Source organism: Myotis yumanensis, unplaced genomic scaffold, assembly GCF_028538775.1.
Source record: "Myotis yumanensis isolate MYYU_CA2020_CCGP unplaced genomic scaffold, mMyoYum1.0.hap1 SCAF_16, whole genome shotgun sequence".
NCBI classification, from domain to species: Eukaryota; Metazoa; Chordata; class Mammalia; order Chiroptera; family Vespertilionidae; genus Myotis; species Myotis yumanensis.
The window spans coordinates 38,927,566-39,210,014 of NW_027223767.1; the positions used below are offsets into that span (position 1 = coordinate 38,927,566).

Consider the following 282,449-nt stretch of genomic DNA (forward strand, 5'->3'; position numbering starts at 1 on the left):
AAAAAAAAAAAACACCACAATTTAATAAAAAAAATTAAACCCACAGAGACAAGGTGGCTTGGCTTATTAAGGATCTAGGAATCAGGGTACTAAAATTTTGGGGATAGCTGGGAAGGGTTAGAGGGACAGCTGCAAAGGCAGCTTTTACAGACCTCTCCCCCAGCTGTGGGTTTGGGGGGGTGGGGGGGTCAGGAATGGAGCAGACCTGAGAAATCAAAGGAAATGGGGCAGGGGAGCTGGAGGATATGAAGGCAGGAGGGGTAAGAGGTGGCAACACACCTCTTGAAGCCCAGGTCCTGGGCCTAGGGTGGCCAAGGGACCCCTTGGATGGGCTTGAGGCCCTTCCCACCAAATACGAGCTTTAATTCTCAGCTGGTCTGCCCCCCTCCCTGCCATCCTGCTGGAGGCCAGCAGCAGCTCAGAGTCATATGGCCCTGGCAGAGGGAAGCTGCTAGGAAGCATCAGAGAGCGCTTCAGTATCCCCCCTTTCACTGCATCAGAGATTAGGCAAAGCAGAGGAGGTGAGAAAGGGGCGGCCCCAGCCTGTTCCCACCAGGATGTCTCCCTGGCCTTTGTCAACCCTTTTACCAGATTCATGGACTGATGTGGGCTCCCCCCCTCTTACACACACACACATATACATGTGCCTTTGCACACATCCACAGGTACACCCATGCTATGTACAGGACACACACGCACACACACACACACACACACACACACACTCACTCACTTTTCCATACGTATCAAGTTTTAAAAAGTCCCAAACTTACCCCCCTAAACCCTCCCTCCCGGAGAAATGACAACAGAGACGGCAGCCGAGATCGGTAGGAAACGTCTCGTTGACAGCTCAGAGCTTAAAAAAAAATATATACACATATATAAAAAACACCTCTGCCCCCTCCCCCCAAGAGTGGGTCCAGGTAGCTCCTTCCCGCAGGGGGCAGGGGAGAGGGCAATGGGGCAGGGCCTGTTTTCTCACAGGCACATGCCCTCCTCTCTCCACATTCCCTGCCTCCAGTTCCAACGTTGGGGGTCCAGGCAGCAAGCCCCTCTGGAAAGGTTGGGGGTCCTCCCCAAGCTTCTACCCCCCCTCAAGTTGGGCTGCAGGTTAGAGGGCCTCACTGAACTCTTTGGGACCCCCACCCCACTCCCAGGTCCATTGTCCATGCCAGAACCGCAAGTGCAGAAGAGTGGTGGGCCGGTCCAGTCCAGTGGTGGCTCAGTCTGACGGTTGCCCTCCCTGGAGAGTCCCCAGGGCTGATGTCTCCGAGGCTGCAGAGTCCTGGCCTGGGCTCCTCCAGCCCCTCCCCCCCCACCATATTTTGTTTAAAAAAAGAAAGAAAGAAAGAAAGTGGGGGAGGGCAGGGGACAGAACAAGGGGGGAAAACAAAGGCGGTCAGTTGGAGAGGGGAGCCCCAGGTGGGGCTGAGCCTCAGTTGGAGTCCGAGTCTGAAGAGTCCCCTGAGGAGGAAGAGCTGGAGCTGCTACCCTCAGACTCGTTGTCTTCATCCTCGTCATCATCCTCATCATCATCTTCATCCTCATCATCCTCCTCATTCTGGGGGCAAGAAACATGCCATCACAGGGTGGCCATCCTGGCAGGGCCTCACCCTCCCTTCCCACCATGTCCATCCACCCCACCTCATCCCCGTCCTCGCTCTCATCCTCGCTGCTGGACTCTGAGGAGTCCCCGCCATCCTCAGAGGAGTCCCCATTCTCATCATCTTCTTCCTCTTCATCCTCGTCCTCTTCATCCTCGTCTTCATCCTCATCCTCCTCAGACTCCTAAGGGGACAGAGTTGCATCAGTGGTCTCTGCCACTGCACTCCAGGTGCTGAGGACCAGCCGCCCCCCTCCCCGCCCACCCGCTGCCAGAGGGGTTCCTTACAGATTTGGACTGTAGGGTAGTCCGGCTGGACTTGGGGTTCGGGCCTCGCAGCTTGGTCATGCTCTTACGTTTCTATAGGAGAGGATGCAGACACAGACAAAGGGAGCAGCCATGAGTCCCAGACACCCCCAATCACTCCTTACCCCCGTGCCATCCTGCTCCCAGACTTACATTGGAGATGTACTCTTTATATGCTGCACGGTCTTGGGGAGACAGACTCTGGGAGAGACAAAGGAGGAGGTAAGCCCTGGAACACCACCTGGTGGGGCCAAGCATTGACTACTAACCATTACTCTTCCCGATCTCCCTGTACCTTGGGTCTCTGCAGAAAACCCCTGGGATATGAGAACCAAGTTCCAGTATTTCTGCTTAAGATGCTCTGAATCCTTTTCTAGGCACCCTCTCCTAAGACTGTTGTTTAGACTGTTGTTTTTCATGTCCCCTCAAATGAAAGCTCCAGAGTCAGGGCCTTCCTCAATTCTGACACGTCCCCCATGACAACCCCCTCCCCCCCGAGCCTGGCATCATCACTCCCACCCCAATACCAAACCTGGAGCCACTGACAAGGCAGTCTGGGGCTCACCAAACTTCTTGAATACCTAAACCCTGCTACTTCCCTGGGTCCTTGGCCATAAGTGACTCCACTTTACGGATCTGACTGCTAAACCAAGGCACAGAGAGGGGGCCAAGCCAGAATCGAGGAGAGGTCCCCTGGTTCCAGATGGGAAGGAAAAGGCAGTCTGATTTAGATTTTTCTTACTAGCTAGCTGTGTGATCTTGGGTAAGTTACTTAACCTCTCTGAACCCTGGTTTTCTTATCTTTGATAGCAATCATTGCCTTGTAGGACCCCGAATAAAATCATGAATGCCTCCCTCTTCCCAGGGTCCCCTGCCCTCTCACCTTGACCCAGAGGTCCAGGTGCACTTTGTACTGCTTCTGCTGCTCCTCAGCCAGCTTTTTGTAGTGCTCCTTCTGGCTCTGGGAGATGCGCTGCCAGCGGCTGCCAATCTCCACCATGCGCTCCTTCAGTGGCAGGTGGTTCAGTTCCCCGTTGGACAGCAGCTCCTGGGAGAACTTCTGGTAACCGTTCCTGAGAAGAGGTGGGGGTGGTGCAGGGAGGGTCAGAATACCATCCAAGTAGCTCTCCAGCTCTGGCCCTCCTCACCTCCTGGGTGGGCTCCAGACTCACATGGGAGGCTTCTTGGGTTCTCCCTGGAACTTCATCTTCTTGGATGAGTTTGCAGCAGCTGGGGGTGCCCTCATCTCACTCAGCTCTCTCTGTGGGGATACCCAGAAGGTTACAGTCATCCCATCCCCACCTCCCGACATGTTTCTGTCTCTTGTCCCAGCTGACTCCTTTTGTGTGCCAGGAAGGAGAAACTGAGGCACAGCCAGGGAGCAACTTCCTAACAATTCACACCTGTGGTGGGCACGGCGGCTCGAAAGTGCTGCCATAACTGCACTCGTGTGACTTCCGTTGCCAGGTCCCTGTTACTGATGTGTGACTGAGGCTCAGAGAAGGAAGAGACTTGCTCTGGGTCACACAACCAAGGCTGGGATTTTGGGCTCCCAGCCCCAAGCAGCGAAGAAAGCTGCCCACCAGACAGGGGACCCCCAAATTTCAAGTGGAGGGTGGTGGCCCCAGCTCCACCCCACCCCACTGCACTTCTCTAACCAGCAGCCCCTCCCCACCTCATAGCGCTTTTGGTCTTCGGCCGCCTTCTTAATCCACATCAGTTTCTCCTTCTTTTCCATGTTGTTCCAGGTCATCTCCATGGCTTTCAAGGCCTTCACCCGATCATTCTGGGGACAGACAGGGGTGTCAGCTGTGGGAGGGGTCGCCTGGGACTGGAGGCGGCCTGCGTGGGACTTGGTAGGTCCCCCTCTTCCCTACCTTGAAGCGGGCCAGGTAGTCCCCGATGACGCTCTGTTGCCAGATCTCCTCGGCTCGCTTGGGCGACTCCGGCAGTTTGCCCCTTTCCTCGCGCTCCCCAGCCGGCTTCCTCTCCGACTGGGCCTTCAGCGCTGCCTCCCGGGCCTTGTATTTGGCCTGCAGAGGGACGGCACCGGGCGTCAGCCTTGCGGCCACCCCCAGAGGGCGCTCGTTCCCCATCCAGCTGTGCAAGGTTCCCACCGCAGCCAGGGCGGGACCAGCAGCGGCTCAGCCCCGCCCACCAGCGCTGCTCCCCGGGGAGCCAACAGCCCTCAGCTGACAGCTTCCCGCCTTCCGGCTCGCTGGGCTCCCAGCCCCAGCATCTGCGCCCGGGCACAAGTGTGGCTGGCACAGGGCAGGGGCGAGGAAGTGCGGCCAGGCCCTAGAGGAGAGGCGGCCCACATTCGGATGCCTGGCAGCCCCTCTGGTCTGGCCAGCCTGACCTTCTTCTTCTCTGATAAGTCGTTCCACATGCGGGCCAGCAGGCGCGTCAGCTCGCTTTCTGAGAGCTCTGGCCGCTCCTCCTGCAGTTGCCGCCGCTTCTCCTCCGAGAAGATGAACATGGCCGACACTGGCCTCTTGGGCTTCTCTGAGCTTCCCTGTAGATGTGCAAAGAAGGTCAGAGTCAATGGAGTGTTGGCAGGGAGCCTGCCTTCCCCACTCCCAGCAGCTCAGTGGTGCTCCCTGCCCACCTTGCCCCCTTCCTGGGAGGGCTTCTTGGAGGCTGGGCTGGTGGTTTGCTTCTTGTTGATGTTCAACATCTTTTCTTCCCCCAGGACCCGCTGCTGCTCCTCCTCCGGCAGGCTCTGGTCCAGGGAGAAAAGGTGGCATGGGGTTGTGCGCCCAGTTCCCAGTCCGCTCCCAAATTGTCCAGCGGGTCTTGCACACGGCCTCACCCACTCACCTCTAGAAAACGGAGCAGTTCGACCTCATAATCTTTCTTTTTCTGGGAAAAGAAGGGGAGCCAGGGTCAGTCTGGGGGCAGGCTCATTGGGAACCCTCCATAGATGATAAGCGGAAGGCCCAACGTTATCTGTTGGTCTGTCCAGGGGCTAAACCCAGCACACCAACTTTGAAGCAGGTGCCCGAGGGGTCAGACCTCATGCTTCAAGGCTCCCAAGGATCTCCAGGAATCCTCCCTCTCCAGGGGGGCTCCTGCCGCAGCTCACCTGGTCACACTTCTTGTGGTAGGCATCCTTCTCCTTCTGGGAGAGCAGCTTCCACTGCTGGCTGCATAGCACCATGCGCTCTGTGCTGGGCACGTCCTTCATGTTGGCCATCAGCTCCGCGCAGTACAGCGAGTAGCTGTTCCTATCAGAACCAAAGCCAGGGAGGAACATCCCTGTGAGCAACAGGGCGGCCCAGGGCAGCAGAGCCTGGGCCCAGGTCCTTCACCAGGCAGCTCTCTGCCTGCCCAGGTGCCCACTCACCCGCCCACCCCAGGGCAGTGCTCACGGAGGTGGCTTGGTAGGTCGCCCATCAAATTTGTCCTTGAGCTGGCGTTCAGCCTTGGTGAGGGTGGACTTGGTGATGCCCTCCTCACTGATGTTCAGCTCAGGGTGCTTCTGGATATAGTCACGCATAATCTCCTGCAGAGTGAGGTGGGAGGATGGAGGGCAACGGGGTGTGGGGTTAGCGGGGGCCAGGAATGGGGGGGAGAGCCGCTGGGAAGGGGAGGCAGGGAGCAAAGCTGGGGGTGGCCGTGTGTGTGCTGTGTCACACAAGTGGTGCCCTGCCCTGCCCTAGCCTGCGATCTCATGGGGAGGGGGGGTGTGGGGAAGGTAGGGGCAGAGGTGAGGGGCCCAGAAGGCCCCTCCCTCAACGGAGGGATGGGGAGTGACTGCCTCCCGCGGAGTCACTGCGGGGGCCACAGAGTCAGAGGGCAGAGGCTCATGAAGAGCCGGATGGGGAGGAGCGCAGCGGAAGCCTAACCTCGTACTCCTTCCGCTGCTCCAGGGCCTTATGAATCCATTTCAGCCTCTTTTTGTCCGAGAGCTGAGACCACTGCTTCCCCAGGGAGTCCTTCACCTCCTTCGTAGTGGCCTGCAAACCAAAAGCCGTCAGACACACGCAGGCAGCCAGGGGCAGGAGGAGGGGAGGGGGGTGGGGGGCGCAGAGGCCCCGCCCCCTCGGGCCACAGGAGGTCACAGGCGTGTCCCCCACAGGCCAGGAGGAGAAGGCGGAGAGGCGGGGTCCCGCCTGGGTGCAAGGGGACAGGCTCACTCACACGCGCACGCACACGCTTGCACGCCAGCTGGCCCAGGCCCTGTCCATGCAGCCCACCCCTGGGGAGGGGCCTCCTCTCCTGCTCCGTGCCCAGCCGACCTGGCGCGGCTCCCCCCCTGGCCACCGCCATGTGCCCTCTGCCCCCACCCCTTGGCCGGACACTCACATCTGGCCGAACTTTGAGATACACTTTCTTCTCGTGGGTGTACCACAGCTGCTGGGGGGTTTTGGGCTTCTCGGGGATGTCCGACTTCTTGGCATTCTGGATTAAGTCGGGGTGATCCTCCCTAGCCAGGGCGTGGGGAGCAACAATCAGCAATTTGGAGGGAGCTCCGGCCAGGGCAGACCCAGCTAGCTGCCCGCCCACCAAGGCTCCGAGGACTACCAACTGGAGACCAGGGGACAGTGGCTGCCTGACTGTCCCTGCCCTTGAGCATGAGCCACAGCGTTTACACAGGACCCATCTTCCATGCCTCCTGGACGGCAAGCCTGCGGCTCCGGTCAGTGTTACCCTGTCCTGCCACACCCAGTGCCGTGGCCCTTCTCCGGGCTCTACTGCCTTACCTGAATCGGGCCAGGTTTCGCTCGAACTCCTGTTTCTCCCTCTGGAAGTCCTGAATATACTTCATCTGGGGGGAGGAGGGGACGGGGTCATCCACAACCCAAGGCCTGAGCTACAAAAGCCACAGAGCCCTCCTGGCTAGCTGTTTTGCCTCCCAGTTTGTGACATGGATGAATGGGGGATGGCATGGGCAGGCAGGGGATGCTGGCCTGCCTTCCAGTGGTGGTGGTGGTGGGGGGGGGGAGGGTTGGGGGGGCAGAGCTCAACAATAGCCCACATTAGTGAGAGCTTACAGGGGTCTCCCAGAACACATCCTATTCCTTTTGTTTATGACACCCAGTCACACAGTGAACAGTGACAGGGCTGGGACTCCCCCAAACCTCCCCCTCCACCTTTCCCCAACACCTCAAAGCTCCCACAATGAGTGGTCAGGAGGTGTAGGACTTGCCTCCATCACTCCCTCCTCCTATGTCTGTGGCAACTGATATTGTCTAGCCCAGTGGTCGGCAAACTCATTAGTCAACAGAGCCAAATATCAACAGTACGATTGAAATTTCTTTTGAGAGCCAAATTTTTTAAACTTAAACTATATAGGTAGGTACATTGTTATTAACTTAATTAGGGTACTCCTAAGGCTTAGGAAGAGCCACACTCAAGGGGCCAAAGAGCCACATGTGGCTCGTGAGCCACAGTTTGCCGACCCCTTGTCTAGCCCATTAGAGTTAGTCCTGCCTCCAAGGCAGGAGAGGAGTGTGTTGAAGGGAGCCCAGAGTGAATTCTTGCAAGTCACATCCTAATAGATGTCTCTTAAATTGGGATATTTCCCCCCTCCCACCACCTCTGGATCCCTGGCTGCCCTTCACAATCCTGATCCCATCCTCAGTCATCACCTTCTCCTCTGCCATCTGGCGTCCCCATTTTCTCCTTCACCCCTTCCATCAGCCTGGTCCTCCTTCCCAACCATCACCTGACTCTTCCCGACTTCTCCACACTCCTCTCTGCTTCCTTCCCAATCTGCCTTCGGTCATGGCTCCCGTTCAGTGTTCACCTCCCTCCCTCCCCCTTGCCTAGATCCACAATCATCAGCACTGGAAGGGGCCAGGGGCTCAGTGTTTGAGCCCAATCCCTGCCTCTCGCGGAAGAGAGACACCAGGTGTGGGGAGCCCCACTTTCTCGGGCTCTCACAGAAAACTGGGAGCAGAGCCCAACCTGCTTGACCCCAATCACAGCCCTCCTCAAACAGCGGCTTTTCGAGCTGGATGGCACCACCGAGCTCAGGCTCAGCCTCCACAGCCGTCAGATAAGACCAGGTCTGGAGAAGTGACTTACCGAAGGGCACACACAGCAATTCAGTGGGAGGCAGAACAGGCCCAAGTCTCACGGCCCCTCGGCCAGCACACTATCCGCTCTATCAGTTTCTCCTGTCCCTCCCTGGTCCTCAGACCCTCTGTCTCTTCCTCCCATCCCATGAGTGTCGTTTGTATAGTTAGCTCTTCAATATCCCCATCAAAGGGTCAACAGCTCCAGGAATTCAGGCTCCTGCTCATCTCAGGCAGCAGTTGAAGACAGCTGGTTTTATCCAGCCAAATTCGCTCCTTTTTGGAGTCCAAAACCAAGGGCATGAGAGCCTGCAGCCAGGGTGCACAATCCAGGCAAAGAGCTACTCACAGTGCAATGGCCAGCGCCACCTCCTGAGAGCTGGCTGTAGACAACTCGGATGCCCCTCATCACCTCTCTGGCTCCATCTTGGCCGTCTAGTGTCTCTTCTTTGGGTCCCTCTCTCCCTACCCCATCTCACTCATGTCCCAGCTGCAGGATCCTCCAGTGCTTTGCTGCCTATCTCTTTGAGGGACTATTGATCTCACTGTACTTGACCATCGATCTCTGCCTGGGAGGCTAGGGCAATCTCTGCTCCAGGTTGACAGCCTCCAATGGTCTGGTATAGCATGAGGCCACCAGAGACCATGTGTATCCTTGGGCAAACATGTGTGCATGGGAAGGAAACCCACCTAACACATGATGTGGCAATGAGAAGAGCACTAGGCAGGGAGTCTGGAGCACTAAACCCAAGTCCTGCTCTAGCATCATTACTTTAGTGACCTGGGACATGATACCCTCCAGCACCCCAGTTCCTCGCTCACAAAATCGGATAACCTGTTCTTCTGGGGTTGCCTTTATGAGGATACTGCCAGCATCAAATGAGACCATGTCAGGACATGTCAGAGGGTGAAGAACTGCTGTGTAAAAGAACACTGGACTGTGGCTGGTCCCAGCACCTAACTCAGCCTGGGCTACACCCGTGACAGTGCCTGTAATTTATGGTGTGAGGGCCGGGAAGTGGGTGATCAGGTGCGGCTGCCCAAGACCCTACTCTGCTCTGCTGACCCACCCACATCCCTGATACCAAGTCCCTTTGTCTAAGTGCCCCCCTCTCCCCCGCCGACCCCCCAACCCCGGCAGCTGACCCACACACCAGCTGCTCCCAGCCTTTTCCCTCCCAGCCACTTTGGCCCCCCTCCCCCCACCTTCTTCTTCTCGGGTAGTTCCTTGTATTTCTTGGACAGAATCTTGGTCAGGTCCAGGTTGCTCATCTCAGGGTGAAGTTTAGCGTATTTGGCCCGCTTTTCCATGAAGAAGCGGAAATAAGGGGTCAGGGGCTTCTTTGGGAAGTCTGGGTGTTTCTGAAACGAGGGATAAGGACACAGTGAAGGTCAGACACCATCCATTCTTTGGACCATGCCTCTCCTACCCCTGTGCTCCTCCTCCTGGAAACTCACCTTGAGTTTTTTGCCTTTGTAAGGATTTTTAACATGTTCCTGAGCGTCGAGGATCAGTTCTGTCAATGTACGGAACTTTCTCACCTGGAAGAAGGGAGGTGAGTGGAAGGGGAAGTTCAGAAGAGGAGATGCTGCCCAGTAGCATACGCCCATTTTCCAACCGGTTTCCTCTATTTTCCATTAGACTAAACTTATCAAAAGAGGAGGGGCAGAGGCCAACAGTCACAACTCAGGTGGCTCCTGACATCAAGGCAGACACCGGGCACTGGCTCATGCTTACTGCAGAGGCCCAGGCAGAGAGACACACCAAAGGACAGCAACAAGGTGACCCCTGACCTCAATGTGGCTGTCTATGCCAGCACCCCCTTCAACCCCCAGAAAACTCAGGAAACAGAAGCTCCAAGATGGCAAGTATTCAAGGCCACAAAGCTAGAAACTGGCAGTACTGAGAACTCTAGGCCAGTGCTGTCGACTGTACCACCTCCCAAAATGCACCCGGTCTCTTGCCTTCCTGTTTATAGACTTCTGTTTCATCTCCCACACCAGGAAAGTTAAGGCAGGGGTCCCTATAGATGTGTGCTCCTGAGTGTCAGGAACCGGGGGGCGGGGATCAGTTACCTCATTAGAAATCTCCACCCATTTGAGCTTGCACATGTCTCCAGAAAAGTCTTTAAATGCTACTTTTTCCCAGTCCATATGCGACTCAGTGGTTTTGAACTTGGAACTGTCATTGGATGGAAGGTTGTTCTTCATGCATTCTAGCAAAGTCAGCATGTCTTCCTGAGACCAGTGGTCTGGAGAGGGGTAAGAAAGGTGATCATGACGGCTCATGCTATCCCTCCCATCAATTCCCCAGTCCCTGTGTGCTCAACTCTTCCTCCCCAGAGCTTCCTAGTCCCTGGTTACTTCCCGTCTGAAGACAGACAAAACACGGCCTAGCCCTAAGGAGAAACTGTGGCCATATGAATTAGAGCAGGGATGCCCATCCAGACAGTGTCATACCTAGAAAGCCAGACTTGAGTGCCACAAGGTACTATTTATTGTAGGGAAGGAGGAAGTGAAGCTACTGTGATTGGGGCCCTGTGGGAAAACAGATAGCTTATCAGAGCGGGGAGGGAAGCAAGAGGCAACATTTCCAAAAGTGTCGCCAAGTTCAAGTCCAAATTCTAGGCAGACACCCTAAGTGGTGGGATGTGGGTAGTAAGGAGACCCAATGCAATGTTTCTCGCCAGCACAGCTGGAAACGAACATTAGAGAAATGGGTATTCCATCATCCCCTCTCCCTCTTGGCCTCTGAAGGAAGATCTAAGGAGAATTTGGGGCAAGTAAGAAAAACTGAATGGAAATGGTAATTTTGTTTCCATAAAGGAAAGCTTTAATGCAAGGCAGGCAGGAAGGTGGGCAAAGGCTCTCAGGGCCCTGCTCCAGGGAGGACCCCCCCCCCCCCCCCCCCCCCGAATTCTGAGTTGTCTTCTCAGCCTAACTCCCATGTGGGCATCAAAGGGGTCTGGGCCAGTCACTGAAATGCAGCTGCAGTGAGGCCTACCCTAGAGGGTGAGCTGGGCGAACAGCTATCCAAGGCTCCTCATTTGCATTGACATCTGGTAACCTGGGCCTGGGTTTCTGTAGGGCAGGTCACATAAACCCATAGTCCTCTCTCCTCTCCATGGCCCACAAGCCTTGCCAGATGCTCAGCTCCACCTTACCCCCACCCCCCCACACACTGGAGCCCTACTGGTTGGGGTAGGCGCTAGTGATAAAAATAACTCCCTGGGTGTAGGGTCTCAAACCATCCACACACCCTTTCCGAGTACCTCACCAAGAAACTCGTCCTCTTAGTAATAAAAAAAACCCTGAAAATCCTTCCCAACCCCTGTCTTCTCCCCCTGCCTCCACATTCCTCAGCCTTCCTCCCATTCCTGGGGGTGGACACATCCCGGGCTTACTGGGAACCCCAGAAGGCAGGCTTACAGGGGCCTCCTTCTCTCCCTGTCACGCGAGGGGGAGGGGGAATATGGAGTGTGAAAAATACAAGGCTTAATAATTCGGACTGAGCCAAACCCCCTGCGTGAGGGACGCTTGACTCTTACAGACACCCTTCCCTTATCTCAACTCAGAGAATGCGGAGTGGAGAAACCCCGCAGAAGGGGAGTGAGCCCTGGAGACAGCCATGTGGGGAAAGAGGATTTAAGTTCAAGAGGACTAAGGATGGGGGCTCCTACCTTGGCCTTTGGGGGCGGCCATTTCCAGGTCTGTGGGGCAGTCTGCTTCTCCGTTCATTCTCCAGCCGTCCAGCCCAGCCACCTCCAGCCGCCTCCTCGGTCACGCTGGCCGGGCAATCCGGGTTCAGAGCCACCTCACCCTTTAGAAGAGAGATCAGCCTCTACTCAGGCGGGCAGAGAGGTGGAGGGAGTTCCTATTCCTCCCTCCCCCAGAGGGGAGGGGGGCAAACGTCCCCACTCTCAGCGAGACCCTCCGGACCCTAGTCGATGTGATGGGTAGGTGGGTGTGAGAGGACTCCCCTCCTCTTCCCCGTACCCCCACCCCCAGCCCTTGCAGCCAGGCTCAGCGGCGTGCGCCCTCCCCTGCCCACGCGAGAGACTGCTCGCAGCTCCCAGCTCCCGCGTGCAGCTAGCGCCCGCCTCCTTCCCCCACCCAGGCCCAAGGAAGAACTCCTCCTCCCCCAGCGCCCGCCCGGGGGAGGCCCCAGGCTGGAGGGCGGGGGAGGAGGAAGGGCGGGTAAAGGGCGCGCGCGGCCGCGGAAGCGGGCACGCGCCGCAGTCTCCTCCTCCCGCCTCCCCCCAGCCGGTTCCCCCCGCCTCCGCAACCCGGCGGGGACCCGGACGCCACGCAGCCGCCGCCGGCCCCGGAGAGCAGCGGCCGCACCGCCCCCGGGGACCGGATCCGGATTCCCGCCGCCCCCCCACTCGGGCACCCGACGCCGTCCCTGCCCGCCTGGGCGGGCGAGCAGCCGGAAAGAAGCGGCCTGCCCCCCACCCCCGAGCCACCCACCCGGGCCAGCGGGGCCGCCACCGCCCAGCTACCCCGAAGCGCACGGAGGAACCCGGCGCAGAGGCGCGACCACGGCGGGAACCGCCGCCTTCTCCCCGAGCTGGCGGCCCAGCCCCGCCGGCGCCCCCGCCCCGGCCTCCGGGGAGCCGAGCCAAGGAGAGGGCGGGAGGACGGCGGCCCGGAGGCGGGGGCGCAGCGCTCACCGGCCCCGCCGCCCCCTCCGGCGGCCGGCGAGAACTGCGCCTGCCGGCTCGCAGAAGCGCGGCCTCCTCCGCTCGCGGCCGGGGCTCGGCTCGGGCCTCGCTTCCTGCCCTCCCCTCCCCCGGTTCTCGGCGTCCTCTCCAGTGCCCTGGTCCTCCCTCGCCCCGTGTTCTGCCCGGAGGTGGCCCCGGGACCCCTCCGAGCGTTCACCGCACCCGCTGTTCGCTCCCCGCCGCCCAGTCCTGATCGCGGATGCGTCCCCAGCCGCTTCGGTTACCCGGCTCAGCGCGGCCTCCGGGCTTCGCGCTCCGGCGGCTCCCTCCCCGGTTCTGAACCGCGGCGCCCTCCCCCGCTCGGCCGGGCACAGCCGCAGCTCCCTCCCGCGGCGGCAGCAGCTCCTCCTCCGGGCGCGGCGGCAGCGCTGGGGCGGCGGCTGCTGCTGCTGCTGCTGTGGCGGCGGCTGTGGCTGCTGCCTGCTGCTCCTCGCGGCGAAAAGCACAAAGCACAGCGCCCTCCGCCTGCAGGCAGCCCGCCCGCCGCCCGCCCGCCCGCCGGCCCCGGCCTCAGCTCGCACACCCCCCGCCGCCGCAGCAGCCTCCGCCGCCGGAGCGGGGAGGAGGAGGGAGAAGGGAGGAGGAGGAGCGGGAGGGGGGCGGGAGAAGCGGGGCAGCGAGCGCGTCCTTCCCCGTGGAGCGCACACCGACCCCCGGGGAGCGAGCGCCAGCCCGCCCGCCTCGCCGGCTCCGCTCCCTCCCACAGCCTGCCCGGGCGGGCTCCGCGGGGGGCAGCTGGGAGGAGGGGCGGGAGCTGGGGGGACCCGGGCGGCCGAGGCGGAGGGAAGGAAGGAGAGGAGGGGGGGTGGTGGTGGTGGTGGTGGCGGCGGCGGCGGCTGCTGCTGCTGCCGCCGGGGAGGGGGGGGGCCGGGGCAGGGAGACACGCAGCCGCCCGGATGGCGGCGGAGCTCGGAGCCCGGGCGGGCGGGCGCCGAGAGCGACCTCGCCAGACCCGCGGGGGAACTGGCATGCTCGGCGGCGGGGAGGGAGGGCGCGAGGCACGGTCTGAGAGGGTGCCCGCAGGGCCCCCGGCGGCCTGGGAGGCTTAGGGGTGCCCGTAGCCCTGCTCCGGAGCTCTCCCCCAAGTCCTCTAAGCTCAGATTCGGGCTTCCACGCCAGCTCTCACCCGCTCCCCGCTCCCGCCACCCGAAGCGGGCGGACCGCTCCCACCCTCATCCCCGGAGCGTGGCCACCAGCTTGGGGCGCACGCAAGTCGGACGCGGCGCCAGGCTTCGGCGCCTACCTCGCGGTTCCCTTACTGCCGAACAGAATTCACACGAAACTTAAAAAAAAGAGGGGGAAAAAAGACAGCAAACCTACAAAATTCCCTCTCTGTAAATTTAAGAAACAAAAACCCTTGGCTTCCTACACCCCAAAAAAGGCGAGGGAGCGACGGGCTCCGGCAGAGGAGCGTCTCGGAGCCGGTTCAATCCAGCCCGGCATGTCTCCCCAGGCCTGCCCGGGCGCATGGAGATCGGCGCCGCTGCCGCTCGCAGCCAGCTCTCCCCCCCGAAATCCACGGCGCCGGGGCTCACTTACCGAGCGTGCGAATGGGAGCGCGGGCCAGGGGCACCGAGGGGTGCGGCGGGCCGAAGAGCCGAGCCGCAGCTCCGCCGCAGCCGGCGCCGGGGCAGTGAGCCGCCAGACAAAGCCCGAGATGGCGAAGCGGAGCGACGGCTAATGGCGAGCCCCACGCGCCGCGCTCCGCCCGCCCCGCTCCGCCCGCCCGCCCGCCCGCCTCGGCGCAGCGCGGCGCCGCTCCGAGCGCTCGACCGTCAGAGCCGCCTCGGCGCCGCCGCCTCCCGGGCCACCCAGGCCTCGCCTGGCCCCTCCGCCTCCTCCGGGCTGCTCAGCCTCACCCTTTCCCTCCCACTGCGCTGGGGGCTGCACGAAAATAAAAAGGAAAATGCTTTTCTTTCTTTTTTTTTGTTTGGCAGGGCGGGCGTGTTGAGACTTTTGGGTCTTGGGCCCCCAGCTCGCACTCACCTGCGGAGCTGCCGGGAGGGCTGGGGGTGGGGGCTCGCGGGGCTGGAGCCGGCGAGCGCGGGTTGAAAGCTAGCCAAGCTCTGCAGCGCCCGACCCGGGCGTGTACGCCGCCGCCAGTCCCCGCAGAGAAATCGTCCTCCTACCCCCGCCTCCATCGCTCTGCGTTTCTCTTCCAATCAGCCGGTCGCTTGGCGGCTCCTCCATGCTCCGGCCAAGCCCGCTGCCTGGAGCGAGCTTCGCTCCATCTGCTCGCCCGGCTCCTCGTTCCCCTATCGGGGCCGACGAGGCGACGTGGGGCCGGAGGGGCATCTGCGAGGGAACCTTCCTGCTTCCCGCTCCCATTGCTCCCTCCCGGCTGCCTCCTGCCTCCTGCCTCCTGCTTCTCTCCTGCGTCTTTCCAACTCTCCCCTGTCGCCACTGGTGTGTGTCTGAGTGTGTGCGCGGCTTTTTTTTTTTTTATTGCTCTTTGCTTTTGCAACCCTAAAGCCAAAGCAGGAGGGGGGGTTGGGGGGAAGAGAAGGAGAGCAACGGGGAGGGGGGTGTTAAAAAAAAAAAAAGGCAAGAAAGAAGCTCTTAGATTTGCAACACATGGAAAAACCCGGGGAGCACCCCGCCTCGTCCGATCTCGGTGCGCCGCGGGAGCCTTCCGGGTTTTAGATCGAGCCTCTCGTCGTCCTCAATGTCCCTCCACCTCCGCCGGGTTTAGGATCCGAGGAGTCCGAGCAAAAAGTTCTCCCCCTGAGCCGAATCAAGGGGTGTCAGGGTGGGAGTTGGGGGCGGATTTCTCAAGAAGCGGTAGCCATTCCTCGCACCCAGGCTTCGTTAGCTGGGCCGGGGTGGGGGTGGAGAGAAAAATCCCGGTGGGTTTTCGGAAGGGCTTCCCTTCCCGGGCGAAGTCGGAGCCAGGAGATCAGGCTTCGCACATCTCCCCTTCGGCCTCTGCCTCCAGTCCCCTGCCAGCTCCCCCTTTAATTTTTTTTTTTTCTCTCCTTTAATCTAATTTCTTCCAACTCCACCTTTGTTGTTAATCGGCGTCACGCCGGGATCAGCCAATCCTCGCCACGCAATCAGCTTGTCAAAAAGACTGGGCCAGCCCTGGGAAAGCAGGCCACGGGCGCTGCCCCCACTCCCGTCCTCCCCTCCACCCCACCGTCAGCCCGCAGCCCCGAGGGGAGCCTGGCACCCTGGCCTCTCCGCGCCAGCCGCAGCGGGGCAGCCTTCGCCGAGGCGAGGCCTCCCGCACTCCAGCACCCTGCGGCCCGGAGATCGAAAGGCCTGGGCGGAGGCCACGCTCTACCCTCCCACTGCGGGCGGCTGTGGTTGTCGGGCTCAGCCTTCCCTCCTCCGAGGAAGGCTTATTAGGACGCAGGGAGCCAGAAGATGGAAGAACGCCTGGTTCCAACAGGCGTGCCTACGGTTTGGCCCATAGCATTGGAGGCAGCCATTGCTCCTGCGCCCAGGCCGTCAGTCTCCCTCCCACACCAACACGGCTCCAGCCCACATCTCCGCCAGCTGGGTCACCAGCCCCTTTGGACTCTCCCCTGGCACGCAGCCTTCTCCATCCTCACAAAACCGCCTCGCTGCTGTTGTGATTCCGCTTGTCTCCTGGGAGGAATGAGATTCCTTTCCCAGGACTTCCACAGCCCTCATCTGCCACGTTTCACAAACAGGGAGGAAAACCCTGTCAAGATCTGGTGTGTTCAGATTTTTTAGTGGGCAGGGCCTGTAAGAGAGGCGCATTTACCTTAATGCTAATGCCCCTTGTTTGTAGGGTTGTCTAAGACCCTGTGCTTAATTTTGACTCATCATTCGATACTTTTTAAAATATATTTTATTGATTTTTTACAGAGAGAAAGGCAGAGGGATAGAGAGTTAGAAACATCGATCATCTGCCTCCTGCACACTCCCCACTGGGGATGTGCCAGCAACCAAGGTACATGCCCTTGACCGGAATCGAACCTGGGACCCTTGAGTCCGAGGGCCGACGCTCTATCCACTGAGCCAAACCGGTTAGGGCATTGATATTTTTGTTAATGAGTTACGCCCCTCACCCCCGCCCAGAAAAAAAAAAATTTTTTTTAAACAAATTTCAGCCCCAGAAATCCAATTCTGCCCTTGGAACATACACAGGACATTTTGTGTCACAGGAACTGACTTTCTTGTTTTAACTGGGAAACAGCAAAGGATTTGAGAAGAGAGGTCTCAGCTTTCCCACCAGGATGATAGGGTGAGTTTGATCCAGTCGCCTGATCCCATTCTCCGTATCTATAACATTAGAATAGCAACCCTACATCCTCTGCTTTCCTCACCAGGGTTGGAGGGTCAGCGAAATGATGTGTGTAAAACTGTAAGATGCTCCTTGCCACACCGAAACCGGTTTGGCTCAGTGGATAGAGCGTCAGTCTGCGGACTGAAAGGTCCCAGGTTCGATTCCGGTCAAGGGCATGTACCTGGGTTGCGGGCACATCCCCAGTGGGAGATGTGCAGGAGGCAGCTGATCGATGTTTCTCTCTCATCGATGTTTCTAACTCTCTATCTCTCCCCCTTTCTCTCTGTAAAAAATCAATAAAATATATTAAAAAAAAAAAAAAAAAAAGATGCTCCTTGCCACAATTACAGTGGGAGAAGCAAGCTAAAACGCCAAGGAATGTGTAAGTCTTCCATGCACAGCTCTGGAGTCCAGGTGTCCTGCCTCCGGGCCCTGATCATAGTGGCCGGGCTAAAGGACCTTTCGGTAAAGGGCTTTGGAATAAAGCAGGATGAACATGCATCATAAGAATGATTATTATTGACTTTTCATTCCTTGGGCAGCAAAAAATCATGGCTGGCTCTCTTCCCACTTGGAAACGGACGGGCTTGCTTTACATCTATTGTGTCTCTGGTGAGGTCAGAAGTCTAGGTCTTGGGCTCTGGGCCAGAGCATGAGGGACTCTGCCCTTGGTCCTTTTTCTTTGCCCCCTCTCCCAATGTATCCATCTCTCCCTTCCAGTTTTCTGCCCTGTGACTTGGAGCAGAGCCTCCGCATTCCACAACCCCAGCCCAGGCTGGTGACAAGGCATAATCCTAACTACAAGCTCTCTGCTTGGCCCCGGCCTTTTCCCGGGTTGCCAGCACTTCAGCAGCAGCCCATAGAAAACCCCTAGTGTGCCTGGAATGCCTTAACCAAAATGTGGTACTTGAATTTCTAGTGTTCGTGGAGTAATTTTAGACAGTGAATAGATGAACATATTGTTTTTAAAGTCATATGTTTTTATGTGTTTTGGAAATGTCCTGTTTTTTAAAAATATATATATTTTTATTGATTTCAGAGAGGAAGGGAGAGGGAAAGAGAGAGCGAAACATCAAGATGAAAGAGAATCATTGATCAGCTGCCTCCTGCAAGCCCCCTACTGGGAATCGAGCCCACAACCCAGGCATGTGACCTTGACTGGAATCGAACCCAGGACCCTTCAGCCTGTAGGCTGATGCTCTATCCACTGAGCCAAACCAGCTAGGGCGAAATGTCCTGTTTTAAAATTTTTATTTAAGACTAGAGGCCCGGTGCACAAAATTTGTGCAGGGGGGGGAGGGGAGAGTTCCTCAGTCTGGTCTGCACCCTCTCCAGTCCAAGACCCCTTGGGGGATGTCTGACTGCCTCTCACAATCTGGGACTGCTGGCTCCTAACTGCTCACCTGCCTGCCTTCCTGATCGCCCCCAGCTGGCCTGATCGCCCCTAACCGCCTCTGCCTCGCCCCGCACTTGGGACCCAGGATTCCCTCCTCCGGCCAGTCTTAGGTACCCAGGACCCGAGCTTCTCTCCCTCTGGCCCACCGCAGGCACCCAGGACCCAGGTTGACTTTGCCAGGGCCGGCCGCAGCCACAGGGGACCGTGGGAGGGCGGCTTGTCCCTCTCCCAGGCCGTAGCCTGGCTGGTCCCCATTCCTCTCTCCCCAGTGTTGAGGGTCTGAGCCGTTACAGTGTGATGGCGTGATGACAATTTGCATATTAGCTCTTTATTATATAGGATAGTGACATAAAGACTTCTCCTGTCTCTTTTCTTTTTTGGGGGGGGGGGGGGGGAGTACTGTCCCTTGTTTCTTTTTATTTTTTTTAAATTGAGGTAGAACTTACAGATAAATAAGTATACACATCTTAAGTGTACAGTTTGATGAATTAGTATACATGTCGTGTGTGTGTGTGTGTGTGTGTGTGTGTGTGTAATGAAACCGCCACCCAGATAAAGATATTGAATATTTCCAGCATCTAGCAAGCTCACTCAAAGTCCACATTCATCTCCAAATGTCACCAGTACTCCGAACTCTTTTTTTTTTTTTTTAATATATTTTATTGATTCCTTACAGAGAGAAAGGGAGAGAGATAGAGAGTTAGAAACATTGATGAGAGAGAAACATCGATCAGCCGCCTCCTGCACATCTCCCACTGGGGATGCGCCCGCAACCCAGGTACATGCCCCTGACCGGAATCGAACCTGGGACCTTTCAGTCCGCAGGCCGACGCTCTATCCACCGAGCCAAACCGGTCTCGGCAGTATTCCGAACTCTTATTGCCAAATAGAAGTTTAGCCAGTTTTTGGAGTTCGTGTACATAGAATTATACAGTGTGTATTTCTTTACATCTGACCTCTCATTCACCATTATGTCTGAGACTATCATGTTGGATGTAGGGCTAGGGCTGAGTTATATACTATTTTAAATATAAAATATAACTATAGTTATACACTAAAAATATCCTCGGTGAGGATTAAAAAGTTCATTCCTTTTCATTGCTATAGTATTCCATTTCATAAATATGCCACTATTTATTCTATTTCTAATGGTCATTTCAGTTGTTTCCAGTTTTTTACTGTTATAAATAAAGCTGCTCCAAACATTCTTGTGCATTCCTTTCAGTAGACATATGGCATTCATTCCTCTCAGGTATATTTCTAGGGGTGGAATTTCTGGATTAGGATATAAATATATTGAACATTAATTGCCCAATGGTGTTGCCAGTGTTTTTGGATTTTTGGACATGTGAATGTGTGTAGTGATATCTCATTGCTTTAATTTGCAATTCCTTAGTGACATATGATGTTGAATATCTTTTCACATGCTTAGTTGCCATCTGTTTATGCTTTCTGGTGAGATGTCTGTTCAGATCTTGGTCCCATTTGTCAGTCAAGTTGTTTGTTTTCTTGTTGTTGAGTTTTAAGAATTCTTTGTATGTTTTAGGTGATAGTCCTTTACCAGACATGTCTTTTACAAATATCTTCTTCCAGTCTGCAGCTTGTCGTCTCATTCTCTTGATGTTATCTTTTGCAAAGCAGAAGTTTTTTATTTTAAAATTGAACTGTGGCCGAAACCGGTTTGGCTCAGTGGATAGAGCGTCGGCCTGCGGACTGGAGGGTCCCAGGTTCGATTCCGGTCAAGGGCATGTACTTGGGTTGCGGGCACATCCCCAGTAGGGAGTGTGCAGGAGGCAGCTGATCGATGTTTCTCTCTCATCGATGTTTCTAACTCTCTATCTCTCTCCCTTCATCTCTGTAAAAAATCAATAAAAATATATTAAAAAAAAAAAATTGAACTGTGACCTCCTGGTTCATGGGTTCATGCTCAACCACTGAGCCACACCAGCCCGTGTAATATTTTGTTGTTGTTGTTCATTTGCTTATTTGTTCGGAGTTCTCAGAGTTTCTTGTATCTGTGATTTGGTGTCTGAAATTAATTTGTGGAAGTCTCAATCATTATTGCTTCAAATATTGCTTCTGTATGTCATTTTCCACCCCATTACTATGAATATGTGTCGTGTGTGTGTATGTGTGTGTTTTTAATCATCACCCGAGGATATGTTTTTATTGATTTTTAGAGAGAAGAAGGGAGAGAGAGAGAGAGAAACATCGATTGAACCCACAACTTAGATTATGTGTCCTGACCAGGAATCAAACCTGCAACCTTTTGATGCACAGGAGGACGCTCCCACCAACTAAGCCACTGGGCCAGGGCTTTGTGTCCTTATATTTAAAATGGGTTCTTGTAGGTAATATATAGTTTTTTGTATTTTTATCTGTCTGACAATCTGTTATTGAATTGGTATATTTAGACCATTGATATTTAAGGTGATTATTAATCAATATAGTAGGATTAATATTTACCATATTTGTTACTGTTTTCTATTTGTTGCCCTTGTTCTTTTTTTTTTTTTTTTTGGTATTCTTGTCTTCCACATTTTTTCTGCCTTTTGTGGTTTTAACTGAGTATTTCATATGAATTAATCTTCTCTCCTTTATTACCATAACATTATACTTTCCCCCACTTTTTTTAGTGGTTGCCCTAGAGTTTGCAATATAATATTCAAGTCCATTTTTAAATAACACTATACCACTTAACGGGTAGTGGAAGTACCTTATAATAACAAAATATTTTTTAAATGTTTTTTGTTCAGTGATATTTTTATTATATGTGAATATTCTCCAGGTGAATTAACTAAGTCCTGAAACAGCAACAAAAATATATTACTCAGATATTTCATAATTCTGATACCTGAAATAAAGACAAATAGAAAACTATGTTAAAACATTAAAAGTTGCAACTTTTCATTAAAATGATTTACATTTGTAGCCTAATGCCAATTTATACATACAATTCTTTTAAATTCGATTGATAGAATATTCTGTAATATGAAAATAACAGAAATAAAATTTTTTTAAAAACATATTTTATTTATTTTTTACAGAGAGGAAGGGAGAGGGATAGAGAGTTAGAAACATCGATGAGAGAGAAATATCGATCAGCTGCCTCCTGCACACCTCCCACTGGGGATGTGCCCGCAACCAAGGTACATGCCCTTGACTGGAATCGAACCTGGGACCTTTCAGTCCGCAGGCCGAGGCTCTATCCACTGAGCCAAACCGGTTAGGGCAGAAATAAATATTTTTAATTACCCACAACATATTCATGAATAAATTTTCAACTATTAATTATTGTTCCAAATTCAGATGCTTATTTATGAATGGCTGACAAAGCTTATAGTTCGTTTTACATTTTTACCCTTTATTCTCGGTTCCTTAATAGTATATAACTCAGCCGTAGCCAGTTTGGCTCAGTGGATAGAGCATTACCCTGCAGACCAAAGGGTCCCGGGTTGGATTCTGGTCGAGGGCATGTACTCGGTTGCAGGATCCTCCCTGGCCCAGGCCCTGGTCAGGGTGTGTGCAGGAGGCAACCAGTCAATGTCTTTCTCTCACGTTGATATATCTCTCTGTCTTTCCCTAACTGTTTTATAATATACATACATCCTTTTTGAAAGTTAAACATGTAAAGATATGTTTAAGAAGAGAGATCGTTGCAATGCCTGTGAGTGTGTCCTCTCAGCCTACAAAGCATTCTTTTGTTCATCTTGGAAAAAGGTCAGCTGGACGCTCTCTGTCTGTCCTGTTCTTGCCAAGCTCCAGACCGTGGTCCACATCTCCTGCTTCTGCTTCCTTACCAGCCCTTCCTTCCTCACCGCCTGTCATCTGGCTTTGGGCCCAGGTGCCGGGGAAAGAAACAACTTTCTGAGGTCACCATGTGGCCTGTCAACCCATAAGGCTTTCCACCATGTCATTGGACTTTGCTGAGCAATTTCACCCACTTTATCTTTAGTATGATTCTTGGCCGTTTTCCATTTTCTAAGCCCTTATTCCCTCAAGACATTCCCCCTCTCTCATCACTGGGCCAGCTCTTACTTTGCCCTCAGGAGTCAAAGCAAATGCCTCTGTCTCCAGGAAGTCTTGCCTAACCCTGCCCCCCTCCTGTTCTCACTACTCCCTGCAGAATACTCATCACTGTTGTTGAATACCTGGCCCCCATGCTGACTGGAGGTCCTATGAGGATAGGGGCTGTGTCCACCTGCCTGCTACTGACCCTCAGGCAGATTCCCAGTGTGCCTCCTTGCAGCCGATCCCTCCTGTAGATAGCTCCCAAGAGAATCACTTCCTGTTGCTCCCCAGTTCAAGAACCTGCAGTGACTTCCCCGTGCCCGCTGAATCCAGTCGGAAGTCTCAAGGGCTGGTAAGTGGGTGAAATTACTGAGCAAAATCAAAGAATTCGGACCAACAGAGCAAAGCCTACAACACAGTGCTCATAATATATAGAAACGCACACACACACATACCCCCCACAAACCAACTGCAAAGAGACATTTTGAGAAATTTGGTTATATTTAATTACACCAATAGGAAAGTTTTCTGTTCAGTGAGGTGGACAAAGATGACACGATGCGAGAATATTTTCACAAGGTCTAAAATCAACAAAGGGTAGAATCTTCCAGAAGCTCTTGCAAATCAACATCCAAAATATTCCATTGAAATATGACCAAATGATATGAAAAGACAATTTATAGAAGAGGACATCTTAAAGAATAATCAGCAATGCAGAGATGCTCAAACTCTTCCGAGATCAGAGAAGTGCAAGTATAACAATAATGAGATGATGCTCCAGTCAGATTAGCAACAACCAGACAGCTGGATAATGTCAATCACGTGGGACTATGGGAACCTCCTGCACTGCCTGTGGAAGCATGAACTGATACAGACATTTTATTTTATTTTATTTTTTTAATATATTTTATTGATTTTTTTAAATATATTTTATTGATTTTTTACAGAGAGGAAAGGAGAGAGATAGAGAGTTAGAAACATCGATGAGAGAGAGACATCGATCAGCTGCCTCCTGCACATCTCCCACTGGGGATGTGCCCGCAACCCAGGTACATGCCCTTGACCGGAATCGAACCTGGGACCTTTCAGTCCGCAGGCCGACGCTCTATCCACTGAGCCAAACCGGTTTCGGCATTATTGATTTTTTTTTTACAGAGAGGAAGGGAGAGGGATAGAGAGTTAGAAACATCGATGAGAGAGAAGCATCAATCAGCTGCCTCCTGCACACCCCCTACTGGGGATGTGACCGCAACCAAGGTACATGCCCTTGACTGGAATCGAACCCGGGACCCTCCAGTCCGCAGGCCGACGCTCTATCCACTGAGCCAAACCAGTCAGGGCTGATGCAGACATTTTAGAGAAAAATATGGCTGTAGCTAGTCAAATTGTGACAAATATATTTATACCCTATGACTAAACCTGCTCCTGGCTCCTACATATATAACCCAAAGAAATTCTTTATAAGATCCATACGAGGATAAGGCTGAGCATTGTTTGCAGGAGGGGAGTTGGGTGCAGTGGGGTGTCCCTCCCTGGAGGAGTGGAGTGGCTAAAGGTGGGGGATGCCCCGTGGAGCACCACGCAGCAGTTAAAGCAACTCCATGTTCACAGAGCAACCTGGCTGCTTAAAACGTAGTGCTGGGTGGAAAGAGGGCCAAGGCCTACAACACAACGCTGGTAACATATAGAAATTCACATGCACACACCCCACACAAACCAAGCGCAAAGAGACATTTTCAGAAATTTGATTACAAATTGGATATCAGGTATTATAGCTAATTTTGTTGGGTGTGCAGTTAGGTAAGAACGTGTTCAGCCGGAACCGGTTTGGCTCAGTGGATAGAGCGTCGGCCTGCGGACTGAAAGGTCCCGGGTTCGATTCCGGTCAAGGGCATGTACCTGGGTTGCGGACACATCCCCAGTGGGGGATGTGCAGGAGGCAGCTGATCGATGTTTCTCTCTCATCGATGTTTCTGACTCTCTATCTCTCTCCCTTCTTCTCTGTAAAAAATCAATAAAATATATTTAAAAAAAAAAAAAAAAAAAAAAAAGAACGTGTTCAGTGTTGGACGGGATGCATAGCTAAAAAATACAGGGGTGAAATGGCATGGTGTCCGGGATGGACTTTAAACTATTTAGTTTAGTGAAGGGAACAATGAGAAAGATGAATCAAAGATTTAAGCAAAACCTCAAGGCAAAATCTTGATAATTATTGAGTTTAGGAGACAAGTATATGGGAATTTGTTGTACTACTGTTTATATTTGGTATATGTATTAAAACTTTTATAACAAATTTAAAAATATGAAGGATACATATTTTCAAGACTGTGTTCACACAAAAAGATACACATTAAACATGTTTGAGTCATTGTCTATGGAGGGGAAAGAAAATAAGAGAGGAAATGAGAACAAAAGGGAAGGAAGGAAGGAATGAAGGAAAGGGAGGAAGGAAGGAAACATTAATGTTCAATGATAATTTACCGGGACCTGAGGAGGAGGATTAGCTTAACCCTCTGCACCTAAAGTCCAAAAGAAGAGGAGGAAATGATGTCCCCTGTCAGTCTCCCCCCATGGCACTTTAATTTTTTCTGTCTAACCGCCTAACCTTCATTCTTCCTTCCTGTGCGTACTAGACTTCCCTGCAGAGCTGTCACCAGGACAGTGAAGTCACTTTGTGCCTTGCTTAACGGGAATGAAGTTTGGTTCACCAAATGCCAGTCCTGGGCTGGGACCTCCAGGTCTGTGATCTCATTGTCTCCAGTTTACAGATGTGGAAAACGGAGCTCAGAGAGGAGGTTCTTTGTCCAACTCCTAAGTCACAAAGCTGGAACTCCAACCCCCTTGGCCTCAAACACCCAGGATTATGTGATTGCACCAAGCTGATCCAACCTCACTATTATTTGAAAGGCCTGTCTGTGGTGCCTTTATATTGATGTAATTTACTAACTGCTCTATTTCTGAGAATTGGTATTCTTTCTAGTGTTTTGCTTTCATAGATAGTCCTGCAAAGAATATCTTCAGGTTTAAAGCTCTTTGCTTCTGTTGAACTTTTTCCTTACCAGGAGTGGGGTTACTTTCTGTTCACCTAAAAGGGTGGATCTCACTGTGGCCATTAATTCACTCTGAGGGAATTTCCATGAAAGGAAATGCAGGGAGTGGGGGCGCACAGGGCATCTGTGCAGGGGCAGGAAATGCAGGAGGAATGAGGCCTCGGGCCAGGCAGGAAGTCAGATCCTGATTGATTTCTGTGGTCTTCACATTTTTCTACTGCCTTCCTGCCTCAAGGTGGGGAATGGGGTTCTGGCAGGCTCAGGGCAGGGCCAATGCAGTGGGACATGACGCTGCTGTGCGTGGGAGGTGGGTGGCTGGGGTTGCCTGGGGCTCCTGAAGCTCTCTGGTCCTTTGGCTGCTGCGCTGGCCAGTCTGGGAGGGGTCAGCTGGGGATAGGCAGCAAGTAAATATAGATCCAGGGAAGGAAGCCAGGCGGACCAACCCGCACTGACCTCTGGCTGGAAGGCTGGGGCGGGTGGAGGGGGAGTAGGCCCTGGCATCTTCCTCTCCATCTTGGGTGACACCCTGACCCAGCAGCTCCCTAGAATTGCTGAAGGCGGCTGGGGGCAGGGGGCGGGATTGGGGAGACAGCGTCCCCAAGGGGATCAGAGTGGGGGTTAGTGGGAAGCTGGTCAAGAGATGCTGTTTTTCTGTGACTGACAGCCAACTGCATTTCCTCTCTGCTGGTCCCTCAGACACGTGGCCCAGCTCGAAGAGGCCAGGCGAAGGGGCTGGCTGTTTCAGAGGGAGGTGGGGTCCACGGTCCTAGAGGCAGGGCCAGGCCCCTTTACAGCCCCCTCCCCACCCCCTTGGCTCTTGCTTATTCTGGAGAGGAAGGATGTCCTGAGTGAACTTGCTTCCCTTGCTCTCTGCCCCTCACCGTGTGCTGGCCCTCTCAGCCCCTAAAGCTTGGGGGGCCACCAGCCTTGCCCTGCCCCAGCCTGGCTCTCCTTGCACCGGGGCTGCAGCCCGGCACCAGCTCCACACCACACACACCATGTCCGCCTGGCCCAGCCAAGGCTCCTGGGACCCCTGGCCCTGGGAGGGGCATTCCAGCAAGGCAGTCACTCCACCACAGATACATTTATTGGCAAAACCTATTCCTAGGCATCGAGGGGAAGGGCACAGGCAGAACGGGTGGCTTTCTTTCCAGTGTTCGAGGAGCAGAGGGAAGCGGGGGGGGGGGGGGGGGGGGGGTGGCAGGGACATCGCAACCAGAAGAACAAAACCAGCAGCGAACATTTATTGGGCAATTCCTCGGAGGCCTGTCCATGCACTGTCTCACTCAATCCTTATAACAAGCCTGGAGACTGACACCATTATCCTTCCCGTTTTACAGAAAGTGAAGTGGTGGGCTCTGGCCAGTTTGGCTCAGTGGATAGAGCGTCAGCCTGTGGACTGAAGGGTCCCAGGTTCGATTCTGGCCAAGGGCACATGCCTGGGTTGTGGGCTCGATCCCCAGTAGGGGGCGTGCAGGAGGCAACTTATCAATGATACTCCATCATTGATGTTTCTCTCTCTCTGTCTTCCTTCCTCTCTGAAATCAATAAAGACATATATTTTTTTTAAAAAAAGAAAAAAAAGTGAAGTGGGAGGCAGCTATCAGCCTTCAGGGATGTACCCAAGGGCCTTCCACCAGGAGTCCAAAGCCCCCTTTCTTTTCTGTCACACCACGATTCTCAGTTTCAACCATCTCTTACCATTTCTAGCTCTTTCAACTCTTTTTACATTTTTGTTTTTTTAAAAAATAGATTCACCCATATTCTGCAGAACCCACTGTCTCCTGCTTTAACTGGTCACACCTGGGTTCTCCCCAAGATTCAGCTCGGGTGGGGTTGGGGGCAGTGGGTCTCTAATGGGGGTCTGGGCATGTGTGAGGCCAAAGTACAGTGATAGCTCTGAGAAACTACATAACCAATAAATTACAAACTCCCCCCCCCTCCCCATGCCCCCCCCCCCCCAAATCTAGAACAGACTATGAGTTACCCATCACTCCCCATCCCTCGGCAGGGTTCTTGGCTCTGTCAGCTCTGTGTCCACAGGGCCCAGGAGCTCAGTAAATGCTTGTGGAATGAATGAATGAATGAATGAATGAATGAGAGCATGGGGGGAAGGGAACAAGCACTTAGGAGTCCTGAGTCCCAGCCCTGATTGTCTCTGTACCCTCCTTGCCCTCACCAGGACACTGCCCTCTGCTCCAGAGAAAATGGTCCCCAGGTCCGGGGTTGGAGTAGAGAATGGGAGGGGAGGCATCACAGGGGCATCGCTAAGCATGGGAAGGTGGATGACTGAAGTAGAGCACAGAGCTCTGGCCTCAGAATCCGGAGACCCGGTCCAAATCCCAGCTGTAGGGTTCAGGAGCTGTGTGCCCTTGGGCAGGCTTGAAGAAGAATGACTACAGCTGCGGTCGCCAACCGGTGGTCTGCGGACTACTGCGGGTGTGTGAGGTCCGAAAGGTTGGCGACCGCTGGGCTACAGCATAATAGTCCTTTCAGAGTTTACAAAGCCCTTTGTTCACATTTATCTTTGGTCCTCAGTAACCATCCTGTAATGTGGGTATTATGATCAATATACCCATTTTACAGAAGAAAAAGCAGAGGCTGGAGAGGTTAAGGACTTGCCCAAGGTCACATGGGCCCTGCTCCCTCCCTCACTATTGCCCCAGTCTGTGCAGATCTAAGTCCGGGCTCAGACCTAAGTCTCCCAGCAGGGTACCCCCATGCGGAGTGCGGCAGCAGGGGGCGCTGCACAGTGGATGCCCTAATGTGGGCTCCACTGGCCATTTCCAGCCCCCCAAAAAGTCAGTCTAGACATTGTGGAAGGTTTTCTAGACACCCCTCCCCCCACCCACAGCCTCGGGGCCTCAGCTGCCGCCCCAGGAGGGACCTGGGAGTCCATGAGGTGCCCTTGAACTTCTGCTTTTCCGGAGAAAGTGGAGCAGTGGAGTGGGGGAGAGGTCTGGGGCCTGGACCCTCCTCTCACACAGGCATGGCCACCTCGTCATATTCATCCCGACCTTCCTCCTCATCAAGGCTTGGCTTGGCATCGTCAGCGTCCAGCTGGAGGGCGGGGTCGGAAGGAGAGAGGGTGAGTGGCCCAGGGGCCAGATGAGCCCTCCCCCAGCGCTAAGAGGCACCCCTGGAGTTAGGAGAGGGCCTGGCGCTCTTTGAACCTTGGTCGAGTCCTGCCCCCAGGGTTGGTCCACATGAGAGATTCCCCGAAGGGTGGGGAGCCCCTGGGCATCTGATGCCCTTGGCAGGATGCTGACCTCTAGAGGGCAGGCAGGGGGCTCCCTCACCAGGGCAGCCCCCCAGTGGCCTGTGTCACATCTTAGAAAAATTCTACTGGAGGAGCAGACTCTTCCAAAAGGATTTGGAAGACCGAGCAGGACCGGCTGCTCAATGGTCAGGACCGCTCACGTGGGTCACGTCCTGTGTGCCTCTTAACCCTCTCCCCTCCCTGTCGTTACTCCTCCTTTTACAGGTGAGCAAACCCACGGCACAGAAAGGTGAGGCCACTGGGATGTGGCAGTGCCAGGATTTGAATGCAGGCCCCAGATCCCGACCTTCACCGCACCCCCTCTGCCTTCCTTGATTCTGAGACCCACCCGCCCCCTCTCTCACAAGCCCTCCCTGAGCCAGCGCTGGGGTCCTGCCCTCCAGCTCCTGCTCTCTCTCCCTCCCTCCTCCCCCAGGCCTTGAGGGGTGGGGCTGGGGAGCGGCCACTCACACACTGGAGCTCCAGGTTCCTGAAGATAAGTGGCAGCAGGAGCCGCCGCAGGGGCACCGTGAGGATAAGGACGAAGGGCAGGGCCAGCGAAGTGGTCGGGAAGGATTTCACTGCCCACAGCCCTGCCAGGCAGATGATCTGGATGAAGGTGAACAGGTGCATGCGCCAGGTCTTTACCTGCGGGCAGAGGCTGGGGTCATCGCCTGCCCTGCCCGGCACCAAGCACTCCCACCCCGCCCTGGGCTGGGCAGCCGAGGGCCCTGTACCCGCTTGACGTAGGGCACATCCGGGTGGTACTTGGGCGGCTTGAAGAGCAGCAAGATGCGGTCAAAGAGCTGGATGCCGCTGAGGGAGGTGACCCCCATGTAGAGGAAGATGCCGAACAGCACAGCCAGGGGGATGTGGGACAGGATGGGCCCCATGAGGATGGACAGGCCTGCAGGGAGAACCACACACTGTCAGCCTCACGGGCCCTGGAGGACCGGCACCAGGGCGGGGAATGAAACCACCGGTGCCATGTAGAGTCCTTTCTGTGGGTTTTTTTTTTTTTTTTTATTCTCACCGGCGGATATGTTTTTTCATTGGTTCTAGAGAGGAAGGGAGGGGGCGGGGAAAAGAGAGAGGGAGGGAGAGAGAGAGATGAATGTGAGAGAGGAACATCCATCTGTAGCCTCCTGTACATGTCCAGACCGGGATCGAACCCATGACCCTTTGGGCATTGGGATGATGCTCTAGTCACTGAGCCACATAGGCCAGGGCTCTGCGGATCCGTGTAATAGGTTTTACCTGCCTTTTAGAGATGAAGAAACAGACTCAGAGAGGTGAAGCAACTTGCCTGAGGCCACACAGCTAGTAACCGGCAGAGCAGGGAGGGAGTCAAGCTCCGGCCTGCCTGACTTCAAAACCTACTCCTTTAACCTAGGGAGGTCACAGAGTCAGAGAAGCCCAGCTTTTTCCTCACCCCAGCCTCCATCGTATCCAAATCCTAACCCTCCTCTAGCGAACAACACCTCGCCTTCCTTAGGAAACTTCCCTGGCCGCTCCATCAGCGATCACAGTGAGGCCCACACCGAGTCCAGCCGGACTCACAGCGACTCCAGGCTCAGATCAACCCCCGTGACCCTCTGTCTTCTCCTCCCCCTCCCCCACCCAGCCTGGAGATAATGCCCTGGAGCACTCCCCTTTGTGTCCGTCATAGAGCAGCTCAGCTAGAGAGACCTCAGGGGGCACCTAAGAAACCCTCTAATGGTGCAAAAAGGGAAACTGAGGCCCACAGGGCAGGGCTGGGACTCGCAGTTCGTGAGCTTCTGTCTAGAGAAGCCCTCCTTCCTCCCCTGCTCAGATGCCCACCTCAGCGCCTGCTCAGATGCCCACCTCAGAGCCTGCTCAGATGCCCTCCTTCCTCCCCTGCTCAGATGCCCACCTCAGAGCCTGCTCAGATGCCCACCTCAGAGCCTGCTCAGATGCCCACCTCGGCGCCTGCTCAGATGCCCACCTCAGCGCCTGCTCAGATGCCCACTTCAGAGCCTGCTCAGATGCCCTCCTTCCTCCCCTGCTCAGATGCCCACCTCAGAGCCTGCTCAGATGCCCACCTCGGCGCCTGCTCAGATGCCCACCTCAGCGCCTTGGTAATTTCCCCCAGGATTTCCGTCATGTGACTAACCCTGGGGAGCTGTGGGCAGCAGGTGCGCTGGGAGGGCTAGAGGGGCTGGATCGAGGCCTGGGGCAGGGCCAGAGGGAGGTAGAGAGTGTGGCCAGCCCTCACTCACCCACAAGCACAGAGACCAGGAGCCCGCTGATCCGCTGCTCCTTGACCTCCTGGATCTGGGCTGCAGCCCCGGGGGCACTGGCCTTGCCCATGACGGTGAGGGCGTTGGCATGGGTGACGGAACGCACGGTGGTGGCGCTGAGCCAGGGCATCCCGAAGAGAGTGGCCAACCCGCCCATGCCTATGACCAGCAGCAGGTCCAGGTGGAAGCCGGAGCCCTTGACCAACTTGCGCTCTGGTTTGCTGATGATCAGCCTGGGGGGTGGGAGGTGAGGGGTAAGCAGGGCTCTCCCTCCCACACCCCCCTCGGCCCCTCCTTCCTTCCCCACACTTGAGTCTCTATGTGCCTCAGTTTACCCTTCTGTGCCCGTCTCCCTTGGAATTCTTTGGCCCCCTCCCTCCCAACCCACGGTGAGAATCCAGACTCTCCACAGGCAGGTTTGCTCCGAAGCTAATGAAGCGTAGGCTCCGGCGAGCGTCACTGGCACAGGTCCTTTCCGAGACCTGGCACCTTATTTTGTGGTTCTCGTTTTGTGTTCCTTTCCTTACAAAGGCTCCCTAAGTTATACATTCCTGGGGCCCACACCACCTGACCCCGCCCCGCCCAGCCCCTCCCTATCCCTGTGAGCAGGGAGGGCCACACATCCCACTGAGTCTCACTAGCATCAGTCCTGGGTGTCTGGCCCGCCTGGAACCTGCCCCTTTCTCTGCCTCGAACCCTCCCAGGCCCAGCCCCACCCCGGCTCTTACGTGGTGATCTGGGACTCAAGGAAGATGAGGATGAAGACCAGCAGTGCAGGCAGAGCGGAGGCAAACATCATCCAGATGGGGAAATGGGAATACAAGCCCAGCGGGTGGATGATCCAGCCCCGGGCCGAGGAGTTGGATACTTGGAGGCCCGAAGGCACGCTGAGTTTCTGCGGGAGGGGATGCCGTTCAGAACACTGGGGCAGGATTTCCGTCATGTGACTAACCCTGGGGAGCTGTGGGCAGCAGGTGTGTCGGGGCTGGAGGGGGCTGGATCCTAAGGTGCAGGGGCCAGGGCTGGAGGCCTGGGGTGGTAGAGAGTGCATGGGGAGAGGTGGAGATGGGGGAGATCGGGTCCTGGACACGTGGGGGCTCACTTTTATTGTGCATCTGCTGTGTACCCAGGCCCTACATGTATGCAAGACTTTTACGTACATCTCACCCCAAACCTTACAGATAAGGGAACAGGGTCAGAGCGGTTGTGTGGCTTGCCTTACATCACACAACTATTTGGTGGCAGGTCTGCCTGGCTCCAAAGCAGATTCTTTCCTGCTGCCCCGGGTTAAAGAGTAAAGGGAACCTGACCCAGGCCCTGGCTTCAGCCCGAGGGGCTCTGTAAGGCTGTGGGAGGAACGGGGGCGCTGCCAGGGGAGCCAGGGCTGGGGGAGGTGTGGTTCTAGCTGACGCCAGGTTGGGGACAGCCATTCTGGGAGAGAGCAAGCTGGGGAAAGGACAGGAGGGTAGAGGAGAGGATCACCTGGGTGTAGGTATCCTGGATGAAAGAATCCACCATGACCATGATCAGGATGGAGATGGGAACCCCGAAGTCCCCGATGACCCGTCGCAGCTGAGGGCAGGTGGGAGAACAAGCGGTTAGTGCCCAGGTGTTCCCCACCTCCCACGTGGCCCCCTTCTGCCCCATCGTCACCCAGGGGGCCCTGCTCTTTCCAGTTCTCTGCCCCCTTCCACGCCCTGTCCCTGCCTCCCCACTGGGTTCTCAGCCTGGGCATGCTGAGAGAGGGGGTGGGCTTCCCTGAAGGGCGGGACCTTGAGGAGGAGGGGGCCAGGGAGGCTTGGAATTGGGCATGAGAACCTAAGGTTAGAAGGGGAGCCAATGGCGCCGGGGAAGCTAGGAGGGTGCTTTGGACTGGGATAGGACAGGGCAGGCACGGGCAGGTGGAGACGGATGCTGACCTTGCCAGGGAAGTAGGAGCTGTTCTTGAACTTGCGCAGCGTCATGGCTAAGAAGAAGGTGCCGGCCATGAGCACAAGGGAGAGGAGGGCTGTGTTGGGCAGGGGGTCCTGAGGCTTAGGATCTATCGTCACATTGTGTTTGTAATGCTTCTGCAGTGGGTGGCTCTGGAAGATCTGCAGCAGAAAACCAAGGCATCCTGTTCCCTCCCATCCATCCATCCATCCATCCATCCTCTGTCCATCACCCATCTATCCATCCACCATCCGTCCACCTATCTTCTTCCTCAGCTGATATGGTAACAGAGGGGCAATTAAATTCTACAGCTTGGTTTTCAGGAGTGGGGACCAGGCTAGGCTTGCGTGAGGTAGGCCATGAAGGCAATCCGTGTGTGCGCGCGTGCGTGTGTGTGAGTGTGTATGTGTGTGTGTGGTGTGTGTGACCACCCAGGGCCTCGGAGGCATGAGGAGACTAGAGTGCAGGGCTTTAAAGACTTGGAAAGACCCACCAACTACAGAATCAGGGACACACATATGGTGTCCACCCTTCCTATAAATTGCAGACACAGCCCTCGCTGGTCTGGCTTAGTGGATAGACACAGCCCTCGCTGGTCTGGCTTAGTGGATAGACACAGCCCTCGCTGGTCTGGCTTAGTGGATAGACACAGCCCTCGCTGGTCTGGCTTCAGGCCTGCGGACTGAAGGGTCCTGGGTTCGATTCTGGTCAAGGGCACATGCCCAGGTTGTGGGCTCGATCCTCAGTGGGGCATGTGCAGGACGCAGCTGATCAATGATTCTCTCTCATCACTGATGTTTCTATTTCTCTCTCCCTCTCCCTTCCTCTGTGATATCAATAAAAATTGATTTTTTAAAAACGCAGACACAGAGGCAGGCATAGTTTGAGGTGACAGAGCTGAGGGGTCAGGGTGCTCCGTCCACAGGACCTGCGGTTCTTGAGGGCAAGTGCAGCAGAGGGAGGGGGGACATCAGAGCCTCAACACCCCTCCACCCCCACTGTCCCCACCACGCATGCAATTTCCCATTTCAGGCTCACACACATGCTCACCCTTTAGTCATCTGTGTGGTTATAAACATGTGCACAGAGAGGTGCCCTCTCCTTGCCACAGTCACGGCAAGAATACCAGCAGCAGGTGTCAACATGGATGTGGTCACAGTCACACACCGTGAACACACGGCCACACCAGTGCCGTACAGACATGCGTGCAGTGGCCCGCAGCCACCTAGTCTATGCTCAGTCTCACACACGCACACCCCCTTGCTCGTTCACACTCCCACCTTGATCAGTTTGAAGAACGTCTCGTAGATGAAGATGAGGGAGATGAGGAAGGAGAAGATCTCCTGGGTGTAGCGGGAGATGAAGCGGACCAGGAAGCTGCCCTCGAAGGCTACCACCAGCACCACCAGCAGGATGAGCCACATGCCGATCCACACACGACCCACGAGGTACTCCAGGCCGTTACTGTCGCAGAACTGCGGGGCGGTCAGAGGGAACTGGGTCAGACAGCAGGCCCAGCACCGGGCACCGGGGCAGGGCGCCAGAGGCAGGCACAGGGTCACGGGGGCCAGGACAGGGCTACCGAGAAGAAGGCTTCCTCGAACACCAGCAGGGGCCCTGAGAAGCCAACCACGAGCAAGGGCTGAGCCGCCAGCAGCGCGAAGAGGATGCCCTGCGCCGCCGTGGAGATGAGCAGCTCCGACACCCCCATCTGGTTCTGGGTCTTCTCTCCTGTGGGCAGAAGGTACAGTGGGGTCAAGGGCGGGAGACCATTTCCAGGGGCCAGTGGAGCAACTCATGGGCAGGCTGATGCCAGGTCCAGAGTGTCAGATCGGGGCAGGAGTCAGGGCCCACAGTGGCCAGGGGATCAGAAGAAAGGGTGGCGGGGGGAGGGGGAGGCATGCAGAGGAACTGACCCAGGAGGCCGCCAAAGGTGACGGCAGGTGACAGGGCGGCAAAGTAGATGAAGATGACGGCAGCCAGGACCTGGGGGCTGAGTGCATCCGTGATGTCACTCAAGTAGCGAGGGTAGCGCCGCTTTATGTCACGCACCAGGCCCCCGAAGAGCATGCCTGTTCGTTGCAGAGGGTCATCCGGGCCACCAGGGACCCCTGGACCCCCATTTAAATCTGTAATAAAGAATAGGACCATGGTCATAGGGGGCAGCAGGGGGAGGTGTGGGGACAGGGGAGGGGAGGGGGGTATTGTCTGATGGGAATGGGGTAGCCAAAGGAGGCTGGGTGGCAAGAGAATAGGGAGAAGGGACACCAGGGTGTTTGATGGGAAGAGGGGAGGTAGGGGCTCACAGGGCTGTGCTGGGGTCTCTGAGGGTCTGTGGGGCCCAGAAAGCCTTGGGCTGGGCAGGGCAGGTACCTAGGCCCTTGTAGAATCTGGGGTCTGGCTTGGCAGAGCTGGGCAGGTAGCGTCTTCGCAGTAGCTCCTTCTGCACAGGCACCAGACTGAGCAGGGCCTGCTCTGAGGGGGCGTCCGTGGGAGGCAGCACCAGGCTGCAGTCCAGGAAGCCCTCCAGGGAGTGCACCAGCTCTTGCCGACTCTGGGCCAGGTACGCATCCATGCGGAACACCTGGGGGCCAGAGAGCGGGTCAGGGCCGCTGGGTGAAAGGGTCCAGGAGTCCACAGCCGGGGCCCCCGAGGACAGAGCCCTCTCTCCCAGCTCCTTCTTTTTTTTTTTTTTTTTAATATATTTTATTGATTCTTCACAGAGAGGAAGGGAGAGAGATAGTCAGAAACATTGATTAGAGAGAAACATCGATCAGCTGCCTCCTGCACACCCCCCACTGGGGATGTGCTCGCAACCCAGGCACATGCCCTCGACCGGAATCGAACCTGGGACCCCCCCAGTCCGCAGGCCGACACTCCATCCACTGAGCCAAACCGGCCTCGGCTCCCAGCTCCTTCTTGCTAGGAACTGCTTTCCTTGTCCACCTCCTTTACCAGCTCCCACTGACCGCCCCCCCCCGCCCCCCCCCCCCCGCAACACACACATACACACATGCACACACACACACACACAATGAAAGGGTTGGGAGGACGTAGACCTGGTCCTAAATGAAGAAAGGAGAGAGAACTAAGCAAACCAGATGAAGCCAGAGCAGACGAGGCCATTCCAGGCCAGACTTGACCAGGGAGAACCAGGCCAGAGTGGGCCAGATCAGGTCATGCCAGGCCAATCCGGCAGGGCCGGGCCAGGTTACTCTGGCCAGACACGTCAGCAACAGCTGGATTAGACGGAAGGGCCAGACTAGTGACGCTAATGTGACCCCGGCCAGTCCAGTGGAGAATGGGCCTCAACCGCCACCCAGCTGCCCAGCTCCCCCAGCCCTTGCCGGCCCCTCCTTACTCTCTCGGACATGAGGATGGCAGCAGCCCGGCCGAGCTGGGTGTAGTCAATGTGAGAGGCCTCGGGTCCCAGCAACACAAAGAGGAAGCGCACGGGCACGCGCAGCTGCACCGCGTCCACCAGCTCTACGGCCTCCTGCAGCCGCACGAAGCCCAGCACCGGCCGCTCCAGGAAGGAGGCGCGGCCTGTGGGAGGGGGTGGGGGACATGAGGTGGCCTGGCCAAGCTGAGGGGGCACAGCTGGCGTCCAGGCTTAGGGAGAGGCAGGCTGGGCCAGCACAGAAGGTGGAAGCAGGGGTGTGGAGGGTTGAGTAGGGAGGAGCACCACTGCTTACCCACTAGCACCAGGGTGGCCTCCGAATCCGGGGGGATCTTTTCCAAAATTCCCGATGGTGAGTGGCCTGCTGTGCCCCCCTCTCTCTGTCAGAAGGAAGGTGGTAAGGAGAGCATCCGGCCCCCTCCTCCCCTCGCTACTCCCATTGCTAACCACGCTGCCGGCTCTCCCCAGGCACCCCTGGTACAGCCTCACCTGTTCACAGAATAGCTGGATCTCCAGCGAGGGGTGTTGGGGGAGCAGAGGCTGTGAGGGCTCCCCGGAACGTGTCACGACCGTGGGCTTCACACTCCCCAGGTCCTCTAGGTCTCCGGCATGGCTGCAGGACACAAAGGGGACATGGGCTGAGTAAGCTGCTCCGGTTAGGCTCGGTTGGGCTCTCTGCAGAGCACTGGTGACGGGAGGGATCAACTGGGACTCCCAGTGGCCAGACCAGAGAGACCCTGGGGCAGAAGGAGAACCGGCCGGTGGCCTCTTTCTGGAATGACTAGGTGGAGCCAGAAAAATGGATGGAGGGAAGGGCCTTGAGAGTCTGCCCTCCTGGGGACCAGTGGTCCCCAAATCTGAGCATGGAGACATGGCCCCCTGTCAAGAGCTGTCAGAGGCAGAAGCCATCCTGGAAGAAAAGTGGGGGTGGGGGCGGGGCTTTGGATTCCCAGGGAGAGCCCGGGGCAGATGGACTGGGGAGGCAGCTCTGGGGAGCGGAGTCCAGGTGCGGGCAGGCAGGGGCACCTGTGTTTGAGTAGCAGGACCCGGAGCAGCTCGTCTCGGTCCTGAGGCCGGATCTGCTCCTCGTAGATGAACTGGTCCAGCAGCTGGTTGGCCACCCCAGCCAGGGAGGTCTCCGGCAGATTCAGGAGGACAGTCCCTGCAGGGAATGGAGGGTGAGCTGGCCAGCTGAACCGCGGCCCTCCTCCCCACCAAGCCTCGTATGCAGGGGTCATGGAGGGGCGGTCAGGGCTCACCCTTGGTGAAGGCTCTCTGCAGCTCCAGGAGGCTCCAGAAGGTGAGGTAGGACAGGTGCGGGCGGCCCCAGGCCCCGTCCTCCCCCAGGTTCTCCTCCAGCCGCACCCAGCGCGCTGCCTCCATCCATTGCAGCTCCTGGTTCTTCTCGTCCATCACGAGTTCGTGCAGCTCCACGTAGACCTGCGGCCCCACAGACCTGAATTAGCCCATCAGGCTCCCGGCGGGCGGGCCGTGGGGAGATGGCAGCCCAGGGCAGGCGGACAGCAGCAGGCTCTGAGAGATGTTCCAGGAGGCCCAGAGCCCTGAGGCGTTTGGGGGCAGACCCTGAGCTCAGAGGGACTGGACGGTCAGTGCGGAACTCCAGCTGGAGTGTGAGTGAGATGGGAAGTGTGGGGAGATGCTTGAGGGTCCTGTAGGTACGGCCCACACGCTGGCTCTATTCCTCAGCTTCCTAACCGGCCCGGACTTCATGTCAGAGGCATTTGGAGAACCTCGGGACCAAAAGGGGTGCTAGAGTGGCCACTTAGAAGGGAAAGGACGGGGGAGTCCTGGGTCATTGGGTCATCTCCTGCCTCAAAGATGGTGGAGGGGGTGTGTTGCTTGGCTTGTTCTTGGGTGTCTTTGGGGCCAGGTGGCCACTCTTGAGGGCCTAGCTGAGGACAGAACAAATTTATTAGCCGGCTAGACAGCTTGGGGACCAACAGGGATGTAGGGGGCCCGGCAGAGGAGAGCGTTATTTCCTTCTGTGCTTCCCCAGGGAGCACCTGACGGTGCAGCCAGAGCCGCAGGGGCGACGGGGGCCAGGTCTCTGCTCCGCGGGGGCTGTCCTCTTGTCCTCTTTCCTTCCACCGATTTCCCAGGACCCGTCCCCCGAGCCTGTCTGTGGCCTGTTTGGAGCTGTGCCTGTCCCTCCGCTCCTCTCTTCCCCTGATAAGATGGTGGGCCCCAGGGCAGTACAGGAACAAGGGTTGGGGAGGCTGGGTCCTTACCTCGTGGGTGCCCGGTTGGGATGTGGTTTGGTGGTAGTCTGTGGCTGTTGGCTCGGTGAAGTGAGCTGAAAACCCGGAGGCTGGTTAGTGCTGCCACCAGACAATCCTGCGCCACCCGCCATCAGCCCCAGAAACCAGTGCAGAATGCTGTCCCGCTGGTGCCCCCACCCACCCCTGGGCTCCGATGCCTGGTTCTTGGCCCCGCCTGGCTCTGCCACCCTACATGGGAGCACCGTGGAGGCCCCTGGGACTCATCCTCAGTGAGGAGCAGGAGGGTCATCTCCAAGGCGATTGGAGACACCTGAACGGTGATGTTCAGGATTCTCTTAGGGTCCCCTCGCCCTCATGCCACCTTCTGGGACCAATTCCCTTCCTCCTCACCTGCCTCAGGAGTCCTGCCAGTCCATAGCTTCTCCCCGCTTGGCTTTATATTGGCCCCCTTCCCCCCCCCCACCCCAACCCTTCATTCCCAGGGGGCGCCTCTTATCATCAATGCTAATTGCCCGCACTTAAGTCCTGTTGACAGTAAATAAGCACCTGCCTGGGGCTCCCCACTGAGACCTTGGGCGACCAAGGAAGGGTTCCTGTTGTCCCTCTGCCTTGGGGACCCCCAAGACCCCCCCATTTTTCAGGACCCCTGGACCCCCAAATGGAACAATGTTTCCAGAGCAGGGCCAGCGCCCGGCCTAGAAGCCAGTGTTGGATGGGCATGGGTGGCATGTGGGCTCCTGCCATGGTGCCAGACAGGCCTGGCTGCCCTCGCACACATCTAAGGGACACGGTGATGGTGACGGGTGACTGGTCCTGCCCACCCCCCCCAGTCCCCTCCTGTGATCATTTCAAACAAAACTCTGTTTATCCTTCAATCAGTAGGATTGTGGGAGAACTGGCCCTGGGGCTGGGACAGGGCAGGGGGGGAGTGGGGGAGTTCAGAGAAAAAGGGAGGACAAGTCCCTCAAATGTCCCTGTCTGGGGTCAGCAGCTCACCCCAGCAGAGAGAGGGAGATGGGCTTACCTTCTGGCTCCTCCACCTGCGGTGCGGGGACACCTGGGTCTTCATACTCCTCCTGCTCTAGGGTCTCTTCCAGCACCTCTTCGTACTCCTCCTGTGGGAAGTGGCCATGAGGACTGGGCGTGAGGGGCTTCTTGAGGCCCCATGAAGGTGGGAATGCGGGGCCAGGACCCCAGAGGCCCCAGGTAGGAGCCCTGCAGATGCCGAGAAAGACTCACCTGAAAATCCCCCATGGCGCTGTCCCGATGGTCCGATTATCCGCAGGGATCGGAGCCCCCAGCATAACCCGCACTGCGGGTCCCTGCGGGGAGAGGCACGGGCCGAGTGAGACGTGGGGACGCTGTGGTCTCCTTGTCCTGCCCCAGAGCGGCTGCATTTGAGTGGACGGTGTGGGGAGACAGTGGGGCCAGAGGGAGAAGGGCTGGGTGGAGGCTTGGAGGAAGGAGCTGGATTTACAGATGTGAGGGCCAGTGTGCGGGGCCAGGAGACGGGGGCGTGCAGGGAAGGGAAGCCTGGCGGGGAAGGGTGTTGGGGAGGATGGGTACATCCCGCGAATCTGACTCCTTTCTCCATCCACCAGTCCTCAGCTGGCTTATTTTCTTGCCCATCCCTGAGACGCAGCCAACCCCGGGGCAGCATGACCTCTCCCCGACTTAGCGCCTCCGAGAGGCTCCACGGCACACGCTCTTACCCATGCTTTGCGCTGGGCATGGGGCTGCAGCATCCTTGGGAGTGGCCCGCAGGTCCTGGAGGAGGTGGCCCTGCTTCTCTCTCCCACCTCATCCAGACTCGGCCTCTTTTTATCTCTCCCCGCGTCTCCCCTGGGCCTCCTTACCAAGCCCTTATCTGCCCCAGGGCCTTTACACGTGCAGCTGCCCACATCCTGGAGGCCCTCCCCCCACCCCTCAGCCCTTCTCACAGCTCAGCTCAAATGTCACCGCTTCAGATCCCTTCCCTGACCACCCTAACGTGCGCGAACTACACGTGTCATTTTCTGGTTCCTGGATTCGTCTGTGCACATATTGTCTGAGGATCCCTCTAGAAGGGAAGGCACAGGAGGGCAAAGACTCTGCATGTCTCCGTCCCCCTGAATCTCCCCCTCCTAGCAGAATGGTTACTCACAGTAATCATTCATAAATGCATGTAGAACGAGTGTAAGAATGTGTCCCCCTTGCAGGCATGGGGCTCTGGGACGGGGGAATTAGTATGGCTAGGACCCAGCCGGGAGACCACTGAGTCCTGCGCCTCCATTTCCCGGCTGTGTCTCTGGCAGAGAGGAAGGCATGCCCACCCCAGGAACGTGAGGACAAGTCCAAGCGGGGGTGGGTGGTGGGGGGTGACGGAGGTTCCCTAGGGTGGCCCCGGGCTGGGTATGGAGAGACTTCCTTTGCCCCCTCACCCACTGCAGCACAGGGCATTGTGGAGAGAGATCGGGCCAGGCTGGCAATGTGCCCACCCTGCGCCTGCGGGGTGCTCATCAGCGGATGCTGAGATGAACAACACACCGTCCCTACTCTCAGGAGGCTCCCGCCCTGACTGGGGAGACCAGCCAGGATACGTGACCGGCGCGGTGTTCAGGAGATAACATGTCCCTCAGACAAACAAGCTATGAGCGGAATGTGCTGGGTGCCAAGGGTCTGTACGGCAGGATCGGTTGGTGGGGTTGGGGGTGGAATGTCTCTGGGGGAGGAGACACGGGTGCTGGGCCTAGAACAGTGGGTCTCAACTTCTGGCCCTTTCAATACAGTTCCTCATGTTGTGGTGACCCCCAACCATAAAATTGTTTTCGTTGCTACTTCATAACTGTAATGTTGCTACTGTTACGAATCGTCATGTAAATATCTGATAGGCAGGATGGTCTTAGGCGACCCCTGTGAAAGGTCATTCGACCGACCGCCAAAGGGGTCACGACCCACAGGTTGAGAACCGCTGGCCTAGAAGCACCGGGAGGATTTGAAAGACTGAGAGGTGGACAGGGATGGCCCAGATGTGAGAAATGGTAGGCAAAGGGCCGAGCTAGGACCATGCAAGGCAGGGAATGTACACAGAAGGAACTGTACAAAGAACTTTCTCTCTGAGGAGTGGGTGGCTCTGCAGGCCTTCGAGATAGGGGGAAAGGAGGGGTCCCTGGCTTGGGGTGGTGAGAGGGCAAGGATGGCCATGGGAGTGTCCCACAGCCTGGGATGGGACCGTCCCTACTGCACAGGACATGCCCCTTGAAGATCCTGATCACATATCTTTTCTCTCTCTCCCTGTCCCTCCCTGTCCCCTTCTCCCCACATTTCTCTACCTGTCTCTTATCTCATCTTTATTCTCTTTCTTTTTCTTTTTTTAAATATATTTTATTGATTTTTACAGAGAGGAAGGGACAGGGATACAGAGTTAGAAACATCGATCAGCTGCCTCCTGCACACCGCCTACTGGGGATGTGCCCGCAACCAAGGTACATGCCCTTGACCAGAATCGAACCTGCGACCCTTCAGGCCGCAGGCCAACGCTTTATCCACTGAGCCAAGCCAGTGAGGACAATTCTCTTTCTTATTCCTTCTCGGGCCTTGCATCTGCCTCAGCCTCAGATCCCTAGAATTCTCAAGGTGTTAAAAATCCCACCCATGGCCCTGGAGCTCTGCCTGTTTCCCATCTGAGAGGTGGAGTGGTCAGAGGGGCCCTCCAGGACCAGAGAACCCAGAAACTCAGGCTGCCTCTCTGCCACTGGCCGGCCGCACGGCCTTGGGCAGCTCCCAGCTTCTCTCTAGGCCAGTGGTTCTCAACCTGTGGGTCGCGACCCCTTTGAGCAGTGGTTCTCAACCTGTGGGTCGCGACCCCTTTCTCAATTTGTGGGTCTCTACCCCTTTGTGCAGAGAATCAGGGTTAGGGTTAGGGTGCCTCTCTGCCAGCACGTGGCCTTGGGCAGCTCCCAGGTTCTCTCTATGCTAGTGTTTCTCAATCTGTGGGTCGCAACCCCTTTGGGCAGCGGTTCTCAACCTGTCGAATGACCCTTTCACAGGGGTCGCCTAAGACCATCAGAAAACACATATATAATTACATATTGTTTTTGTGATTAATCACTATGCTTTAATTATGTTCAATTTGTAACAATGAAAATTGGGGGTCACCCCAACATGAGGAACTGTATTAAAGGGTCCCGGCATTAGGAAGGTTGAGAACCACTGCTCTAGGTCTTGGTCATTCTGCTATATAATAGGGGACCTTCCCCCCCTCCCCCGGGGTGAGCGAGAAGAGGGAGAAGAGGTGCTCCCCAGGGCCTTAGAAGGGGCACCCATAAGCCAGACTGCTGCCACCACCAGACCCAGCCACCTTCCAGCTGCAGGCCTTGCTCTGTCTGACACTGATAAGAGCCTGGCCGCTGATCACTGCCCTGCATCTGGAAGCGTACCAAACACCTGGCCGGCCGGCCCGTCCAGGCGAGGCCAGATAAGGTGAGTGGGGCATCTGGAGCCAGGAGGTGGGGCACACACAGCTGGAAGAGGCTTGGGGGGCAGGCGGTGACCAGATGACAGGGAGGGCTCCCTGGTGGCGTAGCACCACCTTCGCGTAATCGCCCCAACATTGCACCAAGCCGTACCGTACGCCTTACTGCTTACAATCCAAACCGCTCTGTGAAGTGGGTAGTGTCACTAGCCGTTTTACAGATGAGAAAGCTGAGGTGCAGAGAGCTTTACCTGCTTCGGTCCCCTGGTAGGTAGGCATCATAGACAGGATTAAACCCTGCCGACCTGACTCTAGCTACCTCTCGAACCATTAGACTGAGTTGCCCCCAGGAGGGAAAACAACTATTCGCTGGTTTAGTGATAGTAATTAAGGGCATGGACTCTGCAGTCAGACTGCCTGGGTTCAAATCCCAGCCCCGCCATTTGCTAACTGTGTGACTTGTGTGACCTCGGGCATGTGACTCAACCTCTCTGTGCTTCAGTTTTCTCATCTGTAGAATGGGGTAACATATCTACCTCAGCCCGGCCAGTGTGGCTCAGTGGTTGAATGGTAGGTATATTTTTTAAAAACTTTGGGAAAAAAAATAATATCTACCTCATAGACTTGTTATAGCCCTAGGTTCATGTGTATAAAGCATTTGAAAAAAAGTGCCTGGCGCATAAGGAGCTCTAGGTCAAGGGTCTTCAAACTTTTTTAAACAGGGGGCCAGTTCACTGTCCCTCAGACCGTTGGAGGGCCAGACTATAGTTGAAAAAAAAAACTATGAACAAATTCCTATGCAGACTGCACATATCTTATTTTGAAGTAAAAAAAACAAAACGGGAACAAATACAATATTTGTATTTGCATGTGGCCCGTGGGCCGTAGTTTGAGGACCCCTGCTCTAGGTGAACGTTTGCCATCATTATCATTGCTACTGGGTATCAAGATTGGATTCACTACCCTCATCCCCCTCTAACTCCCCAGTTCCCGGAGAATTAGCCTAAGTGCTTTGAGGTGCTCAGGTGGTAGGGGACTCCTCCTTTTCCTCCAAACACTCCCTAGAGCGGGACGGTGCCAGGCCCCCCTCGTAGGCTCCCTGAAACGGGAAGCGCTGACAACTTTTCTCCTAAGAGGATGATGAGGTGGCCTAGGGACCCCCAGACATGGGGGAAGGAAGGGGTTGGAGCGAGACCTGAGTCGGTGGGATCTGAGGGGCTGGTAAGTAGGAAGCCGCCAGGGACCCACACACACCAGCCACACACACCTCTGTTGCCACGTGCCCGCCTCTTTTTCCCAACACCGGCCAGTTTTCTTAACATTGGCTGCCCTACTCACCCCAGTTGCAGGTGCCAATGGGCCTGTGCCCTTAGGGGTAACAACACACATTGCAATGTTCTCACCCCACCCACCAACACCCCACTTGAAGGTTAGGGCACCTGTGCCCACTTAGGCAAAGATTTAGGATGGGCACCTGCAGAAACCCTCACCATAGGTACCCCAAGACCAACCCTAACCCCCCCGGCCCTGCTCACCTGCTCACGAGTCTTGGGGTCCCTCCAGGAACTCCTGCAGTCACCGGTGCCCTCTGCGCCCAGCTGAGCTCACACCCGCTCTAACAGCGCCAGGCTCTCGCTCCTTCGCCCCAGGGGCAGCTTGCAAACCCCTGACTCATGCCCCCGCCTCCTAATCTGCCCGCCCATGGGCCACAGGAGCCCCTTCTCACCCCTCCGCCCCACTTCCACTGGGTGCCCTGTAAACAGAGTTATCTCTCACACACATCTGGACAGCTGTGAGTCTGGCCCACCCCACCCGGCCCGCCAGCCCCCAACACCTCCCTCCTGGCCCCCGGGGTTCTCCTGGTCTTCCTCTGTGGACTCCGGTTTGACGGCTGGGTTCTCAGAGCTCCCAGCCTCCTGGCAGGGCTGGCCCAGCCTGTGGACGCCCCTGTCCTGACTCGCTCCATCCTCGGTCTGGCCAGGCCCCTCTGCTCTGGCCCGAGATGCACAGGCGCCTTCTCCTCTCTCCTCCCTCAGCGTCCTCCCTCGGGACGTCCTCTTCCTCGGCAGCCTTGCAGTGGGGACCTGCTCAGAGCTCACAGGGCCAGGCAGCCCCCTCCCCCTCTTGTTCCAAGTGAGGGGGTCCTGGCTGTCGTCTCCCCAAGACCCTGCTTGGCTCCAAGAGCTGGCCCCTGGGTGCTAAGATGCTGCCACGCAGTCAACCTGAAACAATGTCAGGTCAACAAAACAACCTTCCCCACACAGGAGCTCAGAGCTCACAAAGCCCCAATGTCTGGGCACACTGGCTCCTCTGTCGGCAGCCCGGCCAGAGCAGCCCGCATTCTCGGCCCACGCGGGGCGCCTCCCCACACCCCCCCAGTGGGGCAGTCTCTGCTCCTGGGGGTACTGGCGTTGGCCTCCTAATCCTGGGCTCTGGCTGCTAAAGAGGCAGAGACAGAAAGATGAGTTTAGATCGACAAGGAAGAAGAGAGGTTTGAAAGCAGACAGCCAGGGGTTTTGTGGACACTGCTCCGGGCAGTGCAGACAGGAAGCCCTCCCAGCCCAGCTCTGCCACTGACGGGCTGTGGAGCCCGGGCCAGTGCCTGCCCCTCTCTGTTCTTTAGTCTCCCCATCATAAAGTGGAAGTGCCGGTTCGATGACTGCCAGCTTGGGGGATTCTTCGTTTTATTTTTTTTGTTAATCTTTACCAGAGGATATTTTCCCATTGATTTTTAGAGCGAGTGGAAGGGAGAGGGAGAGACAGAGAGAGACAGACAGACATGGATGTGAGAGAGACACTTCGATTGGTTGCCTCCCGCATGTGCCCCGACCAGGACCTGGGATGGAGCCTGCAACGGAGGCATGTGCCCTTGACTGGAATCGAACCCGGGACCCTTCAGTCTGTGGGCCCACACTCTATCCACTGAGCCAAACCAGAGGGCGGGATTCTCTGTTTTAGATCCCAGACGTAGAGACATGGATGATGAGATGGGCATATCCAGCAGTTCTACAATCATTTCCTGGGTCTGCACCACCAGCCTGTGCTGCCGAGCCCTGGCGGAGAGGAACGGGCAGGGACTGATGGAGCTGGAACCCTCCTGTTTATGGGGCTTCCGTTCCAGGCACTGTGCTGGGGGCTTCACCTGGTGGTCACACGTAATCCTTCCAGCACCCCCATTTTACAGAGGAAACAAACACAGCAGAGAGGTACGGTGGCTTCCCAGTGAAAAAAGTGACTGGTACTAGCTCGGAGTTCTCAAGTGTCTCCGAGAAAGGCACTGTTTGTTATTATTTCCCTCTCACAGGTGAGGACGCACAGCGCGGAGGGGTAGGCGACTCGCCCCAGGCCCCCGGGCTGGTGGAGCCTGAGCTGGAACTCGCAACTCGGGGCTTCGTTCTGCCTCATGCGAGGCACTGTGCTCCCTACAGTCACACCGGCCAGGAACACAGAGGCCTGCCCAAAGGGGCCCGAGGGATGCTCCTCCTACTCCGGCTTGGTGCTCACTCTCCGGGCTGGTGGCTCAGACGGGGCCGGGCCGCTTCCTGTGGCCTTTGGCAGCGAATGCCAAGAGGCAGCCCTGCCTTCCCACCAGAGCCCGGAAGGCCCAGGCGCACTGCCCCTCCGCCTGGCCCAGGAGCCGAGGGAGAGCTGAGTGCAGGAGGCAGCAATGACCACCTCTTCCAGGTCCCAGAAAGGAGGGACAGCTGGCCCTTGGGGTGGGGGGTGACAAATGGGAACATCTGGATTAGAGCAGAATCTGCCCAGCTGTTCTGCAGGCACCACGCCCGCAGCCCACCAGACGCGCAAGCAGAGCAGAGCAGGCTGACATCTGGTCCTTTCTACTCACGCCGCCGTGTGCTCTGGGTCATTCTTGTTGCCCTGACTGGATGAGGATGTTTCCCCCAATCTGCCCAACAGCACATGTTGCGTGTTTGTGCTTCTCCAGGAAGAAGCCATGGCTCCTCTCACTCATTTTATTCCAGTTTGGAGTTGGGTCAGTTCAGTTCATCTGAAGGCCCCAGGTGCCTGGCACAGGGCTGGGCGCTGGAGAAACGAGATGAGAGAGGCTGGCCTCCCCTTAGCCATGTCCCTGGGGAGGATGGAGACGGTCAGAAGCCTGACATGTCAGGGAATTCAGCGGGGACCGACCTTGAGAGTGTATCTCATTGGCCCCCCAGGGCCTCACGCTCTGTCATCCCCTTCCCTGGAGTCCCTCTTGCCACCCTATCCTGCCATTGCCTGAAGCACTAAGCAAGGAGCCCACAGGACCCTCCTCAAGGTCCATGGGTATGTTGGTCCAAGTCTGTGCTCACAGGCGTTGGGGAACCAAGGCCAAATGGGATGAGGTAAGCCCAGGGTGGGCCCCCAGGCTGGGCTGGCAGAAACCCACCCGAACAGTGATTTGGTTGCAGCCACATATGATGATATTCTAGACCCCACAGGGAGACACTGCGGGCAGGGACCCAATAGGGAGCGAGTCCTCCTGGAGGGAGGAGGCTTTCTCATCTTGGATCATCCTGGGGTGCAGGCAGCCCTCGGTGCCAGGTGGAGACTTGGCAGTGGGCCTTAGAAGGGGCGGCTGCTTTCCCTCTCTTGGCCTGAAGAAGAGCCGGAGACTCCAGGTGGGAGAGGGGGGTTTCATGGCGATTAGGTGAGCTGTGCCTTGCCATGGGCTTGGCCATGAGGTGTCAGGTGGAGCAATGTGGGCCTGTGACAGCTGGCTTCACTTGGACCCCCTAGAGGAAGGGAGAGGGAGAGAGAGAAACATCAATGATTAGAGAGAATTATTGGTCGGCTGCCTCCTGCATGCCCCACACTGGAGATCAAGTCCACAACCCGGGCAGATGCCTGACCTGGAATCGAACCGCGACCTCCAGGTTCATAGGTTGATGCTCAACCGCCGAGCCACACGGGCCGGGCTCAGAGTGATCTTTTAGAAACAGAAGCCAGAAGACATCACTGCCCTGTATAAACCCTCCATGACTCCCCCACATGTGGAGTGACACCCGTCCCCTATTCTGGGTCACTCCTGCCCTCTGCTCACCTCCCGCCTTCTGTTCCACCGGTGGGTGCCATTCCTGCTTGTCTCTCCCCACCCTTCCCAGGTGCCCCTCCCAATGCCCCCAGCTGGCTCATTCGCCCTGTCCAGTCTCAGGGAAAATGTTATCCCAGAAAAAAAACGCCTCCTTTGACCATCCATTTAGAAATAACCCCAGCCACTCTATCACTGGGAAACCAGGGGGGACTGTGTGGGAGAGAAAACCCCACGCCTTCGTGGCTTAAGCAGGACCGAAGTTCATTTCTCTTTGGTGGAGAAGCCTGGAGAGAGGAGGCCCCAGGCTGGCAATGGTACGCTGCAGGGTCAGGGCCCCTACCCAGGAGCCACGATGGAGGGTGGCTTCCTCTTCATGGTCCAATATGGCTGCTTGAGCTTCAGCCGTCACCTCTGCATTCTAGTCAGCAGGAAGGCGAAAGGGTTAAAGAAAGATGTGCCCTCTCTCTTTAAGAATATTTCTCAAAGGCACGAGAGGGAGCGGGGGGGGGGGGGGGGGGGGTAAGAGATCAACCGAAGGACTTGTCTGCATGCATATAAGCATAACCAAGGGACACAGACATTAGGGGGGTGGGGCTTGTGCTGGGGGTGGGGGTGGCTGGGGAGAGGTCAATGGGAGAAAAAGGAGACATATATAAAACTACATGTAATACTTTAAACAATAATTTTTGTTGCCTCCGTGTATATCCTATTAGTCAGAACTTAGTCACATGGCTACACTTAGCTTCAAGGGAGCCTGGGAAATGTAGTCTTTATTCTGGGAAGCCATGCGTCCAGAGTTCTAGTACACAGCAAGAAGAGGAGAATGGAAATGAGAGGACGCCCCGTCATCTCAGCCAGAATCATTCATAGCACCAATCCTCTTCTTCTTCCTACCAGAAGATAGTTTCCTGTTTGTTTGTTTATTTATTTATTATGATCTTTCTCCACTAAATGTAAATTCCACAAGGGCAAGCTCTTTGCTAGTCCTGTCCATCACTGTGTCTCCAGCGCCTTCCACAGTACCTGGCACAAGGCAGGCTTTTCATTTTGACTAAATGAATGATTGAATGATCCCCCATAAGAATTACTTGAGGGATGCATTCTCATTCCCATTTTGCAGGTTGGGAAAATGCGGCTCAGAGAGGTTAAGTAACTCCCCTAAGGTCGCACAGTGGGCAGTAAGGCCAATATTCAATCCTTACTCTTTGTGGCACCAATGCTCTTTCAACTCTTTTCACCTCACATGCTGGCTCTTCTGGTCTCTCTGCTCCTCCATAGATCAAGTTAGAAGCCAGGACACTATCACCGGAGTTTATTACTGCCATTTCCCTGGGAAATTCACCTCAGGTTTTCACTTATGTTAGTTAGCCTTTAGCTTCTAATGGGATCAACGTAAGAAAGGGTTGTTTTGGACAAGTTTCCGTAACCTTTCTGCAAACCATTAGGTAAAGATGTTACATAGAATCCATGAAATCAATTCCTCCTGGAATTAAGCACTAGGATGAAGTCTGGAGCTTCGGGTGAACGGATAGGTTCTTTGTTTCAGACGAGGGAGGACTACCTACCTCATCAGGTTTTCGTTTTTACCTTCGCTGCCAGAAAACTTGGAGTTTGAATTTAAGTGCCCAGAGGCAGCCCCACCCAGCCTCTGGAGAAGCGCCCTAGTGGACAGACTGTGTGTGATTTGGAACCAGGTAGCCTGACCTTGAGTTTCAGCCAATGCTCTGTGAGCAAGACAGACAAACTTCTCTGAACCTTAGATCCGTGGTCGTAAACTCGAAGCTGTTAGAAGGATTAAATGAGCTAATAGATGGGAAAGCTCTCTAGTAATGACTAGATGATGAAGAGATGGTCAGGGAACACTCAGCTAGCCACGGCTAAGCTGCAGCTTCTCAGGCCCCAGGAGTTCTCCCATAAGAGAATGAAGTAGTCAGGGAAGGCTTCAAGGAGGAGGTGTTTTGAAACACAGGTGGAATCCTCTGGTGTAGAGCACTCAACTGTATTATCCCTGCAGCCTGCAGTGCTAACCCCTGAGGTCCCTTTCAGTTTTCAACCCAGCCCTGCCTCCGTCTGTCCACCCTTTTTGGTACTATCTCATCCATCACTAATCCCACTGTCTAGCTGCTGTCTCCCGGGATAAAATACAGCACACAGGTGGAGAGAGCAGCTCACAAGTCTCCAGAAAAAGCAAGGTTTCCAGTGAGGAAGAGTTTAGTCTTGGAAGGAGCCCCAGCCCAGGGCAGGAGGCTGAAATCTAGGCCTCATCTCTTCCCCATTAACTAGCCACCTCTGACCCTCTGCTTCCTCATCCGTACCAAAAGGCTTAATCAACAGGGCACAAAGACCACCCGCAATAAGGTAAACTGTCTTTACTTACAGGCTGCTCTTGGTTAATCCTCACAAAACTGGAAGAAAGGGGGACACAATACATGATGTGACCTCCCAGAGGTCACACCACGCATAAGCAGGGGAGCTGGGACAGGATTCCCGTGCTAGCAGCCAGGGTACAAAGCTTAGGATGGGGGCAGGGAGGGAAAACTTTCCAGGAAATGGCTCTTCCCGGGTCAGTGACAGTTGGAGGTCAAATTGGTCTGAGGGAGCCAGGCCCACGTGGGGCTCTGGGCTGGGCTGCAGCAGACCAGAGAGCCACAGCCCGCTGGCCCGCCAGAGGCCCGGGGCCTGGGATGGACAGGCTGGGGCAGCCCCGTGTTTCCCACCACTCACTGCCCGCTGCTGCTCAGGTCTGCCCACCTGGACCCAGGTGCTGGACACAGGTCAGCACGAGAGAGCTCTTCACCGGAAAGGACCCGTGGGGAGGGAGAGGCCCTTCAGGGGTGGAGAGGTGAACCCTGGTGGGTGGGACTGCAGGACGAGGACCCCTACCGGGGCCTCTGTGTGGGGGGACGTGTGGTGAGAGTCCCCTGTCCCACAGCCGGTAGGGCACGGAGGGGACCATGCTCCTGGGCCAGGAGCCCACTGATTCTGCACTCCCCACCCCACCCCCAGCTGCTTCTGGCTGCCTCTAGGTAAAGTCCAAATTCCTCCTTCTGACCTAGTTTCTGCCAACCCCTCGTCCTGGCCTCCTGGCTGTGAACTTGATCCCAGGCCCTGACCTACTGGTCCTAGTGTCCCTGCTCTCCCTTCACCTGGTTAAATGTTTGAAATCGAGCCCAGTCCCTTCTCTAGTCCAGCCACCCAGCTCTCCTCTCCTCTCCTCTCCTCTCCTCTCCTCTCCTCTCCTCTCCTCCCCTCCCCTCCCCTCCCCTCCCCTCCCCTCCCCTCTCCTCTCCTCTCCTCGCCTCTCCTCTCCTCTCCAGATCCTCCTCCACCACATATTCCTCCCTTCCTGAGGCCCCATCTCTGACCCCAGCACCCTCTGCTTTCAGGGTGAGCCTGCACCGAGTAGGAGCTAGAACTAGGCATAGCAGGGGCTGACCTTGGATTCGCCAAGCTGTCAGCCACCCCTGGAAGCTGGCTGTGTGTCCCTTCCCTCCCTTCCACGCCTGACCCTTTGAACCCTGGAGTGATCGCTCTGAGTGGGGGTCAGCCCCAGGCAGTTCCTCTGGGCTCGGAGGGCCATGATGCCAGGAGCCATGGTGGGGGTGTAGGTTGTGTCTAGAAGGGTGCCCTCTGGACCTCCTGGCAACAGGCCCTGTGTGAGGGGAACCCCAGGTTAAGGAGGGGTCTCCCCAGCCACCCTCTCCTGTGCACATCATTTAAAGCCACTAAGTGCTGATGAAATATGCACCCCTGCAGCCGTGACTCCACATCACACCTTCACAGTAAGACATGGACCCGTGGGAAATGCGGGGCTTAGGGGCTCTGAGCCCCACACAGTCAGAAATCCTTGTGTGACTTTGGCTCCTCAAACATAACTATGGTTGTCCCTCAGTATCCACAGGGATTCGTTCCAGGCCCCTCTCAGATACCAAAATCCGTGGATGCTCAAGTCCCTTATATAAAATAACACAGAACAATGCATTCCGTAGGCCCTCCGCATCCACAGATTCCCAGCTGGGGATCCGAAATACAGCTTTCCCCGGTGAGTTGAATCAGCAGATGCAAAACCCAAAGACACAGATGGCTGGATGGCCCAATATGTATTTATTGGAAAAAATCCGGGTGTAAGTGGGTCCATGTAGCTCAAACCTGTGTTGCTGGAGAGTTAACTACAACGGACTGGAGCACCAGCTCCCTGGGCTGGGCCTGGGCGGTGATTAAAGGGGGAGAAGGAGGAGGGGAGGGGTCAAGGGCATTGGAGCCTGATGTGTCCCTGTGGCCAGACAGCTGCCGGTGTGCCCCAGGGACGGGGAGGCTGGGATGATCTGCTTCCCTCCTCCCTCTGTCTTGCCCTGGGCTTGCCTCTCTCCTGCATCCCCGGAGATTTCTTTCTGACTCCTCTCAGGGAAGGTGGGTCTCCCTGTTAGCCTGGGCCTCCCCGCACAGTTCACGAGGGCCTGGTCTCTCTCCATCCCTCCTGACGGAGGGTACAGATGGTCCCCCAGGAAAGGGCCAGGCCTGACTTGAGGGACGGGAACAGCTCCGTCCCTCTTATCTGCTGAGCCAGATGTTTGGGGCCTCTGCCTGACAGCTGATGGCAGGGACTGTCCCGGGGCCTGGGCCTATGGGTGTGCTCCCCACTGTGCACTGTGAGTGAGTGAGTGTGTGTGTGTGTGTGTGTGTGTGTGAAGGAGAGTTGTGGTTAAGCTAATGGCTTTGGAATCAAACCAATTGGGTCTGGCCTCGTACTGGCTGTGTGACCTTGAGTAAGTTCCCTGATGTCTTTAAAGTCACAGATTCTTCATCCATAACATCCGTCCTCCGAGAGGTGCTGCCTGTGGAATGAGATATTGTGCAGGAAGCCCTTAGCCCAGCTCCAGGCACATAGTAAAGTTTGGTAAATAGTAGCCATTGCCACAGTTAGGAGAAAACCCCAATCAACACGCAGTCTCTTGAGGGGGGTCCTCCATATGCTGGACCCTGAGGTTCTGATGCTCCCAACAGGTGGGGGTAGAGGCCCAAAGGCCTGGCTGATGGGGAAGGGAAGGAGCAAGGCCTCTGGGGCCCCCAACCCCTGAGCTCCCCTCCTCTGTGGACTATCCCAATTGGGGGCCTTGAGCTGCTCACACCCAATCCCAGCAGGAAAGCTGAGGTCTGAGGAGACCTCTATCCCTCCCTTGTGCCTCTGCTCCGTGAGGGGGAGGCCAACCAGACTCCAGCTGACTCAGCTCAGGAACTCAGCTGTCCCTCCAAGAGCCTGGGGAAGGGAAGGGAGTCCCCAGTCCAGGTTCTCCTACCTCTCCTTGTTTCCTTTTGAATAGACCTGGTGCGGCCAATCAGGACCCGGAGCCTCAGCTCGCCCCGGGACTGGTTCATTTCAATTGGTGCCTGGCCAGTGGTGCCGAAGGGGTCCTGGGTGGGGTGGGGTGGGGAGCAGGGAGTGGTTTCTGCAGGGCCCAGGCCCCTATCTCAGGTTCCAGTGCTGTCAGCTGGGAGGTGTGGGAGGAGACAACATTAACCCATCTCACTTTGCAGAAAAAAAAAATACTGGGTCTGCTATCTTTTGGGTAAGGGGAGGAAATGGGGTTTCCTAAGGCTCAACTCTGAGAAGACGGGGGAGTTAGCTCCTGTATCCATTCAAGCGCGCCCACAGCATTTATTTTGCACCGACTAATGTGTCCGCGGCGCTGTGCTCGGTGGTTGTGGATACAGAAGCCGGAAACCCAGGCGGAGGGGCCTGCAGCCTCCCAGTCTGGGAGAGTAAACACGGGCTCCGGGACTGTGCAGAGAAAGGCAGCCCCCGGCCCCCGGGGGCCTCGTGCACCAAGTCACAGTCACTGTGGCCAGTAAGCCCCAGAGTGAGCGGGGATTGCCTCCCGTGACTCAGCAGAAAGGTGAACAGAAGCACTCGAAGTGCTGCAGCGGGTGGGTGCGTGAAGGATGGAGCCGGCAGCGGGGTGGGTCCTGCCATCCCCGCTCCATCTTGGACGGAAAGGCCTGGAGGGCGGATGCCAAGAAGGATTGCCGGGACCTGTCACATATAGGCCCCCCATCCTTCTGCCTCATCGGCGCAGCAAACCCTCAAACCTTGCGTGCCCTCACCGTGAGCGCGTCCTCACACCCGGAACTCTCAGCTGGATCACATGTGGCACTTTGGGGAAATAAGTGCACTTATTTCTAAGTAGAAACAACTCCACTCACAGGAATTAATAACCCCAGGATGGTATCGGCTTCTGTGTCCTGGGGTAGCAAAAAGCCTTTCAGAGCCGTCAGGCCAGGGCTCCTGTCTGAGCATCAGGAAGAGAAGGACAATTGGGCAAACCTGCGATTAGACAGGCGTGAAAAGTAGGATGCCCAGGGCCACAGATGCTTCTGACCATGGGCAGGCCTCCGAATGAGAAGTAGACATCCTTGCCCTGCCAGTTTGGCTCAGTGGATAGAGCATCGGCCTCTGGCCTGAAGGGTCCCAGGTTCGATTCCAGTCAAGGGCACATGCCCAGGTTGCGGGCTCAGTCCCCAGTGTGGGGCGTGCAGAAGGCAGCCAATCAAGGATTCTCTCTCATCATTGATGTTTCTCTCTCTCTCTATCCCTCTCCTTTCCTCTCTGAAATCAATAAAAATATATATATTTTTTAAAAAATAGCAGAGACAGGAGAGATACTTCTACATGGTGGCTTTAAGTTCTCTCTCCGTTTGCCTAATAACCAGACATAATACATTCAGAAATAATTTTACTTGTGTATGTTTTTTTTTTTTTTTAATTTTTTTTTTAAATATATTTTATTGATTTTTTACAGAGAGGAAGGGAGAGAGATAGAGAGTTAGAAACATCGATGAGAGAGAAACACCGACCAGCTGCCTCCTGCACACCCCCCACTGGGGATGTGCCCGCAACCCAGGCACATGCCCTTGACCGGAATCGAACCCGGGACCCCTGAGTCCGCAGGCAGACGCTCTATCCACTGAGCCAAACCGGTCCTGGCTACTTGTGTATGTTTTGCCAATTGCTTGAGGTGTTTAAGTGTTCAGAAAAATCAGCCATTTTCTTTTTTTAAAAAAATATATTTTATTGATTTTTTTACAGAGAAGGATAGAGAGTTAGAAACATCGATGAGAGAGAAACATCGATCAGCTGCCTCCTGCACACCCCCTACTGGGGATGTGCCCGCAACCAAGGTACATGCCCTTGGCCGGAATCGAACCTGGGACCCTTGAGTCTGCAGGCCGACACTCTATCCATGGAGTCAAACCGGTTAGGGCAGAATCAGCTGTTTTCACTACAGTGCTAATCTGTGGTAGAGTCTCCGTGGCCCAGGTGACTGAGTGTGGCCTTGGGCCAGGCCCTTCACCTCTCTGGGCTTCAGTCTCCTCCGAGGTAAAATGGGAACCAGGTGAGAGTAATAGTAGCTTCTGCCCAGCTGGTGTGGCTCAGTGGTTGAGTGTCGACCTATGAACCAGGAGGTCGAGGTTCCATTCCCGGTCCGGGTTGTGGGATCATTATTGATGTTTCTGTCTCTCCTTCTCCTTTTTTTCTCTCTGAAACATTTTCTCTCTGAAAAATGTTTTTCTCTCTAAAAACATTTGTATTTAGACCTTGTAATCAAAGGAGGGACGTAGGTGGGTTATATAAAATTCATTGGTGATAGATTAAGGAGGAGGGATAAAGCAAAGCAGGGGGGAGGGGAACCCCTGGGATTGGATAAAATGTAAAAGGATGGACACATACTTTGGTGAGTGGGGGGGGGGGGGGGGACAATTAACATGATAATGAAGGAATCTGTGGTATCTGTCCTGGCGCCCAGCACTTTTGGTTGTGCCTCAGGGGCTCCAGAAAAAGGGAAGTTACAAGTTACCCAGACATTTCAAGAGTCTGTTATTATAGATGCAAAAAGACAGCTAGGTTCAGTTAAGGTAAAGGTGGACCTTGTCAGTGTAGATACCGGCCTAGGATGTAACTGCCCACCGTCACTGCTTTTCGTTAAAGTTTAATTTCAGACCATCCTTTGTGGTTACTTTAGGTCTCTGAGTTTGCAAGACCGCCATGCAGGCCTTCCCTGAGCTTGTCAGGTCCGCATGTGGCCCCTTTCGTCCACACTTGGGTGAATATCAGAGAGATGTTGATTGTTTAAAGTAATAGCACTTATTCAATAGATTCAGAAGCTTAATAAACTGAACATGAAACCAACTTCAGGTAGGAGAGGATTTTTCTCTGTCAGGAAAGGCCCTTGGACTGAAAATTTTATTAAATCACCTCTCCTCCCCCACCTCCTGTAAACTTGTCTGTAGTGACACCACCCGTCCTCCAGGGGGCCCAGGCTGTTCAGTGTGACTCCTACCTCTCTTGAGCACCCTGCCCCCACCAACACCATACACCACTTCCGGTCTTCCTCCTTCAGGCCTCCCAAAACTCTCTCCCTCTTCTCGCTCTTTCCCTACTGCTCTGATGAGCACAAGCCTACCCCATTAAAATAACCAGTCTTCCCTAAACCTTATGGCAATGGCTCTGCTCTCCCCACAGCTCAACTCCTCAATGAATAGGACTCTCTCCTTTTCTCCCTCCCATTCCCTCCTCTACTCAAGGCAGCCTGGCTTTCCCCCTACCTCCCCTTCCACTAATAGCGTATTCGTAGCCAAATCTATTGGACACTCCCCAGCTCCTCAGCTGGATTTCTCTGTTGGATTTCACACAGGCAGCCTCTCCCTTCTTGGAAATGTCTGCTCTCAGTTCCCCTCCTAACTCTCTGATGGTTTCTTTTCTATCTTCTTGGCTGGCTCATCTTTCTCCTATCGCTTCTGGCCATGTTGGTGCTCCCCTAAGTTTGTCTTTTCTGAGCTATCTTCTCTCTCCACTCTGCAGACTCTTGTAACTTGGCCCTCTTCCAAGGTGCTCTTATCTCAGCCAATGACACCCTGGCCCACCCATTGCTCAAGCCATAAACCTGGGAGTGACTGAAAACCTTCCGCCTTATCTGTCCAGTCACCAAGGAGCCATACATTCACTTCCCTGTAACCAACAAACTTTTAAAACCCCAAATCAGAACCTGTCACTCCTTGCTTTTATTCAAATGCTAATGTTCCAATCCCATAAACTCTAATTTTGAGTTTCATTCTTTCTCTTCATTCCCTCCATTTATATACTAACCTAGTAGTCTATAAATATGCATATGCATGTAGTTCTTGTATGATTTGCACAGGACTTGGCACATAGTAGGTGCTCGATAAATGTTTGCTGAATGTGTGCATACTAAAAGGTAAACGTAATAAGATGAGGAAATACATCACATGCAGTTCCCAATGGCCAAAGCGAAGTGGAATACCAAGTAGAACAAGAGCTCCAGAAATATGTATCAGAGAGTCCTTGAGACTTGTTTAATACTAAGCCATGCACGAGAAGGTGAAGCTCCACACATCTGAGTCAGTGGTGTTCTGTAAACTAAACAATTCCAAGAGCTTACAGAAGGCTAGTATACAGCCAAGCTTTGACCACCCAGAGTGGACAATCTTTGTTGAAAATACCTATGGCTTGCCCTGGCTTGAGTTCTCAGTGGTTAGAGCGTTGCCTGCACACCAGGGGCACATGCCTGGGTTGTAGGTTTGACCCCTGACCCTGGGTGGGGCACATGTGGGAGGCAACCAATCAATGTGTCACATTGATCTTTCTCTCTCTTTCCTCTCACTCTCTTTCTCTCTCCCCTCCCTTTTCCCTTCCACTTTCTCTAAATATCAGTGGAAAATTGTCCTCAGATGAGAATTAACAACACCAGAAAAATACCCAGGGCACTCAGTAGAGACCGCAGAAAGTAATAAGTTAGTAGTAGGGCTATTTTAGCCTTAGAGTAAAGGCAAATTTAGACCTTTCCTGACACCTAAGAAAAATAAACCTCAAATGAATTGTTTATTATGAATAAGTTGACTAATTGCCTGTTAGAACAAAGTCCAGCATTTCGGAAAACAACAAAATCCAGTACCTTGATCCTTATGGCAAGTCACAGTTTGGGAGAAAAAGTTTGCAATGCACACAATCCAAAAATGTTTTATTTGTTATCTTACCTAATAATAGACAAACATGTAAATTGACCGTCCCACCGCTATGCTCACCAGCCAATCAGGAGAGTATGCAAATTAACCCAACAAAGTTGGTGGTTAATTTGCATACATATGCGTGAAGCGGCGGAGTGAAGACTGAAGGCTCCGGCAGGAGCAGCGAAGGCCTGGGTCCCGGGTGCCAGAGGAAAACCGGTGCCGGCAGCCAGGGGAAGGGAAGGCCTATTGCACGAATCTCTTTGTGCAACGGGCGTCTAGTATTTAATAAAAGACTTGTATCTAGAATATATAAAGAACTCCTGCAACTCAATGGTGAAAAAGACAAACAACTCAATAAAAAATTTGCCAAAAGCCTTGAACACCACTTCACAGAAGAAAATATACAAGTGGTTAACAAGCTCAGGAAAAAGGTCAACATTATTAGTTCACAGTGAGATATCATCACATACCCATTACATGGCTAAAATGCAAAAAGACTGAACATACCAAGTGTTGGGAAGGAGATGGAGCACTGGAAATCTGACACATTTGTACATTGAACAAATGGTACAATCACTTTGGAGAACTGGCAGTTTCTTAAAAATTTAAGCATATACTTATATTATGATTCATTCATTCATTCTTAGATATTTACCCAAGGGAAAATTAAGTATATGTCCACAAAAACATTGAGTGAAAATGTTTATGGGAAATTTTAAAAATTGATTAGTTGAGAGAAAGAGAGAGAAAGAAGCATCTATGTGAGAGTGCAACATGGATTGGCTGCCTCCTGCATGCCCCCTATAGGGACTTGAACCCACAACCCAATCATGTGTTTTGGCAATCTTTACAATGAAAGAAGACAGGCATCATAGTACAGCCTATATGATTCCATTTAGATGAAATTCTTAAAAAGACTGGTCTACAGTGACAGAAAGTAGATATATGGTTGCCTGGAGTCAGAGGTGAGGCTGGGGATTGACTGGGAAGAGGCACAAAGGACTCTGTTGGTGATGGAAACATTCCCTACCTTGATTGTGTGTGGATACATTTGTCAAAAGTCCTTGACCTGTACAATGAACATGGATGCATTTATTGTGTGTGAATTGTACTTTATTATGTTGATTTTTCAAAATGAAGGAACAAATAGTCAAAATAAAGACATAGAAATAAAAAATAAATAGAATACCTGAATCATCTACAATAAAAGAAATTGAATCAGTAGTCAAAGATATTCCTACAAAGTTCCATGACCATATAGCTTCATCATTAAATTTAATCACATATTCCAAACATTCACAAATTATTCCAAAATATAGAAAAAGGGAGGATACTCCTTAATGCGTTTAACAACATAATATTTTGTTAATCTTTATTGTTAAAAGTATTATATATGTCCCTCTTCCTCTCCCAACAACATAATCTTATACCCAAACCTGGCATGGATAGTACAAGAACAGAAAAATAACAGATCCATCTCACTCATGAACGTAAATTTTAAAATCCTAAATAAACAAAACATTAGCAAACTGAAACCAGTAACATATAAAAAAGGTAATACATCATGACCCAATTGAGTTATTCAGAAATGAAGTTTGATAACATTAGAAAAATCGATTCATGTAATCATCCACGTGAACATGAGTAAAAAATAAAAACCATATATTGATCTCAAAAACAGAAACAGCATTTGATAAAATTTACCATTGTTAATAATGTACACTTTGAGCAAACTAAGAATAGAAGAGAACTTCTATAACCTGATCAAGGATATCTATAAAAAACCTCTAGCAAACATCATACTTATTATTGAAGTTTTTCCATCTGAGATCAGAAACAGAACAACGAGGCTTGATTTGGTGAGGAAGAAACAAATGAACTAATTGTGTAGCAAGAAAATCCAAAAGAAGCTATAGATAAATTATTTCAATTTATAGAAGTGTTGGATACATTCGCAAAATCAGCTTACAGGTTAATTGCACAAAGACAAACAATCCAATTGGAAAATGGTCAAAGGACTAGAATAGACATTTCTCCAAAGAAGATATCCAAATGGCCAATAAATACATGAAAATGCTCAGCATTAGTCATTAGGAAAATGCAAATCAAAACCACAAAGAGAAACCCCTTTGCATGTATTAGCATGGCTATCATAAAAAAACACACACACAAAATAGCAAGTGTCGAAGAGACTGTGGAGAAACTGGAACACCGCACATTACTGATGAGAATGCCAAATGGCTCAGCCACTGTAGAAACAGTTTTACGTTCCTTAAAATGTTAAGCAAAGAATTACCATGTGACACAGCAACTCAAGAGAATTGAAAACATAGATTTAAACAGATACTTGTACACAAATGTTCATAACAGTACGATGAAGGGTGATGGGAATGTTTTGGAAATGGACAGCGGTGGTGGCTGTGCAGCATTGTGAATGTAATGGATGCCACTGAATTGTACACTTAAAGATGGCTAAGATGGCAAATATAAATCCTACTAAGTTTAATTGGTTTTTGTTGCATTTGTAAAGTTAATTTTAACATTATTATAGAAATGCAGGGGGCTAAGAAGAAAACAAGCCACTCGTGAAGAAGATAAGATGGGAGGACTTGCCGTACCGGTCACCAAGACATTAGAAAGTTTTAATGATTTAGACATTAAAACCAAGAGACACTGGAGCAAAATATAGAGCTGAGAAACAGACCCGCACTTGTATGGATACTTGATGTGAGAGAGATGGCACTTCAAAGCCGTAGGAAGAGGCCCTTAAAAAAAAACACAAATGGTGTTGGATCAAAATGAACTTGGACACCCATCCTATGCCATACACAAAATTTAGTTCAAGTGAATTATAGGCTTTAAAGTAAAATAACAGTATAAAACTCTTGTATGGTAACATAAAAAAATACACCATAACCTCAAGTTAGAAAAGATTTCTTACTAAATAGGAGACAAAAAACATCTATTATTAAAAATCGATACATTTCATTACATTAAAATTAAGAATTTTTGTTCATGAAAAGATACAATAAAGAGAACCAAATGGCAAGTCACAGAATGTGAGGAGCTATTTGTAGGACATATAAGTGACAAAAGGCACAAAGCAGCTGAAAAACAGTCCAAGAGAAAATGAGCAAAATGCTTTGAATAGGAACTTCATAGTAGAGAAAACCCAGATGACTAATAAGCGTGTGAAAAGAATACTCAAGTTCATTAACAAACATGGAAATGCCAACTAAAATGCAATGTATACATAACAACAGTATTCAAAGTCAGAGAGAGGAAGTGGAAGTGCACTTTTGTAAGATTCTTTTTTCTTCACCAAATGAATAGCCACATCCTAAATGTCAGGGGTATGCGGATCTGTTTTAGGAAAACTGTCACATCATCTGGCACAGCAGTTAAACCGGGGCCACCTGGGGCTGCTGCTTTGTCATGTCCACCATTATCTGGTTGTTGTCAAGGGCCAGACTGATGAGTTAAATGGAGACATCACAGGGACCAGCACTCCTGCATCCTTTGTGGTCTATAATCACTATCATTCTACCTCGCATGGGGTATTCCTTCTGAGGTACTATCTAGGCAAGGGTAGGGGGCCGTCTCCACGTCTCACTCCCTACTCTAACGGCTCTTATTTTAGGAAACCAATGGGAGAGTTCTGCTAGCTGTTAAGTACTATACTCTGTTCCCCGTTATGGATTCGGGGACCAGGGACATAATCACCAGGTGAATAAGTGGACCTATTACACCCACTGTGGGATGAACTTGGCCAGGTCTCCTTTTATCACCTGGCCTGTGTATGTCCTACTCTAATATGTATTCTTTTTAAAATTTTTAAAAAATTAATTTGAGAGATAGACAGACAGAAATGTCGGCTTGTTGTTCCACTTATTTATGCATTCATTGGTTGATTCTTGTAGGTCTCCTGCGTGAGGATCAAATCTGGTACCATGGAGCATTGGGAAGACACTGATCAATTGAGCTACCTGTCCAGGGCTCTCATATGTGTTCTCAATGGCATTTTGGTCCCCTAGTATCAGAGTCAGCTCAGACCCTGTATCCAAAGTCTTGAAAGCTCTGAGTATTCCCTTTTCCTCAGGGTACAGTTGCTCAGATAAATGGCTGTGAGTACCTTTGGGGAAAGAGTGAGATAATTATCCTATATAATTAGGAGCTAATATGCTAATTAGACCGAACAGCAGAACAACCGTCTGGATGACCTTCCGGACGAAGCCGAGCCCCTTGCACGAATTTCGTGCATCTGGCCTCTAGTTATGATATAAGCTTCTGTGGCATTGCAAGATTTTTCCTGAAGGAAACTGGCCTCCCCTTCGATCAATGGGCTCTGCAGCCAAAAATGCTTTGAGTCTGGAAATTGGGGAGGGATCATGATTTTCCTTTGCAGTGGGTGACATCAGCCTCCTGCTAACTCCTTCTTGCTCACTTTTAGCTATGTAAGTCATGAAATACCATCATTGGCTGTCCACCTACCTAGAAAGACCATGGTCTATTGGCCATTACACTGCAGCCCAGCTTGCCATTTGGTCCTTGTGCCCATTACAGTAATTATGTCCACCTTGACACTGGAGATTAAGTACTGTAGCCTGGCCTCATTCTGAGCTCCTGTCATACCCACTGACTCTAGGAAGCCCAGTTCCATAGCAGCTTCTGCTACTATCAACAAAGAAGGAGGTTACCATCTGGGGTGGCTGATCTCAAATACCAAGGACAAACTGGGTGCTACACAATGAAGTTAGGGACCACTATGTCTGGGACCCGTGGAATTCCCCAATGTGCCTCTTCCTGCTTCCATGTCCTATAGTAAAAGTTAAAGAAAAATGGTAGCAATTCAATTCTGAGGATTTAGAGTCTTCAAAAATGAAGGTTTGGCCCTGGCTGGTGTGGGTCAGTGGTTGGAGCATTGGCCCATGCACTAAAGGGTCGTGGGTTTGGTTCCTGATCAAGGGCACATGTCTTGGTGGCAGGTTCAATCCCCAACCCTGGTTAGGGTGCATGCAGGAGGCAACCAATTGATGTGTCTCTCTCACATCGATGTTTCTCTCTCCCTCCCTCCCTCCCTCCCTCCTTCCTTTCTACTCTCTCTCTCTAAAAAAAAGAAAAAAGAATGAAGGTTTGGTCACCTGGCCTGGTTAAAAAACAAACTGAAGTGCCCTTTTAGGGCAAAGTGAAAATAAAATGAGTAATGGAAGAGGAAAGTTATAAATATCAACTTCTGACAAGTTTCAGAAATAGTTATTGCAGAAGCTATGTGTATTTTCTTTCTTGCTTGTTTTGTACCATATACTCTATATATTAATTTCCCCATCCTTTCTTTTCCTTATTATTTTATGTAAGGATTTTTGTTGGTAGTAAACTTTATAATTTAGTCTTTATGTTTACAGAATCCTCTAGAGGAAATGTGGCTGAACTACTAGCAGGAGAGGTATTAACATCACCCAGAGATGACTGACTACTGTTACTGGAGAGACTGCATCTCCACTTTATTTTATTAATATTTTTATTGATTTCAGAGAGCAAGATCAATGATGAGAGAGGATCATTGATTGGCTGCCTCCTGCACACCCCACACTGGGGATGAAGCCCACAACCTAGGCATGTGCCCTGGCCGTGATTCGAACCATGACCTCCTGGTTCATAGACCTACGCTCAACCGCTGAGCCACAACGGGTCGGGCTGTCAATATTCTTTAAACTGCACATTAGTGTTTTGTATGCTCTCTTGTGCATAATATATATCTTGAATTGAAAAACAAAAGAACATCATGATTGCCAACGGCTATGAGTCTGAAGGCAGGAGGATGCTGGGAAGAGCTTCTAGAGATGAGGCAAAAGAGGGACAGAAAAGACCAAGTCTAAGGTCCCAGAAGCCAAGAATTGAGGCTGAGTGAACATCAGATCTGAGCCAGCGGTCAGGACCTGCTCCCCAGCCCCAAGGGAGCCAGAGCAGCACTGGGAACTTCTCATCTCCTCCTCCTGTTGGTGCTGGCAGAGGACACCTGCTTGCTGGTCATATTCAGATATGGGTGCACATCTCAATCAATGGGGAGCTGTTGATCATCGATTAGCAGAGTGGAATAAATCCAGTAATTAGGTAGAGTTGGTGCACACGGACATTCCTGAGGCCAGATGGGGAAGTTGGGTGAACCCCTTTAATCAACACAGAAAGGCTTTCTGTGGAAGCTGGAGATTCAGTGGGTGAAAAAGAACAGGTTGAGTGGGGAATGAAGCAGGTGGGAGGAGGGATGTAAGAGAACTGGGAGGTAAAGGGCAGCGGGGAAGCCAGACTGTGCCTCCATCTCCCCCACCTTCCTGAAAAAGACGCAACCAGCTTTTCGGGGACCTCCTCGGCGTTGCAGAGAGGGTTGATGGCACCATGCAACAGCGTTGGCAGCCCAGAGGTTAACCGAAAGCCAGATGCCCCTAGGGTGGTGCGAGGGGGGTAGGGCTGCGAGGGGAAGCAGTGCCGTGGCTGCACCCCTCTAGTTGCCTTGAGACTACTGTGGGCACCAGCTGGATTGCTGGGAATCCCCACAAACCCCAGGCCCCCAGCTGTCAGTCTGCTCTCCACTCAGCCCTGAGCGGTTCCCGGCTCTGGGCTCCTGCGGCTGATGGTGAATTCCCATCCCCCGCCCAGGGAGCAGTGGACTCCGCGGGCTGGCGCAGCCAAGTGGAGCCTGGACTCAGACGGATGCGTAGTCTCTCTGACTGCTCCTTGGCCTCCTGAGTCAGCGGTGCAGGGCCACCCGCGCTCTCTGCACACAGACCTGGCCCAGGTCTTGTTAAGATACTGAAGGGAAGGGAGGTGCTGGATGAGGGTGCAGCAGGTGAGGACCTCCATTACCCAGGGTGAAATCTGAGCTAGACACCGCTGACCACAGGTCAGACACTGGGGAGTAGAGGAGCTGGAGCTCAGAGACGTAAGACGAGGGGTCCCGGGCTCTGGATATGGGAGTGGGGGACAGGCCAGATACCCACTCTTACTCCTTCCAATCGCTGCCTCTTCCAGGGAGCCCCTCCGCCCTCCCGGAGGTCCTGGTCCTCTCCCCGCCCCCACGAAATCCTGCTTCCTCTGCGGATTGGTCCCTGGCCTGCCGGGGGGCGGAGCCCAAGGGCCGTGACGTCACTGGCGGGGGGGGCAGACTGCTAGAGGAGGGGGTGACGGGCCCCGGCTCAGCACCTCGGAGAGCTCCCTCCCCGGCCTTGTTTTGCTCCCAATCGCCGCCTGGGGAGGGAGCCTAGGGGCCGGCACCCGCGCAGTAGCAGGGGGATGGCCGTAGAGGGGTCGAGGGGCCCTGATGGGCAGAAAGCCCAGCCGTGATCTGGCGGGGAGGCCGGGGTGCCGGGCGGGGTAAGGGGCAGCTGGCAGCGGCAGCAGGGGCTGCACATCTGGATGGAAGCGAGCTTTGTCCTGACCACCATGGCTCTGGGGCTGTCCTCCAAGAAAGCGTCTTCCCGCAACGTGGCCGTGGAGCGTAGGAACCTGATTACCGTGTGCAGGTGGGCTCTGCTGGCGGGCGGGGTGGCGCGGGCGGGGAGCGGGGTCGGGCGGCTCTGGAAACCGGGGTGTGCTGCCTGCGGGAGGATGCACGGCCGCCGCGGAGACAAGGAAGGTGGCACAGGGTTCAGAGGAGCGCGTCCACCATCCTCTGAGGCCCAGACCGGGAGGGGGTTTGGAGGCCTGGTTCCTACCCTTCTAGGCCAAGCCAGGCCTTGCCCAGCCCGAAGCCTGGAGGGTGGGGGGTGTTTAATTGGCGCTGCAGCTTCCTGTGAGAACCAGGAAGTGACACGGTGCGAGGGGGAGGGTGGTGGTTGGCTCCCCTGCTGAGGACAGGGCGGCAGGATAGGCGATCGCTGCCCTCCAGGCATCCCGCATTCCCACCAATAGCCTGGCCTCTCTGGAGCGGGCTTTTCTGGGAGGTTTTCCAGTGCTCAGTCCTGAAGCAGAAACGGTGTCCTCCTTCTCTGGGCAGCTCCGACCTGTGGCAGAGTCAACAGGGCCGGTGGGCGAAGACCCTGAACTCATCCAGTGAAGGGCGAGGGTGCTGCCCTTGCTCTGGGAAGGACTGAGGGCCTGGCCACAGAAACCTGGGTCTCCTTGGTTCAAGGCGAGGAGGTTGGGAGGGCAGGCCCATTGGTCCCTGAGGGTGGGCTGTTGCAGTGTTGAGAAGATCCCCCTGCTTTCTGGGGGCCCAGGAAGTGAACCTCCCACTGCAGCCTGCAGGGACTCCCCTCCCTGGGCTGCTCTGAAGCCAGGCAGGGCCATTAGCTCAGCCTCTGCCTCAGCCCTCACTGTACTCATCTCTCCTTCTCGGAACCCCATGCCAGCTGCCTTCACCTGCAGTCTCCCTGCTCTCCCCACCCCCAGGCCACCTCTGAGGGCAGGGAGCTTCCAGTGCACATCTCAGCTGTTTCCCTTGCCAGCTCCACCTGCCTGTACACAGGAGTCAGTGCCCACCTGGATGCCCTGGCTACTGTGTCCTATAGCTCCTTCCAGGATCCTGGGCACACACCCAGCCACACTGGGCCTGTCTCACACCACTAGATCCCTAGTGCCTGGCACAGTGCCGTGCACATCAGGTTTCTTAAAGATGCCTGACGTGTTATAGAAGGGATGAGTACAAAGTGTAGACCTCTGCCTCCACCCTCACACCTCAACTTCTGCCAGTGTGGTGTAAAACCAGGATTTCTGCCTTTGGGGCCAGATGGTCCTAGGTTCAAGCTCTTGCTCCATCAGTTATTAGCTGTGCAACTGTGGTGAAGTCTTCTACTCATTCGGATCTTGGGTGCCTCATCACCCCCAGTATAGATGTAACAGCCATGCCAAGGAATGGTAATGACACAATCCCTGTAGGAGTCTAGCCCAGTGCCTGGCACACAACAGCCCTGTCCTGATGACACCCTTCCTGTCCCTCTCCTCTCTCCTGACCTCCTCGGTTCCTCTTCTTTCTCTTGCCAGCCAGGACAGCTGGGCCTCTTGAGTGTGTGGGGGAGGGGGAACTCCCCTTGGCCTAGGCTGCAGAAGCAGAGGTTCTGGTTGGTTGAAAGTGGGCTAAGAGCTGCTGGTGTGAGAGATAGAGTTTGGGGAGAATCAGGGGCATGACAAAGGCTAAGAAACCCCTCAGGCCTCGGCTGCCTCATCACTGTCACATGGTTTGCCTCCAGCTCCCAGAACAGGTCCCTTTAGCAAGCTGAGGTCTCCCCTGGGCCCTGGCCTCCCTGTCTCCATGGCAACCTGCAGCAGCCACTGCACCTCCTAACAGGGAGCACACCATGGAGCTCCCGGGGGCGATGACCATCTCTGCAGCACCCCTGAGGACAGATGCTGTGATGCTGAAACCAGCCCCAGGCCCCCACTGTGGTCTGACCCAGATGATCAGAAATCATCAGGGTGTGGGGGGCTGCATAATGAATCCCAGATAATACCCTAAACACAGGCTCCTTCTGGCAGGCCCAGCCTCTCCGCACCTCAGGATTACACACACTCACCTTCTGGTCCTGTCTGGGATCTGAACCGACACTTAATGAGGCAGGTCATGCTGTTCCTGTTTGCACCTGAGACCACGGGCCTCTGAGAGAGGAAATGACTTGTCCAAAGCCACGTGGTATCGCCAGGAAACAGGACTGGAGTCCACCCGGCTGCCTTCCCCTAGTGCAACCCCAACACAGACCTGGCTCTGAGCTCAAGCCAGACCAGCTCTAAGTCCAAAGGGAAGGAAGGAAGGTCCGTGGACCCAGCTGTGCCATTGGCCTGAGAGCCAAGGATGCCAGTGCCCGAGGGCTGGAGCACAGAGTGGAGGACAGAGGGCAGAGCAGGCCGGGGCTGCTCAGGTCCTTGGGAACTTGACAGCCACCAGGGGACCGAGACATAGCGGAGAGAGCAAGGGCTTTGGAATCAGACATACTTACTTGAGTCCTCAGAAGCTGTGTGATGTGACTCTGAACAGATCCGTCGACCACTTGGCCCCTCAGTTACCTTCTATGTCAGCGATGGCGAACCTTTTGAGCTCGGCGTGTCAGCATTTTGAAAAACCCTAACTTAACTCTGGTGCCGTGTCACATATAGAAATTTTTTGATATTTGCAACCATAGTAAAACAAAGATTTATATTTTTTATATTTATTTTATATATTTAAATGCCATTTAACAAAGAAAAATCAACCAAAAAAATGAGTTCGCGTGTCACCTCTGACACGCGTGTCATAGGTTCGCCATCACTGTTCTATGTGAACTGGGGATGAGGTTGATGATAAGAGGAACTACTTCCCAGGACTGTTGTAGGGATGGGGGAGATGATACTGCTTGGCCAATTACAGGGCGTGCTAAGCGTAGGGGGGAAGGGCAGTTTCCAGCAGCCCCTGTATCTGCTCTGCCCCCCACAACAGGGCAATATGGGATGTTGGGACCCATGCCCTCAGCCCTGCCCTGCACATTGCAGCATGGCAGGTGGAGATGCAGGAGTTAGGAGTAGGGATTGCAAAGGGAGCTGAGGCTTTAAGCAGGACTGCAGAGGGGGATGGCGCTGCTGGGCTCAGTCCCTCACTCCATTGGCTTCCCTGACTCCCTCCTTCTCTGACCCCCAAGGCCCCTTCCACAGATCTGCAGCCACTGCTCCCTCCCACCCAGCCTGTCTGTCAGGCCCACACTCTGCACCTCCCCCAGCCCAGCTCTGCACCTCCTGGTTCTGGGCAGCTGGTGTGTGGGCGGCTAAGCTGGGAAGGAAAGGGGACGGGACGGGGCGGGGGGGGGGGGGGGGGGGGGCCCTTGGTGTGCTGAGAGCCCACCTAGTCACCATGCATACCCACTCCCATGTTTTCAGTGCCAACTCACAGCCCTGGCACAGGTGACCCCTCCACTCCAGAAGGTACTGAAGGTTATTCCAGCAAAAGCAGAAGGCAGCTCAGTGCAGGGGTACAAACCAGCTTCTAACTCCTACCTGACCCCCAACACGTACTTGGGAATGCAACTCCAAAGGGTGGGCAAGGAGGGGCTCTGGGACAGCCTCCGCTCTGGGTGCCTGGACTTGCTACCTATTGTTTCACCCCCTCTCATACCTTGTTCCCAAAGCTTCCTTTCTCTGGCTGTCACCCTTCCTGTCACCCACTTTGTCAATCAGTCTCCCACCTGCTGCCCTAGCACGCCCATGTCACAACACCTCTATGGTCGCTCTATTCTCGCCTGTCTCCCACTCTCCTTCCCTCTGCCACCCCGCTACATCCATGCTCTTCATGACCTCTCCTCTGCCCTTTGTCCCTCTCTTTGCCTGATGCCCCTCCCCCGCCACCATCACCCTGTCTTCTCACCCAACACCCCCCTGCCCCTTCTCCTTACCCTCCACCCAGGTTCTCTGTGAAAACGCTGCTGGAGAAGTACACAGCAGAGCCCATCGATGACTCATCCGAGGAGTTTGTGAATTTTGCAGCCATCTTAGAGCAGATCCTCAGCCACCGTTTCAAAGGTGGGCCCAGGTTCCTGTCCTTATTGCCCAGCCCTCCCAACCCCCATCCTTTAGCTCCCAGCCACTCCACTCGGATCTACTCTGTGGCTTTCTGAACCCCATCACTGACCCTGGTCCCAATTCTGGTCTACGTACAGAGACTCGTGCAGAGTTAGGAAGAGGGGAAGGGGTCTTCTGGACATGCAGTTATAGGGATGTGCCCTTTGTGTACCTGCAGGTGTGCACATGTTTGGGGCAGGCACTGTGTATGTGCGTGGCTTACACTTATGCATGTGTGTGACCCATTACATGGGTCCTCTCTAAACTCCCTTGTCTCGCTGAGCCCCCTCCCTGCCCTGGCTCAGCCTGTGCCCCAGCAGGTCCAGTGAGCTGGTTCAGCTCAGATGGGCAGCGGGGCTTCTGGGACTATATCCGGCTGGCCTGCAACAAAGTGCCCAACAACTGTGTGAGCAGCATCGAGAACATGGAGAACATCAGCACAGCCCGAGCCAAGGTGAGCGGCTTGCAATGGGCAGGACCAGGGCAGCTTCTCCAAGCTCTGGGTGTCGGGGAACTGCCCGCTCCTTGGTCCTCACCTCTGCCATGATGACGGGGAGAACAGCCTCAGGTCCAGACCCAATGGCGCACACACGAGTCCCTTCAGTAAAGGTGAGCATGCTTTCCAGGGCCGGGCATGGATCCGAGTAGCACTGATGGAGAAGCGCATGTCGGAATACATCACCACAGCCCTGCGGGACACCCGGACCACCAGGTCAGACCCTCTCAGTCAGCTCAGACCACAGGTCCCAGTGTGCATGTCCATTTTCTAAACACACTTGATCCTTAACTTCCTGCAGCAACCTTTCCTAGCTGCACTACAACTCCCAGCATGCACCTCGTTTCCCTCTCTCCCAGTCTGTCCACAGGTCAGCCTAGTCTGCAGTCAGAATACACACCTTTGGCACCACCATCACCTCTTCCAAATAAAATTCATTATCCCCATCACTTCCCAGCACCAGACTCACACATCTCTACCTTCAGACACACATCTGGACAAGTCTCAACCATGTATCGTTTTACTTGTTGGCCTTGTTCCATGTCCTACAGCAGCCCTGCCTGTTGGGACTGCAGCGTCCCAGCTCGCGGAGCTTCATTCTCTGCACTGGGCCCCGGGGCAGGGGCAGGACCAGGACAACAGGCGAGATGTGCCCGTGGGGAATGGTGTGTTTCCTGATTTTAAGGACGGGGTGACTCAGTACTTGGCGGGAAACGGGTAGTTCAGAAGACGGAGGAGAGTCTGTTCTCAGGGGACACACGTTCCAATAGGTGGGAGACACAGGTGCTATTCCCAGGGGGCCCCAGTCTGAGGGAGACACAAGACCCACACCTGAGGGATGAGCAGGAAGCAGATACCTCCTTCCTCTAAGAAAGGTTTGTGGTAAACCAACCAGAGAGATCCCGAGGGACGCGGGCTCCAGGGAGGTGCTGCACCCTAAGTCCCTCCACCCCCACCTCTCTCCACAGGCGTTTCTATGACTCAGGAGCCATCATGCTGAGGGAGGAAGCCACGGTCCTCACGGGGATGCTGATAGGGCTGAGCGCCATAGACTTCAGGTGGGGCCTCGGTGTCGGGGCCGCGCGGTGGCTGTGGTGGGGTGTCCCCACTCACGAATGTACACACCCAACCCTCATACCCACCCCATCCCCGTGGGTTCTGTTCCCAGCTTCTGCCTGAAGGGCGAAGTGCTGGATGGGAAGACCCCCGTGGTCATCGACTACACGCCCTACCTGAAGTTCACCCAGAGGTGAGGCGCGGGATGGCTACGCTGGGTCCGGGAGATCCCGGGTGGAGGGACCGGCAGGGGGGCAGGGGGCTGGCTGGGGCGGCGCGGGGTGCAGGGGCGGGCGAGCCTGCGGTGCCCCCTGCTCCTCCCGCCAGCTACGACTACCTGACGGACGAGGAGGAGCGGCACAGCGCCGAGAGCAGCACCAGCGAGGACAACTCTCCCGAGCACCCGTACCTGCCGCTCGTCACCGACGAGGACAGCTGGTACAGCAAGTGGCACAAGATGGAGCAGAAGTTTCGCATCGTCTACGCGCAGAAGGTGTGCGCGGCGCGGGTGGCAGGCAGCTGGGGGGCGGGGGGTGCGGGCGGTGCCGGGACCCTCCTCTCCGCCCCGGGCTCACCCTCACCGGCGCCCCGCAGGGCTACCTGGAGGAGCTGGTGCGTCTGCGCGAGTCGCAGCTGAAGGACCTGGAGGCGGAGAACCGGCGGCTACAGCTGCAGCTGGAGGAGGCGGCGGCGCAGAACCAACGCGAGAAGCGGGAGCTGGAAGGCGTGATCCTGGAGCTGCAGGAGCAGCTGTGAGCGTCGCCGCCATGACCCTGACCCCTGACCCGCCCCACCCCCATCACATCACCCCAGGGAACCCCCCACATCACCCCCACTGACTCCAACCTCACCTTTCCTGATACCTGCATCCAACTCAACCAACCACCAGCATCAAACCACTGACCCATCTTCTATCCTGAAGTCTCCCCAGGGACCTTCTACCTTATCCTCAACTAAGATCCTGGGACCCTTCCAAAAACCCGTTCCCCACTTCATCCCAATTACCCGACATCAGCTAGAAGGGCCATCCACCCAACATCATTCCAGGGGCCCCAACATTACCCATTATTCACAAGGACCTGTTACTCAGCGACCTTGAATGTCATTAAATTATTCCCTCTGATGTGCTACATACCCCACTGACTGTCATCACCCATGGTGACCCCTGACCTCATTCCTACCCACCCCTGACATTTACCCACTAAACCTTTTCATCATCCTATGACCTCCCGGCATGATTCCCCAAGCCCCCACCCCCACTAATTACATTTCAGAATTCCTACACTAGTCTTCTCCGACTCCCACAACACCCTTTACTCCCTCTAGCCCCCAACCTGAGGGCACCAACCCCTGTCACCTCTCTGACCCCCAGTACTCTTCACTGGCTTCTAGAATCTGCCCCACTGATCCTCAACATTCTGTCCCCATTTCTGCTACCCAGGTTTCAACCCTAATCCCTCCCCCACGCTGAGACTCCCTTCCCTACTTCTGTTCCCTCTCCCAGCCAGCCTGACCCCCACCTCCCCATCCCAGGACAGGTCTGATCCCTGGCGACCACGCTCCCCTAGCCCAGGGTTCCAAGGAGCTCACCACGCCCCTGGTCAACCAATGGCCATCACTGGGAACGCTCAATGGGGCTGAGGGTGTCAGCAACCCCAAGCTGTACCGGAGGTAAGCACAGCTGGGCTCAGGTTGGGCCTGAGTGCTGGGCCCTCGGAGGGGAGAGGGGCATGGGGGGCGGTGAGCCTCTGCCCAGACACCAGCTCTCTGCTCTGTCACAGACACAGCTTCATGAGCACGGAGCGGCTGTCAGCTGAAGCCAGTCTGAGCTCGGACTCCCAGCGCCTGGGAGAGGGCAAACAGGATGAGGAGCCCTGGGGCCCCATCGGTGAGCCCCCCATGCAGCACCCCGCATGCCTCCAGGAAGGGCTCAGGCCAGGCCTTGGGGCTTGGAGTCAGGCCCTGGTCAATTCCCTTTAACTCAGCCCTCCCGGAGACGTTAGCGCAGCAATTCAGAGCTTGGTTTGGGGTGCAGGGCAGCCCCTAGTGCACACCCCAGCGGCGCCTCCTCTGGAGCTTGGTCAGTATTCACACCGCTGAGCTTCTCACCTGTAAGTGGGGATACTGACCAGTGATCGTTTTGGCAGGTGGTGAGGGTCATGACTTCCTCAAGGGGTTCCAATGCTCGGGGAGTTCTTTGCCTAATTTGCTCATATCTCATGCGCTCTGTGAACCACGTGCCTGACCCTTGTTTCCCCCTTTTTCTTCGGCTGCCAGGAAGCTCTGAGCCAAATTAGTGGCTCCCTTCAAGCGAATGCCCAGGACTTCAACGCATGCATTTTGTGTTGCCCTCCCCGTGGCCTCATCTTGGTTTCCCACCCTAGTTTTCCCGGTGCCTGGAGGTCATGTCTTTTCTAAAAACCACTGGACTGGATGACCCTAGATCTCGAGACAAGGCAGGCTGTGAACGTGACCCTGCCACACTGTTTGTGATTGTCCATGTGTCTGTCTCCCCACCAGACTGTGAGCTCCTTGAGGGCAGGGACTGTGTCTAGTCTGTTCTCTGTACCCCCAGTGCTTGGAACAGAACAAGTGCTCACTATGTGTTTAATAAACGGACAGAGAGAGGGAGAACCTCGGGGAGACAGAAACACAAACTGACGATTACAATAGTGTTCCCTGTGCTGTGCATGGCACAGGCAGGTGCTTAACCAGGTCAATGGAAATGGCAAATGCTGCGGAAATGAGGCGTCTCCTGGTGGGGGGGGAGTCTGATCCCAAGGCCCGACCCAGGCAGACTGGTTGGCCTGGCCTCACCCACCCTCTCTCCCCAGGGAAGGACCCCACGCCCTCCATGCTGGGCCTCTGCGGCTCCCTGGCCTCCATCCCCAGCTGCAAGTCCCTGGCGAGCTTCAAATCCAACGAGTGCCTGGTGAGCGACAGTCCTGAGGGCAGCCCAGCACTGAGCCCCAGCTGAACAGTGTGGGTTGTGCCAGCCCCACCTGCCAGGGCATAGCCACCTGCCAGGGCATAGCCACCTGCCGCCTTTCCTCAGAGCCCCCCCATCCAGGCCGCCTGCCAGAGACCGCTGCCCACCCAGCCAGGTGTCTCTTGGCAACAAAACCTTTTGCTTCTGGTTTTAGCTTCCTGCCCAAGGAAGCAGGGTGACCAAGGGAAGCCTGTTGGGTAGGAAGGTGGGGTCGCCAAGGCCACAAAGTCCTTGGGGAAGCTTGCTCCATGCTTCTGGTGACTGTGATACCTGGCTGCTCCCTCCTGGGACTCTCCCCATCTTCCCCACCCTCCTCAGGAGCTGGTGGCCCAGCCTCAGCCCCTTCACTTCCCCCACCTCTCCTGTCCTGTACTCATTCCCTGGAGTCACCTCTTCCTCAGCCCCCACTGCAGGGGCTCTGAGGGTATCAGGCAAATAAAAACCAGAGGACTGAGGGAAGCCTTGTTTGTGGGGGCTGGGACAGGACCCTGTCCTGAGGTTGGCAGGATACGGCAGAGCCAGTGCTGGGCCCACAACCAACATGAGGCTGCCCCACAGAATCAGAGTTCGCCCTGGGGAGCAGGCAGGCCAGAATGGTTCTGGAGTGGGTGACTTCTGTATGAAGCGTCCTGAGTACTAGTCCACCCAGAGCAGGACCAAGACACATAAATACCCCTTCAACCTGACACTCTAAGAACTTGCTCAACTCCAGGCAGAAGAGACTGAACATCGTGGGGGGTGGGCAGGATGGAGGAGGCAAGGCCTGGGAGGGCCCTTCTCCATCATCCTGCACAATTCAGCTTTGGCCCAAAGTTGCAGACCCTCCCGTTAGGCCAAAGCCTGGCAGTGAAGAACCCTCCCTCCTGTCATACTCAAGTGTGCCCTTGGGGAGATGCCTCACCATCCTCTACGCTGGCCCTAACACTATCAATGTTACTATTGACATCCCCGCCCCCCCCCAACTCCGGGTCCTCGCTAAACTGGGGGGTCCTTTACATGAGCATCACCCAGGCAGCCAAAGCCTATACCCACCAAGATCCCTCCAGGCCTCCTCTAGGCAAATCACTCACCAAGTCCTGCTTCCCCCAACCCCAGTGTCCCCTGCCCTTGTAGACACAGACACGGGAGAAAAATTCATCATCTTTACACTCAGTGAATTAACAGCAGTAGGTTCAGACTGGCCAGGTCCAGGGTTCTGTGGGCCTTGGGGGCAGGCCCAGCTACAACAAACACGGGAAAATGGGCAAGAGGGCAGGGGGAGGAGAGAGTTAACAGATTTGGTCTTGAACTTGGGGGGTTGGGTGGAAAAGTGATGATCCTTGGGGCTTGGGATGAGGACCAGCAGGAAGAAAGCTGTCTGAGGGGGGCCTGGGCAGGCCCAACGGAGGGGTTGGTACCCTTGGGGCTGAGCTGAGAGGGAAAAATGAGGCCCCTCCCTTGAGGACAAGGCACTTGGCTCAGACTTCTCCTGGCCCACACCATCCATGGGAGAGATGGGGCCCTCGTCCCTGCGCTCCTCTCACTGGCTCAGAGGCTGTTCCAGGTTGAGCCTCTGAAAGAAGCTTTTGCCCAACTCGTATGTGCTGATCATGATGGCACAGGAGGGGGCGGCCTTGATGATCCTTGGGAGGAAGCCTGCAGTGGGAGGGCAAGGCTGGGGTCAGAGGCTGGGTCCCAGAGGACCCCAACCTCACCAGGGCCTGGTCACAGACACTCACCTGCAAAGAGTCCCCTGGTGCCGGACTCAGCCCGGATCCTCCGCAGCAGCAGCCAGGTGGAGTCGGCGTGCACAGGTGACACTGCAGACACAGGCACGACCCAGTAAGACCCCATGTGGACCCCCACCTGCCCCCACACCACGCCAGCCAAACCTCTCACCTCTCACAGCTTCCACGGCTCCCAGCGCAACCTGGCGTTGAGTCTTCACCACATCGAAGGGTAGAGTCAGGATGGCAGCCACCTGGTGGGGAGGGGAGGGTTCATCTCCATTCCCAGGACCCCCATCCCTTGCACCCAGCCTGAGTCTGCCAGCCTTATCACCAGGGAGGGTGAGCTTGCTTCTCAACAGGCAGCTACTGCACTGCCATGCAAGGACACCTCTGCCAGCCTCACCCCCAGCCCAGTCAACTCACCGTTCCTGAGATGCCACCAGCCACAAAGCTGATGCCCACCGATGTCTGGTCCTTTGGCCTGTGCCCACTCAGCCAGCTCTTCACCAGCTCATAGTTGAACCAATACAGGGCTTGGGGGCACAGGATACACTCATTAGAGATGAGGAAGGCCGAAGGGTGGGCCCCATACCACCCTCTTCCACTGACCTATACCAGGACAACCACTCCCTCCCAGTTAAGAGGCCTGTTTGCTACACTAGTTTCTGTAACAGGTTCTCTGCAGGAATTATCTCGTGAAAACCTGGGCAAATACCCTGTATACTGAGCCCATTTCACAGATGAGATAGGGCTCAGAGGAGTTCAGTGATTTCAAGGTCAGTAGACTCAAAGTTGGGACTGGGCTGTAGACCTCTTGTGCACCATCCAAGGGCTCCCTTACCCCATATCCCCTGCCCGCTGGTGCCTACCTGAAAAGGGCACATCCCGAAGAGCAGTGGGGCCCCAGCCCAGCCAGAGTGAGCGCCAGCCGCCCTGAGCTACGGCGGTTCGGACACAGGCACCCAACTCCCGGTATGACACATGCTGAGCCTGCAGCTTTGTCCGTAGCAGCTCTAGGGGGCTTATCACAGTCACGGTGCCCACTGTGGGGAACAACGGCGGGGGCGGGGGGGGGGGGGGATCAGCTCACAGGTCCTTATGGCAGTTTGCCCCAGGGTCTGGGAGCCCAAGACATCTCCCCACCCCTAAGTGGGCCGAGAGTGAAGCTGGGAGCTATGACTGAGCTCAGGCAGAGCTGGGGCCAAAGGGAGATCAAGGGCCCAGGGCTGTGCTCACAGCGGGCCAATGCACCAGCCACCATGGGTGCACAGAAGTCAGAGGTCAGGGCTCGACCACACAGGAAGGCCTTGAGTTGGTCATAGGCCGTGAAGTAGATGGCGGTTGCTGGCACAGTCATCACCCTGGGGGTGTGAAGAGATGTTAGCTGGGACTTCCAGCGCCCCCGGACTTCCCTGCCCCAGCCAGCCAGCCAGCCTACAGGGGAGCAAGAGGTCAGCAGGGCATCAGGGAAGACAGCATGCAGGATGGGTACTCACAGGGTGGCTGGGAGGCCACTCCACAGGGTCCTGGTGCCCTCGTGTCTCACAATCTTCACAAAGGCATCCTGGCCAAGAGGACATCAGCCCCGAGCGGGAAGGACGAACAAGAAAAAGGCCTGTGAGGGGCTGGCCCAGGCTGGGCCCTAACCCGATGCCCTCGCCTCTGCCCACAGCCCTGGGTCCTGCCAGCAGCCTTCAGGTCTTCACACATGCAAGTCCCCATCTGGCTCCAGGTGGACTGCTGCTCACCCTTCAAAGCCACACGGAGGGCACTACCTCCTCAGGGGAGCCTTTCCCCAACTACTGGCTGCCACAACATGTTTGCCGTATTCCTTCCTTCCTGGGCCTGCTGCCCAGCCATCTATCCCTCGGGAATTCTGACAGACCCAGCTGCGGGCACAGCTGCTGCTCACCATGGTGCCGGTGAAGCGAGTGGGGTCCTGAAACCAGGTGGCACAGCGGGCACCGTTTGGGCACAGGTACAGGGGTTCCAGGACACCATTGCAGTAGAGGAGGCACTTCCCTGTGGGTCGGAGAGAGGAGGGCACTGGGGAAGGGGAGGGACATTGAACGCCATGGCCCTGGAACCCTGCGGGGAGGTGGTGCGCCCCTGTCCCGGGGAGGGCCGGCAGAGGCTGGGGTCCTCAGGGGGGTATTCTCGCGCAGGACAGAGGGTGGCTGGTAGGACCTGGAGGCACTCCCTCCCCGGACCCTCCAGTTCCCTGTGGCCGGAGGCACTCACATTTGGTGTAAGAGAGGCTCCAGAGTCTGGAGGGAGGCATCGCATCTAAAACACAAGGCGGCCCCTCAAGTCAGGAGAGCCCCCCTCCCCCAGGGACCCCACCTCTAGGAGGTCCTGGTGCGCAGGCACCGCCCCCTCCCGGTTCCAGGGCTGGACACTCACCGCTGGGCACCGAGGGCCGCTGAGACTGCAGGCGGACCTTCACCACGTCCAGCGGGGTCACTAGGGGAGAGGGCGGGTCTGAAGGCTCCTTTCCAGACGCCACTCCGGACACCCCGTCCGGGCTCTGCCCCCCTCCCCCCCAGCCCTCCACCTCCCCGGGGGGGTCTTACTGAAGATGGAGGTGACCACGGCCCCGGCGCCTGAGGCCACCATCTGCTGGAGGGGGCTGATGCCCCCTGGGTCCCGATCAGCCATCTTGTAGCTTCAATTCTGCAAAACAAAGCTCCAGCTCACCCACCAGCCATCAGGGGCCGCGAGGACCGAGGCAGGGCGCTCGCCGACTTGACTCTCGCCTCTCACCCCGTCACTCACTGCGGGGGAGCCCCTTTCACAGCCGCTCCTGTCCCCCCACCCGGCCCACGGGGAGACTGAGGCTCGGAGAGGGGAGGCGACCGCCCAAGGTCACTCGGGGAGCCATGAGGACACCGGGCCGGTCACCGGTCAGTTCATGGGCAACAGCGGCCCCTGCCAGGTCCTCACACAGCCTCCCCTCGCCAGGGCGCTCGGTTGGCCCCAGGGTCCCCCGCCCCCGCCGGCACCTGCCAGCCACGAGCCACCGAGCGTGGGGGGAGGGGGGACCGGCAGTGAAGGGCAGGTGTGAGCCCCCCGCTCTCTCCGGGCGGCAGGCGGGGCGCCTGCCCCTTCCCCGCACCCCCTCCCCGGCCGGAAGGGCTCGGCTAGGGGCGAGGATGAGGACAATCTCTCGGCTCTTTTCCCCCAAAATCACAGGCCGGGGGACGCGACCGAGAGCCCGAGACGTAGGAACGGGGAGGCGGGGTCTGTGCTCGCCCCTCGGCGGCACTCCCGGTCCCGGTGGAGCCAACGTGGCCGCCGCAACGGCCCGCGACGCCGCGCCCCCAGCCCAGCCCCGGCTCAGGCTCCTGGGGACCCGCCGAGACCCCGCTCCGGCCCCCACCCCGAGCCGGGCCCCCGGGCCCCCCGGGCCCGGCCTCGCCTCGCCCACCTGGCTTTAGTATGGTACTCGCGCTGCGCGGAGCCCGGGGTCGGGCGGGCCCATGGCGGGTCCGCGACCGGTGCGGGGTCCACGCGCGTTCGCCTCGCTCCAAGGCCGACGAGGAAGGCCGGAGCCCGCCCCGCCCCCGGACCCGCCGCGAGGCCCCGCCCCCACGGGCCGACCGGCTGCGCGCCCGGAGTGCGCGGCCCCGCCCCCCGAGGCCTCCCGGGAACCAGCGGAGCCCTGTGCCCCGAGCAGCTAGTACCCTGCCGGCAGCACCGCATCGTCGGCGAGTTCTCACACCCCGCCCCCCACAACTAGTCCTGGCTGAGCGCTGCTCCCGGAACCCCACACCCTCAATAACTCGCCAGACAGCGTGAATGCACTGCCCCCCCGCCCCCCCCCCCCCCCCCCCCCCCCCCGCTTCTCAGGGGCTTAGTCTGCGTGGCGGCGGGGGGCGGAGGGGGTTTGAATCAGTCCCAAAGCCGCGGACAATCGGAGAGTGATGGCGAGCATTTGCCCGCAGGGCTGGGTTTTTACAGCTTCACGGGGACCGACCGCATCAGACAGGAACCAGCATCATCCCCATGTGGCAGGTTGAGACTCGGCTCCAAAACCACTCGACAACCTGGGGGGTTCCGTGCGCTTGTGCTCAGTGGGGTTAGACGAGCTGGCAGGCTGGACAGAGAAAAGGCGGGTCCGGAAGCGGGGAGCCCGGGGTCAACCTGGCTTAACCTGGGCTCCGTCCCACTTGCGCGCGACCTGGGCCTCGGATGCATAAGGCAGAAGAGGACCGGCATTTTCGTGTTGGTCACTCTCACACGGTTATATCTTCTAAGTCTCCAATCTTTTAGAAGTTGGTTATTATTCACCCCATTTTACAGCTGGTGAAACTGAGGCTCGAAGTTAGGGGCTCGGGATTGGAACCGGCCAGGTTACCCTGCCTCGCGGGGTGGCAGATGGGCCTACGTCTCTGATCCCACTTGTCAGGGAGACACGTTTCTCTCCCCGGCCAACTCCACCACCTGCCTCGTCTTTAAAACTCCTGTGCAGCCTGGTGAGACTGTGCCTTTAAGAAGGGTTGGCCGTGGCTTTGACGTAAATTGCCTCCGAGCAATGGTTGGGTCGAGACCTAGAAGCGGCGCAGCCAGCCGGCGCCCGCGAGGCGAGCACGTGGGTCCCAAGGGGCCGACCATGAGCTTTCCCTGCGAAAAGGCTTCGCGATCTCCCATTGCTGGGAAGCCCGACTCCGGGGGCGTGGAGAAGGCCAGCTGGGACGGGTGAAGGGGCCGCTCGTTTAAAGGGCCGGAGGAAAACGAATATATAAATAAAATATAAAATAAATAAGGGAAAATAAAAGAAAGGGCCGGAGGGAGGGCGCCCTTTCCATCTCCTTCCCAAACCAAGCTGAGGTCTGAAATAAGACAAAATCATTGTATAAACTGTCGGTTCAGGCGAAAACGCAGCTTCTACTAAGGTCCTTTACAGCCTCAAAGTTGCGATTTACCCCAACAGTTAGTTACACAACCACCAGCCCAGAGATTACTCTCCCCATTTCACAGAGGAGGAAACTGAGGCTCTTCCGTGTAATGACTCTACTCTCGTGTGAAGCAGAACCAGGTTCCTCTCGTGCAATTTCTCATTTTACAAATGAAAAAAAACGGAGACTCCAGAGGTCAAATCGCACCAAAGCCACTCAAGGGAAAGAACCAGAATTCAAACCGCTGCCTGCCGGAGTCCAGAGCAGCTCCCACCCCACCTCATTCTCAACCCAGGGCTCTGATCCCCGCTGTGCCCCGCTCATCTGTTTCATCTGCTCAGGCCTCAGGCCCCAAGAACCCCACGAAATACAGCGTGTGTCTGGCAGCACCACTTGTCTGCTTCGAGATCAGAGCACCTGGGAGGCAAGAACCTGGCTCCAATTTCCTCCTGCAGCAGCTGTGTGACCGCTGGCAAGTGCCTTAACGCCTCGAAGCCTTACTCTCCCCATTGACAAAACAAGCTGATGGGGATAATAATGCGCCTACCTCACAGGACCTAGGTGAGGATTTAATGAATTAGTGGCTGTAAAATGTTTAGACCATTGTCTGGCAGGCGGCAAGCACTCAATGGCTATTATTTTTATTATGATTGATTGCTTCCCAGAACCTGTGGCACGGAAAGTTCAGGAAAGGGTCTTTAGAGCAACCAGGTTCCGTTTCTGGTCCTACTTCTACCTCCAAAAGCAGGCACAGATAGTTATCGCTCCTCATACCCCTTCCTTCCCAGATTCAGGGTCACACAGCTGCAAAGCAGCAGAGCCAGGGATCAAACCGAGTGACCTCCGAGCCTGTCTCCCCCAAAGCAGAATGAGGGACTTGCACTTCATGTCTGGGTTTCTTCTTGCAATAGGGTGCCTTTGAGATTTGTTGCTACGTCTCAGTTTCCTCATCTGAAAATAGAAACGATGTCCCCTGTCCTGCCGAACGTACACACTCTTGGCTAAAGTCATGTCTGTAAAAGCCATGTGAAGACTCCACAAACAGTTCTGTGGCCCCTGCCGGGGGCCCAGAGCTGAGCAGATCACGTCCCTGCCTTCCCCCACAGGTGAATGCTTCGAGGCCGAGAAACCCTGGGGCATCACTGGTGTGACGTGTGACGAAAGCACATGCAGGGGCAGTAGTCTGGGCAGGTGGGAGAGGTTACTGAGCCCAAGAGGGAAAATCCAAACCCGTGCCCACAGCTAAATGCCAAGTCAAGTCTCGCCTTTGATTGAGCCCCGAGTTCAGGGAGGGGGAGGAGTTCTAGAAGACATCACCAGCAGTGGGGGCATTTCCCAAGGATGATCACAGTGGCCACAGGGTGCAGCCGGAGCCGTGAGATGCCCATGAAGCTCTAGCAGGGGTGGGCAAACTTTTTGACTGAGGGCCACAATGGGTTCTTAAACTGGACCGGAGGGCCGGAACAAAAGCATGGATGGAGTGTTTGTGTGAACTAATATAAATTCAAAGTAAACATCATTACATAAAAGGGTACGGTCTTTTTTTTTTTTTTTTTTTTTTTAGTTTTATTCATTTCAAACGGGCCGGATCTGGCCCGCGGGCCGTAGTTTGCCCACGGCTGCTCTAGAGCCTTGGCTAGACTTGCCGCCCAGAGGAGCAAGCCTGGAGCCCGGAGGAGGAGGCGGCTACTGTCCCGACTGACTTGGCCACAGGTCACACCCGGTGGTCCTGCCAGAGTTATCATGTGGCCCCACGTGGCCATCACTGGCTTCCTCATCAGAAGGGAAAACAGAAACTCCTTTCAACTGTAAAAAGGGAGAAAATGGTACCAGCCCCAGGGGTCCTAGTGGGGACTGATGGGCCAGTCCTTGCCCAGCACTGGGAGAGCAACATAAACAGAAGGTAGTTTATTGTGAGGCTGAGTCTTCCAGGGCAGCCCTGGGGCAGGGGCAGTATCCCCCCCAGCTGGCATCTTCAAGGCCCAGGAAAATATTTATGGAGCTGAAGTAAGGCTGGGCGCCCTCTTACGGATCCCACCCACACCTCTGAGCTCAGGGCCAGCCCTGTCTCCACCCACAGCTGCCTTCCCGGAGGCAGGGCCAAGGGTTTGGGGACCGCTGAGCCCAAGAGGAGAAATCCAACCCAGGCTCACAGCTCAATGGCAGGTCTCATCTTTGATTGAAGCCTGAGGTCAGGGAGGGGGAGGAGCCATAGAAGACTTTACGGGACAACTAGAGAAAATCGAATGAGGCCTGTAGAGCAGACATTACTTTATCAATGTTAAATTTCTTATCACCATACTGTGGTTTTGGAGAACATCCTTGTTCTTAGGAAATGCACACTGAACTGTTTAGGGCTGAATGTCAGCAACTTAGTCCCAAATGGTTCAGAAAAACACACACAAGATAATGCCAATGTAGCAACATGTGAACTGGGGAGTCAGGGTGAAGGGGTATGTAGATGCTTATTGTGCCATTCTTGCACACTTTTCCTGAAGTTTTTAAGGTTTTCAAAATAAAAAGTTGGTGGGAAGAGGGATTTCCACCTCCGAAATACATACATACAGGGTGTGGCAAAAGTAGGTTTAAAAGTTGTTCCTATGGAAAGTAATACAAAAATTAATAAGAGGAATAAACTCACCCTAGCTGGTTTGGCTCAGTGGACAGAGCGTCGGCCTGCGGACTGAGGGGTCCCAGGTTCGATTCCAGCCGGGGGCACGTGCCCAGGTTGCGGGCTCCATCCCCAGTGTGGGGCGTGCAGGAGGCAGCTGATCAATGATTCTCTCTCAGCATTGATGTTTCTATCTCCCTCTCCCTCTCCCTTGCCCTCTGAAATCAATACAAATATATTAAAAAATAAGAATAAACTGTTTCTTGTACTCACTACTGTAAACTTACTTTTGCCCCACCCTGTATTGCTTATAGAATCAGAAGAGGAAGGAAGCTGTCTTTTTTTGAAGGTTAAAGAAAAGAAATAATATCGTAGCCAGGATCAGCCCGTCTAGGGAAAGGCCTTCCTACTTTCCCTCCGCCCGTGGCCTGAGAAGGCGAGTCAGGGCGTTTCTGGACACCCGAGACTTTACTAGGGGGGCCCTGGGTGTGGTCTGAGGAGGTGACCCTCAGAGGGGAAGGGTCCTGGTTAAGATTTCCTGGTGTCGCCCTGACCGGTTTGGCTCAGTGGATAGAGCGTCAGCCTGCGGACTGGAGGGTCTGGGGTTCGATTCCGGTCAAGGGCATGTACCTTGGTTACGGGCACATCCCCAGTGGGGGGGCGTGCAGGAGGCAGCTGATCGATGTTTCTCTCTCATCGATGTTTCTGGCTCTCTATCCCTCTCCCTTCCTCTCCGTAAAAATCAATAAAATATATTTTAAAAAATAAAAAATAAATAAATAAAAATAAAAAAATAATAATATAATAATTAAAAAAAAAGATTTTCTGGCATTGGCACCCCCCCCCCCACCCTCGTCCAGGCTGACTCCCGGGGCTCTGGACCAGCTCTCTCACTACCTACCTGCGTGGAAGGCAGTTTCTGGCCACAACTAGCCAAACTCCGACTGCCCAAATGCTGTGACCCGGGCCGGCCACTTCTCAGAATTCCTCCGCCCCTCGGCCTGCACATGTGCGAAAGGCCTCTACCTTTCTGGCGGCCTGGTTTGTACCAGCAGAATGCTGTGGAATTCCACGCGTCTGAAGGGATGCACATCTCCACACCATGATGTGGACGGTCTCAAAGCTGAGCGCCGGAGAGAGTGCCCGGCGTTGTTCTGGCCCGGGGCGCTACCGCCCCCTAGGGGACACTTGGAGCATTGGCGAGGTTGTTTGTAGTGGTCACAGATCCGGGCCCCTGGTATTTGACAGGTGGCAGGGTAGGTGTGCTAAATGCCCTATCCCGGGGCAGGACAGTCTGACACATCAGGGAATTGTCCCGCACACCTCTCAGCTTCCCCTGTCTTTCTGGACAATCCCACGGGTGAGAAACCTGTTCGTGACCTGACCGGGAAGCTGGGTCAATTTCACCCGCATCTTTTTTTGGTTTTGCTTTCGTATGTTTTTATTGATTTTAGAGAAAGGGGAAGGGAGAGGGAGAGAGAGAGAGAGAAGCATCAATGCTGAGAGAGAGTCGTTAATTGGCTGCCTTCTACTGGGGATCGAACCAGGAATCGAATTGTGACGCCCTGGTTCAGGGGTCAATGCTCAACCACTGAGCCACATTGGCCAGCCCACCCACATCTTTTCTAAGTGCTTTTTAAAGTACATTGAATTTCCCAGGAATAAAACTACCATGCCGCCCTAGGGAAGATTTGACTTTGTGTCCGTTAAAAACTTATCAAGGCTCATTCACAATTTTAGAAAATTGTGCCCCTGGGGCCACCTGGCCCCTGCCAGCTGAGTTGCTAACATGACACTCCTGCGCGAGTCTCCATTTATGGCTCTGGTTTTCCAACACCAGTGATTCCTGTGCATTCGCAAGCTTCTGTTCTCCCATGGAGCGGAGACTGAGCTGTCACATACAGAGATACATCTTATTTTACTTTAAATTACTTTCCTTTTATTTTTCCTCTATATGACTTTATACCAGCGGTTCTCAACCTTCCTAATGCCGCGACCCTTTAATACAGTTCCTCATATTGTGGTGACCCCCAACCATAAAATTATTTTTGTTGCTACTTCATAACTGTAATTTTGCTACTGTAAACAATATGTAATTATATATGTGTTTTCCAATGGTCTTAGGTGACCCCTGAGAAAGGGTCGTTCGACCCCCAAAGGGGTCGCGACCCACAGGTTGAGAACCGCTGCTTTACACGGTATATGATGTGAAAAACACTTTATACGGTATATTATATGTGTAAATATTACACACTATCTGAAGTTTATAAGATGTCTAAAACATTGTTCATATGAACATTATATTGTTTTTGAATTTAATTTCTGAAAATGTATTTAAGGCGAGCATATAAGGTCCTCCGGAAGGACTGTGAGCTCACCAAGCACCGTCTAGTCCCATGTGGTGCCCTTGCGTCTGGGGGTGCAGTTTCTGCTTGCTAGCTTGACCAAGGCTGCCTGGAGTATGTTGGCCACCTGACCAGTGTGGCCATGCCGAGGCTGAGCCCCGGTCGCCGTGATCCAAACCCAGGAGGAGCTATCCCAGCTGGGCCTGGACCAAAGGCTTGGCTATCCCTCTCTCTCTGCCTCCCACTCTGATCTCTCTTTTGATTTATTGAGCATTTCTCTCTCTTAATTTTCTTTTTAATTTTCAAGTGTTTGATGGTGTGCCAAATACTGTTGTAGAAACTTGGCGACCGCAGAGAGCAAGCCACACAGGTCCCTGCTCACACTTTCTAGTGCAGGAGACACAAACAAATGAGGAAATAAGACAGTCGGAGACAGCAGTGACATCTGTGAGGGCAGCAGGACAGGTCGGTGATAGAGGAGGCCTGAGGCCTGAGATGGCCTAAAAAGGGAGACCTTGCGGGGGGGGGCGGGGGGGGGGGTGTCAGGGAACGTTGCTGGAGATTAACTCAAGGTGAAGGGAAGGGAGGAGGGAGCGGACTGGGATGAAAGGAAGTGCTCAGATGAGGGGCGGATGTCACAGTAATTTACATGGAAAAATATTGTGATGGTTTCAATTCCTGGCTTCATGTCTGTTTAACCCCATGACCTCAGTGAAGTTGCTGAACCTCCCTGAGTCTTCATTCTCTCACTGTGAGCCGGGATGATAACTGCACTCGCCTGGCAAGGTTGTGTCAGCGATTACGGGAGAACTTAGAACCTGGCACAGTGTGAATCGTAGACATTAGCAGGATCCACTTTTAAAAAACACAGATAACCAGTAAACCAGCAAGCATCTCATCCTAAGATAAGAGGCTGAGAAAAGCCTCCTGGAGGGCATGTGAGCACAGATTTCCCTGCTGACTCATTGGGGGAGCTTGTCTCCTTTCTGGACCTTGGTTTCGTCGTCTTTAAAATAAAAATAAAATAATATTTCTGGTCCTACTTCCTTCCCAGGACTGCTGAGAGCTTTAGGTTTAGACCAGGAGTGGGGAACCTTTTTTCTGCCAAGGGCCATTTGGGTATTTATAATGTCATTCGGGGGCCCTACAGAATTATCAACCTAAAAGTTAGCCTGCTAGGTTTGGTCAAACATTTAACTAGCTCACCCCTAATGCCTTGGCAGGATTTCACGGTCCCACCCCTGGTTCAGACAGATGAGATGTGTGAAGGGGAAGGGTGCTCCAGAGGAGGTTCCCTCCTCCTCTCCCACCCGCCTTGCAGCTGCTTCTCCTTGGGCTCCTGGACATGACTCTGACTTGACCCCTCAGAGCTGGGTGGGGAGGGCTGTCTCCAGAGACAGATGATCAGATTGGCAAGAGAAACCCCTTTAATGTCCTAAAACAATTCCTCCCTTTTTTATGTATTTATTTTTTTGTTAATCCTCACCCGAGGATATTTTTCCACTGATTTTTAGAGAGAGTGGAAGGGAAGGGAGAGACAGAGAAAGATCCTTCTGTTTTCTCCCACATACACCCAGACCAGGGCAGGGGATGAGCCTGCAACCGAGGTATGTGCCCTTGATCGGAATCGAACTCAGGACCCTTCAGTCCTCAGGCTAACACTCAGTGGTCGGCAAACTGCGGCTCTGGAAACCACAGCTCGAGAGCCACATGCGGCTCTTTGGCCCCTTCAGTGTGGCTCTTCCACAAAATACCGGCTCTTCCACAAAATACCAACTTCTGCACATGGGCCATGAAGTTTCAATTGCACTGTACGTGCACGCTCGCACGTGGTATTTTGTGGAAGAGCCACACTCAAGAGACCAAAGAGCCACATGTGGCTCTCCAGCCGCGGTTTGCCGACCACAGCTCTAAGAAGCCAAACCGGCTAGGGCTCCTCCCTTTTTTAATGTGCCAGTTCACAAGGTCTCTTCACACCCATTATCCCATTTGAACCTCACATGACCATGGAGCGGGCATGTGGGAGCTACTTTGTAGCCATTTTACAGATGAGGAAACTGAATCTTGGAGCAGACAGCTCCTGACCTGCATGGAGAAGGGCCAGGAAAGCTCGAGGTGGGCTGTGGGGAGGATCGAACTGAGCTGTTGTCAGTATTCAGGGGAGACTGGTGTTGTGGGCAAAAGCTCTGGGGGTCTGACCCTCATGGACTCAGTTCCCAACACTACTGTTTAATAGCTGGGAGATAAGACCCTCAGGTCTCTTACATCTGTGAAATGGAGATCATAATCAGCAGCATTTTATTTTGTTTTTTAATCCCCACCCGTCCATTGATATTCAGAAGGGAGAGGGAAAGACAGAGAGAGAAATGTCGATGTGAGAGAAATACATTTGTTGTAATGTACCCCTGGAATCACAGAAGGACGCCTCAAGAAGTCGAATTAAAGAGTCACATTTATTGCAATCCGGGACTATGAGGGGACATTCCCAAATCTCATAGTAATAAGATGGTGGCAAAACCAGACTTCTATAGGCAAAAATCACAAAGGTATTGATTACATCCCAGGGTTTGGAATGAGGACCCTGGTTTGCACAAAGCAGTTACAGAAGCGAGATTGAGCTGATTAGTTATCTACAAAGAATATTTATAGTTTTGGGTCTTTGGACCTCTGAGTCGACAGAAACACATTATCTAGAGCCCTCGGGTCTTGGGACCACTGAGTTGACAGGGAAACATTATCTGGAACCTTCAGGTCTTGGGATAATTGTGCTGTCCTGGTTCCCAGGTACAGAGGAATTTGCTTTCTAAAACCAGTAAGATCACAATCAATGGGATAGTCACGTTATAATCAATGAGGCATTCAATCGAATGGAATGATTTATACAATTCAGAAAATCAAAATAACCTGTCCATTGTTAAACAAAGCAAATAGGTACCATACTCCACATTGATTGGTTGCCTTTTGCATAGGCCCGACCAGGTGCCGGGCCAGGAAGGAGCCTGCAACTGAGGTACGTGCCCTTGACTGGAAATGAACCTGGGACCCTTTGGTCTGCAGACCAATGCTCTACCCACTGAGCCAAACCGGCTAGGGCTGCTGTGTTGCTGTAAGAACTCAGTGATGTGTACAGAGCAGGCATGCAATACATCGTCCTGATTCAGCTCATTAAAGCCCAAGCTCCAAGGATCAACTACTAGTGCCCACACCCCAAGCTGTCCTTCCCCTTCTAAGGCCCACCCTCTCGGCTGCTGCCCTTGACAAAAGCCGGGCTCCAACCTCTGGAGTTGACCAGCAGTGGAGCAACCATTCAGAGGCATAGTGCCCTCAGGGGATCCTCAAATTCAGAAAAGGACACGGGGTAGGGAAGGGTACTCTCTGTACCCATCAGGAGGCATGACACTGGCTGGGCCATCAATAGCTCCCCTCCTGTTGGGGTCCAACCCCAGCAGGTCCAGGGGTTCCCAAAGGTGTGGACAGAGTCGGCGAAGACTATCCACCCTCTTCCTATGGTGGAGTCCTATCTGTCCTGAGAGTGGGGCTTACCTAGGGGGATGGGGGGCTTACCTAAGGGTCCCTGTTCAGGCGCCAGACGTTGGGGTCCAACCCCAGCAGGTTCAGGGGTTCCCAAAGGTGTGGACGGAGTCGACGAAGAAGGAATGACACGGAGACAGCGTTCAGTTGATCAGCAGCCTAGCCAGGATCTCTAGCCAGGATCTCCAGCCAAGTTCTGTCTTTTATTGTCTTGTTACATCTGTATTTATACCAGTTGGTTTTAATCCTGTCAATTTCTATTCCAAAGGTTAGGGCATTTCTTATCTCCATTCCAGGGAGTAAATATTATGTAGCTTAAGGGTGATTGTTCATAGTTAAAGTGATTAACTATCTGCCTGGCATTTAGTTAAGGGGTTTTATTCCCTCTCTAACTTCAGGGGAAAATCCCTACCTGGGGAAACAACCTTTCTCGGAGAGGTGACCTTGGTTAAAACACATAGCGCTAAGGTGAGCAAACATATTAAGAACAGTATGCCATATACGCCAGGTCCCTTGAAACATATGCTGTGCAGATGTTTCTTCCCTGCAGCGACTGTGTCAAGCAGCAAGGATGTACTGGCTTCCGGCACCCTCCCCCAAGCCTTGCAGGACCAGAGGCCCCCCCTTCTGGGGGAGGGACACGGGAGGACAGGGCCTGCACCCTGGAGGAGCTGGGAAGTGTTTGTCAGACCTGAGCCCCAGTGATGGGCTTGGCTGAATTTTCTTTTGTTCACTCTAGTGGGATCTGATTTTATATCATTGATTTTGTCGATTTTAACAGAAAAATGAGGTCCTTAGCTCTGAGTAAATGCAATTTGGTTGTCAAAATTCTTTCAAATATAGGAGTGATGGAGGAGGAAATGACAGTTTGGGCATTTCGGGTCAAAGAATAAGCCGAAGTCGCCCAGCTGGTAAGAGGCAGAGCTGGAACTTGAGACCAGCAGGCAGTGACGCAGGCCTGCTGCTCAGATCCCAGCCCATTGTCCAGGCTTCCAGGAAAGAGCTGACTCTCATCCCCCGCCATCTGCTGTCACTTGCCACCTGCCTGTCCTGGAGGCCACGCCGGCTTCCTGGAGACTCCCTGGGATCAGTCTTTGCCCCCACTGATCACCCACAGCTCTCAGAACATAAGCTGAAACTTTAACCAGACAAAATGCTGTCTCTCTCCTGTAGGAGGCAGATGCCCCCACATCTGGATGGGAGGAGAGAAGTCAGCCAGACACATCCCACCCTGTGTCTCCCCCGACCTGACCCCATCGCTGAGGGATTGATTCTCCTGCCACCTCTGCCCTTGTCTGGCTAAGGGAGCCTGACAGTCCCGGTGTGAGGGGTGCCCTGCACAGGAGTCTGAAAGGGACCGGGTGCAAACTGCCCCAGGTGACATCAGGTCAGCAGAATGGGAAAGGGCAGCCACATGGGGGACCCAGGTGGGTTTCTAGGAGGAGGGACACGTATGCCAGGGCTAGGGAGGAGGGGCAAGGTGGGCCCAGGGACAGGTGGGCAATCTACCAGATGTGTGTGGGGGGGAAGGGAATGGGGGAGGGGTTTCTGGGAGGGCCCAAGGGGAGGAATCACCCCAATGATGGCCGCTTCATTACTGAGCGCGGTAGGGGAGCTCAGAGATGCAATATGTCTCCAGCAGCAAAGGCATCTGGGAAATACTGGACTCCGTTTAACCTGTGACTGTTTATTTTTTTTAATATATTTTATTAATTTCAGAGAGGCAGGGAGAGGGAGAGGGAGATAGACACATCAATGATGAGAAAGAACCATTGATCGGCTGCCTCCTGCACGCCCCCTACTGGGGATCAAGCCTGCAACCTGGGCATGTGTCCTTGACCAGAATCAAACCTGGGAAGCTCTATCCACTGAGCCAAACCGGCCTGGGCTTAACCTGTGACTGCTTAACTCTCTGTAGCCTCAGGTTTGGCTGACAACCCAGGAAGCCAGAACGCTGCGCAGAGAGGAAGGTCAGGCCCCAGGGGTTGATGAATGCATATCGTGCGTGGAAAACTGCCTGGTGTTATCGGTTAATTCAGAAATGCACTGTTCCTACTGGTGGTCTGTGACTACCCACCATATGCTTTTAACCCGCTATGAAAAAGAGACCCTGTCCTGGGAGGGGTGGATTTATGCACAGCCGGCCACCCCTGGCAGCAAGCAGCTGCTCTGCCCGTGTGTGTAAGTTCCTCCTATTAAAGCTCTTATGAATTTGAATAAAACTATACATGTCAGTTCTTTGAAATCGATCCTGCATTTAGACGTTTGGGACTTCCCCTCCACAGGCATGTACTTGTCTCAGATCCTGTGCTAGGGCCGTGGAGGGGAGGGCCTCGTTGTCAGTGGCCTCAATGTACAGATGGGGAAATGAGGCAGAGAATAAGCCAAATCCCATCGTTGTAAGAGGAAGAGGGCCCAAGAGGAGTTCCCTCACCAGCACCAGGTTCCCGTTGCAAAGCAGGGGTGGGGGGTGGGGGTGTTCAGCTAGAGGAGGGGCCCGCAGACCTGCACATCAGACCCTCTGCGGCTACAAATGCTCCCCAGGTGATTCCAGGGAGCATCTGGGGCGGAGAACCCTGGAGGCCCCTCCAGCCAGGGCCTGGGAAGAGCCAAGGAAACGACTCCCCTCCCAGGCTTCTCCCACCTGCCTTCCCCTTCCTCACACACCCCTCCCCTTTCCCTCCACCCCCACCCTGCATTCCATGCCTCACAACTGGATTGAAAGATACCATCCAGTATCACTCTTCAAGGAGAGATATGGGCCTACCCCCAGGGCCGGGCGGAGTGGCCGCAGCTCACTGTAGACTCTGAACCTCCCGGCTGGCACGGAGCAGGGTAACGCTCTCTCACTGCCCAGATGAGCACACTGAGGCCAGAGGCCAATCAAGAATTCTCAGCCGCACACTGATTAACAGATGCAGGGGAAACTCACAGGAGAAACTGTTGAAAAGTTGGGACGTGGATGTCTAGAGCAGGAAAGGAAAGAGGACAAGAGTGCTACTTCGTGTGATAATTTGTCTAAAATTTTATTTGCAGGTCAGACTTTGATAAAAATAATAATTGATGAAAAAACAGCAACAAGGAAGGAGGCCTGCCCAAGGGCACTGCAAAAGCTCACAGTCTATGCTGGGGCAGGAACCCGGGTCTCCTGACTTTATCCAGTACCTCTGCTGCCAGATATCCCTCCACAGCCTCCAGCCAGGACGCTGGCCTGTTTCAGAACCCCTCCCCCACACCCACCAGACAGACGGGAGGGCCTAGCCAGCCCCATGGGCACCAGTCAGGTGCCTGATGATGAGGGAGGGCAGGCGCCTCAGGAACTGGGGCAACAGTTGCTCATCCCGAGGTGAGTCAGGCAGGAAGGGGAAGGAGGAGGGAATGGGAGGGAGAGGCTGTTTCCGTGCCCCCACTCCAACCTTAGTCTTCAGGGCTGTCGGATTTAGCAAATAAAAATTCAAGCTGTCCACTTGAATTTGAGACACACCATGAGTAATTTTTTAGTGTAAGTATGTCTCCAATATCGCATGGGACCTTCTTATACTAAAAAAAAAGGGTTTCTAATCTGAAATTCAAATTTAACTGGGCATCCTATGTTTTATCTGACAACCCAAGATCTCAGGGGGAGAGGCCCCTGCTCTGGGGCAGCTGTGACTCTGGGGGCAGAACAGTGGTCACTCTGAACGAAGAAAACCCTGCAGAGGCGACTGGAAGACACAGGGAGAGGCTGAGGGAAGTGGAATGAGGAAGTGAGAGGGGAGCTCCCCAACCCTTTATCCAGACCACTGCCTCTGAAGGCAGCCCTGGGACTGCCCAGGAGGAACCTCTTAGCCAGAGGGACACATCCAGGGGCTCCTGAGTGGCATTTCCTGTCACTTGTGGTCCTCAATCCAGCCCAGGACTCGCATCTGAGGTCCAGTTCAGCTGGGGCTACAGCAGGAATAGAAATGAACCAGGAAGCATATAGCTGTACATTCTTAAGTGGGGGGTGGGGGTGGGGGGTGGGTGAGGGAGTGGGAGGATGAGGGGGGTGGGGGTCAGAAGTCACAAAGGAAAAGATCGATTGCTAGATTTCCGATGACATAACAATAACACAACTCCTGACTACAAAGTTATCATAAACAAAGATAAAAGACAAATGACATCTGTAACATATATAATATCCAGAATGTATAAAGAACTTCCACAGTTCAATAAGAAAAAGACAAACTGTAGAAAAATGAACAAAGGATAATGAGATCGTTTTATCGGTCAACTTTTTGGGTTTTTGTTTTGTTTTGTTTCAAAAAATATATTTTACTGATTTTTTACAGAGAGGAAGGGAGAGGGATAGAGAGTTAGAAACATCGATGAGAGAGAAACACCCATCAGCTGCCTCCTGCACAGCCCCTACTGGGGATGTGCCTGCAACCGAGGTATATGCCCTTGACCGGAATCGAACCTGGGACCCTTGAGTCCACAGGCCAACGCTCTAGCCACTGAGCCAAACTGGTCAGGGCTGTTTTGGATGAGATGAATATATAAAGAGATACATTTTGTCCGAAGCAAATTGCCCACCATAATGTGGGCCATCTCCAATTAGTTGAAGGCCTGAATAGAACAAAAACCTGGCTTCTCTAAGAGGAAATTTTTCAGCGACTGCCTTTGGACTTCATCTGCACCATCTGCTTCCCTGAGTCTCTAGCCTGCTGGTTTGCCCTGAAGATTTTGGACTTGCTAGCTTCCATAATCATGTGAGTCAGTTCCTTTGAAAATCTCTTTCTACGTACACAAGCAATTTGTTCTGTTTCTCTGGAGAACCCTGACTAATGCAGATAAGAACAGGCAATTCACAGAAGAAATATATAAACAGAATAAGTATATGCACAAATACTCAGCTTCCCTAGAGATCAAGGAGATGCTGATAAAACAACCAGTGAATATCTTTGACAGATTGGCTAAAAATAAATAAAATAAAATTTAAACAGGCATATATAATGTTGGTGAGTAAATGGGAAATAAGTGCCCCCAAACACCATGACTGAGAGTGTAAGTTGGAAAATTTTAAGGCAAGTTGTCATAAACATTTCAAATATGCAGACCCTTCACCCAGCAATGTTCCATTTAGGAATTTAACCCCACCATGTGCACTCAGATACCTGTTCACAAATATTCATTGCATAATTATTGGTAACTTCAAAAAATTGGAAACACAGCCCAGCTGGTGTTGCTCAGTGGTTGAGCCAGGAGGTCACAGTTCAGTTCCCAGTCAGGGCACATGCCCAGATTGCATGTTCAATCCCCAGTGTGGGGTGTGCAGTAGGCAGTTGATCAATGTTTCTCTCTCATCATTGATGTTTCTATCTCTCTCTCTCCCTTCCTCTCTGAAATCAATAAAAATATATTTAAGAAAAAAGAAAAACTTTAAAAAAATGGAAACACATAAAAGCTCATTACATGATACTTATTAAGTAAACTATATAACATTTATAGCATGAAATTCTTTTTTTTAAAAATATATTTTATTGATTTTTTATAGAGAGGAAGGGAGAGAGATAGAGAGTTACAAACATCGATGAGAGAGAAACATTGATCAGCTGCCTCCTGCACATCCCTTACTGGGGATGTGCCCGCAACCCAGGTACATGCCCTTGACCGGAATCGAACCTGGAACCTTTCAGTCCGCAGGTCGACGCTCTATCCACTAGCCAAACCGGTTTCGGCTAGCATGAAATTCTTGACAACTGTCAAAAAGAAACTAATAAATAAATGGAAAGACATCCCATATTCATGGATAGGGAGACTTAATATTGTTAAGATGGCAATACACCTCAAATTGACCTATAGATTCAGTGCATTCCATATCAAAATCTCAACTGTCTTCTTTGCAGGAACTGATCCTAAAATTCACATAGAAATTCGAGGGATTCAGAATTAATAATAAAAAAAAATATATTGAAAAAGAAGTTGAAGCACTCCTACTTCTCCCAATTTCAAAACTTGCTACAAAGCTATAGTAATCAAGACAGTGTAGTACTGACATAAGGACAGACACCTGGTTTAGTGGAATAGAACTGAGAGTCAGAAATAAGCCCTCACATTTATAGTCAATTGATTTTGTCAGCATTAAAAATCACAAGGCCTGGTCAAAGGGGGCTGGGAGGGCTCAGCGTATAGGGCAAATCTTTGTGTGGCTCTGGAACTTTTTTGTTGTTGTTGTTCTGTTTTGTTTTTGTTTTGCTTCCCTGATCACAAAATGATTCTCCCTCCTTAAAAGCAAAAAGCAGAGAAAGATAGAGAGATTCCTGAATTGGAGGGTGTAGGGATACTGTAGTGTTTCTTGAGGAATAGGGGGAGGTTCTGCAGTCTCCAGGGGCCTTATACACTCTCCAAGGAAGTGGAGGTTCACTGCATCCATTTAAAATATATATATATATTTAAATTGATTTAGGAGAGGAAGGGAGGAGAGAGACAGAAACATCAATGATGAGTGATACCAGCTGAGCAGATAATAGGCAGTTCTTGAATGAGAATGGACCGCATTCCAAGGTTGACTTGGGTCCAAGGTTGACTGCCAGGTCCCAGGTTGACACCTGAGTCCCGGGGGTGTACAACTTCCAGCCAGGTTAGAATGTCCTTTCTTTTTTTTTTTTTTTTTTTTAATATATTTTATTGATTTTTTACAGCGAGGAAGGGAGAGAGATAGAGAGTTAGAAGCATCGATGAGAGAGAAACATCGACCAGCTGCCTCCTGCACATCTCCCACTGGGGATGTGCCCGCAACCCAGGTACATGCCCTTGACCGGAATCGAACCCGGGACCCTTCAGTCCGCAGGCCGACGCTCTATCCACTGAGCCAAACCGGTCTCGGCTAGAATGTCCTTTCTTTAATCAGAACAAGGCAATCCCGGTGAACAGAAGAGCATAATTAATATTTCTTATAACTATAGCTAGCCACCAATATTCTATTTTTGCCCCTAATATCACGTGTGCAGAATAGTCCCAGTTCTCAGGAGCTTTATCCACTGTCTGGTCCCTCACTAGCCCCGGGCTGAGCACCACTGCCACACCATTCCTCAACCCTGCCGCTCCTTCCCTACCCAGACTTGGATTTGTCCCCTACCCCAGTCTCACCCTCAGCTCAAGCTCTTTGCTTAGCCTGCAGCACTCTCCATTCCTTCCTCCAAGGCTCAGCACCAGGCTTCCTCTGGGCCTCTCCTCTCTCCTGGTGTGTCCCCCATCACCAGCCTCTGTCTGGGCTCGGCCCTTTGGCACCAAACAGTCGGGTTCCTATTGTTGGCTAACCTGTTCTGTGTAGTACATTTCTCTCTCCTCATCAACCATGTCAATTCCTGGAAGGCAGCGCTACCTGAAACCACAAAGACACTCCCACCATGCATCCATTCCCCTGCCTGGCCTTGTACCAGGCACCCAGCAACTCTTCAAGCCCCACTGCATTGAACCTGGCATTCAAGCCTTGCCCAAGGCTGCCCTTTCCGTCTCGTTTCCTAATGCTCTTTCCAACAACCCCTGTCCAACCACTTCTCCCACCTGCGTTCAAACCTTCCCAGACTCAGCTCAAAAAGGTGCCCCCCAGGTGGAATTAAATCACTTCTTCCCGCTTAGAGCTAACCTACTACCGTTTCCCTACACACACCGTGCACTCGGCACACGACCGTATACCTTAAATTAGGTAGAATCTGAGTCTGTCTCCCTCCGACACCCCATGCCCTCGGTGAGCATCCTGAGGAAAGGGCCGAGTGGTTGGTTGATCCTCGCCCTCACAACTCTCTTTCAGCCCAAAGTCCAATCTGAGTTTGTTGAATAGACTAGAAACAGGATGGACAAGCGTCCCAAATCCAGAAGCGAACATCCCGCCAACGCCCTTAGACGCACACTCTAAGGGGCAGTTCCTTGGGCTGCCAATGTCTGCAGACGGGCGCTGGCCCACCTCGAGCAAACCACCCGGCGCCCGCACCAGGCAGAGAGCAAGCCAGGGCGCCCATCACATGACTCTCCAATCACATGATCCCTAGAAAAGGGGGAGGGAGCGAATTGAGTAGAAAAGAAGCACGGCCTTCCAGGATGGCCCCGCCCTACATCGACGAGTAGCCAACGGGAGCTCGACAGCCCGGACGCCTGGCCAATGGAAACGGAGGTGGGCGGAGCATCGCGCTGAGAGGCCCGGGTCAGTGAGCAGCGGGGTAGCTGCTGCCCAGCGAGCGCGGAGCAGGACGCAGGTAAGGCAGTCGGCGGTGCAGACCTCTCGCCCGCTCTTTCCCAAGGCCCCGGCCACAGGGACGTGGGGGCTTGAGGTTCCTCCGGTGTTCATTTCGGGAGGCAAGAGAAGACGCTCAGAGTATCGTCTTTGGGGGTTTGCGATGCACTGGAGGGAGTGTTTTGAAGGGTGGCGATCTAAGCAGAATGGCAGTGACCCCCATTAGAAGGGACGCTCCTTCTCTACCTTCTCGCATTCCCGCAGGCTGCAGCCCCTTCCCGCAAAGCAGGGACCGCTCTGTTTTTGAGCCGGCTCCGCCTCCCCCGTCTGGTTGCGGTGGTGGTAGGTAGGTAGGTAGGTCGGTCGGTCGTCTCCACGGCGCCTGGGAACGGGAGGGTCGCCCTTCCTAGTCCCCGAGCGCAGAGGACTGGAAGTGAGTCTGGAGACCTTGGCCTCCTCCAAGGACTTGGGAGTGGTTGCGTCTGGCTCTCTCTTACTTCCTTTCTTGTGGGGAGGGAGAAGCTAACTTCCGCCTCTCAGCCACTTTTTTCCTTGCTCACTCGCCTCGAGGTTGGGTTAGTTCAAATGTTGGGAATCACTTGCTTCTGACACTCAGAGTTGGGGGGCGCCACCTAGTGGAAGATGACAGAGATGGGGGCTTGGAGAGGCTCCGGTTCGCCCTCTCTGTTTTGGCCCTGAGAGTGGGGTGGGGTGAGAGGCCGTCTCTCAAAACCCACCTGCGAGGAACTGGGCTCCCACCTGCCCCATCTCTGGTCCTGAGGGTGTGTGCTTGCATGTGTATTCAGTAGACACATACACTGTCATTCCTAACCTCAGGATACCCAGGAAGGAAAAGAAATCATTAGGGACCTGAATACTTTGACAGCTGTACAGGCACGCCTAAGCCAAGAAGTGGGTGGGGCGAGCTGTAGATCCCTTGCCTGGGAACTGTGGGTGTGGAGGAGAGAGTGCAAGGGGCTGAGGTCTAGGACCAGTCGTCTTCATCCTTACTTGGCCAGGAGCTGTGGAGGGGGCAACTTTGGAGGCTCTCATATAATCATCAGTGGTGGCAATTCTAGGACTAGGACCCGTGCTGTATCCTGGCAGCTTCTGCCCTCCCTGTTTCTGCCCTGCCTGGTCCACCTGCTCAGGAGATGCTTCTGTCCCCTCCCTCTGCTTGGACCCTAGGCCTCTACCCTCCTGGGGTTTGTGATTCATTCCCAGGCACTGTGCATGGTGCCGTGAGAAATGAACCCAGGTCCCATATGCTCTGGAGCCATCAAGTCCTGTCACCTCTAGGACTTGATATATGACGTGGGCATGTTCCTTAGCATCTCTGAGTCTCAGTTTCCTCCTTTGGAAGTAAAGGTGATAATTACTACTTTGGATGGTGGTTACAAAGAAGAAAGAAAATGTAGATTGCTTATACTGGCTCCCAAGAGGCTCAACAAACACTGTTTTTGTCCCTCGAGGCAGGGTAACATCTGGGCCCGCCCTTGAACTAGTGGGGCTGGCTGAGCTTGGGGGAAAGTTGTTTAGGAAGTGAGAGGCTGCACCCCATCCCTAGAGATCGAAGCTGGTTCCTTCTGCTGACTCCAGAGTGGGCTCTTGTGGGCTCTCTTCATGTGCAGCTGAGTTTCGGCTCCGGATACTGGCAGGGCAGGGAGGGTATGAAAGGTCCTGGTGGTGTTGAGGGCCCTTTGGACACAGTGTCTCAAAGGCCGACCCAGCCTGTGTGTCCCTTTCCCTTGGTGAGGGGGGGATGGCCAGTGCGCAGGTCTTGACTGGCCTCTGGGGAGAGTAGCCCAGATTCCACTTCCCTTTTCTCGTTTCCCAACCCTGTGGTTTCTCATGTTGTCATGTGACATCCCCTCCCCCGCCAACAGGCCTTAGCGGGGTGCAGGTGTGAACACGGTATCAGGCAAGCAGACGTTCAGAGGGGTGAGCTGGGGAAGTGAAACCCTGGCTTTTTTTCTGAGGGGACTCAGTCCTTGCACTAGTGTGTCTTCCCATGACTACTGATGCCTCCCCCACACCCCAGAGGCAGCCCAGTCCCACAGGTCACACCCACAAAACCCACAAGTCTTCCTGACTCTTACATGACCACATTTCTACACATTCACCCAGGATAGGCCACATGTTGGGGACACAGATTCACAGATACTCATGTCAGCATTCACGTTCATGGGTGTACACGCACTCCGGCATGTGTGACGCACACACACAGGACACATGTAGGAAGCAAATCTCAGGCCCCACAACTTGCTTCCTCCCTGGATAAGGAGTTGTGGGGGAGGCTCGGGTAGTCCCAGGCCTGGGCCTGGGGGGAGACTGGCCCCAGAATCAAGGGTGGCGTGGACTTAAGCTAGTTGCCAAATGCCTCTTGGTACTTTGCAGGTGGATCATGTGGACCCTGGTGAGCTTGGTGGCCTTAGTGACAGGGCTGGTGGCTGGAACGCAGTGCCCAGATGGTCAACTCTGCCCTGTGGCCTGCTGCTTGGACCCAGGAGGAGCCAGCTACAGCTGCTGCAATCCCCTGGTGAGTGCCCTCAGCCCAGGCACGAGTTGGCAGCTGGGGTTTTCCAAAAGGTCATGTTGGGTGGGCCCGAGGAAGGGGCCGGACTCTGTCCTTTGGATAATCCCCTCCTCTCTTCCCAGGACAAATGGCCCACAGCGCTGAGCAGGCGTCTGGGCAGACCCTGCCGGATTGATGCCCATTGCTCTCCTGGCCACTCCTGCCTCCTCACTGTCTTGGGGACCTCCAGCTGCTGCCCCTTCCCAGAGGTGAGGGCACCATTAGCTCGATGGAGGGCTCAGTTCTGTGTTCACATGTTTCCTACACTCTTCCGCCCCAGGTAAGAGGGCCTAGTCAGTACAGCTCTCTGTGTCCCACAGGCCGTGTCATGCGGGGATGGCCGTCACTGTTGCCCAAGGGGCTTCCACTGCAGTGCTGATGGGCAGTCCTGCTTCCGAAGATCAGGTGCAGTAGGGGTGGGGGTGGAGGGCAGGCAGATGGGCGGCATGTAGAGCTGGAGCACCCAGGAGCCCAGCTGGCTGGGTGACCCTGATTTCTGCTCTCATGTCCTCATTCGTGTGGCATCTGTACTAAGCACCCGCCCTGCTCTGGATAGAGGGGCAGCACTGGGGCTAGGAGGGGAAGGAGAGAACTCGAGACCATAGGCCTAGAGCCAGGCATTGCAGGGGTGGGGAGAGGCCAAACTGGGCTGGTTTAATGCCGACCCCGTCAGTGGATGCCCCTGTCCTGTGCCATGTGTCTGAAGCAAGGCCTGGCTTGTGGGAGAGTGGTTTAAGAGTGCCTGGGATCCTGGCCGGGTGGCTCAGTTGGTTGGAACATCGGCCCGTAGGACACCCAGATTGCAGGTTTGATTCCCGGTCTGGGCGCATACCTAAGTTGTTGGTTCGATCCCCAGTCAGGGCGTGTACAGGAGGCAACTGATTGATGCTTCTCTCTCACATTGATGTTCTCTCTCACCCTTCTCTCTAAAATCAGTAAAAACATATCCTTGGGTGAGGATTTAAAAATAAAAAAGTGCCTGAGCCCTAGTGCCAGCCCCCCGATCCCCTGTAGCTGGGAGGGTAGGCCCTGTGCCAGCAGCTCCCTGAGTGATGGAGGCAATGACCTCGCTGACTGGGCTGGTGGAATCCTGGGTCATTCTGTCCACAGATACCAACCCCCTGGGTGCTGTCCAGTGCCCCGGCAGCCAGTTCGAGTGCCCCAACACCGCCACGTGCTGCATTATGCCTGACGGCTCCTGGGGATGCTGCCCCATACCCCAGGTACAGGTTTGGGAAGGTAAGGGTGGGAGGGGGGCAGCAGGAGCAAAGTGAGGGGCTGGAGGGGGCAAAGACAGAGTCGGGACCATCTCTTCTCAGGCTATTTGCTGCGAAGACAAGGTGCACTGCTGCCCCCGTGGTACCACCTGTGACCTGGCTCATACCCGCTGTGTCACCGCCTCGGGCACCCTCCCCCTGGCGAAGAAGATCCCAGCACAAAGGACTAATAGAGCAGGTGAAGAGATGGGTGAACTTCGGGTTGGGGGTTGGGAGTAAGGAGAGGCCTTGCCTGGCTTCTGGCCGAGGAAAAGTTCCCCTCCACCCTGGCTGCCCCTCACACCTTTCTCCCCTTCCAGGGATCATGTGCCCAGATGGACAGTCCCAGTGCCCTGACGATTCTACCTGCTGTGAGCTGCCTAATGGGAAGTATGGCTGCTGCCCAATTCCTAATGTGAGTGAGGGGCTATGCCAGTTGGGTTATGTGCCCACAGCCACCTAGCCTGGACACCTACCTTGCGGGGATTCCAGGGGTCTGAGGCTGGCTGACAGGTTGCTGGGAGCCTGGCTGCTCAGGACATATGCTACCCCCTAGTGGGGGATTGGGGCAGTGCCAGCTGTCAGCCTGACTTCCTTGTGCTCAAGTAAGACTGGAAGCCACAAAGACCCACACCCTTGCCTTCACCCAGGCCATGTGCTGCGCCGACCACCAGCACTGCTGCCCCCAGGACACCGTGTGTGACCTGGCCCAGAGTAAGTGCGTCTCCAAGGAGAACACTACGGACCTCCTCACCAAGCTGCCAGCACACACAGGTACCAGAAGCAGGCCCCAGACTCCCATCTGCCCCAGGAGGAGCAGCTTCCCACCAGGCTCTTCCAGGAGCAGATATGGGGCGAGCACTGGTGGCTGCATGGAGGGGCTAGGGCAGGTACAGCCCCCTCTTCTCCGCATTGGGCTTCGCTTTAGGATCCCTGCCAGGGGTGGCCTTCCATCCTCAACATATGGTTCCAGCTGTGGAGCCCACCAAGGGTAGGACCTCCAGACGGTCCCCAGTGCCACTGCTGACTTGTCTTCCTTGCCCAACCCACAGTGCAGGAGGTGAAGTGTGACACGGAGGTGAGCTGCCCAGAGGACTACACCTGCTGCCGCCTACCGACGGGAGCCTGGGGCTGCTGCCCTTTTGTCCAGGTACCCAGGAGTGGTGGGTGGGCTGGGCTGAGGGGGGCAGCAAGCTAGGCCCCTGTGCCTACTGCCCCTTCTCCACCCACCCTAGGCTGTGTGCTGTGAAGACCACGTGCACTGCTGCCCAGCCGGGTTTACGTGTGACATAGAGAAGGGTTCCTGTATGCAGGAAGGCCGCCAGCTGCCCTGGATGGAGCAGGCCCCAGCCCGCCTCAGCCTGCCAGTCCCCCAAGCCATGGAGAGTGATGTCCCCTGTGATAATGTCACCAGCTGCCCCTCCTCCACCACCTGCTGCCGACTCGCGTCTGGAGAGTGGGGCTGCTGTCCTGCCCCAGAGGTGCATGGGTACTGGGGTAGCATTGTGGGGGGCGGGGGGGCATTGTCTTGACCTGGGCAGGTGGCCAGACTCCTGTTACCTTGCTCTTCTGCTCTCTGCCTGGCCCACAGGGGCACACCAGCTCTCAGATTTCATTCCCAGCTGGAAGGACTGAGCAGAAGAGGCAGAATGGGATAGGGGCTCAGTGTTTCGTCCCACATAGCATAGCTTCCTGGATCCCTCTCTCTGCCCTTTCTCCCTTCGCCAGGCTGTCTGCTGCTCGGACCACCAGCACTGTTGCCCTCAGGGCTACACGTGCTTGGCTGGGGGGCAGTGTCAGCGCGGGAACCAGATCATGGCTGGACTGGAGAAGGTGCCCGCCTACCGGGCTTCCCTGTCCCAACCCAAAGACATGGACTGTGACCAGCACACCAGCTGCCCAGTGGGGCAGACCTGCTGCCCAAGCCTGAGTAAGAGCTGGGCCTGCTGCCAGTTGCCCCACGTGAGTGTCCACCTGCCTGCCCCTGGAGAGGGGAGCCGAGTCCTGGGGGTGGAGGGGACAAGAGCATAATGCCACTCTGCCCCTCCCCCCCCAGGCTGTGTGCTGTGAGGATCACCAGCATTGCTGCCCCAATGGGTACACCTGCAATGTGAAGGCCCGAACCTGTGAGAAGGAGGTGGATTCTGCCCACCTGCCCCTCGGCCCTCATGTGGGTGTCGGGGATGTGGAGTGTGGAGAGGGGCACTTCTGCCACGATAACCAGACCTGCTGCCGAGACAGCCGCGGGAGCTGGGCCTGCTGTCCCTACCGCCAGGTCAGTGCCACTCCCTACCCTGGGTCTGGTACGGGCCTGGCCAGGTCCTGCCCTAACCCTCGTACCCTCCTCTGACCATCCAGGGCATGTGTTGTGCCGATCAGCGTCACTGCTGTCCCGCTGGCTTCCGCTGTGGGGCCAAGGGCACCAAGTGTTTGCGCAGGGAGACGCTGCGCTGGGACACTCCCCTGAGGGATCCGGCCCCAAGGCAGCTGCTGTGAGGAGAGACTGGACCAAAGACACTCCACAGCCTTCGGGGCCCTGTTCGGAGGGCACCCGCTGCTCAGGCCTCCCTGTCACCTCTCCCCCACCAAACTCTCCCGGACTCTCCATTCTGCGTCCCCCATCATGGAGGTGGGGTCTCCATGTAAGGCCTCCCCGTCACACGGGGAGCTGTGGCAAAAGCCACGCTACAAGCTGCCATTCTCTCTCTCAATTTCTACGGACCCTGTGGCCAGGTGCTCTCCCCTATCCACAGGTGTGTGTCTATGTGTCTATGTGTGTGTGTGTGTGTGTGTGTGTGTGCTCCAATAAAGTTTGTACACTTTCCTAATAGTGTCTGATTTGGCCGCCCTGCCTGCCTTCCCCAGGAGATCCCTGAGCAAGGGTGGCCATCCAGCACCCACATTCCCTCAGCCCCACAGACACACACCGAGTTCATCTCACCAGTTTTATATTTGCTGCTGCCCACAGCGGTCCTATCACATTATCCCGTTTGCCCAGAGCCCCCCAGCCACTAGCCCCGTGACGTGGTAGCCCAGAGGTGGGCTAGTCAGCAAGCAGCACCCCTCCCTTCCCAGGGGTCCACGGAGAACTCCCCCTCCCTTCCCAGCCCTCACACTAGCAGCTAAGGCCTGGCTGCCCCTCCTGCTTTCTCACAATAGAACTTTCTATGTACACCGTTTATACAGGCACTGCTTGCCCCCCACCCCGCCCGCCTCCCCAGCACCTCCCAACGGGGGTCTGGACCCCTCCCACCGCCTTCTTGGAGGCAGCCATGGGGTCCCTCCCCAGCCATTACCCAGCACATACCACTGAACAGCTCTGCAGGCCTCTGGGCACCTTTCAAAGCGAGTGCCCCCGCCACTCCCTTGGGGTGCGCACCCCGGGGACAGGCCCAGGCGGGCGGGGCGGAGCCAGACCCGCAGACGGTGCCGGTGCGGAGGCGGCGCTATTTGACGTTGAACACCATCAGCGGCCGCTCCTCCCGCCGCTGCCAAGGGCTCTTCTTGTCGCCCGCCTCGTCGCCCACCTCCGCCCCCAGCTCGTCCTCCGGGCTGGTGAGCGAGTCGCGCCGGAGCTCGCTGGCGCTGCTGCGGGAGCTGTCCCCGCGGCTGCGGCCGCGACCCCGGGGCACCGTGGCCGCTCGGCCCTCGGGCGCCACCACCTCGTCCAGCAGCGGCGTCAGCGAGTTGTCCTCCGGAGAGCAGAGGCCGGTGCGGCTCTCGCTGCTGCTGGGCTCCGTGTCCTCGCTGAGCGCCAGGCGCGGGGGGCGCGGGCGGCGGCGGCGGCGGCGGGGCGGCGGGCGGGGCGCGCTCCCGCTCCCGCTCCCGCTCCTCGCGCAGGGGCCGCCGGCGCGCGGGCCGCGCCTCGTGCACGTCGACGCCCGAGTCCAGGCTGGCGTCCGTGCTCCGGCCGCCGCCCGCCTGCAGGTCGATGTAGGAGTGGCGCACCTGCGAGTTGGAGCGCCCGTCCAGGGACACGAACCAGGCGCGCGGGTGCGGCTTCACGCCCAGTTCCAGCAGCTTCTTCTCGGTCAGCGCCTGCAGCTCCCCGTTGAGCTGCGCCATGGTGGACTCGTTGAACAGCACGGGGATGGTGACCGAGCCGCTGACCGGCGCCGAGCGCCCGCCCCCCCCAGCCCTCGCCGCCGCCGCCGCCCTCGCCGCCCGCGCCCGAGTGACCGGGCATCAGCGGGCGCTGGGAGTCGGGCTGGGGGAAAGGGCGGGCGGGCCCGGGGGCCGTGCCCTCGGGCGGGAGGGGCTCGTCGCCGGCGCCCGCGGCGCCCGCCTCGCCGCCCAGGCGCACGTAGTGCGCGGGGATCACCAGGGTGGGCATGACGTTGCGGTAGACGCTGTCCTTGAGGTGGTCGATGGAGCCGCAGAAGATGAGCTGCCCCGCCTGGCTGAGCGACGGCGGCCGCGCCAGCTGGTCCACCGACTGCGACAGCAGGAAGTCGGGGGTCTTGCTCTCGGCCGCCCCCTTGTGGCCCAGGTAGTGCTCGAAGGGCGGCGGCGGCGAGGGCGGCTCCGGCAGGAAGGCCGTGGCCCGGGAGGGCCCCCGCCGGTACTCCTCCAGGCCTGGCTCCAGCCCGCCCGGACCCTCGACGGAGCGGGCGCCCTTCTGCCCAGCGCCCTCGCCCCCGCGGGCACCTGCAGGCTCGGCGGCCGGGCGACCGACGGAGCGGGGCTTGGCGCGGAAGAAGTCATCCCGGGAGGCGGCCAAGTCGCGGGAGCTGGAGAAGGCGGAGTGGAGGGGGCCGGGAGGCGGCGCCTCGGGGTCCCCCGACGGGGTGGGCTCCAGGGGCCCCCCACAGATGAGATGGAGCTGGGACATCGAGGTGGCCTGGTCTCGTTTGTTGCCCTCGGAGGGCCCGGAGAGCTGCAGCTTGCGGTGCTGTTGCCTGGGCTTCAGGCAGCGCCTCCTGGAGAGGAGAAGGCAGACGGGTCCTTAAGAAAGGGCCATGTCGGAGCAGCTCCCTAACCCACAGCTGCGAGATGAGGGGTGGAAACAGTTGGAAGGATCGGGACAATGCCTGGGACTAAGGCATCCAGCCAACCAAACAAAACCTCCTGGGAGAAGTTTGTGGAAAGGGCCTGTATGTCTGTGGGAGGTCCAGCTAGCAGCTGTGCCCGTTTGGGTCCCTTTCGGGTAACTTGCACGCCTGCGCAGTAGGGGATGCGGTGAGAACCTGGGAGGATGTGCGAGCCCGAGGCCCCATGGAGGTGAGAGCTGGGCTGGTTGTCTCTGGAGGGGCCTGCCCTGCCGGTCCTGCCTCCTCCCTCCCACTTGTCTCAAGCCACCAGCCTTTCCGTCTTTGCATGTGCACGTGCCCTGCTTTCCAGCTGGCGCCTTGAAGATCAGGCTGTGCTTTTATGCATTTTGGAGGCCTGAGCACCCAACCCAAGGCCAGGCCTAGGGTGGCCTCCGTCTGCATGGGATGGGAGAGAGTGGGATCTGGGTATCACTCACCGGCAATAGTAGGTGAGCAGACACAGCAAGATGAGCACCAGCAGTGCCAGGGCGGCCAGGATGGTGAGCAGGAAGATGGTATGGTAGGTGCCGATGTCCTGGATGCCTGTTGTGATGGTGACCAGCCCTGTGCCAGGCAAGGGCTTAGCGTTCCAGGCGTGGATGTCCTTCCTGCCTTTCAGAAGGAATCCACTCCCCCAGCCTCCCCTTCCCCTACGGCCCCCTGTCCCCCCTACCACACTCTCACCAGTCGTGGGGGAGGCCATGGCAGCTGCCCAGTACCCCAGCTGGGGGGAGACAAAGGTCCAGTAGAGCTGCCGGCCTTCCTTCCGGATCACACCAGTGCCGTTGCGTACCCACAGGCCTGGGAGAAGCAGCGGTTGCATCAGAGTCAACGTCCTCCCATCTAAGTCTCTATCCCCACACTCCAGCCCCGGCAACTCCCTGAGGCACTCACCACTCTTGGGGTCAAACCTCCAGGCTGGAATGCTGGTGCCCACAGCCAGGGCGCGAGGCTCCGAGGGCACAGGCAGAGACAGGTGGATGGGACCCGAGAGTGGTACCTCTGTCCCATTGCCTGTCAGCAGGTGCACGCTCACGGCCGCCAGGGGCATCAGCTCCAGCCAGGAGCCATTGCCTAGGGGAAGGGGACACCGAGCTGAGGGGTAAGCCCTCGAGGTGGGGGACATCCCTTCCGGCCCTGGCACCCAGCATACCTGAGCTGGAGGCCTCGGTGCCCAGGAAGGCAGGGAACGCCCGCATTTCCTGCTGGGTGCTGGCAGGTGTGAGCGAGGCCCAGAGCTGGCTGTAGGTGGAGCTGACAGGCAGGCGGGCAGCCTGCCGTTGGAACTGCACCCAGGGCTGGGAGCGGGCACCTGATGGAGAGAGGAGGGGCTGCAGTGGCCTGGCCAGGGGCAAGGCTGCCCAGAGACCAGAGCGGAGAGCAAGTATCCAAGGAGATGGGGAGCCAGCGGGTCAGGCCACTGGGGAGGCCAGGGAGGGTGGTGACTTGGGAGAAAACTGGGCAGTTGTAGAATGTTAATTTGGAAGGGATGGGAACCAGAACCCTTGTCTTGGCTGTGTGACCTGGAGCAAGTTGCTCTCTGAAGCAGTTTCCTTATCTATAATAATAAAAGCATAATATGCTAATTAGACCGGACAGCCGGAAGACGAAGCCAGGGCTGCAAGGGCCAAGCCCCTTGCATGAATTTCGTGCATCGGGCCTCTAGTTAACCTGTAAAGTGATAAGGTTGAGGTCCTCAATTACTGTCTCAAGTGTGGCAGGCACTGTGGTAAGTGCCGGGGATACAAAAATGAATAAGATACAATTCACAGTTCCCAGCCTTCAAGTTCACAGTCCAGTATGGTGCGGTGTGAGGGTACCCATTACAGCGCCCACAGACACACATGGCTACCAAGCACCTGAACTGTGGCCAGTGCAGTGTGACTCAGGAACTGGGTTTATTTTTCATTTTTAAAAATGTAATGGCTTTTTAATTCATTTAAATTTAAATAGCTACGTGTGACTAGTAGCTACTGCATTAGACAGCTTAGGCTCTGCGTGTTGTCTGCCTGCCTTGGGGTGGAGAGGATGTGAAACGGAATTCTGATACAATAAGGTAATAGTAACTTTGGTTAAGTTTTGATATGCTGGGCACTGTTCTAAGCCAGTTATCTATATTAAAACCCCTGTAATTAGCACAACAGTCCCTGACTAGGTACCTTTATCATAGACCCTATTTTATAGGATGGAAATGGAGGCGGGAGAAGGTCAGTAACTTGCCCCGGTCACAGTCCTGGAGCCTGACTGAAGCCCACGGAGTCTGGTGCCAGGACACATTCTGTCACCACTGTTCTATCCTGCCTCACTATTACAATAACGGGTGCAGGGTGCACGAGGGGTTCGGCCCGCCCAGCTCCGAAGGCCCTGTGGCACCTGGCTGGATAAGACAGCCAGGAATGAAAGTGGAAAGGAACTTGCAGGACTGCCAGGAGCAAGGCCCCTGGCACTAAGCGGCCTGTTGACCAGGGGCCTCCAGGTGACTGGAGTGGGGGGTGGCGGGTGAGGCAGATCAGGTTCCAGTGAGCGTGGTCAGGAAGTGAAAGAGTCTAGGCTTTATACTGAAGCAGTGGGAGCTGTGGGAGGCTTTAAGCTAGGAAGCAATAAAGGGTTCCTTTGGCATTTTATTTTGATTTTTTAAACGTTTTTATTGATTTTTAGAGAGAGGGGAAGAGGGATAGAAACATCGATGAGAGAGAAACATCCGTGAGAAATATCAACATTGATCAGCTGTCTCCTGCATGCCCCCTACTGGGGATTGAGCTCCCAAAACGAGGGCTTGTGCCCTGACCAGGAATTGAACCATAACCACTTGGTTCCTGGGTAGACACTCAACCACTGAGCCACACTGGCTGGGCTCCTTTGGCATTTTAGAAACTTCCAGCCCGGCTGGTGTGGCTCAGTGGTTGAATGTTGACCCTATGGACCAGGAGGTCATGGTTTGATTCCCGGTCAAAGCATATGCCTGGGTTGCGGGCTTGATCTCCAGTGTGGGGCGTGTAGGAGGTAGCCGATCAAAGAATCTCTCTCATCATTGATGTTTCTCTCTCTCTTTCCCCTCTTCCTTCCTCTCTGAAGTCAATAAAAGAAAGACATTTTTTAAAAGAAACCTCCAAAGAAATTTTAGAAGCCTCTGGTTCAGGATCAGAGAAATGATGATGAACAAATGAGTAATTTGGGGGATAAGGATATAAACTGAGGAGGGGCTTCTCTCACTCCAAAACCCAGTGTGGCTCCCTAGTGCTAGCTAGATGGAGCCTCCCCTCCGCCAAGCTTCATCAACCAGTCTGCTCTAGGTGCCCCTTCTGCATAGCCAGACCAGAGCACCCCCTTCTTTTTTAAAAAAATATATTTTTATTGATTTCAGAGAGGAAGCAAGAGAGAGATAGAAACATCAATGATGAGAGAGAATCACTGACGGCTGCCTCCCGCATGCTCCTCACCAGGGATCCAGCCCGCAACCCGGGCATATGCCCTGACCGGGAATCCAACCGTGACCTCCTGGTTCCTAGGTCGATGCTCAACCACCATCCCTCTCCCTTCTGCCCCTGCATCTGGAAGATTCCCCCAGGCCTTCCTCTCCAGTGAAGATGCCTTTGCTCCCTCTTCCACTCCCAAGTCCATTCAGTCCCACAGCTCCCTTCACTGCATGCTCTCCTCCTGGCACACTCACAGGTTAGGCCGGGCGTTCTCCATACTGAATGCAGCCACCCTCCCTCCACTGTCCTGCCTGCTCTGTCATTATTCCGGGGACAACCTGTCTGTGTGTTTTCCTACTTGTCTGTGAACTCCACGAGGCAGGGAAGGGGTTTGTTCTTCCTTACCACGGTTCCCCAGCACCAGACACGGGGCCTGGCCCAGCCCAGGTGCCGCCGTCAGTCTTAGTTGAATGACACCAGGGCCACTGCAGGATTGCTCCAGGCCTTGCACTCCATCGGTGTTCAGTACCCTGGAACGACCCTCTCGTGGTCTTCTAACGTGGCCATGCACCCAGTAGGTGCACAACAAGGACTCGGTGACCCGCTGAAGACACAGGTGGCAGGGAGTGGGAATGCTATTGGTAGTAGAGGGAGAATAGAAACCACGAGAAGCCCCAATAACAGCAAACATTTATTGGCCACCTTCTGTGCTATTTTTTGCATCCTCGATAATAATCAATCCTCACCTCAATTAGATGATGCAGATACTATCAATATCCACATCTTATAGATGAAAAAACTGAGGTTCAGAGGTTGAGTGACTTGCCCAAGGGCACCCAGCTAGTGTGGAAGAGCAGGGCTCTCTATACTCAGGTCAGGGGGCCGGAAGAGGAGCTTGGGGGTGGGGAGGAGGGGGCCTTACCAGGAGAACCCAAGAGGATGTGCACCAGGTCCTCATAGAGGATGAGGGTGGCCGGCCGCTCGGGGAGCAGGTAGAGGCTGACTGACGCATACACTGCAGGAGGGGTGGCCTGTTAGCTCCAGAGAAAGCCCCTGCCCACACCCAGGCAGGGTACTCCCTCCATCCGAATCCTAGTGACTTCATCCTCCCTCAGCCCCCTCTGCATACCCCAGGCCAGGCAGCAGCTGCTGGAAAGCCTACCCGCTCCGCCCCCAAAGACTATTTTGGGAAGGGGTTGATGGGGTCAGCTGCTGTCCCCCCTCCACCTGCCCCTGCACTCACAGGGCAGCTTGTCAACGCGCCAGGGCACGGAGTTGGTGAGGAAGCCAGGGCGGGCAGCAGTGACCAGCACCCAGGTGCCCAAGCGGTAACTGAGGGGCAGTGTGGCCACACCCTCCGAGTCCGTGGTGCCAGCAGCCAGCAGCATACGATTCCCAAACACATCCACTGAGGCCTGGGCCAAAGGCACCAGCTCCCCGCTCACATACACCTGGACCTTGATCAGGATCTCTGTGGACAAGATGAGGTGAGGAGAGTTAAGGAGGAGGAAGGGAGGAAGAGAGAACTGGGGGAGCCTCAAGATCAGAGGAGGGGGCTGTGGGCTGGGAGCAAGGCGAGATAAGACGGTATAAAAGCTGGCATTTACAGAGCCCTCAAACTTCACATCAGCCTGTGAGGTAGTTGGCACTATTTCACCAAGTCTAACAGACGCACTTAGCCACATTTTAACATTTCTGAATTCGGACTATGCCTATGGTTGATGTTGTCATAATTATAATTGGCAGCATTTTTTCCCTTTCTTATTGGTACATGAAATAATGGTGCATCTTCCAGTCAATGATGTATTAGACTCGGTAAGACATGCTCTTAGCCCATTTTGCAGATAAAGAAACTGAGGCTCAAAGAATTTATATATTTGTACTACAGTTAAGTGGGAGGTCCAAACCTGGGTATTGACTTCTAGACCTAAATTCTTAACCGCCGGACCCTATGGGGCTGGTGTTAGGGAGAGGAGAGGGAAGGGAGGGCTGAGAAAGAATGAACAAGTGGAGAACCAGAGGCGACAAGTGGAAGAGAGGATGGGGTGCTGGGTCAGAGTTTGGGTTCTTAGGAAGAAACGGAGAAGCGGACTCCAGGGAATTGGTCATTCCCATCAATCATCCACCTCCTAGAACGCTTTGCACAAACCTGTTTCTCTTCAGATTTAGGGACTCACTCCAACCGAAACCCAGACAAGTACCTCCTGACCCCTCCTCCTTAGTGTACTGCTGGCCCCCTCCCAGCTGGTCAGCTACAGTCAGTCACCACGGTAACTCCTTCATTCCTCCCAGAGGATGGGCAGGGAGCTGGGGCCCTGGCAAGGGAAAGAGACTGGGGGGAGGGGAGAAGAGACCCAGGCCCAAGGGAAGCTGGTATGGAGAGGGCTGGGAAGGGAAGCCCAAGTCCTTCGCTCTCCAGCCAACTCTGCCCCTCGCCCATGGACGGTCTCGCTGGCATGGCCCTGCAGGCGTCCTGCTCTCAGATGGGGTGATGGGGGGGGGGGGGGAACCAGGCCTAGATTTGCCCTCACGGGTTTTCCAGGCAGCCTCTCTGGTCCAGCGCACCATCGACCCCTTCTCACTCAGCGCAGCCCCTTCCTCAAAAGCATGCCTCACCCCTACCTTGCTGCTCACAATGGGGGAAGGTGTCATGCTTGGAAAGGTACAGGGACCCAAGTATGAGCCCCAGGAGGCAGGCGGGAGTGGGTTGGGTGCTGGACACAAAACTAGGGGAGTCCAGGTACAAAGGGAGGCTGAGGGCCACAGGGCACAGGAAGGTCCAGGGGCCTCCTGGGTGGAGCTTAATACTCAACAGTGACAGGTGTCTTATCTCAGGCTTCCAACCCCAGGGCCAGTGCCGCGCCTGCCCCTGGCATCCCGTCCAGCTGTTCTGAACCCACCACCCTGTCCTCTCCCGGGCCAAAGCCCACTTCTGCAGGGTGGGTGCACACACTCGACCCTTTCCTTTCTGGTTCCCCTGGGAACTGGCAGCCCCCCTCCACCTCCGAGTCGGAATTCCGAGAAGCTAGAGGGCCTGGCTACTCCCTACCCCCACCCCGGGCTGGGAGCAGCTGGATAGAGCAGCTGGGCAAAGGGAACCCAGGATTAGGGACTATGGTCATTTGACGGAATGCCCTGGGTTCACGAAAAGGGGAGAGAGCCCAGGGAACAAAACGGGTGGGTAGGTAAGGCCTGAAGAAGGCACCAGCGCCCAACTGGGGGGTGAGGGGGTGCCTGGTGGATTTCCTTCCCCCTACCCATCAGCTGGGCTTCCAGACAGCATTCTGGGAGAGCCCTGATCCTGGCTCTATTCCAGACCATTCCCTGGGCCCCTTCCCTGGGGTGCAGGGCTGGAGAAAAGCTTTCTGAGAAACTGGGGCCCATTCCTAGCCATCAAAGCTCTTCTTGTCTCCCAGGAAGACTGAGGCCAGAGGCGAACCTTCCCCATTCCTCAATGCTTGACATTCCATACGGTATCCGTTTCTCCTGGCTTCAGCCCTGCCTCATTCCAGGAGGAAATCCGACCCCCTCCCTTCATCCGGACCCCACTTCCCTCACGGAGACTCCCCCACCCTGCTTTTCCTGCCAGCTCCTTGGTGGGGAAGTGAGGAGTGGAGAGCACCAGGTCCGGTTCAGACAGGGATGGGGCCCAGAGGCAGGAGAGGGGAGGGCAGTGGCGGGGTGGTGGGGCAGGAGGCTAGGTGGGGGTGCAGGGCTGGAGTGGGTGGAGTACCCTGAGGGCCCAAGCTAGGGAGGAAGTAATCCTCTAGCTCTCCCACCCTCTCCTGCTGCAGAAGCCGACCCCACCCCCACCTCACACACCCACCTGGGCCCGGAGAGGCGATGGAGAGGTGAGATGAGGAGGGGGTGATCGGGAACGGACTGGGGACAGGAATGGACGGAGGCCTGCTGGCCGGGACCCAGGCACCTGCCCTCCCAGCCGGCACTGCCCACAGTCAGCTAGCCAGCTCAGCAGGCTCGGCCACCACAGCCCTGCCATGCGCTTGGAGCTAGGAATCACAATGTACCCCTTTTTTCAGAGCCCCCCAACTTCAGCCCCTTCTCTTTCATGGGCTAAGCAGCGTTTCTTTGGTGCACCCCAAAATCTAAACCTGGGGGGCTGGCTGGGGGGCTGTCAGGCTCCAGGCGAAGAACCCCATTCGAACAGTCAATCCACCCGTAGCCTCACCCCTTTCCCCCTCCCCACACCCCCGTCAAACCCGGCTCTAGGCGCCCAGCCCCCGTCTAGGCCCAGGGTGGCAGCCGAAGCCTGAGCCCCCACCCAGCCGGGGTCTGGAGCGAGGACCCGCAGGGGGCTGCGGAGCGGCGCCCGCCCCAGCCCGCCCCTGGGCGGGTGTCTTCGGCAGACAATGGCTCAGGCAGCAGCGCCTCGCGGACCAGGAGGGAGAAAAACAAGGCAGGAGGTGGGCGGCGGCGCAGAGCCCGGGGACCCCCGCCGTCCCCATTGTGTCTCCCCGAGACCCCCTCCCCGGACGTCCTCCTCGCCCCCGGCAGCTCCGAACCCAGGTCGCCCATCTACCCCACCCCAATCCAGGGAACGCAATAGCCCCCCATTCTCGAGCGCCGCCGAGAGGGGGCCGGCGGGCGGGGCCCCATGGGGGTGGGGGCGCAGGCTGGCGATCGCTGCCCTTCCCGGCGAGACTCACCCTGCGGGCTGGGGGGCTCCGGCGGCGACTTGCCGGGAGCCCGGGAGGCGCCGCCGAGCAGCAGCCCCAGCAGCGGTAGGAGCCGCGTGAGGACGCTGGGGCCACTCGGCGGCGGCATCGCGGGGCTCGGCCCGGCCCTAGCGGCCCATGGCTCCCGCCCGGCCCCGCTCGGCCGGCCCCGCTCAGCCCCAGCTCTGCGCGGCTCGGGCTCCCGCTCTGGCTGCGGCGGCCGCTCAGCGCGATTGTCTCCGCCCGGAGCCGCCGCCAGCGCCCCCTGCCGGCGGCGCCCCACCCGATGGTCCTCCCGGCACCGCCCCCTCGCCGCCCCGCCCCGCCCGCCTCCTGCCTGAGCTCAGCCCACCCCGCAGCCACCATCCTGTGCTCCAGACCCAGAGCTGCAAGGGAGTGTATCGAATGGGGTCCCATCGCCTGGGTGCTTGAAGTTCCAGAGTTCCCGAAATTTGGTGCATTTTTTTTTGGTGTGTGTGTGTGATGGCTATTGCTTGCAACACACTCAAATAGGTGATGGCCGCTCCGCAGCCCCCTGCGGGTTCCTCGCTCCAGACCCCGGCTGGGTGGGGGCTCAGGCTTCGGCTGCCACCCTGGGCCTAGACGGGGGCTGGGCGCCTAGAGCCATGGTCATGAGCGTCTCCAAAAAGTGTAAGAACTGCCCTGTTTTACTGCTCCCCTCTCTCCGCACAAACATCCCCTCAGTGCAGGGGAGATAGGGCGCAGCCCCCTGGGAATCAGTCCCGGTCTTGTCTAGCTCTTGCCTCTTATTAAGCCGTTAGCAAGTTACTTCGCCTTCCTTTAAAGTGAGAATTGTAGTCTCTACCTCGTGGGGTTGCTGTAGAGATTACATGAGATGATGTACAGGGTCCAGCACATGTCTGACCAGGTGTGCTGTTGGCCCAGGTACCGCGATCTATTGATGGGCTAGCATAACCGTTAGGAGGTTCTAGAGGTGGCACAGCCTGCCTGTGCCACTGAGAATCTCCGGCTGGTCTCACTGGTTCTGCTTCATGGATGACAACCTGAGTCTTTTCCTTCTTCCATTGAACCCCACCTTGAAGATCGCTACTGGCCGGCCCTCCAGCCCCAGCCACACTCGCTTTCCTTCCAGTTTCTGATGGTCATTATCACTCAGTTTCTGGGTGGCCAAATCCTCATCTGATCTGGCATCTCTCTCCCTGTTCTCTCTGGCTTGTCACCTTTTCTTTCTCAAAATGTGCTGCCCTGCAGGGGACTGGAGACCTAGAGCAAGGACCTCAGGAACATGGGCTTCTCTTCCGGTGCTTCTCTCCTGGTTGGGAATTCTGAAATAAGGGGACGTTGTTTTGAGACTGTGGACAAAACCACCATATTTTCTTTTTCTTTTCTTCCCTTCCTTTCTTTCTTCCATCCTTTCTTCCTTCTCCCCTTCCCTTCCCTTTCCTTCCCCCCTCTCGTAAATTTCCATCTAACCAGATTTCCCAGTTCCCATTCTTATGTAACCAAATTGCTGGAACCTCAGCACAGGATCTAGCACTCATCCCTAGTGACTTTCCTCTTGTTGGTTACAACCCAACTTCACAATCTGTCAGGGCTGCCTGAGTCTGTGCCAGTCACCCAGTGTGCTGGAGCTCCCGCTCAGCCAGCAGCCATCTGCAGGGTGAAGGGCCTCCTGACAGTACCGAGCAGCCCAGGGCTGGGATGGAGCTCTGGGACATGCTTCAGCTTTATCAACTCCGTTCCGTTTTCAATCCAAGCCTCCATCGTCCAGCTCACATGTCTGCCTTGTGCACATAAAGACAAATGCCAAATGCGTTGCTGGATCAAGACAGATTGGGGCCATCCAGTTGCAATGGCAGAGGGACTGGGAACTTGGCTGGTGTTCAAGGGCCTCGACTTAATCTTTTCCTAAATATTCAGCCACCCAACTAGAAACCTGTTCTGGAACTTGCCATGCATGGATGTCAAATTGTTCTGGTCTGTTCAGAATCTACCTTTTCCCCTTTGGGAGCAGCTCTTGTGAGGGAAGTCTGTCCATTCATGGCTTCCCCCAACACTTGGCATCAAGTGCAAAGTTCTCTCCTGGGTCACAGGTGCTTCCTGCCTGCCCCCACCACTGACCTCACCTCCTGGATCCCTCACCTGCCTCCAGCCCAGGGGCCTCCTTGCTTTTCCTTGAACACGTCAAGCCTGCTCCCACTTCAGGGCCTTTTCACTGGCTGCTCTTTCTGTCCAGAGCACTTTATTTCCCTGCAGCCGCTTGGCTCATTCATTCATTCCTCTGCTCACCTCATGAGAGGGGCCTTTCCTGACCACTCTGCCTGTAAAGTCAGCCTGCTCCCAACACCCACATAATTCTACCACTAGCTTCCTATCTTTTTTTTTACTCCTATCACTAACCACCACTGACTATTTATTTATTTTACTAGAGTCCTGGTGCACAAAATTTGTGCACTTGAGGGGGGTCCCTCAGCCCGGCCTGCACCCTCTTGCAGTCCAGGAGCCCTTGGGGGATGTCTGACTACCGGCTTAGGGGAGCGGGCCTAAGCCTTCAGTTGTACATCCTTAGCACTGCAGCGGAGGCAGGAGAGGCTCCCACCACCACCACTGCACTCACCAGCCATGAGACCAGATTCTGGCTGAGCAGCGCTCCCCCTGTAGGAGTGCATTGACCACCAGGGGGCAGCTCCTGCGTTGAGCATCTGCCCCCTGGTGGTCAGTGCATGTCATAGCGATGGGTCATTCTGCCATTCGGTCGATTTGCATATTAGCCTTTTATTATATAGGATTTACTAGAGGCCCAGTGCATGAAATTCGTGCATGGGGAGGGTCCCTAGGGGCTGCCGGCTGCTGGCCGGGGAGAGGAGCTGTGGGCGGTTGGCCAGCTGGCCCTGCCCCCTGGTCGAACTCCTAGTTGTGGGGACAATTTGCATATTAAGTTTTTATTATATAGGATTTATTTCTCTTTGCCCCTGACTGGATGGAAGTTTCATGAAGGCAGGGACTTTTTTGTTGTTCCCTGTTCCATCCCAGCACTGGAATGGTGCCAGGCACATAGTAGGTGCTCAATAAATGTTTATTGAACACAAGAATCCACAAATCTCTCAGGACTCCAGGTGGATCCCCACCACTACTTCCTGACTCCGACCTCAGTGTCTTCCACTCCTAGCCCTCCTGGGGCCCTCCTGCCTGGTGCCTATTTCCTAACTTAAGACCCTTCTCCTTGGTGGGGAAGAAGGAATAGTCACACCTCCCTCACACTGCCTTCCTCAGGATGAGGGCTCAGTCAGCCTCCCTCTCTGCCCCTTCTCACTCTGAACACAGCTTTAAAGGCCTTTTAAAAAAATGGGAAGGGGGGAGAACACGTTCTTTTCTTGGTGTTTATCTCTTCAAAATCATAAAAAAAATGTTTAAAGCTGCACACCAGGGACCCTGCCTGCCGACTCTGCCATCCTCCCAGCCATCCTCAAACACCTCCATCCCCCTCCAGCCTCACCCGGAGGCTCTGCCACCCTTTCTCCCTTGTTCCACCCCCACTTTCTACTCCCTGACACTCCTCAAAGACAGTAATTTGCAACCTTTGCCTTGACAGATGCTGTCTGCTCACATTTCTAGCAGCCCCAGATCCCCACTCCAAATATCACCTCCCTCTCCTCCCCTAACCCCAAGAGGAAGCAGCACACTGAGTTGGGGCTCAGCCTCTTTATCTGGCAGCAAGAAAGGGGGTGGCCCAGCTCTGATGGGAGGGGGAAGACATCAGGAGGCCTCCATGGAATAGCTCCAACCTGTGGGTGAGCAGAGTTGGGGGGCACCCGGAGAAGAAGGGGCAGAGCAGGGATCACGCCCAGCCTTCCTGTAGGACAGAGCCTGGGCTGCACCATCACTCCTCCTCTTCATCATCTTCCTCCAGGGGAGGCCGATTCCGCTTGAAGAAGCCAACCTGGGGGTGCACAGGGCCAGTTATAAAGATGATCCTTAGGCCCCAGAGCAGCACTGGAAGAAGCAATTACGCTGGAAACCAGCCAGCCATGAGGTCCTCTCCTGGACCAGCACAAAATATGGACCCCACTGTTTGCACAAATGAAGGCCTTTCCCCATTTAGGGATAATACATGTAACAATTTAAAAATATGTTTTGCTTTTTCTTCCCTGAATTTTTCTTAAATACTGATGATTGTGTCTCTACATGACTCAGGTGCATGATGATATATATATTTAATTTATTTTAAGTCTAAAGTGTGGTTTTCCCTAAAAGCACCACGTTTCCCAGGGCTTGGCACCTGAGTGAGCTTGAGACCAGCCCACTTGTCCTCCAGGCACAGAGGAGAGAGGGGCCCACCAGGGCCTCATGTGGAGCGGGGAGCAGGGTCTGGATCGGACCTGACAAGGGCAGGGAGGAGGTGAACCCCGTCCTCCACAGCAGCCAGGGAGTTCCTGGAGGCAGGACTCACGCCCCGTGACTTCTTCTCAGGGGTGAACGGGTCTAAAGGACTTAGCATCCCAGGAGCCACCTCCTCCAGGAGTCTGTCCCGGGAAGCGGTCCCCTGGAGAATGACAGTCTGATAACGGAGATGTAGCCCTGGCCGGTTTGGCTCAGTGGATAGAGCGTCGGCCTACAGACTAAAGGGTCCTGGATTTGATTCCGGTCAAGGACACAAGCCCGTATTGTGGGCTCAATCCCCAGTAGGGGGCGTGCAGGAGGCAGCTGATCAATGATTCTCATCATTGATGTTTCTTTTAAAAAATATATATATTTTATTGATTTTTTACAGAAAGGAAGGGAGAGGGATAGAGAGTTAGAAACACTGATCAGCTGTCTCTTGCACACCTTCTACTGGGGATGTGCCTGCAACCAAGGTACATGCCCTTGACTGGAATCGAACCTAGGACCCTTCAGTCCGCAGGCCAAGGCTCTATCCACTAAGCCAAACCCATTAGGGCTCATCATTGATGTTTCTATCTCTCCCCCCTCTCCCTTCCTCTCTGAAATCAATAAAAATACATTTAAAAAATAATAATGGAGATGTACATCAGCTGGGTCACCCCGTGGACCACTGCCTCTCTGCCTCCCCGTGAGGGTGGGCAGGGCCCAGTCTGTGCCCACTAGGGACCCTCCCTCCCTTCACGCCTCACCTTCCACATGGCCAGGACCAGCAGTGTGAGCAACAGCAGGCCACTCAGCACGCCCACCAGCACCCACCAGATGGGGACCTCCCGCTCCTCCAAGGCCCGAAGCAGCTGCGTCTGGACCTGGGACAAAGCGGCCATGTCCTCAGTCACCTCGACACTTGGCTTTTCCAAAACCTCAGACCCGTGGGGTGGAGACACCTAGCCCAGCCATCTGCCAGTCCCACCCTTCAGACCCTGGGAGGCCCCGCCCTCATCCTGCCCGACAGGACACAGGGGCTGACCAGCGGGTCCTGCAGGGCCCAGCTCCTTGACAACGTTCTCCCATACTCACCAGAGCTTCTCCACTGGGCAGGCTGAGGGCGGGCACGGTGTAGGGAAGGGAGGAGACATTGAACCAAGCCTGCGACTGCAGCACAAATTGATCCAGGGGCCTCTGGAGGGGGTGGGGGAAGCCGTTCACACAGGCCTATTGGTTGCAGGAGTCCCAGCGCCTGACCCCCCTCCCCCTCCTGGGGGAGCGTACCCCTGCCTAATCTCAACCCCTTCAAAGTAGCCCCCCCCAATAAACAATTAATTTTAAAAAAAGAAAACAAAGTAAAACTGGTCTTTACTCTCGGCCCGCTCCCCAAGCCCCGCCTCTCCCCAAAGCTCACTCAGCCCCGCCCCTGACGTCATGCCCACCTGGCGGAGGCTGGGCAGCCACAGCAAGGCGTGCACCGTGACCATGGCCCGCTGCCCGCGCTCCATCTCCTGCAGCTCACACTGCACCACAGTACAGGGCGCCGAGTCGCAGCTCTGAGGGGATGTGCAATGAGTCCCAGCCCCTCCTGACCGCACCCCCTCATCCCAGGGGCCCGGCACGGAGGGAGTGGGGCGGCGCAGTGTGTGCGCGTGTGCGCGAGGGGCAGTCCGGGAGCTCGGGCCTCCCCTCAGGAAGGCCCTCAGGTCCAACTTTCAGGCTTCTCTCTAGATCAGCGGTTCTCAACCTGTGGGTCTCGACCCCTTTGGGGGTCGCCTAAGACCATCGGAAAACACATATAATTACATGTTGTTTTTGTGATTAATCACTATGCTTTAATTATGTCCAATTTGTAACAATGAAAATACATCCTGCATATCAGATATTTACATGGCGATTCATAGCAGTAGCAAAATTACAGTTGTGAAGTAGCAACGAAAATAATTTTATGGTTGGGTCACAACATGAGGAACTGTATTAAAGGGTCCGGCATTAGGAAGGTTGAGAATCACTGCTCTAGATAGAGTTGTTCACACCGTCCCGGGGACCCAGGGAGAGGGCGGGAAAAGCGGGCCATCAGACAGTATTCAATGCCCAGAATGTTGGTACCCTGCTCTGGCCTGTATTCATTCGTTTCAATGTACTGGGAATCTTAAAAAAATGCAAGTGCCCCCTGCCCCGCCCCGCCCCAGACAGACCAGCACAAGGACTGAGGTGGCCACCCTGAGGCCCACATCACTCTCGGCCCCTCTGCCTCCCATCCCCCCTGCCCCTGGGCTCCAGGGAGAAGAGACCCCATTTGGAGACCACAGAGCCTGCTCACCACAAGAACTGGATCCTGAAGCCTCGATGGCTGCTTGGACGCTGACAGGAACGCCTGTCTGCGCTCCCGCTTGTGGTGGCCCCGGGAAGCGGGGGAAGGGATTGGGGTGGGCACCCCCAAGTCCAGCTGGGGAGGCAAGGCAGCTGTCAGATCCCACACTCTGCCCGTGGCCCTGCGCTCCCGGAGGAGCCCTGGCTGATGGGCTGGGACTCCCCCGCAGCTCCTTCTTCCACCCAGGCTCTCACCTTGAGGGGGTTGGGGGAGGGCTCTGGGGAGCACTGAAGCCCCCCCTGAAGCTGTATATCCAGGATGTAGAGCAGGTCAGAGGACTGGGACTGGCCAGGGAGGTGGATGCTGAGGTGGAGGCCGCTGACAGTGCTAGGGCCGTTGTTGTGGAGCTGGTGAGGGGGGGGCAGAGTATTGGGTGGCTCGGCGCCTGGACTGTAGTTCCTGGGACCCTCCCACCCCAGCCCGGGGCCCAGGGCTCCTCCCTACCTCATAGGTGTGCTCCACTTTGGGGCCCCAGGTGTCTGAGACGTTCTCCCTGCTGCCTTCTTCCGCCGCCACCACCAGGAAGGCTGGGAAGGAGCTCCTGCAGGGTCCCAAGCTCCCGACGTAAGCTCGACCCTGACTTGCTGTGGGAGTCCCCCCAGGACCCCTCGAGCCTTAGGACTCGGCCTGCGGTCTCCCTTATCCTTCCCCGGCCTCTCACCCTCGAAGCTCCACATGGGCCTCCGCACGGACTGGCACATCCAGCACCACCTCCTCACTGTTTGGATTCTGGCTGTTCTTGCTGGACGGGAGGGGATGAGGAGAAGCAGGTCAGGGACAGCAGCCCAGTGAACATCAGAACTCTCTGGGGGCGGGGCCCGGATTTCAGAGGGCTCAGGAAGACCTGACTCTTTTTTGTGTGTGCCACCCACACCAAGGTTAACCTGGGAAAGAACTTCTCTTTGGGCTCCAAGACTCAGAAAGAGTCTCTGAGGAGGAAAGGGAACCGGAAAGTCTGAAGAGCCAGCGTCCCAGAAGACCCTTCTGCACGGAGGTCACCTGCGTGTCTCCGCATCAGGTGCTCCCCAGGGCAGTACCTCCTGATCTGCAGCCGGAAGGACACTTGCTCCCCAGCCTCTTCCAGGTTCTCCACACTCACCAACATGGTGATTCCTGCCTGAGAGACCGGAAGGGCCAACGTCACTGCACAGATGCCCACTCTGAACACTGCATGTGGCCTCCAGGCCTCATCTCCACGGTCACCATTATTATCTCCGTCTTACTCAGAAGCCCACTCATCCAAGATCGCACAGCTAGGGAGTGGGAGGACCAGGATTGCGGCCCCGGGCTGGCTCCAAACCCAGCCACGAAAACCCAGCTCCTTTGAGGCCCTGGCGGAGGAGACCCAGCACCCAGGACTCAGCGGCCTCACCCGGACATTCCTCTTCATGGGGTTGCCCAGCTCACACAGCACCACCTTGGTCTCGTTCTCCTTCTTCTGGTTACAGACCAGCCTCTCAAAGCCCTTTCAGGAGGTAGTTTCAAGAAAGAGGATGGTTACAGAGCAGCCCATATATATGGAAACGCCTTGGAAAGCCCGGGAAAGACTTCTGTGCCAGGGTGGGAGGAGGGCTTCTAGGGGTGGGAACACAAGGGACTGTGACGTTCTACTTTATGTATTACTCTAGCACTTTATCATAATGTAAAACATTACACAGACTATGATCCCATTGTTATAAACTACCCGACAAAATAAAAGACATATGTGGCTGTGGCCAGGTAGCTCAGTTGGTTAGAGTGTCCTTATGATACACCAAGGTTTCAGGTTTGATCCTTGGTCAGGGCACATACAAGAATCAACCAATGGCCCTAGCTGGTTTTGCTCAGTGGATGGAGTGTCAGCCTGCAGACTAAAGGGTCCTGGGTTTACTTCAGGTCAAGGGCACATGCCCGGGTTGTGGGCTTGATCCCCAGTAGGGGGTGTGCAGGAGGCAGCCAATCGATTCTCATCATTGATGTTTCCATCTCTCCCTCTTCCTCTCTGAAACCAATAATAGTAAAAAAATAATAAAAAAGATATTTCCTTTTTTTAAAGAATCTACCAATGAATTCATAAAAAAGTGGAACAACAAATTGTTTCTCTCTCCCTCTATAAAACAAACAAATGAATGTCTGTCTGTCGGTGTTGAGAAAAAAGACTAGAAGATCGACCAAATGTTAACAGAGGTTCCTGTTAATATTTAGTTCTTGAGACTTTTTTTGTTTCTGAATCCTCACTGGAGGACATACATAATGTATTTTATTATTATTATTTTTTAAAATATATTTTATTGATTTTTTACAGAGAGGAAGGGAGAGGGATAGAGAGTTAGAAACATCAATGAGAGAGAAACATCAATCAGCTGCCTCCTGCACATCTCCTACTGGGAATGTGCCCGCAACCAAGGTACATGTCCTTGACCGGAATCGAACCCAGACCCTTCAGTCCGACGCTCTATCCACTGAGCCAAACCGGTTTCGGCCATAATGTATTTTAAAGACAGGGGGAGAGAGAGAGAGAGAGAGAGAGAGAGAGAGAGAGAGAGGAGAGAGAGAGAGAGAGAGAGAGAGAGAGAGAGAAACATTGATTGGTTGCCTTCCGTACATGCCCCGACCTGCAACCTAGGTATGTGCCCTGACGGGATGTGGAGCCCACAACCTTTTGGTGTACAGGGCGATGCTCCAACCAACTGAGCCACACTGGCCACGGCTTCCTGAGCCATTTTGACTTGGGTTTTACAATCAAGTTCTTGAATTTTGGACTATTAGCAAGTACTCCTCTTCCAAGTAAAAAAATAAAATTAAAAAATCACAGCTCTTACACAAAGCATGAGAAGCGGGGCTCTCAGGGTGGGAGAAGGCCTACACCTCTCAGGTCCCAGGAATCCCCCGGGGTGGGGGCCTCACCTGGATGTTGCTGACGGCCCGCATGTAGTGGGCACCTTGGGGCAGGTGCACGGCCAGCTCAGCCTCATAGGCCCCCTCCCCCTCGTTGGCTGCATCCATCTTTAGCTCCAACACATTATCGGCTCCAATTAGGAGCGGGGCACCCGTCGTCCTGTGGGGAGAAAGGAGTAAGAGGCTGTGTCTAGGCTCAGGGTCTGGGAGGAGGAGGGGGGCGAGGACAGCGTATTGGTGTATGACACCCCAGGTGGGGAGGAGGTGTCATCAGTGAGTGGGCCAGGAGAGGGGAGAGTGGGAGGTCTCCTCACACGCTGGCGGCGAGCTGAAGCTGGGGCACACACAGGTCATCTTCCCCGCAGTCCAGGATGATGCGGGTCTACAGGGGGCAGGCACATCGGGGTATGTGGGTAAGTTGGGGGCAGGTGAAGTTAGGGGATTAGAAGATCTGAGAATGAAGGAGTGCTGAGATGACATCAGGGCTTTGGGACAATGTCATGGTTTAGGTCAACGGTTCTCAACCTGTGGGTCGCGACCCCTTTGGGGGTCGAATGATCCTTTCACAGGGGTTGCCTAAGACCATCGGAAAACATATATATATAATTACATACTGTTTTTGTGATTAATCACGATGCTTTAATTATGTTCGATTGGTAACAATGAAGTTGGGGGTCACCACAACATGAGCAACTGTATTAAAGGGTCGCGGCATTAGGAAGGTTGAGAACCACTGGTTGAGGTGGTGCCATCAGGGTTTATATCAGAGGTTTGAGTTGACATCCACCCTTGGGGTTTAGGGGACACTGAAATTTTGGGGTTTTCATTAGGGTTTAAAGCGACATTAGAGATTAGAGGTGACATCGAGGTTTGGGGTTCATATTACAACTCGGACACTAACCCTGCCCCTGACCGTCCGGCCTGTCCCTGCCCGCCCTCACCTGCTCCTGGACGTGGGTGTCTCCCTGCAGCACAAGAGCGGGCGCCAGTCCATCCTTCTCGGGCTGCAGGGACACATTGACGCTGAGCACAATGGGGCTCAGCTTGTCCCGGAAGTCGGCCTCGTCCTAGGGAGGGGACGAGAATCAGGCCCTCTGGCTACCGTGTTCCGACCACTGACCACCCCCGGACCCGCAGCGTCCGGCCCGTACCCCAGGGTTGGATGAACAACTCGCCGCCCAGCCCTGCCCATCCCCAGCCCGGCGTACCCGGAGGAAGGCCGTGGTGGTGTGGCAGATGGGGCTGTGCCTGCCCCCCAGGTCCAGGTGCAGGGTGGTGCCCGCCTGCTGCGAGTTCAGCAGGAGCACCCTCCGGCCCTGGCGGGGCTTCTGCCGGTCCAGCTGCAGCTCGGCATTTAGGCCTGACAGGGCGAGCAGGGAGGGTCAAGGTCTCCCTGGCCAGCCTCCAGGGGAGCCCAGGCCACCTCCCTCCTGTGCCCACCCTGCCACTCACCCAGCTTCTGAGGAACACTGTGTCCAGTGGCTCCTACACACACCTGGATGTTAAAGCTGCAAAGATGTGAGTGGGGCTCAGGGGTTAGGGCTCCTGAGGTCCCAGATCCTGCCTGGCCCACACCCTCCGTCTCCTCACCAGCTCACTCGTGTCTTGGTGTTGGGCAGGACGCAGTCCTTCACAGCAGGATTCAGCGAACCTTGTACCAGCAGCTGGACAGTGGCCGTCACCACCGGCTGAGCTCTGGTGGGATGGGGCAGGCTTGCTGTTGTGGCCCTTCCTGGCCTCCTCCCCACCCCATCCCCGGAGTCAGTCTCACCTGTACACAGCCACCTTGTCAGCCCCGTATGCTCCCACCAATAGGTCTGGAGATATTGGAAGGGGGTCAGAACTGGTCATGAGAGAGGGCATGGCGTCCCCATCTTCCCAGAGGTGCCCAAACCACATCCCCCACTGGAGGTCTGACCGGGCCCTCCCTGGCATCTCAGCCCCACAGACCCCCACAGACGGGCCAGAGCTCTCAGTGGGGCGCCGGGTCAGGCACAGGCCCCTGGCTGTGTCTCCCAGCATCTCCAGCTAATGCTCAAGGGCCCTTTTTGTTCAGCTGGGGGCAGTCCAGGGCACCTGGGTATCCATTGTCATCGATGTCTGTGGCACCTCGCAGGGAGAAGCCGAAGCCAGAGCCCGTGGAGAAGGGGCTGTCCAGGACCTGGGAGGGGCGGGAGCTGAGCCCCTCACTCTGGCCCAGGAACACCTGCACTTGGCCCCGACCACTGGGGCCCCCGTAGGGGGCGGCCACTGCAACATCTGGAAGGAACAACAGCAAGAGAGTGGCTGTTTGTTTTCCAGTCTCTCCAGGGGCAGACCCCAGGGGACCGGGAGAGCGAGACGCAGATCTGGGTCAAGAAGGCAGCTGCCCTGCCTTCCCGGAGTTACAATTGGGTCAGAGAGAGACCCATCAAATAGGATTATTATAACAACAGGAACAGCCCTGTCTATTCAGAAAAACATATTGACATGATTTCATTTGATACTGAAAATGAGGCATCGTTATTCCTATTTTAGGTGAGAAAACTGAGTCCCAGAAGGTTCAGTAACCAAAACCTATTAAATTCTCCTCCCTTCTTCCTTAGGGACCTTCACCCCGTTCCGCTTATGCCCTTACACCATGCGTGCCCAGAGTCACACCGTGGGCTTGTCATCACTAATAACTAAAAAAACTTTTTTTTTCTTTTGCCCTGTCCAGTGTGGCTCAGTTGGTTGAATGTCGTCCTGTGTACCAGGAGGTTGCTGGCTCTATTTCTGATCAGGGCACATACCCAGGTTTCAGGTTCCATTCCCCGTCAGGCTGCGCGTGGAAAGCAACCATTTAATGTTTCTTTTTTACATCAATGTTTCTCTCTCTCTCTCTCTCTCAAAAATCAATAAAACATATTTTAAAAAACCTTTTTTTATTGATTTAGAGAGGGAGGAAGCGGGGGTGGGGGTGGGGGAGAGGGCACTCGAAACATCGATGTGAACGAGAGAAACATCCATGGGTTGCCTCCCATATTCAAACTGACTGGGGATCAAACTCAAAACCTAGGTGTGTGCTCTGATCGGAACTGAACCCACAACCTTCGGCTGCACCAGCTGATGCTCCAACCGACTGAGCCCACTGACCGGGGCATCACTAATAACTTAAGACCACTCTTGAAAATTTGTTATTCATCATAATCTTATTAATTTGTAAGTGTATTTTGCATGTGACAGGACTCAGGATCTTTGATCCATATGTTGTAACTGTCTTTGCTTTGTCTTCTATGCAGTTTTTTTTTCCCTTTTAAAAATCTTTATTGGCCAAAACCGGTTTGGCTCAGTGGATAGAGCGTCGGCCTTTGGACCGAGGGGTCCCGGGTTCGATTCCGGTCAAGGGCATGTACCTGGGTTGCGGGCACATCCCCAGTGGGAGGTGTGCAGGAGGCAGCTGATCGACGTTTCTCTCTCATCAATGTTTCTAGCTCTCTATCTCTCTCCCTTCCTCTCTGTAAAAAATCAATAAAATATATTTAAAAAAATAAAAATAAATAAAAATCTTTATTGATTTTTCTGATCAAGTTACCCAGACTTTATCTAAATCAACCGCTCTGACCACAGTTGAGTCCCCAGGCCCTGGGCCTCCACGCTCTCCTGATCTTTGGCTTCCTCATCTCTTCACTTATTTCCTGTCCACATCCTCAGCCATCTTGCCCCATTGCCAGTTTGGGGCAAGCCTGGCCAGACCCCCACCAGAGCAGGGCACAAGGAATTGAATTCCTGATCTCCAGTCTTCACTAGGGACTGCCCAGCAGTCAGGCAAGGTGGGGGTGGGGTCTGTGCAGCGTTCTCTACCAGTTTGCTCAGCACCGATTTCAAACATTCTCTGTTCTGTCAAGCTCCCAGCCCCCTACCTCCTTCATAAAGAGAAGCAGCCCAAGGGCTGTGCTACAATCCACAGGCACTCCCCCCCTTTCCCATCTGACCTTGGATTGGTTGTCCCTCCCTGACCCTGCTGCTGGGCTTAGCATCCCACCCGCATCCCCCAGGCATCGAAGGGACCCTCCTCCAGCTCACTCTTCCTTCCCTCCACGTCCCCAAAGATCATTTTCCTTTACATTCAACTCACTCCATATGCTTTGAAATTAAAATAGCCTTTGCTTGACCCTCCTCTCAGTGATCATTGTTTTTCCTCTTTCACAAACTGGTTGAAAGCTGTTTGCACTGGCTGCCTCCAGCTCTTCACTTCCATTCATGTGTTGCCTCGTGGCGTTTTGCTTTCTGTCCCTACCCAGCCCTGAATCAGCCTCTGACCTCCTTCCTTCTGCGTAGAGGACCCTCTTCCTTTGCGTTCAGGGCCATCAGATCTCATCTTCTCTCCGACCCCTCTGGACAGTCCTCTGTCTCCTTTCCAGACTCACTTCCTCTGGGGATCCCCTAAGTGCTCTTGCTCCCCAGGGCTCTGTCCTGGGTCTCTCCTCACTTCACAGGCGCCCAGGACCTACTCCCTGCCCCCCCCCCCCCCCCCAATGTTCCACTCAGACCTCTCTGGTGGAAGTGTCACTGTTCTCTGGATTTGTCTGCCTAATGTGGGCAAGTCCTTCAGGATCAAACAGGTCCAGAGACCAACTGCTGACATCCTCCCACATCACCTCCCAGATCTGCTGCCTAGAGTTCCAGGCAGCGAAGGATTCCCCGTCCCCCCAACTCCTTTGCCTGGAATAATGCGAACAAATCCGACTTGGGCTGCATTAACTCTCTCTGCTTAAAGCTCTTCCTGGCTCCTGCGGCCTTCAGGCCAAATCCCTGGTCTTTACTGTGGCTGCTACCCCCGGGCGACGTTGCCCCCCCCCCCCTCCCCTCTCACCATTGTAGTTGTCCCGGTTGAGGTCGCCCAGAGGCGCGATGGCTGAGCCAAATCGCCCATAGAGCTGGGTGCCAGTCAGGAGGAGGCTGGGGGTGCCCAGCGCGTGGGAGCCCCGCGGCTGCAGGAACAGGTACACGCGCCCCACCTCGGCCAGCTTGCGGTCAGCGCGGCTGTCCATGTACAGGGGCGCGCCCACCAGCAGGTCGTGCCTCCTGCGGGCCAGGCGCGCGGTTACGTGGGGGTGGCTCGGAGCTGCCGCGTGCCAGAGCCCCCTCGCTCCATCCGCGCCCTCCCGCCCCCCTCGGGGGTCGCCGGGAGTGAGGGCAGCTCACGACTCTGGCAACTGGGGGCTCAACTGGGTAGGGCTGGGCGCCCCCCTCCTCACCCGTCCCCGTTGACGTCGGTGACGGCCACCGAGTGTCCGAAATACGAAGCCACCTGCAGGAAAGCCAGACGCTCCCTAACTCCCGCTCCCACACCCACCAGCCTCCCTTCGTCATCGCCCCCCACTCCCCGCGGAATATTCTGGGGTCCCACCGCCCCGGCCTCGGGCACCCCCACCAGGAAGCGGCCCCCACCTGCTCTCCGTGCACCCGGTGCAGCGTCCGGTAGTTGGAGAGCAGGATTTCCACCTGCGCAGACCACCACGTGAGGGCGCCATCCCCCCCCCGCCCCCCCCCCCTGCCCCCGCAGCCTCCCCTCCGGGTGAAAAAGGGCAGAGGTTTGGGGGGGAGGGGTCAGCCTTAGGAGTAGGGTCAGGGGCTTCGGGGTGCCGAATGGCGGGGCAGGGGGCACTCACGGCTCCCAGGGTCCAGCGCCAGGTGGGGGCACCGAAGACATACTCTGGGGAGAGCCGGCCCGGCCAGTGAGGTTGCGGCCCCGCCCTGCCTCCCGCCCATCCTTCCGCACCCGGGGGGCGGGGGGGGAGGGTCGGTGCGGGGCCGGGGGTGCCCCTCCCAGGGCTGGCTCCCCAGCCCCTGCCCTACATGGACTTCTTGCCTGTTGTATTGGGGTTCCCGTCGAACTCGCCCACGGCCACCGAGTACCCTGGAGACAACACGCATTAGTTTTCTGCGAGGGCGCAGCGGGCGGGGGCGGAGGGCGCGGACGGGAGGAGGCGGAGGGCGCGGACGGGAGGGGCGGAGGGCGCGGACGGGAGGGGGCGGAGGGCGCGGACGGGGGGGGGCGGAGGGCGCGGACGGGGGGGGGGCGGAGGGCGCGGACGGGAGGGGGCGGAGGGCGCGGACGGGAGGGGCGGAGGGCGCGGACGGGAGGGGGCGGAGGGCGCGGACGGAGGGGGCGGAGGGCGCAGCGGGAGGGGCGGAGGGCGCGGACGGGAGGGGGCGGAGGGCGCGGACGGGAGGGGGCGGAGGGCGCGGACGGAGCGGGCGGAGGGCGCGGACGGAGGGGACTCAGACGTCGCCAGTTCAAAGCTGCTTTAGGGAGACGCCACGCGGAGGCCACGGGGGCCGAGGCCTGCGGGAAGGCCGGTGGAGGGTGGGAGTTGGGCGGCCTGCGGCGGGGGGTGGGGGCTGCGGGAGCCGAGGATGGAGACTCCTCGGGCGGGAGTGGGCCTGGGGCGCGCTCCCGGGGGGCGGGGCGGCGGTGAGACCCTGCGAGCCGGGCAGCCCAGGAGGGGCCAGGTTACCCCGGTAGCCGTCGAAGTACTCTGGTTTGTTGGAGTCGGAGGTGAGGCGCTGGGTGGCCACGTGCCACAGGAGGGTGCCCGGGCGGTAGTTCCTGAAGATGTCTGCGATCGGAGCCCGCGCCAGGAGCCCTGGGGAGCGAGGGACAGGGGAGGCGAACTTCTGGGGTCTCCCCAGGCCGAGAGAGAGAGAGAGAGAGAGAGAGAGAGAGAGAGAGAGAGAGAGAGAGAGAGACACGGATGGGCACGTACCTAAGAAAAAGAAGCCGCCAGGGGCCCCGAGCACCAGCTCTCCAGCCTGAAAAGGAAGCGGTGGAGGTGAGAGGGGCTTGTTTGGGAGCCGCCCTCACGACCCTCAGGGCAGGCTCGCTACTTGCCTGAGTGACAGCGGCGCTGAAGCCCACTTCGCAGTAGCGCTTGTCTTCCCCTGGAGGGGCAAGGAGGGGGGTCAGCAGGGGGCAAGGAGGGGGGTCAGCCAGGGCAAGGAGGGGGGTCAGCCGGGGGCAAGGAAGGGGGTCAGCCGGGGGCAAGGAAGGGGGTCAGCCGGGGGCAAGGAGGTGGGTCAGCAGGGGGCAAGGAGGGGTGCAGGAGGGCGGATGGCGAAGCTGCACTGGCCCTAGCGGGTAGCCCAGTTGGTTAGCACATCCTCCCCCTTCGCCAAGGTCTCCGGTGGGATCCCCGTCAGGGCAAGAATCAACCAGCGAATGCGTACATAAGTGGAACAGCACGCCATGATTGTCTCCCTTTCTTTAAAATCAATCCATAAGAAAACAAAAAGTAAAAGCGGGCCCTGAACCTGGGGCAGGGCGGGCCACGGGGTAACATAGGGGCGTGGCCTTGAGTCTGCGGGTAGCGGGTGGGGTGGGAGGCGTTGCTGGGAGCTGGGCGCCCGGCGGGCGGGCTGCGGAGAGCAGGGCCCACGGTGCTGGGAGAGGGTTCGGGACTAAGGGCTGGGCCCAGTGGCCGGGCGTTGGGCGGAGCCCAGTGGAGAGCGGAGCTCACAGTGGTCCTGCTGCTTGTGCACCCGGCTCATGGTGTTGCCGCGACAAGGCGAGAACTCCGCGCGGCCCGCGTTCTGCAGCTGGGCCAGGAAGCAGCCCCCCACGGGCGTCTTCTCGGCCTCCTCCGTCTTTTCTACGACGTTCCAGTGCTGCCAGGGGGCGCAGGCCTGGGCAGGGCCACAGGAGAGTGGGAAGGAGGCGGACTGAGGTTCCACCCCCACAACGTGTCCCTGCCCCCGACTTCTGGGGTGTCCCATCCCGCGTTGCCCACCACAATATTGTCGCTCCAGCTGACAACCGACGCCCCTAGGCCTTGCCCGGCCTTGAAGGTTTGGAAGGTCTGGGAGCCTACTGTTCGGGTCTCATCATCTGGAGGCACAAGGAGGGATGGGGCGATGAAGCCCGGCTGTGCACGCTCCCCGTAGCTCCTCCCTTCACCTCCTTGCCTGGGACTCACTAAGGTCGAAGGGCAGAGACGAGCACTGGGCGCCCTCGGCCCTCCAGGGGCACAGGAACACGCCGCCAGTCTCCTCTTGACTGCGGCCTCGGATCCGCGGGGCACCCACCACGATGGCCACGCTGTATAGAAAAAATGCGTGAGCACGGAGCGGATTCCGGGGTACCCCCGTGCCCGCGCAGGGAGCACTACCCCGAAGGGGGGTGTGCCTTGGGGGACACTGGGTCACATTAAGTAGTGCCCATGAGACCGCTATGGTGGCTAGAAGGGGAAAAGCAAAAGTGGGGAAGGGGTTAGGTTAGATTCAAGCCCAATGACAGCCATGGGCCACACAAACACCCTGGGAGTTCTGGTGGGACCCTTACACCTCTCACCTCCCTCCATATTCCTCATTGATCAGTCATTAGTTGTAGGTCACGTTGGGAAGGGGATTGACTTTGGGGAAGTGGCTCTCTTCAGCGGAGGAAATTCACCAGGGGGCTGATGCTTGAATGCGGTCTGCCATTGCCACCCCCCAAAGCTGGGCAGCACAGTGTCCACCAGCAGAAGGAACTGGCTCAGAGGAGTTATTATAATAAGAGGAGGAACCAGGACTGTAATCTTGGCAATCTGATCTCACAGCCTGATTAATCCTAAGCACTAATGTTCTATTGCTTCTTCTCAAATATCTATAATTGTTATGGGGATCAGGGAAATGGAGTGGAAAAGCAAGGTGAGTAGATCATTTCACAGTTTTGCAAGTCAATTTAAGACATTCGCACTTCTCTCTGTGGTTTGAGGGGATGGCAGTGGAGTGGGTCACACAAGTGACCCTTGGAGGAAAAAATAAGGTATCAACTTTTGTTTTGCCTTTGTTTTTGCTGTAGTTTCAGTGCCTAACTCCTCTTTGGTGTCCCCTTCTGATACCCTCGCCTGAGCAGGTTCCTCCCCAGTATTCCTAACAAGCACTCAGCCAAATAGACCCTACAAGTCACTTTGCCCAACCTCTATCACAAATGGGGAACTTGAGGTCCACAGAAGCAGAGATGGTGGGAGAATCTTTCTCTCTCCCAACACCCAAACTTCCCCCAGGGCTTACCTCCCATGGCTGTCCTTGTAGAAGTCCAATGAAAACCCAAAGTGGCTGCCATTGGGGCCTGTGTAGAAGGTGAGCCGCACTGGGTCCAGGTTCAAGGCCCAGGCTGGAGGGGCAGCACCGGGTCCCAAGAGCAGCTGCACCCACTCCAGAAGCCAGAGGGCATGAAGTGGACGCAAAGCTCTGGCCATCTTCCTTCTCCCACAACCTTCTTGGAAGGAATGGACTAACTCCTTCCTCTTCCTTTCAGTTTCCACCACAGGAAGTCTTTTCTTATCAAACTTGAACCCACTTACTGAACAGTAGGCGGAAAACAGGGCTGTTGGCCCTGGACCCATTTGGTTTCTAGGATTGCCAGGAAGGGAAGGGGGTGAGGCCACCCTGGGGGTGGATGCTGATGGCTGAAAGCTATGACTCCTCCCTTTTCCTGAGAGTAGTCTATCGCCAAGTCTTGTTGGTTCTGCCTCTCAACTATGTCTCTTGAATCTTCACGCCATTTCTACTACCACCATGCAAGTCTAAGCCATCATGGCTTTCTGCTTGGGATAGTAAAACCATGAACTAGCTGGTCTGTACACCTCCACGCTAGCCCACAGTTCTATGGCCCCTCTTCCTCCCACACAGCTGCCTGCACTACTGTGGCACATAATGACATGGTTAGCGGTGGGGGAAGGAGTAAGGAAGCTGCTGCCTCCTGATAAGACCTGGGCTGCTGTACCCTCTTGGATAAGGCACCTATCCACTTCCTTTTAGGGCTTTGGGCAGCTTCAGTCAGTCACATTGGTGCAGCAGCTTCCTCACTCTTCCTCCATCTCAGGCCAAGTCTTAATGTGGTCAAGCAGTGCAGCCAGGGTTGGGGAAGGGATGGTGAATGGGTCTTGGTTGAAGGGAGAAGGGAGATGGGGATAAAGTGGAGTCAGATCAGGGTATTCTGGCTCATAGGCTTTGTGATTATTCACCAGCTATTTGGTAGAAAGCAGGCCCCCTCACTCTTTCTGGTGACAGAGCTCTTGTCCAATCATCAAGAACCGATTCTAGTGGGGTCATTGCCAACAGGAAGCCTCCTCCAACTCTTCAGGCTGGCACCCTGGAATTAACACAGTTTATCATGGCCTGTTCACTGGATCGTGTCCATGAATCCCTGAAGAGCAGGGTTCTTTACTGTAGTCTGGGGCCTAGCCGAGAGTCCAACTTGTAATAGGTATTGCTGACAGACAGACTGAATGGAGCGTGCACTGAGCATGGAAGATGCAAACATGTGGAAAGAGAAGGAATAGTTTTGAGTAGAAAGGCAAGGTCATTTTCTGTGGATGTGAGCAAGAGTGCCAAGTCTTATTGACACTACATGTCTCCCCCAAAAATAGGTTCTCAGGAAATTCAAGATCTGCCAGGGGAACAGGAACATGGCCACATTCTCCTTTTGCTCTATATTTTCTTTCTTTGTGTGTGTGTGTGCGCTCTATATTTTCTGATCAATTGCAACCATCTTATCTTGGAAACCCTTCGGCTCCTCCCTCCTCCTAATTCACCATCTCAACACAAAACTCAAAATCCTGCCCTTTACGAGGTTAAAAGCTCCTTAAATTTTAGTCCAGGCCTTCTTCACTGCTGATTTCTCAGTCCCAGGACCACAGTAGGCATGTAATGCATCTATTAGAATGAATACTTAACTCAGTTTTATACTTACCTACCACCTTCCCACTGACCTCAACTGAGTGGTATTGTAATTATTGGTGTATACTGTGTAGTCCCAAACTAAATCACATTTCACTAAAGTTTTTAAATAAGTATTTATTCTGTTCAAGGCACTGGGTAGTAAGGGGTACAAAGGTCTCTGACCAAGGATCTTTAAAGAGGGAGTTAAGACATGAAGACACAACTGCAGCAGAGGAAGAGTAAAGAATGCCTTGAAAAGGGTGATTATGTCTAGCTGAAATCATTTATATCACATTCTCCTCATAACAACTCCTATGAAATAGGTACTATTATGCCCATTTCATAAATGCCAAAACTGTGGCACAGAGTTTTAGGCAAATTGCCCAAGTTTACACAGCCAATGTGTGGATTCAAATGTTTGTGCTTAAATTCATGTTTGTTTCTAAAGGATTTTATTTCTTGGTTAATCCTCACCCGAGAATATTTTTCCCATTGATCTTCAGAGAGTAGAAGGGAGGGAGCGAGAGAGAAATATTGATGTGAGACACATCGATTGGTTGCCTCCTGAAAGTGCCCCGGGGATCGAGCCTGCAACCGAGGTATGTGCTCTTGACTAGAATTGAACCCAGGACTCTTCAGTCTGCAGGCTGACACTCTATCCACCAAACCAAATAGGCCAGGGCTAAAATCATGTTTTAAAACAATATATTTTATTGATTTCAAAGAGGAAGGGAGAGGGAGAAACATCTATGAGAATCATTGATCAGCTGCCTACTGCACGCCCCCTGTTGGGGATCTACCCCGCAACACAGGCATGTGCCCTTGACTGGAATCAAACCGGAGACCCTCAGTCCTCAGGCTGATGCTTTATCCACTGAGCCAAACCGGCTAGGGCTAAAATCATGTTCTTATCCATTACACTCTTGTCAGAGAATCTCTTTAAGAGTGGCAGGACATAAAGGTCAGTTATAGGGAAGGGGAAGTAGTTGACTTAGGATAGGGTGGACTCGAGCATGAGGACAGAGTGGGCATTAGGGTGGAATGAAAAGCTGGGGTCGCCCTAACCGGTTTGGCTCAGTGGATAGAGCGTCGGCCTGCGGACTCAAGGGTCCCAGGTTCGATTCCGGTCAAGGGCATGTACCTTGGTTGCGGGCACATCCCCAGTGGGGAGTGTACAGGAGGCAGCTGATCCATGTTTCTCTCTCATCGATGTTTCTAACTCTCTATCCTTCTCCCTTCCTCTCTGTAAAAAATCAATAAAATATATTTAAAAAAAAAAAAAAAAGAAAAGCTGGGGTCAAATAACTCGAAGTCCTTGAATGCCTTATCGAGGAATTTGAACTTTAATCTGAAGATGGAGAATCATGAATATTTCTCAAGTCAGACAATAAGAGATATACTAATTGTGCTCCGATTTGGGCGATTACACTCTCTGTCTGTGGATAGAAGGAACTGGAAAAGGCAGAACTTACTGGGAAGATGAGATGGAGAGCAACTGCAATCCTCTTGGTTTAAAGGTGATGGATGAGGCTTAAACCCGGGTACAGATGGCAGGAACAAGGGAGACAGCAGAGGTTACACAATCAGTAACTGGATGTGGTGGGAAGTGTCAAGTAACTCGAAGCTTTGGTGCCTTGTTGGCTAGTAGGACAGTGGTACCAGTAACTAAAATTGGGAACAGGTGGAGCATCGGATTTGGGAAGGGAGAGGAGTGTGGTATTCAGTAAGAATTCTGTTCTTCTGGGAGTTCCTCTGGGGTCAGAGCTGGGTTAGTCTCCTTTCTGAGATAATAGGCAGGAGTGCTGCTGACACACTGCTCCGACTTCTCCATCCCATCAGCCAACAGTGCTAGGATTCCTCAATGAATTCAAAGTTCTGCTAAGACTTCATTTAGTCCACAATTATTAACTTCTACTATGTGCCTGGCACTGAGCTAGGTGAAGTGGATATAAAGAAAAACATTTTATCACCTTTGGTTTCCTTTTTAAACTCTGATGCATAAAAATCCTCAGTTAGTATTTTACTTTGCTCAAATCTTTCTTGGACATATAATCAAAATGTTTGTGTTCAACTCTGTAAAACACTCTAAGGAATTAAGAAGAAGAAAAAAAAGGAAGTATAAGAATCAATCCCCGTCCCCCCAGAACTTCTAATTTTATTGGGAAGCAGTGAACACAAAATGAACTGCACTCAGATTCTGAAAAGCCAGTAAGCTTATAAGGGACAAAGAATTATATCCTAAGAGTCAGGGAGGTCGGCCAGGAAATGCTGCAGACATTCAGATATGAATTGATAAAGGGGAAGTGAAGGTGTCTCTGGTAAATAAGAATGGAAATGGTTGACAAGGCCTGGATTAGTCACTGTGGGTATAGAAGAGGCATGTCCATGTTGCAAGCGCAGGTGGCTGAGGCAGGCAGCTGCACAGAGCACTCTCTACAGGCCAGTCCGCTGCTTTCACTGGCACCTTGCCTGCTCAGAACATTACTTTTCATTTTTTTAACATCCTTTCTTTCTGGGCAGGAATTTTGCTATTTTAGGAAAATAGGCAGGTCTGAGCATCCAACCCAAGGTTCATGTTGAATAGTTTCTCTTCGGTCAAGGGGAGAACACAGCTATTACGAGAGTAGGAAAGAAATAGACATTGTACTCCTCCTTCCTGAAAGACTGAGGAAGAGAGAGGAAACTAATTTATCCCTGCAAATCTATGTGGCTAGCTTTGATGCTAAACTTTCCCTTTTGTGATTTTTTGATACAGTAGAGGCTTTTATCAGCTCAGTAACAAGGCCTATTCCTTCCACCAGGTAGCTCTCTAGTACTGTACTGGTATTAAAGGGTTGAGGAGAATAATTCAAGACTGGTTCTGGTATACAGAACTACTTCAGGAGGGCAAAGGCCAGGCAGATGACTCTTGTAATTCCATTGCCCTGAAGTTTATCCAAAATCTTAAAAATCAAACTTAGAAATTCCAACCCACTTACTTATTAGTGAGCACCTAACATGCCATATACCCTATTACACAGAGATTACATACCTAAGAGGTAAGGCAGAAATAGAAAATTCGTGTGAGAAAGAGGTGCACATTCCAAAGCACCTACTTAAGACTGAGAAGCTTTACTATACGTCCTCCCACATCATCATCTGTTCTCTCTACTTGGGCAGCCTGAGCTCTGAGAAGCACAATTCCAAACATCATAAAAAACTGGTTCTCAAGAGTCTATCCCTTGATCACTTCAAACAAGATGTTATTTGTAACCCTGAACTCCATCCCTTCCCAACTTGAATGGATGGGGCAACAATCACAACAGACTCTGCTAAGTTTCCACAAATCATTGGTTTATTAGAAAGTTCCTTTCCCTAATTTTACAGCATATATATCTCTATCATATGCGATAAAGTTAAATACAATCTGTTATGCTTGTAAGGAAGGGTAGGCTATTTTGTTTTTCTTTACTTTTTTTAAAGTTTTAAAATCACTATTCTGAAAGTTAAAGAAAACTGCCCCCAGGAAGGCAGAGGCAGCCAGAGTATGGCTCAATCTACAAGCTAATGGGAAGGGGAATAGCACAAAAATGTTAATACTGTATTATTTAAATTATTTACATGGGCTTCATGAAAGCAAAGAAAAATGAGTCCCTTCACGTCAAAGACATTTCATTTTTCCAGTGCTAGTTATCAAAAAAGTGATGCTTCTGAACCACGTGAGGAGCACTGAACAGGCAGGAGGCTCAGTCAAGAGCCTTGTTTGTCCAGCACTTGCTTCTCATAAACTCAAAACCTTTCCCATTTGGGAATTCGAGAAGAAAGGCAGAACACAGAGCCTTGGCCCAGGTAAGTAGGGTTTGTTTTTCCTGTCAGGTGACCACCCAACCAATTCTAGCCACAGGAATAGGCAGGGAAATGCCAAACAGGGATCCGCTAGTTACACCAAAGATGGTGAGAACTGCAATATAAACACTTTAGGGTCAGTGTGTTAATTAGGTCTGAAAACCTGGGTGAAAAGCAAGAAGAGGAAGAGGAACTGAGGTGGTTATTTCCTCTGGTAGGTGCCATGGTGTCACAGAAGAGAAAAGGAATCTTTACTGCTTAAGCTAAACTGGGCTGAAGGCATGGAAACTATGAAACAAAAGAATTTGCAGTATCTATAAATGTGCTCATGTCCCAACAAGAGGAGGAAGAAAACGGAACTCTACCATCCCCCAGTCTACTTCTACTTGTTTCTAGCAAACCAAAAAGGCACATTAAAAAACAAAAAATTATCAGAGGAGGCTAAGTACTAGGAAGGCAAATGGACTGCCTAGAACAAGGCATCAGAAACCCCCAATCACTCTGAATCTCACTGCTTTCAAATAAAGCTCTTGAATGTTTTCCTCCTCTGTGGGGCCCACCTGTTTCTCTGTAAAAAACAAAAACAAAGCATATGAAGACCACCATAACTGAGGATTCCTCTGAACCCCCAGCTGACTGATGCCCATTAGTTCAAACATCCCAGTGCTGGGGGCACCACTTAATGTAAATTACTGAACATTTTGTCCCAGCAAAAATGTTAAACAATGTTCCTTTTTTGCTCTGACATTTTTATAGTTCGTAACTTCAAAAAATACATGAGTTTGATAAAATATACATGCTTAGTCATTTTGCATCTAGCAGAAAACAAATACTTTATTTTTTGCTTTCATCTTATAACCTTTAGTTTCTTAATTCAACTAGGCAAACATATTTACACAAAGCCACCAGAACAAGGATCACTTAAAGAGCTAGATGTAAAAAATATTATTGCAGTATACTACAAATATGGAACCTTTTTTATGAGCTACAAAAAGCAGCATTTGCGTTTATAGAGTTCAGTGCAATTTTTTTACGTTAAAAAAATCCTATAAATTAAGAAGGAAACATCAACATGACAGAAGAAAATACACCCTTCAGACATACAAGCTCCTCCCTGGGAAAGCACATGAGAAACTGTTCCGCATTGCTTGTAATCATGATAGGATCTTCTTTTCTGGGATAGTCCGATGTCTCTTCTGGGATGAGGGACACGAGGACATCAGTGCCAAACGTGTGGCTCTTTAGGTGGGAAGTGGATCCAAAAACAGAGTAGCATCTGATTCCAGGTCTGACTCCCTTTCCACCTCACCCAGGGTAACACAAGGTCACCAAGGGATGGTCAGACATTGGGAAGGCAGGATCAGATGGACAACCCGCCGGCCAGAGAGGAGAAAAATGTTTTACATTTTATAGAAGGGAAGAGCAGAGGTTAAACAGTAGAGGGAGAAGGGGAGCATATAAACTTGACCATCTGGAAATGTTGCTGCAGAGGGGTGGGTAGCACTTACTAGTGTTTCCTAGTCTAGAAACACAGGAGGGGGAGGGATACAAGGAAAGGGGGGGAGAAATCCCTGATAGTGAACCCAAAGCAAACCTCAAATCTAAAACCACCCCTGCAAGCCAAAACCCAATTCTTTGGCTATCAGACACTGCCCATCCCAGCTTCTACTTGCTGGTATTAATGGCTCAACACTCCCAAGGGAAGACTTATGGGTCACCTTCCCTGGTCCTACCTGGGCTCTCATCCCCCAACTCATGTGCCATGGCCAGGGGGGTGCTGCAGGTCCTGACCTGAGAAGATGGGGTGAAGAAGTGGGTGAAGGTGGAGGGCAGTGGCAGCTGCTGCAGCAGGCCGTGGGGCAAGAAGGGTAGGATAGAGGGCAGCATGTGGGACAGGGTGGAAGGTGAAGGGTCCAGGATGGATGGCTGAGGCAGGAATGATGTGAATGGGATGGCTAGCGAGAAAGGTGGCAGGGTGGCCAGGGATGATTGAGTGAGTGAGGTGGGATAAGGAAATGGGGGTCAGGTGGGGCTGGGGAATATGATGTACTTGGGCAAGTGGCTGGGGATGAGGGTGGGGGTGAATGCCAATGGCGGCAGCAGCTGCTGCGGCATGATGCTGTAGGATGGCATGCTGAACAGTTGTGATGGAGGTGGCAGAGGCTGTGGCCGGCTGCTGAATGTGGATGGGCTGCAGGGCTGGAGTGGCTGGGGCCAGGGCAGCAGAGGCTGGAAAGGCTTTTACTTGCTTGGCTAGAAGCTGCTGCTGGATGTGCTGCTGTGCAGCCTGCTGGAGTTTGCTGTACTTCTCCATCTCCTCGGGGGTGAAGGTGATGGGCTGGCTTTCCAGGGGGGCCAGGGAAGCATCCTCTGCCCCATCGGCTGACTCGATACTAGGCTCCCCACTGGGAGGTGCGTAACTGGAGAAGTGCTCAAGTTCTGGCACTATTGGCAGCAGGCTAGATTCCACAGGGCCTGGTTGACTGCCACTATCCAAGGATTCTAGGGTGTCCCCATCGCTGGGGTCAGGGAGGTAGTTATGGGAGATGGTTGGGTCCCCAGGATAGCAATCAGAGTGCACTGGGGTGCCCAGTGGAGCCACAGGGTGATTAGCAGTAGTAGCTTCTTCAGATTTTGGCTCTTCTGGAGGTGGGTCTGATAAGGGGCCAGCGGTTTCCTCTGAGGGGTACTGATGTCCAAATGGGGCATCACTATTCCCTGGAGCCCCTTCTTCTGTCTCTGACTGTTCTTGCTCTTCCCCTCTTTCTAAGCCAGACTCTTCACATTTCTTGGTGTTGGGCTTTCGGGTAGCTGGGAGTTTCCCTATCAGTGGAAGGACAGGCTTATTGCCAAGAGAGGGGGGGAGCTTGGGCCCAAAGTAACCTTGTGGGGGGTCCTTGAGCTTGAGCCCAGCTTTATTTGGGGTGGCCAGCACCTCCTCACTTACACTGAGTTTCCTCTCCACTTTCCTTGACTGGATCTTCTCCAGTAGAAGTTTGGCAGTGAGAGAGTTCTTATCTTCAGGGCTGCAGTCACTCTCTGATCCCCTTCCTGTGCCAACACTGCTGTTCTGGGAGGGTAGGCCTGTCCCTTTACTATCATCTCCTCTGCCATCTTCCTTTTTCTCATGGCCTTCTCCCCGACCGGATCGGAAATAATGAGGAGACTGGGAGCGGTAGATTTTGGAGCGAATGAAGTCTCGACGACCAGAACGCCTCTCCTCAGGGCTCTCGTGACCCCATGATCCTTTCCTAGAGCCTGATCTTTGGGAAGGGCTTCTGGTGCTGCGGCTGCGGTCCCGGCTATAGCTGCGGCTTCGCTGCCAGCTGTGGGCTGTGGTACTACGGCTTCTCCGTTTGCTCCGGCTGCGGCTGCAACTACTGCTGCGGCTGCGGCCCCGGGATCTTGAGCGGTCTCTGGTATGACTCCGAGACCGGCTTCGGGACTGGCTGCAACTGAGGCTATAGTCATCGGAAGATGAATATTTGTGCCGTTTGGACCGGTGCTTGGAGCTGGTGTAGTCTGAGTCATCAGAGTCATGGGAGCGCTTTGAGTGCCTTCGTGATCGGTCACTATAGTCACTATAGCTGTCATCAGAATAACTGTGCTGCCTACTATAGCAGCTCTGGTCTGAAGAAGCCTCTGAGCTACTTGAGTAAGAACGCTGGGAGGAACGGTGTGAGGAATGGCGCCGGCCAGATCGTGAGCGGCTATGGGAATGCTCACTGCCCGAGTCTTCCTCCTCCTCCTCCTCCTCCTCTTCACTGTATTGGGATGGAGACTTCTGGTGCAGCCGGCGTGATGAAACATCATCACTATCCTCATCTCCACTGCTGGGTCGACTCCGATGGCTGGACCGGCTGCTCCGTTTGGTGCTAGCTCTTCGCTGGCAGGATGAAGTTGGAGGTTCACCTTTATGTTTCCTCCCACCATGATCTTGAGAGCTGCCACCACCTCCACTTTCATCCTTTTTGCCACTGCTCCCTTCTTCACCTGGGAGGGATCTCCGCTGGGAATCATCTTGGGCTCGCCGCCGTCTTCTTGGTGGAGCAGGGCTACCACTCCCAGGGGGTTCTGGTTTGGGTCCCCGTTCAGAATCTGCCGGGGCTGACTTATTCTTCTTCCGTTTTCGTTTCTTGCGCTTCTTAGACTTCTCCCCAGACTCAACCTTAGAGCTTTTGTCTTCTGGGTCAGCCTTATGTTTCCGTTTGTGTTTGCTGGATTTTTTGTGCTTCTTTTTCTTTTTGTGTCGGTGGGACTTCCCAGATCGTTCTTTCTTGCTAGGAAGGCTTCTCCCTGTGTCTTCTGTTTCTGATCCATGGCTGCCACCAGGCTCCTGCTTATTCAGGCCGCGACAGGAAGATCCTGAGGCAGGTGCATCTATTCTATCTCCTGAGGAATGTTCTACTTTCTCTCCTCCTTCCTTGCTTTTATTTGGCTCACCAGGATCAAGGCCGTGGAGATGGTCCTTTGAGGAGCCTCCTATGTCCTTTGGTTTTTCTGTCCCTTTAGCTCTGGCATCTTTGTTCCTTGAAAGTTTAAAGTCAAAGTATAAAGGGTTACAACTGTATGAAATGGAGGGTTCTGCCTTGGTGAAAATTAATAGTTCTGATGGCCACTGGAGGGCAGTGCTTTCATCTTTGCTCAAAACTGGAAAGAAGGGGCCAGTAGGATGTTTGGGTCCCTCACGGCTTTCTTTCCCTGGTGGGGTGGTCTGAGAGGTTTCTTTAGAAGGGTTAGGCTCACACATCTGGATACCTGAAGACTTCTGACTCTCTAAACTCTGCTCACTTATGTCCCCTCCTGAAGCCTTCTTGGTTTCAGCTCTGCTTCCAGGTTCTGAGGGCTCAGCCACACTGGTTTCCGCCTGCTGCTCCGAGACTTCACTAACAGTCTTTTCTGCTCCTTGGCTTGCTGCCACCTTGCTTAAGCGTTTAGGCTTGGGAGAATTGCTTTTTTTGCTCTCTACGGCATTCTTTGGGTGTGTATTATCACCACCTTCCATTTGTTCGCTAGCTCTCATAAAGAGGAGGAAGGGAAAATTAGGTTTTACTTTGCAGTGTGCTGGGGGGATGTAGTGGTAATACTCTGGCTCTGTTGCCCCAGCTCCTTCTTCTCGCTTCATTCTTTTTAACTTAGATAATGTTGAGGCAAGGGACCCTCCATCCTGAGGGTCTTCGTCCTCTTTTTTGCCATCGAGATTACTACTAGCATCAGAGTCTCCCACCTTCTGCAGTCCTTGGTCAGACCCCTTCTCATCAGCTTTTGTTCCATCTTCAGAAGTTCCTTCCTCTGCGTGGTCCTTGAAAACTGATGCTATTGATTCGAGTTTGACAGGAGCCTTCTTGGCAAAAGAAAATGACACTCCCAATTTTTGCAATGGGGTACCCAGATTATTCTTAATGCCAAAGCTGACACCTTGGGAGACTAACCCAGGAGCCTGTGCCAGTCCAGTGGTATTAGTGATTTGTACTGCAGTGAAAGGGCCTCCTTTATCTGTGGAGAATTCAGATCCTAGTCCACAAGTGGCAGGGACACTTATGCCACTATTTGTAGCTGATTCATCTTTATCATCATCTCCACCTTCTTCATCTACAGCCACTGTGGTTGGTCTGAACATAGGACCACTTCCAGGTGCACTACACATTGATTTAGAAAAATAAAAACAAACGAACAAAAAAAAAAACAGGTTTAGGAGTACATTTCATGCTTCCTCTAAAATACCTCATGTTCTATCATTCTTTACAGGTAGGTCTAAAAGACAGTGAGTGGTGGTCATTCCCTAGCCTTGGGTTAATGAAGAGAACTCTCTGACTGAGGTTAGGCAAAATCTCATACTGTTAATCTATCAAGCTACATTTCTAAAACTAGATAGTTACTACTATTTCTTCCTAAGGTATCTAAAATTAAAATATTTTATCATTATCATCTGGTAAAGTCTACCCATCCTGTATCCATGCTCATTTCTTACTGTATCATCCTACCCATCAGTATGTTATCAAATGTATGGCTGAACATCTATTTACACTATCCAGCTAAAAAAACAACACCCTAATTTTCTCTGTTTTCAAATTTCATTTTTTTTTAAATGTGCATGTTCTCTGAGTTAAATATAATCGGAACCTCCAAAGTGCTACTACTCTATGGTGGTCTGTGGCTAGTATGTCTGTTTTAGAAACGAAGGGTCTGTGCCTACTTCCTGGGCCCCACATCTAAGCATTTACTTATAAAAAACATTTTTTTTTAAATTGATTTCAGAGAGGAAGGGAGCGGGAGAGATAGAAACATCAATGATAAGAGAGAATCATTGATTAGCTGCCTACTGCACGCCCATTGGGGACTGACCCCACAATCTGGGCATGTGCCTTGATGGGGAACTGAACATTAAACTGCCCTCCTGGTTCATGGATCAATGCTCAACCACGGAGCCACACCGGCCAGCTGCGTTGGCTTTGATTCTTTCTGGGCATTACATACAACGATCACGATACTACTGAGGACTTTCTCAGGTTTGAAAACAGGAACACTGAGGAGCCTCAAAGCCAACATTTTAAAACCCTGTATGCCGGAAATTTTTGTAGAATGTGAATTATAAAGGCATCTCTCAAGCGAAATTGAAGAACTAAGAGCATTAGATATCTATTTTAAGTCCTCGTTATCTGAACTCTACATACTAGCTGTCAAACTCAGGAATCAAATATATTTGGATAATGTGGTATCCCTTACTATCGGAAGACAGGAACCCAATAGATTTGGATAGCAATAGATACTTACACTGTGTCACAAAACCTACCACACAGCAAAGAAAACCTCAAACTGAATAAAAAGGGAACTTATTTTGATATTTGCTTAGTCTTTGCCATGTTACTTCAGTAATATTTACTTACTATGGGGTCATGCATTACTCCTAGGACAATTAAATACCTGATGAGGGTTCAAAACTTTCTTTTATTCTCCCAAGAGATTACTCAGTCATCGTTTAGCTGTTTGTTTGTAAAACTGAGGAAAGTCACCTCTGAAGAAAAACATGTATTAAAAAATGTCCTGAACTAGAAAGTGGTCTGTTATATACTTTTTAAGGAGGTACCCTTGCAACATGTACAAGAGGAATTGTTTTACTACATAAAGAGCTGCCAAAGAAGAAATCTATAGACAGTTTAACTCAACATTAGGGCTCAGGTTAATTCTGTTTCAAAACTTACACTAATATGTGTTTTCTCCCTTCCTTCTGTCTCCAAAACATAAGAGAAGTAAATAAGTAAAACAGGATCCAGAGACAAAAATAAACCTAGCAAGTCCAGGAATGAGGCTGTAAACTTTTAATAGGAGCAATCAGTTTATCTTTTAACTATAACCAGTTCCTTCCTTTGGTCCTGGTCAACCATTAAAAATAAACATGGGGCCCTAGCTGGTTTGGCTCAGTGGGCAGAGTGTCGGTCTGCGCACTGAAGGGCCCTGGGTTCCATTCCGGTCAAGAGCACAGGCCCAGGTTGTAGGCTCAATCCTAGTGGGGGAGGGCAGGAGGCAGCCAATCAATGATTCAATGATTCTCTCTCATCATTGATGTTTCTATCTTTCTCTCTTTTCCACTCTGAAATCAATAAAAATGTATTTTAAAAAAACAAACAAACATGGGGCCCAGCCAGTGTGGCTCAGTGGTTGAGCATTGATCCATGAACCAGGAGGGCAGTTTTATGTTTCTATCGCTCCCTCCCTCTCCCTTCCTCTCTCTGATATCCATTAAAAATAAAACAAAATAAAAACAAAACAGGCACGGGTGAAAGGGGGGTAGAAGAGGTTATATGGGGGATAAATGGTGATGGAAAAAAATAACAAAATAAAGGGAGAAAAAAATTAACTCAACCCAAACTAAACAAACAAACACGGGTGTGTGTGTGTGTGTGTGTGTCTAGTCCTTCTAATTGAGCATATACCTCACAAATCTTCCGATGCTTAAAGACTGGGTCCCCAAAGTCTAATTGCTTAGAAATTCAGCCTTAAGTGGAAAAAATTTCACCGAAGGCAAAATACCAGCTCCAAACTGTTAAGCAGGAACCTTATTGCATTCCCTAGGTTTCATAGTGTTTAGTACTAACTTATAGTACTTAAAAGGCATTTACTACACTTGAATCTGTGCTGCAGTACTTTTTGGTTATAAAATAATAATGTAACAAATGTGCTTTTCTACATAAGAATGAATGTCGGAGATAGGAACAATAATAGCGTATAATTTATTGAGCATAATTTATATGTACTAAGCACTTTTAATGTAATAACTTAATCACTTTTCACAACTATAGAGATTAGACTGTTATTACCATCTCCATCTTATAGATAAGGAAACTGAGGCATAGAGGTTAGATAATTTAAGGTCACACAGATTGTAGAATATGGCCTCAGATGAGCATCTTCTTAATCAGTATATCATACTCTAAGTATCGATATGCTTTTAGGTTGAAAGAGGGAATCTATTAAAAACTTAAGCATTATAATTCTTAAATCTTAAGGATTATAATTATCCATAGACTCTCTGAGAGAAAATGTCCTCACCATTCAGCTTGTTTTCTTTGCTCTGCCAACTCATGGAGACGCCGAAGGGCTTTTTCCTGTTTCTTCTCATCCTTGCGGGATCTTGAAGAAACATTTCGAGCAAACTCTCTCTGCTTGAGATCTTTCAATCTCTGGGGTAACAAAAGAAGGGAACAGAGGGTGGGTGATTTAGAGTAACTTGGGGATCCTGAAAACAAGGCCTTTAAAATTTACCCTCAATCAACGGTTATAGTGCTAGTGTAGAATACATTGTTATACTCTCTTCTGGTAACAGAAAACACAATGGCTGATTACTTTGGGTAACACACTTGTAGTATCTGCATTTCTAATTAAGACAGCATACCATTTGCTTTATTGGGAAAACTTAAATGATGTCAGAAGCAATGAGCAAATTTTAGAACACTAGGAAGAAAGAAAAGGGACTATTTAATCACCTGCTCTTCCAGGATGCAAAACCAGACAAATAGAACATGAGATAAATTGTAATAACACAAGCCAAAGAAAACAGAAAGGGGTTAAACTAGTACAGAAAGTTACCCAGGTGTAAGATCTTAAAAAGCAATGTACAGCTTACATGGGGAGGTTATTTGAATCAGAACTAACAAATAGAAAGCATACTTTTATTTCACCATTAAAAGGTGCTATTATTTCTTTGTAGCATGAACAGTTTTCCTGTGACTATCAAACAAACCGTTTTCCAAAGCTACTAGCATGTTCGGAGCTCACCAGTTCGACCATGTTTCATCCAGTCATTCTGGTGAAATTAGACAGTAATATGTGTAGCTTTTCATTGCTTCATAGCCCTGAGAGGAACATCCAGGGGATGAGAAGGGAGAATAGAGATAAGTCAAAGAATTTATTACTTAAAATCCTAATAAAAGAATGGGTCTTTTATTCTCAGAAGCTATTATATATTTTTCCTTAAAACAAAAGAACAAGAACCAAAAAAGAACAGTGCTATGACACACTGGTAACAGAGTCCAGACATATCTATCTGCAATGAAGACAGAACTAAAATTATTTTTAACACGCTAACATTAAAACCAAAGAAACCAAAACACATACATTAGCCTATGTTTTTACCACATCATTGGGAAAAAGAATTTGACCCAATATAAAGTGGACATTGCTTTGTGGAAAGTCATGATGTTCAACAGACAGAGGAATTTTCTTAGCTAGTATTTATGAAATGTGTTTTGAGTATTTTTGAATTGGGAAGGGAAAAGGGTGGAAAGACACACACAAAGAAAGATGTACAGCTAAAGACACTAGTAGAAAAACTCACTCTTGTGATCTGGGCTCCCAAATTAGAAGGATTTGCTTTCAATACATCAGCTGAAAATGTCACATCACAAAGAAAAAAAAGTAAAATAAAACAAGAGTGGAAGAGAAAAAAAAATAAAGCAAGCATTACTACACAAGCTCTCTTAGTGAATCTGCAAACTATTATACTGAACAATCAGGGACAAAGCCATCAACTCTAAAAGGGGTGGGAAGAAAGGAAGCACCTGTACAACACATACATGTGTACATTTACACAGACTTGACATAGTAACAATCCCTCCTATATAAATGGAAGTACTGCTTTTTTTTTTTTTTTAGGAAAAAAATATGGTTATAGAACTCAAGGAAAGACCACTGCTGTCTAAAAGCAGTTAGTCTTATTTTCATTTACCTTTATTTTGAGGACACTCAAGTAACCAACAGCTGGCAAAATTGTTTTACTGAGGCTAGTTGCCCAGAATTACGATTTTTATAAAAACCACTTTAAGATGGATGATCAACTATTTTAAATAAACATGGATTCCAATTTCCTCTTTCTGAAGAAAATGAAGCAGAGAGAAAGAGCCTGTCAGAACTATTATATGATTACTAGAGCCTGTCAGATCTAGTTGTTGTTTTTTTTTCCTCCCCAAACACTTAACAGAATGAATGTATGCTTTTTTTCACATCTGCTATTTTCTCTCAGCCACCCAATATGCCTAGAAAATCTACGGGTGTCTATTCATTTCCTTCCCTCTTAGAAATATTTCATCACTTTTAGGAGTTATTTCAAACTATAGGACACTGTCTAAAAGAATGAGCATTTTGCCCTGGCCAGGTAGCTCAGTTGGTTAGAGCATTGTCCCGATACGCCAAGATTGCGGGTTCGATCCCTGGTCAGGGCACATACAAGAATCAACCAATAAATGGATAAATAAGTGGGAAAACAAATCGATGTTTCTCTCTAAAGTAAAAATAAATAAAAGGATGAGCATTTTATCAAAGTCTGGAGTCTCCAGGATAAGTCAGACAGTACATAGAGCCAATTATTCAGTAAGCCACTTCGTGTGACCTTGAAGTTGATGGGGACAGGACTATGTCCACATCATCCTGAAGATACTCTATCTCAAATTCCTACCACAACACAATTGGAGGTAGGAAGGGAAGAAAATGAGATGCTGTCAATAAAACAAATCCAAATTGCATCACCTTCTATGCAAAGCTATCCTGGTACTATATAGGGTGCAGCAAATACTTCTATCACCTTTACCAACTTTATAGTCAAGTCTGGGGTCTCAAAAGTAGAATTGGGAACCCTAGGATTCTAACCCAAACCTTAGAGACAGGGCTTAGGCAACTGCCTCAAACCCAACATATATTGGAGGTCTCTTTCAGGTAAGGGCATTCTGATAATAAAAATGAATCCCTAACTCAGTCTCTCCTTTCTACTCAAGGTCAAACTAAATGATCCCTCCCAAAGTCTCTACTGATCGCTCATAAGACAGGATTTTTCTTCTTTCTGAACTGTCTTATTAGCACTTTGTAGTAACACTCATCTAGCAACCAACATACTTTGCTCTGACTACACTTATTCCTACCTTTCAGAAAGGTTTATGTATAAAGTTTCAGAGTTGAAAAGTTGGGTTCTAATCCATTAATTACTAGCCAAGTGGTTTTACCTTTTTTGAACTCCAGTTCCCTCATTAGAAAAAGAGGGCTATCTAGCAGATTTATGAGATTGTCAAAATAAGTGTAAAGCACTTAGAATGTCAAAACTGCACAGTACTGACTCTCCCCCTCATCTTTATTTGGACAAGGACTAGGCTTATCTTTATAATCAACCTTGATGTACACAGAGCAATACTAAGTTTACAAAAGGTTTAAGTAGTTGGCGAATAATTTGGCTTAAACATTGGATCCTTGACTTTTCCCCATATAATTTTTTACCATATGTAGAAAATTTTGATTATGAAATGTTTTCATATCTCTAGTAGGGATATGATTGTTATATAATAAGGTTTTCCTAGTTATTACTCTCATATCATAAGGAGTTTCATTCTTTAGAGAATCAAAAAGTCTAAAATTTTAAGCCCTTTTTCTTCTGGACAGAACTGGGCCAAATGCCGAAAAAGTTCTTGACCAGAATCTTCTCAATTTCCTAAATAAAAAGTAATTCTTATAAAAAGATACAAAACCCATTTTATTCAGTTTCTTCTTAGGTGAAGAAAACTCTTTGTAAATGCCCTAACGAAATATAGTCACTTTCTGTTCCCCTTTTGCAAGTAAAAAGGGTGAATCGTTCCACTACTGACAAAAAAAAAAAAAGATATGAGACCCTAATTTAGAGTCAGGTTTTCCAAAGATGCCTATTTTATTCCAAAAGGCTACCAAGCCTGGCTCATTTGCCACCGAATATCCATATGAAATTCTCTCTGTGATTATGCTTTTACTTTCCTCTTAAGTTTTAAAGAGAATTACAACTTCAGATAACTTCTTCAAGGTGAGACTAGAAAAGTAACACATCTATTAGAGAAGAGAAAGAGCTCATGGAAGGAGAACAAAATTATAGATGTGCCATCAACCCAAAACTCTTTTCAAAGGCTGAGCAAATTCTATATCATAAACAAAAGTTCAAGTTAGACTCCAAACTGGGACACAGTCTAATCTGAATGGTGTAATTAATCATTTAAGCTTATTACAAAGCCAATATATAATATATGCCCTTAGCTCTAAAATTATAAAGTATACTTTCTGAAGAGTTGCTGATAAATTTGCTTATTTCTTGAACTATTAATGATTATTAATAAAAAGTTAAGCCAAATAACACATTTTTAGCTGGAAAATATTTGATTCAAGAAAAGGAGACCGGACCCTATTCAAATGAAAAGTTTTGAAGATCCTGTTCTCCTGCAAAAAACCAATAGCATGTTTCCAAGTACACATTTGTGGCATAGAGCACAAAGGGAAGAAACATTTCTCATGGAGTCTGAATCACATGGTAGCTGGGGTTTCCACTAAATTTCTCAAAAAACCAGTAGAGAGAAGACCTTAACAAACAACCCAGTGCTTGGAATACCCATCTACATAATAACTATGGTTATTTGGGCTAAAGACCACTTCAAATGTAAATAACATTCCTGCTCTTTAAACACAGCTAAATAGCACTGTGTTGGCAGAAAAAAAAAAGTCTATTTCAGAAATAAACTCCTGCTCCACTATCCAACTATAAACAAATTAAACCAGGGAAATTCGAATCTGGTAAATCTTACCAGGTTTTTAATGTGGGTGATAAATTTGCCCTCATCATCAATAATGTGGAATGTCAATAGCAAGGAATGGCACTGTGTTTAAGTGGGGAATGAATGAGATAAAGATATTTCTATACAGCTTTCCCTAACAAAATATTAAGGTCTGAGTCTAATAAAATATTTTTTGTTATCTTTTGAGGCTACTCTTCTTTCCTCTATCAAAACAAAATTTGATGCTATAAGTTTATTGAGTATACTTTACTAGGAATAAATCTTACACGTATTTTACACCTGTTATCTCAATTTAAAAAATAAAAACGATAGTTTCCATGTGAAAAAAATTTCAGGCATCAAAAAACAGGCAGAGAGTATTTCCTATTGCCACTTAAATTCCTATGTTCTAATATTTACTCAACTTTAAAGAGAAAACCTGATTTTGTCTCTTTAGGGTCAAAGGATTATCTTTCTTTTACTAGATAGCCACCCCTCTCCCCAGAACAGGGACTTCCTTTTTTACTAAACCTGCAATACACACACCATTGTCTATGGCACAAGAAATGCTCAATAAACATTTATCAAATGTCCAGTTTTAAAATGAGTTGTTGGGAGAGGAAACATATACATATACTTGTATGTATTATTTTTTGGTTATGAACAGAGATGGGAAACAGTGAGTAAAGAAGGGGTGGTTGTATGCATCTCAATCTCTTTTTCTGGCTAAGCATAATCTGGCCTTTTCTGAACCTCAACCACTCCCTTTCCTCTACGTTAACAATCCTGCCTACCCCAAATCCATGGCCTCATCTCCCCACTGTTTCCTGCTTCACTCTCATAACAACATTAATGTGGATTTTCTCTCCCAAATTGGAGTAATCATACTGTAGTTGTTACTTGGCCAGGTTATTCTGATTCAAGTCTGTGTTTGATGCCTCTGGATGAGACCATCCAGAACATCACTATGTGGTGAGAGAGGGAAAACACCAGGAGAGAACACAAAGTCTCAGCATTACAGTACGTAGAGAAGGAAGATTATAGTCAAATGACTAAGGAAGTCCAAATTACTAGATAGTAGATGTAAATTCTTTCTTTTAGCACATGCGTATCAGTTAAGAGTGATGAAAATGAATTTTATTCAGTAACACAGAAAACCGAATGTTTGGTAACAGAAAAAAACTAAACACTAATGTTGATTATAGATACTGAAAAAAATCAGAGGGAAAAAGAAAAGTATACATTCTTTTAAGAGTAGTACTAATTGAAAAAAAAAAAGAGTAGTACTAATTAGTCATTTAGGGCAATACTTTAATTTTATGCCCAGTTATTTTGTAACACTATGACTCAATATTATTTGGCGAATATCAAATTAATGTCACAAAATCACTGTGTAATGCTTGCTTTGTTATGCTCAGGAATTCAGCAAAAGGCCTTAAACATACGATATATTCTTTAATACCAGGTGTGCCTGATTTTGCACACACACACACACACACACACACACACGCACGCTGGAAAAATGAGGTCTTAAAAATAATTTTATTGGAATATAATCCACATACCATAAAATTTACCCATTTAAAGTATAAAATAAGGTGAGAATAGTACTTCCCAAGTTGTGCAATCATCACCACTATCTAATTTTAGAACATTTCCATGACCTCAAAAGAAACCCCATACTCATTAGCAGGCATTCCCTGTTGTCTCTTTCCACCCAGACCCTGGAAACCTAACCTACATTCCATATAGATTTGCTTACTCTAGATGTTTCATACAGATTAAATCATACAATATGGGCATCTTTATGACTGGCTCCTTTTACTTAGCATAATATTTGCAAGGTTTGTGCATGGTGGATTTATCAGTAAGTCATTCCTTTTAATTGCTGAATAATATTGCATTGCAGGGATATATCACTTGTTTACCCATTCATCAGTTGATGGATATTTCGATTGTTTCTACTTTTTGGCTATTATGAATAACACAGCTATGGAGAATCTTGTTACAAGTTTTTGTGTGGACATACATTTTCATTTCTATTGGGTATATACTGGCCATATGGTAACTTTATATTTAACATTTTGAGAAATTGCCAAACTGTTTTCCAACACTATTAACAATGTAGGAGAGTTCCAATTTCCCTATATCCTCTCCAACACTTGTTAATGTGTCTTTAGTAACATGTGAAATGGTATGCTATTGTGTTTTTGTGGATAATGAGGTTTTTAAAAACATATATATATATTTTTATTGATTTCAGAGAGGGAGAGATAGAAATATCGATGAGAGAATCATTGATCAGCCACCTCCTGCACGCCCCCTACTGGGGATTAAGCCCACAACCTGGGCATGTGCCCTTGCTGGAATCGAACCCGGGACCCTTCACTCCACAGGCTGACTCTCTATCCACTGAGCCAAACAAGCCAGGGCTGTGGATAATGAGTTTTAAGTATATCTACATAGCCCTCTAGGTCCTATCTGGAGGCAAAGATTTGCCCTCTATCTAAAATTTGAAGGATTATAATTCATAAGAGCTGCTTGAGTTCAAGCAAATGGAACAGCAGCATCCCGGTTCAGAGCTCTTTTCAGTATTGTCATTCATAAACTTCTCATTATTCCTTAAGATAATTTAACTTTTCTTACTATAATACAACATACAGCCTTAGCCTAGAATCTCCACCACAGTGCAACAGTGTGATAAAAATATAAGCAGGTCCTTGAATAATGTAGTTTCATTATAAAGTTAATGAGAGGGAAAAAAGAAAAATTAATTCCCAGCATGGGCTACTGTCTGTAGTTTGCACATTCTCCCCATGTCTATGTGTTTTGTTTTGTTTTTTCTTTCTGGATACTCCTTTCCTCCCACACTATAAGATGAATTGGTGTGTCTACACACTGTCCCTATCTGAGTGAGTGTGAGGGTGTGTATGGGTGCACAGTGCAATGGAAGGATATCCTGTCCAGGGTGTATGTTGGCCTTGCTCCCTGAGCTGTTGGGAGAGGCTCTGATTACCTTCAAACAAGATTGAAAAACAATTATCTTCTTTGTTTTTATTAATCTTTCTTAAATGCATGTATACCTGTCACATTTATTTCAATGTTTAAGTTTGGTGATATTTTTGTGACAAGAAATGTACTATAGGAACTTAGCTTGTTTATATTATAGTCTATGGTAAAATTGGTTTTGTTTTATGTTGTTTTGCTTAAGGTCTCAATTTCCAAGAACCTAAATAAGGTAAAATAATTCTTACTCAAATATGGATTGTGTGCCAAGATGAAGAACAGAGTGAGAAATACATAGTAAGAGAATACAGGATTTTACCAGCAACCTTAGCTCTCAAGAAGGTCTGTTTTAGGGTTATTTCTGCTCACAAGGCAGACAGCTTCCCTAAACAGATGCAGAGTTTTCCAAGGCTGTGATAGCTGGGTGTAAGACATGTATTCCCAGCAAAAGCAGAGTGGTAAGTAAGACTGACAGGTGAAAAGCCTACGCATGCTCAATTTTTAGAAGACTGGCCGAAGGACGTAAATTCTTTTATTAAGCAAAACATTCCCAAAGAAAATGGCATCGAGAGTGGTACAAAGTATCACCGAACCTAAAACTTTAATCTCTCTGCTATAGGTTATTAAACTAAAACATGCTTACCCGGCCTGCATGGCTCAGCAGTTGAGCACCAATCTATTAACCAGGAGGTAACAGTTTGATTCTCAGTCAAGGCACATACCTGGGTTGCAGGCTCGATCCCCAGTGTGGGGTATGCAGGAGGCAGCCGATCAATGATTCTCTCTCATTACTGATGTTTCTATCTCTCCCTCTCCCTTCCCCTCTGCAATAAATAAATACATACATACATACATACATATAAAAACCCCCCACAACTTAATGACATGATCAAGTTTTAAGATGTATACTTCTCTTCACAATTGCTTTGCTTTTCAAAGTAAAATCTCTTCAGAGGTAAATTGTGCTGATTAAGTCAACATTTATGAAGCTTTGGGATTCATAAATACTATAAAATTTTCTTAACCTATTTCACATCTTTATAATAATTTATGGTTTTCTGAGGATAAACATTCTATAAAAACCCCAAATATAGAGTACCTATGGAGTATCTTCATTGGTATATGATCTTAGTGGTTTTGCTACTTTCTATTTTAGCTTTAAAATCACTTTCTCTTGCCTTGGTTTTCTGTGTTGTTCCCTCCCACCCCCAATTGAATATCAAAGTACCACTGAAAGAGGAACCCAGTCCATATTTATTTAGAGCTGCAGTGGCTTGCCAGAGGTACAACTAGTTTTGATGTGCTTTTGTTGCTGATGTCATATGTGCCAAGTATACAGAGGACTGAATGCAGTTAAATATCTTGCAAGGCAAAAATCCAACCAGTAAACAATGAAACTTCAAGTGGAAAGTGACCCCCTCCAAAGTTGAATGAAATCTGTAAGTGATCATTCCTTTCATGATCACCATGACATTTCTCAGAAAATATTTAAAGTCAGAAATTTCATTCTGTAATGAGAAAAACTCTAAATTTCTAGTCCTTGATAATACACATTACTGGGTACTGAAGTAGTCAACTAAAAGTATGCAATGCTATCAAAAAGTTATTGTAACAGTTTAGACCAAGTTAACTAAATCATATAGTAATATGTTCTATCCTGTACAATTTAGAATCGAGAAGTTACTGATGATTGCTATAGGCTTAATTTTAGTTCAGCTATTTAAAGCTCAGAAAACCACTGCTTTTATAGCTAAAACAGACCTTCGTATTAAATAAGATTTCAGTCTTTTCAAAAAATGTAAAAAATTATCAGGGTTTTCACAATGAAGTTACTTAGCTGAAAGCACTCTTTCCTCTGACCGAGATATTGATTCTACAAGTTAAAGGAATTTTCTCAAAGCTGCTTTATAATACCAGATTTTGATAACTGGATGAGACTAACACAGATGGTTATGAAATTGCAAGAAAGTTAGACCCAACGCTAAGGCAGCTTTTCAGTGTGCTACTTTCCCAGTATCAATTAGAACCTGTGGGAGCCTGTGTGTTGACAGGAGGGAAAGATATAAGGTTGGGTCACAAACTCAAATGTTTAGAGGAGTTTGGCAAGTGATATAATGAGTCACACAAGGTGACATAGGAGGAAAGATGAAGTGGAAACCAGAGTTAATTGGAGAGTTAGTGCATATGCATGCTTTTTTGATGAGATAGCAACTACTAGTTTTAGCCAACTGTTATGTTGAAATGTGTAACTAATGTTCTCAGGTATCTTAATTTTTCAAAATAAGCCAAAGCCTGAATTATATAAAGTCTCGTTGTTATTTACTTTTACTTTTAAAATATATTTTTATTGATTTCAGAGAGGAAGGGAAAGGAAGAGTTAGAAACATCAATGATGAGAGAGATTCATTGATCGGCTGCCTCCTGCACGAACCCCTCTAGGAATTGAGCCCACAACCCGGGCATGTGCCCTGACTGGGAATCGATCTGTGACATCCTGGATCACAGGTTGACGAGCAACCACTGAGGCACACCGGCCGGGTTATAGTCTCATTTTTAAAAATTGGGAACCAAGTGAAATTAAAGGGGAAAAAACTACCATCACAAGGGCCACACAAAAGACATCTGTGGGATAATTTATGGTCTCTGGTTTATCTAGTAGAGCAGCAGTTCTCAACCTGTGGGTCGCGACTCCTTTGGCGGTCAAACGATCCTTTCACAGGAGTCGCCTAAGACCACCCTGCATATCAGATATTTACATTACGATTCATAACAGCAGCAACATTACAGTTATGAAGTAGCAATGAAAATAACTTCTTTTTAAAAATCTATTTTATTGATTTTCCACAGAGAGGAAGGGAGAGAGATATAGAGTCAGAAACATCGATCAGCTGCCTCCTGCACACCCCCTACTGGGGATGTGCCCGCAACCAAGGTACATGCCCTTGGCCGGAATCGAACCTGGGACCCTTGAGTCCGCAGGCCGACGCTCTATCCACAGAGCCAAACCGGTTAGGGCACCAAAATAATTTTATGGTTGGGTCACAACATGAGGAACTGTATTTAAAGGGCCAGAAGGTTGAGAACCACTGTACTAGAGGCTAGTGAGGAGACCCTTAGTGGCACAAATAAGAGAGTAAGATCGAAAAAATCCTGAGTAGGTAACAAGGCACCAAGAAAGAAAAGCAAAACAACAAAAAAAAAATAAGGCACTGACTGTTGCTGTGCTGCTGTAAATTTACCTCTGGGGAAAAAATGTTCTTTGGAGTTTGAAATTTAAGCCATTTGAAAACTAAAGAAAATGGTTTCCATTGTCATATCAATTAGCATATGTGTTTTTATTTATTTATTTTTTAAGTCTTTTTTTTTTTTTAAAGTATATATTTTTATTGATTTCAGAGAAGAAGATAGAGGGAGAGAGAGAGAAACATAAATGATTAGAATCATTCATCGGCTGCCTCCTGCATGCCCCCTACTGGGGATCGAGTCTGCAACCCAGGCATGTGCCCTTGACCGGAATCGAACCTGGGACCCTCCAGTCCGCAGGCGGATGCTCTATCCACTGAGCCAAATCGGCTAGGGCCAGATGTGTTTTTTAAAAAAAGATATGCAAAATAATTAAAGAGGCAGGGAGGTAGAGATGGAAAAATGTTTAGTTCCAAAGTCAACTTTAACATAAGTTAACAAAATTAGAAGATATCTTCTAATACTTACTGAGCACTCAGGCATATCAGAATCAACTTACTATATAAAAAAGGAATCACTGGGTTATCTCTTGAAGAATGGAAAGGCATATCCTTTAAGACCTCAAAATGTATCGAAATGATTACTTTAAAATAAGGGTTAAACTGCTGAAAAAAGCAAAAATATCCAATTGGCTTTTTCATCTTTGAAGATCAAGCTGGGTCGTGATATTTGTGTATTAATGACTTCCTTCACAAAATGCCTTAGAAAATTTGACGAAAAACTAGTGAATAGTGAGAGGCAAAACAAAAACCCCACAAATGAGGGTGACTCTGTAGCCCCCTTTTGAGAGATTATTTGTGCTTAATGAAGATATGGGCATGTTCAGAATCCTGCCCATCCTAAAAATTTTTAACGGTGAAAATTTGATGGAAGATGCAAACTAGGGATTACTAGCATAGGGTTGAATGTACTTACCTGTTATCTCAGATTCATAATAATCCTGTGTGCCTTCCTGGAAGACAAGACAGGGTGTCTTTATGATTTTAAAGCATAAATTTGGAAAATGGTAGGTCCACGTGTATGTTAAGTTCATGTCCATCAAAGAGGAATAATAAATAGGACCTACCTCTCGTAGGGGTTATTTAACTGTGTTGTATCACAGTCAATTAAAGGCTCCTTAGAAATTTTATATTACATATTTTATTGATTTCACGGAGGAAGGGAGAGAAATAGGAGAGATAGAAACATTAACGTTTAAAGAGAGAGAATCACTGATTGGCTGCCTTCTGCACACCCCCTCCTGGGGATTGAGCCCACAACCCGGGCAGGTGTCCTTGAACTAAATTGAACCCGGGACCCTTCAGTCCACAGGATGACGCTCTATGCATGGAGCCAAACCAGCTAGGGCTCCTTAGAAATTTTAAGTGCAGGGAAGAGTGTAACAATACAAAAATTTAGTGCCGTGTGTTTTTCTGTTTCTATATTTATAGTATTCTGTTTCAAGATTCTACCACTTCCAATAAGACAGCAGTATAAAGAAAGATGAAAAAGCCTATATTTCAACCAAATAAGGAATATGCCACCAAAAATAAACAAAATTAACAAAATCATACATCTTTTTTTAAAATAACTTTTTTTAAAAAAAATATTTTTATTGATTTCATTAATATCAGAGAGGAAGGGAGAGGGAGAGAGACAGAAACATCATCGATGAGAGAGAATCATGGATCAGCTGCCTCCTGCACGCCCCTAGTGGGGATCGAGCCTGTGACCCAGACATGTGCCCCTGACCAGAATCGAACCCGGGACCCCTCAGTCCACAGGCCGACACTCTATCCACTGAGCCAAACCAGCCAGGGCTCTTTTTTTTTTTTTTTTAACACCTTACATAGGCTTTTGATCAAGGTGGAAGAATAAGCTAACATGCGTTCAACATTAATTACAACAGACCAGAGATCATAGATACTTATCTACACTAATAAAAGACAAAGATGCTAATTGACCATACCTTCGCTATGCCTTAAGCCATGCCCACCAGCCAATCAGAGAGACTATATGCACATTAACCCAGCCAAGATGGCGGCCGGCAGCCACAGAGCTGGAGCAAGCAGGAGGCTTGGTTGCCCGGGTGATGGAGGAAGCCAAGCTTTCCCCCTGCTCTGAGCGGGCTGTGGCCTCCGCTCATGGCAACAAAGTTTCAATTATAGAAGACAAATAAATCCCAGATACCTGCTTCCAGCCAATCTCCACTGGGAGCTTGGGTGGTTGGGGGATTGTGGCCAGCCTACAAACAGCCATCAGCCCCTCACCCAGGATGGCCACACCCTCATGGGGTGAGGGTCCCCACTGGGGGGCTTGGCCAGCCTGAAAACAGCCCTCAGCCCCTCACCCAGGATGGCCAGGCACCCCAGTGGGGACCCCCATACTGAAGGGGCTGTGGCCAGCCTGCAAACAGCCATCAGCCCCTCACCCAGGGTGACCAGGCACTCCAATGGGGACCCCCACCCTGAAGGGGCTGTGGCCAGCCTGCAAACAGCCATCAGCCACTCACCCAGGATGGCCACACCCTCATTGGGTGAGGGTCCCCACTGGGGGGCTTTGCCAGCCTGCAAACTGCCATCAGCCACTCTCCCAGGCTGGCCAGGCACCCCAGCAGGACCCCCCCGACACTGAAGGGGGTGTGGCCAGCCTGGAAACGGCCCTCAGCCCCTCACCCAAGCTGGCCAGGCACCCCAATGGGGACCCCCACACTGAAGGGGCTGTGGCCAGCCTGCAAACAGCCATCAGTCCCTCACCCAGGCTGGCCAGACATCCCAGGGGGGACCCCTATCCTGAAAGGGCTGTGGCCAGCCTGCAAACAGCCACCAGCCCCTCACTCAGGCTGGCCAGGCACTCCTATATAATAAAAGGGTAATATGCAAATTGACCCTAACAGCAGAACGACTGGGAATGACTGGTCACTATGACACACACTGACCACCAGGGGGCAGATGCTCAATGCAGGAGCTGCCCCCTGGTGGTCAGTGCACTCCCACAGGGGGAGCTCTGCTCAGCCACAAGCCAGGCTAACGGCTGCCAGTACAGCGGTGGTGGCGGGAGCCTCTTCCGCCTCCTCAGCAGCTTTAAGGATGTCCAACTGCAGCTTAGGCCTGCTCCCCGCTGGCAAGTGGACATCCCCCAAGGGCTCCCGGGCTGCCAGAGGGATGTCTGACAGACAGCTTAAGCCCAATCCCCCAGGGAGTGGGCCTAAGCCAGCAGGTGGTCATCCCCCGAGCGGTCCCAGACTGCTAGAGGGCACAGGCTAGGCTGAGGGACCCCCCCCCCCCCCCGGCAAGTGCACAAATTTTTGTGCACTGGGCCTCTAGTCTATATATATAAAAGCCTAATACGCAAAGTGTCCCCTCAGGAGTTCTACCGACCAGGAGTTTGATCGCACGCTATGATGTGCGCTGACCACCAGGCGGCGGTGTGGAACAAAGGAAGGTTCTGGCTGGCAGCTGATAGCCACTAGGTACCCTACCTGTGCAGGAATTTTGTGCACTGAGCTTCTAGTACTCTCTATTAATGGATAAGGTAGTCCATAAATTCTCTATCAGAAATCCTTAATTTTGTATTTTCATTTTGATGATATAGAAAAGAGTAATAAAAGAATATTTGAGATAATCTAAATGAGCTCTTTATAAATATTGACAACTGGGGAGTTAAAATGATAGAGATTTGTTTGTACCAAACAAAGGCCAAATGATATCACAAAACCATATATATTTGAAAGTTTTTAGTTTCCCTAATAGAATAGGTTTCTCAACCTCAACACTGCTGATTGACATTTTGGGCCAGGTAATTCTTGGTTGCAAGGAACTTTTTTGTGCATTGTAGGATGTTTAACGGCACCCTTGGCCTCCACCACTAGATGACAGTAACCCTGCTCCCCTAGTTGTGATAATAAAGAATGTCTCCAGACATTGCCAAGTATCCCCTGGGGGACAAAATCTCCCACTGCAGTAGGAAAAGTGGTGAGAGAACTGAGTCAAACCAAAGTGCACAGGAGAATAAACAGGTCAAATTCAAATGAACCAGAACTGTAGCAATTTCTACTTCTCTCAAGTTGAAAGAAATATCACTAAAACATTATCATCCATCATATTAATGTTGTCAATGTGAATTTTATTAGTTCTACATTTAATTGTAAATCCATTTGTTTAGCTTTTGCTTTGATGGATTTCCCCCTTAAAAGGCAAGTGTACACATTATTCAAATTTGAATTACATTTTTCCTGGTTTATTCTTTTACAATTAAAACTTCACTCAAGAGACTTCTCATCGATTAAAATGTAACTTTTCTAAATGTCCACTTGGTCCCTAACGTTTCTTCTGGAATGTTTTTAACTAATCACAGAGACTACTTAATTGAAGAAATTCTCAAGAGCCCAAAAAGGTAAGTATATAATTAGGCATAAAATGTCTTTCTTAAATCCATAAGAAATAACCCCAAAGCTTGAATTATATATACACTGAAAACCTGCAAAAGTTACTAAGTATTATTCACTGTTGCATTCTTCTTTCTTGGCAGATCATTCTTTAAAGGAGTAAGGCAACTGCCGATATATCTGGTCCATATAGAGGGTGGAGTAAAAGTAGGTTTACAGTTGTTCATATGGGAAATAATAATTCTGTCTAATAAAAGAGTAGTATGCAAATTAACCATCACTCTGTCACTCCATCACAAAGATGGCGGCAGCCACGGAGATGGAGCAAGCAGCAGGCTTGGGTTGCCCCCGGCGTTGGAGGAAGCCAAGTTTTCTGCCTGCCCTGGCCGGCAATGGGCTCTGCTCAAGGCTACAAAGTTTCAATTATAAAAGATAAATAAATCCCAGAAAAAAAAAGAAAAAAAAAAAAAAAAGGAGAGGCTGGGAGCTTTGGTCGCGGGGGGGATGTGGCCTGCCTGAAAACATCCATCAGCCCCTCACCCAGGCTGGCCAGGCACTCCAGCAGGACCCCCACCCTGATCCAGGACACCCTTCAGGGCAAACCAGCCAGCCCCCACCCATGCACCAGGCCTCTATCCTATACAATAAAAGGGTAATATGCAAACTGACCCTAACAGCAGAACAACTGGGAATGACTGGTCACTATGACACACACTGACCACCAGGGGGCAGACGCTCAATGCAGGAGCTGCCCCCTGGTGGTCAGTGTACTCCCACAGGGGGAGCTCTGCTCAGTCACAAGCCAGGCTGACAGCTGCCAGCACAGTGGTGGTGGCAGGAGCCTCTCCCGCCTCCTCAGCAGCACTAAGGATGTCCAACTGCAGCTTAGGCCTGCTCCCCGCTGGCAAGTGGACATCCCCCAAGGGCTCCCGGGCTGCCAGAGGGATGTCTGACTGCCAGCTTAGGCCCGTTCCCCCGGGGAGCGGGCCTAAGCCAGCAGGTGGACATCCCCCGAGGGGTCCCAGACTGCGAGAGGGCACAGGCCGGGCTGAGGGACCGCCCCCCCCCCCCCCAGTGCACAAATTTTTGTGCACCGGGCCTCTAGTTAATAAATAATAACACAAGAATAAATTCTGGCTCTAGCTGGTTTGGCTCAATGGATGGAGTGTCAGTCTGCAGACTGAAGTGTCCCAGGTTTGATTCCAGCCAAGGGCACATGCCTAGGTTGTTGGCTTGATCCCCAGTGGGGGGCGTGCAGGAGGCAGCCAATTAATGATTCTCATCATTGATGTTTCTATCTCTCCCTTCCTCTCTGAAATCAATAAAATATATATTTTTTAAAAAATAATAAATTCTGTGTTTTGCACACTCACAATTATAAACCCACTTTTACCACATCCTGTCTATGTTCTCTCAATTTCTCTTCTTCAAATGAGGCAGAGCTAACAATATATTAAAATAATGTCCAAACGTGTATAAAATGTTGAATATTTGTCTTAAATAAAAGTCTATCAGTAAAAGAATCTTAAATTGGTTAGGTGTGGTTAAATGTGGAAGAGATTGTTGCATAAAGTATAATACTTCAACCAGCTTGAAAAGTATCCCTGTGGTAGTAAAAGTAAAGCTTAGTCAAAGCCTGCCTTTTAGCTGTGCTCTGAAATCTTTGGTTGGTTGAAAAATAAAGCAAAGGTTAAAAAAATGTTGGTTTAACAGGTTCAGCTTACAAGAGCATTCCAGTAAAGCCCATAAATCTTACAAACTTAACAAATACAACTATGTACCCCCCAAAACTGAACAAGTTATGCTAAAGTCACCCAAGATCAATTGGCTCACAATTCTTTAATAAGCCAGAACTGTGCTGTAGATATAAAGATTAATTTCCTCCTTCTAAAATCCCCCGGGAGTATTGCTGCCTTCTTTATGCCAGTAATTCATTAGGTACTGTTTTTCCCCCCCCGCTAAATAAATTTTTAAAAAAAGATTGCAAAGAAAGTGTAATTCATTTTTCAGCAAGCTTTTCAACATGTAGCATCAGTTTTTTTGTTTTGTTTTTTGGTTAATCCTCACCCGAGGTTATTTTTCCATTGATTTTTAGAGAGTTTGGAAAGAAGTGGGAGAGACAGAGAGAGAGAGAGAAACATCGACTGAGAGAGACACATCAATTGGTTGCCTCCTGCAGAGGCCCAGACCAGGGCTGGGGACTGAGCCCACAACCGAGGTACGTGTGGCCCTTGAACAGAATCAAACCCATGATCTTTCAGTCCGAGGGTCGACGCTCTATCCACTGAGCCAAACCGCCTAGGAGCAGCATCAGTTTTTTGTTAAAGATAGCATCTAATATTATTTTCCTTCTCAAGATTTATCTACCTTCCAAGAGTATAACAAAATGACTTACTGATAGGAAAGAGTAGCTAATAAAGCAAGAACTCTTCTATACAGAAGATGAAACAACCAGCCTGGGATAATTGTTCAAAGTTTCACAAATTCATAAAGAGGGAGAAAGAAAAGCTCCCAGCAATCCTTAGTTGAATTACCAAATCAAATACAAATTTAGAAACTACTCAAACCAAAAATTTTATGCAAGATTTATGAAGTTCACAATTCTTCACTCTACGTAAGTTGGAAGGGGGAGGTCTATGTCAGGACTTCTGTCATGGAAAAAAAAGTCAGATGACTTCATATAAAAACTGGCAGATACAAGAAACCATAGTCTCCAAGTTTTTTGGGTCCACTCAAAATTCAATTGTTATAACAATAAAGTATCTTTTTCTTTTGTTAGCAAATAACTATTCCTCACCTGCTTGTGTGCATGATCATAGGAATTGATATGGTTGTCAAACTCCTGATGTTTCTGATATTGCTTATCACAGAGTTCACAGTAAAAGTTGGCTCTGAGGTCTTCCAACGCTTTAGCAATTGCCTTCTCTTTGTCAACATAATCCTGTAAGAACCACAAAACATAAACAAAAAATGAACTTGGTAGAATTTTTAAGTGAATGTTGTAAAGTAGTAGTCTTACCTGAAGAGAAAAAAAGGGTTTTTCATAAATTTAGTGGTACAAGTAAAAGCTGAATGAAACATAAGTTGGTGGGGTAATTTGTGTGTGGTTGTACTAACAGTTGTCTTCAAATAATCAAACATTCAAATGAGTTTACTGTGGCATCCCCTGTTCTTAGCCCTGGCTTAAAAAAACCAACCAATCGCTCTAGCCAGTTTGGCTCAGTGGATAGAGCGTCAGCCTGAGGACAGAAGGGTCCCAGGTTCGATTCTGGTCAAGGGCACATGCCTGGGTTGTGGGCTCGATCCCCAGTAGGAGGCAGCCTATCAACGATTCTCTTGCATCATTGATGTTTCTCTCTCTCTCTCCTTCTCCCTTCCTCTCTGAAATCAATAAAAATATATTTCAAAAACTAAAAATCAACCAATCAGATATAACAAACAATTTTTATTGCATTGAAGGAAACATAGAAAAGTAAATCCCCGAGAAGGGCAATGGAAGAAGAAAAACAACAAAACAAAACAAAAAAATCAACTATGACCTTAAGCTGAAATCAGAGCTGTGATAGCCAAGGGCTCTCCTTAGGACAATGGCTGACAGTGGCACTTGGGGTCTTAGTAAGGTGGGGGAGCTAAACATGAGAAGCCTCATGTAATAAGCAAAAGAACCTACAAGAGGGCTGGAGAGGTCCCAGGATCTGAGTCTTGGCAGAGAGAATCAAAACTACTCTCAGAGCCCTGGCCAGTTTAGCTCAGTTGGTTGCAGCGTCAGTTTGTACACCAAAAGGTCAAGGGTTCAATTCCTGGTTGGGGCACATACCCAGGTTTTGGGTTCGATCCCAGGTTGGGGTGTGTATGGGAGGCAACTGTCTCTTTCTCCCTCCCGCTCACTTCCTCTCTCCCTAAAATCAATAAAAACGTATCCTTGGGCGAGGATTTACTTTATTTACACACACACACACACACACACACACACCTCACATGAGGATATTTTTCCATTTTTTTAAAATATATTTTTTATTGATTTTTTACAGAGAGGAAGGGAGAGGGATAGAGAGTTTGAAACATCGATGAGAGAGAAACATCGATCAGCTGCCTCCTGCACACTCCCCATTGGGGATATGCCCGCAACCAAGGTACATGCCCTTGACCGGAATCGAACCTGGGACCCCTGAGTCCACAGGCTGAAGCTCTATCCAGTGAGCCAAACCGGTTAGGGCAGTTGTTTTTTTTAATATACCTTTATTGATTTCGGAGAGGAAGGGAGAGAGCGATAGAAACATCAATGATGAGAGAGAACCATTGATCGTCTGCCTTCTGCATGCAGCCCGCAAGCCAGGCATGTGCCCCTGACTGGAATCAAACCTGGGACCCTTAAGTCTGCAGGCCGACTTTCTATCCACTGAGCCAAACCAGCTAGGGTTCCATTGTGTGTGTGTGTGTGTGTGTGTGTGTGTGTGTGTGTGTGTGTGTGTGTGTGTGTTTAAAGAAAGAGTGGAAGGGAGGGGGAGAGACAAAGAGACAAACATCGATGAAGAGAGAGAATCACTGATTGGCTGCCTTCTGCATGCCTCCTACTGGGGACCTAGCCCACAACCCAGGCAAGTGCCCTGACTGGGAATTAAACCATGGTCTCCTGGTTCATAGGTCAATCCTCAATCTAGCCGGGCACCAAACCAGTTTTTATATGATAACCTTAGCTAAACCTGCTTCTTATTTACAAATTTACCTATTTTATGGTAGAGATTGGGCATACTAGAACATCTTGAAAAACATGTTTCCTGGTCAGTCTTTTTGAAGGCTAAATTATAACATGTTCTAAGATGCAGTTTTCTTATAAGTTAGTCCCTTAAAAAGAAAAATACTGAATGAAGTTCTCAATCTGTTTGCTACTCTTAAAACATCTCACCCATTAAAAAAGAAAAGGCTCAAAAAAAGGAAAAGAAAAGGTTTATCAAAAGGTATCAAGCTCTCAAAGGACTCCGCACCTCCAAAGACTCTTAAGTTAATAATTTTTACTGCTATTAAGGAGCACTGTGTTTTCAAACACAGATGCAATCAATCTTCCCAACAAACACATGAAGTGGGTATTATTAACTCTGTAGTTTTTACAAAGTCAATAAATAGGAAAGTTTAAAAACTTGAGATTACTACTAATCACCACCAAATGTCAAACAAATGCTGTTAACAGAGATCCTTTTCACTGAAAATATCTTTCAGTGTGAACACCCCAAATGCAAGAAAAGCTTCATTTACGTACCTTGTACTTCTGTCTTAATTCTTCCGTGTCTTCTTTTTCCACTTCTAGGACACGGCGCCGTTCGGTAGCATCTTCGGCATAATCGAGCTTAATAAAATAAGATATAATTAGCCTTAATTCCTAAAGTATCCCCAATTAGCAATTTAAAAAGTCATTTGCACAAACTAGAGTACTGGATGAAAATAAAAAGCTCTGTATTTTGCTCAGTAACCTCTTGTTTTATTGTCACCTACAGAGAAAATAGCATGCAGAAAATTTCATTAATCCTTTCATGCTGGTGGTTCCCAACAGGCACATTTTTTTTTTTATGATAACAGACTTTAATTCAGTGGTCTATGTCAAAGAATTAGGAGTAAATGGAGAAAATATTTTAGCCAATGAAGATACCATAGATTACAGCTATACACATCTCTATAAGGACAAATCTTCTACCATAGCAAATATTTTAAGAGTTAAGCAACACTGCCTATTGAAATGAGTACCAGGGTCTGTGGCATAACCCTGGGCAAACCACTGAATTTCTTTATGCCTCAATTATAACAGTTTTTATTTGCCACTTACCTACCTACCTCAATGGCAGCACTAAGTAAAAATGTAAAATATAATTTTAAATTTCCGAAGAAAAATATTAAAACTATATTCGATCTAATAAATGTATTCTTGCACTGGCATCTGAATTTGGAATTAATATCAATTTTAAATGTTCCATAAAACAAGTGAGCTTATGAGATTAGTTTACCTCCATTTCCATGCGACCCATGCCCATGACATCATACTTGAAAACAATTGGAATGGGATCTGTTCTCCCTGTAACAGGAACACATAATCAAGGTAAGATGCAAAGCTAAGCCAAGCCAAAAGCTCACTTTATACATTGGGTTTGGGTGGTTAGAGATCTTGCCTTGGAGTGCAGAGACCAGAAAGCTACAGTGAACCAAACACAAGCCATTCTCACAGCTTACAACCAAACCTACCTCTCCCAGTTTAAACCCAATTAACCACCTTAATTGTCCTTCCAGTGAGAATAATTCCAGATTAGTATGACAAAATTATGTAATGCAAAGCATTTCTAAGCAATGGCCCCAGGAGGTTTAAAATAACTTTTCATCAAGAATCACTTCACTCTTATCTTACTGTTCACTGACATCCTCCCATACACACTTTTAAAACTGGTAATAAATATTTCAACTGACATGCTTAAATCAAAAAAGCAGTTTCAAACATAATTCAGGAAAACTGTAATTGCAACTCAGTATGTTTAATATTTTTTGTTTTGTTTTCAAAAGATGGTGTACAGTTCAGCGGGGCTATGAAAAATTTAAGTAAGCAGCAACAATTAGTTGCCCTTAGAAACAAAGTACAGTGTTTCTTTTGAACTGGTGAGCTGAGGTCCCATTTTCCAAAGTGGATTTAACACTGCCTGTGGTAATCAGTAAGCTGTGAAAAGGACTAGTTGCGAAGAAAATTGACTTTAATCTAGTCGATCTATGCTGAAGATTTTTAAAAAATGTATATTTAATCCACTCATAACCAGCCAAACAAAGCAAAATGGGGCAGACAAGCACTTTACTACCACAGCTGTTTTACATCACAACTTGCGCTGTTTATTGTGATGTAAGCCCACTGATAAGAGGACTTACCTTATCCGTTGTACACCTTTAGTGAAAAAACACAATGTTTACTTCCCTCATCATTTCACTCAGCCTGGTGTAAACAATTGTTTTTTTTAATTTTTTTGTTTTTGTTATACACACATGTATATTATACCTTTGGGCTAAAAGTTAAGTTTTGTCAGGCTAAATTTGAGGTATTACCAAAATCAAATTAAAAAAATAATAACAGATGCCATGATTATGGCTAGGTTTGGTCCTGGACAAAAAAGAAGAAACTGTTTTCAAAGGGACCAGCAACCACTCGCACCTAGTTGCTCTATAACTGTGGGATTAGTTTTTAGTAAAAATAATAATAAAAACAAATTCAGAAGTTTACTTATCACCAATATCCCATTATGTTTTAAACAGTAAGGAGATAATCAGGAATAATTATTATAGTGAAAAAAAGTTTAAGTAAATAAAGAGCCTCTAATGCCAGAAAAAAAGTTCTAAAATACAGCCTTCTTTTAGATACTATCAAAGACTGCCAGTTAAACAAAATGAAAATGCATTATTACCTTATGCCCAATGGTATAATAAATAAGCAGTGACTGCAATCTTTAGCAAAAGGACCAAATTAAGACAGGTTATAAAAATGACTTCCTAGGTGCAATATCACTTTCATAACGTCTCAATCAGGGATTTACTGGTAAAAACAAATGGTCCAATGAAAGAATTGAAAAAATAAATAACAAAGGAATTTACTTTTTTTGTTGTTTTGGTATCTTTTTTGGTCTGTCAGAATTTGTCATGCAAGAATCAAGAAAGTTTTGGTATAAATTCATTACCTCTGTAAACCCCTGTTTATAAACTCTGCATTAGTACTTTTGCCTTCTAAGGCAGTCAAAGTTTGTTTTAATTTATTTATAAATTGCAGTAGCAAGTGCTAGTGCCCATTACATTGTGGGGAAATCAAGTTTTTGACAGTATTAAAATTTAATGTTTTAACTGATTTTTTTTTTCACTTCTAACACAAACAGATACATCCCTTCTTAACATTACCCTTTAATGAACGAGGATCAGACAAGTTGCATAAGGAAAGGAAAGGAAAATGAAAAAGACCAAGCAGAAGGATGAAGGCTACAACAGAGAAAGTAAGCCTAACATATTGGTGCACTGATGACAAAAGGAGTATTCAGTCTGAAAATAAAAAATTACCACTGCTAAGTTTACCATCACCACAACAAGTCCAGGATCATAATGCTGTAAAAAAGAAACACCATTTGTTAGGCAGAAACCAATTAGGGTGGGAAACAGGCCTTCTAGCAGGCAGATGGGATGGGGTAAAGTAACAATTGGGCTTTGTCCCTCCCCCAATTTCAACTGGGGACAGAGGAAGGGCACTTTGTGCTACAGCAGTTATTTTCATACTGGACCAGGGTGTGAGATTTTTGTGCCGCTACTTGAGAACATAAACAACCTCCTCTTTAATTATGCAGGGGCTGCGAGAAGGTGTTCCTTCAAAGTGAGAGAACTAGCTCTAGCTTCCAATTTCTCATTTAACTACTCATTTTGCTAAATCAGTATTCAGGGCCCAAGGTGGGACTTTTCTTTAAAGAAGTAATATCAAAGATCAGCTGGACAGTGATGAAGCCATCTGCTTCACTAAAAGAAAGCTAAGAGGATTTGAGGGGCAGGAGGGGAGTCATCAAGACCTTCCTAAAAAAAAAAAATCTATATCTGTATCTACAGATATATAGGTATATCTACAGATATAGATACATATATAGATACAAGTAAAAGGTCTAGAAAATAACCTTAGATCTTCAGTGCCTAGAAAACTATGTGCATTTGAGTTCTGCTATGAATGAGTAAAACTCTTGAATTAGTTTTCCTTAGAATTTGTTGTCTTTTTTTTTTCTTTTTGGTGCCGAAACCCGGGAATTTGTTGTCTTTTAATGAAGTCTTCTTCCCAGGCCTGCCAACATCTTTCTGCATACAACAAAGTCAAGCTTTGAATGAGACAAGGAACTCCAGAGAAAAGTGGCATCAAAAGGGCTATCAAATTTCAGTTAGTCCACTCAGAGGTGACTCACAGAAAAGAAAAAGGTTGGCTTTAAAAACAATCTGAAAGTGACATTACTGCCCAGGCCAAGTAGTAATTTCTTTCCATTAAGAGGTTCCAGACATACAGGAAGAAGTTATAGCATTAAAAAAAATCCCCTCAATTTATTCATTTGTGATCAATGATAAATCCTATCATAAAGAACACCACGGTGGAACACATGAATAACAACTCAGTGATGAATTTCAAAAGGTAGGTAGCAACTGAATGTTTGCTAATATGATATTCTCTAGAAAATTCAACTTCTTTTAAAAATAAATTGAACTCTCTATCCAGGTTCCCTATTTCTTGGTTTCTTTTGAAGGGGGCAAATATTTCTTAAAATCATTAAGAACATTTTGCTTATTTCACTCCAAAGAAGGGAACTTCAATCAAAATACTAAATACTTTCCTACAAAGAAATTGTCTTCCTCAGCCAAAGATCTATAGATGCTATGACTTTGATCTGGCCAACTAGAGAGGGGAAAGAAAAAAAGAAAGCATATCAAATCTAGAATGTGCCAATACTGAATTCATGTAATGAGGGAAAAACTGATACTCGTATTTTTAAATAAAAACTTTAAATATATATACAGATATAAAATTATATTGTACACCTAGAACTAATATAATGTATCTCAATAAAATTTTTTTGAAGAGAAAAAACTTTAAATCATGTTTTATTGACCAACGAGAATTGTACTTTCTCTATTTTAAAAGGCAGTTTTACTTCTACAGTGACAAAAATGCTAAATGTTCATATATGCATCTCTTGCTAAAATATAAAGGTATATGATTTATAACTGGAGAGTAAGGCCAAAATAAAAATCCTTTGATTGCCCTCTGTTTCTGAGAACCATCCCTCATGAATTAGTTTTGATTTTAAAACAGTTAAAGATATACCAATCTTCAAAATTGGCCCCAAAGACCTGGGATGTAGAGAAATACTATTTTTTTTCTTTTGAGAAACACGACTCTTAAAGAGACAAAATCCAGGAATAGAACAACTGGGAAAAACATATTAAAGGACAACCAAAATCTGGTAATCACCTACGTTGAAGGCACATGGCTTCCTATAGAAATAAATTAGAAATGAAGCTTCCAAAGTGATTAAAAACTGGTTGGATAGTCAACAGATGTAAGAACATAATTTATCTCTACTGCCTTTCCACTTACTAAGATTCATTCAACAACAAATATTTATTACAAATATTTAATATTACCACTTTATTTTTTTTTATTTTTTATTTTTTTAAAAATATATTTTATTGATTTTTTTACAGAGAGGAAGGGAGAGAGATAGATAGTTAGAAACATCAATGGGAGAGAAACATCGATCAGCTGCCTCCTGCACATCTCCCACTGGGGATGTGCCCGCAACCCAGGTACATGCCCTTGACCGGAATAGAACCTGGGACCCTTCAGTCCGCAGGCCGACGCTCTATCCACTGAGCCAAACCGGTTTCGGCTAATATTACCACTTTAAACTTCTGGCATGAGGAGTGGGAGAGAGACACAGAACATTTGTGGAGCCAATGCATACATGACTCGAAGGCTTAAAAATGTTTGAAATTGTCCTTTAAAGATGTTTAAAATTGTTTTTAAAGTCTAATCCTAATAAAGCAAAAGTATAAAAGCAACCAAATAAAGTAAATCTACTTCTAAAAGGCCATTAAATTGATAAAACTGAGCTAACATCTTTAAATCTATTTTTTCTTACTTTAAGCGACGTAAATACACATGTGAAAATCAAGAGTAACACAAAACTAGGATGACTATTCTCTGACTTGCAAAACTATTAAAAATAGGTCTCTAGAGTAAGCTATATGTTAGTGCATTTAAATATAATTTCATTTATTAAAATAGTGATTACATACAATTTTGAGAAACACTGAGTAAAAAAGGGTACATCTATGTCCAAAACAAAGCTTCACTTTTGCAAACTTCTCTTGAAACTGATAGTCTTCATAGCATAAAAACAATGATTACTTTTAGCATCACTGAGATAACTGTAACATAATAAATGCTACCTCTCAATAAACATTAACTGAAAACACCAGGCACATTAATTATTCCCTACTTTAAAAAAAAAGGGGGGGGGGGAGAAAAAGAAAAAAGAGACTTCCAAATCAAAACAGAATTCAAATTTTCCAGTACTAAAAAACTAATTATATTCTTGCCATAGCCTATTTAGTGATCTATACAACAACTAGATTAATTTGATTTTCAAATACAGATGTTTTCTTTCTTTCTTTCTTTCTTTTATTGATTTCAGAGAGAGGAAGGGAAAGGGAGATAGAGATAGAATGCATGGGTTGATGCTCAACCACTGAGCAACGCCGGCTGGGCAAATATAGATGTTTTCTAAGGGCACAGTTTAACTATGACCTGCAGGAATCTCCATCCTTTCATCTTTCCAAAGTATCAGAGCTGCTTTCTAGGATAAGGTAGCTCAAGTTTAATCATATAATCTATTATGTCAATGAACAGGGACAGAGAAGGGGCAAAAAGACTTTAGTATTATGGAATCAGAATGTTAAACCAGGAAAGGATATCTCACCCAGGGATGACATAAGATAGTCAAACCTTGGGAGAGGTAATAAAGGGAATTCAGGAGCACTTTCAATTAAAAAAATAAAAACCACCTAAAGGAAATATACTTTTACTCCAGTTAGGACTGTTTTGGTGAAAAATTATATCACCTCACTGAAGGCTGTCTCATGCTAACCATTATGCTAAGATCAATTTATTTTTTAAATGGAAAAATCAATTTAATAATAAACTTTCAGAGTAAATAATCCAAAACATGAGACTTAGGGGAGAGGGAAAAACAATGTTAGGTCCTTGGTTAAACACTTTTATGCTCTCAGTTTTACTTATGTTTGTATCCTAAATAACTGACACAGTTTCTAGGATAGAGGGGCATTTAATTAAAAAATATTTGTTGACTCAAGAGAACGAACATGTTCATAATGGGTCTCAAACTCATTCAGGTATAAATACACAGTGGGGCAAAAGTAGCTTTACAGTTGTTCGTATGGAAAATAATACAATAATTAATAAATAAGAATATAAGAATAAACTTTCACAACTGATTAGTGATCTACACATGGTCTCTAGCCTTAAGAAATCTTCAAAGGTGTACAGTAATTAAAAAATAAGACTTGGTCCTGGCCTGTGTGGCTCCGTGGTTATAGTATTGGCCCGAGCACTGCAGGGTCTTAGGTTTGATTCTTGGGCAAGGGCATATACCTGGTGGGCTGCAGGTTCAATCCCCAGCCCGGGTCAGGTGAGTGCAAGAGGCAACCAATGGATGTCTCTCTCTCACATTGATGTCTCTCTCTCTCTCTCTCTGCCTCTCCCTCCCATTCTCTCTAAATATCAATGGAAAAAATATCCTCGGGTGAGGAATAACAACAATAAAAAACACAAGACTTGCTCTGGCCAGGTAGCTCAGTTAGTTAGCGTGTTGTCCCTATATGCCAAGGTTGTGGATTTAATCTCCAGACAGGGCATATACAAGAATCAACTAATGAATGCATAAATAGGTGGAACAACAAACAGATGTCTGTCTTTCTGTCTGTGTCTCTCCCCCTTTCTCTCTCTAAAATTAATTAAAGGAATAAAAATAAAAAGCAAAGTAACCCTGAGGGCAAGAATGATGTCTGATCTACTCTATCCATGGCTTATGATAGTAATAGCTGATATAGCTAAAATATATTATTAGCTCAATAAATATTTGTTGGTTGTCTTATTGATTGAACCTTGTAAACAGAATGAGATATAAAATAATATCAGACCCCATTCTTACTTTTTTAACTTTTGAAATATTTTAATAAACACTAAGGAAGAACAAAAGCTGAATTATAAGGGAAATTCAAGTACAAAAATAAACCCACTTTATACAGTACAATTTTCTATCTTGCCACAGATAATGTCATTCCTGAGTCAGCATGCCCTATTCCCCAATCTATCTAGTGACAAGATATCTGCACTGTAGTCTCAAGAACTGGCACTCTTTGCAACAACCTTGCCTGGGTCAAAATAATGTTAAATGTTAACAAAATATCCTGAAGATATCAGGTTTAAATGTTAAAGATGTTAGAGCCCTAAAATAAAAAAAAAAACAAAACTGAAAGTTAACAGTAAACTAGTAAACACAAAGAACTTAAAAAGTCATGAGTCTAGAAATTCTATGCATTGACTAGTCTGTGCAAAACTAAGGTGGCATTATCATTTTCACTAGAACAACAAGATTTTCTTCTGTGGTTATTTATAGCAAAGGATTGGTTCAATGAAAAAAATCTGTCATGAGTTATCTCAATGTGCCATAAATGTGGCTATATTCTAGGTCAAATCATGTGGTTATTACAGAAAGAGTTATGTAAGAGAAACCAGCACAATGCCTGTACACTGTAGAATATGACACTAAAAAAAATAAAGAGCCATTTATAAGACAATTAAAATCAGCCCTTATTGTTGCAACAGAATAAGGGTTCCATTCATCTTGAAGGGTGAAGACACTGTACTAGCCATTCAAAACAGATGGGCTTTGCTCAACAATGTGAATTTAAAAATGGTTAAGACGGCGCTAGCTGGTTTGGCTCAGTGGATAGAATGTCAGCTTGTGGACTGAAGGGTCCCAGGTTTGATTCCGGTCAATTGCACATGCGGTCAAAGGCACATGCCTGGAGTTGCCAGCTCGATCCCCAGTAGGGGGGGTGCAGGAGACAGCCGATCAATGATTCTCTTTCATCAATGATATTTCTCTCTCTCTCTCCCTTCTCCCTTCCTCTCTGAAATCAATAAAAATATATTTTTTAAAAAATGGTTAAGATGGCCCTGGCCCATGTGGCTCAGTTAGTTGGGCATCATCCATGCACCAGGAGATTGCCAGTTCCATTCCCAGGTCAAGGGCACATGCCTAGGTTGTGGGCTCGATCCCTGATTCCACGCCCCGGTGGGGGATGTACAGGAGGCAGCCAATTGATGTTGCTCTCTCTTTCCCTCTCCCTTCCTCCCTCTCTAAAAATCAATAAACTAGTCTTTAAAAGAACAAAAATATATGGTTAAGATGGTAATTTTACATTATTTTTTTTTTACCACAACTAAAAAGAAAATCTCTTGTATTTTATTTTATCATTATTACTAGAGGCCCGGAGCACGAATTCGTGCACTGGTGGGGTCCCTCTGGGTGGCCTGCAGGGATCAGGCCGAAACCCGCAGTCCAACGCCGCTGTCTGCAGCTTCTACTTGCTGTTTCCGCTCATCCCAGCCCCACAGTGCCTGCTGCAGGCTCGTGCCCAATCAGCCCAGATCAGGAGAGGCTTGCACTCCTACAGCTGCACTCACCAGCCATGAGCCCTGCGTCTGGCGCCCTCCCAAAGGGAGTGGCCTGCGGGATTGGGCTGAAACAGGCTCTCTGACATCCCCCGAGGGGTCATGCAAGAGGGTGCAGGCCAGGCTGAGGGATCCCACCGATCAGGCCAGGGAGGGACCATGGGAGGGCTCCAGGGTATGTCCAGCCCATCTCGCTCAGTCCTAATTGGCCAAACCCCTGCAGCAAGCTAACCTACTGGTCGGAGCATCTGCCCCCTGGTGGTCAGTGCACGTCATAGCGAGCAGTTGAGCAGCCTTAGTATATCATTAGCATATTATGCTTTGATTGGTTGTTCAGTTGTTCTGCCATTCGGTCTATTTGCATATTACCCTTTTATTATATAGAATTTTTATTGATTTTAGAGGAGGGAGGGGTGACGGTGGAGGAGAGAGGGATGGGGAAAGAGAGAAAGAGAGAGAGAGAGAGACAGACAGACATTGATGTGAGAAACATCTATTGGTTGCCTCCTGTACTTGTCCTGACTGGGAATTGAACCCATGACCTTTTTGTTTACAGGACTATGCTCCAACCAATTAAGCCACACCGGCCAGAGCTCTCTTGTATTTAAATGAATAGATTTATGAGTTATTGAGTGTTTATTCTATACCTGCTACCATGGAGATGGAAGTAAATGATGAATAAAACCTAATTCTTCTTTTCAAAGAGCTCAATGTTTATAGAGAACCAAAATTCTAAAGTATTCTTAAAATATTAATAATTTTCTATCACTCCTTGTCTTTCTCCAGTTTCTAGCTGTACTTTAAAGTCTCTGGTGCTTACAATGAAAAATTTTGGGATTCAAACAGATTAGCTAGCCCCTAAGAAATGCCTCCAAATTTTAATTCCTGTGTGCCTGAACTAAGGGAATAAAATTAACAATGTTCCCACACATCTTTGTATGGGGAAAAAGATGTTTCAAATAGCAGAGAAAGATCAAATCCAGTCTTTAGACTTTCTTATGAGTAATCATCTCCATTCAATTCAACCCAACACTTACAACTATGCAAACCAAAGGAACAGATTCTATCAAGAAGTTATTTCTATTTCTATCCCCCCCTCAAAATAGGTGAATGCTTACTAATAAATATTAATTTGAAATATACAAATTAAACATCTCATTTATGTCACCACTGAATAGAATTTGTATAGCTATAATTTAAAAAGCAAAGGCTTTATAGAATGAAATGTCCTGCTTCACGCCCTGTCCTCTTCTCTAAATATGTAACTTGTTTGTCATATTTTGGTAGCCATTCTAATGGAAATTTTAGCCTTTTTCATTAATAAAATAAATTTCTTATAAAATACACTTTTTACTTTGTGTTCTTTTCATGTTTACATTTGACCCTACTTTAAAACATTAGTGCTTCTATATGGAAGAATGAGAAGATTCCATGTATCTACTAAAAAAGTTGTGATGTAGTTGCTTGCTTCCTTATTCTCACATTCTGTGATTTTTTCACTTGTTAAATCATTCAAGAAATAAATTGAAATTCCACATGTTCAATCTGCTCTGAAGCCCCCACTGTACCTTTAACTTCACAACTATACTGCACTCCATTTATTTGTTACATTTGTCTCCCTGTTAGACATGAGCCTCTGGAGGGCAGAGGCTATATATTAATCCTTGAACTTCTAAGAATTAGTACGGATCTGGCACATTCTAAGGATTCAATAAATGTATGCAGAATAAAAAACATGAAAAGCAACAACAGATACATGTAAATGAATAGCAATTATCATTTAGGAGTTTATAGTCTAATGAAGGTTAAGAGATACATAAATATAAATTATACAAAGTAGAGCATAAAAATGCCACAAAAAAGAAAGAACCTATATAATAAAAGCCTAATATGCAAATTGACCAACCGACAGAATAACCTGCACTGACCACCAGGGGGCAGATGCTCAACACAGGAGCTGCCCCCAGCCTGCAGGCCCCAAGCCAGCCAAGGCAGGTGCAAGTGGGGATCCCCAAATTGCCCCGCTGGTCATCCCACAGATCGACCCTGATGGCTGGCTAGGCCTAGGGACCTTACCCCGTGCACCAGGCCTCTAGTAAAGTATAAGAAAAATGTAAGTGAGGAAATCACAGTATTTTCTTTTTCCCTAGAGACCAATTACCAACCATCCCTAAAAATGAGGGCAAGGTTCTTACTGCTCAATCTAGCCTCAAGTTGCTAATGAATATATACAAATTTATATTAATCATGAAGAATACAAACGACTGCTTCAAGTGCCCTAAGGTAAAAATATCATATTCAAAGCTATCTCCAATGTTTTGGGCCAGAATTAACTACTGCATATTTCAGTTCTGTAGTACCTGAATTTCTCACCACCATCACATCTTTCTGGGAAACAGAATTTATATCCATTAGAGCATATTAATTATAGCATAGGGCTTGGCACAATTATACTACTCTTTTTTAAAAAATATATATTTTATTGATTTTTTACAGAGAGGCGGGAAGAAGGATAGAGAGTTAGAAACATCGATGAGAGAGGAACATTGATCAGCTGCCTCCTGCACACCCCCTACTGGGAATGTGCCTGCAACCAAGGTACATGTACCTGACCAGAATCGAACCTGGGACCCTTCAGTCCGCAGGCCGATGCTCTATCCACTGAGCCAAACCAGTTAGGGCTATTCTAGTCTTTAGTATTGCTCAGGCTGTCAGTTTCCTTATCTGTAAAATAGGAATGATACCCACCACAAAGACGACTTCAAGTTAGGTAATCCATGAACACTCTGTAAATATTTAATAAATCCTTATTACAAAGGATTAACCCTAGCCCTGACCTGTGTGGATAAATGGTTAGAGCGTTGGCCTGTGCAATGAAGGATCGAGGGTTTGATTCCCGAGGCCACCAATTGATTACTCTCTCTCTCTCTCTCTGTCTCTCTCACACATTGGTGCTTCTCTTTCTCTCTCTCCCTCCCTCCCTTCCATTCTCTCTAAAAAATCAATGGAAAAAATGTCCTTGGGTGAGGATTTAAAAAAAAAAAGATTTACACTAAACCCAGGGAACAGGTTTTGCTAATTAGACATATATAAATTGACTGTACACTGTGCTTCATAGTTGATTTGTGTTATTATCCTTTATATTTATACCTCCCTTTCCATTTCCATTGCTATCACTATATCTTAGACCCTTAACTCAAACCCAAACAATATTCTAAATGGTTTTCCATTTTCATCTTCAGACATACTTTGACCGGATTAGTATTTAACTTGTAACGCAAATGTTCTGGTTGGTATAATTGAAAGAACAGCTCAAATATCAGAAAATTTGGAATTGGTTTCAGCACTATCTCTAACATATTTTGGAACCTTAAACCTAAATTACTTCATCTGTAAAATAAATCTTGATTACATTATCTTTAATATTTCTTGCTATAAAGTCTATACCTTTCCTCTGATCAAAAATTGCTCTTGCCCAAATGTGGTGGCTCAGTGGTTGAGCGTCAGCCTATGAACCAGGAGGTCACGGTTCAATTCCCGGTCAGGGCACATGCCTGGGTTGAGGGCTCAATCAATCCCCAGTAGGGGACATGCAGGAGGCAGCCGATCAATGATTCTCTCTCATCTCTGATATTTCTATCTCTCTCCCTTCCTCTCTGAAATCAATAAAGATATATATTTTTAAAAAATTGCCCTTGGCTTACAAAATAAAGTTCCAAATTGGAGAGGCCTTAAAGGCTTTTACATTCAGTGTAGAGTTAACAGTGTGAGTTATGGAGTCAGAAAGACCAAAATTTGAATTCTGATATTGTCATTTACTGATTGCTTATTCTTTGGCAACTCTAAACCTCAGTTTCTTGTTCTGCAAAATGGGAACAACAGTAATTATCTCACAGACTTGTTTTAAGAATTAAATGACATATCTGTTAAGTGCTTAGCACATAGTAAACACTCGACCAGTACTAGATTTGTGCCTATTTGAACAAATTTCCCATTACTGCCCTCTAGTTATGGTTTCCAAAATAGTCCTGGCAACCTAGAACTTTACTTCAACCAAAACAACTGTAGTTTCTCTTCCTCCCCTTTATATATTAAGGTTCAACTTTTAAACAAATTGTGAAGATTATGCTAAAAAAAAGGTATAAAAATCCACTGTCCCATGGGCATTCTCTGATCCAGCCAGCCATACCTACTCTTTGCCAAATGTAATCATCTTGTATTTGGTAATAGCTATTATCCTCCCTCCTTAAGACTTCACTATGAAGTCTTCCCTAGTCATAATTCCTCTGAGTCGTTCACACACACACACACACACACACACACACACACACGTTGATTAAGACTTCCCATTCAAATTACGGAAATCTATTTCCAAAATGCAAAAAAATTGTCAACAGTAGCACACCTCTCCCCAAAGATCCCTTTCAGATATAGAAGTACAATGATTCTCCATCATTTCTGAGGTATTGTTCACATGTGCAAACAATAAAACAAAAACAAAGAATAAACAATAGCTCTTGAATGTCAGAGAGCAAAAAAAGGTGTATCAAGTTGGCTGGTTTCCAACTAGCAAAAACTCAGAAGTAGAAATATTAAGTATTTTGTTTTTATCCAAATGATTAGCATAGTTAAAATAAAAAATAAATGCAATGGAAACTTTAAGCCATCCATTTTCTACAGTCTGATCGGAACCTGAGAACTGGCCTCTCTGCTCAGAGAACCATAGGAAACCTCTATTTCCATTTATGTTTCATACTAGAGGCCCAGTGCATGAAATCTGTGCACAGGGGTGGGGGTGGGGGGTGTCCCCTCAGCCCGCCTGCACCCTCTCTAACCCGGGACTCCTTGGGGTATGTCCGACTGCTGGTTTAGGCCCGATGCCAGGGATCGGGCCTAAACTGCCAGTCGAACATCCCTCTCACAATCCAGGACTGCTGGCTCCTAACTGCCCACCTGCCTGCCTGCCTGATCACCCCTAACTGACCCCCTGACAGCCTGATCACCCCTAACCACATCTGCCTGCCAGCCTGGTCACCCCTCACTGCCCCCCTCCCCCGCCAGCCTGATCGCCCCCATGCAGCGGGCTGTTCAGTCATTTGATCATCCTTCACTAACCCCCCTGCCGGCCTGTTGCCCCACGTAGCCTGCTGTTCGGTCTGTGAGGGCATCCTGACCAATTTGCATATTACCCTTTTATTAGTATAGATAAAATGGGTTAATTTTCTCTCTACTACTACATAGACTATGACTGCAGAGAAAAAGAGCCAAGGCAATAACCAGCTACGGGGAGAACGAGGGAGAGGCAGGGTAGCACAAAAATTAAAACCTGCTATTGAATGGTTCTCTTTAAAATACTGAAGCCACAATACAACATCACTAAATAACACAAAGCATACCCTGCTACTACGTATTTCTTTTATTCAACTCACTGACTACTTCCACCAAAAAAAACTTAAAACAGGTGGAGCCATACACAATATTTTTGACCAGAAAGTATTCATGACACAGCAGCTTACTCTTACAAATTATTAGCTTAATAGTGACTTAAAATACTGTTATAAGAGAAACAGACTATTCCAGGGGCGGGGAGTGGAGGGGAGGGGAGGAAGAGGGGGAAGAAACAAACAGCTTTTTAAAAAGGACAACAAATATATTCAGGCACAAGATCTGCATCAGAAACACTGTTTTCTTTCTTTCTTTTTTGTACATTTAAAAAACTTACCCTGAAGAGATTTTCCCAATCCCTGGCCCAGCTTCCACCCATGTTTCTGGAGTAAGCGATGTCCAATATTATCCTGACAGACAGAACAGAAAGACAAACCAAAAATATTCCAATAATATATTCTTCCCTTCCTAGTGACAATTAAACAGGTGATGAGCAAGAGATAAGTCTACATATATGCATGCAAAAAGGTGCTAATAATAGGGGGTAAATGTGCCCAATAAAGGGACATTAATGTAAAAAGAAATGCTGGCTAGTATTTCATATGAAAATAATATAGGGGGTAAGGTCCTTTCTGATGGTGTGCTGGGCAACTTTTGTACATAACGTTTTAAAAAGGAGAAAAACGGGAAGGGGTAAAGAGGGAAGAATACACTTATGAAGTTCAAAACTAACATTAAAAAAGCATAAAATCAAGGTACTTATACAATCATATCCACCACCTAGACAGCACCACTTTAAGATTATTATTTTTTTTTTTTAAAGAAAATCTATGTTGTGTTTAGTTATTTTGTTTGTGTGTCAGGCTTTCATGGTACAAAGTAAGTTGTAAGTGTAAGACTGCCCCACCACTAGAAATGAAAACACAATCAGAGCAAAATCCAGGCTAGACTTGATTGGTTTTTATATATATATAAAATGTAAATATTTAACTAGCATGCAGCCAATATTAAACCGAAAAAACAGTGAGGTTAGTAAAACAAGAAATTAAATTGATTAAACAGAAAAATAAAATGAGCTCAAGCACAGACTGAGTGATGCATTTCAACATGTAATCTAACAAAAATGCTAAAATGTTAGAATGAAACAGGCCTAGCAATAAGTTAACAGTAAAGAACCATTAGTGCATGTAGGGGGGAAAAAACCAATATACATAATGTCTCATCTACCTAGAAGCACACCTGAAAAGGTATTTCAATGTAAATTGTATGAAAAGACACCAGAAACAACAATTAAATGTCAGCTTTTGTGTAAGGAGTCAAGATCTTAGAAACCTCTGCATTCCTTTGTCCAATTCTTTGTTTTTACAAATACTGTCCAGTATAGAGACAAAGCTAAAATAACCATTAACTGTGTCAGATAAAAAGATGCTGCTTATCCAGAGGAAGACACTTAAAAATTATTTTAAAAGAGTTCTATATCTACTAAAGTTAATTTAAAGTACTAATCTGGTATCACCATTTGAAAATAACCTCATTATTTCCTGAAATCAATTTATAAAGCTAACAAAACCATAAATCTCTATATAAAAATCAAACATCTCATATGAAACTGCTTTTTATCTTTAGCTCCATATCAATGATAAAATATTCTTTGGAGTTATAGAGGAAAGAAAAAATTATTGTATGGTTACCTTCTCTGACAGAAAGAAGAGGAAGATTAAGGCTCCCCAATGTTTTTTGTGTTTTTTTTATAAAGGACAATTTCCTTCTATAAGTTTATGACAGCATACAAACTGGAAAACAGGGCTGAGCAGCTGATTACTTCATTGATGGAGGAAAAAGAGATCAGGAGAGCCCTGGCCTGTGCAGCTCAGTTGGTTGGGCATCACACCATGCACTGAAAGTTGCTGGTTCCATTCCAAGTCAGGGCACATACCGGGCTCAATCCCCAGTAGGGAGCATGCAGGAGGCAGCTGATTGATGTTTTCCTATCACATTCATGTTGCCCTCTCTCTAAAAAGTCAATTTAGCCCTGACCGGTTTGGCTCAGTGGATAGAGCGTCAGCCTGCGGACTGAGGGGTCCCAGGTTCGATTCCGGCCAAGGGCATGTACCTTGGTTGCGGGCACATCCCCAGTAGGAAGTGTGCAAGAGGCAGCTGATCGATGTTTCTCTCCCATCGATGTTTCTAATTCTCTATCCCTCTCCCTTCCTCTCTGTAAAAAATCAATAAAATATATTAAAAATAAATAAATAAAAAGTCAATTTAAAAAAAAAAAAAAAAGAAAGAAAGAGATCAGGAGACTTTTATAAAAACAAAAATGAAGCAAAAGATAATGAGCCTGGCTGGCATGGCTTAGTGGTTTAGCATCAACCTATGAACAAGGAGGTCATGGTTCTATTCCCAGTTGAGGTACATGCCTAAGTTGTGGGCTCAATCCCCAGAGTGGGGCATGCAGGAGGCAGCGGATCGATGATTCTCTCTCATCACTGATTTCTTCATTTCCCTCTCACTTCCTCTCTGAAATCAATAAAAATATATTTTTTAAAAAGGTAATGAAAAACTTGTTTCTAAAACAAAAGATACTACTGCTTTAAAAAATACACACACACACTAAATCATTATGATACACAAAAGGTCACTAGAAATTTTTTTGCTAGGAACTGAAAGAATTAGAAAATGCTGCCGAGGTGATAACTTCTGTTATTAAACATCACAAACACTTAATCTAACACTGCTGCTTCTTCTTCCCTTCTCTCCTCTCAAATGAAATGTCGGGAAAAGCATCCCCTTAACCAGTACTGAGTGCCTAAGTATTTATAAATAACTTCATTGTAAAGAAAGTAAGTAACAATTAAAAGTCTTAGTACAGCCCTGGCCGGTCTGGCTCAGTGGATAGATTGTCGGCCTGCAGACTGAGGGGTCCTGGGTTCAATTCCGGCCAAGGACACATGCCCGCGTTTCGGGCTTGATCCCCAGTGTGAGGCATTCGGGAGGCAGCCGATCAATGATTCTCTCTCATCGTTGATGTTTCTATCTCTCTCTCCCTCTGAAGTCAATAAAAATATATTTTAAAAAAAGAAAAGAAGAAAAAAATAAAAGTCTTAGTACAAGCAGTGTTAGCAAAATATGAAAAGATAAAGAGACCTTTATTATATGATTATGAAAATAAACTTACCTGTACATAAAATCTTTATTTTATATCATAACTCCTACAACTAAATAACTACAGAAAGGACAAAGAAAGCAGAATGACTCTAAGATTAAGTAGTTGATTAAATTATTGTTTAATCTTTTAACAGGCTAAAGTTAGAATTGTACTTGGCACAGAGATTTAGGGTATTAAACCATGCTGACAATAATTGCTGCCCCCCTTTTTTTATTTAAAAAAACTCAATCTTTGGCTAAGTGGAGATGAGACATTATGCTGACTGTGTTATATTATGAATGCACTAAAATAAACAGACAGATGAAGCAGTATGCTATTTCCAAAAGCAGTGCAAGTGGAGTGAAAGCATTTCCATACGAACCTGGCTTTAAAAACTGGGCTGTCAAAAGAACAGTTAAATGTAACACAAAGTAAGAAACTGTCCATTCACTAATGGTCGTTTTTTTTTTTTTTGTCTTGTTTTCAATTCACTGCTTGCAATTAATGTATATACTAAAGAGTGAAAGCATAAGTAAATTCACGAGTCAAGACCAGCTGAGAGGTTCAAGAGCAGCGTGTTGTGACTGACAACAGTGAAAGGAAAAGCAAATGTTAAAGGGAGAAAAAAGAAAAATTTAGGGTTATACACAGTAGCACCACTTTTACAAAACCACTCAAGATGGCTGTCACCTTCTCAAAAAAGCTACTGATACAAAATGGTAGTGGCCATTCTCTTCTAAAACTTTAGGTGAAAACTATTCTTTAATTAAATCTACTTTCCCAAGTATGACTAGGGAATGAACTGTCAGGAACTATATTAAAATTATTAATATGCTACTCTATGTCCTTGTGATTATAACAAAGCCAACAAAAACAACAGACATATATCCAAGAACTTCTTAGGTCCACCAACTTCTTAAATTTAGTGAATGACTAATAGCGAAAATCTGGACCTTTCCTATCATTCCAGACTACCTGCTTTTGGAGGAAAATAGGAAGCTCTATGACTCTGCAGAAAGGGTTAGTATTCAGTATGGTCTCTTTTCCTACCAAAGAAAAAAGAAAAAAAGAAAAAGAAAGTTTTATAAACACTTGTCAAAAATCCAATAGGTTTAAGGATGGGTAACACAGGAAGGCACACCAAGAAGCCTTATACAAAGTAGAACAAAGCAGACTTATCTACATCTGAAATGATAAAAATGTTCATGGAACTTTCACTGTAAAAGAACAAGGGATTCAATCACCAGCCTGTGAAAATAATTAATCTACTTTCTCTGTTTAGGGCTGTGATTTTGCCAATTATTCTCATGGATGTTATTTATAGCCCAAACAGGTAATCTAGACATAACAAGAGCAATGAGCAATAAATTTAACTTCTAAAATAGTAACAATTACTATTTCAGTCACTAACAGTGACTAAACTATCTTTTAGTTTTTTTATTTTTAAATAAAATATATAATGTGGCCCTGGCTGATGTGGCTCAGTTTGGTTGGTCGTCACCTTATGCACCAAAAGTTTGGTTTGATTCCCGGTCAGGGCACATGTCGGGACTGCAGGCTCAATCCCCAGTAGGGGGAATGCAGAGGTAGCCAGCCGATATTTTGCTCTCACATCCATGTTTCCCTCTCTCTCTACCTCATCCTTTCTCTCGCTCTAAAAGCGAGAATATGTCTTAAAAATATTAAAAATATATGTATTATTTTTTAAAATAATATGTAATTGGGAATTTAATTATAATCTCATAGAACCAAAAATAAATGGAAATTTTTTCTTTTTTTAACACAGCTGGTTTACGACTAACAAGGGGGCATGACAGCCTAATTTCAATGCACATGGAAGAACTACAGGGAAATACTAATTTTAAAATAATTAATAAAGCAACTAAATTTTGTTCAAGGGTGGTAGAAAAAAAGCTAGTTTTCCATAACCTATTAGTTACTCTCTATGCAACAAGACTCCCAAATGGTGGCAGGGTGGCATTTTCTTTGATTAGGCATGAACAGTTCTTAATTCTGGTTTAAAAGTCTGAAGCTGCCCTAACCGGTTTGGCTCAGCGGATAGAGCGTCGGCCTGCGGACTCAAAGGTCCCAGGTTCGATTCCAGTCAAGGGCATGTACCTTGGTTGCGGGCACATCCCCAGTGGGGGGCGTGCAGGAGGCAGCTGATCGGTGTTTCTCTCATCGATGTTTCTAAAACTCTCTATCCCTCTCCCTTCCTCTCTGTAAAAAATGAATAAAGTATATTTAAAAAAATAAAATAAAATAAATAAAAGTCTGAAGCTGAGCTGAAAACCCAAACTATTTTTACCTTAGTTAGCTTTTAAAACTTTTTTTTCTAGTTCAAAACTTAAATGTATAATTGCCCAACCTGCGTGGCTCAGTGGTTGAACGTCAACCTATGAACCAGTAGGTCACGGTTTGATTCCCGGTCAGGGCACATGCCCAGGTTGCAGGCTTGATCCCCAGTGGGGGGCGTGCAGGAGGCAGCCAATCAATAATTCTTTCTCATCACTGATGTTTCTATCTCTCTCTCCCTCTCTGAAACCAATTTAAAAAGGGGGGGGGAGGGGGGATACACAAACTTAAATGTATAATTAAAATACTACATTTTTATCCTTTGTTCCCCTCCAATATATGTGAGGATATAATTTTTAAATAAGATCTTTGAAAGAAAAATGTATTATAAACTACCAATATACTGAAAACACAACAAATAAACAAACAAACAAAACACCTATTATTAATTGTTTCAGTCATTCCTCAACATTTCTGTTTATTAGCTATTAGGTAGAAAACTTTCCCAGGAAACTGCTCTGCTTCATAAAGCTGTATACCATTCAAAGTAACAATAATTATTTTGGCAATAGTGACCACCAATCTGTTTAATAGGAGTTTGCCAAAACACATAAAAATTTACTTTTTTGTATGGGGCTCATTTAAAATTTTTATAGCAAGAAATAGAATATTAATCATGTCTCAAGAGAAATTATATAATTATGTCAATGACTAGATGAATATTAATTCCACATTGAATTTTCTTTTCGTTGACAGCCACATTCAATTTATAACATTTAGTCTATATAAACAGTGACAAAAATGGTTAAGTTTCCTGAGTGGATTGTAAGTTTTGCTGACTGTGTATTAAAGACTCTATAAGCAAAAACCAAATGCTACTAGGTGAACCCATGCAAACAAGTTGTAAAAATTCCCAAAACAAAAAATCTATAGCTCACTACAGATGACACAATGAAGACTGGAGAGAAAAGCCATATAGTAATGCTACACCATTCAGCTCCAAGAAGCACGTTATTTACAGTGCAGTCCACATATGGTCACTGCTAAATGTCAAATCAGCAGTCTTACAGGGTTACAGTTTGGAACTAGTGGAGTCCACAGATCTAAACAGATATTTAACAGGACAAAACCAATTATACATAGACTTCTAAAACCCTAGTGAGCAAAAGGAACATCAGCAACTGGAGTTTAAAAACTTACATTAATTTTTAAAACTTGCTTGGTCAACCTGACAACTATAAAGATAGGATTTTAATCAGTCAGGTAGAAAAAAGACCAACTAATGGTTGATGGGTAGTTTAGTTCCAACTGCAACAATGACAATATATCTTAAGTCTATAATGCAGGCATTTTGCCTTATGAATAGCTTATAATCACTCTCCCTTCTGATCTGTCATCTTCTTTCTATAGTAAAAGTCATAAAGGACCATATGTCCTAAATCACACCAATCAATTCTTGGGAACTATGGTGAAATCCTAGACTGGGCTATCTATGGTTTTAGATTAAGTTTTATTTGTTTTCTAAATATTTTATCTTTAAGTATGTGACGGTCATCATTATTATGGCCGGGACCTAAAAATTTCATTAAGCAGTAACTTAAAATTTAAGCTTTAAAAAGTTTTTGTAATAAGGGTAAAATGTTTAATACTTTCCACCTTCTCTCTAATTCATACTAGTATAATCAAGTTGTCTAGTGATTCTTTCATAATTTTCTTAGAACAGTATTTTATTCTTGACTAGAAATTTTACTCAAAGATATTTAGTTGGTTAAAATATAACTTTATAATAAAGATTATGAAATACTTTACCAATGTTAGATTTTTAAGTGTTTTCAACATTTTCTGATTGAAATTAAAATACCTGTATCATTTCATTAACAAATTTAAGCTTCAGAAGTTTACTGAAAGCATAATGCATTATTGCATCTTTGTGTTTCATTTCCCATCTTGCTGGTTTGCAACAAATTTACCCTATTACAAAACAAAAAGAGCTTTAATCCTATACTCACAATAACCCTTCAAACAGGCATATTCTTGGCACAAACCTGTGCAGAGACTTCCACGGTTACCAGCTGCTGCAGATTACCTTTGTTAAATAAAAAAAAATGACTAGACCTTTAGCTCCTGCAATGATCTGTAGACTCCCAAAGCTGCATATTTCCAGCCACTTTTGAGTTGCATGCTGTAGCAAAACAGTCAGCACCTCTCAATAGATATTGCTGCAGAGAAAGATTTTAATTCAGCAGATAGATATTCTTTCTGTGTGTTAAAAGCAACCATTTCCCCCCTAAGAATAAAACAACTCAACATACTCAGCCAGTCACAAAACTAATACATACGTACTTGGTGGGGATTCCTTAGGTTAGAGGGCACTTCTTTGTTGGGGGGTGAGGGGAGACACACCAAACTTAATGCCAATTATTCTGAGTGTCTTTAAGAACTTTAAATTTATCTCCAAATGATTTGATAACAGAAATAAAATTCCCCTATCTTATGTGTCCCACCTTTATCTAGCATAATGTACGCTATGAAGCTCCTCTTCCTCCTATCTAAACTACCACAGCACAAATAATGCATATATTTATGTATTTTAGGAGTAAATTTATATTAGAAGTATAATTGATTAATATATATCTGATCATACATCTATTTATAAAAAATTAAATATCCAGTCTGAGTGCTATATCATTTACTATTTTAAGTGGAGAAGACACTATTATTTAATAAATAAGGCATATATCAATTCCACTGCTACTCACGGACATTACTCAACAATGACTATTCAGTCAGACTGTCTTCTGATAGTGTTATCCCTATGACATGTGCTAGAAAAAATCCTGGACAGTGTGAGAGGAAAAAGATCATTAGTCTCACATGCCAAAGGAATGAATGTCCCAAAACCCTTAAAATTAGTCCTAAAAGAAAGCTTTAAAAATGTCATATATCATTTAATTTAGTGCTTTTAAAAAATCTTTGTTGAGAAAAGTGATAATACTAGGCTGCAAATTTAGTCTAATTAAATGTCTGCTACTGTTAAGTCAGAGTACCCCAGAATTATATTAATCAACCATGTAGAATAATGGTACTTGAGCCTGCTTCTGACAGTTCTCTGTTCTTAAACTTTGACCCAAAGAAAGATTTAAATTAAAATAGAAAACTGATACAGAACAAGGCAAAAACTTCAGGATTTTTTTTAACTGAGCAAAATGGGCTTGGCATTTTATCCTAAGTCAAAACACAAGACTGGGCTTTCAGTACATCAGATGTGAATTCTCCCTCTGCAGCATTATCACATGCGTCATCATTTACTGCCATGCCTAAGTCTAGCATCATGCCAGCACGTTAAGACAGAAGGTACTATATGCAGTGTTCACTGGACCAGAAGAACAGAAATAAGGGGAAGTGGGGGAGAAAGAAACCCTAGAGAAGAAATTAAAAAAAGGCAGACCGTGCAATACAAACCAGATCATGGCTGCTTAGCTAATATGGGCCAACTGCTGTGGAAGAAAAATGTCGAACACCCCAAGTTGTGTAAATTTCTGTAAACATCTAAACACACACACAAACACACAACACCAACCTAATTTAGGAACATAAATATATGTTGATCCTTTACTATGTTATAGTTGTGAAAATAAAAGCTAAAGTTACAATATCTGTGCTCTCTAAATTGCCTTATTTTCCTGCGGGAGGTGAAAAAGCTAGTGTATTTTAAAGGGAGAGAGGGGATGTCTTGACTGTTGTTATCAAGATTAAGATTCCCTCTTTGATTATTTTTCATTCAAGCTGAACTCACCGAACCCTTATTCAGTATGTACACTTAAGCAGAAATATTAAATACTGACAAGTTTAGACATTTTAACAATGGACTGTGTATTTTGAAAATAAAGGGCTTCTCAAAATGGAAACAATGTTTAAAAATTAAGATTTTAAAAAATTTAAGAGTAAAAAAGAGAAATCTTCTTGTTGTATTGCTTTGTTATCAATATCCAAAACTAAACTGTGTAAAGAGATAGGAATAATCAACTTTTGACAAAACCCAGACATCTCTTAAGCTACAGAAACCAAATTTACCATGTTTTACAAAAGTCTGTCTGGTAAATAAAATGTGTTAGTATTTAACTATTCCTAATAGAACATTATATGATTGTGTTGCCCAGGAAAGGTGAAGCTTATAAAGGATCAAAATACATTTTACTCCTTTATTCAATTTATCAAAACACTAAACTTTTAACTTGCTATCTTTAACAGAATATCAGTATGGGCCAAACGATATTTTTTCATCAAAATTATAAATTATTTATAGATTTCAGACTGATAACCCAATGTATTAAATTATATCCCAAATTCTCTTTGATTATTGTCAGACATGCAAGAAAACAACTCTAGACTGTTCTATAAGTTATTAATAAGTTTAACTTCATTCACATCAAGTGTCACACGAACACTAACTAACTAACTAGCTTTGACCCAAAATTAAGCACTGATCATCTTACCGATTCAATAGGCTTGTCAAGTGATGCTTGTTCAATTTCCAAATGTCCTTCTTCATACTGATCAAAATGATTACCCTGAAAAAAAAAAAAAGACTACAGTTATTTTTTCAAAAGCAATCAAATGAGGGGTTATTTTTAACTTTTCATTCTTTTGCAGTAGACAATCAAAACTGTGGCACAAATTCAGACTTTTAAAACATCTAAACAATTTATTAGGAGCATAGTAATATGAACTCTTCTTTCAATGGCAAGCATTGAAATTATTTATTTTTTTTAAAAAATATATTTTATTGATTTTTTACAGAGAGGAAAGGAGAGAGATAGAGAGTTAGAAACATCGATGAGAGAGAAACATCGATCAGCTGCCTCCTGCACATCTCCCACTGGGGATGTGCCCACAACCCAGGTACATGCCCTTGACCGGAATCGAACCTGGGACCCTTCAGTCCGTAGGCCAATGCTCTATCCACTGAGCCAAACCGGTTTCGGCAGCATTGAAATTATTAACTAAAACACTACCAACCACTGGGATACTGGCTTTCTTAGACTGACTATATTACGAAGACTACAGAATCTTAAAAACAAAGGGCCATATTATGTTTTACTCTTCATAATCAATCTTGTACTAAAGAAAATATGTCTTAGTAATAGAATGCAAATAAAACCGATATTATAATACTGTTCAATGTTGGTAACATTGCTTTTTACTGAAACTGTAAAAACATTCCATTTTCAATCACCAAAACTAAATTCCCAAGATTCAAGGAATTAAAAAAACACAATCTCTTGAAAAAGTATCTCAAATGCAGCTATTCCTTAAATGATTTGCCAAGAGATAAACAAGCCTGTATAATGCCATATGTGACCATAATCAGGCAAGTTATCACTGCAACTAGAATAAATCAAAACAGTTGAATTGAAGATGAAGATAGGTTCAGACAGCTTGAGGTTCTTTCTCATCAGAAAGGAAGAACTAGTAATTTGGCTTTAAATCAGAATGTCAATTTTCTGGCTCCCTTCTTGTTACAAAGTAAAGGGCACAAGGATCTGTGAGTCCTGAATTGACCAAAGTTAAAAAATTACACTTCAGTCTAGCCTAAATTAAATTAATTCAGTGTGGAATGGTATGACAATTTGAATGTTAACCTAACAAAAAGATACTTTGCTTTTTCAAGGCAAACTTTTAGTTGAATAAATAAACTGTAACCATAGAGCTCTGTAAAATAATTTGCCATACTGTATCATAAATATATGCTTGTTTCATCAGACTGTAAAGTCTTTTAGAACAAGAACTGAGTCTGGTTTACCTCTTCCAACCCCCAAAATTCAATATAATGGTTAGACATTAGAGAATAATTAGGTGCTAAAATGTATGGTAGTGAAGAAAAAGTTCTGGAACTAAAAAATTTTTCCAAAATCTTATACATCAAACGTAACAGGCCACAAACTAAGCTCATTTTTTGCCAGTCTTCTCAATAATTGACACTAGAGTCACTCTTTTGCCACTGAAAAGTTAGCAATATATATTTTTAAAAGGAAGCTACCAATCATCCACACTGTAACTTCAACTGTAATAAATTTCAACTTAAAAAACTGATCAATTCGGATGGAAAAAATAATAATGAAGGACAATGAACCATCTGGATTCAAAAATTTTAATCAAATGATCTTTTCAAGCAAACCAACACTTTTTACAAATTAAAAAGTAAAAATACCCTCCTGGTATTTTCACTAATTCAGTCTACAATAGAGATTTGTTTAGAAAAGAAGCTGAGAGAGAGAGAACTCAACTTTAACAATTTATTCCTTGATCTTGCTGAACAGTACATTTGTAAAGCTACCTTTGAGTACCTGTTAATAGGTATCAGGCACTATGTCCTTCACAGGCTTCATCTCAATTAATGCCCACAATGACCAAACAAGGTAGGCGTATCATTCATTATTTCCATTTTCAGATGTAGAATTCAGAGGATGTAAGATATTTTCTCAAAGCTACTTAAATAGTAAGTAAAGAAGCCCAAATTTCAAATCCAAATTGCTACAACTTCATACTTCATGCTCTTTCTTTCTCTTATGCTACTTTGTGACTTTCTTTTTTTCCAGGGGGAAAACTGGCCAGGGGAAGGAACACTGGAAGACGAATATCACATTTTCCACAGAGATAACAAATTTAGAATGCAGATGATATTCACCACAGCATTTCTCTAATATATAAAAAAATAGAAACAAATGTCCAATGGGGGAGAGTTTAATACTATTCTATTTATGCCACAATTAGGGAGCCATAAAAGTTTTAAAGCTATATAAAAATATGTTAATTTTAAGTTAAATACAAAGGGGGAAAAATAAAAAATATAACAGAAGTAATTCTGTTATTTGCAGATTTTTAATATTTCCTACAACTTTTGTGATATTATACTATGTTAGTACATTTTTGGTAATCCTATATAATAAAAGGCTAATATGCAAATAGACCGAACGGTCGAACAACTGAACAACCAGTCACTATGACGTTGCTGACCACGGGGGGTGGGGGGGTGGGGGGGGGGAGGGGGGTGGCGTGCAGAACATGGCGGGTGTCGATAGCAGGCGGGCGTCGGCCATGGCGGGATGGTGGAGCAGGTGAGCGGGGGCGCCAGAACAAGGTGGGGGGCTGGTCACTGTCATCGGGGTGAGCCTCTGGTGGTAACTGAAAATTCTTTGCTCCCACACGTTGCGGTCCTGCCGAGTGCTCGCACCGGCTGCCAGCACAGGAGCTGCCACCAGTGCTGCTGCTCACACTCACTGCTGGCACCCGGCGCCAGTCCCGATCACTTGATGCTGTCAGCGGGTGCGAGTGGCAGCTGCTGGCCCTGATCGCCCTTGAGGGCTTCTCCACCTCTCCCTGCTCCTGAGGGGCGATCAGGGCAGCAGCCACCACTTGCACCCGCTGGTGGCACCAGCCCCAATCACTCCTTACCATCAGCAGGTGCAAGCGAGGCCGGCGCCATCAATGCGTGGGAGTGGCAGTGGCGGGAGTGGAGCTGCTGACAGACAGGGGACAAGGGCCATGGTGGGAGGGGCTGGGTAGTAGTGCGGAGGATGGTCCAAGACCTGCCCCTGTGCCCACCGCAGCCGCGAGACCCACAGTTCCTTTCAAGGTGCACGAATTCGTGCACTGGGCCCCTACTTACAATATAAGAGCCATGACAGAGGTGTAAATAAAAAGCTGGGGCAGCACAGACTAGAAGTGTCAGGCAAGACTTCAAAGTGGATGTGAGCTGGATCTTAGCCAGGGAGGAGTGTGGGTGGAAGGGTACAAGGCTGGTTTTATAAGGCACAAGGATTTAATCTCTGATCTATCATTTACTCTGTGCAGCTAGTAGAGTGGTGTTAAGATTTGTTTTAAAAAACTGTTTATTAGGATTTTTTAAAAAGTAGGGGGTACTGAATTATACAGAAAACAAAGGGGAAATTCATGGAGAAGGTAAAAGATAATGGAAATTTGGAGGGAATTGCCATAAAGATTAAATAGCTTCTTCCTCAAAGAAAGATTAAGTTAAGAAAGACTATATTTGTTGGTCATTAAGGTGGTCAAAAACACTATCTCTTTCTTTAACCATAAGAATTAAGCATCTTGCCCTGGCTGGTCTGGCTCAGTGGATAGAGTGTCGGCCTGAGAACTGAAGGGTCCAGGGTTCGATTCCAGTCAAGGGCACATGCCTGGGTTGTGGGCTTGATCCCCAATAGGGGGCGTGCAGGAGGCAGCCAATCCATGATTCTCTCTCATCATTGATGTTTCCATCTCTCTCCCTCTCCCTTCCTCTCTGAAATAAATAAAAATATATTAAAAAAAAAAAAGAATTAAGCATCTTTGGTTTTCCTTGAACCAGATAATTTAAAGCAAATTTTTTTCCCCTATAGGAACAATGTTAAATTTTAGATCCATGCTCCTAATGAAAGCTTTTATATAAAAAAATTTTAAGTGTACCTAACAAACACAAATAAATCAAAGTGTTTGCTTTAAAAGATTAAATATACAATAAAAACTAGAAACAGGGTTCTACTGTGCTACAGAGTATATACAGGCACTTATGGTAAATAAAAATATTCTTGCCCTCTAGTAGTTTTTAGAAACTGTCAGAGCTAAGAAGAGTCTAAAGAGACATAACAACTAAATTTAATGTAGTATCCTGTATGAAATTCTGGAATAGAAAAAAAACATTAGGGGAATACTAAGACTATCTGAATAAAGGCATCTATAAAATAGAAGCCCAGCGACCCTTATGGTGGACCGACCAGAACAATTGGTCACTATGACCCACAGGAGCTGCCTCCTGGTGGCCAGTGCACTCCCACAGCTGGAGCGCCACTCAACGAGAAGCCAGGCTCACGGCTGGGCTGGCAAGTGCAGGGCAGTGGCGGGAGCCTTTTCCGCCTCCGCAGCAGTGCTAAGGAACGAGCAGGTGGACGGTTAGGAGCGAGGGGTCCCGGATTGCAAGAGGGTGCAGGCTGGGCTCAGGGACTCCCTCCGCCCCCCATGAATTTCTAATTTTGAGCATCGGGCCTCTAGTGGAAGAATAATAATGTATCAATACTGGTATATTAGTATGGTAACAAATGTGCCATACTAATTTAAGATGTTAATAACAGGGAAAACTGGATACAGAGTATATGAGGTATATATATATAGAAATTCTGTACTATCATAGCAATCTTTCTGTAAATCTAAAACTGTCCTAAAATAAAAAGTTTATTAAAAAAATAAAAAGTTTCAGGAAGGGTCAATACCACTCCATATACATGTACAACTTCTTTTAGCTTTATAAAATACTTTCAGAAACCTTATCCTAACAAGCTTGCAAGATAACTCAATACATCAAGTCCTCAAATAACATCATTTTATTCAGTCATTTCATTATAACATTGATGAGATGCCATAAGAACTTAACTCTTGTTCATATCAATTAGCCTATGGCAGTGATTTTCAACCCTTTTCCTCTCAAGGCACACACAAACTAATTACTAACATGCCATGGCACACCAAAAAATATACTATTATGTTTTTTTTTGCTGATCTGACAAAATCTATATAATAATAAAAGTGTAATATGCTAATTAGACCAGACGAAGCCAGGGCTGCAAGGGAAGCCCCGGTCCTGGGTGTCAGAGGAAAGCTGGTGCTGGCAGCTGGGGCAAGGAAGGCCTCCTCTTGCACGAATTTTGTGCATCGGGCCTCTAGTAAATAAATAAAAAAGTATAATTTTTATTCATTCATACCAGATGGTTACTGTTGTGCTGGCTGTTGTCATTTTTTAATTTGACAATCTAAGGGAAAAGAGATCAGTGTCCCTAACTAAATAGTCAGATACTGCACGTTTTAATTTTTTTTTTTTTTTGTGGCACACCAATGTGCCTCGTGGCACACTGGTTGAAAATCACTGTGGTTTCTTCATAGGTTATTTTGCTTAACATCCCAGAACCTGTAGATGGCATTCACTGAGGACTCACTGTACAGAGCTTAGGGACTCTTTATCATTGCTGTTTTACAAATAAGCACCACAGAGATTATCAATAATTCACAAAATCTTCTGATTTTTAGTACCATATTCCCACTGTATTACACTATACCAGTGATGGTGAACCTTTTGAGCTCGGCGTGTCAGCATTTTGAAAAACCCTAACTTAACTCTGGTGCCGTGTCACATATAGAAATTTTTTGATATTTGCAACCATAGTAAAACAAAGACTTATATTTTTGATATTTATTTTATATATTTAAATGCCATTTAACAAAGAAAAATCAACCAAAAAAATGAGTTCGAGTGTCACCTCTGATATGTGTGTCATAGGTTCGCCACCAAGGCACTATACAAAACCCAAAGATTAAAAAAAAAAAAGTAACCTTGCTTCCATGATTCTGAAACAATATTCTCTATAGAAAGCAGAGATAGTAAAAACCTAGTTATCACAAAAGACATGGACAGCCTGGCTGGCATAGCTCAGTGTTTAGTGAGGTCACCGTTTGATTCCTGGTCATGCTTGGGTAGCGGGCTCTATCCACAGTGGGGGACGTGCAGGAGGCAGCTGATCAATGATTCTTTCTCATCACTGATGTTTTTCTCTCTCTCTCTCTGTCTCTTCCTTCATCTCTGAAATCAATAAAAATATATTAAAAAAAAAAAACATGGACAGACTGAGGAACTATTACAGATGAGAAACAAAAAAAACAAATAAATTCAATCAATGCCATAAGAACTTAACTCTTGTTCATATCAATTAGCCTATGGCAGTGATTTTCTTAGATGGGATCTTAGAACACAAAAGGGGCATTAGAGGAAAAAGTGGTAAAATTAAAAAATAAGATGTATGGTTTAGTTAATATTATTGTACCAAACTTAATTTCCTTGTTTTGATCATTATATTAAGGTTGTTGTATAGATATTGCTGTAGGGAAAGTTGGTTGAGTGGTAAACCAAAACTCTATACTATTTTTGTAACTATAAATCTAAAATGAGTTTAAAATAAAAACAAAAGACTTTTTGTAATGGGATAATCTCCACTCATATTATTCAGAGAAAAATCAAAGTGCTGAAAAATACGTTTGCATGCTACTCTTTGGAAATGTAAGGTAAAAATGCTTGTATATGTATTATATATCTCTGAAAGAACAAACATGTAATTAGAAACAGTGGTTGTTTTTGAGAAGGTTAAATGGTTTACTTTTTGCTCTGAATCCTTTTATTCATCTGTCCCTTTTAAATGCTGTACTAAAAAAGCAAAACATAAAATAAAATTTAAAAGAGAGGAGAAAAAGTAAATATAAAATGTGATTTCAACCCCAAGGGCACAAAGTATAGAAGTAGTGGTGGTAGTGACAAATACTTCATTTTTTGCCTTTCTTCCTTCCTCACAAATTTTTTCAAGTCATACTAATCAACTAAGGCTTAATAAGATCATTCCTTCCAAAAATAGTCAGTACTGCATCTGATCTAAAGGCCTCAACAGGGATTTGAAGTTTTTGATGTGTTTTTTTTTTTCTGTTACCCTGCTTTCAAAACCTCATTTAGATCTCCCAACTTCCATTTAGAGCTAAGATGATCATATAGATAATGTATCGGAAAAACCAGGGCACTTTGAGAGTAAAAGGGAGTGTTAGTAGTAATTATACCAGGACAAAAGGCATAAATTGGAACATGGTCATTCTAGTGAAAATCCACAGATTCTATGTTAGAGCATTCCTAAAATTTAGTTTTAATGATGATTCCTTGGAACACTTTTTCCATTGTCTAAATGAACTCTTCCCTTTCTAAACACTACCTGCTTTCAGAATTGAAATAGCTTTTCATTTATGCTGATCAGAAATTTAAATTCAAAGGGATCAAACAAGAAGTAAATTCACTTTTCTAAAAAAAAATGCATTAAAGATTTAAAAATGCACACACTATACATACAGCCAGCTGAATTCCCTTCAACTGCCTCTTCTCTTAAAAAGAAAAAAAAAAAGCTTCAATTCCTAGCAGGTCTAATTACAAATGAATAGAACCTAGCTGACATGCACATCATTAAAATACACAGTAGCTCTAGTTTCTTACAGGTCAAGGATTCTGCTTCCAAGCACAGGACAAATGTGGAAACTTCTGTACTACAAATTTAGCTGTGGTGATCATTTAAATATAAAGAGACAGAGATTGTCCTAAATTTATCCATGTATGTGCTGATTTGGGAATCCATATAATCCCACAGCCAGACCTTTTCCATCGATTAACTACATGGTAACTAACAGGGAAAATTAAAGCTAGAGAAGAGGAAATTATCAGCACAATTCTTTAAAAATCATAATCAACAGCCCCCTACCTCAAATAGCAAAACACAATATTTAAGACCATAAAAGAGGTGATAATCTCTTCCATCTTCCTATGGCTATTAAAATTTAATACAATTTATTTTAAAAATTTAATGAAAAATATTACTCATAGTCAAAGTCAGTGGATCCAAAGTTTCTGATGAATAAATCAATTATTAACACAAGGCTTATACAGACTAAGGTTTTAAATCCTGTCTGATTTTTCCCATTAGACTAGGTATCATCAAAGTTTAAAGTAGTTTTATCTTTGGCAGTGTACACACACACACACACACACACACTTTAATTGATTTTAGAAAGAGAGAAACAATGATTTGCTGTTCCACTTGTTTAATGCACTTGTTGCTTCTTGTATGTGCCCTGAACATGGATCGAACCTGAAACTTTGGTGTATTGGAACAATGCTCTAACCAACTGGGTTCGTTGGCAGTATATTTTACTACTCATTCTAACCCTATTTTTTCTCACCTGGCTCTATCAAACTGCATCTTATAGACGTTCCTCTCTCTCTCCACTCCAAATCTCTCCACCAACATTTACCTGTTGTACTGTATTTACCGTTATTCCTTTAGACATGGTCTAATGTCACTAAGTGAATCTATTTTTTAAAATATGTTTTTACTGAATTTAGAGAGAGGGGAAGGGAGAGGGATCGAAAGACAGAAACATCGATTGGCTGCCTCCTGCACGCCCCCTACTAGGGATAGAGCACACAACATGGGCATATGCCCTGACCAGGAATTGAACCGGTGATCTCTTAGTTCTTGGGTCGATGTTCAACCACTGAGCCATCCTGGATAGGCACAAGGTGGATCTATTAATCATAGCCCTACCTCACAATTCAATTAACATACTTGCTTATAATCTGGACTTTCTAAATTCCTTATGATGCTGATCTCATCTGGCATGGACAAAAAAAAAAAAAAAGGTGTATTTTGCAGATAGAGCTAAACTGGATAACTTCCATCTATGTACAAAACCAATCCTCCATGACATCAAATAAATGAGAGACTCCATCTCTGTTCTCCTCTCCCTTACTCATTCCAAATAAACTAATTGTTCTATTATCCTAAACAATTCAGAAAAATGTCTCTGTAGGAAAAACTATCCAAAAAGAAATGGACATTCTAGTGGATTATTGGTGACATTTTATTTGTATAGTTAAAAAATTTATTTCAATTTAGAAAGTGGACAGAACACCACTGTGGTCAATTCCTCAAAAACCCCAATTCTTCACTACTGTTTTCATATAGTCTGATTTACAACAACTTCCAGTATATTATTATAAAAACCAAAGATCTCTGAAGCTGAAGACACCAGAAATCATAATTACTATCTGTCAGCTGTATAACCTTGGGCAAATTACCAAACCTCCCTCTAGGTCTAGGCCTGTTTCCCCTGCTGTAAAATCCAGATGATTACACTATAGTTTTACTGCATAGGCTGTGAGGTTTAAAGAGGTACAAAGTAATGAATTATTATTTCATTTTACTTTTGAATTATTTATTTTAAAAAACACTGTTGAGGCCAGTCAATAACCCGGAATAAATTTAGTCATGAAATTTAATTATATGTAAATTGGTAGGAAAAATAATTGGCTAGCAATCTCAGCAAATAACTTAAGAACTTGAAAACGTATTACATTGGAACCCTGGCCTGGTAGCTCAGTTGGTTAGAACATTGTCCTGATACACCAAGGTTGCGGGTCTAATGCCCCACCAGGGTATATACAAGAAGCAACCAATGAATGCATAAATAAGTGGAATAACAAATTGATGTTTCTCCGCCCTAATCCTCTCTAAAATGAACAAACGAATAAATAAGCCAGCCAGCCAACCCTTGCCAATGTGGCTCTGTTGGTTGGGCATCACCCCATGTATCGAAAAGTTGCTGATTCATCAGGGCACATGCCCAGGTTGCAGACTCCATCCCTGGTAGGGGGCATGCAGGAGATTTCATCAATGTTTCTCTCTAAAAATCAATAAACTATTCTTTAAAAAAAAAAAAAAAACATATTACATTGGATCATGGGTATGAGCATATCACACATTCATATGAAAATATATGTACATCTATTTGACATGGATAATTTTTTTTTAATTGTTTTTATTTTTTTTAATATATTTTATTGATTTTTTACAGAGAGGAAGGGAGAGAGACAGAGAGTTAGAAACATCGATGAGAGAGAAACATCGATCAGCTGCCTCCTGCACATCTCCCACTGGGGATGTGCCCGCAACCCAGGTACATGCCCTTGACCGGAATCGAACCTGGGACCCTTCAGTCCGCAGGCCGACGCTCTATCCACTGAGCCAAACCGGCTTCGGCAGACATGGATAATTTGACTAGAAGAAAGGACTGGTTTCCAAAAGAGCACTAGATTTAAAAATTAGTAATTTTTAAAAACACCACAGAGAAATCAACCTTTTTCAGAAATGCATGCAAGATAGAGCAAACAATTCTTGAGGCATTAAAAGAGGTAGGGAGACAACAGTTAAGAATTCCTCTGGGAACCATAGTAATGCATATTATTTCTTTTACCATTGGCTGACATGATAGATCTCTATGTAGAGGTTTAACAAACTTTGCATAGAAAAGCAAGTGTATGTACAATGTAACACACAAAAGGAAATTCACAACTAAAAGATGATTGCTGTAATCCTATCTAATCTAATAAAAGACAAACATGCAAATTGACCATACCTTCACAACACCTTAAGCCATGCCCACCAGCCAATCAGAGCAACTACATGCAAATTAAGCCAACAAAGATGGCGGTGGGCAGCCGCGGAGCTGGAGCAAGCAGGAGGCTTGGTTGCTCCAGTGATGGAGGAAGCCAAGATTCCCGCCTGCCGCAGCCAGCTCTGAGCTCCACTCAAGGCAACTAAGTTTCAATTATAGAAGATAAATAAACCCCAGATACCTGCTTTCAGGCGGCTGTGGCCACAGAGCTGGAGCGAGCAGAAGGCTTGGTTGCCCCTGGCGATGGAGGAAGCCAAGCTTCCCGCCTGCCCTGGCCGGCTCTGAGCTCCACTCAAGGCTACAAAGTTTCAATTATAGAAGGTAAATAAATCCCAGAATAAAAAAAAAGAAAAAAAGGAGAGGATGGGAGCTTCCATCGCCGGGGGGCTTGGCCAGCCTGAAAACAGCCATCAGCCCCTCACCCAGGCTGGCCAGGCACCCCAGCAGGACCCCCACCCTGATCTGGGACAACCTTCAGGGCAAACCAGCTGGCCCCTACCCATGTACCAGGCCTCTATCCTATATAATAAAAGGGTAATATGCAAACTGACCCTAACAGCAGAATGACTCGGAATGACTGGTCACTATGACACACACTGACCGCCAGGGGGCAGACGCTCAATGCAGGAGCTGCCCCCTGGTGGTCAGTGCGCTCCCACAGGGGGAAGCTCTGCTCAGCCACAAGCCAGGCTGACGGCTGCCAGTACAGTGGTGGTGGTGGGAGCCTCTCCCACCTCCTTAGCAGCGCTAAGGATGTCCAACTGCAGCTTAGGCCTGCTGCCCACTGGCAAGTGGAAATCCCCCGAGGGCTCCCGGGCTGCCAGAGGGATGTCTGATTGCCAGCTTAGGCCCAATCCCCCGGGGAGCAGGCCTAAGCCAGCAAGTGGTCATCCCCTGAGGGGTCCCAGACTGCGAGAGGGCACAGGCTGGGCTGAGGGACCCTGTCCCCCCCCGAGTGCACAAATTTTTGTGCACCGGGCCTCTAGTCCTATATAATAAAAGCCCAGTGACCAAACAACGGAACGACCCATTAGTCGCTATGACATGCACTGACCACCAGGGGGGCAGACATTCAACGCAGGAGCTCCCCCCTGGTGGTCAGTGCACTACCACAGTGGGAGCGCCGCTCGGCTGACCAGGATGAGCAGCTGCTCCCGCTGCAAACCCTGGGCCGACGGGCAGGAACCCTGGCTTCGATTATCGCCTTCTCACCCTAGGCTCCTCCTCCTCTGCTCCCTGTTGCCTCCTCCAGATGCCCGCAGGCTGTGTATCTCCGCAGCCGCCAGGCTCGCAGAGCTGACCCTGGAGGCTGGGAAGCAGGTCTGTGGCCACTGTGGGACTGAGGCCTACTCCACCGCCCCTCAGTGCTATTGTCCCTGGGCCCGGCCCCAACCTAGTCCCCTGGAGAGGTGAGTGCTCTGGCTCCACGGAAGATGCCGGACCAGGGAGCAGCTGCTCAGAGGGTGGGCCCACAGCTACTCGGCTAACCGGGATGAGCGGTGCTCCCACAGTGGGGCCAATCCCCACAGGCCACGCCCCCCACCAGTGCACGAATCCCGTGCACCGGGCCCCTAGTTATATATAATACATAATACAGTGAGATTGTAACTACTTATAACACAACCTCCATACCTGATATATCCCTCAATTGGTTTTATAGGATATCACAGAAATAATCCACAGCACAGCAGAAAGCTGAGTCTCCAGTCTGGACATTCTTCTCAGCCTCTACTAAGCCTACATATATACTTGCCTTTACTTAACCATTAACTCAAATGTCTGAGCAACTTCCAGGTGCCAGACCCCAACTCAATGGTAGAAAAAATGAAAAACAACAACAACAACAAAAAAGCTTCTCATTCAAGAAGTTTTAAGTTCAATGAGATGAGATGAATTATAAGAAAGTATATAGTAGAAAAGTTAAAACATCACAGTGGTTAAAGGCTGAGAACAGTTCCAAACTACCTGAAAGCTATCTCTTCAACTAGCTATGTGAATGGGGATATGTTTTTTATTTGTAAAACGGGAACAATAGAACTTAACTTACTAGCGGGTTATATGAGAAAATACGTAACATAGTTCCTAACAGAGTAAGCACTCTGTATTGTTTACTAATGAAAGTGCTATTACTGAAATATGGCCAAAGTACTGTGCAAGCACAGAAAATGAAACAACTAACTCTGCCTAGGAAAGATGTCCGTGATAACATCAAATTGAGTCTTGAAGAATGAATAGTAGGAATTCCAGACAGGTAAGAACATACGCAAAAACAAGAATAATGAAAAAGCCTAGCTGATCCAGATAACAGAAACTGTTGGATGGCAGGATGAGGGGAAAAGAGATATACCTATTACAAGGGATTCAGGATGCTTAGAAGTCTTATAAACCAAGTTAGTGAGTTTGGATCTTATTCTTGAAACAACCAGGAACCATAGGAAAAGTCACAGCTTATGAGAGATCAAAGTTCAAATCTGAGTTTACTAACTGTGTGGCCTCAATTTCTCTAAGCCTATTTTCTCATCTCTAAAATGACACCACCTGGTTTAGATGGTTACTTGGGTTAAATATATCCAAAATGCCATGGCACGGAGCCTAGCATGTAATATATACTCAACAAATAGTAGCTGATGTTCTCATCACTAGATATCACAGCAGTTAAAACTTTTGATTCTGATAATGGTCAAGAATAAATTTATAGTACCCTAATTTGACAGTCTCTAGGAAGTACCATTCTCCTCTCCTGGCTACTTTGTACTGGAACAAATGAACAAAATTGACTGATTTAAATAATGAATTAAATTTATAACACTGAAATGTTTCTGGAGAAACTATATATTTAATGATAAGCATACCAACTATGTCCTACCAGTTAGTTAACTGGTAGAAAATACTGCTATGTATTAAGGAGAAACAATGCTTTATATTCTGTAGACAATACCAGCACTCATCTCCTTGAAAAGAGGCCAATGTATATACCAAATCAGAAAGGACACTACAAAAGAAATTAGAATATTAAAGTACAAAACCCAGCTCTATAGTAGGCAAAATAACTTATCTGGGCCTCAACTTCATCTATCAAATAAGAGTTATTTCTATTCCGTTTACCTTACTGAGTTACTGGAAAAATTAGACAAGAATGTATATAAGGGCACTTAGTAAACCATAACAGTATACAACTATACAATACAGTGGAACCTCGTTTCTCGAACATTTCCCATCTCGAACAATTTACTTCTCAACCTGACAACCCTTCATGCTGTTACCTGTATGATGAGTCACGCATCTCTCAGGTGACAAAAGAGAGAATGCACAAATATGAGTCAGTTTACCACTGTTAAAATCTCAGGATATTGTGCTGTGAATATTTTCGTGTTGTGTCTTTTTTTTTTTTTTTTTTGCTTTTGTTGCTGTTTATAATTATTGTAACATTTTCATTTTTGTTAAATTTTCATTTACATTTCATGTCCTTTTTGTTTTTAAAGTATTCATTTATAGATTAAACAGTACAATAGACGTGTACTGTACATAAGAAAAGTTAAAATAGGGAATCATTTGGGGGTTTGGAATAACTCCATTTACATGATTTCTAATGAGAAAAAATGATTCGGTTTTTGAACAGCCTTCCAGAACGAATTAGGTTTGAGAAACGAGGTTCTTCTGCATTACCATTCTAATATCCAGGTTAGATGATTTTACAATATCCTGGTGCCTCAGTTCCTTAATTTCCTTTCCTATAATGAAAAATCCTGTTGTCCATTCTTATGTAGCCATTTCACTCTCAATGTCATTACCAATATTCTCAACTTTTCCATAATCTCCATTTCAAACATTGTGCTCTCCAACCACAACCTTCCATCTTTCCAGATCGTTTCCTCTAATACAGTGGTTCTCAATCTTCTGGCCCTTTAAATACAGTTCCTCATGTTGTGACCCAACCATAAAATTATTTTTGTTGCTACTTCATAACTGTAATGTTGCTACTGTTATGAATCATAATGTAAATATCTGATATGCAGGATGGTCTTAGGCGACCCCTGTGAAAGGGTCATTCGACCGCCAAAGGGGTCGCAACCCACAGGTTGAGAACCGCTGCTCTAATACCTCCACTCCAATTCTTAAACCCCATCAGAACCTACAATCCATTAATCCAACTTTTCACTCCGCCCCTACCCCTCAACACCAAAATCCTCATTTATCTCCCTGCCAAGCTTAAAATCAGACAGTTCATTATTATAATCACTAACTTGTATACACCCTCTTCCCTTGCCCTTACTCTGACTAATGGAAACTGTTATCACAGCTTTAACTGTATGTATAGCAACATCTAACACAATTACACCTGAATTAATATTCCCTGAAGAAAAACTGCTTTGAAGTCTATCCCCTTGTTTAAATAGCCTAATAGCTAGTACATTCCTGCTTAAAGCATTAAAATTAAACTTACTTTTGTAGCCCTAACTTTCACTCTTCCCCTATGTCCAATGGTTTATTCACTGTCCTAAAAAAAACACACACCAATTCTGCTTGTTCCACTTCTGTACTTTTGCCCTGGCTATTTTCTCCAACTGAATGCCTCCCATTCTTTTCCTTTGCAAGGATACACTCCCATCATATTTCAAGACCAGCTTAAATGCTAATTTCTTCATAAAGGCATGCCCAATCATCCGACTTTAAGGGTTCTCTCCATTCCTTGGAGCAGGGGTCCTCAAACTACGGCCCGCGGGCCACATGCAAATACAAATATTGTATTTGTTCCCGTTTTGTTTTTTTACTTCAAAATAAGATATGTGCAGTGTGCATAGGAATTTGTTCATAGTTTTTTTTTTAAACTATAGTCCGGCCCTCCAACGGTCTGAGGGACAGTGAACTGGCCCCCTGTTTAAAAAGTTTGAGGACCCCTGCCTTAGAGTTTTACATTACACTATTCATCTGATAATCATGTTGGTCTTAATAAACTAAGTATTATTGTTATTTTTGATCTCTCTCCATTTATAACAAAAGCTCCTTGAAAAACACCATTTAATGAACTCCCCCCAGACATACTCACACATGCTTCTCTGTACAACTACTATTAAAATAGTTTTAACAATCTTTTCAAAAATTACTTTATATTCTAGAAAATAATTTCGAGGTAAATATATCCTTGGTATCTCTTGTGCAGATGATACCCTAATACTTTTAAACCATCTAAATTTTCAACCACTTTCATTCTTTCTATTAAGATATCTCATATTACTCAGAGCAACAAGGGAAATTACTGATAGTACAGCATATAATCCACAAGCATCAGCCTCAATTTCATCTCTAGTCAAGACCTAGAGTATGAAATTCATTTCTTGGTTTTTAATCAGTACTGCCTACAAAAAGGGTGAAAAATGAGGCTTCTGTTCCCTCATCAACTCTGGAAAAATAATGTTACATGAGATATGAGTAGTGGCTTTTCTAACAATCATTATTTAAAATGTCAGCCACAAACATGATCAATGACTTTTTTCTATTTCAACTTTTAAAACTTTTGTATTTCACTTCTATAAAGCACAGAGATAAATTGAAATTCTTTGAAATCAATGCAACTGCCAAAAGCAAGGATGACAATAAATAATTGATACCTTGTGAGATGACATCAAATGTACTATTACAAAAATAGTTTTTGGTTGCTTGAGTGACACACAATGCAAGATTTATTTGACCTCAACACTGTCAGTAAAAAAAAAAAAAAAAAGAAGAAGAAGAAGAAGAAAAAAAAGAATTAAAGCAAATTAACAGGAAACTTGTGTTTTGGCCCTAATTGTATTTTCTTCCTATCTATAGCACTTACTAGAATACTATGTGCTATTAACCTATGTACAATGCCAAAGCAATTTTAACTACCTTTTCTTCAGTACATTCCTAAATTAGGTATAAAATACTAAATGTATTTGTTAAATCCCAAGGAAATTATTTTGTATAAGCAAGATAATACAGTATTTTGTCTTTCAGCCTGAGCATATTTAAATTTTTGCATTGACTAATGCAATATGCATTAAGCATATCTGATTAGACTTCCTTAATTAAATGGACAATTCACTTTTTATAACTGGGAAAAATCATTACAACATCTTCTGGTATTCACTGCAATAGCAAATCAATGACTTCTTTCAGTGTTTGTGGTGGTCATTTGTAATTCCTTTGGTAATTACCATGAGTCAGCTTTCACTTAATACTAAATGGCAATGCTAATAGGAAAAGAGAATGCCAGACATACAAACAATCAAACGTACCAAGTTGTTTCAGGGAAGGAATTTTAATAGAATTCAAGAACTGGATGTCTACCTCAAGCTGGAATCAATTTTCATTAATAAAATATTAGAAACTTATTAAATCACAAGAACAAAGATGAAACCTCTACATGGATTTCAAATCCATAATTCAAGATCTCATGCACTTCTGCTATTCCTTTTCAGAAAATGGTAATTTTGACCACCTCCAGAAAACTTTTTATTTCATTTTATCATGTACCCAAATGGAGAGAAATTATATGAAAATTTATCTCAGCCATGAAGCAGCAGAATCAGAATAGTTAATTATATATGTGTTGTTTTTATAAATGTAAGTCACAAATTTTAGTTCTGGTTATATAACTTCTAAAGACATAAGAAAATGTGATTTAAAAAAAGTATCTCTGCAGTACTCTGAGAATTGGGTGACAAATATAGAATACAAGTAAAGAATATAACATGACAGCTATTTTTTCTATAATGTTGATGGCATTAGAACAGCCCCTGTAATAATCAGCCAAATAGTAAGTATATCTGTCTAAATCTGTTTCTTCCTGGTCTCTCATACCTACCTTGAAAACAAGCAAGCATACCATCACATGAAGCCTTATAAGCACAGTTCTTGTCAACCCCATTCTCCCAACAGTACAACTTATATCTTTCTCTCTGATGTTATTCCTTGATATGTTCCATGTTTTTAAGTGCCTTCTATCTTAAATGTATATATCCTTTACCCTTCAAATCAGGGGTCCTCAAACTTTTTAAACAGGGGGCCAGTTCACTGTCCCTCAGACCGCTGGAGGGCCGGACTATAGTTTAAAAAAAAAAAAAACTATGAACAAATTCCTATGCACACTGCACATATCTTATTTTGAAGTAAAAAAACAAAACGGGAACAAATACAATATTTGTATTTGCATGTGGCCCAGGCCGTAGTTTGAGGACCCCTGCTTCAAATCATCACCAGGGAGCCTTTCCTTATGCTGACCTTATTTGGTCACTATTGATCCCCTGAGAATATAGTAACCAATAATTCTGAATTTGTTTATAATCATGCTGATTCATCATCAGTATTTTGAAATCTGTATGGCCTTTGTTCCAATTCTTTCCACCTACCATGCACAAGAAAGAGAATAGTTATGATTTTGTATCAGTTTTAGTATCTCAAGCAAAGCTAACATTGATTTTCATTGCTAGTGGCATCTCTCTCTTTCAGATGATGGGAGAGAGACCCAGAAAACAGAGATTAAAGCACTTGCCCATGTATCATCTTTAGCATGCCTACATTAATCAGAGTGCCAACTCTATAGTACCACAAAGAAAATATTCTGATACACTTTTATGACCTAAGTATTGTTAAACTGTAAACACCCTCATTTAATTGTCTCAAATAATTATCTAAAGGTCACATCCTGATATCATATATGAAACTCAAGGAGGAATCCTACAAACTTTTACATAAAAGTAATACATGACTTATTGCTATTTATCACCATGATTACTCATACAGAGTATATAAAGTTCTTGGGTAATTTTTATAGTTTAATTATGACCTTTAAGATAATATGTATTTCTCTCATTACTTTACCACTCACTATTATCATAGCTCCTTTTCAGTAGAAATCTAGTGCAGCCTGACCAGTGTTGTGCAGTGGTTGAGCATCGACCCATGAACCAGGAGTTCAGGTCACAGTTGGATTCCTGGTCAGGGCACATGCCCCAGTTATGGGCTGGATCCCCAGTAGAGGGCGGGCAGGAGGCAGCAGATCAATGATTCTCTCATTATTGATGTTTCTAGGTATACAAATTGAAGAACATTTCCTCACTAGTACTGAGCTGCATTACCATTAATAGCTGTGCAACCACTAAATGCTAAGCTGTGTGTTTAACACGTTACTGCTGTAAGTCACTGTACAAATAAAACTTTCTTTAGTGAACCTATTAGTCAAAGTGTTGAATACATCTATATTCTAAGTTTTAGTATGTATTTTCCATTAGTTTGCATAACATTTCAATCTGTGAATAAATATGCCTTAATCTGATAAATGTAGGCAGAAGGCATGTCTCATTCAGAAACAGGACAGATTCTTAAAGTAGTTAAAACTCTTAAAGCATTAAAAAAAATCAGCATAGATCCTAAAGATTTCCAAAGATGAAATACCACTCAAAAAGGCTACACAAAAGAATGTCTAAACTAAAACAACAGTTAATATATCCTCTATAACAGTGCAACAGGAGTCTCCCTAGAAGTCCTTGGGAGATCAACAGATCTGAACAAACTAGAACAGAGTAAAACTAATTGAATCACCTCTCTAAAAGCTCATTTGTTCTTTGTGACCTATAAATTTATCCTCCACAGTTGATGACTCAATTAGTTATATAAAACATATAATTAGCAGTAGAGATAATGGTCCTGAGCACAGGTTCAAGAGTTAAAAAGCCAGAGTCTAAATCCAGAGTCTGCCAAATCAGCTGTGTACCAGTGCTTGGCCAAAGTATTTATTTATTTATTTATTTTTAATATATATTTTTTTATTAATTTTTCACAAAGAGGAAGGGAGAGGGATAGAGAGTTAGAAACATTGATGAGAGAGAAACATTGATGAGCTGCCTCCTGCACACTCCCCACTGGGGATGTGCCCGCAACCAAGGTACATGCCCTTGACCGGAATCGAACCCAGGACCCTTGAGTCCGCAGGCCGACGCTCTATCCACTGAGCCAAACCGGTTAGGGCTTGGCCAAAGTATTTAAAACTCTGCATCACCTGCCTCATTTGAAAATGTATAGTAGCTATCTCATAGGGTTATTGTGAAGATTGAGATAATACATGTAGTCTGTAGAGTAGTACCTGTTTATTATTATAAAGTTATCAAAGCCTTTTAAAACCACTATAATCTTATGAATCAATGTCACCCCAATAAATTTAATTTAGAAAACTTTTAACTGTATATCCCTAATAATAATTACTCTTTATATTCATAAGTACTTCAAGTGGCATACCACAGTTATGCTCCTCACTATACTTGACACACCTTTGAAACTTCAGGTGTTCACTAAATCTAATAGTGAACCCACCTCGGACTCCATACTAAGTTCAAAGACAACTTGATGTTGTCTTCAAAATTTGCACTTGATGGTAAATTGGCAAAGAAAATGATAGCCATCTAGAACTTACCAGAAGATGCACGGAAAAATTTCCATTACTGTAAGATCTTTTTAAAGCAACAGGATCTGTGTACTGTGTGTGGAAACCTACTTTGGATTTGTTTTCAAGTGTATTCAGTGGCTTCACCTTGTTTATCACTTAAAATCTTAAAAGGAGGCCACATTTAATTTTGAATAACCTGACCTTCAAAATGTTTGGTATACTATATTATATGCAGGAGTGTCCTATTACATTTTCTCTCCAATAACTTTAATCAAAGGACATCATTAATGAAAATCTATCTATACTTTTCCCTTTAGTAAAAAATACTTTATTTTTAAATGAATGTTTTGGAATGTTAGCACAATAACTTACAAAATTTTTAACATCTTGTAATTGTCTAAAAGGTTTCATTCCCAATGCCCTATTTACCCACCCATAATACCAGGATATCTGACTTTAAAAAAAAACAACCCCTGCCCAGTGTTACTCAGTGGTTAGAGAGTCGGCCCCTGCAGCGAAGGGTCCCAGGTTTGATTACCAGTCAAGGGCACACACCTCGGTTAGATACCTGCCCGGGTCAGGGGACACACAGGTGGGGGGGTGACATTCGATGTGTCTCTCACTCCTTCCCCCTTCATCCCTCCCTTCCACTCTCTAAAAAGCAATGGAATAACTATCCTTGGGCGAGGATTCAAAAAAACAACCAACATTTCCCTGGCTGACTCAATACAGCACGCATTGGTTATTCCAATATACGAGAAAATATACTTAAAAAATATATGTAGTATCCTCAGCATCAAGAAAGAAAGAAAGTCATCTCACTTGAAAAGGTAGAGGCTTTCTCAATATTTTTTTCAGGTGACAGCATTCACACTAGGCCATCCAGTTTTCAAAATCTTTCAAGGCCCTGGAAATCCTGTTTTTGTTTGTTTAAGTCTGCTGAAATTATGTGGTTGACAGCCATTTTCCCTCAAAGCTCAATTGTTCATGTTATCTATTTAAAATTTTATTAGGTCACCTTGAAATTTTCTCCTCTGAAAAGCACTTGAGGGCTTTCGGCATCAACATGCCCCTTTAAAAATTACGAATAAAGCCCACACATCTCGCAGCCTACTCATGTGCCCTGGTGCTCGCTACAGAACCGCCTTTCCCGGGGACCAAACGGCCTGCATGACACATCCTCGGACACCCTGAGCGCCTGTGTGGTGCTGCAGCGAGCGGTACAGCAGGCGCATGATCGCAGGCTTCCCTACCGCCGCAGGTCCCTGGCTGCTGCAAAACTTCTTAAGCGTTCAATGCACTCAACTGTCCAGTGTTGGTTTAACCTGCTTACTTACCAACCCGATCACCTCAGGGAACCCAAACCCTTCAAACTGCCTTCTGAAACCTATCTGGAATATTCCCTATATTACTTTGAGGAAGATTTGCAGCAGGAAAAGAACTTGAGCTGAGAGGTTCATCCCCTGACTCAAATTGCTGTTGCCAGGATATGCGGTAGTAATGCAGTAGTTTCTTTGAGACTCTGAGGATGTATTTTATCCTAGAAATAGCCAATCTCTACTAAATCCCTTTTAACTGCCGAGATTTCTGTGGTAACAATGCGCACCAGGAAGGTATTTTAAACAGCCGAACGATGAGTTATTCTAATTTGCCTTTATTTATTTATTTTTTTCTCAATAATGCCTGCCAGCACAAGGGCATTTTTCTATACGGTATTTGAAACTGAAACGAAAAATCAAGCTTTGGGCACTAGTTATCACACGCTTGCAAAGTCCATTATCATTCTGCTTCTTATGAATCTTCTTTGGAGGTAAAATTTGGGGCGAAACTCACGTCCTATAACTGACTGTTTTTCAGGCCCAAATAACGGCCTAAGAATAATAACAAAACAGGCCCGGGAAATCTCAATTTTTGACTAAGAAGGCGTCTAACAACTAAAGCACCCTTTTGCGGGTGAGGAATCGGAAACACAATGAAAGTAATTTATTTATTAAAGAGAGGAGGACCCCCTCCGTCCCTCCGTCCCCCCGCCCCCCAAAAAAAGCCGTGCAAGCAAAACCCAGGGGTTCGGAAGCTCTGGTCTAGTAATATTCTCCCAAACCCTCCGACCCAACCCTCTTGTCCCCGGGGAGCCAGCCCTGTGCCTCCGCAGGCAGGGGAGACCCGGGGAAGCACAGACCCCGCAGCGGTCAGGCCGGGCCTCCGAAGCCCAAATAGGCCGAAGCCGCAAACCCGGCGGCCTGAGGTTAAGAGGCAGGAGAATACGGGGTTAGATGCGGCCTCGACTCAAGCTTGGAGGCCCCCGGAGGAATCGGAGGCGGAGGAGAGCGAGCCGGTTGGCAAGCCGGAGCGGAACCTGGACGGAAAGAGCCAGGAGCGGAGGAGAAGAAGGTTTCAGCTCGGCCAGCACCTCCCCCGGATCTTCGGCGACGCCCGTGTTTACCTGAAAGTCTCGGTCCTCGTTGAAGCGGGAGAAGCGGTCCGCCATCTTGCCGCCTTCACTGCTCTCAGAACGACGCTCTCCGGTTCGCTCCTTCTCTCCCGCGACACCCGCCCCCTCGCTCCCCTCCCCAGTTCCCCGCCTCCTCCCACGCCCACCCTGCGCGCGCCGACTAGGGAGGGAGGAAGCGAGAAGGTGGGTCCTAATCCGGAGCCCCCGAGACGCATGCGCCTTTCAGCCTGAGAGGCGGAACCTTTCCCTTTCAGGGTCCGCTCGGCGCACCTCCCGGGGCGACCGCGGGTACAACGCGTGCGCACTCGCTCCGGGGAGGGCAAGTGCTTCCGGAGAGAAAGGTCACAGGGGGCGCGGTACGCACGCCTCCGGATGTTTTCCACCTGCTGATTTTCCTGTGTGTATCTTTCATTAACCTCTTGCTTCCCTGTGTTTGCAGAAGCTCCGCCTTTGCTTTCTTTTTTCTTTTTTTAAAATATATTTTATTGATTATTTACAGAGAGGAAGGGAGAGGGATAGAGAGTTAGAAACATCGATCAGCTGCCTCCTGCACACTCCCCACTGGGGATGTGCCCCCAACCAAGGTACATGCCCTTGATGGGAATCGAACCTGGGACCCTTCAGTCCGCAGGCCAACGCGCTATCCACTGAGCCAAACCGGTTAGGGCCGCCTTTGCTTTCTTAGCAGCGTAATATAGTGGCTGAAAGCGCGGATTTTAGAGCCAGACTTCTTAGTTTCAAATCCCAGTTCTCCTGAGGATTAAACTGTGAACGAAATAGGAACGATAACTTCTTTCATAGGGCTTACATTCCAGTGAGGAATATCAGATAAATAATAAAATAATTACATAATTTCAGGTATTAACGAGTGCTACATGCAGTAAAACTAGGTACAGTGAGGAGCGGGACGACCTCTGAAATGATCTTTTTCCCTGAGGAACAGCAATGGGTCCACGCCTTAGGGCAGAGGAAACCAAAGACCCAATGACTGCTAAGAACTTGGCATTTTTCAAGCGATCATTTGAGAAGAGTTACTTCTTGAGTGACCAAAGTTGATCCAAATGAACTAAAGCTGTCTGGGCTTCAGTTTCCTTTTTATAAAGTAAGGAAATTGGATTTGGTAATCTCTACTGCCCATGCCCAGCACTAATTTTGTATGGGTTATGAATCAATTTTTCCTATTTTATGACCTTCCTGAGGACCCCACCCAGCCCTCTTGCTCTCTTAGCCAAAATACATAAAACACAGGATGGGTAGCAGGACTTCCCTGCTTTTGAAAAAAGTAGTTGAGCCGAAACCGGTTTGGCTCAGTGGATAGAGCGTCGGCCTGCGGACTGAAAGGTCCCAGGTTCGATTCCGGTCAAGGGCATGTACCTGGGTTGTGGGCACATCCCCAGTAGGAGATGTGCAGGAGGCAGCTGATCGATGTTTCTGGCTCTCTATCTTTCTCTCTGTAAAAAATCAATAAAATATATATTTTAAAAAAAAGTAGTTGAGAGAAATCACACAATGGAAAAATGGCCCTTACCCACCCTGAGAGAGTCAAATGAAATGTAATTTTTTGGAGGAAGGGTGTGTATCTTCTGCCTCATCCTACCCCAGTCCAAGCAGAATACAGTTCTAAGTGGTGAAAAGAGCTCCCTACCTAGGAGAGGCAGAACACACAATTTATATATTGTAAAGAGACTTGAGGGTAAATGGGGCAGATTGATTTGGCGTGACACAATTACCCATTTCCCTTTACCAACCCCACTAAAATAACAGTAAAGGATGAAAAGAGCATAAATTCACATAGACGGAGACCTGAAGAAAGGACAATAGCAGACAAGAGATGTCAACATTTTGGAAGCTGAAAAGCATAGGTAAATGGAAATGGCTTTAATAGAATAGAGAAAGCGAAGTTCTGGAGTGGGGAAACCAGGAAACAAGTTGATTAATGCTGAGGAGTACTAGAAATGCTCAGGAATTGGAATCACCAGGTACCGTGAGGGTGTAGATGGGACTGAAAACAGGATTGGTTATAAGGCAGTTTGGAGAGCAGTTAGAATCTAAATCCCTTGCCCAGCAAACTGGAGGGTTCTCCTTTGCTGGGAAAAGCTAAACCAGAGAGACTTTAATATACCTGGCACAGCTAAGGAAGGAGAGACCATGCTGAAAACGGGAAGATTCGGTAACAGCCAACATTATGGTCAGAGAGTGGTGTTTCTCCCGGCAAAAGGCCACAAGATCCCTCTTAGGAAATTGGCTTACAGAGAAAAAACATGTACCAAAAAAGTGGAGTGAGGGAACCCTAACCAGTTTGGCTCAGCGGATAGAGCGATGGCCTGCGGACTGAAAGGTCCCAGGTTCGATTCCGGTCAAGGGCATGTACCTTGGCTGCGGGCACATCCCCAGTAAGAGGCGTGCAGGAGGCAGCTGATTGATGTTTCTCTCTCTATCCTTCTCCCTTCCTCTCTGTAAAAAATCAATAAAATATATTTTTAAAAAATGGAGTGAGGGGTAGGGTCTCCCCAACATAAAGGTCATGTTCCTGCCCAAATAGTCCACAGAAGAGCCCATCATTCAAGTAGCCCCATTTATACAGAGCTTCCACTCAGTTGTTTGTTATGTAAGAATGGATAGCCAAGCCCTGGCTGGTTTGGCTCAGTGGACAGAGCATCGGCCTGCGGACTGAAGGGTCCCAGGTTCAATTCTGGTCAAGGTCAACTGCCTGGGATTGTGAGCTTGACCCCCACTAGGGGGTGTGCAGGAGGCAGTTGATCTATGATTCTCATTATTGATGTTTCTATCTCTCTCTCCCTTTCCCTTCCTCTCTGAAATCAATAAAAATATATTAAAAAATAAGAAATAAAAAGAATGGGTAGCCAAGGATTATCAGACATTTGAAGGAAACCTGTAACAAGAAAGATAAAGACACCCCCACCCCAAAAGCAAACAGGAAAAGGAATTCAGAGGAGTCAGAGATAATGGAAGCATAAAAAGAAACCATAAAAAAATTATAATCAGCCCTGGCCAGTGTGGCTCAGTCAGTTGCATATCCTCCCGTGCACTTCAATCCCATTCCCAGCCAGGGCACATGCCAATGCTCGGGTTGTGGGCTCGATCCCCAGGAGTGGGCATGCAGGAGACAGCTGATAGATGTTTTGTTCTCACATGAATGTTTTTCTCCCTCTCCTCTTTCTCTCTCTCTCTCTCAAAAAAAACAAACTCCCCCAAAAAATGAAAGATCTTTTTAAAAGAATTATAATCAGTATTCTCGAAACTATAAGATCACATCAGGGAACAAGGGATGCAAAAAAAGAATAAGTAACTTTGAGGCCCTGGCTGGTATGGCTCAGTTGGTTGGAGCATCATCCACTGCACCAAAAGATTGCAGGTTTTATTCCTGGTCAGGGCACATACCCAGGTTGAGGATTCAATCCCTGGTGAGGGTGCATGCAGGAAGCAACTGATCGATGTTTCTCTCTCACATCGATGTTTCTCTTTCTCTCCCTCCCTCTCCCTTCCTCTCTCTCTCTCAAATAAAAAAAAAATCCTTGGGTGAGGATTAAAAGGAGGGATAGAGCAAAAAAAAAAAAAAAATTAATGGACACAGACAGCAGTGTGTTGATGGCCCAGAAATGGGGGGCGGGGAGTGGAGGAGGTTATAGGGGAGTAAATGGTGATGGACGGATGGAGACTTGACTTGGGGTAGTGAACACACAATAGAGTGTACAGGTTATGTGTTGTAGAATTGTGCACCTAAAACCTGTATAATTCTGTTAACCAGTGTCGCCCCAATGAATTCAATAAGAAGGAAAAAAAGTAAGTTTTGGAAGTTCAAATTTCTCAAGCAGAAATAAAAAATTCAATAGAAGAATAGAAATAAAGTTGTGGAAATCTCCCAGAAAACAGTAAAAAGGTGGACCAAGTCACCTTTACTTTCTCTTTATTTCAATAGCTACTAAGTGCTCTGCTTCCATCTTGACCGCCTACACTCAAAAAAGGAGCTATAGTGATCCTGTAAAAAGGTCAGTCAGATCACATCAGTCCCCTGCTCCAAACCTCCAGTGGCTTTCCCTGTCATTCACAGTGTAAAGGCCACCTCCCCTTTCAGACTTCATTTTCCTCTCTGCATCCTGCTTCCCACCTCTTTGGACACACTGACCTCCAGGCTTTACCTTCATCCCATGGGCCTGTTCCTGCATCAGCCTGCTCCACTTACTGGCTTAGGTACTAGTATATGCTGTTCTTTCTGCCTATCATTCCCTAATTTTATTTTTTAATATGTTTTTATTGATTTTAGAGAGAGAGGAAGGAAGAAGGTTAGAGAGATAGAGAGAAAAATAAAGAAAGAGAGAGAAAAACAGAGAGATAGAAACATCAATCAGTTGCCTCCTGCATGCTCCCTACTGAGCATCCAGCCCGCAACCCAGCATGTGCCACCCTGGGCTGGAATCAAACCAGTGACCTCTTGGTTCATGGGTTGACATTCAATCACTGAGCCACACCAGCTGGGCTTTCCCTAATTTTATCTTTCTCCATAATACTTATCGCTTTCTAAAATGTAATTTAGACTCCATGAGAGCAGGGTTTTTCTCAGTTTTGTTCCCTTTTATATCCCCAGCACTTAGAATAATGAACGGCACATAGTGGTCACCAAATAAGGATAAGAGGGGAAATGGGAAATAACAGATAAGAGGGTTGATTCAATATCTGAATAACAGAATTTCCAGAACGAACAGGGGAAATGGAAGGAAGAGAATATTAAAAAAATAACATATAGGGAGGTGGGAGTGGCAGGGGGGGTCAATCAGGGGGAAAAGGAGACATATATAATACTTTAAACAATTAAAAAATATATCTATATATAAAAGACTAATATGCTAAGTGTCTGACCGTCCAACCGGTCGCTATGACACGCACTGACCACCAGGGGGCAGACACTCAATGCAGGAGCTGCTGAACTGCAGTGACTTGGCAGCGGCGGTTCTCGGGTGATGCATCCCGAAACCAGAGAGGAAGGAGCCCCATTCCTTGCAGAGCCACACAATTCCACCTTTGGCCATGGGTTATGTTGTTGCTGGGGCATTGTCAGCCCGAATCTGGTTTACTGCACACTTGTGTTCCACACCCTGTACAACAGCAACTTTGCAGAGTGCAATCTTGTACACTGGGACCCCTTGGGGGATGTAGGAGAGCCAGTTTTGGCCTGATCCAGGCCAGGCCGAGGGACCCCACCTGCTGGGAGTACCCTGCTCACTCCGCAGATACCTTTTGAGCCACTGTGCCACCCCAGGTGCGGCCAGTGGGGGAGGGATGGGGGAGGTTGGCTCCAGGGCGTGTTTGGTCCATCTCGCCCAGTCCCACCCTGCTGGCCACCTTCTAATTAATTTTCTTTCAATGTGCAGGAATCTGTGCACCGGGTCACTAGTATATATATAACATATAAACATTTTCTAGTACTAAGGGCCTGAGTTTCCAAATTGAGAAGGCCCAACACAATGAATTAAAAATAACTTGCTGCTAGGTACAGTGTTGTGAAATTTCAGGACACATGGGTCAAAGAGAAGCTCCTGAAGGTTTCCAAACAGGAAAAATAGGTCACAAATAAAGGACTGGGAGTTGAAATGATGTTGGATATCTCTAAAACACCAGAGGGAAGGAGAGTAAGGAGTAATGCCCTGAAAATTCTAAGAGGGGATGGTTTCCAACCTAGAAATCTATATCCAGTCAACTATTCATCAACTTGAAAGAGAAAAACGATATTTTTGACCTGCAAGCACTCAAAAAGAGTATTTCCCACGTACTCATTCTTTGGAAGCCACTAGAGAAAGTTCTACAGCAAAACAAAGGAGTAAGATAAGAAAAGGGGAGACTTGAGACCCAGAAAGCAGAGATATAACCTGACAGAAAGGCAAAGAGAATTCCCAGGGTGACAGTGTAGAGACATTGCAGGATAACAACTGTACAGCAGGCCTAAAAAAAAAAAAAAAAAAATCCAGTCCAGATGAGAACAGGAGGACACGGGAGGACAGAGGCCCCAGGAAGGGTGTTGGCAAGACAAAAAGAAATCTGATGGAATATCTAGTGGGTTTGAAAGAGAGATTTACACCTCTCTAGAATGTGTGTGGGGGGGGGGGAGAGAGAGGAATCAGTGATAAGAATATAGAAAACTTGCCCAGCTGGTGTGGCTCCAGTGGTTGAGCATGAACCTATGAACCAGGAGGTCACAGTTCTATTCCTGATCAGGGCACATGCCCAGATTTCGGGTTCAATCCCCAGTGTGGGGCATGTAGGAGGTAGCGGATCAGTGATTCTTTCTCATCATTGATGTTTCTAACGCTCTCTCCCTCTCCCTTCCTCTCTGAAATAAATAAAAATATATTTTAAAAAAGAATATACAAAACTAAACAAATGGGGGGGGGGGGAGGCCATTAAGTTCATGAGTGGAAATTATATGAAAAAAATGTGATCACAGTAAGCATACTATACAACATGATTTAACTGTGAATAATATTTACAATCACAATAATATAAGGACTAAATATTGATCTAATAGAAATGTTTGATAAAAGTATATTGTGGGGGGGGTGGCAAAGGAACAATAATTCAAGAGATCTAAATCTTCCATAATAGGAATTCAATAGATAATGTCTACATTTAAAAAAAAAATCAAGAAATATTGGTATGAGCCTATTATTTAGAAATAAGAAATATCTGGAAATAAGCATGATTAAAATAAGGAAGAAAGAAAGAGCTAAAAAAAAAGTTGAAAGTCATTGGTTCCAAATAACAAGAATCGGTGGTAAGAAGAACTAAGGAAAGAATATAGAACTGCCATTTTTCTTCCAGACATCCCCACCCCTCACCCTCACCCTCACCCTCACCCTCACCCAAGGTCAGACTCTTGGCAGCCAAATGGCAAGAGTGGGACTGACTCTATGAACCTCCAGCCTAAAAATGTGTAGCATCAATAAGCTTGGGTAGAGGGCTGGGCCAGAGATGAAAACTATCTTTTTCCTCTACCCTTTTAAATTCTTGACTGGGACCCCTGTAACAGAAGAGAGATGAACAAAAGAAAAGCATACATATTTACATAATATAAGTTTTAAGTGATAGGGGGGCCTTCATAGGGAAATGAGAACCTAAAGAAATGGTTAAACCTGAGTGGTTTTAAGCTAGGTTGAAACGTTGTGGAAAGATATGAACGTTGTAGAAAGATATGACAGGACAAAGAATATGAGGTAAGTATAGTAAACTGGGAGAAAGCTAGCAAGCAAGATCTGTTCATTCAGATTGCTCTCAGTGTCCCTTGGTTTTCAGAATAAGGATGCTCCTTTCTTCCTGGTATAGGGAAGGCACATCTCACATGAAGGTCTTATGACCTGCTTCAGGGGAAGGTCAGAAAGTCCTGCACATGCCATTTCTTAAATTCCTTCAGCTTGAAATATGCAAGATGTCACGCTGCCATATTTGGAGATAACATGTTCTGAACCCCATCAGCTGGAACCTGCACCTCTTGGAAGGCACAAAGGGTAGCTTTAAAAAAAACAACAACAACAAAACCACATGGTCAGGGGTGGGGAGGTAACTTGCTTATCTGTGAAATCAGACTTTTGTTCCTTTCTCATTACAGAGAGAAGCAGTTTAGATGGTGAAACCAAGAGCTGTCTCTGTTTGGGCCGGGTGGAACTAGCTCTGTCTCCTGGGGAGCCCGGGATACAATGCAAAGGAGAACAGGCCCCTAGTGACCACATGCCACATGAGAGGCTGTCCCTGGGCTCCTACTATGATCCCCTCCCCATGCTCCATCAGGGAAAAGTAAGAACACCTCATATTTTCCTCTCGAACTTTCCCTGATGATCCCAACAATGCTGTGCAATAGCTGTCACTGTTATCACAAACATTTTGTGGGAAAGGACAGGGAGTCCAGGCTGGTAGAGTCACTTGGCCAAGGTCACACAGATAGTATGTGAAGAGCTGGGACCAGAACCCTGAACCCTTCCCGTTCATCACTGCCTCTCTTAAGCTAGTAATAGTGACATTTCTTAAACATTTTAGTATTTACACGCAGTTTGTGGGTGTCATTTTATTTAATCTAAAAATAATCCAAATAGCTGGTAGTATAATTATCCTCATGGAGCAGATGAAGCAGCAAGGCTCAGAGAGGTCTAATGAATTGTTTACAGTCACACAGCTTATCAGATTCAAACATGGCCTGTCCATCCCTGCTCACCCAGAGGAAAGACAGGAACTTAAGTGTGTGAATTGGGATCGAATTAAGGCAGTGAGAATAAAGGAGCCTATGGTATTCAGGATGCCCAAAGGCATGAAAATATAATTCAGAGGCGAAAAAAGAAAACTTGCTGGCCATGTGGTAGGTGTCCAATATGCTAGACCAGCTTCTTGGAGTGCATTCTTCAGCGTATTCATTCCTTTATTCATTAAATATTTATTATGTGCCCAGCCTGAAACAGCCCTGCTCTGAATGCTGGAGATACTGAGGTGAGCATGACAGGAGGGTCCTTCATCGAGGGGTCTGGGAGACGACAGACAATACACAAATAAGTGAGATTATTTCAGATACAGCCAGGTACTGGGAAGATGATGCGATAGAGGGTGATGCAATAGAGAGGAACTGGGTGAGGCTACTTTAAATTCAGCTACAATCATATGACACCTCTAAAAGAGGTGACATTTGAGCTGAGAGCAGGGTATTGTAAACTGGGGCAGACAGTTCCAGGCAGAGGCACAGGCCTGTCAAACAGGGCTCTGAACTCAGAATTCTATGCTTGTTTTTTTGCTTTGTTTTGTTTTGTCAATCCTCACCAGAGGATATTTTTTCCACGGATTTTTTTTTTTTTTTTTTTTTTTTTTTTTAGAGAGAATGGAAGGGAGGGAGAGAGACACAGAGAGAGAAACATCGATGTGAGAGAGACACGTCCACTGATTGCCTCCCTCAAACGCCCAACCAGAACTGAACCCGCAACCCTTCAGTATGCAGGCCCGTGCACTAACCATTGAGCGACCTGGCTAAAGCTATGCTTGTGTTAATGCTCACTTTCTTTGTCATGCTTTTCTTGGCACTCATTGTCATATATAAAGTTTAAGATCATGGTAACCAATTCAAAAAACAAGAACAACAACAAAAATTTGAGCTGAGAATGATTAGGAGAGTGGAATGAAAGGGAGAGCATTTCAATAGGTGGTACCGAAAGGGCAAAGATTAAGCAGGCAAGAAAGCAGTACCGGACCTAAAACTGGAATTTGTTGGGGTTTGCCCAGCACTATGCCCAGAGGAAGAGAGGCAGGGAGAGGGTTGGAGGGGAGGTTGTTTACCGTACTCTATTTCGGGCACTGGGGACTGAAAGGGGGTCCAACTTGAGGCAACCACATTCCTTTGTGCCTTGTTAGGTCCTGGCCCAACCCGGAAGTGCGCGCACAGCTCCCAGGGCTGCAATGAGAATGGGTGTGCTGCCACCCACCGTCGTACCGAGGCAATGCAAAGGCCTTGGGGACTCCTCATCTGCTCCCAGGATATTTCAGAAATGGGGTTTCCAGACTGGAAGCTCCCTCTCCCAACAGCTTCCAGCTCTGGGAAGGAGGCCCTCTGGGGCTAGTAGGGGTTTAATGCAGCAGTGGCAAAGGGGGTGGGATGTCACTCCCAACTCCAGAGTGAGTTGCTGGCTTGGTGATGCAAGCAGCTATGTTAGGTGTTTATGTGTCAACTTGGCTAGTCTATAGCACCCGATTATTCAATCACACCCTTACTTAGGTGTTGCCGTGGAGATATTTTGTAAAGGAGATTATTCTTGGTGATGTGGGTGGACTTCATACTTGCCAGCTCCCAAAGCCAATTCCTTGGAATAAATATCTTTACACACACACACACACACACACACACACACACACACACACTCTACTGGTGCTTTTTCTCCAGGTAGAAAGGAACTGCCTTTAGCCGACAGCCAGCAAGAAGCCAGGATCCTCAGTCCTATGCCCTGGAGGAAAAATTCTGCCAATAATCTGATTAAGTTTGGAAACATTTCTTCTCCAGTCAAACCTCCAGATAAGAACACCTAGATTGCACCTGTGAGACCTTGAGCAGAGGACCCGCTAAGCCAGTGGTCTGCAAACCGCGGCTCGAGAGCCACATTCGGCTCTTTGGCCCCTTGAGCGTGGCTCTTCCACAAAATACCACGTGCGGGCGCGCACGTACAGTGCGATTGAAACTTCGTGGCCCTTGAGCAGAAGTCGGTTTTCGGCCTGGGCGAGTCTATTTTGAAGAAGTGGCCTTAGAAGTCGGGGGTGTTGGTCGGTCGGGCTCGGGCGACGGGAGACATGGCGCAGGCGGGCCTCGGGATATGCAGCGTTGGGGGGCGCGCACAATTCATGCATGAGTTGAGTGAGCCAGTCAGTCAGCAGTCTCATTGTGCAGTGGTTAGTGCTAGTCGCGTCCGCAAATCGCGCGCGGGTGACAAAAGTACCTACTCAAAGCATAAAGCTACCTGTATTTTTCCAACCAGCTGCAAACCTTACAGTTATTTTTGTCATCAATTTAAGAATTGTAATTATTTTGTGTTGGTGGCTTTATTATTATTTTAGCAAAGGCCAGCTTAGGAGTACCCTAATTAAGTTAATAACAATGTACCTACCTATCTAGTTTAAGTTTAAAAAATTTGGCTCTCAAAAGAAATTTCAATCGTTCTACTGCTGATATTTGGCTCTGTTGACTAATGAGTTTGCCGACCACTGCGCTAAGCCATGCCTGGACTTCCTTTTTCTTTCCCAGTTTTATCGAGAAATAATTGACATACATAAATGTATAAGTTTAAGCCATACACCATGATGGTTTGGTTTGCATATATTGTGAAATGATTACCACAGGAGTTTCAGCTAGCATCCATCTTCTCATACAGATGCAATATGAAGGAAAGAAAGAAAAAAAATGAAAAAAAATTTCTCCTTGTGATGAGAATGTCTGGACTTCTAATCCATATAAACTATGAGATAATAGCCTCAGCTGGTTTTGCTCAGTGGATAGAGCGTCAGCCTACGGACTGAAGGGTCCCAGGTTCGATTCCCGGGTTGCAGGCTCTATCCCCAGTAGGGGGTGTGCAGGAGGCAGCCAATCAATGATTCTCTCTCATCATTGATGTTTCCATCTCTCTCCCTCTCCCTTCCTCTTTGAAATCAATTAGAAAAAAAAAAAAAGAAGAAGAAGAAACTATGAGATAATAAATGTGTGTTGCTTTAAGCCTTTAAATCTGTGGTCACTTGTTATGTAGCGCTAGAAAACAAACACACCTGTCCATCTGTAAAAGACAATCATCTCATAGGGCCATAACAATGGAGCTTCAATGGGGTCACTCAACAGCGTGCTTAGCACAGTGCCTGGCATGTATGTAGTGCATACAAAAATCAACAAATGTTAGCCCTGATTTTAAAAAAACACTATTGAGCAGTGTTCAGAGAATCAGAATCAGAACTAGAAAGGTCTAGATTCATGGAGCACCCACACGCACCATCTCTCACGTAAGGAAGGAAATGGTCTCGATTATCTCCGAGAAGCAGTAGGTAGCATGGTGTTTCAGTGCACACACTCCGGAGCAGTCTGGCTTGGTCATCTGTCAGCTGTGTCACATTAGGCAGGTGGTGTAGACCTCTCGGTGCCTTAGTTCATCATCTATAAAATAATAAAAGCATAGTACCTGGCACAAAGTAGGGCTATATAAGCATTTGCTACTATTGTTGTTATTATTTTAACTATTATTATTATTTGCCTCTAACTCATAGCACTATAACTCCAAAGGATTATGAGGTAAAATTAATAGAGTACACATTTATCTTCAACAACTGAGCAAATAATGATGATCCGATAGGCAATGACCTTCAGGGACTGCTCATTTTGCATAAATTTCCCACATTTTTATTAAGGGATTTTGATTATGTGAACTTCTCAGGACTGTCTGGCGATGAGGAAGGTCTGTATCTGACACAGAATTTTCCCTGAACAGAATTTCGCCCCCCCCCCCCGCCCCCCACACCCCCGCCTAATCTACAGCAACTCATTTTTGCTGCTGCCCAGATCTCCAAATCCAGCAGAGGGCGCTGTAGCCTCAAAATGCAGCCCTCAGACCCTTCCCTCGAGGAAATGCTCTTCTAAGGGAGGGAGGAAGGGTACTGGCAAGGGGGTGGGCCTGACTCCAATCAAACCGTTTGTCTCGACTAGTCCCTTCCTCCACGCACTCTGCAAACTCCTATCACCCGCTGCCGGCTGGTTTTCCAAACTTCACCCTGTTCTGTGAGGCCTTTTGCGAAGGCTCCAGGGCTCCAGACCTCCCTACTTTGAACCCCAGAAGCTTCATTTCAGCAATGAATCATCCCAGCCTGATGTTGCTCTGTTACTGTTTCCAAATTCCATGGCAGCACATCTGTAAACCTGGCCCTCTGAGGAGCTCTCTGCCAGCCACCCACAGCCTTTTCCTTCTCAGCCCTGTTCCAACTTCTCCAGACAAATCTCACTCCGCCCAGCTTCCTTTGCCTCAATCTGCTGCAGAGCAAAGGACTAATTGTTCCATTGAGTCTTTCAGTTCATTGTTTGGGGCCAATGTCAGCAGCATACACAGATGAAGACAACGCAGCCTTTATTAAGTACCTATTGTGTGCCAGCTGTTGTTGTATGCACATAACCTTCACAACAACTCTATGGTGCTTGTTAGACCTATTTTATAGATGAGGCAGTTAAGGCACAGAGTGGTTAAGGGACCTATCTAAGGTCACACAGTGGTTGAACTAGTACTCAAGCTCAAACTATCTTGTTCCAACAACTGGGCTTTTTAAACAGATGCTACCTGGACTTTTAGTGCAGACCTGGGCCTCCATTCCTGACCTCAGTACAGTGTTGTCCCATACGGTACCTACTAGTTACATGACTGTTGAGCACAGGACTAAGCCAAACTGAGTTGTGCTTATAAGTGTAAAATACACGCTAAATTCCAAAGACTTAATTTAAATATAAGATTTTGGCTATATTGGTTTAATAACGTATGTTATTAGAATTAATTTTACCTGCTTCTTTTTACTTTTTAAAATGTGGCTACTAGAATATTTTAAATGGCCTAAGTGGCTCACCTTCTATTTCTGTGGGGTGGAGTTCTAGGAGCCCTCAGCGCAGTGGAAAGACAGACAGGATCTCAGATAATTCTAAAGCAAGGGAAAGTGTGGTTTGTGTCCTGAGAAGTGAGGACAAAGTGGCATAGGAAACCAGGGAAGTTTCACCATGGAGGAACCCCACCCCCACCCCCCCGCAGTCAACCAGGGAGGAGGGGACATCTAGTGATCCCAGGATAAGTAGAGGGAGCCAAGGGGGTAGACCTCTGACGTGTGTGTGTGTGTGGGGGGGGGGGGGGGGCGGGGTGGCTTTGATTGTGGGGCCAAAGGCTCTTGGCAGGATGGAACTTCAGACACCCAAGATTGAGAAGGGCCTGGAGGGACAGGGGAAGTTGCCAGCAAGTGGCTCTAGCAGGGCTGGGAGGGGAGTGGGGCAGTGAGTGGCAGGCCCTGCTTCCTTCTTCCTCCACCCCAATTTCTTTCCCCTTCCCAGGTCCTCCCTCCTCGCTGCTCCAGGAGGGGAGTGAGTGAACAAACTACTCAAGGCAGCTGGCTGTGGGAGGATGGCTCTTGAGGAGCATTTCCTGCCTTTGGCTCACAACTGCTTCCTGCTCGGAGCTCCAGCACTTGACCCCCATTAAATTCTTTCCTCCCAGGGGAGGTAGGTGCCATGAGGGCCTCACAAGCTTTGTAGGTCTAGAGACCCAAGCATTTCAGCAGCTGAAGAAGACAGGATCCCAGGTGTCCGGATACCTAGCCTCCCCTGGCCCTTCTGAGGGCCTGGAATCCAGGAGGACAGTGAAACTCCTCTTGGACAGATTTTGGAGGGGAGAGGAGTCCAACTCCGCCTCTCTCCCCCGGGGCAAGGACCTCACTTTCTTTTTGGCCTGTTTACACTCTGGGTGGGAACTCACATCCCTTCGTCATTTGGGGGGCACTTTTTCTTTCCAGAGGTTGGGGGGTTTCTGAAGGAAAAGGGGGGGGCTATGTGCAAATTCCACAGGAAACAACACTAAGTGATTCCTTCCCTAGAACCACCTGGGGTCTCCATCTAATCTCAGTTTCCTCCCTGGTCCTGAGGTGAGGGTCTAAGGAGGTGAGTTTTGAGAGCCCACTGGAGGTTGATAAAGGGGCCAGACATTTCTTTCTTACTCTTCAAGCTTCAACTATGCCCCCCTCCACATTTACCTGGGTAGTGTAAATACTGAAAATGGGGAGAGGACCACCCGAAACAGCCCAGCTCATCTCAACTCAACCATGAACCTCCTCTCTGTCTCAAGTCACCCTTGTCCTATTCTTTTCATAAATCCCGAAGACCCCTAGGAGATGCCCCACCACCACCATTCCAACCAGGAATCCCTAACTCTTCCCAAAAGAGCCCCCCAGGGAAGGGGGTGCTAAGGTGAGTCCCTTAACTTTGCCTTGTCCCTTGATCACCAGCTGAACCACGTGTTGGACAGCTCATCTCACCCCCACATACCGTTTAAAGCTGGGACAGAATCCCCTTCGAGTATGGGCTCTTCGCAGCCAGGGATGCTCACTCTCCTCCATGGGGAAAGGAAGTCCAGTGGGTGTAGGGAAGTGTGCAGACCTGGCAGGATATCCCCACTGGACCTGAGAGCCCCCTCTGTACCTAGGACTCCCCCTGGTGGTGACAGAAAAGGCCCACAGAGACTTTGGAAACTACTAGTGGGGATGGTGGGTCTTGGTTTGGGGGGCGGGAGGGAGTGGGGGGCACAATCGGGGAAAAAGGAGACATATGTAATACTTTAAACAATAAGAAAGGGGGATAAATGCCTTGGAGACCGCTCCCCTCTCCTTCCCTCACTTGTACCCCCACCCCTTCTCTGTGGAGACCAGACAACAAGGAGTGGATTTGTGGGAGACTAAAAGGGGCCCTGGGATTCTATCTCTACTTTCTCATTTTCCAAGCTGCCTGGCTGCTGTTGCATCAAGGCTCCAGGCCCCCAGCCCTACTCTCAGACCCCCTGAATAAAGGGGGAGCCCAAATTGCAGCATCAAGGGTCAGGCCAGCCAGGGAAGAAGAAAAAGAGGTGAGTCCTGACTTTATCTGAGACAGAGTCTCCCCCCCTCCCCCATGCCCTATACCACTCTCTTATCCTCAGATCTCTAAAAACGTCTCTTCCTTCCATCTGTCCCCTCCACTGAGCCTGATTTTGAGAGGGGGTGGCAAGTGGGAAGAGCAGAGGGAAAGGGGAGTGTGGGTTGAAGAGGGGGTCCCACAGCCTAGGCAGCTCAACCTCACCCCACCCCCACCATTGGTTTGGCCCCTCTGGGTGCTTCAATCTTTGGACAACTCCAAGGAAGCCAACATACTAGTCCAAGAGCTGGGGGTGGGGCAGTGAGAAGGGGGCTGAAGGGAGGGAGGAGAGAGGAGGGGGATAGGGAATTGAGGCCCAGAGGCCAGGTTTGGGAGGTGAGGGCGCTGGTCCCCTCAGCCCCATGGGTTGCAAAGAATTGCTAATTGCAACTAAATGAGGCCTCGGTGTGGGGGAAGGGGCAGTCTCTCGGCTGTCAGGGGCTACCGCCTCTTTGAGTGCCCGGGTAAGGCCAGGCCAGCCTGCTCTTCTCATGTAAAGCAGCTTTTTGTCTGGGGGAGCCAGGGCTGGGGCCAGGGGCTGGAGAAGGGGCCCAAGCCATTAGCAAGCTTCTTGTTCCCCAGAAAGGGAGAAGGGTGCCGAGGCCTCCTCCTCCTCCACTCTCAAGCTTTTTATGGTGGGGCTTGATGGGGTGCTTCCCAGCAGGAGGGGGTGGGCCTGGGATCCCAGCACCCCCCTTGCCAGGCTGTGGGAAAAAGCTGAGCACAAAGAAGGGGGCTGGCTCAGCTGAGTTGGGAGACAGGGCAGCTCTGATCTGGTGATGCCCAGAGCTAAAAGTACCCATCACAGAGCCCTTTGTCCCCAGAGAATGGCCACAGTGGCCACGTGCACCTTATCTGGTCAGCTAGGCTCCCTTTCAGTCTTCCTCATCCACTCTGCCCACCCTTAGAGCATTTTGTACTATGGGGAGTGGGAAGGGTCTTGAGGATCCAGGTCAAGTCAGCTTCCTGCCTGAGCCCAGCCAGGGAGGAGAAGAAATCAAACTTCAGGAGAAATCCTCTAAACGTAGGAATAATGCTTCCAGAGCCTGGAGCTACATAACCTTTAAAGACCAGAGAGTTTTGCCTTCTTTTTTTTTATTGATTTCAGAAAAGAAGGGAGAGGGAGATAGAAACATCAGTGATGAAAGAGAATCATTAATTGGCTGCCTCCTGCACGCCCCCTATTGGGGATCGAGCCCACAACCCGGCATGTGCCCTTCACTGGAATCGAACCCAGACCCTTGAGTCCACAGGCTGACGCTCTATCCACTGAGCCAAACCTGCTAGGGCCAGAGAGTCTTTTTTTAAAAAATATATTTTATTGATTTTTTACAGAGAGGAAGGGAGAGGGATAGAGAGCCAGAAACATCGATGAGAGAGAAACATCGATCAGCTGCCTCCTGCACGCCCCCCACTGGGGATGTGCCTGCAACCAAGGTAAATGCCCTTGACTGGAATCGAACCCAGGACCCTTGAGTCCGCAAGCTGACACTCTGTCCACTGAGCCAAACCGGTTCTGGCAGGCCAGAGAGTCTTGCCTTCTAATTTGGATGCCCCTTTTATGAGTTTCTATAAACTTGGGCAAGAAATTACACAATCTATTGCATCTTACTTTTCTCATCTATAAAATGAGAGGGGAGGGAGGGAGCAATGATACCATGCTCTCAAAGTCCTTGAAAGAAATGGAAAGCACCCCACATAGCAGTCCCTGGTTTTCAGTGTGTTCTCTCTTTCTGGGAACATCCATATTCTCTCTTCTCTCTCTCTCTCTCTCTCTCTCTCTCTCTCTCTCTCTCTCTCTCCAGGGATAATGACATCTTGGTACTTCACATTCCTATAGCGCTTTACAATTTCCAGAATGCACGTCAGCTCTTGACAATACACTACGTGGAATAGATTTTTTTCTTTTGATGACATCAAAATTTAGTGGGGAAGTCAGATCCCCAAGGCTCCTCCCCCAGTGCTCATCCCACTCCACCGTGTGGCCTCAGAGACCCCATCTCTCAGATTAAACAATGGAGCCCAAGGCCAGAGTGAAACCAGCCCTGGCTGTCACAGTCCAGACACCACCCAGCGTTTCTGTTGCACCGTTTATCTTGGCTCCCCCTCATTCTGTTCCACATCGGGGTCCCTGAGAAGCAGAGGGCTGGCTGGAGAGTAGGAAGGGTTGTCCAGTCCTGCCCACCCTGGGAACCTCTGAGATGAAACCTTCTCTCTGGGGGGCAGCAGGGAGGAAGACCCAGGTGAAACAGCTGGGTTAGTCAGTTCGCTCCGTTTCCTCCTCCTTTTCCTACGAGCAGTTTGCTGGTTCATCCAGGAGTGTCTGCTCCCCTTCCTACTCCCTTCTCTTTGGGGGACTCCATAGTATCTCCTCATTCCAGTATGTCGCCCTGGCTGGGCTCCTTGGCCAGGTGGAGACTGCTACCCTCCACCCTACCTGCCTCCCCGCCAGACACCCAGGGGCTCCTGATCCCAGAGGGCCTTCGGCCAAGGGGCTCTGGCTTTGGGCCAGTGCCTTTCTCCCTGCTTGGCTCTCTCCCCACTGGCCCCTAATCCATCTCACCCAGCAGGAAGCCAGTAAGCTGCCTTTTCAGCGGCCTTCCCCAGCCCGCTGAGGGCTCTGTGCCTTTCTATACCACCCTTGGCAGGAGCTGTGTTATACAAGCTGGAGAGAGCAGCCCCTGCAAAGAGGTCATCCTGCCTAAGGCAGCTTCCAGCTCCAGCGGTCTCTCCTCCCTGGTCACCTCCCCAGGGTTCCCCCGCCTACTACACTGCCTGGCCATCCGTGGGCACGAACAGCCCTGGCTTACTCAGATCAAAGCCCCAGGCTGGGTCCAGGTGGGGGGATAGCAGGGGGACAGTGGGCATGAGTCCAGGGTCTGGGGAAGTGTGGCAGGCAGGAGGGGGCCCCCTCTGGCTCTGTGCCTTCAGTCCTTTTGGCTGGTCTCTCCATCTTTCCCCTGATTCCAGGCCCTGCCCCCAACTCCTCAGAGCTCATTCACAGCCTTCTCAGACTCACTTATGCAGCCCAGACTGAGGACCAGAGGAGCCTGGCTCCTGCAGGGACTGGGAGCCCCTCCCTGGCCCACCACCTCTGACTGAGAGATAGGCAGAGAGAAGCCAAGCAGAGCGGTCAAAGAGGGGCTGAGAGGCGGAGGGAACTGATGGGGTTCTTTCTCTCCTCCTGGGTTATACTTGGGTGACTGCCTGTCACTCCTAGGGTGGGGAACACAGTTTAGATTATCTTAGGACAGGCTTGACTTCATCTCCCAAAACCCATGGTCCCTGCAAGTACACTTTTACTGGTTATGATTTTTGGCTTAGAAAATATGGTCCTCATATGGCCTAGTTCCTTTCTTTCTTTTCTCCCCCCCCCCTTTAAAATATATTTTTATTGATTTCAGAAAGGAAGGAAAAGGGAGAGAGAGATAGAAACATCAATGATGAGAGAATCATCGATCAGCTGCCTCCTTCCTGCATGCCCCCCACCGGGGACCAAACCCACAACCCGGGCATGAGCCTTTGACCGGAATCAAACCCGGGACCCTTCAGTCTGCAAGCCGACGCTCCATCCACTGAGCCAAACCAGCTAGGGCCTCAGTCCTTTCTTTCCTCCCCTCCCTCTCCAGGAAAGGAGTACCCCCACCTAGGCCCCTTCTCCACAGCCCAAACCCCAGCCCTGCCTCTTAGTCTCCGCTCCAGGAAGCCAGCCTTTTGCTGGCTTGGAGTGGTTAGAGGAGAGTTGGGGGTGCCTCTGGGAGGTCTGTTTGTAGTTCAGATTCTTCTCATTCCAGGCTCAGCAGGCTCTCTCTAAGGAAAGGGCTTGGGATGAAGGGGGGGGGGGGGGTCCTTGGGGCACCAGCTGCAGGGAAGGAAAGCTTCCTGGAGAGAGAAGTGTTTTCTCTCAATGACTCCCGTCCACAAGGTAGGACCTGCTTCTCCCACTTCTGTCCTCAACATTAAGTTCCCGCCCAACAAAAGCAGATATTCAGAAGGATCAGCTAAAGTGTTTATCTCTTTGCTTCCTAATGAGTCAGCCTCTCTCCTTTAGGGATGCTTAGAGATGTTTGGAAGAGTTGGGGAAGGTGTCGAAAGAGAGATGCCTGGAGAGTGACTTGGGTCAGCCCCAGCTTCAAAGAGACCTTGTGTTGCTGTCCCCAACACTGAATTCACCTGTAGATTTTGAATTTAACCAAAATATTAGCATATTTATCCCTCTATTCTGCCAGCTCTCAGGCCACAGAATTCCTCAGGGGTTAACCAGAGCCACCAAGCCCTGGGGGGAAAGCTTCCTGAAGCTCTCGGGTCTGAGAAGTCTGTCATCTGCCCCAATTTCCCTGGAAAACCTCCTCTCCCGCTGCCTCTACCTGTTCCAGGGAGAGGAGGAAAAACAAATACAAAAGACCTGAGTGTCCATTAATCGAAGTGACTGCTCACTTACCACTTCATCTGATTCTCTGAACCCTTTGAGAGGGAAGATTAACATCTGCAATTTAGAGATGAAGGGTCTGACCTTCGAAGAGCTTGGGTGACCTGTCCAGGGGGATGCAGTAAGGAAGTAGGGAGCCCATACTCAGAGGAGAAGCGAAATGACTCACTGAAGGTCAGAGAGCTAGTAAGTACCAAAGCCAGGGCCCAAGCGCTCAGATCTCCTTGGTCCACTTCGTGGGATCTCCCCATGATGTTAAATTTGATTTTTCCTTCACACCTTCTCAAATTGGAATTTAATATGGCTTTAAGGAACTGGATAATCTTGTCAAACTAGAAGCTTGAAACCTGAACCCTAGAAACCTGGATTGCTCATTTCTCCTCCTCAGAGTTTAGCTTCTCCCCTTCCTAAGTGTGGGTTCCAGAGGTGGACAAAGCAGTCAGGGAGTCAGGCTGGATGTCCAAGGCAGGATGTTTGAGTTTCTAGACCAGTGGTTCTCAACCTTCCTAATGCCGCGACCCTTTAATACAGTTCATGTTGTGGTGACCCCCAATTTCATGGTTACGAATTGAATATAATTAAAGCATAGTGATTAATCACAAAACAATATGTAATTATATATGTGTTTTCCGATGGTCTTAGGCGACCCCTGTGAAAGGGTCGTTCGACCCCAAAGGGGTCGCGACACACAGGTTGAGAACCGCTGCTCTAGACTACCCAACGTAGGGAGTTCTTCAGGCCCTGCCTTACTTGTAAAGAACATTGATTCACTTAACAAATGTTTACTGAGCACCTACTATATCACCTATTATAGACACTAGGGTGTGCACAAAAACTAAGACATAGCCTCTGCCCTCAAGAGTATCTTGTTGAGAGCGGGGCTTGTTAGACATACATAAATACCAAATACCAAATGCTAAATGCCATAAGCATGAATCCAGAGAAAGGAGGTGTGGGGAATAGGATCAGGTAAGCACCACAAAGAAGGAGCCTTAAAGGATTTACAATGGTAGAAGGGCATCCTAAAAACAGCCCGCTGGGGCAAGGACATGGAGCATGAAAGTGCCAAGTGTTCTGCTCTGTCTAGTTCATGGGTAAAGTCAGGTTTTGGTACAAGAAACAGAAACCATTCTAGGTGCTTTATGCAGAAGGATATTTAACGTAGGTGCTAAGGACTAAACTGTGCACCCCTCAATTCATATGTTGAAGCTCTAATCCTTGATTGGAATGTATTTGGAGATATGGCTCCTAGGAGGTAATTAAGGTTAAGTGAGGCCATAAAGGTGGAGTCCTAATCCTAGTCCGGTGGCTTTATAAGAAGAAAAAGAGAAAGATATTTCTCTTGCTATACTCACACACCAAGGAAAGGTCCTGTGAGCACACAGCGAGAAGGCTGCTTTCTCTAAGCCAGGAAGGCCTTCACCTTGATCTTGGACTTTTAGCCTCCAGAACTGAGGTGATAAATGCCTGTTGTGTAAGCCACTCAGCCTATGGTATTTTGTTATGGCAGCCTGAGTAGACTAAGCCAACAGGGAATTAGGTGCTTGCAAACACGTTGGATGAACTGGAGGAGTAGACTTTATAATGAAGCCACAGAAATGACCCTCCAGGAGGAGCTCCCTCTAGGCAGGGAGAATCAAGAGGTTGCCACTGGAACTAAGGTCAAGGATGTACCCCCATAGCCCCATAGGAATCAGTGCCATGCTGCTCCTGCTGTCACGGAGACTGAACACTGGGTGCTGCTGCCAGGAAAACCCCATTCCAGGACCTTCTCTCCCAGCAGAAATAGCCAGAACAGCAAGAACATGGCCTCATCTCCCTTCCACCTTCCAAGTCTCAAATGAATGCTTTTTGCATCTAGAACTCTAGCTGCTAGAGAGGCTGAGATGAGATTTTTGGCTTCCCAACTTCTGCTTTACAGGAATTTACCTAGAAGGAAGTGGGATGGATGCAGTTCATCTTGTCCACTACTGTAGGGCGAGTGCAGAAGCTCATGCTGGGCAGATACATTGGGGTTTGATTTTGAAGGGTGGTTGAATGAGTTTGGAGTAGGGGACAGAGCAGGACCGGGCAGCTGCCAGGATTAACCAGGGCTCTGAAAATTAAATGAGTGGTCTGGAAAGCAGATAGTCATGGTGTATAAGAATCACTTGGGGATTATAAATTCAGATCATTGGGAGGACTCAGGAATCTGAATTCCTAATAGGCGAACCCTATCCCAGCACCCCTTTTTCCATGATTCTACTGCATGGACCCTAAGCTCTCAAGAACATTGTCCTAGGGTAGGAGCTCACATAGAGCTGTGAGCTCTAAAAACGTTTGATTTGTGGAGGGCACATGCCTAATCGATCCCTTCCTCAAAGCTAGTCCTGAAGGTTGAATGCTTGAACCCTGAAAAATACCCACCATGAGTTCAGGGATTTAAACCATCACCCTTCCACTGAGGAGGACTCAGTGGAAGTGGTTAGTCAACAACATGCACAAGCATTGCCTTCAGTCATGGCCCACTTTCTTCTCTATTCCAGCCCTGGCACTGACATTCAAGGCCCTATTTTGATTGCAGAGTTCCCATTAGAGACCACCTTAAACCTTGAGGAGCTTAAGGACTTGACAGAGAAGGAGCAAGGTGAAACAGAAACGGGACAGTAGAGGAACGGAGGAGAGAGGTGGCACATCCAAAATGGCCTTAGTCCCCACTGGAACCCAGTGTTGTCCATAGCCCACACTGAATTGCAACACAAAAGAATCTATGAAGCCCTGGGGGGTTCGAATCCGGGTTGGGGCGCAATGTGTTTCTCTCTCATATCGATGTTCCTCTCTCTTTCTCTCTTCCTTCCTCTCTCTCTCTAAAAAAAAAAATCAATGAACATATCCTTGGGTGAGGATTTAAATTTTTTTAAAAAAATAATCTATTAAAATAGAATTTCATTTTTTTTAATCAGTCATTTTCTGTTCTTGGCTTTTTATCTCTCTACTCCTGGTCCCAACCTCCCAGTTCTGAGGGGTAGGCCATAGACAGATGAAGAAGTCATGGCTTCCTCTGGATACCCCAGCCCCATATATCTGGGGAAGTGGGTCGCCTCAAGCCAGAGCAGGGCTGAGGCTGTGGGGCCAGGCTGCCTGAGTGGAGGGGCTTTCCTCCTCCCCAGGGGTCCCTTCCCACACCCAGCTCCTGAAACCCAGGGCCCCCTTTAGAAGCATCTGCAGCCCAGCTTAGCCAGGGTCCCCCAGGCCTTGCTTCTTGGGGCTGATTCTCCCAGGACAAAAACAGGCTTTCAGGCTGGGGGAGGGAGTCAGCGCCCCCCCCCCCCCCCCCCCCCCCCCCCCCCCCCCCCCCCCGCCATCCAGTTAACACCACAAAGCAAAGTCCAGGGAAGAAGGGGGAGTGGGCAGGGCTGGGGAGGGGGCGGGGAGGGGGGGGGGAGGATGGTGGTTAGAGAGCCAGGTCCTTGCTAGTAAATCAAAGTTGGTTTCCCAGATGGAGCTGCAGCCGCTTTGATTTCTCAAGTCGCCCCCCTCCCCCTCTGCCTCCCCTCACCCCCAGCTCCATGGTTTCAATTCCTCCCTGAAAAGCAGTGGGGCCTCCTTTCAAACCAGCCCAGTTCCTCCAACTCCCAACAACAGCTTAAGTTACAGGAAAGAGAAAGGGGAGGGGGTGAGGTGGCCCAGCCTGGAGGAAAAGGAGAGAAATTCTGGGAGAAGGAAAGGGGACTAGGGAGAAGGAAAGGGGACTAGGAAGAGAGAGAGAGAGAGAAAGAGAGGGAGAGAGATAGAGAGAGAGAGAGAGAGAGAAGGGAAGGAGGGAGGGAGGGAGGGAGGGAGGGAGGAAGGAAGGAAGGAAGGAAGGAAGGAAGGAAGGAAGGAAGGAAGGAAGGAAGGAAGGAAGGAAGGAAGGAAGTCAAGTAGGAGAAGTAGGAGATTGGGGTGCAGAGCCAGGAATGAAATCCTGTGCTGTGCTGGAGCAGGAGGGGGCCCCAACTGGAAAGCAAACCTGTCTCAGCCCTCCTTCCCCAGTGAGCACCCCCACACTCATCACACCTGAGGCTCTCTCCACATCTACAAGTCTAACATTCAAGCTCTCCCATTCCTCTTCTCTTGGCCTTAGGTTCTAGAAGTTTCCATGAGACAAAATATTTGACTCATACATTCCCAGAGATGCTTATTTTTTTGGGCCAACGAGGCATAGTCCCCCCTAAGAACCTCACTAACCAAACTGAGTACTCATTCTTCAGCTTTGTTTTCTCCAGTCTGCTCTGAGCAGCCCACGTTTGCTTTTGCTCGACCTAGGCCTGGGCTAATTAAAGTCCTTAATTAAGAGATAATCTGTTCTATCAGTTTAATCCTTTTATGGCTCATTTTGCCATCCAGGGGCCTTGGGGAAGGGTGCTGAAGAGATAAAGGGGATAACAACTATACTCTGCTAACTCCCCCTCCCCCTCTGTCCCCAGAACCTGGAGCAGCCTTGGAACTTGGCAGAGGGTGGGATGAGGTGCACTGAAGGGCCTACAGTGAGCAGGAAGTAGGGGTTCCAGGATTCCTAGACCCCCATTCTAAAGGCCTGTTCCCTGAGAGCTAAAAGGAGGATGGCGTTCAGGGAGAGGGAATTTGAAGTCTCACTTGAAGGTAGATTCTAGCTCCTGGTGGCCAGGATCAGGGAGAGAGCAGGAAAGGGAAGATTCTCACAGAGGAGAGGAATACCTTGTGGGTTGGGGAAGGCTCAAACCTATGTTCCACAATGTGTCTAGGACCTACCCCATTCAAAGTAGAGTATTTTGCTACTAGAAGAATAAAACATTTGAGGATCTCAAAGTATCTGAAATTATGTTCTCTTCCTCACCGCTCCCCATCCTAAACAGATCTCATCCCCTTGGCAAAGTGAAAGGCCAGAGGCAAGAGGATTTTTGCATAAGAGTGGAGAGCCTTGGGCAGAGCTCCCAGATTTCCTTAGTTGGGAGAAGTTCCCGGTGGTCTCTGAGCATGCCTGTGGTGTGCTGGATATTACTGACAGGCTGTCATTTTATTCATCTGTAACACACTATCCCTTCACCTTGTTCAGGTGACATCAAGCAAGGACAGTTTCAGTGGTCCATATATATTATTTCCATAGCCCCCTACATCTGGCCCAAAGGTAGAAATCAACGTTTTTATGATCTTCTTATACAGATGAGAAAGTGGAAGCTAAGGAAGGAAAAACGACTTGCCTAAGGCCACTCATCAGATATGGGGTGAAGCCGAGCCTGCAGCCTGGATATTTTGAGCCCCAGATCAGGTTTCCATTTGGTCTGCTCTCCTGTTAGGTTGATATTTCTGCTCCTGCAATCTATTCCTAACTGGTGTCTCCCATGGAATGGAGTATGTAGCATCTTTACTGTGGGCACTCAACCATTATCCCAGATATGAGATTTGTAAGCCGAGATATGATTGACAGTACTGCCCCAGGATTTGGGGGAGAAGTGGCATTGGCACTGTGTACTGGAGACGCCTAGGTTCCCAGCTCACAGCAGGAGCCCAGGACCTACCAGAAATGTTTCTCGGGGAAGAATAGTGGCCCAGATTTGCCAGCAAACTGTTGCTCCCCCTAGACTGTAAGCTTCCAGAAGCTGGAGCCTGGGTCTCTGCAGACTTTGTCTGCTTTGTATATAGTAGGTGCTCAATAATTTACTGGATAAAAATAATAGTTATTATTTACCAAACTTTTAGCTTTGGATCAGATCAAGTGAGTGCTATACACTATATCACTTAATGCTCACAACTGAAACAAGGTAAATAAGAATTCTGATTTGAGGCTCCAGACCAGGAGTAACAAGCCTTGTGACATTCTCTTCTGGCCCTACCACTCCTTTTCCCTCTCCTTCCTCATCAGTCTCATGGTCCTTAAATGTTGGCATCCCCAAAGCTTTGGTCTTTCCACCCAATTCCTAGGTGATCCTAGCCATTCTGACAGCTCCAACCATAGGCTAGAGGTACCAGATCTAAATCTAGCTCAGAGCTCCCTCCTGGGCACTGGATTAGAAGATCTACCTGTGTTCTGGACACCTGCCCTTGGACATACCATAGGTTTGGACTGGCTTGACTACGTTCACTATTCACCCTGCCCCTGTGTTTCCTAGCCTGGTTAATGATATCAGGTCATCTGGTCAGAAACCTTGTTGGGCTTCCTCCCTTTTCTCTCTCTTCTCCATGTACACTGCCACAGCTCAGTTCATGCCTTTGCCATCTCTTACCTGGAGTCTTGCTATCTATTCCTAACCGGTGTCTCCTCACAGCTGCCCAAATGCACTGTCTAAAACTTAAGTGTAACCAATTCCCTTCCCTAAACATTCTAGTGTATGTATCTCTATCTCCAAGAGTTCAGACTGTGAACATGGTATATAAGGCCCCTGCTTATTTAAAACCTCCTCTGCCATCACTCTCCTGATGTACATAGGGCTCTAACAGGGCCAAAATACTTATATACTTGTGATCCCTTCTCATTCCATTTATTTCACCCACCATGCCCTTGCACATGCTGTTCCCTCTGTTTGGAATGCCTTTCCCTGCCTTGAGATGGTGGGTTCATATTTCTGCACCTAGCACCTTACACATGAGGTCTGCAAGGCCCTATGGGTCTGATACCTGCCGGCCTTTCTTTCCCTCATCCTGCTGTACTCCTCATTTCAACCACACAGGCCTCTGCTGCCCTCCCCCACTCAGAGTCCCTCTCCCATTATGCTTTTCCAGCCCCATGGACTTTCCCTTCATAGCACTGAAACCTGGGGCAATTTTACATCCATTTAAGTGACTGTATGATGAATGTCTCTCCCACTAAAATATAAGCTCCACACAACAGGGGTGGATCTGGCAGTCAACATATATTTGTTAAGTGCATAAAAGCACACAATTCTTATAGACATTAGGGGCTGTGTGGTGTAGGAGACAGAACACAGCTATTTAAAAAAAATTGTTTTAATTTATTTCAGAGAGAGGAAGGGATAGGTAGAAACATCAATGATGAGAGAAAATAATGGATCTGCTGCCTCCTGCATGCCCCATAATGAGGATCAAGCCCGCAACCCGGACATGTGCCCTGACTGGTAATTGAACCTCAATCTCCTGGTTCATGTGTCGATGCTCAATCTCTGAATCACACTAGCTGGGCAGAACACAGCTTTAAGAGCCAAGCAGGCCTGGGTTTAAATCTTAGTTCTATTACTTACTAAATGACCTTGAGAAAGTGGCCAAATTTCACTTAAGGTCAAATTCTTCATCCATAAACAAAATGTAACACCTACTTTGTAGGCATACACATAATGTATGTGCAGTGCTCAGTAGGAGTTCAATAAATGGTAGCAATTACTTAGGTACCCAAGAAAACTTGCTGATTGAATAGTAATTCATGTAACTTCTTGTTTTGAAAGGTACTTTTTCACTATTATGACATTTATCTTTGTCATTCAGAAATTATTTTGGCTGTGTAGTTTCATATTTTAAAAATCTGTTGGGTTCAATTCCCAGTCAGGGCACAAACCTCGCTTTGGGGTTCAATCCTGGTTGGGGTGTGTGCAGGAGGCAACCAATCAATGTTTCTCTCTCACATTGATGTTTCTCTCTCTCTCTCTCAAAAAACCAATAAAAACATATTTAAAAAAGAAAAATGAGAAATAAGTGCCATATTTATCAAACGACATGAAACGTTTAAATGGAGAGTCTGTTCATTTCCTTTAGTTACAGACCTGCTTTAATCAAAAGGCAAGCTGGTGAAATGGAAAGTGCTGTGGGTAGGCCTGTAGTCTGAAGATGCAGGTTCTGGTCCTGTTCACGCTCAAATCCCTCATAGGAAAGGCAAGAGTAATCATGAAATGCCATGGTTTCTTATTTCATGTAAAAATGCTGGGTAAATGGGAGATCTTCATAGAATCACTTTCTTCTGGGATGCTACAAACTCCTGAAGGGCAAGGATGCCGCCATTTTTCTCTATATTCCCCACAATCTACCACCGTGGTTTGAAGTCAGGAAACTCAATAAAAGTGTGAAGGAATGAAAGGTAGACTGAGTGAATGAAAGAGTGTCTTTTATTTCTTTTTTCCAGTGTTGGGGATGGCCGGGGAAGGATAACTGTCACTCAAGCCTGGCCTGAGGGCAGGAAAACAAGATTGTCATGGAAGGAAATTGAAGATGCTGCACTTCCATGGGAGATTTGTTCTCAGTTTCCTAGTTGGAGTATAGGAGCCTATCTTATTCATTCTTGTTTTCACTGCTCAGCTCTGAGGCTTGGCCCCAGCTCCCAACATGCCCTGGAGGAGGTGGGGTAGGAGGGGAGAGCTGAAGGACCAGCTCCTCAGGCTTAGTTTGGGCCAGGTAGGGCAGGAGAGCACCACTTTCCCATTCCCAGATGGCTTGGAGACAAAAGTGGACTTATCCTGGTTTTGAAGGAAAACATTTTTCTTAAAGTACCAAAAAGGCAACTTCTCAAGGATACAATAAGGGTCCTTGCCACATTGTGAGGAACCTGGAAAATCTGTACTGTATATCATTCAATCAAGAAAAAAAAAAATCAAATCCTGTCAAACCTGGATCCATTCTATGTATCCACTAAAATTTCTTTCCTTCTCCTCACTCTTATTCTTTCCTTACATTTCTTTTTGTTGTTGTTTCGTTTTGTTCTTTTGTTTTTAAAGCAACCATTTTCTAGATTGGAGCAATAGCTCACCAGGCTGGGAGGATTTGGCCCATACTAAGAAGCAAAGGCGTTTTCTAAACTCAATTGTCTTTCTTCTTTTTAAGTGACCCCCCTTCCCTCAGGAGAGACAATGGAAATAATTGATCCATCATCCAGTACCAGGCCCAGGAGATTTACATGCAAATCCTCCCTCTCCTCCTCAGACCCCCCCCCCTCCCCAACTTTAAATTTAAAATCGTAGAAGGGAAAAAAGAAGAAAACCTTTTTAAACTAGCAGGAACCCTGCTGGCCACCGCCACCCACCCCAAACCAGGTGAGAGTTAGGAGGGGGTGATAATCCACAACAACCTCAGCCTCCTCCCTCCCCACTCACACCATCCCTTTCTGGTGTGGAATCACTTAAGATTTGGGTAAAACTCTCTTCCCAGGAGACGATATCTGGAAGCTTTTAGGGGGCGGAGGCAGAGCGGGGAGAGAGGAGTAAAATTCCCCCAAACGGCCTAAGAAAGTCATCTCTTCACTTAAAACTGCCCGTCACCCCCCACCCCCCACCATTAACTTTCGATTAAGACCTCCTCGTTATGGCAACTAAACTTTACTTTGCATAATTAAGATTTGCCGCGGAAGAAGGGGGAGGGAGAAGCCGCAGCTCCCGGCCATTCTCTTTCACCTCACCTCCTCCCACCCCCGCCCCAACCCTCCAGCTCTGGGCCTCTAAGTTCCTAAGTTTTCTCACTTTGAGGTGCCACCGAACACAAAGAACCATAATGGGCTTCTTTGTGCTCGCTACGGGGCAATTACGCCCCGGAGTCCAGGCCCCTTTAAGAGCCTCTTAAAGAGACAGGCTCTCGTTTTTTTCAGAGGGTTATTTAAGGGTGTGTGTAGGGGAGGGGCGAGGAAAACTCCTAGGGGTCTACATATTGGGTGAAGTGAAACTTTTGTCTGGACTCCATGAGAAGGGGCTGAGAGTAAAGTCTTTATTAACTGTTTGCTTTTTAAAAGTCTCTCTTTTAAAAAAATCTTTAACTTGAGATTTTTTCACTTGATCTGTAAAATTGGACTGGAATAGGTGGGGTTGAGAAGCAGGGGCGGAGGCAAGGATTTAAAGAGTCCCTACCCTGGAGAGCGCCTTGGCCCCCGAAGAAAAGTGATCCAAGCTTGAGTGGCTTGGGTCCGCGGCAGTGCTGGGGAATGCGCGTCCACGGGTCTCGCCTCCGCGAGCCTGGATAAATCCCGTGCTGGGCAAACAGCCCTTAATATAATAATAGCATGTCTCTTTAAAAAGCAAAAGGAGGGGGGGAAAGTTTTGTTGGCATCTGGTTTCTGATCTCATTATGTTGTGGTCGACCAATCCAGCCCTCGGGGCTGGTCCCCGGGTTTAAATCTGATTGGCCAGGAGCACATTTTGGGATGGTGCTTAGAGCTCGACGGGGCGGTTTCAAGGTTCCCTTTTTTGGGGGGCTGAGGAGAGGGCGGGGCCGCCGGCCGGGGACCCCTTGAAACCGACTAATTGGGATCCGAGAGGCCGAGGTGAGGGCCGGAGGAAGGCACAAAGGAGTCGCTGGGCGGAGAAGGGAGGGGAGAGGCGAGAGGAGGAGGAAAAAGAGGAGAGAGCAAAGCAGCGCGCGGTGTCTCCAGCTGCTCAGTTAGACTGCGGCGAGCTAGCGGGCAGGCGCGCCGCCCCCTCCCCCGCCCGGCCTCCCCAACTCTGAGGCCCCGAGCAAAGTTTGCAAAGAGGCGCGGGAGGCGGCGGCTGGGGCGAGGCGGCGGCGGGGAAGGCGCGCGGTCTCCGGGCTAGGGGCGGGGGCGGGGGGCCGCCCCGGAGCCGGGTGGGGGGCGGCGGCCAGCATGCGGCCCCGCAGCGCCCTGCCCCGCCTGCTGCTGCCGCTGCTGCTGCTGCCCGCCGCGGGGCCGGCCCAGTTCCACGGAGAGAAGGGTATCTCCATCCCGGACCACGGCTTCTGCCAGCCCATCTCCATCCCGCTGTGCACGGACATCGCCTACAACCAGACCATCATGCCCAACCTTCTGGGCCATACGAACCAGGAGGACGCGGGCCTGGAGGTGCACCAGTTCTACCCGTTGGTGAAAGTGCAATGTTCGCCCGAACTGCGCTTCTTCTTGTGCTCCATGTACGCGCCCGTGTGTACCGTGCTGGAGCAGGCCATACCGCCGTGCCGTTCCATTTGCGAGCGCGCACGTCAGGGCTGCGAGGCGCTCATGAACAAGTTTGGTTTCCAGTGGCCCGAGCGTCTGCGTTGCGAGCACTTCCCGCGCCACGGTGCGGAGCAGATCTGCGTGGGCCAGAACCACTCCGAAGACGGCGCGCCGGCGCTGCTCACCACTGCGCCGCCGCCGGGCCTGCAGCCGGGTGCTGGGGGCACCCCCGGCGGCCCGGGCGGTGGCGGCTCGCCCCCGCGCTACGCCACGCTGGAACACCCGTTTCACTGCCCGCGTGTCCTCAAGGTGCCGTCCTATCTCAGCTACAAGTTCCTGGGCGAGCGCGACTGCGCGGCGCCCTGTGAGCCGGCGAGACCCGATGGCTCCATGTTCTTCTCGCAGGAGGAGACGCGTTTTGCGCGCCTCTGGATCCTCACCTGGTCGGTGCTGTGCTGTGCCTCCACTTTCTTCACCGTCACTACGTACCTGGTGGACATGCAGCGCTTCCGCTACCCCGAGCGGCCCATCATCTTTCTGTCCGGCTGCTACACTATGGTGTCGGTGGCCTATATCGCAGGTTTCGTGCTCCAGGAGCGCGTGGTGTGCAACGAGCGCTTCTCCGAGGACGGCTACCGCACGGTGGTGCAGGGCACCAAGAAGGAGGGCTGCACCATCCTCTTCATGATGCTCTACTTCTTCAGCATGGCCAGTTCCATCTGGTGGGTCATCCTGTCGCTCACCTGGTTCCTGGCGGCGGGCATGAAGTGGGGCCACGAGGCCATCGAGGCCAACTCGCAGTATTTTCACTTGGCCGCATGGGCCGTGCCGGCGGTCAAAACAATCACTATCCTGGCCATGGGCCAGATTGACGGCGACCTGCTGAGCGGCGTGTGCTTCGTGGGCCTCAATAGCCTGGACCCGCTGCGGGGTTTCGTGCTGGCGCCGCTCTTCGTGTACCTGTTCATAGGCACGTCCTTCCTCCTGGCCGGTTTCGTATCCCTCTTCCGCATCCGTACCATCATGAAGCATGACGGCACCAAGACCGAGAAGCTGGAGCGGCTCATGGTGCGCATCGGCGTCTTCTCGGTGCTCTACACGGTGCCCGCTACCATCGTCATCGCCTGCTACTTCTACGAGCAGGCCTTCCGAGAGCACTGGGAGCGCTCTTGGGTGAGCCAGCACTGCAAGAGCCTGGCCATCCCGTGCCCAGCGCACTACACGCCGCGCATGTCGCCCGACTTCACGGTCTACATGATCAAATACCTCATGACGCTCATCGTGGGCATCACGTCGGGCTTCTGGATCTGGTCCGGCAAGACGCTGCACTCGTGGAGGAAGTTCTATACACGTCTCACCAACAGCCGGCACGGCGAGACCACCGTGTGAGGGGGTGTCCCAGGGGCCGGGGCCACACCGCGCTTTCCTCCTCCCCTGGGGGCTCCTACAGACTCCTTATTTTATTTTTTTAAATAAAGAACAATCGAAACCATTTATTTTTTAGGTCGCTTTTTAAAGATAACTCTGCCCACCACCCCCACCAGGTTTGTAATTAAAACTGTAAATAGTCTTTGTAAATTTAATTATATATTTTCTATTTAAAAGAAAAAAAAGAAGAAGAAAAAAAAAGGAACAGCAATGGGCACCAGGGCTGAGGACTGAAGGGAAGGGGAGTTGAAGGGGTTCTGGCCTTTCAAACACTACGCCGCACTTTGGTTCAGAGTTTTTGGTGATTTGGCCCGGCTGAGCCTGCTGGAAGAGGTTTGGCTAGTTTGTTACATTCAACTTCTAAAGCCAAATTGGTGAGCCTTCTCACTGAAGCTGGGTCTGGGGAAGCTGGTGGATTTTTTTTTTTTTTTTTAACAAGACTTGGATTCTTGTTTTATTTCTTTCCCCCCCTTTCTCTCCTCACTTGTCCTGTTTCCTTCACTAGATCTTTGGAACCCTCCCAACCAAGATGAAGACGTGGAAAAAAAAAACCCAACGGGTGGGGTGGTGGGGAGAGGGCGGAGAGCGTGTGTGGAATGGCCTCCACCCGCTGGCCCACTCCCCTGCAGGCAGAAAGATCTTTCTCCTCCTTAACTTTTCTTCTTTTCAACTTGATGCCCCAAGCCCTTGCAGTGGGCCCAAAGTGCTTTGTGAAGTGTGTTTTGAAACAAACTACCCCCCCAACACACATACAGTACCTTGAGTACCCATCCAGAACCCTTACATTTTTAGGGGGAGCATTAGCTCGCAAATGTTGGGGTTTGCCAGATGTCCTTGCATCTCTCCCGTAATTTCCCCAGCAGACAGTGCCTCAACCCCACTCTCTCAACCGAATATCTTCTCTAGCTTCAGGTTTGTGGGGTGGTTTGGGTGTTATGTGTGGGTTTTTGTTGTTTAGGGTTATTTTTTTCTAAAAGCAATAAAAAATGGGTTGGGTTGGAGGGAGGGGACAGATGGGCTGAGATGGGCTGGTGGGATTTTTAGTTTTCTTTTGACAAAAGACTGGTTTCTTTTCAAACTTGTCCAGAAAGGGGGGGAGGGAGGTGGGTATCTTTGCTTTGGAAGAAGGCTCTGGGCAGGCTCTTTGTGACTGTGGGGGTGGGGTTGAGTGTTTACATGACATTCTATATCACAAGATTGATAGAATGTTTATAACAGATGTTTCTTATCTTCCCCCTACCCCCCACAAATAAAAGTCAAGACTCTTTCTTAAAGTATCTTTGACACTGGTATGAGAATTGCAGTTTCCAATACACATCCTCTCCCTCAACTATTTGGATTATTTTAGAATTTTAATTCTAAAGGATTGATTTGAGGACCAAGGGGGTGGGTGGGACAAGTATGCCACAGAACTCAATTTTTCACCATCTCCTGTTTCTTGATAATAGTGCAAATTAAAAGCTAATAATCATAATAATAAAGTGCATTTAATTATCTTCTAGCGATCTAGCCCTTTAATTGTATTTAACAGGGTTGTAACATTTTATTAGTTTAACCAAACCACACCTCCTCCTTCCCTCTACCCACAACTACTCTGTTGGGGATGGGGTAGAAAAGAGGCTCCCTGCTCAGGATTTTGCTTTTTTAGCTAAATGCTGATGGGGAAAATGGTGCCTTACTACCCTTTGTTGAGTGTTTGGGACAAGGGAGAAAGTAAGTTAGAACCCCTACTTCCAAGTGTTAGTTTATGTTGGGGGAGGGGATCTGGAAATGTTTGGTGGTAATTGAAGTCGTATGTGGGGCTTTGTTTGGAATTGTATGAAGTCTGAGGATTTCAGCAGAGCCCCTTTCCCAAAATATATAACCTTCTCCCAAATCGTTTGTGCCAGTGACCAAAATCCTACGTTAAAACTAGCTTTTCCCCTAATGGCATATGTGAAGTTCCAACATAAGATTCCCTCAGCTATCAAAGAATTAAGTGGGTAGGGTGTCACCGGGCTGTAGCTCCATTTGTTGCAGGATTCTAAAGGAACCCCACAAGGCCTGCAGGAAAGAGTTAAATTACAAACAAATTGTTAGTGCCCCTCCTGGAAAGAATGGTGAAAGCCTGTGAATGGGGGTGTGTGAGTGTGTGTGTGTGTGTGTGTGTGTGTGTGTGAGTGTGTATGTGTGTGTGGGGGGGGGATTGATTTTCCAGTGACTGGATGGAACCCAGTGGGAAGAGGAGCGCTGGTCTCTGTTGAAGATTTGGGGAGGAATGTCTCCCACTTCTAAGGCCTCAGCATCCCAGCTCTGTGTGCTTTGGGTACATTTGTCAGTGGACACCCATGCTATCAGCGTGGCAGGAGATGGCAGATGAGCAACACTGACCTCTTCCTTCCCTGAGTAGGGGTGAGAGGGAGAGAATTTGGGTAAAGATTATTCTCAACCCCAGAAGGAAAACATTTCACCTGAGGCCCCAGGCCTGGGACAGATCTCAGACCACAGCTGCTTTCTACCTGCCCTCCCATCCCACAAAGCAGCAAGGCTGCTCGTTTTCAAGATTCAGGGCATCTCATCTCCGGACTCCTCCCTCATTGATCAGACTTTGGCTTTCTTTTCCCCTTCCCCAAACTCCCCTCCTGAAAAAAATAGTTCCATTAGCTACAAACTCTTTGTCCTTTAAGAGCCAGCCCCAGAAAAGCACAGTAAAATTTTCCAAAACAAAATTCTTTTGAACATCCCCAAAGAATGAGGATCAGTAAGATCTGGAGCTGCTGACCTCTGGATTATTTCAAAAGCCTCTCCAAGAGGTGTTGGGGACTTCAGATCTGGGATGGATTCTAGAAGCGGGGAGATGCTGTCCCAGGGTGCATGGGGCACATGTCTGGCTAGGGGAGCCCAATCCAAGCTCCTGCCACTTCCTAGGCATTGTCCTTTGATAATTTCACTGCTCACTGTAGTAGGGTCCCTTCCTTTTCTAGACCCACCCTCTTCTCTAAATGGATTTTAAACTGGGGGCCACTAACCCCTCTGAGAACCTGAAAAATCTTTGGGCCTCCTGGGAGAAAATGGTCAGACCCCCCATGAACACACAATTTTGCATTTAACTTTAGAGAGTTTATGGACCTTCTAGCTGTAAACGCCCGCGCCCCCCCCCCCCCCCCATGCCCTGCCCCAAAGGTAGTTTTCCAATTCCTAGTTTAGACATTTCCTAGTCCTGATTACTGGGTATCGCCAGTTCTCCAAGGGGCAGCTTTTATCTTCTCAGACTCCTGTCCCCAGTCTCTAATCACCTCTGCTGTGGAAAGGGTGTGTAGAAGGGAAAACCATCAGGCCTACGAAACCAGGAACACCACAAACCAGATTATTCATCGATCCCGTTTCTCTCACAGGGAACAAGTTATCGAGATGTAGCAGTGGAATGAATGTGTAATATGTGTCGTCGAGAGAAAAGAAACAGGAGAAAGACAGAAACATACAGACCAGCCTTGTGTAGAGTACAGGCTTTGACATGAGAAGGTGCCTAGCTCTGAGTCCCAGCCTCATCTGTAAAAAGGCCATAGTAACTGTCCCAGCAAGGTTGTTGCAAGGATTAGATCAGATGGTGCATTTACAGAAGCCAGTACATAGTAGAAGCTCAACAAATTGTAGCACTCTTCCAATCTAGGATAAGCTGCTAAAAATACAGGAGAATCCCTGGATCAAAGGATGTGCATTTCCTGAGGACTTTTTAACCTATTGTTACTGGCAGTTTTAATAGAATAGAATGATTTTCTGTGCTCCCAGTTTTTCTACCTGACTCAGGGTGCCCGCTCACAGTCCGGAGGCTCCTTGGGGCGGTAGTGGGCAGTGTTTTTCTCCCCCTCTACTCTGATTAGGACAGAAATGTCTTACCCGCCTGAGTGAGCAGGGCACGAAGGTGGGCGGGCTCTCTCTCCAGCTGGCTTTGAAGCTGGCTAATTAGGGCTAGGGCTGTCACAGCTGGCTTCCCCGTTGCCCCCCCCCCCCCCATCCCCTGCTCTGCCCCATCCCCAGACTCACAGCCCGAGTGCCCCTCCCTGGGCTGCCTTGCCTTCCAATGCAGACGTGCTGCTCTTCCAGGATATATGGGAAAGGCCAAGATTTGAGGCCTGGAGAAAGGACAAGATGGGACTTGGGACATGGAACAAGCTCAGAGACCCTTGACTGGGTTTAGAGAGGACCGCCTATGGCCCCAGGCCCCCTCCTTATTCCTAATGAAGCCTGGAGAGGAGCCGGCCTGGGCTGGGGGCTGAGCCCTGGGTCCTTTGTTTGAAAGCCAAGCTTTCTGAAGGCTCCAGCCTCCCAACCTGGCCCTTGTAATTAGCCCCAATCAGAATGTTTATGTCGGGGCCTTGTGCGGAACTCAGAGCCCCATGATTTCATTCCAAACCTGGGGGAGAGAGGGGAGGGGAAGGGATTTGTGTGGGGACTTGCAAAAAGGAGGATGGGGATGAGAAAAAGCTGGGGTGAGGGGAGGGGCAGAGGTCCTGGTGAGGGTGGGGGCAGGACAACCACTCTCCATTTGACCACTGCAGGGGTCGGTACCCCTTCCAGGGTAGCTGGTGCCCTGGCATCCTGACCCTGGCCTGGGCTGCATGCCTTCTGGACAGGCTCAGTGGGTGGGTGGGCTTGTGCCAATCGGAAATGGCTTGGATGTAATTAACCCAGCTAATCACCAGCCTCAGCCTGGTGGAGGGGAGGGGAGAGCCCAGAGCCACAGCTCCCCCAGGAAGCTTCGGTGTCCCTATTCTTTTTCCGCTGACTGGGGCCTAGGATGTGCCAGGCTCTGAAGCTGATTAAGATGGTGGAGTCAGAGGGTGGGCAGGGAAGTAAAGATGCTTAATTCTCATCTCTGGAGAAATGTGAGAGGAGGGAGTGGGCCTGAAGTGGCCATGCTGGGGTGGGGGTGGGAGGTGACAACAGGAATTGTGGGGGCGGGAGGGTGAGAGGATTCTCAGCCACTGCTCCCAGGTGGCACTGGGTGTGTCCCAGACTCAAAGTGAATTTCCCTCTAGGTCTAGGCCTCCCAGGGAACTCTCTGGGGATGAATGTGGCTTTTAGGGAATTCTGAGTATTGGGTTTAGTGTCCTGTGGGTGGGGAGGGGGCAGACTGTGGGGTTTGAGCTTCTAACACTGCTTAAAATCCTACAAGGCCTCCAAGAAGTGTTCCAACTCCCTCCCTCGCTCCGCCCCTCCCTCATTCAGCACATAAAGCATTCCAAGAACTGGATCTGGCTTCTACTTCTCTAGACTAATGTCCCATGTCTTTCCCTACACTTGTAAGTGCCAGCCTCTAGAACTCTTATGTTCCCAGACCAACCATGCTCCATGACTTTGCACATACTGTTCCTGTAGCCCTAATGCCCTTTCCTTTCCCTAGCCTGGCTATTAGCTACTGGTGCCTCAGAACTTATATGACGTCAGGTGGCCCCTCTGTAGATAGCCATTATCCTAGGTCAATCCTGTCCCCACATTGTGTTCTTGCTTATGACAGCACATCTCCTTATTATTATTCGTCTCCTTTCCTTTCTTTTCTCTTTTTTAAAATATATTTTTATTGCTTTCAGAGAGGAAGGGAGAGGGAGAGAGACACAGAAACATCAATGATGAGAGAGAATCATTCACTGATCGGCTGCCTCCTGCACGCCCCCCACTGGGGACTGAGCCCACAACCAAGGCATGTGCCCTTGACTGGAATCGAACCTGGGACCCTTCTGTCCGTAGGCCGATGCTCTATCCACTGAGCCAAACCAGCTAGGGCTCATCTCCTTTCTTAACTGTGACCTCCTTGAGGGAGTCTGTGTTTGGTCTTTTATCTCTATTTCCCAAAGCCTAGCAATATGCCTGGCACATAGTAGGTACCCAAGATCACAGGCTCTGGAGCCAGACTACCTGGGCTTAAATACTGCTTCAGCCCCTTGCTAGCCATTGACTTTGGGCAAGTTAATTAACCTCTCTGTGCATTGTCTATAAACAGAGAAAGTATACTTACCTGGCTTAGACTGGTATGAGATTATACAAATTCAAGTAAAATGTTTAAAGCAGTGCCTGGCACATAGTAAGTGCTTAATAAATGCTAGTTAAGCTTATTCATTTATGTGTTGGCTCTGTAGATGTGTACTTACTGCTTACCACAAGTCAGGAACTTGCTAAGCTCTAGAGATGCACAAATTCAACCCCTGCCAGCATGGAGACTGCCATCTAGTTTGTGGGATGAATGAATGGATAAGTATTAGGTGTGGTGCTTCTGAGTTTGTTTGATATGTGTCTTTTGTTTGTTTGTTTAAGTTGTTGGTTTTTAATGTGCAAGCCTTCATTTGTACCCTTGGTCAGGGCCCATGAACGTTAGAGCCTTTAAAAAAATGTTTTTATTGATTTTTAGAGAGAGGAAGGAAGAGGGAGAGGTAGAAACACCGATGAGAAACATAGATGAGAGAGAAACATCGATAGGCTGCTTCCTGCACACGCCCTACTGGGGATCAAGCCTGCAACCCGGACATGTGTCCTGACTGGGAATTGAACCAATGACTTCTTGGTACATGGGACGATGCTCAATCAACTGAGCCACACCGGCTGGCCAGCCTGTTTGTTTAAATTCTTAACATTTTTTAATTTTTTTCTTTTGAGAGAGAGAGGGAGAGGAAGGGAGAGAGAGTATGAAACATCGATTTGTTGTTCCGCTTATTTATGCATTCATCGGTTGATTCTTGTATGTGCCCTGACTGAGGATGGAACCTGCAACCTTGGCCTATGAGGACGACGCTCTAACCAACTGAGTTAACCAGCCAGAGCTGTTTGGTATGTGTTTTGTTAAAAAAAAAAAAAAAAAAAAAAAAGCTTGCTGTCTATGTAAGTGTTTGAAAGTGTGTCCAGGCTCAAACATGGAATTGTGATGTATCTATTTGGATAGCGTAAAACAAGGAATGAAATTGAGGATGATCCCTTATAAACTTGACATGTGTAATCTAGTGTTTGGAGCATGTGGGGAAATTGTCCAGGACAGAGGGTTCTGGAAGTCTTCTGTTTAATCTTCACTGCTAATGAGAATGTTAAAGACTTTTTTCCCCCTACAAGGCAGAATAATTACTCTCATACAAATATACACTGGATACATCAAAATTTTTATTTAACTCATTCATTAATGAAGGAACCAGTGAGATGTTCAAAGGAGAACCCAAAGAACAGAAACATAGCTAGGCCATCAAGAATACTGAAATAAATTGGCTTAATGTAAAAGCAGGTAATATCCACTGGGCAATAATCAATTGCATCTCCACCAGACACAATTTATATTTTTATGGACAAAAATCATTTTCATTATCAATTGTCTGGGTTGTAAAATAACTGTACAATAATAAAACTCAGAGATAACCTGCAAGGACACAGTCTTCTTTTTGACCATTTTTAAGTTAACAGTTTTCCTTAATAAGAAGTTCTAAACTCAGATACCTGAAGATGACAAGTGCTATGCACCCCTTCCAACCTATGAGCTTTAGTGCCAGTAGGAAGCTCCTTTCCATCCAGGGAGAGCTGGATGTCTTCCAGCCTCCCCCATGTTGGCACAGCCTTTGTCCACCATTCTTCCCAACCCTTGTTCATCTCTCCTCTCTCCCTTGCCTTCCTCTTTTCCATCCCACCACTCACATCCCCTATAATTGCACAGCCAATCCATTCACCCGCTATGTGGTAATTACTATTTATTTATTTAATCCTCACTCGAGGATATTTCTTTCCCCATTGATTGTTAGAAAGAGTGGAAAGGAGGGGGAGAGAGAGAAACATCCATGTGAGAGAGACACATTGATTGGTTGCCTCCCGCATGAAGCCTGCAATCAAGGTATGTGCCCTTGACTGCAATAGAACCTAGGACCCTTCAATCCAGTCCGAGAGCTGACGCTCTATCCACTGGGCCAAACAGGCTAGGGCATAATTACCATTTATTGAATATTTTCTATGTGCTAGACACTGTGCTAAGCACTGTATATTCATAATAGCATTTAATGTTCAAAAGAACTATGAAATGAGTTCTATCTTTACCTCAAATTATAGCATATTAAAGTAACTGAAGTTCATGGAAGCAGCTGTTCCAAAGGCATCTAACTAGCTAGTCAGAGCAGAGCAAAGGCAATCAGACTCTTAACCACAATACCAGAACTACAAATGGGGTTGGTACACATGCCAACTGTAATAATTGGTAGTGGTTTCCTGGAGTATTGTGTTCAGTTGGATTCTGAGTTGGATTCAGTTTTGGTTTAGTGGGAGATAGTGCTGAAATCCACTAGTGATGTCTGTCATGGTCACAGAATCAAAAAGAATATAAAGGTTGGCAAGCAGACTAGATATTTGTCAGGCTGGCTTTATTTTATATTGTCAACTGCATCATCCCCTGGACTGTATTTTTTTACATTCCTGATAGCAGCCTCTCCCATTAAGGCCTGACTGAGCCCTGAGCCCTCAGCGTTTGGATCTTATTGCCAATTTTATAGAATTTTGCTATTCAAAGTGTGATTCCATCTGCTTTCTGCCCGGCCCTCTCCCACTCCCCAACAGTCCCATCCCTGTGCTTAATGGAAAAGCAGAATCTTGAGTCTGACTTCATACCTACTGGATCAGAAGCTGCATTTTAACAAGATTCCCAGAGGATCTGTTTATACATTCAAGTGTGAGTCAGAGGGTGGGCAGGGAAGTTAAGGTGCTATGTGCTAAACACTGTGCATCCAGGGGACTTCCGTCTCAATTGCACCTTCCCCACCTCAGCAGCCAGAATCATCTTCTTCCAAGAAGGTGCTGGCTCAGGCCCAGGTCTGAATATTCCCAATAGGCCCTAACACTTAACCCAACAGGACCAGGTGGGTTTACAGACTATTTCAACTAAGGCATGAAGACTTTAAGACATCCTCCCCGGGACCAAACAAAGATGGCGGCATAGGTAAACACTTGAATTGGTGCCGCGAACAACCACATTAAAACTACAACTAAAAGACAAAACGAATATCATCCAGAACCATGGAAAGGTTGGCTGAATGGAAATTCTACAACTAGAAGGAAAGAGAAAAGTGCACTGAGTCCGGTAGGAGGTGCAGAGGTGTGGAAGCGTGGAGGTACGGAGGCACGGGCGAAAGGGGCTGGCAGCTGGGTACACTGTTGTCTTTTTCAATCACGAGGGAGATACAAGCTCCTGACTGCTCAGAACTCCAGTTCCAGGAGAGAATTTGGGGACCCAGACTCAAATGGAGAGAAACTGTACTGTCTGGCATCGGGCCTGGAACGTGAGGGCGGCTTTCTCAAAGAGGTGCTTGTAGCGTTCATTGTTCCTGCACGGGGCTGCAGGACACAGACCCCGGGGACCTCTCCGAGGCAGAGCAGACTGGCAGCCATTGCGGTTTGCTCCACACTGGTGATTCCCTGAGACCCCACCCCACCCAATTTACAACCCCATCCAAGCTGTGTGCAGAGGCTTTTGCATATGAATGGCCTGGCCTTTTTCCACCTAAAAACCTGTCAAACTGTAGCTGGGTCAGAGAACCCCAGAGCTTCCAAAAGAAGGCCTAAAGCTTGTCAGCAGCCTGCATTGCTTCACAGCTGTGCCTCATCTGGGCACTTCCAAACCCCAAACAAAGAGGAGGAATCTGCAGATCTCTCTGTAGCTCCTGCTGGGTGGCCTTAGGCAGTGGCTGACTTTGCACCTCCTTGGAGATCCAAGAGCCAGTCTACCCAGTGGTCAGGGTGAGACCATCCAGATTACAACTCTTCATATGCATAAGAGACAAACTCAGGGGGCAGACTCAGTGAGCACCAAAGCCCCACTGAAGCAAGTCCTGCCCCATTAGGGTGTCTCCAGCACAGAAGTTCTCTCATTGTAGACACAACTGGTCCTCATAGCCAATTTGCCTGGTGGTCAATTCCTCCCAGTGATACCAACAGCAATCAAGGCTTAACTACAACAAGACTGTGCAACAGTCCACAAAGGGGTGCACCAAGAGTGTCCACCTCAGGTAATTAGGGAGGCTGAGCCATTGGGCCCTATAGGACACCTAGCACACAAAGCCACTCTATCAACACAGGGAAGCAGCCAAAATGTGGAGACAAAGAAACAGGTCACAAATGAAAGAAATGGAGGAAAGCAAACTACTGGATATAGAGTTCAAAACCACGTTTATAAGGTTACTCACGAATCTTCTAGAAACCTCCAAGAAATATAGTGAGACCCTCAAGGATATGAAAAAGGACCAATTAGAAATGAAGCATACACTGACTGAAATAAAGAATAATATACAGAGATCCAACAGCAGACTAGAGGATCGCAAGAATCGAGTCAAAGATTTGAAATACGAAGAAGCAAAAAACACCCAACTGGAAAAGTGAAAGGAAAAAAGAATACAAAAATATGAAGATAGTGCAAGGAGCCTCTGGGTCAACTTCAAGCGACACATCATAATTAAAATGCCAAGGGCAAAAGACAAAGAGAGAATCTTAAAAGCAGCAAGAGAAAAACAGTTATTTACCTACAAGGGAGTACCCATACGACTGTCAGCTGATTTCTCAACAGAAACCATGCAGGCCAGAAGGGAGTGGCAAGAAATATTCAAAATGATGAATAGCAAGAACCTACAACCAATATTACTCTACCCAGCAAAGCTATCATTTGGAATTGAAGGTCAGATAAAGAGCTTCACAGATAAGGAAAAGCTAAAGGAGTTCATCACTGCCAAGCCAGTATTATATGAAATGCTGAAGGCTATACTTTAAGAAGAGGAAGAAGAAGAAAAAGGTAAAGATAAAAATTATGAACAACAAAGTGACAACAAATACATATCTATCAACAAGTGAATCTAAAAATCAAGTGAATAAAAAATTTGATGAACAGAATGAACTGGTGAATAGAATCGAATCAGGGGCATAGAAAGGGAGTGGACTGACAATTCTCAGGGGGAAGGGGGTGTTGGGAGTGTGGGAAGAGACTGGACAAAAATCCTACAGCTATGGAAGAGGACAGTGGGGTGGGGGTAAGGGCAGGGGGTGGGGCGGGAACCAGGTAGAGGGGAGCTATGGGGGGGGGGGAGGAACAACTGTAATCATCTGAAGAATAAAGATTTATTTTTTAAAAAAAGACATCCCAGGGGATTGTCAAGGGCGGGGGGGGGGGGGGGGGGAGGACACATATGTAATACCCTTTGTAATACTTTAAGCAATTTAAAAAAAAAAAGACATCCTCTCCCCCACTGATAAAACCTTGCAGGATTCTCTGACTTTTCCCACTAAGAGTATGAGTGCCTCTGGGGCTGCTGGCCACACCACTATAGCTCAACACCACGTCTTCTCCTGTTTTCTGAGTCTCCCTGGGGCCTCAGGAATCCAGCCCAAACCATCCACCCTAGCCTTTGGTACCTTTGCCCCTTCTCATAGGAGCTCAGGGAGTTTGGGTGGATTGGGGTGGAGTTGGACAGTGCAGAGATGTGAAGGGGAAATAGTTGTTGACTCTGAGAGCAATAGCTGCTCATTTAATCATTGGTTCAACCGGTAGTATTGAGAACTATTCCGTGCCAGGCACTGGAGATACAGCAATGAATAGAGCATGGTCTACTGTTGAAGAAAGGGGACATGTAAGCAGATAATTGCAGTATCATGTGATATAAGAGGTAGACACTGAGATTGTCTGGAAAAAAGACAAGGGCATTCTATGCAGAGGAAACAACCTGGGCAAAGCCATGGAAGAACATGGTATGATCAGAGAACAGTGAGAAGGAGAGTGTGCGGACACAGAACGAGTGTGAAGGAGAGTGGCAGGGCTGATCTAAGTGAGGATTTGGGCTGATCCCCAGCAAAAATTAAATCTCACGCTGGCTTGGCCCTGCAGCACATGTCTGAGCCAACCCTGCCTGCTTTCAACACCAGATCTCATTTCTTTGGTGACTTGAGCCAATCAGAATAAGGAGACATTTACACACACACACACACACACACACACCAAAGGACTTGTTAAAGCCAAATGTTAGTAGATTTTGGATCTATGCCCTCTCTCCAATCAACAACTGTCTAGATTCCATCCCTATCAACATTCCCTTCCCCTTCTCACACCAACAGGAATGGTCAGTGAAGTTTAACTTCCTGGGAAATAATTCTAGGGCAGGACTTTTGGTCTCTCTGACCTGAGACATGGCTAGAGATAAGGACAGGCTTGGCTATATGTATGTGCCAGATCTGACCATGTGATGGTGACTCTGTGTGTGTGTATGGATGGATGCCTATGTGAGTGTACACATGCACACCTCCAGAAAGGTGTGTGAATTGGATGCCTTGAAGTCCCAGGAAATATAATCCCTGAGACTTGTCAGAGAAAGAGGGTAGACTATTTCATTTATACCCCTTTGGGATTCACATGAGAAACTTCCTGGAGGGTCAAAAGTAAGGTGGCTTTAAAACATAATTTCAAATTCTTTTTTTAAGATATACTTTTATTTTTTTTAGAGAGAGAAGGGAGTAGAATACAGAGACAGAAACATTGATGCAAGAGAAACATTGATCAGTTGCCTCCTGTACACTCCCACTGGGGATTGAACCTGCAACCTGGGCATGTGCCTTGACCAGGAATCGAACCGTGACCTCTTGATCGACCTATGGAGGTTGATGCTCAACCACTGAGCCACACCAGTAGGCATAACTTCAAATTCTTTGACACTTCCTGTTGAGAGGTGGGGTCTATGTCACCGCGCCTAGAATCTGGGCTACTTTGTCCAATTGAATATGGTGGAAGTGATGCTCTGTGACTTCCATGCCTGGGTCATGAAAGCCCATGCAACTTCAACCTGTTCATTGGAACCCTTGCCTTTCAAGCTGCCTGAGCTGCCATGTAAGAAGTCAGACTGTCCTGCGACCACCATGCTAGAGAGACCACATGAAAACACTGGTTAATAGTTTTAGCTGAGGCCAGCCTTTCAGCCATCTCTATTAACACACCAGACATGTGGGTGAAACCATCCTGAATCCTCCAGACCAGACCATTCACCAGCTGAATATCCTCAGGTATCCTTAATCTCATCTGTGGAACAAGTAAGCCCTACCCAAATTCTTGACCCATAAAATTGTGAGGTATAATATGATGGTTGTTGTTTTAAGCTACTAAGTTTTATTTATTTATTTTTAAAAATATTTTTATTGATTTTAGAGAGGGAAGGAGAAAGAGAGAGAGAGAGAGAGAGAGAATATCACACCCCCTACTGGGGATAGAGCCCACAACCCAGGCATGTGCCCTTGACCAGAATTGAACCCGGGACCCTTCAGTCTGCAGGTTGACGCTCTATCCACTGAGCCAAACCAGCTAGGGCTTAAGCTACTAAGTTTTAGGGCACTTTGTTATTAGCAATAGGCAACTGAAACAAATGGAACTAATAATAATTAAGTTTATTAAATGCTATGTATCTGGCACTGTTCTAAGTTTTTGACATGTATTAACTCATTTATTCCAAAGAAGACAATGCAGAAACTAGAGCAGTTAAGTAATTTTTTCTAGGAAACAACTTAAAAATGTGATCACTTGAACTTGAACCCAGGCAATTTGACACCAGAGCCCATGCCCTAAACCCCTATCTTACACTGTAGAAAACAGAGATTAAAATGATCTTAAAGATCACAGGACTGAAATCTTATTTTACAGATAAAGAAATGGAGAACCAGAATGATTAAACGAATAATCCCAGGTCCCCACAGTGTTTTTGTGCTAAGTCAGGACCAGATCCAAAATTTGCAGACTCTCAGTCTAGAGGAAAAAACAGAATGAAACATTCTTCTCTCTCAACACCCCTTTCCTCTGGACCACCATATCTGCCCCCCTCCTAGGTCACTGTACTAAAAATCTCTGTTTCAATCTTTGCCATTCACTGTAGATGTACACAAATGACTAGCTCCTTCTCAGGACTTCTGGGTGTGTACACACACACACACACACACACACACACACACACACATTCATTTCCATCAGAGCTAGGTAAAATTTCTGTTGATGCCATCTCAGAGATCAGGATTTTTGCTTTCAAAGGTATTAACCTGGCTCAAGGTCCTACACTAGGAATTTCTCTTGTCCTTCTTTTCCATTCTTTCCTCATGTCATTTAAAGTAGAAAAACTATATGACTACATGTGGTCAGCAGCTTCTAAGCTGGTGCCCAATGATCCCTGCTTCCTAGTGTTCATGTCCTTGTGTAATCTCTTTCCTCTGCATGGTGAGGGACTAAGGCCTGCCAACACCATGTGAGTGAGATTGGAAGCAGACTCCTTTTCCCCATCTTATCCTAGTCCAGTCTTTGGATGGGACCCCAACCCCAGCCAGCAGCTTAACTGCAACCTCATGGGATATGTTGGGCCAAAGGTACTAAGCTGTGCCCAATCTCATGACCCACAGAAACTATAAGATAATAAACACTAAGTTTAGGGTAATTTTTTGCATAGTAACAGATAACCAATAACTGCACATTGAGGGAATTTGGGGGTACAAACAATGTATACATTAAGTATGAAACAGATATAAGAAAATCCTTTTCTCAATCCATCTATCCATTTGTTCACTTGTTCTTTCAACGTGCTTTTATCTGCTTCACCCCTCTGGGTACAAAGAGGAATGATACTATTTCTGTCAGTGAGGAGCTTTCAGTCTAGTGGGAGAGGCAAACTTGTAAATGAATTATTAAAATTTTAGTGAAAAATGCTAATAGAGGTAGGTTCAAGGTACCTGGGCAACACAAAAGAGGGATAAAATAATTCTGCCTGGAGATATGAATAAAGCTTCATAGAGAGGACATTTAATTTGGGTTTTGAAGAATAAGTAGAAGTTTGCCAGACACACAATGGGAGGAGGGGCATTCCAGTTGGTAAAAGCTGCATGTATATACTGCCTCCAGAATTCTCTTTCTAAAACACGAATCTCATCACACACTCATTGGCTTAAAAACTACCTAATTTTCATTTTATGTAGGATAAAAGCCAAAAGTACCTTGACTGCCTGGTCAAACTGGACAGCCTCCCCTACAACCTAGTACTCTGAGATCCAGACACATGGGATAACCTCTAAGTCCCCAAACATACTAGAAGGGCAGGTGGGCAGGGGGCAGGTAGTGGAATGTTTTTAATGTCAGATCAAGGAAGCCAGGCGTTATGCTGTAGTATGGAAAACCAGTGGAGGGACAGGTAGACGGGTGATGAATATATGGGTAAAACTGTTCTCATTACTTTCCTACCATATTCCATGCACATTTATGTATACACACCACACACACACACACACACACACACACACACACACACACACTTTTTCTGCTCAGATCCTAATTCTATACCTCAGTCCTAGATTATAACTAATTTACCACTGTTACAAATTAGGCAAGTTAACTGAATTTCTGACTACACATAATTCCTTCCTTCCTTCCTTTCTTTCTTCTTTCTTCCTCTTTTCCTTTCCTTTCTACTTTCTTTTTTTCTTCTTTCTACTTTATTATTGAGATATAACATAGAATAAAATTCATTTTAAGTACAGATTAATGAGTTTTTACACGTGTCTACATTCATGTAAACACCACTTAAATCAAGGTATGGGGCATTTTCTTTCTGCCATCTCCCAGTAAATACTGCCCTACAGGTCACCACTATTCTGACTTCTATCATACCTATTAATTTCGTCTGTTCTAAATCTTCTAGAAATAAAATAATATAACATGCTCTCTTTTGTATCTAATGTCTATGAGATCCATCCACATGGTTGAATCCTCACCACATCCTGAGCTGCTCCACTTTCAAACCAACTTACCTTTCTTCTCTTCCTCTCTCCCTTTCTTTCCTTCACCAGGCACAAGTGCTCAGCAAAGAGCAGTGAGCAAGGTAGGCTTGGTTCCTGCCCCATTGGAAGTGTGTGTTAGAGGGAGGAACAAGGTGAAGCACTAGGTAATTACAATAGAGCATGATGAGCACAGTGCTTGTCAAGTCCAGGGTGCTATGGGAATTCACAGAAGAAGCGTCAAACCCCAACTTTATGGACTACTGAAGACTTCCTGGAGGAAACATCTAATCTGAGGCCTGAACAATAGAGTGTTGTGAGCAGTCACCTGTGCAAAACCTGCAAGGCAAGAGGGAAAATGGTGCTTTCAAGGAACTGCAAGAAGTTTGAAGAAGTTCTGCTCCGCTGGAGCATAGAATGCAAAGTGGGAAGAGATGAGCCTGCAGGGCCAGGCAGGGCAGGTGGTGAAGGACTCTGTAAGCTCCATTAAGGTGTTCAAACTTTATCCTAGGAGCCGTGGGCCATCATAGAGGGGTTTTCAGTAGAAAAATGACTCAATGAGAATTTGGTTTATTTTATATACTATTAAATTTGATTTAAAATGTTGTTTTATTTATTTCAGAGAGGAAGGAAGAGGAAGAGAGAGATAGAAACATCAAGATCAAGCCTGCAGCCTGACCGGTTTGGCTCAGTGGATGGAGCGTCGGCCTGCGGACTGAGGGGTCCCGGGTTCGATTCCGATCGGGGGCATGTGCCTTGGTTGAGGGCATGTCCCCAGTGGCGAATGTGCGGGAGGCAGCTGATCGATGTTTCTCTCTCATTGATGTTTCTGGCTCTCTGTCCCTCTCCCTTCCTCTCTGTAAAAAAATCAATAAAATATATTTAAAAAAAAAAAAAAAAGATCAAGCCTGCAACCCAAGCATGTGTCCTGACCGGGAATCAAACCCTGACCTCCTGGTTTATAGGTCAATGCTCAACCACTGGGCCATGCTGGCCAGGTTAAATTTGATTATGAGTCCATTTAAAATATATATGTATATATTTATTGATTTCAGAGAGAGGAAGGAAGAGGGAGAGAGAGATAGAAACATCAATAATAAAAGGGAATCATTTACTGGCTGCCTCCTGCACGCCCAACACTGGGGATCAAACCCATAACCAGGCTATGTGCCCTGAATGGGAATTGAACCCTGACCTCCTGGTTCATAGGTCGATGCTCAACCACTGAGCCACCCCGGCTGGGCTTGAGTCCAATTTTAAGAGGTATTTTAGTCTTAGCAAAGGTGCACACATGGTACAAAAGGGCACATAATGAATTGCCATCTCCCTGGCTCTCCTGTCCCCGCCCACCAGCTTCCCGTAGGTGTGGCTTTTAGAATGATCATGCTGATGCTTGCTTCAGCAGCATAGAGACTAAAAACAATTGGCACACAGAATGATCACTATGGCTGCAGTGTGGAAAACAACATGGCAATGAAGCAAGAGTGGAAACTGGAAACCGTTTAGGAAGCCACTGAGCATTCCAGGTAAGAGAAGATGGTAGCAACTGTGGGGATGATTTGAGAGTCATCAAGGGAGCAGAAACAGTAGAACTTGGGCACTGATTAGATGTGGGGTATGAAAGAGGAATGGGTTAAGGATGATACCCCAGGAAGGATAGTGCCCTTTGGTGAGCCAAGGGGAACCAAAGAGAAGCGCAGTTGAAGGAATGTGGTAGACAGTCTGCAAAACTGGCCACCAATAATGCCTTCCCTGTACTTTCATCTGCTTTTCTCTCTTTTTGAATCAGGGTGGCCTTGTGACTTGCTTTAAACAAGAGGATGCAACAAAATTGATACCCTGACACTTCAGGTCTGGGTCTTAAGAGGCCTGGAACAGCTTCCAGTTTCTGGCCTCTTGGAAGCTAGCCACAATGTAAAGAAGTCCAACCACCCTGCAGGAGAGGGAGAGGCTATATAGAAAGAGAGGAAGAGAGACAGCTTTGGAAGATGAGAGAGTCTGAAGGGAAAGAGAGAGGCCCAGCCAGCCCCCAGCTCTCCTAGCCATGCCAGCAGAGGCGCCAGACACATTAGTAAAGACTCTTGGATGCTCCAGGACCAGTGGAGCTGCCCAGGCTTCAGCCAACACCACAGGGAGTGGAGGCAAGCTGTCCACACCAAACCCTGCCCAAATTGCAGAATCATGAGCAAATAAAAGATTGTTTTTATTTTAGGCCACTCAGTTTTGGGGTGGGTTGTTATTCAACAGATAACCAAAAGAGATAGGGAGGGGTAGGGGAGAGAGGCTAGGAGTTCAGTTTCTTGCCCACCTCTACCTTAGAGTTCCATACCATGGTCTGTTGCTTTTCTATTTTTCTTTTCTATATATGTATATGTGTGTGTGTGTGTGTGTGTGTGTGTGTGTGTATTAAATACCTGCAGCTTTATGATCCGGAACTTCTTCTGTCTAGGAGGTTCAGGTGTCCTTGTCTATTGTTTGCCCAGTGCCCACATCAACTTCTCTGAAATCCAATTGCAGGTTAGTTACTGTTTCCTTGGGTTAGCCTAGGGTAGGTTCCAATTCCACCTTCGCTCTTAGGAAGGAATTTTTTTAAAAAGTTTCTGACCTCATACCCTTGGGGGAAATGTTATTTCTTTGAACTCCTTTATCTTTAAAGATAAAGTAGCTGTTTGCTAAGTGCTAAATGAATGACTAATGAAACTCATTTGGAGAGAATCCTAAATTGGGTCCAATTCCTGAGTTCCTGCCACTAACGGTTAGTGACTAACCAAAACGCTTCAGTTGCTCAATTTATGCAAGGTGAAGGCCTCACTTCACCTTCTCTTTGAATCTCACGAACTGGTCCTATAGCTTCGGGTAGAGATGTATGGTAATGATGAGTTAAAGGGCTCAGACACCATCAGTCAGCCATCCCCTCTGGACCTCCATGGAGAAATGGCAGGGCCCAAGAGGAAGTGGGTGATGTGACATGGGCCCTCTGCTGCCTACACAGCCTATTGAAGGGCTTACCCTCACACACCTCCCTTTGCTCTTCTTTTCTTTTTTAAAAATTGATTTTAGAGAGAGATTGATTTAGAGGGAATTGATGGGGACAAAGACCAGAGAGGTGTGTCTGTATTTCTCAGTAGGGGCCTGGGGAGTGAGGGTGTGTCTTTGCCATGCATACATGAAGGAAAGGGGGTGATTGACCCCATGCTTGCTGTCTCAATGACCCTCTTTTGCTCTAACACAGGGCTGCCACCAAGAACTCAGTCCGTTGGAAGAATCTGCTGTTAGGTGGCTCCATGTCTAGTGTACTCAGCCTACCCACAAATTGGGGTTCCCCAGGGCAGAGACCATCCACCTTCCTCAGAATTGCCCCTCCAGGGCCAGAAGACCCAGGGACCCTCCTCACAGTTCCTGCTGACTGCTCCTTATGACCTGCTCAGAGCCCATTTCTCCCCTGTGCCCCCAAACCCAGCTCTAGTCACAATGGAATCTAAGAAGGGACTCGGGGGAGACTAGTCCAGTCCTTCTCATATTCAATATAAAGAAAGCAAGGCCCACGTCAGAGAAGTCACTTGTCCAAAGCCCCCAGCTGGTTCATGAGGCCGGGACCCCCACATTTCTAAGCTCCCAAGTGGATGCCCTCTGCTGCCTTCACAGCCTATTGCAGGGCTCACCCTCACCCACCTTCCTTTTCTATTCTTTTCTTTTTTTAAAATTGATTTTAGAGAGAGAGAGAGAAACATCGATTTTTTTGTTCTACTCTTTTATGCATTCACTGGTTGATCCCTCATGGGGGATCAAACCCACAACCTTGGTGCATCGGGACGATGCTCTAAACAGCTGAGGTACCTGGCCAGGGCCCTCTCTTTTCTTTTACCATTCTTTCTCTTCTCACCTTCTCTCTAGCACGTGCCCATGGTAGGGGCACTTCCAACTGGGGGTTGGGGTGGTCAGCAGACAGCCTTTCCTTGTGAGTGTGGGACTTTCAGCATTTCTGAATACCAGAGGTTGATGTGCGTGTGTACACACCTACTTATCCACTTCCAAGCTTAACACAATTGCTCGTGCTGTGCTTGGGAACCGAGGCACATGCACACAGGGAAAGTCACACACACACCTCCCTATGCTATCCATTAGTCCCCCCACTCAGATGGACCCTGGCACAAACACAAGCCAAGGACTCCTCACCTGGCCAAAGCCCTCAGTGTCCCACAAACTAGCCTAACGGGTGGCAACTGGGCAAGGACAGCTGAATGACCCGTCCTGGCCCTTGATCCAGAGTTGGGAAAGAAAAGACAGACAGGTTCAGAGCTGTCATCACCACAGCACATCTTTGTCCACTTAGGACTTCTGCCACCGGGTCCCTAAATGTCCCTCCCTGAGTGGATAATGGGAAGGTGAGGACCCCACTTACCTTTTTCCTGCTCTATTGCCACCCCTCTCCCCCTTCTTGTATAAGAATCCGTATGAATGAAGCGCCTGCCAGGCCATGGATTCCATCTGAGACACAGCTGGATCTCTTAAAACACAAGGGGAGATGTTTATCTTTCCTCCCAGTTCTGTCCTGTCACCCCCTCCTGGGCATTGCCAGCCAAGGGCACTGCCTAGTGAGACAAATTAGGTAAGACTGAACTGGGCCCCTGGTACCTACTGCTAAGAGTGTGAGCAGTGTTGGGGGAAGCTGGGCGGCAGAGCAGGAGGGGGAGGGGCAGGTAGGGCAGGAACTGAGATGTCCTGCCAGAGTTGCTTACCTTTTCCCTTCTACTTTCCTCCCCACCCCACGCTACCCCCAGCCATTCTAATGTCCCCCACCTCTGGAAAAGCTGAATTGGGATTCGATCCCCAGCCAGTTGTCCGAGTTCCGGAGCAGCTGTCCCAGGCTGGGGGGGAGGGGCCCAGGAATGCTGGGGCTGAGGCCTGGGCCGCCCCAGACAGAGCCGGCTCTGAATTCTGGGAATGTTTGTGCAGCTGGAGCCCATTAGGGGAGGGAGCCCGGCCGCTTATTAATCCCAGCCTTGTTCCCCGGGAGGGGCCAGGGCCCTGCACACGAGTGGAGGGGGACGGGACTCCACTACAGGAGGCCAGCTCCCAGCCCTCAGCCCCCTGCTTGGTTGAGTCTCAGACAGAAGCCTGGAGATCTTGGGGCCCTGCACCTCGCTTGCATGGTGCACATGTGTGTGGGAAAGTGTGTGGGGAGTTGGGGGTTTGGGCACATAGGGGACATAGTGAAATTTGACAGAAGTGCTCCTACCTGGGGAGGCAGGAGGCACACAGTGGATCTGGGAGGGGGTACTGTGTACTCCTCAGGGATCCTCACCTCCCCACCCCCCCACCCCCCCACCACCATCACACACACATTCCCGCTGGCACCCTAGCTCGCAGGAAAAGAGGAGGAGATGAGTTCCTGTTGCCTCAAGTGTTTGAATATGTGCACAAAGAGGGCTGAGGAGTGAGTGTGGAGGCCACCACAGAGGTCATATCCTGCAGCAACAACAAGGGATGCCATTAACAGAGACTTCAATGTGAGGAGCACCCCCTGTGGTAGCACAGTGTACAACCTGCTCAACCACACACAGGGCCCTGGGTGTAGAGAGTCTGGGAGCCTGGGTTGGTTCCAAGCTACCACTGCCATAGGATATGGTACAAAGAGTGGTACACTGAAACCAAAAAAAGCCTGGCATGGTGTTCCAGCTCTACTGACTAGCTGTGGGGCCTTGGACACATTTCTTAACCTCTCTGAGCCTTCCTTTATCCACAACAGCCACAAATTGGGATAGGGTCTGTCCTATGCACCTTATAGGGCCATTGTACTGATCATGTTCCTTTGTCGATCTGTGTATCCATCCATCCACCCCACAAACTTGAATAGCTACCATATACCATAAACTCTGCTGGGTCCACAAAAGCAAATAAGGACCCTGATCATTAGATGTCATCCTTTTTTAAAAATATATATATTTTATTGATTTTTTACAGAGAGGAAGGGAGAGGGATAGAGAGTTAGAAACATCAATGAGAGAGAAACATCGATCAGCTGCCTCCTGCACACCCCCCATTAGGGATGCGCCCGCAACTAAGGTACATGCCCTTGACCGGAATCGAACCTGAGACCTTTCAGTCCGCAGGCTGACGCTCTATCCACTGAGCCAAACCGGTTAGGGCCAGATGTCATCCTTAATAGTAAGGGGTTGGGTTAGCCACATGCGCAAATACACTATAAATGTGGAAAGTGCTCTCACTCAGTGTCATGGAGAGTGGAGGAGGAAGCCCTGCTGGCTATCCTGTTACATATGTGTCCTTAGGATGACACCTGCAAAGGTGCCCTGTATACTATAAGGTCCAGCACAGTGTGGGATGAGGCTGTGGGAGGATCCTCTGGGACAGAGCTGAGGTCTCCTTGTTCTTTTTTTTTTTTTAAAGATATATTTTTATTGATTCCAGAGAGGAAGGGAGAGAGAGATAGAAACATCAATGATGAGAGAGAATCACTGACCGGCTGCCTCCTGCACGCCCCCCACTGGGGATCGAGCCCACAACCCGAGCATGTGCCCTTGACTGGAATTGAACCTGGGACCTTCCAGTCCACAGTCCAATGCTCCATCCACTGAGCCACACCAGCCAGGGCGAGGTCCCCTTGTTCTTAAGCATTCACTCAGACCTAGCTCAGGCTGGGGGTTGGGGCTGTTGAATGCTCAGGGTAATAATATCAAAAAGGTTCCTGAATGAACTCTACTAGGACTTTGGTAGCTTGGGAACCGTGACAAAAATCCCAATGCCCTCTCTGAGGAACAGGGAGGGAGACTATGACCATTTCCTTAGAGAGGGATAGCTTTGATGCCTTTGCTGAACTACAGTCTCAACTCTTCAGGGAGATTCTGAGGAGAGGCTAGGGCAAATGAGAGAGGGAAGATCAGTGAGGAGCAGGGGCCTGAGGAACCCTGGAGAGGAGGTCATCTGCCTCAGCCAAGGGAAGGAAGAAGGGCCTCTCCTCTCATCCTCATTCCCCACAAGACTCCCTTCCTTCACAGGGTCTCCAGCTTAGGTATGGGGAGCTCCTTTCAACACTTCTGAGAATTTCCCCAGGGGACAGGAACCACAGAACACCAAGGCTGGTAATTACTGTGAGAAAAAAAAAATTGGAATCTTGGGATGGGCAAGGAATGAGAACAGCTGTCTGAGAATTCCCAAGTCATGTCCCCAAGTGCCACTAGCCATTTCAGGCATAGTCTCTAAAAGGGTACTCCTTGTCCAAGGGCCTCACTGCTCTTAGGTCCTAGGCTACATGGCTCAGAGACTAACACCAGGGCTGTCTCTGTTAAGAAGAATTGTGGAGGTGAGGAGGAGGCCCACAGGAATTCTGGAGGCTCAGTTTCTGCTTTTATGGAACCCCAGTCTAATAAGGGGGATGGCCCTGCCCTCAGGGAGCTTCTATTCTAACATGGAAGGGAGACATCATTTGTCCTTTAGAAACACCTAGTTTGATGGTAGAGACATAGCTTCTGTCCTGGGGAAAACCTCAGTCCGATGGTGGAGGCAGGACACGGACATACACACACTCCTAAGACACACACCAAGTATAAGCATGGAGTGAATGTGAGATGACCTAATGAACTGAGGATCAATAGTAGAATGAGTGACAGGGGAGAAGAAATGCAGAGTTCATTAAAGAAAGCTCCTGGGAGAAAACCCATTATGAAGGGGACTACAGTCGGTGGGGGGAGAGCACTTTCCACAGATGCCCCGACTCTCCCCCTCTGGGGGAGGGTTGTAAAATGTCCAGACTGCACTAGTTGATCACTAAGATCCTTTCCAGCTCTAACTGCCTAGACTTCCTGGCCCCAGCCCTCTCACCCCTGCTTCCTCTCCCTCAGAGCCTCCCCCACCCCTGCCCTTCCTTTCAGCCTTCCATTTGGTCTCTCCTGGGGCAGGTGGTCCAGCCAGCTGCTTGGCCTCCGTAGAGATGAGATCCCACCCACAGTGTGGGGTGGTGTTCAGTGGGGATGGGCTGTGACCTGAGGAGCTGACAGCTGAGTTTGGGCTCAGGCTAGGGGCAGTGGGGTGAGAACATGGCTTGTGGCAGCTTTCCCCAGTACCCTCAAGACGGAGAGATTTGTGAGGAAGGAGAGAAGGGTTCAGTGGATGTCCTGGGTTCAGGCTGTGGTGGGTCTGGGTCCCTTGTGGAGGTCTGGGAGGAGCCATCAGGGAAGAACGGGTTGAACTCTACTTCCCCTGAGCTAGGGGATACTGGGGCTAGAGGTGGGCCAGGCTGGATGGTTCCTGCAGCTGCTGGGTGTGCTTGCTGTGAGAGAGCTGGGAGGCAGTGTGGATTGGAAAGGACAGCTGGGTCTGCCAGGAAGCCTTGCCTGACACCCCTCCTGAGACACTTCCCCTCCTCCACCCCACACACATGGGCTGAGATGGGGGAAGGGGGTACTCTCCACCCATCCAGAATAAGAGGCCAGACAGAGACTGAGAAGAGATTAGAGAGGGGGTTGGGCCTAAGGAGCCATGTTATTTCATCAGAAAGGCTTACATGGAAAACACTTGGGTCATCCAGCAATAGATGACGGCTGGATGACTGAATAATTGAGTGAACAGAGGACTCAATTCCTATTTTCACTGATTCACCCTGAGCACTTCCCACTAACCTTCTGCCCTCCATGCCACTGGTTCTGAAACTTTAGCAGTGCCTGAGAGTCACCTGGTGGGCTTGTTAAAACATATTGCTACAAAGGCCACCTCACTTCAGAGATTTTGATTCAGTAGGTCCAGGGTGAGGGCTGAGAACTTGAATTTCCAACAAGTTCCTACATGATGCAGAGCTCCTGGTCCACAGGCTACACTTTGAGTAGCACCCTACCCATTCTTTCTTCTCTTCTTGCTCAGCTGTCTCATTCTCTTCAAGCCCCTGCCTGTCCCCCCAACCCACAGCACAAGCCACCCCAGCTGTTAAGGTCTGAGCACATGGCTGGGGACAGAGGGCCAGGGTCAGAGTCTCCAGGAAGAAAGGGCTGGGCTCAGCCTGGCTTCTTTTTTTTTTTTTTTTTTTTTAATGTATTTTATTGATTTTTTACAGAGAGGAAGAGAGAGAGAGGGATAGAGAGGTAGAAACATCGATGAGAGAGAAACATCTATCAGCTGCCTCCTGCACACTCCCCACTGGGGATGCGCCTGCAACCAAGGTACATGCTCTTGACCGGAATCGAACCCCAGACCCTCCAGTCCGCAGGCTGACGCTCTATCCACTGAGCCAAACTGGTCAGGGCAAAGCCTGGCTTCTTTTGTCTGACCCAAGCCCTGGCAACATACTGAGGTGATTCTCTATTTCCTCTCTTCCCCAATGCAGTGACCTTCCACCTGTGGGGGCCCTGGGAATTCATCAGTGACCAAGCATCATCTGTAGAGCACACAGTTTCCAATGTCATCCAGGTTTACATGCTGTTGTTCTTCAAATATGTGTGGATGGTGTTGTGGTGAAAAAACATAAAATCCCTTAAACATCTTAATAAATTTATACTTTCTTTACATAAAAAATTATAAAATATATTGACATTTTTGTCAATCTGACTTTTGTCCAAATGAATGAACCTTTACAGTGTGTGATGACTTGGTCTAAGCTACTGCTCCAGCCTCATCTAGGCTCCCTCTCTGTCCTCACCACAGAGGCCTTATTTCAAGTACACAAATGGATCTCTGGCCTCAGGGCCTTTGCACATGCTGTTTTCTCTGCCTACAATAATGCAGTAATCTATTTCTCTTCACACCCACCCCCTCTACTCCTTGGCCTGGTTAGCTCTTACTTTTCCCTCAAACCTGGGCTAATCACGTCCTTAGCGAATCTTTCCTATTCCCTTGACCATGTTAATCCCCCCACTAGAAGCTCTCTGCCACCCTCAATGTTGTTTTAATTTTACATTATGTGTAAATTGATCAATTTCTGATTCCCCCATCAGTTTGAAATTTCTGTGAGGCAGAGCCAATTCGTTTTTCCCACTTATTGTCCATCTTTATAGCTCTAGAGCCGACCACAGTGCCTGGCACAGACCAGGTGTTTAATAAACATGTGATAACCAATGCAGTCAATTAGCCAAAGCGCATATAAAAGATCCACGGGCTTGCAGCCAGTCTGGCACCAAAACACAAAAGTTAAAAACAACCTGTACACATGGACAGCTGCTTATTGGGATTCCTGACCACCTGTTCTCATGGCTTTGGCTCCTGCCGTGGAGGTGAGAGAGAAGCATAAGTGACTTACAGGCAGCCAGAGTCATAGGAGTGGGAAGAAAGACAGAAAATTGGAGGGAGAAGGGCAGATGAAAGAGAAGGGATAGAAGAAAGCAGGGAGAGAGAAGAGATGGAGAGGGGGGAAAAAGGATCTGAAGAGGAGAAAGAGGACAAAGCACCCTTAGGACAAAGTGAAAGGAAGAGAATTTCCAGAGATCAAGATGGGGTCATAGGGTGGGGTCAAAGGGTGTAATTTGACTGCCTTGCTTGTGACCTCCTCCAGCAGCTCAGCCACCTTCTCTCTTTCCCCATCCCCAGCTCCCGCCCCCTCTGCCCCAGGAACTGGGCTAGTTTATTTTCCTTGGGCAGGCTTCCTGAAAGGGGAGCCTGGTTTTCCTGACACATGAAAAGTGTCTCAGACTGCCGTCTGACCTTTCCTGCAGAGCCCCAGCTCCAGGGAGTTTGTCTGACACGCAGTCACACACGTGGACACAAGCACATATTCTGGCACATGGCACACACATGCACCCTGGAGCCCCAGAGTGAGTCTGGCATTTGTGACCACAAATGGGTCTATATACAGGCACCCCTCACATGTAGATAAGATGTAAGGCACATACACCCAAAGCATACCCCCACATGAGCACATGGTACCTGTGCATGCATGCTCAGGACATAGCCTCACTCGTTCACACAGGAAACATTATTTCAAACACTCAACTGTGCCCATTTCCACTCTCCACTGTACCATTGGTGGCAAGAAGAGTTAGAGTGATGGACATGTGTGGTGTGACTGGCAGTGTAAGTGGCTGGTGTGGCCCAGGGTCAGCTGCAGCTTCTCCTGAGTCAGAGGAGGAGCTGGCCAGAGAGACCACCCACTGTGTTGGGTTGGGTCCACCCCTGCCTGTGGGTGGGAGATTGGATGTTTGTGTCCCTCAGGGCCCCCCAATCTGTACTTCCATAGAGGGCTCCTGGGAATTGGAAGGGACTTCTCTTCTGTACACATACTTCCTCTGCCTACCCTCATCATCTGGCGTCTAATCCACTCTGCTGGGCCCAGGGTTCCTGCCCTCTGAGACCAGCCTTGTCAAGCAGAGGAAAGCTCAGGAACTTCCCTGCCCTCCCCCCAGTTATGGGCCTGTGCAATGATAATGCTAGCCTCTACTACATACCTTTTGCCAGGTATGTCATGTACATTCCACCAAACCTTTGAAGAGCCTTATACCCTTCTCTTAGGGATGGGGAAATTGAGACTTGGAGGGGGGGGGGGGCGGTAAAGAAACTTGCTCCATTCATAGAGCTAATGATGTCAAGAGCTGGAATTGGGTCCAAGGTCTACCTGCCGCCCAAGTCCATGGTCTTAAACACTGTGCCATACCACCCTAACTTCGCTTGCTGTAAAAACACCCACCTCAAAAGCTTTCTGGGAAGAAATTGCGATGATTTTTGTAACATGGCCTAGCACAGTGCCTGGAACACAGAGAGCGTTTGAAAACTCAGTTTTTTTTTCTTCTTTGGGTTCCTGTATGGAGAAAAGGGGGACATGCAGCACTCTCCTGACCAGTGGGTGGAGGTTTCGGCAGCAAGGAGTGAGGTGGGCAGGGTAAGCAAAGAGGCATTCCTCCCCCCCTCTGCTCCAACTACCACCACTTCAACTTCTGGAGCCTGGTCCTAATGGGAAACCAAAGAAACAGTGATCATCCCAACCCCCAACACTCACCCACATCAACCCACCCACTATCGGGGTGATGAGGTTGGAGAGGACAAGGAAACTCCCCACCTACTGCTTGTCCTCCTCCTCTCTGACACCCCCGGGGGAAAAAGGAGGCATTCCCAGACTCCCAGACAGAAGGAGGAAGGGGAGGGGCAGGGTAGAAGGGGAGGAGGGACCGCCACACACTGAAGCCTTTGTGGGACTCCCAAGCGTGGAGGTGGAAACACTTCATATATCAAGTGTGTTTGTCCCTCCCTGGGGAAGGTGGGGCAAGGGGGAGGGAGGACAGGGTGGAGGCTGGGCAATTGGCAAGGGCCTGAAATAGGAAACACCAGTGTGTAACCTGAGTCAGTGGAGAGGGGGCTGCCCAGAACCTTTCTTGAGGAACTGACCTGTTCTTGGCTTCTGGGATCCCCACTCAGAGGCTTTGACTCCCCTTCTCCAGGCCCCTATTCACTTTGCAGAAACACCCGGCCTCCCCCCCCGCCCCCCCCCCCCCCCCCCCCGCGCCCCCGTCACTCCTTCCAGACGCTGTGCTCTTCCTGCCAGGCTCCACAGTTCCCTTCCCTGTTTCCCACTCCTGCTCATTCCTTAGCCTGCCCCTCAGTCCTCCTAGAGCCAGCTTTTCCCTCCCCCCACCCTCAACTATAAGCCCTCGCCCCCTTCCAAACCCTGTCCTTTTTGAGCCTATGAGACTCCTAGCAGCCATCTCTCTGGTTCTCCTTCAGCCTTGTCCTTGCCTCCTTCTCCCAAAATTGTTCAGGATTCCAGCTCAGTCTCCTCTAAAGGTCTTGATAGGTTCCCTGCCTCCGTTCCTGACTCATGGCCCTGACACAGTCAACATGATGACAGGGATACTGGGGCTGCACTGAGAATCACTGTCCCAATAACCTTGTAATGAACAGGACTGTGATGATTTTGGAAAAGTTAGTGCTATTCATTTGCTTATTCAAGAGGTATTTACTGAGGGCCTACCAAATGCCAGATCCTCTGCTAGATGCTGGACACCTTCCTGGAGCTCACAGTTCCTAAGTATCACCCTTAGGCTCTAGGCAAGAGGGTTCCCTGTTCTGGGCGTCTCCAGTAGCTCCCCATCCCACACAGCAAAGAGTTCATGGGATGTGCCTACCCAGAGCCTACATGGTTCCCTCCACTCTCCTTTCTAATACCATGCTCTAGGTTCCTGGCCCAGGGTGGTATGGATCATATTGAAGTCTGAGGAAAAAAGAAATCAGTGATACAAATCCTGTCTTTGTTTAAAAAGTTTGATATTTTGCTTATTATGGATCTTTTGCATTAACTTTTATTTTTAAAATATTGCATTAAGTATGATTTATCTTGATTTTTCTCTCTCTCTCTCCCTCTCTTAAATCAATAATAAAAATATATCTAAAAAAAAGAGAGAGAGAGAGAAAGAAGGTAGGAGGATGGGGTAGCACTACCTCATTCTAGGGCAAAACTCTGAAGTCATTATGAAAGTAGATTTGTCAAGGTAAGAGGCTAGGATATATCTTATTTAACATTTTTCACTTGATTTGCAACTTGTAAGTATTTAGAAATTTTGTTTGTGGCCTTTTATTTGTATTCTTGCCTCAAGCCTCACAAATGTTAAGGGCAGGCCTGCTCACAGGGATGGTGAATGAAAGGACAGAAGTTATCAGGAGGAAGTAGACCTGTCTAATCTACTCACTGCCACTGAATTCTCTACTGTGTACCTTTGCTCTGGCTCTTTCCATCACCAACTCCTACCTAACCGTTACGTCCCTCTCCTCCCTGCATAAAGTCTTCAGTGATCCCTGCTGCCCTTGATGGCCTCGCCTTCCTCCAAACTTTGACATTTACTGCCAGTACCACTCGCTGGGTCCTCACCCACACTGCCTGGTATCAGCCCTCCAAAAACTATTTTATGCTGTTATCTAACTTGTGTGTGTGCATGGGTGTGTGTGGGTATGTGTGGGTGGGTGTGTGGGTGCGCGCGCCTCCATGTCCAGGGAGCTGGATTATCAATGTTTTAATAGCACTGACGATGTATTATTTTATTCTTCAAGTTTCCTACAAATGTTAGGCTTGGAAAAGAATGGGTTTGAAATTAGCCAGAGACCTAGGGTTTATGCTGGCCCCACCCCTTATTAGTTATATGATCTTGAGCAAGCTAACCTCTCTGAGTCTCAGATTTCTCATATATAAAACAGGATAATAAGGCCTGCTTGGCAGGGTGTTATGAACATAAGAGGTAATATATATAAAGGGCCTGACAAAGTAGGCAGTCAATAAAATGTTAACCATAATAATTATATTATTACACATAATATATTAATATAGAGTTTACATTTATTCTGTGCCTGCTATTATATTGTTAATATAACAGTTATAATTATGTATTATTAAAGGCATTACATAAATTAAACAATTGAATAGGACGATCAGGAGGCTCAAGAAACCTGAGGGAAAGGAAACAGAGCCCTTCTGATTCGAGGCTTTTCTGACGGGTAGAGACTGAGGAGGCCTGGAACTGGACTGCTTTGGTAAGGGGATCCTTGGAACCTGTGGTTCCTCCCTGAGCATTTGGCACAGGAGTGAGCAATACAGGGCTCAGATTTAATCCTTCCACGTGGCTAAAGCCTCTTGACCCTGAGCACTTCATTTAGCCATACTAGCCACACCCTTGGCACATCCCTGTCCCTGCCCCACTAGCAGAAGCAGCTGTATACCAAGCACCACTTCCATCTGCTGCAGAGTTGGCCAGTCTTCCCTAGTGGTTCCCCTACCCCAGCATATGCCACAGTGCCTGCCTAGGAGAAACCGCGAGAACGGAGGGCTGGGAGAACAGGAGACACTGGATCCCAGCTCCCAGGACCACCCACCCTGACCTCCTCCCCTATGATTATTAAAAACATATTTCCAAGGGATTAGCAACTATGCCAGGGATGTTGATTACTAACCCTCATCCAACCAATGGTTTTAATCACTAGATGCAGCCACATTAACATTACTAACTAATGAGCAGTCTGCTAAGGCAGAGTGGACATTGGGTGAGGGGTTAGGGTGGAGAGGGAGGCACCTGCTATAAGACTGAGTCAAGGGGCCACCCTGGGAAAGAGTGACTTAAAACTACATCCTCCTTAATTAGGAGACTAGCTTCTTAGAACACTGAAGACACTGGTTTGAAGATGGGGAGCCTATGTCCAGGCATTCTGAATTAGCACATCTTGGGGAAACCCTCAGTTAAGCTCCCTTTGGGAGAGTCCACAGAGCAGGGCACTCACCTGTGCCTGGTGAAGTTTCTAGACTGAAGCCCCCTGTAAAGACCTAGCTCTTGGCTCCAGTTGTGTGCAAAAGTGAAGGAGATTCTGATTCAGAGCTTGCCCATTGTCTCATGGAAGGGATGATGTCTAAGTCCACTTCTAGTTTTACCTCCATCTCTCCCAGCTGGGGTCCCACTTTCAGCAAGCAGCTGTAAAGCATCATCCACTGACTCTGGCTACAAGATGGCCATTGGTGCCTTCAGGTGCCCTTTGTCTGGGAACATTGAGAGAGCATGGACAGTTAAGAAGGCAGAAGGGCATAGCCCAGGAAGATGATAGGAGAGAAAAACAGCATCAGAGGTTGTGGAGGGAGAGGAGAAAGGTTAAGGAAGGTGTGGAGACCCCTCTGGTTCCGAGGAACACCCTGGGAAAGAAGGTCTTCAGCCCAGAGAAGACTCTGTCTTTGTAGAGCATTGTTAGAACCTGTTGCGTTCAACAACTAATTACCAAAGATCTGGCTCTATTACTATGCTTTCTCTTTCTCTTCGTTACTTATCTCTCTCTACTTCTCTCTCTTTCTCCCCTTCCCTGTGTCTTTTTCCTTCCTTGTTTTATGTTCTAGCAAATGGCTATGGCCTGGAGTTGGCTTTCTCTTCACCCGATGCAGACTTTTTCCCTGGGGAGACTCCTAGGAGCTCTGCCTCCACCCAGGCCTCCAACTCTGCATCTGTATTATCTGCCCCCATCAAAGCAGCTTCTCCATCTGCCTCACCTGGACAGAGCAATCCTTCTCAGTGTACATACTCCATGCTAGGCACTGGAGAACGTGTCACAGGAAGAAGTGGATCTGCTAGAACTTGCAGGATCAGAACTAAGAAAAGTTCAGGTTCCAGAGCTAACTGGAGCCAAATGTGAGTGCAAATAGTTGAGTACACATTCAGTGAGTCAGATTTCAGAAGGCAGGGAAAGGCTCTCCTGAAGAAGGGACATGGGGGTGTAGAAGGAGCTGGGATCCAGGCCAAGCACAGAGGGCCAAAGATTGGGAGCTGGAGAGCGGAAAGCTGTTTACCTAGAGTGAGCCCACGGCTCTAAGATGAGGGCTGGTGTGGGGGAAGGGAGATGTGGCAAAGGCTTGGCCCCGGAAGCCCAAGCTAAAATGTCTGGTATACATTTGAGGGGAATGGAGGCTCATCTGGGGGCCCTGGGCAAAGGAGAAGGCAGTCTCCTTTTTTGTGCCCCTATGTGCCAGGTAGAGGGAGGCTTGGGGGAGATAATGTCCTGGGGGCAGCCTTCACGGAAATTGTCCCGTCACCTTCCCCCCAGGCCCACTTCATGTCTCTGAAACACAAGGGCCCCTCTTGCCCCACCCGACACAGGCACAGCCGGTGACAGAACCGTCTCTGAAATAAACACCATATAAGAACAACAACCCCCAGAAACTCCAAATGGGCTTTGATGTTGGGGCCAACGGTTTTGACTAAACAAACTGGAAGCGATTTAGGCCAGAGAATGCTGGCGGCAGCTTGCTGAGTCGGCTGCACTAGGGAATTGAGTCAGGCCGCCAGGAGCTAGTAGGGGACTCTATCCTCCCCAACCTTCAACCAGCCACCCTGGGACCACAGAGACCAGTCCAGAGAGAAGAGGTTGTGGGCATCTCCCTGCTTCCCTTCTTCCTCCTGCCAGAGGGACTGGGCCATCTAGGGACGCCATGTCCATCCAGGGAATGCTGGGCTATGAAGCAGATGGGTGGGCAGAGCACACACCCATTGCCCTCTTCTTCTACCATGTCTTCTCCTCCCCAGCCAGTCCTTATTTCAAATGTCTTTATGAAGAACTAATTCTGGGAATAAATCTTGCCCCAGTCTGAAATGTTCTCAGCCCCACAACAACCACCTCTCTCTAGTGTTAAGAGTGAGAAGTTCAATCCTTGGAACATCATTAATTCCCTCCCTAGAGGGTGGCCTCTGTGAAGGCAGGAACTGTGTCTTGTTCATCTTTTTATCTAGCATAGTGCCTGATGAAGATAGGTATCAGTATATGTTTGTTGAATGAACAAATGAATTATCACTTGGTGGAATCGTGGAGGGTTAAAGTCCTTACTTTATCATAAGCCTCAGTTTCCTCTGCAGAAAGCTAATACCAAGCTCATAAGTGGTTTTATACACACACATATACATACATACGTAAGTGCATATGTTGATTCAAAACGTATGTAAAGTGAGTGCCCAGGCCAGGGTCAGATATGCAGCAGGTACGAAATGCTGGGTTAAGTGTTATGATTTAGGCTACTTCCTAATTGGTCTGTATCTCATTTGTAGCAAAATAAGACACCACAGGCCCTGGTCAGGTAGCTCAGTTGGTTAGAGCATCATCCAGATACACCAAGGTTACAGGTTCAATCCCCGGTCAGATCACATACAAGAGGCAAATAAAAAAATTTTTTAATTCAGGTTTGGGGAGCTCTCTAGAGCATACTTTATAGAATTAATGTTATAATGTTCCTTAACTACTTAAAATAAACAACAAATATACATATATATATATATATATATATGTATATATATATATATATATTTTTAAGACCCTACATTTGTAAATGTGCACAGAGGAGCGAGCTTAGGAGAAAGGGGCCTGACTCTCCTCCCAGGGTAGCCATTCAGGCAGGAAGGCAACAGCAGCTCCCTCCCCTGCCCACCCTCGGGAGAGTGGAGAGAGCTGAACCCTCTGGAAGTGCGTGGTGCCTTTGTCCATTAGAGAGTTGGGGGACCCCCTAAACGAGGCCCTCTGCCCTATAAGAAGGTTCCCCTTTGCTCTTCCCTCTGACTGTACTCTGGCTGTTTCTATCCCTCATATCCTCTCCCTGAAGGCCATCTGCCTTCCTGTCTTTTATTTTGAATCTTAATTATTGTTTTACATTTAATCACCAAGGATCTTGAGTAATAAGATCCTGAAAGAGTTAGTGAGGTCTCCCCGGCTGGACTGACTCTCACAAAGGAACAAACCAAAAAACAAAACAAGGGAGCCACTCCCGGAGGCCCGGACACGTGCTTACACATTTTCTTACACACACACACACACACACACACACACACACACACAGAGTCCTATACACTAACAAAGAAGTACAAGGAACACGGCGTAACACACACACACACACACACACACACACACACACACACACTTAGATGCACACACACACATTCAGTATTAACAAAGAAAGCAGGCGTGCACAGACTCACAGGAGGCCCGATGACTGTACTTCAAGCTTCACCTCCCAACCCAAGCCCAAAAATCTGTCTCCAATTATCTGGCCCGTGTTGGGAGCAACAGGAAATCCAGAGCTGCCTCTGTCTTCTGGGGGAGATGCCAGGATTTCAGCCATTTCTCCATCATTGGAAAACAAAAGCCTTCTGGCCTTGCCTCCTTCTCCCCGCTTCCAAGTCAGCTGGGGCTAGGAGGGTGTGGGTGGGGGTGGGAGGCGGTGTAAAACTGAGCCTCAGAACTGCTTGCTGCGCCTGGGAAAGGGGCCAGAGGTCTCTGCGCCCTGAGCATGTGCCTTTCCAACTTTCCCCCATACACTGAACAGTGCAGTTCCTTGGGTCAAGGACAGGGGCTTACACTGAGGACCTCGGAATCAATACTAACCCTAGACACCAGCCTCCTGGAGGGACAACACAGCATAGTGGAACCACCACCAGACTTACAATCAGAAGACCTGGGCTTGGGTCCCAAATCTGCAGTAAACCAGCTGCCAGTGATTTCACTTCTCAGAAAGAACCTTACTTAGAAAATGGGAGTAATAACAGTGACATGCCTTATAGGATGGTTGTGAGTAGTGAGCTGGTCCAAGTACTTATGTAACTGGGAGAAATAACCACACAGGTGTCATTATTGGCTATGGAATGGTATCCCAAGCTGTGTAAATGGCTGACCTCCCCACAAAATAGGAACCTCTCCTCTCTCCTCCAGATGCACCTGGCTATTCTCACAGAAGAGAAAAGACTATTTTGAGAAACATGGATCTGCTCCTTCATCCCTCTTCCCTTATTAGATGGAGCAGGTCTCACCATCTTGTGGTTTTCCCACTTGACTGCACAGCCCACTCACCACCATACCCACTCTCCATGTTCCTCATGTTATCTGAAGACAGTGCAAATGGCTCGGGGTAGTGAAAAGACTACTGGATTTGGCCGTCTTTCTTGTTTTTAAAGACACCTAACCCAGGGCAGCTTACCTTAACTCAGCCCAGCATTAACTTCCCTAGACAACGGGCACTCTCCACTTGGCTTTGTTTAGGGGAGTGTTAGAAATTGTGACCATATTCATGTGATGGTTCCCACCAGGGCTTTACTGAGCTTCTGAGGGACTCTTGCCACCATCCCAATCAATCTCAAAGTGCTTTAGCACTTTGTAGGATGTGCAGTTGGGAACATACTGCTCTGTGAAATAGTCTTTCATTATGTTAATCTAAGTTCCTCCCCAAGACTGGGCATTCCAGAGACCAAGCTCTGCCTCCCGCATCAGACAAGGAGTTTTGGGTCACCCTCTCAACACTCCAATCAGGCCCTGGCCCAAGCACGAAAGGCGAGCAGGACAGCGTGATGGCCTGGAGTTGCACAAGGTAACATTCAACAGCCCCTCGGGCTTTTGGACTGAGACAATTTTGTCAGAGATCTGTACTTCAAGGAGGACTCAAAATAGAAGGAATCCGAAGCCAACTGAGTAAGATGGAAAAGGAAGATTCCATCCCCACCCTACTTTCTTCCTTATATTATGAAAGATCTGATGGGCTGATGTGCTGAATGGGAAACAGAATGATGGAGAGAAACCAGAGGGGGTAGGAGGAGAGGGGAATGAGAAGAAAGAGGTATGTGAGTGTCACAAAGTCAAGGAACAGCCTGGAACGGGGGAAGAAAATAATGAGAGGGTCCCTTGGAGGGGGCCTGCTTGATTGTCACTGACTCCAGAGCTGGGGTCTGGGTCCCCACAAAGAGTCAGCAGAGCCCTGATCTCTGGCAGGGTCAGGAGCTGAGACACCTCCCTCTTCTCTCTTGGAAAGCACAAAGAGGATACCTTTTCTTCTCCCTTCAGGCTCCCAACACATGGCCTTTTGACATGTGGGATTCTCATGTGGGGTCAAGGGGCATGAAACAGTCCAGCTCAGCAATTAAGAGGTCCCAGCTCTGCTTGCCCAACCTGGCCCTTGGAGGATTGCTCAGAGGGTCCACCCACAGCCCAAGCGGCCCTCCTTTGAAGGCCAGGCTGAGAGGTTCAGCTTTCCAGACTGCCGAAGGGAGTGAGTCACGGTCTAACAATGTGATCTGTCAAGTACTGCAGCTCCCTGGGCTGGTCCTGCCCACAGCCTCCTGCTGCCTGGATTCTCACTGGGCGTTCCTCTACAAAATGTGGAGATCACACTGGTGGCTTTGCTGTGCATTCCCCACCGTCCCCAGTTATTACTTTCAGTGTAACTGATTTAATGGGGGCGCCTAGCCAAAGAGATGGGTCAGATGTGGAAAATGCCAGAAATATGGGGCAACTTTTCCAGAATTT

At 49.0% G+C, this 282,449-nt stretch overlaps 10 protein-coding genes and 1 pseudogene across 25 annotated transcripts; 5 read left to right on the forward strand and 6 right to left on the reverse strand.

Moving 5' to 3' along the window:
- Positions 1-824: 824 nt before the first annotated feature.
- Positions 825-14,680, reverse strand: UBTF (upstream binding transcription factor). 5 transcript variants are annotated; one of them, XM_070395038.1, is made up of 21 exons: positions 14,643-14,680; positions 11,613-11,752; positions 10,009-10,184; positions 9,391-9,474; positions 9,139-9,294; positions 6,616-6,680; positions 6,218-6,338; positions 5,758-5,868; positions 5,281-5,414; positions 4,995-5,136; positions 4,730-4,771; positions 4,518-4,631; positions 4,269-4,424; positions 3,787-3,942; positions 3,585-3,695; positions 3,082-3,170; positions 2,793-2,982; positions 2,063-2,110; positions 1,892-1,963; positions 1,645-1,788; positions 825-1,561 (listed from the first exon to the last, which is right to left on the reverse strand). In XM_070395038.1, exons 2-21 carry the CDS (start codon positions 11,668-11,670, stop codon positions 1,436-1,438), a joined length of 2,295 nt encoding a protein of 764 aa, XP_070251139.1. In that variant the 5' UTR covers positions 11,671-11,752; positions 14,643-14,680; the 3' UTR covers positions 825-1,435. The 5 variants fall into 5 exon arrangements, with proteins under 5 accessions (XP_070251139.1, XP_070251138.1, XP_070251136.1 ...); XM_070395037.1 differs by lacking the exon at positions 14,643-14,680 and adding an exon at positions 14,196-14,345; XM_070395035.1 differs by lacking the exon at positions 14,643-14,680 and adding an exon at positions 12,881-12,982.
- LOC138995017 (basic proline-rich protein-like) lies at positions 11,885-14,337 on the forward strand. The gene is made up of 3 exons (XM_070395383.1): positions 11,885-11,892; positions 12,196-13,211; positions 14,153-14,337. Exons 1-3 carry the CDS (start codon positions 11,885-11,887, stop codon positions 14,335-14,337), a joined length of 1,209 nt encoding a protein of 402 aa, XP_070251484.1.
- An 11,757-nt stretch (positions 14,681-26,437) lies between the features above and the next one.
- SLC4A1 (solute carrier family 4 member 1 (Diego blood group)) lies at positions 26,438-44,581 on the reverse strand. The gene is made up of 20 exons (XM_070392917.1): positions 44,449-44,581; positions 39,700-39,782; positions 39,485-39,575; positions 38,470-38,534; positions 37,480-37,660; positions 37,247-37,382; positions 36,710-36,833; positions 36,516-36,600; positions 36,182-36,366; positions 35,194-35,404; positions 34,737-34,949; positions 34,403-34,551; positions 34,101-34,295; positions 32,808-32,981; positions 32,371-32,460; positions 31,617-31,783; positions 30,868-31,121; positions 29,365-29,534; positions 29,099-29,275; positions 26,438-28,428 (listed from the first exon to the last, which is right to left on the reverse strand). The coding sequence occupies exons 2-20, from the start codon at positions 39,712-39,714 to the stop codon at positions 28,348-28,350; spliced, it is 2,763 nt and encodes a 920-aa protein (XP_070249018.1). The 5' UTR covers positions 39,715-39,782; positions 44,449-44,581; the 3' UTR covers positions 26,438-28,347.
- Positions 44,582-65,152: 20,571 nt separating this feature from the next.
- On the forward strand, positions 65,153-74,473 carry RUNDC3A (RUN domain containing 3A). Of its 5 annotated transcripts, none has more exons than XM_070393970.1 (11): positions 65,153-65,488; positions 69,331-69,446; positions 69,791-69,939; positions 70,112-70,197; positions 70,950-71,039; positions 71,150-71,230; positions 71,365-71,530; positions 71,632-71,789; positions 72,571-72,708; positions 72,819-72,925; positions 73,872-74,473. In XM_070393970.1, exons 1-11 carry the CDS (start codon positions 65,382-65,384, stop codon positions 74,012-74,014), a joined length of 1,341 nt encoding a protein of 446 aa, XP_070250071.1. In that variant the 5' UTR covers positions 65,153-65,381; the 3' UTR covers positions 74,015-74,473. The 5 variants fall into 5 exon arrangements, with proteins under 5 accessions (XP_070250071.1, XP_070250072.1, XP_070250073.1 ...); XM_070393971.1 differs by having other exon boundaries at positions 69,803-69,939; XM_070393972.1 differs by having other exon boundaries at positions 69,806-69,939.
- A 681-nt stretch (positions 74,474-75,154) lies between these two features.
- SLC25A39 (solute carrier family 25 member 39) lies at positions 75,155-79,295 on the reverse strand. 2 transcript variants are annotated; one of them, XM_070394033.1, is made up of 12 exons: positions 79,163-79,295; positions 78,309-78,408; positions 78,139-78,198; positions 77,977-78,021; positions 77,648-77,757; positions 77,232-77,299; positions 76,972-77,096; positions 76,605-76,778; positions 76,159-76,268; positions 75,905-75,986; positions 75,745-75,825; positions 75,155-75,661 (listed from the first exon to the last, which is right to left on the reverse strand). In XM_070394033.1, the coding sequence occupies exons 2-12, from the start codon at positions 78,391-78,393 to the stop codon at positions 75,546-75,548; spliced, it is 1,056 nt and encodes a 351-aa protein (XP_070250134.1). In that variant the 5' UTR covers positions 78,394-78,408; positions 79,163-79,295; the 3' UTR covers positions 75,155-75,545. The 2 variants fall into 2 exon arrangements, with proteins under 2 accessions (XP_070250134.1, XP_070250133.1); XM_070394032.1 differs by having other exon boundaries at positions 77,648-77,781; positions 79,163-79,294.
- Positions 79,296-97,291: 17,996 nt separating this feature from the next.
- On the forward strand, positions 97,292-103,969 carry GRN (granulin precursor). Its single transcript, XM_070393964.1, has 13 exons — positions 97,292-97,336; positions 99,712-99,853; positions 99,973-100,098; positions 100,210-100,294; positions 101,000-101,112; positions 101,209-101,344; positions 101,466-101,560; positions 101,796-101,919; positions 102,198-102,295; positions 102,381-102,626; positions 102,874-103,107; positions 103,202-103,420; positions 103,504-103,969. The coding sequence occupies exons 2-13, from the start codon at positions 99,719-99,721 to the stop codon at positions 103,639-103,641; spliced, it is 1,749 nt and encodes a 582-aa protein (XP_070250065.1). The 5' UTR covers positions 97,292-97,336; positions 99,712-99,718; the 3' UTR covers positions 103,642-103,969.
- A 107-nt stretch (positions 103,970-104,076) lies between these two features.
- Positions 104,077-114,473, reverse strand: FAM171A2 (family with sequence similarity 171 member A2). The gene is given in 10 exon segments (XM_070394358.1): positions 104,077-104,918; positions 104,920-105,276; positions 105,278-106,064; positions 106,613-106,739; positions 106,860-106,976; positions 107,070-107,249; positions 107,329-107,487; positions 110,514-110,606; positions 110,835-111,062; positions 114,259-114,473. Coding segments are annotated over 10 exon segments (2,493 nt in total). The 5' UTR covers positions 114,377-114,473; the 3' UTR covers positions 104,077-104,591.
- Positions 114,474-117,936: 3,463 nt separating this feature from the next.
- ITGA2B (integrin subunit alpha 2b) lies at positions 117,937-133,087 on the reverse strand. Of its 2 annotated transcripts, XM_070395508.1 has the most exons (30): positions 132,884-133,087; positions 131,806-131,927; positions 131,620-131,717; positions 131,350-131,515; positions 130,725-130,774; positions 130,600-130,645; positions 130,351-130,479; positions 129,702-129,749; positions 129,502-129,545; positions 129,281-129,334; positions 129,088-129,140; positions 128,703-128,914; positions 125,945-126,127; positions 125,640-125,685; positions 125,459-125,563; positions 125,321-125,376; positions 125,077-125,228; positions 124,810-124,935; positions 124,183-124,250; positions 123,878-124,028; positions 122,364-122,456; positions 122,029-122,108; positions 121,653-121,733; positions 121,436-121,532; positions 121,186-121,338; positions 120,941-121,066; positions 120,060-120,173; positions 119,710-119,811; positions 119,382-119,498; positions 117,937-118,189 (listed from the first exon to the last, which is right to left on the reverse strand). In XM_070395508.1, the coding sequence occupies exons 1-30, from the start codon at positions 133,069-133,071 to the stop codon at positions 118,130-118,132; spliced, it is 3,120 nt and encodes a 1,039-aa protein (XP_070251609.1). In that variant the 5' UTR covers positions 133,072-133,087; the 3' UTR covers positions 117,937-118,129. The 2 variants fall into 2 exon arrangements, with proteins under 2 accessions (XP_070251609.1, XP_070251610.1); XM_070395509.1 differs by lacking the exon at positions 119,382-119,498.
- Positions 133,088-137,848: 4,761 nt separating this feature from the next.
- Positions 137,849-214,189, reverse strand: GPATCH8 (G-patch domain containing 8). Of its 6 annotated transcripts, none has more exons than XM_070394161.1 (11): positions 214,083-214,097; positions 191,646-191,720; positions 190,612-190,646; positions 185,237-185,254; positions 182,044-182,116; positions 170,096-170,140; positions 168,025-168,092; positions 167,286-167,372; positions 164,826-164,969; positions 146,912-147,042; positions 137,849-144,000 (listed from the first exon to the last, which is right to left on the reverse strand). In XM_070394161.1, the coding sequence occupies exons 7-11, from the start codon at positions 168,049-168,051 to the stop codon at positions 140,115-140,117; spliced, it is 4,275 nt and encodes a 1,424-aa protein (XP_070250262.1). In that variant the 5' UTR covers positions 168,052-168,092; positions 170,096-170,140; positions 182,044-182,116; positions 185,237-185,254; positions 190,612-190,646; positions 191,646-191,720; positions 214,083-214,097; the 3' UTR covers positions 137,849-140,114. The 6 variants fall into 6 exon arrangements, with proteins under 6 accessions (XP_070250262.1, XP_070250261.1, XP_070250260.1 ...); XM_070394160.1 differs by having other exon boundaries at positions 170,096-171,455; XM_070394159.1 differs by having other exon boundaries at positions 168,926-171,455.
- On the forward strand, positions 150,370-150,490 carry LOC138995244 (small Cajal body-specific RNA 24; annotated as a pseudogene).
- A 29,872-nt stretch (positions 214,190-244,061) lies between the features above and the next one.
- FZD2 (frizzled class receptor 2) lies at positions 244,062-246,024 on the forward strand. Its single transcript, XM_070395587.1, has one exon. It carries the CDS (start codon positions 244,224-244,226, stop codon positions 245,919-245,921), a length of 1,698 nt encoding a protein of 565 aa, XP_070251688.1. The 5' UTR covers positions 244,062-244,223; the 3' UTR covers positions 245,922-246,024.
- Positions 246,025-282,449: the final 36,425 nt, after the last annotated feature.

What these genes read in the sequence shown, in the direction of transcription:
- UBTF (XM_070395038.1), bottom strand. Translation starts at nt 11,670, where the DNA reads ATGAACGGAGAAGCAGACTGCCCCACAGACCTGGAAATGGCCGCCCCC. An exon ending in GGGTGGAGATTTCTAATGAG is followed by an intron (nt 9,475 to 10,008) that starts GTAACTGATCCC and finishes CCCTTCTTCCAG; the next exon opens with GTGAGAAAGTTCCGTACATT. An exon ending in ATCTCAAAGTTCGGCCAGAT is followed by an intron (nt 5,869 to 6,217) that starts GTGAGTGTCCGG and finishes TTTGGTTTGCAG; the next exon opens with GCCACTACGAAGGAGGTGAA.
- LOC138995017 (XM_070395383.1), top strand. An exon ending in CAGCAGCCTCCGCCGCCGGA is followed by an intron (nt 13,212 to 14,152) that starts GCGGGGAGGAGG and finishes TGCCGCTCGCAG; the next exon opens with CCAGCTCTCCCCCCCGAAAT.
- SLC4A1 (XM_070392917.1), bottom strand. An exon ending in CACCTTTGGCGGCCTCCTGG is followed by an intron (nt 34,552 to 34,736) that starts GTCAGTTCCTCT and finishes TTCTGCCCACAG; the next exon opens with GAGAGAAGACCCAGAACCAG. An exon ending in CGTTCTTCAAACTGATCAAG is followed by an intron (nt 32,982 to 34,100) that starts GTGGGAGTGTGA and finishes TTTCTGCTGCAG; the next exon opens with ATCTTCCAGAGCCACCCACT.
- RUNDC3A (XM_070393970.1), top strand. Translation starts at nt 65,382, where the DNA reads ATGGAAGCGAGCTTTGTCCTGACCACCATGGCTCTGGGGCTGTCCTCC. An exon ending in TACCTGAAGTTCACCCAGAG is followed by an intron (nt 71,231 to 71,364) that starts GTGAGGCGCGGG and finishes TCCTCCCGCCAG; the next exon opens with CTACGACTACCTGACGGACG. An exon ending in GCATCGTCTACGCGCAGAAG is followed by an intron (nt 71,531 to 71,631) that starts GTGTGCGCGGCG and finishes GGCGCCCCGCAG; the next exon opens with GGCTACCTGGAGGAGCTGGT.
- SLC25A39 (XM_070394032.1), bottom strand. Translation starts at nt 78,393, where the DNA reads ATGGCTGATCGGGACCCAGGGGGCATCAGCCCCCTCCAGCAGATGGTG. An exon ending in GCGGCCCTCGGTGCCCAGCG is followed by an intron (nt 78,022 to 78,138) that starts GTGAGTGTCCAG and finishes CTTGTGTTTTAG; the next exon opens with ATGCGATGCCTCCCTCCAGA. An exon ending in CTCGCTTCACCGGCACCATG is followed by an intron (nt 77,300 to 77,647) that starts GTGAGCAGCAGC and finishes CCTCTTGGCCAG; the next exon opens with GATGCCTTTGTGAAGATTGT.
- GRN (XM_070393964.1), top strand. Translation starts at nt 99,719, where the DNA reads ATGTGGACCCTGGTGAGCTTGGTGGCCTTAGTGACAGGGCTGGTGGCT. An exon ending in ACAAAGGACTAATAGAGCAG is followed by an intron (nt 101,345 to 101,465) that starts GTGAAGAGATGG and finishes CTCCCCTTCCAG; the next exon opens with GGATCATGTGCCCAGATGGA. An exon ending in CCTGCTGTCCCTACCGCCAG is followed by an intron (nt 103,421 to 103,503) that starts GTCAGTGCCACT and finishes CTGACCATCCAG; the next exon opens with GGCATGTGTTGTGCCGATCA.
- ITGA2B (XM_070395508.1), bottom strand. Translation starts at nt 133,071, where the DNA reads ATGGCCAGAGCTTTGCGTCCACTTCATGCCCTCTGGCTTCTGGAGTGG. An exon ending in ACCGACGTCAACGGGGACGG is followed by an intron (nt 128,915 to 129,087) that starts GTGAGGAGGGGG and finishes CCTGGCCCGCAG; the next exon opens with GAGGCACGACCTGCTGGTGG. An exon ending in GGGCCGTCAGCAACATCCAG is followed by an intron (nt 122,457 to 123,877) that starts GTGAGGCCCCCA and finishes ACCTCCTGAAAG; the next exon opens with GGCTTTGAGAGGCTGGTCTG.
- GPATCH8 (XM_070394156.1), bottom strand. Translation starts at nt 214,127, where the DNA reads ATGGCGGACCGCTTCTCCCGCTTCAACGAGGACCGAGACTTTCAG. An exon ending in ATGATCATGCACACAAGCAG is followed by an intron (nt 147,043 to 164,825) that starts GTGAGGAATAGT and finishes TTGTTACCCCAG; the next exon opens with AGATTGAAAGATCTCAAGCA. An exon ending in CAAAGAAAACAAGCTGAATG is followed by an intron (nt 144,001 to 146,911) that starts GTGAGGACATTT and finishes ATCAATGTGTAG; the next exon opens with TGCACCTGGAAGTGGTCCTA.
- FZD2 (XM_070395587.1), top strand. Translation starts at nt 244,224, where the DNA reads ATGCGGCCCCGCAGCGCCCTGCCCCGCCTGCTGCTGCCGCTGCTGCTG.